The sequence below is a fragment of the Salmo salar genome, chromosome ssa20 (assembly GCF_905237065.1).
Source record: "Salmo salar chromosome ssa20, Ssal_v3.1, whole genome shotgun sequence".
NCBI lineage: Eukaryota > Metazoa > Chordata > Actinopteri > Salmoniformes > Salmonidae > Salmo > Salmo salar.
In genome coordinates this window covers 50,799,264-51,087,621 of record NC_059461.1, presented here as the reverse complement: position 1 = coordinate 51,087,621, position 288,358 = coordinate 50,799,264, and the positions used below count along the sequence as shown (strand labels likewise).

The window sequence follows — 288,358 nt, the reverse complement described above, 5'->3', positions numbered from 1 at the left end:
TCAAAACGTAGACCAATGTTCTCTAGAAGTTCCACTACGTGAAGAACTAAAGCGAGAATATTGAGAAATGGGTAAAAGATAAGTCACAAGGACTAGACGATGAATCACCGGGCACCAGGTCCGCAGGAATTAACACCCTTAGCAAGGACGTTAAAATTCAAATTTCTCCCGCTCTCACTTGAGACCCTATCCAGGGCCCGCTTGATCAAGAAACAAGCCCATAGGCATCGTCTATAGACTCTGATTTAAAGGTTGCGAAAAAAGGTCAAAAGCCCACTCAAAACCTGAGAAGTCGATCTGCTTACACCTTGAACAGAAATGACACATCCTAGGATCACAAAATACCAGCCTTAGTAAAGTTGAACATTTACTTTGAGGCCTTTGACTCTACAGCTACAGTAATCACCAGTTTTGTTCCCAGAAGTCCATAGGTCATCCCTGTAGACTGCCCAAAACTAGTGCCTGACAGCTGTAGACTTATCATATAGTTATCAACTTAGGATAGTGCTTAAGCAACAAACAAAGAAGGAAAACCCTAGACATGACATTAGAGACAATGCCGTGATAGAGTAATTTTGCCAGGACATTGGATGTATATAGAATACAGTCCAATTAGATGATTTTGGTGTGAGAACTATATTTTGTATATCTTTTGTTTATGCTTTCATTCCTTTTCGGTTCAGTTACCTTGACACTTAAGAAGCGATAGAGCCATAAACAAAGTCCCCATACAACCATCACTTAGTGCCACAACGCCGCTCATTGGGGAATTAATGTAATTATATATTTTGTGAGTGTATGTACGTTAACATCTGCCTAAGTTACTGCCCAGATCTTCCAGTCTGGACGACCAGACGACCGGTCCGGAATGGCGATCCCAAACAGGACATCCACTGCCCATCCTTGTGGTGGACTGTCGAACACCAAACGTGCTTGCTTATTTCTTTCTTTAAGCAATGTTTTTTTTCTGCCCACTCTTCCGTAAGGTCCAGCTCTGTGGAGTGTATGGCTAAAAGTTTTCCTATGGACAGATACTCCAATCTCCGCTGTGGAGCTTTGCAGCTCCTTCAAGGTTATCTTTGGTCTCTTTGTTGCCTCTCTGATTAATGCCCTCCTTGGCTGGTCCCTGAGTTTTAGTGGGCGGCCCTCTCTTGGCAGGTTTGTTGTGGTGCCATATTCTTTCCATTTTTTAATAATGGATTTAATGGTGCTCCATGGGATGTTCAAAGTTTCTGATATTATTTTATAACCCAACCCTGATCTGTGCTTCTCCACAACTTAGTCCCTGACCTGTTTGGAGAGCTCCTTGGTCTTCATGGTGCCGCTTGCTTGGTGGTGCCCCTTGCTTGGTGGTGTTGCAGACTCTGGGGCATTTCAGAACATGTGTATATATATACTGAGATCATGTGACACTTAGATTGCACACAGGAGGACTTTATTTAACTAATTATGTGACTTCTGAAGGTAATTGGTTTCACCAGATCTTATTTAGGGGCTTCATAGCAAAGGGGGTGAATACATATACACGCACCACTTTTCCGTTTAAAACAAAAACGGATGACAGGCAGACAGGCATTTTACTTCATCAATTTGGACTATTTTGTGTATATCCATTACATGAAATCCAAATAAAAATCAATTTAAATTACAGGTTGTAATGCAACAAAATAGGAAAAACGCAAAGGGGGATGAATACTTTTCCAAGGCCCTGTACACTTGTTAGTCTACAATTATCTGTTGTAATTAAGTACTGATGTTTCTACCTTTGACCTGTTTAACTGCCACTATCAAATGTCTGCCAGTGTTGAATGTTATGGTTAAAGTTTGATGCATCTGTATCTGTGACACTGGGTGATTCTGTAGCAGCTGATGTTGTGACTTGCTTGGGTACTGTGTGTTCGGTGCTGTGTGCTTCTGTTCTGTATGTGTCTCCTCGATGCAACTTGTATTATAAAATTGGTTGTTTAGATCCTGGATGCTGATTGGATGAGAAGCGTTCCAAGTCGTGCTGTATTGGACCTCCATACCTGCTAAAAGTTCAATCTACAGTACATTATCACTGTGACTGGTCGACCTCAGAAGATTTGTTGGGTCAGAGCTATTAGCGTAATGGAAAAATAGAGAGTGAACAAATGTTAAAACCTCGACGGGATCGGTGTCCCCCCTAAATGTTAATTTACAAATGTTAATGATAGGTTGGAGGTTGGAATGATTATATCCGCGAATGCGAGAAGTTTTATGACTTTTTGTTTGTTGCTTTGGCCAAACAAAGTGATGTTAATTAGAATATGGGAGATACTGGGATTTGGCACACTTGGAATAATAAAAGCTGGGTTGAAACTTTTTTCATGGATAACTTCATCATGCTCAAATGGATATTCAATGTAAGCTTTATTTCTTTTTACTCATATACCAATAGGTGTCATTCTTTGCGAGGCATTGGAAAACCTCCTTGGGCTTTGTGGTTGAATCTGTGTTTAAAACTCACTGCTCGACTGAGGGAACTTACAGATAATTGTATGTGTGGAGTCCAGAGATGAGGTAGCCAAAAATCATGTTAACCCTTGTGTACTCTTAACATTCTGTATACTTCCCTTGTCCTAAGGGTCAAAAATGACCCGCCTTCACTAAACCCCTAAAATAAAGCAGCTTAATTGAATTTTAAACCCCAAATCTATTTAGCATGAAGAAACAACCTGTCATTCATCACAAACTTTGTGAATATCTGGGGTTTCCCTCTTCACAATGAAGAAAGACTGCATTTAATAATCAGTGGACACCACTCGTTTGTATTACAACACACCTGTCATAATTGTTTTCTTTACTAAAGTAGATGTTTATTATTATTATTATTATTATTATTATTATTGCTAAAGCTACTGCATAGGTGTTAACAATTTTTTTCACAACGCTTATCAGGCATCCAGGTAGGGTTGATCTTGTTCCATATCACGAAGGCATTGTATGAGGACACATCAATGATGTTATGGAAGATGACCAGGGGCCAGCGGGCAGTCATCCTCCTGTAGCTGTAAGTTCCAATCACCTTGTCCAGGTTGTCCACACCTTTGTTGTGGTTGTAGTCCAGGATGATGTCTGGCTTCCTGTCCTCACGGTCACTGATCTCAGCCGTTTTGTGCAGTGTGCTCAGGAGGACCACATTCTTGTTGCTCTTTGGGAGGTAAGAAACTAGAGTGGTGGTGGGGGTGAAGGCAAACTTTGATGAGAAGGCCTCTCTCCCTTGTTCTTTCTAACTGTGCCAACCATGGTGATCTTCCTCTTTAGGAGTTCAATCAGTAGCACACATAATCTCAATTTCTCATTGTGTGTGTGTGTGTCTCTTGTGGTTTTTGTAGTGTGTAAATGATTTTATAACTGCCGGGTTATAAATGACCCTAAGACAATCTTTGTACCCTGGTGGTGTACAGCTTTCATGGAAATACGAACAAAGGCGATGTTTCACTTTTTCTAATGTTGGGGTCACTCTTGGAAAAGTCCTCAAATTTCAAGTTGAAAAATATCATTTAGGGGGTTTTCTCTGCTGTTAAACATAGTGGCGGGTCATTTTTTACCCTTAAGACAAAACAATGGTTAAACACTATTATTGCACGCAGAGTCCATGCCACTTATTATGTAACTTGTTAAGCACATTTTTACTATTGACAATAGATATTTCAGCTTTTATATTTTTTATTAATTGAAAAAATATTCAAAAAAAGGTAATTCCACTTTGACATTTTGGGGTATTGTGTGTAGGCCAGTAACACAAAATCTAAATGTAATAAATGTTTAATTCAGGCTGTAACAACAAAATGTAGAAAAAGTCAAGGGGTGGGAATACTTTCTGAAGGCACTGTAGATTTCAGCATTGAGTCAAGAGCATCTTTTTGTTCCTACAAGGAAATGGAGGCATCTAGATGGATTGCTTGATTGACAGAAGCAATGGAAGATCCAAAGCGTTAAGGAAGGACAGCATCATATGACATCTCAGATGTGTACAAGATAGAGTAATGCTACATTGTAATTATTTCGCCTCTATGGCCTATTTATTGCCTTACCCCCCTACTCTTCTACATTTGCACACACTGTACATAGATTGTTTCTGTTGTGTTATTGACTGTACGTTTGTTTATGTGTAACTCTGTGTTGTTTTTGTCGCACTGCTTTGCTTTATCTTGGCCAGGTCGCAGTTGTAAATGAGAACTTGTTCTCAACTGGCCTACCTGGTTAAATAAAGGTGAATTCAAAAATAAAATAAAAGAGTAAAAAGTAGTTAAGGCTTCATTGATTTGAGAAGGGAGGGTAAAGAGTGCACCGTCCTTATTTTTAATCATATATTAATTGCTGCCCAGTGTTTCCGACTGCTTTAGTCTCCATGCCAACAGCCTACTAGGTCTCTCTGCATTTTTTGCCTTGTTCTCAAGTGGAAAAAGACTTCCTCAGAACTTGTAACATTTTGTATTCAGCTTTCTAATGGTTAAATGCCTCTGCCTGTCATCCGTTTAATCACCTTTCATCATTCTCTGCCAGACACCCCAATCTTCACATGAATCTTTCACTTGATCGCAATCAAAACACCTTTAGTTTTGTTAGCAGCACATGAATGAGATATAACCTTATCGTGTTCATTTTGAAATAGATTAATATCTGTTGTCGTTAAGTGTGTCTTGAATGGTGAGCTAAAGAAATGTATGTCTAAGTAGCTCCAACATTGTATTATTTTTACCAGCGAGTTAAACCCCCGCACATTTAAAGTTGTTTCGTTTAGACTGAACATCTAATAGCTTGAGATATAACGTAGACAGTCAGTATGGATTGTAAATACGACATATAGAAAATAAAGTAAATATGAAATAAAAATACAACAAATAGTGAGCCACTGTGGTGGTGTTGCTTCAGGTTTGGAGTAGATACATACTGTTAACCTCCCCCAAACACACACACACACGCGCACACACGCAAACACACAAACATCCAACCTCAGGCTCATGCAGGTAAGATCACAAAAAATAAAAGTACACACAGTCATCTATACATGGCCGAAAAAAAACAGACTTGCGATGTGCCTGCATGTACAGTCGTAACCTTTGGAGAGGAGTGGCCCTTTGCACAAGGATGGATGGGTAAAATATCTAGTCCTGGCTGATGTAACTCGGATACCTCCCCCCAATACACAAACACAATAATCCCTAATGGAGAACCTTCACCCCAGACACCTCTGTATAGTCAGTCTGTTGTGATATGATATGCCACCAAGACAATATTATGCCCCGTATCTGCCTCCTCTCTGACCCCACGTTTCATAAATAAAAGCTAAAAGCACTAGATGAAATTCCTGTTATATCACTGCAACATAATTTCCAGGTGAACAAAAAAGAGAGCAGTAGCTGATAAAACCAATCAAAGACAAATGCAGTTTAATACAATAATTCAAGGAGACATCTCTGTAACAGAAGCATACAAAATATCTAACGGGCCTCTTGTTGACTGGCCCTTTTAAGACAGTACGAAATGCTCTGTAAACATCAATCCGAGAGGCTTGTACAAAGTCACAAAAAAAGACAGTATCATTGCCAGCTGCCACACTATCACAGTGTTGATAATGCCATCAATACAATAATAATCAGTGTGTCCTTGGTCCTTACACCTTCAGTAGCTCTGGCGTCAAACAATATCAAATTATATGAGTATAAGCCATAGCATTCAGTATCATCAAACTGTACACAAATGAGTGTCACAAATAGAACACTGAAAATCATGTGTATTACAGAAAGGGAAACATAAATATTATTATGATATGGGGATAGTTTAGTGTGAGGCACATATATATTTTTGTTCAGTATAGATGTACAACATACTACACTTCCACACCTCATCCCCAGGTGGCAGCACCAGCTGGGTCAGGGGGTTAGCTCTGCCAGGAAGCCTTAATAATTACTTAGGTGTGGACAATCAGGATTTATTGACGGATCTATACTGGCAGCATCCATGGAAATGTTGCTTGAATCTGAAAGGAATGGAAAAGGGTGAAATCAACAAATGGAACGAAATGAGCAAAAGTTGTAGTGGAAGACAAGGATCTATCCAATAATGCATTTCTTGTTGGACCATGTTTTCTGGACAAAGAGGCTCATTTGGAAAATCCATGTGAACTGTTGAAGATGGTGAAGAGAGCAGTGGGAAAGATGGATTAAATCAAGGTGACTAGAAGATGCCTTGTTTTGGTTAATTGTTTTGATGAAGAACAGAAGAAATGTGCATTGGATCTGGCAAAATTGCCTACATCGGAAGTAACATGTATTATACATAAAGTGTTGTTAGATCTAGATGTCGAGTACCTTATTCAGAAAATTCCAGGAGTGGTCAGTACATGTCGCCTGACCGATATGGTACATGGAAAGAAGGAGAAAAGCCTATTGATACTATTGTTGTTTGAGGAGACTCTACCTGCACATGTGAAGCTTGGATATGTGAGGTATGCGGTGAGAGCATTTCTGTCCAAACCACTACAGTGTGGGATTTGCAAAAGATATGCCCACATGTCAAATGTTCGCAGATGGGAGAAGTATGTTATTGAAGAATCTGTGAATGGAAAATGTTGCATATGCAGTAAGGATAATACTCCAGACTTTTTTAAGTGCCTTGTTAGGGTGAAAGAGGTCGAGGTGTCAAGGATCAGGGCTGTACAGCAGATCTCCTATGTGGAGGCGGTGAAGAGAGTCGAAGGGGCAAGAGGCCACAGTGCTGAAGAAGATATGGTGATAGATGCACCTCAACCAGTTGCAAATGTTTTAAGTCAATCAAGTGATCTGGATACACTCATTGTGAAGAAAGTGGATTTTGTAGCATTTATAGCCACAGTTATTAATTGTAATGCACAAATGTCTAAGAAGTCCAATAAGCTGGACATAATTATAACTGCAGCTGAGAAGTTTTTGGGGCACCCAAGGCTTCATGGAAGAAGCACTTGTCAGCAAGAAAATGTCCCACCCTCACAAGATCCTTCTGAGCCTGTGAAGGGACCTGATTAGAATGTTGGATTTTAACAGAAGAGCATTTATTTTTGATAGTTTGTATGATTATTTTTTAGCCCTAATTATTCGTTTTTGGTATCTTTATTATCCACCTGCACAGTAGGTGGCGGAACGCACATCCAATTGTTGCTAATGCCATTTAACACAATTTAAGTAAAGCAGTTTTAACCCCCCCACCAAGCAACTTCATTTTGGACACATGTTTACTGTATAGGGTGTCACACCTTGATCTGTTTCACTTGTCTTTGTGATTGTCTCCACCCCCCTCCAGGTGTCACCCATCTTCCCCATTATCCCCTGTGTATTTATACCTGTGTACTCTGTTTGTCTGATGCCAGTTTGTTTTGTTAATTCAGACCTACCAGCATTTTTTCCCTTGCTCCTGTCCTGTCTATAGTGCCTGTTTCCTAGTTTTCCCGGTTTTGACCATTCTGCCTGCCCTGAGCCTGCCTGCCTTCCTGTACCTTTGTCCCACTACTCTGGATTACCGACCTCTGCCTGCCCTGACCCTGAGCCTGTCTACCGTCCTGTACCTTTGTCCCACTACTCTGGATTATCGACCTCTGCCTGACCTGACCCTGAGCCTGCCTGCAATCCTGTACCTTTGCCTGCCCGTGTTCGATTTAATAAACTTTTGTTACTTCGCCATTGTCTGCACCTGGGTCTTACCTTCAAACCTGATAATATGGGGGGGGGGGCATTGGACACTTAGTTGGAGCAATTCTGCGGGTTGTCTGGGAGGCAGCCTATTACTGTGGTAACCTCACAGCCCCTCAGTAACCCAGCTGCTAGCAGCCGTCTCATTGGTCACTCCACCTTGTCGGGAGAGGTGAAGAAGGTTTTTTACGATGTGTTCTCCAGGATAGAAGCTGCCCAGAAGCTAGTCCAGCTTCAGCAGGACTCCTGCAGTGTGGCAGACTATGCTGTGGATTTCCACACTTTGGCAGCGGAGAGTGCTTGGAACTAGGAAGCACTGTTCGATATGTTCCTGCACGGTGTCTCTGAAGAGGTCAAGGACGAGCTTGCAGCTTGGGAGTTACCTACCGATCTCAATTCCCTCATTGCTTTGACCATCCGAATCGATGGACGACTACGGGAACAACGGACAGAGAGGAAATTTGACTTCGCTAGCATGTCCAGGGATTCCACCTTGCTTTCGAGTCATCCCGGATGTCCCCGACAATCCCCTTGCCGAGAGAACCCGAGGCTTCCAGACCTTTCCTGAGAGTCGCCGAAGATGGCTGAGTCACCACTTCCTGAGCCTATGCAACTAGGTAGAGCTGGGCTGTCGCCAGTGAAACAGCAATACAGGATCAACATGAAGAGTTGTCTGTATTGCGGAACTCTTGGTCATTTTGTGGCCTCTTGTCCTTTAAAAAGACCAGGCTCACTGGTAGGATTGAGTACTCTGGTGGGCCATATGGAGAACTTTCCTGCTTCTCTTGCTCGCACCCCTTTTCATACCATTCTGCTGCATGGAAACCAGTATAAATCTCTCTGGGTCCTCATTGACTCTGGGTCCGATGACAGCTTTTTGGACGCCACCCTGGCTTCCGAGGTGAACATCCCCACACAGTCCCTCTCCACTCCCATGGATGTTAGAGCACTGAACGGGCGCTCTATAGGCCGGGTCACTCATAATACCACTCCCATCAACCTACGGGTGTCAGGGAATCACAGCGAGACTAGTCAATTCCTGCTCATCAAGTCTCCTCAGATTCCCGTGGTTTTGGGATTCTCCTGGCTCCAGTGACACAATCCCCTCATCAACTGGACTAATGGTGCCATCATTGGCTGGAGTCCGTTCTGCCATGCCCAGTGTCTGAAGTCAGCGCAACCTGCCCCGGGACGTCTTCCTGGGGGCTTGGAAGGTGCCCCGGACCTTTCCGTCATTCCCGCGGAGATCCAGGACCTTCGGGAGGTGTTTAACAAGGCCCGTGCCACTTCACTTCAAGCCTCTCCAGAGGGCCACCGTGTTTTCTAAGCTGGATCTACGGAACGCCTACCACCTGATACGGATACGGGATGGGGATGAGTGGAAGACTGCCTTCAATACGGCCAGCGGCCACTACGAGTATTTTGTCATGCCATTTGGCCTCACCAACATCCCTACTGTGTTCCAGGCTCTGGTAAATGATGTTCTCTGCAACATGTTGAACCGGTTCGTCTTCGTCTACATTGATGACATCCTTCTTCTTCTCCCGCTCCCCCAAAGAACATGAGCTCCACGTCTGACAGGTTCTTCAACGCCTCCTGGAGAACCAGCTGTTTGTTAAGGGCAGAGAAGTGTGAGTTCTATCGCTCCATCATCCCCTTTCTGGGGTACATCATCTCCTCTGGGAGTGTCCAGATGGATCCGGGAAGGTGAGAGCAGTGGTGGATTGGCCCCAGCCTTCGTCCAGGGTGCAGCTGCAACATTTCCTGGGGTTTTCCAATTTCTATCACCGCTGCATCCGGGGATACAGCACCCTGGATTCCCCCCTGTCAGCACTCACCTCTCCCAAGGTTTCGTTCTCGTGGTCCCCTGCTGCTGACCGGGCATTCTGGGACCTCAAACACTGCTTCACCCTTGCTCCCATCCTGGTTCATCCTGACCCTTCCCATAAGTTCGTGGTGGAGGCTGATGCGTCTGATGTAGGAGTGGGGGAGGTCCTGTCCCAGTGTTCTGCCCTGGACCTGAAGCTACAGTTGAAGTCGGAAGTTTACATACACTTAGGTTGGAGTCATTAAAACTCATTTTTCAACCACTCCACAAATTTCTTGTTAACAAACTATAGTATTGGCAAGTCAGTTAGGACATATACTTTGTGCATGACACAAGTAATTTTTCCAACAAATGTTTACAGACAGATTATTTCACTTATAATTCACTGTATCACAATTCCAGTGGGTCAGAAGTTTACATACACTAACTTGACTGTGCCTGTAAACAGCTTGGAAAATTCCAGAAAATGATGTCATGGCTTTAGAAGCTTCTGATAGGCTAACTGACATCATTTGAATCAATTGGAGGTGTACCTGTGGATGTATTTCAAGGCCTACCTTCAAACTCTGTGCGTCTTTGCTTGACATCATGGGAAAATCAAAAGAAATCAGCCAAGACCTCAGAAAAAAATTGAAGACCTTCACAAGTCTGGTTCATCCTTGGGAGCAATTTCCAAATGCCTGAATGTACCACGTTCATCTGTACAAACAATAGTACACCATGAGTATAAACACCATGAGTATAAACACCATGAGACCATGCAACCGTCATACCTCTCAGGAAGGAGACGCGTTCTGTCTCCTAGAGATTAACGTACTTTTGTGCAAAAAGTGCAAATCAATCCCAGAACAACAGCAAAGGACCCTGTGAAGATGCTGGTGGAAACAGGTACAAAAGTATCTATGTCCACAGTAAAACAAGTCCTATATCGACATAACCTGAAAGGTCGCTCAGCAAGGAAGAAGCCACTGCTCCAAAACCGCCCTAAAAAGGCCAGACTACGGTTTGCAACTGCACATGGGGACAAAGATCGTACTTTTTGGAGAAATGTCCTCTGGTCTGATGAAACTAAAATAGAACTGATTGGCCATAATGACCATTGTTATGTTTGGAGGAAAAAGGGGGAGGCTTGCAAACCGAAGAACACCATCCCAACTGTGAAGCACAGGGGTGGCAGCATCATGTTGTGGGGGTGCTTTGCTGCAGGAGGGACTGGTGCACTTCACAAAATAGATTGCATCATGAGGAAGGTAAATTATGTGGATATATGGAAGCAACATCTCAAGACATCATTCTGTAAGTTAAAGCTTGGTCGCAAATGGGTCTTCCAAATGGACAATGACCCCAAGCATACTTCCAAAGTTGTGGCAAAATGGCTTAAGGACAACAAAATCAAGGTATTGGAGTGGCCATCACAAAGCCCTGACCTCAATCCCATAGAACATTTGTGGGCAGAATTGAAAAAGCACGTGCGAGCAAAGAGGCCTACAACCCTGACTCAGTTACACCAGTTCTGTTAGGAGGAATGGGCCAAAATTCACCCAACTTATTGTGGGAAACTTGTGGAAGGCTACCCGAAACGTTTGACCCAAGTTAAACAATTTAACGGCAATGACATTTCACATTATTAAAATAAAGTGGTGGTCCTAACACAGTGATTTTTTACTAGGATTAAATGTCAGGAATTGTGAAAAACTGAATTTAAATGTATTTTGCTAAGGTGTATGTAAACTTCAGACTTCAACTGTACATCCCTTCACCTTCTTTTCCCATCACCTCAACGCCACGGAGAAAAACTACAATGTGGGAAATTGTGAGCTTCTCGCAGTGAAGATGGCATTGGATGGATGCACCAACCACAAAAATCTTGAGTATCTCCGTACCACCAAACGTCTCAACACTAGGCAAGCTAGATGGGCCCTGTTGTTCACACGGTTCAACTTCTCCCTCTCATATCGACCGTGATCCAAGAATGTCAAGCCGGATGCACTGTCTTGCCGTTATAGCCCCACAGCTATTACCCCGGATACCGAGACCATCTTGTACCTTTGCCTGCCCGTGTTCGATTTAATAAACTTATTGTTACTTCGACATTGTCTGCACCTGGGTCTTACCTTCAAACCTCATAATAGGGGATGAATTTGTTACATACAGTACATCTCTGATCTTGTCAATATCAGATTCGAAAAGCTCCCTGGTCTTTGTAGTTGAATCTGTGTTTGAAATTCAGCACTTGACTGAGGGACCTTACAGATGTTGTATGTATGGGGGACAGTGGAAGGGATAGTCATTATAAAATCATGACAACCCCAATTATTTCACACAGAGCGTGTCCATATCATGTGTTATGTGATTTCTTATGCCACATTTTACTTCTGAACTACTTTAGGCTTGCCTAAACGAAGGGGATGAATACTTATGCAACGACTATATTTGATGAGATTTTTTTTTTTTTACTCTAAAGAATAAGGCCTGATTATTTCTCCATGGTTCTGACTTTACCTGCTCGTTGCACATTGGCTTGTATCAATCACTGCGTTCGATAATCCGGGTAATATTTATATGACGATTGACGACGACCATTCAAACATTCATGTATTTTTAACACCAGCTGCTTTTGAAGTTATTAGCCATAATTGCAGGGGCTTACCTTTGTTTTAAGAAGACATAAGGGCTCCCGAGTGGTGCAGAGGTCTAAGGCACTGCATCTCTGTGCTAGAGGCGTCAGTAAAGACCCTGGTTCGATTACAGGCTGTATCACAATTGGCCGTGATTGGCAGTCCCATAGGGAGACGCACAATTGTCCCAGCGTCGTCCAGGTTAAGGTTTGGCCAGGGTAGGCTGTCATTGTAAATAAGAATTTGTTCTTAACTGACTTGCCTAGTTAAATAAATAAAATAAATAAAAATACACTCCAAATAGCCTACCTTACCGCTCTGAGGTGTCTGCATGGTCCTAAAGCACACCGTTGCCTCGTTTTGTATCACATTCCAATGATAAAACTGGGGGGGACAAAATTTCAGAATGTGGGGGGGACATATCCCCCAGTCCCAAGTGAAAGTTCGTCCCCTGCATAATTGTACAGTTAGTGTAGGGGGCCCCTTCGAATGATGAATAGAGAGTCTTAATATGTCACAATTACGACTTGAATGAACTTAGCAATGTCAGTTTAAGTCAACAATGAAGAATCGCTAAACATTGCATAACGTGTAAATCTTACATAATACCAAAAGGTAAATGTTTATTCTCTTCACCGCTAGAGGGCAGCAATAAACCAGGGGATTGTAGTACAAGTAAGTAGCACTTCAACATAAACCTGGTATATGCAAAACATCATCACTTTGAAAATGTAATCATACTATCAGAACTATTGGTATCTACATAACTTCCACAGTTAGCCATATGCAAGTAGATCAAAGGGTTTTCAAAGACTGTCAATACATGTATGGATTGGTCTAGGTCTACATATTTATAATTCATATTATCACAAAGTCTATTGTTTAAAGCAGTGCATACGAATCCTCTTATGGATTACAGTTGGGATATTTTGCATTGGTTTTTCAGTCCGTCCCTTGGATGTCTCCAAAGTTTTGCCTGAATGATCTTTGCTTATAACTCTCAGACGAACACACACACCCATCTCTGCTACACCTCCTCCTCCTCCTCCTCCTCCTCCTCCTCCTGGTGAACAGTTGGGACATTCAACTGAAAGCCTCTACACTCCCTCCCTCCCTTCTCGTAGTCCCCAATAAATCTGCTCCCTGGACCTATGACTTCTCAATGGACTTGCAAATCGCCCTCCCCTGCTTCGGCCCATTTCCATAGGCTAGCATTAGCATACAGATGTTAGTAAGAAAAAGAGAGAGCAGTCTCACAAAAGGGCTACGCTCCGAGGAGAGCCCCATGCCTTTTCATGTCTTGCAGTAACCCCCTCCATCCCAACTTTTCAATATAATGACCGATCGCTATTGTCTGGGATTATTCAGCAGGGTCCTAGCACCAGAATGCCAGAACAAAGCCAAATAATAAACACACAAAACCGAACTTCTGTTCCCTTCTGTGTATGTGTGTGTCCAAATAAAATATCATTTTTGTATCATGTTCTCATTTTGTGCAGAGATACATTTTTGTTCAATTTTCATCATAAACATTTTATCCTACTATTTTTCCTCTTAGAAAGCATTGGCCTAAATAATTATACAAGTATTTATCTGTTAACGTCACTTTTTCTAAGATAATAAATAATATCACTTTATTGCATGACAGTGATGGTATAAGGTGCCTCTAAGTATAACAAGTCAGTGAGACAGTGATATCCAAAAGTTTTATTTTGAACCAAACAGGTAAAAATATATTAAGATAGAAACCGGGATTCATATCCCATGGAATGTAAACAATACACTTAAATTATATAGAAACCAACATAATATAAAACCGACACTATCATTTTTGCTTTGAAAAACAAAATAAATACGTTTTAATTTAACAAATGCAAAGCCTTGTTTGTTTTTCCAACACAGTTAAGGCTAAAGAAAAGCTCAGTCCTTTCTTGCTGAAGATGGGCCACAAAGACAAGTTCATTGTAAGATAAAATACACATAGTAATTCATGCCACTTTGTCTAATAACAGCTGGTGTGCAAAGAGACCAAGATGTTGATGTAACCCATATTGCTCATACATTGTGGCAACATTGTTTTCCTATGTTATTACCTCACGTACCCCGAGGAAGGCACAGTGATGCCGAAACGTTGGTAAATACCCATTCAAATTGCTCGGAGTTTATATATGGAATGTGCGACTTCATTTTGATAGTTTGTAGTTTATTCGCCGTTAGTCAGCAACCTCCACACAAACAAAAAATGTTGTGTGTGCGCCAGCTCATGTTTTTTAAATTACCTCACGTAACACCACAAATCATGTTTTAATATTATAAAAACAGTCAAAAAATTGTGTATGAGAATCCTGTCTCACTGAGTAAGCAAAACTGGATGAATGTTTCAGTTTTCTTTTAAACTTGAACTTGAATGGTGAAAACGCTGAACCCAAACTAAACGCTGAAATGCACTTGTTGTGTTAGATCACATAAAATACCTCCTGTAGCATCTTGCTATGACCGGTGAGGGCAATAAGTCTATTTACTGATTGAACAAGATAACTTGTAACACAAGTATTGCCTTCACTGGCATAACGCGATGGTGGTGGACATGGCTCTGGCAGTGTCTACACTCAAGCAATTCAAAGTTCTAAAGCTACGTGAGCTCAAACACAAAGCGAAGAGTAAAGCATGTTCTTCTGCATCACATACAAATGCACAACACAATTATAAACAAACTCTGTAAAACATACAAAATAAATACATCTAAAAAAAAAAGCCCTATAGTTAGACTACCTGATAATACTGTCAATTAGTTGCCTTTACTAAAGGCTATATTTTGTTTACAGTAGGCCTAGCTACATTTTTGGATACATTTCAACATTTACTCTGCCTACAAGACAAGATACTATGTTCAGCTTTGGTTACACTCTAAAGGGCAAGGCTATAAGGAGAACCATTGAAGTTGTAAAAAGCACACGTGTGCACAGTAGGTTTGTCCTTCTACCAAGCCCAAAAGTATCATTACTGACATATTTTTTCGAAATGGGTACAAAACAATTCCCCAACATAACTCTCTCAGCAAAGACACCACGGATACTGTAAAGATAGTTTAGGCACCCATAGTAGCTAAAACGAGTATACAACAGTATACATTGACGTTATGAAATAAAAAAATAAAAAATGTCGTCTAGCTTTACAACACTGAGCAGAATTCCTCTGTTTAGATGAGAATGCAATGTCCAGTTAAAGTTTAGTCATCTGAGACAGAGAGGCGGCTAAAGATAGGGAGACGCCTGCCCTCAAGGCCAGGGGACTCACAACCACTCAGGCTACTGGAGCTGGTATAGCCTTCCTGGTCGGAAAGAGAGTCAGGTGAAGCACACCGCTGCGTGGCAGGCAGGCCGGTGAATGAGAAGGCATTGCGGTGAGAGTTATGTGCAGCAGACTTTTGCGCACAGACAGTTTGGCACTTAGAGTCAGTGATGGCGTAAAAGTGAGGGTTGTTATTAATCTGATCGTTTCCGAAGTCAGATGAGAACGGGTAGTTGTGCTTTAGTGTAGCAGGTTCTAGAAACAATGGGGACTGCAGTTCTGGGCTACCTGTGGAGGGCGGGGATGATACTGAGGAAGCCCTGGAGAACAGCATGGTCTCTGGAACGGGTTGGAATCCGGTCAGCGCTTGGGGAGAGGAGAAGCCAGCGAAACTAATGCTGTGACGCAGCAGCTGTGGGCGTTCTCTCATCTTCTGTCGCTGAGGTGGCGCTCCGCCATCGGGCCCGAGCTGCTCGTCCGCATTATGGATGAAGTGACAGCGGGCGCCATAGGGGCAGAAGCCAATGGTGTGGAACGTGCGGCAAGGTTCGGTTTTGTACTTCGGGTGCCTGCTCAAGTCACGCTGCTCATCCGTGCCGTGGGCAAACTGACACTTGGCTCCGTATTTGCATGTGCCACTCTCCTCGTAAGTGCGGCACATTTCGGTTTTGTACCGGGTGGAGATTGGAGGGGAAGGGGCGAGTGACTTTGGAGATGACAGGCAGCTGGTGCTGATACTTAGGCCGGGTGGGGGCATCAGAGGAGGGGTGGTGGGGAGCTGCTGCTCGCTGTACCCGAGGCTGCCAACATGGCCCTCTATCATGCTGACCGAACGGTCCACACGGAATGGGATGAGGTTGAGAGAGGAGCGGGGCAACTGTTGCTGGTGTTTCAGGCTCCACTGCTGGTTAGCAGTGTTAGTAAGGGCCCAGCAGGCTGGCTCGCCGATTGGGTCCACACTGCCGCTGTTGAACTTTGAGTTGGGCAGGGTAACCGGGCATAGTGAGTGTCTGCGCTGAAATCCCACGACGCGCTGCATCTGCGTGGTGGCTGGTGCGCCATCTGGCATGTCCAGACCACGGAAATTCTATCACACAAGAGAAGAATAAAGTCACATTCCAAGGCCGGGGATTCAAGCCATGGTCAAGCTAATACAATGTAAATATATGCTGAACCAAATAAACAGTAAACAGCAAGCAAACACAATAGCCCATGTCAAGTTCCAAAAGTTGGCTATAGTGCGCTTGGTTTGACATGGAATGAATGACAGATGGAAACCGTTACGCAAGGGAATCAGAAAGTTTGAAGCCTTTTCTTTTTAGCCAAAACGTTGATAAAAAAGTCACACATACAACTCCAAGGTACAATTATTAAATGCTATATTTGATAGTGTATTATTTACCATTTTAAATAAAAACGTATAACTTTCAGACATGTGCTATATAGCCTGATGTATTAATAAAGACTTCAAAACATCTTACCTTGCAGAACTCATCCTCCAGTTCCAAAAACGGCGTTAGGAAGTCGGATGGCATTGTACTGATGCCTCAGTCAGGTTATCCCACTTCACAGTAGAGTGTGTTCTGTGTTGGTGCAGGAAGACTCTCTAATCAAGCGCTTCTGAAGTTTCTCAGCCATCTGTTGGAATCCCAATAAATAGTTGAGAAGCCTAGCTCCACCCACATGTTGGTGACAAGGCGTGTCTTGCGTGGAGGGGATGCCTCTTGAGTTGTAGCAGTAGGCTTCTCCCCCCATTCACGTTGATATGCTGGGTCCATGCTGAAACAAATATGTGGAAGTTGATATACAACACTTTAACATACAGGCCTCCTATAGGCTATACTTCATAGTTTAAACATACATCCAAACAGCCACATATTTACACTAGGCGTCTGTTAGTGGGGTTAGTTGTTGGTCTAAATATTTGTCCAAATAAATTGACTGTGTATGCCATTTATGAATTCATTATATGCCTCTCTCTGGTGGTTGTAAGTCATGGGAAAGTGAAGCTTCAATATAATTATAATTGCACTTATTTGTTTATTGGATATGACTGCTGCGGTATGCAAGGGTGAGCACATTTTCATCTCTTTGACCCATTGGGTCGTTATGGTCTAATATAATATGGGGATGTATTTTGTGGCATGTTTGTCATGTCAAAGGCCCAGAATTGGATATGAAACCATGTCTGGAGGAGAGAGGAAATCTACAATGCCCTTCAACTATGATGTTATTTAAGGTATTCAGTTGTAAATGGCTGCCATAACACAGGCACAAACCACAACAAGGGCCCCACCCTTAACTCAAATGCCCTGCTGTCAAACTGTATTGTATTTTGAGTAAAGTGGGGAGGATGGGGTTCGCCTGTCTGGCAGATAACAGAGGTAGTTGTATGAAATGCAATATGCTCCATAACTAACCAAACCCTGCGGGCTGATTACATGCTTATTACAGGCTTATGTGCTCTTTTTCTAAACCTTATGCACAGAACAGAACACATTCTACCAGAGACATTGTGGAAAAGTCCAACTAGACAGGGTTATTAGGCTCACAGTGGGTGGGAGAGCATACTCAAACATTTGAAAGATAGTGTAGGCAAATTCAAGAAGGGCAAATGCTTACAAAGGATGGGAAAAGCTTACAAACCCCAACACTTTCAACTGAAACTTAATTTGTTTGGCATTTTGTTCAACACAGATGTAGGATGTTAATATGATCTCCCTGTTACAGGAGAACTTTCCTGCAATGCAGGTATCCCATTTACAACTCATGGTGTATTTGAGGTTTAAAAGGCCACTTTGAAATTTCAGACTTGATTTTTCCTTACAAAAAAATATCAAACCCAACAAAACGTATCATTAATTCAAATCCACATAATTTCCAGTTGCTGCAGGATTATTTTCCTTCTCTAGCAAACTGGCTCAAATTAAGATCCTACATCTGTATGTCTCCTGATGCCTGAATGTAGGCCTCGTTCTGACTCTTTCCCTCCCTACCTGACGTTTGGTGATGCGCACCGAAAATAACCCTAAAATCTACATCATTATGCATAGTACATGGGTAAAAACACTCCGGAAACATTTCCGTAGAACCTTTCAGTCGACAGAGAGCACTGTCCCTTTAAACCACTGTGATGCCTTGTCATCAACAGTAGAGTCAACATTTCTTACCATTCTGTAAGAACGGAGATAGGGCCCAGCCATCAGTCTGCTATCCCAGGATGACACTTGTTGTTTTGAAGTAGATAAGGAGGAGGGTTGGTTAATTAGGGCATGAAAAGACAAGCAACTGAAACTAAGGTTGCTGTTTGTCGAGTCACTGTGTCAGTAAACCAGATTAAAGTCTATCTACACAATGACGAGAGACAGTGTCAATTGTCTTTAGTGACAACAGTGAGAAAAAAACTCACTATACTGCCGGGTGACAGTATATTGCTCTTTTAGGGACTGTCTCATGCAGGAGTCTGATTCATAGTAATAGAGGCTCATTTTAAATGCTATTTTATAGCTTTATCTCATGCTGGTATCTGTCTATTAGACATTGTGCATTCTACCACTCTCCTGACACAGTTTAGTTTCTCTCGTGCTGTTTTTGTGAGGCTGTAGAGAGGTAGAGAGAAAGGTGGAGGGGCCTCCACAGCCATAGCCACCCCCGACAAAGAGAGAGAAAAGAGACAGGGATGGCCCAACTCCGAAAAGAGACAATTATCAGGGCACAATCAATGTCCTCCCGGAGGCATGGTATGGTTCCACCAATTATGCTTGAGCGATGGTGCTCACTGGGGTAACAATGGGATTATGCAGACGCCGGCCTGGGCCTTCTCCCTCTGATTGGCCCTGCTCTATGTGAGCCATACCAGCATGCCTCTGTCACAGATTCCTGTGCATGGATCTATAGTGGTACATGGAAAGGGCTTTGTTAATGATTAGACAATCAGGTCACAATGGCAGAGCCATCACACAAGAGGGGGTGCAATGGCTGTTATAGTTGTTGCTTTTGACCCTCAATGGGAACGTCTCAGCTTCTTTATGGTGTCTGACTTCTAGGACCTTTTTTGTCTTAGTAAAGCAGCCCACTGATGCGTCTCCAAGCTGCTATACAATAGGCATACTCTAATGCAAAGCCGCAGCAACATTTTGCCAGTTAAATATTGTTTTCTCTACAAATGATTTATGACTTTTATGACCACAATGAGTGTTTCATGAAAATTACAGTGTGTGCGCGATTCAAAAACTGTGATGCTCAATGGTTTCCTTACAGCGTTTGTGGTCAGTTGCTGTAACAGTCTGGCGTTAGCCCTTATCTGCCTACAATCATGACTGGTAGATGTATTGTTTTTCTTGCAGGAAGGCATGACTTAGCAACTGATTCCGTTGTGTGGTGGCCGTTACATAATCCATGATAACTGCCGAGGCTATCAGGGCTGAGAGAGGTAAACGGTAGCAGTGAGGTTTTGGTCCTAACCAGGACCCACTCCCCAGAGGAAAGGAAAACAAGTGGGTGAAGTCTGACCGTTAGTTTTTATACAGGCAATACAGTTAACTCATTCTGTGTATTGGTGTTCAAATTTTAGCGGTTGCGGGCAACAGAGAACGGTCACATTGCAAAAGGGAAACTGTTGGAACTATAAATAAAATGGTTTTAGGAGAGGGAGAGACATGTCTTGGCATGTGTTGTCTTGACATGCTGCTTCTCATTACACATTCTTAACGTTTTGATTTTGTAATTTAAAACATGTTTAAATAACATCACACTATATGAAGAAATGGTTGAAGTAATTATTAAATTGTCATTACATGATAATCCCAAGCCATAATTGCACTAGCATTACTAGCTAGCTTTCTTGTTGTTACAAAGGGAAGCCTTTTGCTGCTTGTGTCTGAGATGCCATCCACAGTGACATTTATTAGTAATGCACAAAATATCCTGCTATCCCTCCCCTTCCTCTATCTTTCACCCTTTCACTGGAGCTTCCAGTTCCCCCATTCCAGCCCCAGAGCAAGATAGTTTCACAGAGCCTATGTTGGAGCTCCAAACCCCACCCCCACAGACTTCGCCCCCCCAAACGATCCAGGCCTGCCCTCATTGTGCGCCCCTCACAAGAGTCCCTTTGTTGTGGCCCTACATATGCCAGGCCAGAAATACGCTCTGCGGCTCAGATAAACATGGCCTGGCTGTAAACACGTCTGGAGCTCTGGAGGGCCAGGCAGGATGGGGAAGGAGGACCATGCCAGGGCCCAGACGCAGGCAGGCCGAGGGATAGCTCACCTTCTCAGCACAGTCAATAGCTACAGGAACAGACACATATACCTATAGGATGAGGGCTCTTTCCTGTGTGTAAAAGTCCTCAGAGTCTTGTCCCTGTCTGGGTTGTTCTGGGGGACAGGGTAACGTGAGGTTCCCACAGACATCCGCTCAGGAACAAACAAGCCCCTCATTTAACGCGGTGCTACAGTTTCACAGCAAACATTTGTACATTCACACACAGGTGAAGGATTAGATCGTACAAACAACGTCAACAGAGCGGCAACATTGTAAAACACCCTCCCGTTGTTGCAAGTTCCCTATTTAACATATGTCAGGGATGTCCAGAACACATATAGTATTGCATGTAGTCAGAACTTCCCTTGCATTGACTTCCCTGTCTGGGTACTTTTTCTCTTCTGTGTACATACATACGTGTGTTTGTTTTCTGGATGCGCTAGGGTTGGTTGGATACATTTGAAAGGGAAACCAATGGCAACATTGAGGTTAGGTCAGACAGAGCAGCAGGTGGTAAGTTAAATGTGTTGCTGGTGAATGAATAAGAACTTAGCTTAACTTTAACGACAGAGAGAAACCTACCTACCGCATGTGTGGATGCTACATTTTAAGCTTAGCTAATATCTGTCCCAACATGTTGCCTTTGAGAAGACCCAAACAAACCAGTGATAAACGTGAGAGTTAGGAGAGTATTTCCTGCATCACACAAGTTATCTGTTACTCCCTCTACTGGTATTGATAACCACTTGTTAATATCATCTTATGTGTGCCAAGCATCCCTTAAGATGGAAGCCTCCATTAAATGATTGGATGTAATAAGTGTATTAGACTCAGAATGACAAGTTCCCACTAGGAAGACACTGCGTTAGGTAAAAATGCACAAACCCAAAACAATATGGAGATATTGGTAAGGGAGTAGGGGTTTGCATGACACCACACATATGCAAATTATTAGGCAATAGATGGGCCATACTGACAATTTATCTTAACACACGCTTGCTGAGTCTTCCCTAACTGGCCTTTCTCATGGATTGTGTGTCAATTAGAGCATTTCCATATGCAGGTGGAGTTGAATGGATGTGAATGGCTCTGTTTGTATAAGTACTACCTATTGTTGTCACCCAGTGTTTGTATGGTGGTCCCAGTAGGGATCACAGAAGGCTATCTCCATGCACTGTATGTAAGCATGGGCCTATTTGCTATTTCACAGCAATGCATAGCAGGCCAATTGTGAAAGAATTAGTGTTATACCTACACTGCAGAATTAACTACCATACAAGTATTTCCTGGCAGTCAATATCCTAGAATTAAGCAACATATGTAAATGTAACCAGTACATTGCAGATAAAAATAAGTTACTACATTATTGTAAGTTAAAGTTAAAAAAAATGACTAAACATACAAATATTTTCTTTTGAGGTTTCAGATTGTGGTTGTCCTCGAATCAGTGTTTTAGTGGTGTGTTAAAAATGACAATGGCACCGAACTTTGATGATCAGCAAACGGGGTGACAATCATATGCCAACGGTAGGTATGAGCGAGTCATCATGCTGCCCATTGCTTCACGTTTCTATTCAAAGTCCTGCGCTTTGTTGTATGTTGTCAATTTGAAATCTGCTCTCTGGAAACATGAAAAATGTTTTACTGATGTCCATAAATCAGGTCTGTCTATTCCTTTCAGAATTATTATTTTTTTGTCTCAATAAATGTATTAAATTGAACACTCAATCATAGAACTCTGTCACACTTTTCACACCATAAACATACAGCAAGTTGATGTTTATTGTCATGAGTCTTGTCCTGGAGGCAGAACTGAGGGATTTCCCCTTAGATAGGCCAGCTACAAAGTCAAAATTGGCTGTATTGCAAAAATTCACGAAAACAAATATTATCTTTTTGGTCTTATTTTAAAATTAGGCTAGGCATTATGGTTAGCAGCGTGGATAAGTTTAGGTTTAAAATCAGATTTTATGACTTTGTGGCTTTGCTAGCTAGTGACCACTCTGCAGAGCCGCCTCAGAACAAGAGTCATGATAAAAAACGCTCACTTGCAAACATACACTGACCTCCTCTGGATTTTGTTATATAACTCTACCCTTCTTCCATCCCTGGCTTGAGTTTCTCTCCTATTCACCAGGCCTCGTTTCATGGTTCCCCAGATTCTTACACTCCACTTCCTAAAGTGTTTTCCAAACCCCCCTCCCCCACATCAGGAAAAATGACAGCCTTTTCTTGGTAAGGGAAATCCCTCCCCGCACAGTAGCTCTAGCGTCCCCTATTTCCAGTAAAAGTGTGACAAGGCACTGTGGAATGTGTTTGGACAAGAGCCGAAGAGGCGGCTGGACACGCACACACGCACACGCACACACACACACACACACACACACACACACACACACTACATACTGCTTTCGCAGAAGCATATAGACACCAAAAGTGCCACCACCCTCATCCTCACTCGTCTCTTTCCCCCCAGATCCTTTTCCTGATTCCAGGAAACAGCTCCAGCCTTTGTGGGTCCTCCCTGCCATATGCTGCCAACTGCTGCCTGCTGTGACGCAACACTGCTGACCATGAAGGACCGAGACGACTCTGGTTGGTTTACAATGTGCTTGTTATGGTGGTGGACAAATTTGTACATCAAAGTTAGCAATGGAAACACACGCTCTGTAAACAGCGACGCATCAGCCACAAGATTGGCAATAAAAAAAAAAATCATGCCCCTAAACTAGCAAATGTCCATTTGCACAGGAACCTTAGTTCAAACTCCCATGCAATTGCTTTCCACAACTGGTGTGCTTTAGTTGAGGCACTCTGTGCTCGAGCCACTATTGACGACTGGTGCTGTCTGGAACATGCACACAGAGTCTGGTTCCCTGGGTGTGAGAATCAGTGAGGTGTTAAAGGAAACCAGTCTTCTTCTCTTGAGCAGCTGTTGCTGTTATTTTAACGGGGGCCTGTCTCTCTGTCTGCGCCAGTCTGTGCTCTCATCGCCCTCAGCTGTTGATAGCACGTTCCCTTTCCTGTTAAATTGACAGGCCAAGTTTGTCAGATGGCCATGTGATGTGCTTTTGGGAGTTGGACACTGACTTCAGAGTCATATTGCAGACTGCCCACATGTCGCAAATGAGATAGATTTCAGTTTGCCTTTTTAACACCATTGAGGATTTGTTAGGATGCTGATAAAGGTTACTTGATCTCTCAGTATTATATTTGTCTGTTATACATTCATGAACAGATGCAAGAGTAATCCAGCGTCATTTGGGTCTGACTATTTGGGACATAGCAATGACTGTAAGTCAAATAAATAAAAGAAAACAGAATAAGATCCAACTTGCTAGCAGAGCAGTTCCCTGTGGTTTCGAAGTGACTGTATTGCAGCAGTGGCAGTTATGAATCTGCTAGTACTACCGGAGGAAACGCCTCATCTCAGGAACAGCGCTGATCTAAAATAGCAGGTGGGAATGTTCCACTGTGTCCCCTAAAGCAGGGGTTCTTACATTTTTTCAGCTCGATACCCAAATGAAGAAATTGACAGTCTCCCGTGACCCAAATCGTCCGTTGACATAAATTAAGAAGAGATAGTGTGTGATAATATATGTATTCTCATAACTCGTAACCCACCTCTACCATGCCCAGGGCCCACTTTGGGTCCCGACCCATAGTTTAAGAAACCCTGCCCTAAAGAGATGCTGTTCTTTACCCTTGGATGATGTCTGTGCTCTGATAAAGCCTATCTGTGTACACAGTCTACAGACCATTTGTGTCTTTAGTCAGTGTAACTGTAGGCAGTTAGTGTAAGAACACTAACAAGCCAATCATGGCTGTCAGAATGGTGGAGTAGTGAACATTCATCATATTCAACCTAAATTACATTAATATATATGCATTGTTGCCTCTGAGAATTCCCAACCCCCTTTTTCCTGTATACTAAGCATGAATCATGTATATAGTTAAGCTGGTTAGGCTAATCCAGCATTCCAGAGCATTGTTCTTCTTCCAATCTATTGTTCTGACTCTGTTTTCATCATGCTATATCTTTCATGCCTCCCCTTGTCCACACAGCACCTTAACTAGAAAGCTGGTTGAACAAATGTGAATGATGAAACCGAATAATATTGAAATCCTTTTAATATTACATCCGGAAAGTTTAGAGAAAGCTCAATCATCATTCATATACCAAATATAACTTTTGCCGGCCTTGAAGACTTTGTTTCGTCTTCAAGTCGGACAAGTCAGTCACGACCTAAGCGCGTGAGAGGGGGACATGGTTTAAAAGTTATACACTGAGTGGATTTTACTCCTGGATATGGAGCCTTGTTATTATTCTATATGAAACTAATGAGAGTGCACCTGGACATGCTACATTATGGAAGTACTTTATGACAACAGACAGTATCTGTACTGTTGATATTATTTTCTCTGGCTTCAGCCAAGGTGACTTCATATTTGGTTTAAAATATAACCTCCAATATGTATTTTCTTTGAAAGTCCCCGGCCACCTGGCCCGTTGCTCGGTACTTGTTCCGACTGTTTAGAATGTCAACATTACATCCAAAGTTAGAAAACACTGGATAAAACGTGTGGGGTTCGTAAACGCAGGCTCTCGACATGTGCCAGACATTTAGTCTAAATAGCTGTCCTTTTAAATGCTGTTTATAACCCAGGTGGGGTTGGGAACATATTTGACTTTGGAACTCTCTCTTTCTCTCCTGGAGCGCTAGCTGAGGCCAAGGTCAACATATGCCCTCATAGCCTTCACTGGTCCTGCCTCATAGGGCTCTGAAGGGGGCCGTACAGTGAAAAGTCAACACAGGCCTTTTACTGTTAATGTTGTCATTACTGTCCCAAAGCGGAGGGGTAAGGGGGCACCTCGTAACTCAACACCAGTTGCAGTACAGGGACTTTAAAGTAGGGTGGTGTGGATGGGAAGGGGGGTTCTTTAACCCTTTTAAATGAGCTCAGCACTTGAGATTAATAGGCTAGTAAAATGATGGAGCGCCTGGCTGTGGGGTAGATGTGAGGCCAAGTGGTTTGGGTCGTTTAGGGGATGGTGGTCTGTACAGTCACACGTGCCTCCTGTCAGCAGGTCCCCAGCCACAAGCACCTGGTGACATAATTTCTGGGTGGTAGACTGGGGGCTAGACCGGGGGGGCTGGAGCACTGGTCTGGTTTGGTTGCTCCGGTTCACCCCCATGGCAGCCCAGACACACACACAGACAGGCAGACAAACATGGCTTTCTTACAGAAAACACAAGCACTTCTGTTTTCTTTGTTTGTTTACATCCTTTTCGCAAATTCTTTCTCAGTTTGTGTGAACGACGGCTTATGATCAAGCTTTGTGGACACGTTGAGAGTCGACATACTGGTAGGAGTAGCATTTTACACAGACATATACATGCAAATAGAGAAATGTTTAAGGCACAAAGACACCCTTTGTCCCATGTGTACACGCACGCACGCACGCACGCACGCACGCACGCACGCACGCACACTGTCATATAACCTGTCATATATGGAGAACTTACGTCAATCTTCTGAATTGTGTTGTCTGGATGTGGTGGCATGTTAAAGTAGAGGGGTTACAGAGTGTGAAGGCTTGTGGTGCTGATAACGGGTACCCCTCTATGCCCACTTCCATTCGCTCAAATTGATAACCACTGTGCAAGATGTTGTGGTTAGCCCAGCCGTAATGGGTGATACCTCGGGGCTAACGGCTCCAACCACTGTCAGTTAGCTCTACAACAACATCTCTGGGAGTGGGTTAACCTCTACTGAATGTTTGTGTAGACTAGAGAGGGTTGAACACATCAAAGTCAAGTCACATAAGCTGTTTGAGGTGATTCCAAATTAACGTAAAGATGTTAACATATTTATTTTTATCGGACACAGAATAATTGTCTTTTGATGATATCTACAAAAAAGACTCACCAAACATTCTAAAATAGTATTAGGCTATTTGTACAGAAGATGGGGACACCCATGACAGGACAATGCTTGCCATGACAGAAACAGGTTTGAGATGTATGAAACAGATAGCAGGAATGAAGAACATGAGATCAACACGAGGACAGCAGAAAAGAGATTAACGTCTAAACAGATCATTCGATGACTGATTACTGTGGAAGGTGGCTGGGGACGCATTGGCCTACTGAATGACGCCTGTTGTAGAGAGGAATAAATCTGTCTCTTTCACAGCGGGAGCTGCAGCAAAGCATGGTTTTGTTCTGACACTCATCATGCCTCCAGCCAAGTTCATAGCCCTCATCCTGATCACGTTATGGTACGAGCCGCGTGATCTGGGTTTGACTCAGACCTTCCCTTCCCACAGTTGCCTAAGGAAATCTGCTTTTATTAGTGTCGTGTTGCACCAACTTCCTCTATGTGCGGTCTGTGTGTAACTGCCTGTTAACTGTATCGTGCCAAACTCAGCTCCCCCTCCTCACATACCTCTGGAGTGGAGTGGACAGCTGCTGCCAGTATTGGCGAGATTGCCCAAAGCTGTCACTAGACATGGAGGGATAATCTATGTTAACACTGGGCATTGATAATATTACAATCTTCTATAAAACGGGGTTTTAAAAACGAGGATTCCATTTGCAATTTCGATGAGATATGAACAAGCTGTTCTCTGTGGTACAGAAAATAATATCTTTGTGTTTCTGGTACTAGAATATATTATGGCATATGTTATGCTGTAAGCGATACTGTATGAGTTGTTGGATGATAACAAGGTTATGTCTCTTTTCCTTTCCTGATACATAGCCTAGGCCCGATGAAATGTGAGTGGGCTTCAGCTACAAGGTCTTTGAGTTAACTTAACTGTGGACCTTTCCCATCTGACAAAGCCTAAGAGGGTACATCATTTCTTATTTCAGGCTGGAACTATCAACACCAGAGCTGCTGACTGACATGAGCGAGCTCAAATATTTGATGTCTGAGGTCGGGAAACGCTTGGCTACGATTGCTCCCATGGCAGACATATTTGGTGTAATGTGTGTAAAGTTTAAATGGTTCATACTGACATGATGTGCACATGAAATATACTCTGTCTCTCTGAAGTGCGGTGTCTGTATTGTGCAATAGCAAGTACAGTATCTGTATTTTTCACCATGTGACAATTGTGTTTAATCTATAATCTAACACATAGTTTGGCTAGCAGTATAAGAAAAACCTTGCATGTTCTTCCCGTATAATAGGGAATGACAGTTAAAATCGAAAGTAGGTTATTGTTTTTAACTATTTCTAAAACCACTTTTATAGATATTTGGTTCGCTCCCAACCGATTAACCCTTTGGCATACAAAAAAAACCTGAAAAGTGAGTGAGCTGACCACTTGTATTTAATCCTGAGTGACGCAGAGGCATCACTACAGATCTGGGTTCGATCCTGGGCTGTATCACAACCGGCGGTGATCGGGAGTCCCATAAGGTGGCACACAATTAGCCCAGCGCCGTCCGGGTTAGGGGAGGGTTTGGCTGGAGTAAGCCATCATCATAAATAAGAATTTGTTCTTAACTGAATTGCTTAATTAAATAAAGGTTAAATAAATACAAAAATGAAAAATTCAGCTGCCTATCACATGAAAATGGAATTAGAAAAGGAGAAAAGTTTCCCTCATCTGCTCTATCCCCTTCTATCGAGGCTGTTTCTGAAGAGAAAAACCTTGAGAGGCGAATGTTTTAAGAGTACCCTTGTCTGTTTTCTCTTCTCTGTCTCCGCTACTCTTTCCACTTTTTCTCCTTCCACAGGACTGGTGAGCCTGCACAAGAGCAGAACAGAGCGACAAGAGGGCCGCTATTCACCAATCATTTTCAATGAAGTTAATTATCTGTTGTTTAATTGCCCGCAGGGCCCTTCCACAGTAGCACGGGCTGTCCTGGGGGAAAAAAATGACTCTACATACATTTCTAAGAACAACAATTCCTACAACAAGATTCTCTCCCAATGGGGCATGCTGAATACTGAAAAGCGGCCATTTAGCTGTGTCCTCTTGGGACCTTGTCACACTGAGGAGCTCCATACAATGATGTATTTAACGCAGCGGGTTTTCCAATGCTGGGTCCTGGGACTCCCTCTTTGTTTGTTGTGATCAGAAACTTGCCCCAAAGCACGTCTGTTTCCCAGCAGCCTCTTCACTGCCCCTTCGGCCCTAGCTATACTACAGGACTCACTTGGGGACAATTGGTTTTTGTGGTATTTGTGTGTGCATGGGCATTAGGTTACATTTACTCCTCCCTAGCAACCGACTTGTGCCCTTAGTTTGCTATTCATTTGGGTGGTTTCTTCCAATGATTTGGCATTTCATTTTTTAAATACCCTTTACTCCTCCACCAACCCCCAATAATCGCCTCCTCCCCAGCCTATCCTCCCTGCCAGTCCCACTGGCTCTGTCCACACAAAGGCCCACAACGCCTTTCTCTAGCCCTAACGTGTCAGGACAACTATAGTTTATGGACATCTGGACCCATCACTAGGTGCAAAGTGGATCATGATCTGAGAAGACCGTGAGAAAAGTGACAAGATTGTGGCTTGTGACTTAGTGTGTTAGCTACAGAGTATGTCCGGTGGGGGGATTCGTTGAATGATGGGTAGTTGATGGTAGTTGCGTTTTTATGATGCAAAGCATCAAACGTGGCTTTGCATTATGAATCTACATTTGATGTAAAAGACAAAGAGTTCTTGATGTTCTGTTTTTTACTTCTCTCTTTCTTCTATGCTCTTTTATCATGCTTCTCTTTGTCCACACTTCTCTAGTGCCTGGGGTTTGTGGTAATGCTGTCTGTTGGTTGTACTTTTAGAAATGATCAAATGTTTCCAAGCAACAGTAGGTTTCTTCAGCACTACAAGATTACTGAAATAATACACTGCATTAATTATTCAAGATCATTCTGTGTGTTTGATCAGCTTCAATGCACTGGCTTATTATATGGGTAATTAATTCATGCTCACTCTAGATGGGAACTTAAACAGTATAGAATATACTAGCCTGCTTCACCCCTTCTCTGCTCCCAATAGTCCCACATCACCTTTCTCTATTTCCCTTTCTAGCAACTCTCTCTATCCCCCGTTTATTTCTCTATTCCCCTCACTAGCAGCTCTCTCTATCCCCCTCTCTACTCCTCTCTCACATCTGCACTCCTTCTGAATTTCATGGTCCGTCGGCGAATTGAGTCGGCAGCACAAAGCCGGGAACCACGGCAACGCTGCAGTCCTTGGGGGCGATGACCCCTGACCTCTCACAGCTGCTTTTCTGCAACAGCACCTATCCCACAATCCCCACTTTTTTTCACTCCAGGGGCGAAGGTCACGAAAGGGGAGAACAAGGAGCTGAGTCTTCAGAGCCCAAAACCCAGGCTGGCGTGTGAATGCTCAAAAGCTGACATTCTGTGCCAAACAATCTCACAGGGAAGCACAGAGAAACAGTCAGGGAGAATGGGCATCTTTGACCCCTCGGGTAGAGTGGGAGAGTTAATGTCCATATCATTTCAGAGTTCCTCTTCCATTTAAACTTTGACACTGTCAATTCCATCTACTTATTCCATTTGAAATAGTAGTGGTCTTTTGTTCTTTGTTTATTTCAGTTTGAATAGTTAAAGGGATAGTTTGGGATTTTGGCATGCATGCTGATCCGGCTACACCAGCAAGCATTTCGCTACACCCGCAATAATGTCTGCTAAATACGTGTATGTAACTAATAACATTTTATTTTATTTGGTCCCGAAGACTTCAAGTCTTTGAGCTAAGCTAGTTAGCATTGGCTTGTGAAACTACTTCTGACTTCCTTCATACTGGGCACAGAGATATAAAAATGGTATACGCAAGTTCATCTGACGCTGGGGAAGTACACTATAGATAAAAGGCTTCATTGCCAAAATCCTTAACTATCCCTTGAAGTCAGTTTAAATTATTATTATTGTGTCGTATAATCATAGCAATGATAATATCCTTGAATATTTAAACGTTTATCCATATTAAAATGTTGTGATATTTCAATATCAGACGGTCAACCTGTCTATATTTGTAAAAGCAAATAGTCAACTGGAGAGATGAAGAAGTAAGAAAATAATGAGGCAAATCACTTGACTTTCTTGGTACTTTTTCAACTCTTGTTGAATTACGGTCTCGCTCATTAAAATGGGAATTCTTCCCTGAGCTTGATTGAGCAGCTAATTTTGTGCATCTGCAGAGTAATTAAAGACAAAGTAGCTCGGATTTATATTGATCCTTCCTTTCTTTCCTTCCCTCCTTTTCCCTCCTTTTCTTCAGCTGTATCTCACAGAAGGATTCTTCACCTGCAATTGGGTTCCCACACTTGCTCAGTCTACGCCCACACCAAATGATCAACACTTGCTGTGTGTTTCTATGAGTTATGTCTTTTCTAGTTTTCTGGTTTTTCAGAGTTTGGAGTTTTGCAGAGTTTTCAAGTAAGCTTTTACATATTTTCATCATGCTTTCATTGTCAGTATTTGATATTCTGCCCTACATGCATTTGCTTCACCAAATAAATGTTCTATTGATGCTGAATGTGTTATTCAGTTAACATACTACCCCATTCTCTGTCTTCTTGTCTTCTCTATCAATAACCCACTTTCTATTTATTCTCACTTCTTATGATTCTTCTCCCTTGTGTATCCCCCTTTCAATCCTGCAATCCTTGTTTTTTTTAACCAATTCTTGCATCCAATACGGGTGTCAGCACTGAACACCGTGAATGTAGGCAGAGCAGTGCTAACCTTCCCTTTACCCTCGTACCCCCAACAGCCCCCCACACCAACTCTTCTCACCCAAGCTCCCAAGGGACAGGGACAATGCAGCAGCCCCCTGCTACAGTGTAACAGACTGCCCCCCCACCCCCACACCCATTTCAATTTCCACAACAAAGCAGGTCAGAAGATTCTCACGCTGCTCGGAGCCTGCCATCCAATGCTGAAGATTGGTCCTGCCCCTTTACACACACACGCACGCACGAACGCACAGACACACACACATACACGCACGCACACACACACACACACACAGAGAACCTTCTCTCTCTCCTCCTGCTCTAGACTGTAGTATTGCTATTTTTATATACTAGTATACACTGTAGTGTTTTTGCGGACTGTACTGTAGTATTCACTGCAGTATTTACTGTAGTGTTTTTTCAGACATGACTGTAGTATACTGTAGTATTTGCTGTAGTGTTTTTGTTTTATTATCTTTGACATAGAAGTGGGGGATTTCTCCTTGAGGAAACATACTGGACAGAAACTAAAATAGCACATTTTCCATAACCTGTAGGTAGGTAGGTCTGGAGTCTGAACAGATAGTTCAGAGCTTCGGCTCTTTTCTATAACCTGATTGTAACGCAATATATGGTCTATACTTCGCATGTAGGGGGTGGAAGGTAGCCTACCATAAGTACTACATGAACGAGGGTTATTTAAGTAATAATGCCCGAGAAGCCAGTGTTAAGCCGATGATATACTGGCACAGGTGTTGTTAGGCCGGAGAAGAATTTGAGTCAATCCCTGCCAATATATCCTCCAAACTCCATCTTCGAGGGCATTATTACTTTTATACAATGGGTTACCAACATATTCAAATAATGATTGTCATATTTTCATTAAAAAACAAGGACATTTCTAAGTGACCCCAAACTTTTGAATGGTAGTATATATATATATCCTTGTTTTTTAAAGAAAAGCACACATATATATATATATATATATATATACAGTTGAAGTCGGAAGTTTACATACACTTAGGTTGGAATCATTAAAACTCGTTTTTCAACCACTCCACAAATTTCTTGTTAACAAACTATAGTTTTGGCAAGTTGGTTAGGACGTATTCTTTGTGCATGACACAAGTCATTTTTCCAACAATTGTTTACAGACAGATTATTTCACTTATAATTCACTGTATCTCAATTCCAGTGGGTCAGAAGTTTACATACACTAAGTTGACTGTGCCTTTAAACAGCTTGGAAAATTCCAGAAAATGATGTCATGGCTTTAGAAGCGTCTGATAGGCTAATTGACATCATTTGAGTCAATTGGAGGTGTACCTGTGGATGTATTTCAAGGCCTACCTTCAAACTCAATGCCTTGTTGCTTGACATCATGGGAAAATCAAAAGAAATCAGCCAAGACCTCAGAAAAATTATTGTAGACCTCCACATGTCTGGTTCATCCTTGGGAGCAATTTCCAAACGCCTGAAGGTACCACATTCATCTGTACAAACAATAGTACGCAAGTATAAACACCATGGGACCATGCAGCCGTCATACCGCTCAGGAAGGAGAAGCATTCTGTCTCCTAGAGATGAACGTACTTTGGTGCGAAAAGTGCAAATCAATCCCAGAACAACGACAAAGGACCTTGTGAAGATGCTGGATGAAACAGGTACCAAAGTATCTATATCCACAGTAAAATGAGTCCTATATCGACATAACCTGAAAGGCCGCTCAGCAAGGAAGAAGCCACTGCTCCAAAACCGCCATAAAAAAGCCAGACTATGGTTTGCAACGGCACATGGGGACAAAGATCGTAGTTTTTGGCGAAATGTCCTCTGGTCTGATGAAACACAAATAGAACTGTTTGGCCATAATGACCATCATTATGTTTGGAGGAAAAATGAGGAGGCTTGCAAGCCAAAAAACACCATCCCACCCGTGACGCACGGGGGTGGCAGCATCATGTTGTGTGGGTGCTTTGCTGCAGGAGGGACTGGTGCACTTCACAAAATACATGGCATCATGAGAGAGGAAAATTATGTGGATATATTGAAGACATCTCATATATTGAAGACATCTCAAGACATCAGTCAGGAAGTTAAAGCTTGGCCGCAAATGGGTCTTCCAAGTGAACAATGACCCCAAGCACACTTTCAAAGTTGTGGCAAAATGGCTTATGGACAACAAAGTCAAGGTATTGGAGTGGCCATCACAAAGCCCCGACCTCAATCCTATAGAAAATTTGTGGGCAGAACTGAAAAAGCGTGTGCGAGCAAGGAGCCCTTCAAACCTGACTCAGTTACACCAGCCTGTCAGGAGGAATGGGTCAAAATTCACCCAACTTATTCTGGGAAGCTTGTGGAAGGCTACCTGAAAGGGGGGACTAGGCTACCAGAGGGGGACTAGGCTTTGTCGTGCCCTCTTTACAACTATTTTAGTGTGTTTGGACCATGATCGTTTGTTGGTGATGTGGATACCAAGGATCTTGAAGCTCTCAACCTGCTCCACTGCAGCCCCGTCAGTGTGCTCGGTCCTCCTTTTCCTGTAGTCCACAATCATCTCTTTTGTCTTGATCATGTTGAGGGAGAGGTTGTTTTCCTGGCACCACACGGCAAGGTCTCTGACCTCCTCCCTATAGGCTTTTTCAACATTGTTGGTGATCAGGCCTACCGCTGTTGTGTCATCGGCAAACTTGATGATGGTGTTGGAGTCGTGCCTGGCCATGGAGTCATGAGTGAACAGGGAGTACAGGAGGGGACTGAATACGCATCCCTGAAGGGCCCCCGTGTTGAGGATCAGCGTGGCGGATGTGTTGTTACCTACCCTTACCAAATGTAGAAAGTCAATCAGGAAGTCCAGGATACAGTTGCAAAAGGAGGTGTTTAGTCCCAGGGTACTTAGCTTAGTGATGAGCTTTGAGGGCACTATGGTGTTGAACACTGAGCTGTAGTTCATGAATAACATTCTCACATAGGTGTTCCTTTTGTCCAGGTGGGAAAGGGCAGTGTTGAGTGCAATAGAGATTGCATCATCTGTGGATCTGATGGGGCGGTATGCAAATTGGAGTGGGTCTAGGGTTTCTGGGATAATGGTGTTGATGTGAGCCATGACCAGCCTTTCAAAGCCCTTCATGGCTACAGACGTGAGTTCTACGGGTCGGTAGACATTTAGGCAAGTTACCTTAGTGTTCTTGAGCACAGGGACTATGGGGGTCTGCTTGAAACATGTTGGTATTACAGACTCAGTCAGGGACAGGTTGAAAATGTCAGTGAAGACATTTTCCAGTTGGTCAGCGCAGGTTCGGAGTACTCGTTCTGGTAATCCGTCTGGCCCTGCGGCCTTGTGAATGTTGACCTGTTGAAATGTCATACTCACATCGGCTACGGAGAGAGTGATCACACAGTCGCCCGGAACAGATGATGCTCTCATTCATGCTTCAGTGTTTCTTGCATCAAAGCAAGCATAGAAGTAATAGTCTGGTAGGCTCGTGTCACTGGGCAGCTCGTGGCTTCCCTTTGTGGTCTGTAATAGTTTGCAAGCACTGCCACATCCGACGAGCGTCAGAGCCGGTGTAGTACGATTGAATCTTTGTCCTGTGTTGATGCTTTGCCTGTTTGATGGTTCGTCGGAGGGTATAGTGGGATTTCTTATATGCTTCCGGGTTAGAGTCCCGCTCCTTGAAAGTGGCAGCTCTACCCTTTAGCTCAGTGCGGATGTTGCCTGTAATCCATGGCTTCTGGTTGGGATATGTACGCACGGTCACTGTGCTGACAACATCATTGATGCACTTATTGGTGAAGCCAGTGACTGATGTGTTGTACTCCTCAATGCCATTGGAAGAATCCCAGAACACCCCAGAACATCTGTGCTAGCAAAACAGTCCTGTAGCTTAGCATCTGCTTCATCTGACCACTTTCTTATTGACAGAGTCACTGGTGATTCCTGCTTGAGTTTTTGCTTGTAAGCCGGAATCAGGAGGATAGAATTATGGTCAGATATACCAAATGGAGGGGTCGACGGAGAACTTTGTATATGTCTCTGTGTGTGGAGTAAAGGTGGTGTAGAGTTTTTTCCCATCTGGTAGCCCATTTAACACGCTGGCAGAAATTTGGTAAAACGGATTTGAGTTTCCCTGCGTTACAGTCCCTGGCCACTCAGAGCGCCGCCTCTGAATGCTTTTAGCTGTATACAGCTCATTGAGTGCAGCCTTAGTGCCAGCATTGGTTTGTGGTGGTATATGTAAAAATACAGATGAAAACGCTCGTGGTAAATACTGTAGTCTACAGCTTATCATGAGATACTCTACCTCTGCCGAGCACAACCTCGAGACTTCCTTAGATTTCGTGCACCAGCTATTGTTTACAAATATACAGGCGGCAGGTAGCCTAGTGGTTAGAGCGTTGGACTAGTAACCGAAAGGTTGCACGATCGAATCCCTGAGCTGACAAGGTAAAAATCTGTCGTTCTGCCCTTGAACAAGGCAGTTAACCCACTGTTCCTAGGCCGTCATTGAAAATAAGAATTTGTTCTTAACTGACTTGCCTAGTTAAATAAAGGTTAAAAAAAAATAGACCACCACCCCTTGTCTTACCAGAGGCCGCTGTTCTATCCTGCCGAATAAGCTTAAAACCCGCCAGCTGTTTGTTATTCATGTCGTCGTTCAGCCACGACTCGGTGAAACACAAGATATTACAGTTAATGTACCGTTGGTAATATATTCGTGATCGTTGTTTGTCTATTTTATAATCGATTGATTGTACAATGGTTCCTCCTTTAAAAGTCACGGCTTCATTGCTCCAGACCACCACAAGGGGGAGTTAGAGCACTCATTATGCATTTGGGTCCCAAGGTTTTTATATGACCAAGCATATCGAGTGGTTCCAATGACAAATTTTGATGCGAGCCACCCTTGCCTTGTGGCGTTCTTTAACAAAGATGGCTGACAAAACATTACGGTGGAACCAGATGTAAGTTGTTATAACCTCATAACGAGTCAAACAAAAAATGTACAATTGAGAGGAATATGTTAGTTAATGTAGAGGCAAACGTTTGTGCATCTTTGTTTGTCATAAAGTTAATTTACGAAATCGCTATTTAGCAAGTTATCTGACTAGTTAACATTAGCCAGCTAGCTAGTATTAGGAGAATGAATTTGTCATTTGTGTTGTTTAATGTTTTAGGGCCTCCTGAGAAAACCAGCAAACCAGGCTGTTGTCTTGTGAAACAGTGGATGTAGAATCTAGCTAACTAAAGCATTTACTGCAAACTGAATGTACAATTGTGTAAGCTTAACTTGCAATGCAGCTGAAGTAACATAGCTAGCTAACTATTTACTTGCTTATTGTGTAGTGGAGGATAAAAATAACTGTATGCCTATGGATGTGTAGCTAGCTACAGTATGTAGCCGATCTGAATATGGACCCTAAAACGTATGGACCCTAAAACGTTAGGTTCTGAACTAATATTCATACCAATCTATGAACCCCAGCTATCATAGTTGTTGTATCAACTTCAAGTCTGAATGGCATTAATGAAGCCTATCGATAGAGTAGAATATAATAACTTTATTGTGCCAAGGATACAAGTCCTAAATACACATGTACTGTAGTTATTACCACGCATGAGATTCCCACATTGTAGCCTGTACATTGAATATATTCACTGATCATGTACTCTTCCTTGGCAAATAAAGGTGCGGTTCAGGTATGAATCTCTGAGACATTCTTTTTCAGTCATATCAAACTCCATTATTTGAATGATGCTGTGTCTGCATGTATGCATTACAATTATACACTTCAACAGTGTTTACCACTCCTGCTCCTGGGACATCAATTATTACACATTGTAATTATGCAATAGACTAGAAACATGATTGATTTGTAATTCATATATACCGAAAAAAATATGGATATCTAACTCCCTTCATCTGCATTAATCTGTGCATTATAAAACGAGGAAGAAAGATGAGGTGGGGAGAGAGGTGTAGAAGGCAGAAAGGGAAAGAGGTAATAACAGCGGCAGACAGCATATGATTCATGAATTACAGTGCTACCCTAATATTCTCTCAGTTCGTCACAATTGCGGTGTCTCCTAACTAGCCTTGGGCCCCCAGTTGGCCTGAAGGCTATCTTAAGAGCAGGTAAGGTGGCGATGACGGGGCTGGCTTCCTCTCTCACATCAAAACATACCTGCAGACGAGAGAGCATGATTAAACCTTGTTTTTGTATTCCAACATGGTCAGTCATCTTAAATCATGAGGTGAAATGCAAAACTGACCTTGGATCATTAACTCTGGGACTACTACATCTCTGTCTGTATTTCAATGTAAAGCATCTCTTTAATAATACTTCCTGTTGACCTGACCAAGTGACATCTCACCTATGATCAAGCTGTGCCAGCCAGTTCAGATGCGGTAGGGGTTCACCAAAACAGCTGATATAACCTAGAGGATTTAGGGAGAAGGGGGAGATGGATGAAGTGAAGAAGAGAGACTGTTATTGTGTGTGTGTGTGTGTGTGTGTGTGTGTGGGTCTCATTTGGTGTCGACACTAAGTGGCTACAGAGTACTTTATTTTAATTGTATTTTATTTCACCTTTATTTAACCAGGTAGGCTAGTTGAGAACGAGTTCTCATTTGCAACTGCGACCTGGCCAAGATAAAGCAAAGCAGTTTGACACATACAACAACACAGAGTTACACATGGAATAAACAAACATGCAATCAATAATACAGTAGAAAAATCTATATACAGCATGTGCAAATGAGGTAGGATAAGAGAGGTAAGGCAATAAATAGGCTATGGTGGCAAATTAATTACAATATAGCAATTAAACACTGGAATGGTAGGATGTGCAGAAGATGCATGTGCAAGTTGAGATGCTGGGGAGCAAAGGAGCAAGATAAATAAATAAATACAGTATGGGGATGAGGTAGATTGGATGGGCTATTTACAGATGTGCTATGTACAGGTGCAGTGATCTGTGAGCTGCTCTGACAGCTGGTGAGGGAGGTAAGAGTCTCCAGCTTCAGAGATTTTTGCAGTTCGTTCCAGTCATTGGCAGCAGAGAACTGGAAGGAGAGGCGGCCAAAGGAAGAATTGGCTTTGGGGGTGACCAGAGAGAGATATACCTGCTGGAGCGCGTGCTACAGGTGGGTGCTGCTATGGTGACCAGTGAGCTGAGATAAGGCGGCCTAGCAGAGACTTGTAGATCACCTGTAGCTAGTGGGTTTGGCGACGAGTATGAAGCGAGGGCCAACCAACGAGAGCGTACAGGTCGCAATGGTGGGTAGTGTATGGGGCTTTGGTGACAAAATGGATGGCACTGTGATAGACTGCATCCAATTTGTTGAGTAGAGTGTTGGAGCCTATTTTGTGAATGACATCGCCGAAGTCGAGGATCGGTAGGATGGTCAGTTTTACGAGGGTATGTTTGGCAGCGTGAGTGAAGGATGCTTTGTTGCGAAATAGGAAGCTGATTCTAGATTTAATTTTGGATTGGAGATGTTTAATGTGAGTCTGGAAGGAGAGTTTACAGTCTAACCAGACACCCAGGTATTTGTAGTTGTCCACATATTCTAAGTCAGAACCGTCCAGGGTATGCTGAAAAACAGACACATGAGGACAAACAATAGAAGATAATGTCAATAGAAGACGCTGTATGTGACGCAGACACCTATCAGAGTGTACCTGAAACATTTAAATATAGAGGGCTATATGTCTCACCACTTGGTTATTGCAAGGCTAACCCCCAGGGAAATCATGATGTCACGACTTCCACCAAAGTCAGTTCCTCTCCTTGTTCGGGCGGCGCTCGGCGGTCGGCGTCGCCCGGCGGTCGGCGTCGCCGGTCTTCTAGCCATCATCGATCCACTTTTCATTTTCCATTTGTTTTGTCTCGTCTTCCCACACACCTGGTTTCAATTCCCTCATTTCATGTTGTGTATTTAACCCTCTGTTCCCCACATGTCCTTGTCCGGAATTGTTGGTTGTAAGTGCTTGTGCACGTTCCGCTGGTGTGTGACGGATTTTGTACCCATTTGATTTATTGTTCTGTTAACGGTGGTTTTTATTATTAAACTGCGCCGTTGTAAATCAGTTTTTGCTCTCCTGCGCCTGACTTCTCTGCCGCCAGTACGCACCCCTTACACAAGACTTGGCAGCAACAGATAGTCCAGTGAAAATGGCTGTGTTTATGTGGTGTAAATCTGAAAATTATCAGCTGATATCTTGTTTTTTTTTAATTAATGCATGTGAGACAGGTTCCATGTACAACAAGACAGGCAGAGATGGAGAAAAAGAACACAGAACAGTTGAATTACCCTTGGTTATGGACACTTTTGCCAGAAATAAAGCTTCCACGACTTCCACAGACAGTGAACATCCGGCAATATCTACATTTTCGCCACCTTGGTCAGCTTGCTCTCTGAAAGTAAAGAAAAAATATTCTTTTTATAGATATGAAAACAATAACTGAGATATGACCGTTCAATCTAAAGCAGCAGATGTCATTTTTATGATACGTCAATACAGCCCAGTGCTGACAACCTGAGATGCCATCTTCGTAGGTGTCCGCTTGACTTCCTTTGTGTTGGAAAAAGTTACTTTCAGAACAATTATTTTTGATTGAAAATAAAAAAAGGTTTTGCTCTCGACAAAAAGACACAAATGTACCTCCATAGCATATAACAATTTGCCTGTGAATAACCACACCTTCATATAAACTTGCTACTGTATGCAGAAGTCTTGACACACAACCGAAGATGCTGCCATATCCTGCCAGCATGCCCACAAGTGAGCCACTCAGGAGCAGAATGATGAATCATGGAAGAGGGATTGGAATGAGATGGGAACAGCAATTTGTTGCAAGTTGGGGAGGAGGGCTAATAGCTGAACAACAGAATATTCAACCTTTACTAAAGAATAGTCTAATAGCCGAGCTAGGTGTGAAACCCCCCCCCCCTCCTATCACAGACCAGATTTGCCTTAACAACCAAGGGGTAGCTTGCTACTCAATGTAATGAAGTAATGACTTTTCAAATAAGTTACCTTACACATTATGTTGGCTGACAATTTGTTAGTTACGCTGTACTTACAAACCACATAGCATATCATTACAGCAGTATGTACCGGTATGTTAGCTAGCTACCTAACGTTAGTAGTTATACATCAAACTTGCCAGTATATTAACTATAGGCTATCTAACTACTCAACGTATATTGACTTGATTATTCTCGTCATTCTTAGCTTAGCTAAATGGTATAGTCGTGCTTTCGTAAATTCGCTCTGGCTATCTATAGGCTGGACAATAGAACGAGTCAAAACGGCTTAAGAACATTGGCAAAACTGGAACACTAGCGCGAGCCCATAGCAAATTAATGGAATCGAATGTTCGCAGAGCCTGTTTTGACTGGAGTGATGGTTAGAATTCCATAAAAAAGGTATCCCTTTTTATTTCACCACTACAATCTGTGTGTCACGGGTATCGTCGGCCTTCCCTGTGGCTCAGTTGGTAGAGCATGGTGTGTGCAACACCAGGGTTGTGGGTTCGATTCCCACGGGGGGCCAGTACAAAAAAAAATAATGCATGAAATGAAATGTATGCATTCACTACTGTAAGTCGCTCTGGATAAGAGCGTCTGCTAAATGACTAAAATGTAAAAAAATGAAGGAGGACCAAAATGCAGCAGGACTGTGTTTGTTCATTTTGAACATTTATTAAATCAAAACGAACACAAAAACAACAAACAAGAGAACGAACGACCCACTGACAGTCTGGCAAGGCACAAGGCAAAACACAGAACAATTTCCCACAAACACACAGACAAACACACCCAACTAATATAGGACTTCCAATCAAAGGCAACACCACACAGCTGCCTTCAATTGGAAGTCCACCCCAATTAACTCCACATAGAAACATACTTACTAGACTACACATAGAAATACATAAACATAGACCATAAACCAAAAAACCCGGAAATACTAAATCAAACACCCTTTTACCAAAACACCACCCCGGACCACATAAAACAAATACCCTCTGCCACATCCTGACCAAACTACAATAACAATTAACCCTTATACTGGCCAGGACGTGACACTGTGTAGAAAGTTGTGTAGAAAGTAAACATCCGCATCTTGATGGTGTCAACTGTGCTTTTGTCTGTGTAATGAAAAAGTAGGGAAAAAATGAAAACTTCTGACTATTTCTGGTCTAGCGATCGATGACAAACGATCTCGCTGCCCAGACTTACATAATTACAAAGAGGAGATTCTCCTGATTAAAATGGTGCCCGTGTAACAGTTTTGGTGCCCGTGTAACGGCCCACTAACTTTTAAAGGAGGAACCACGTTGGCTAATAGGACCGATGGTAAAGGTAGATTACTCTCCCGGCGACGAATCCTTACAAGGCACCCGGACCTTCGTCCTCGATACCGCCGTCTCTTTCTCCTGCAAATGACGGGGATGAGGGCCTTGTCGGGCGTCTAAAGTAAATCCTTCCCGTCCGACTGGTTGAAGAAAAAGTATTCCTCCAGTACGGGGTGAGTAATCGCTGTCCTGATATCTAGAAGCACTTTTCGGTTATAAGACACAGTGGCAGAAACATTATGTAAAAATAAGTTACAAATAACGCCAAAAATACATACACAATAGCACAATTGGTTACGGGATCGTAAAACGGCAGCCACTCTCACTAATACACTGTATTTCAAACAATCTAAATATAAGCCTTCCACAACCATAAGAACCCCAACAAATGTAATGATTTTATCAAAATAGTTTTAACCTGCTTTGTTTTGCAACCTGCACCATTCACAATGCACATCCCCACTAATAATGACCTACTTCTTGTAGCAGACATTTTAGAAAATGAACACAGATCTCATCAAATCAAAATGTATTGGTCACGTATACAGTTTAGCAGATGTTACAGCGGGTACAGAGAAAGGTTTATATTACTAGCTCCTAACAATGCAGCAAAATGTCAAACAAGAAAGGTCGGAATGAATCTCGTAAACAATCGCTCAAGCACAAGCCCCTTGTCAAATCCCCTAGGAGAGATGGGTGTGAAGTCAGGCGCAGGAGAGAAAATGATGTAGAGAAGGCGTTTATTCAAGAGTCCATATTAGCACAGGCACAGGACCAAATAAGCGGCCCACTAAATGATCCGGAACACAGTCCAGGTAAAATACACCTGTCTAAACGAACAAAATAAACCGCAAACCAAACGACAGGTACACACAAACAATCCCGCACAAAACCACACAGGTAGGGCGAGATTAAATACGCCACTAACGAACCTAAACTCGACACAGGTGATAACACAAGACAGACAAAACCAAACGAAAAGGAAAAGGGATCGGTGGCAGCTAGTAGACCGGCGACGATGACCGCCGAGCGCCGCCTGAACAGGGAGAGGAACCACCATCGGTGGAAGTCGTGACAACCCTGTGCTAGTCAATTGCCAGCTAACCTTTATATTTCAGGTTCAGTCAACTTGGAATCTATTTGCTAGCTAACAAGGTAGAACAGTTGAACAGCAGGCTAGCCTTTCCACTTGTTTAGATGTTGAAATCAAGTGGCCTACCTGGATAGGAAGATGCCTGCCAATTCCTTATAGAAATTGTATTTTTATGTTCATTGCACATTTACAAAACCCAGACTAGAGAGCTAGCACATAACAGTCTGTTGCTAAACCACAATGCCGAGTGCAACAGAAACTGAGCATTCATTTTCCAGAAACAATGTTCATTGATACTCCCATTTTAGTAGGGTCTGCTCTCCATACATTTTGGGAGTTGAGACATAAAAATGGTATTATTAGAAAGGTTAAGTTCTCCTCTGTTACATACATTAAGGGATAATCAACAATGGGCTATGAGTTCCGTAGAAAATAATGAAGGACGTAGAGTGGAACTCCCCATGGCTATAATTGAACACATTTTCCACAAGAAATTTCAACAAGTGTTCAACATCCACTGAAATGTGTTCAACATCCACTGAAGTAGCTAGCAAGTTTAGTAGATTCTACAGTAGTTGCCTTGGTAACCAAACATACAGACTTGCTAGTTTAGCTAACTAAACCACCAGTCCTAGCTTGCTATATGAGACATCCCGTATATAGCCTCTCTACTGTTATTTTATTGTTGCTCTTTAATTATTTGTTATTTTTCTATTTTCTTCTTTTTATTTTTATTTATTTATTTTTGTCTTGTAAGTAAGTATTTCACTGTAAGGTTTACACCTGTTGTATTTTGCGCATGTGACAAATAAAATTGGGTTTGATCACCATGATGTCACAATAGCAAGCAAATTTAGTTCCAGGTGGAGAAAGTTGCATTCTGTGCATGGTTCTCTGCATGGTTGTGCTCTGTATTTACAAATCAGTAATTACATAATGTAATTGACAGTACGGTAAGGAGCCGGCAAAATTGACTTTCCAATAACATGAAACTTTGTCATTGTCGCAGTGCTATTTCATGGTGTAATCTCAAAATTATCTAGCAGATGATGGTAGTGAGCCATTTCCTCCATTAGCTGGCTATGTAAGGTTAGCTTGCAACTTCAAAAACTGCTTGTTCACAATAAACAAGAGAGCCCGTGCCCATTCACTTATTCATAGATGAATGATATCCCAGTAAAGCAATAATATCGTATTTTAAACAGAAGTTGTTATTTTCTGTGTATAACATTAGCTACTAGCAAGCAAGAAACTAGTTCAGCAACTAGTTAAGGAAATATTTGTGTGCTGATGTAGCTACCAAGCCATATTATTAATTGAAAATGAGGGTTGTCTTTGCTTGCTAACGCTACATGACTGACATCTGCATTCATCCATGCATGCTGGCAAGATAGCCAATGCAATGGCAAGGCAAGGATATCTAGCTAGCTAGCTAGCTAGCACTGGCAGGAAGCTTGAGGTCATTCGGTGTTCAAACAAGATAGGTGGAAAATAATTAAACAATAATTGGAACTCAGCTAGCTAACTAGGTAGTTAGCTAGGTAGTTGGGGCCTACAGATGGGCTAGCTAACATTAGCTAGCTACTGTTTTTACATACATGCATGCTGCACAGTGCCGGTGGGTGAAGCTTGGATAAGTAAAAATACCGTGAGATTGGCTAATTGTCGCTATTTTCAGAAATGGAACTGATTAGCTATATATCCAACATTGCAATTAGAGCTAGCTGGCTGGCTATGTATTTCTATAAAAATACATGGCTGTGGCTAGCATACAGGTCAGCTGCAACTAAGGCAATGTAGCTTTGTAGCTAGTTGGCATTTCCTCCATGAACGAAGCAAACTAGCTATCTAGTTGACAACCTAGAAAAATGGAGGCTTGATAACAAGAGACTAGTGCTGATGATTTTATATAAAATGTTAGAAAAACTGGTGTATATTAATTATTCATTAGAAAATCTAGCTAGTCCGGCAGTGGTATAATGCATGCCACAGAATCCCCTTCAAGCCAATCAGAAACGAGTATTCAACAATGCATTGGTATAAAGTAAAATAATGTCTCAATGTATTTTGGTGTCCATATGACCGATTCTGTTTGACCAAACCTCAAATATAAATAGTGAGTTGAAAGTGCTTTTTGTTAGACTAATCTGTCTTTTTAGAAAACATTTTGAATTGGACTTCTCTATGGGGCCGTCTATGGGAATTGTACTTTTGGGCTCATCTTCAGCTAAACTGCAGTACCAAAAGTGTCCTATGAGCCCAGTGGAAAGCGTGCATCCCTGGCCCCTTGGAAATTGAGCATAGCACAGAAAGATTGAAGGAGAGGAGACCAAAAAGACAACATGACACAAGAGGATATAAACGTTAATTTAAAAAAAAATGAATAAATAAACAATTCTTACGCTACAGGCATTTGGAATTTCACACTAAAACATATATTCTAATTAATCAAATGTATTCAATATATCGTACAACCATAGTGTAGCATAGTATTCTCCACTAAACTACAAAATTATATTGTAAGCACTACACATGATCAAGGGACAGTACAGTGTGTAGAATAGTATTCTACAGTATACTACACAATTCTATAGTAAACTGTATTATTGTTTCATGTGGGCTTCTCTGTCCATCATTTATTTTCCTTCAACCAGACCCCTACCACCCATACACACACAGCCCACCACGGGCAGCAGTGGGCCAAATGGCCCGCTGTCAGAGGAACAGATGTATTTAGTCATCCTGGAACACCACATTCTTATGCCATGGCCCCAACACCAGGGATTAGAATGGGTCATCAATAAATAGAATAATCCCCTAACCACCGCTTCAACCCCTCAGCCCCTGCCAACTGCGCGTCACTCTGCTTCATCTCATTGCCCAGCTTCTCACCCTTCTGTTTCACATCCAACTCTCTACTTATAATGTGTCTAACAACTCTGTTATTTTTAATACACACACATACACATGATCAAGGGACAGTACAGTGTGTAGAATAGTATTCTACAGTATACTACACAATTCAAAAAGATGACTGCTATGGTGTGTGGTCATCCACACCGACTTCCAAAATGGCTGCTGTGCCATTTTTCCCCCTTGCATTATTTGACATAGATGTGTAAATCTAGTAAGTCCAGAACTGGCACAGTCCTTTAATGGCTCCTTTAAGACAACGGGGCAGTACCAGTCAAACGTTTGGACACACCTACACATTCAAGGCTTTTTCTTTATTTTTACATTTTTTTTATTACTATTTTCATTCCCAGTGAAGCTGGTTGAGAGAATGCCAAGAGTTTGCAAGCTGTCATCAAGGCAAAGGGTTTCTATTTTGTTTAACACTTCTTTTGCATACTACATAATTCCATATTTGTTATTTCATTGTTTTGATGTCTTCACTATTATTCTACAATGTAATACAAATAAATAAAGATAAACCCTTGAATGAGTAGGTATGTCCAAACTTTTGACTGGTACTGTATACATATATATATATTTTTTTTTCTTGGTTTATAGAATAGTTATTACTTCTACCCCTTCTCTCCCTGAATCTCCCTCTCTATCCCTCTCCAACTATTTCCCTTTCACCCCCACCTCTCTTCCACTCTCTCTTCCTTTCCCACTCGCTCTCCTCCAGTCCCTATCTCGTCCTCTCCTTCTCACTGTGTCTCCCTATCACCCACTCTCAACCACCCCCCCTCTCTCGCTCTCTCTCTCTCTCTCTCTCTCTCTCTCTTTCAGTGTTCCTCTCCCCTCTCCCCTGCAGTCTCTCTCTCTTGCACATACACCATTGTCTTCCGAGTGCATCTGCTGAGGGTTAAATCCCCTTGTGTCCTCTTGTGTCTCAATGTGTTGATGTGCCTGGTATCTGCCGAGGACACAACAGGAAGGACTTGGGCCGGGGCCAGGGCTGGCAAGGCTTCCCACCTCATTTGACTTTAAAGCAGACTTGTTCTCTCTCTGCTGTCTCTCTGGCTGTAGGCTGAATGCAGAGAGAGGGGATGGGCACGCTGCTGGATGGTTATACAATTCATTAAAAACATATTTTCACACGCAGACAAGATGGCTGCGAGTCAAAAATGGTTCCCTTTCATGGTGCTGAAGAAGAACTCAAAAGCCACCAAGAGGCGACTCATTGTTTCATTAGCAGTCTGCATTGAGGTTTGTCTGGGACACAGAATAACTGCATTTAAAGTAGTCTTAAATTTAAGAGTTTAATTCCAAAACTCTATATATCCATTTTCAGAAAGAAAAATGGAATAGTGGTGTGTGCATATGTATTCACCCCCTTTGCTATGAAGCCACTAAATAAGATCTGGTGCCACAAATTACCTTCAGAAGTCACATAATTTGTTAAATAAAGTCCACCTGTGTGCAATCTAAGTGCCACATGATCTGTCACATGATCTCAGTATATATATACACCTGTTCTGAAAGGCCACAGAGTCTGCAATACCCCTAAGCAAGGGGCACCACCAAGCAAGTGGCACCATGAAGACCAAGGAGCTCTCCAAACAGGTCAGCAGAGGTGTGGACTCGAGTCACATGACTTGGACTCGAGTCAGACTCGAGTCACAAATAAGATGACTTGCAACTTTACTTTGACCTTAACACTAATGACTCGTGACTTGACTTGAGCCCTTTGACTCGAACTGACTTGATACCCTCCCCAAGCCCAAGTATTAAAAATGATGCTATTAAAATTGTGCAGCGCATCAACTCTTCATTTAATGGATTACAGTTTGAATCGGACAGCAGCCAATCAAATTTATTTTTTTTTTTATTATTTTTTTTTATTATTTTTTTTTTTTCCCAAGATGGCGTAGCAGTTCAGACGTCCTCTACCCTCCTCTTGTCGTGTCCCGTGTATTTATATATTTACATATATTTTTTTTTTTTCTTCACTTATCTTTTTATATATATATATATATTCTTTTTTTAATTCTAAAAACTCAACCTCAAAGCACTCTCCTGCAACCCGCCTCACCAATTTAAAAAAATAAAGTATTATTTACCTCATCTGAATTCCACAACAGAAGCTAGCAAGAGGTTAGCCATTTTCACTGGCTAACGTTGAAGTTCAGCTAGCCACGGTTAGCTGTCCTCAGCTATCCATTAGCTCGAAAAGCTATCGCCAGTTTTTGTACAGCGCGACTCAGACCAGAGCATACCGGACCTATTCTCTCTCCTTTCCCCGACTTCTACCGCAGGCTCTGGACATTTACACCTGGATCTTGCAGCTAACTAGCTGCTACCTGAGTGACTATTGGCAACGTCGGTCACGGAAATAACACACATTATTACGGAGCTAGCCAGCTAGCCAGCTGAAGAGTTCCGTCAGCCACTCCTGGGCTATTCCTGAGCTAGCCAGCTGAAGTGTCTCCTGGGCTACAACTCACCTATCCTGACCCGTTTTACTGCCGATCCGGAGCCCCATCGGGTCTTCACGACTGGACCACCGACGTTATCTGCCCGAGGGAGTTATCCAACTGGCCCCTCCGTCGCGACGTAACCTGATCGCCCATCTGCGGCCCGCTAATCGTTAGCTGTCTTTTCGGCTGCGATCTGAATAGGTCTATCGGACACTTTTCTTGGGCCACTATAACTAACTATTTTGCCAACTTGGACAGGTCCCCCCTTCCACACGGAACCCCACTAACCCACAGACGGAAACGCACGAGCTGGCTAAAAAACAGACCTCCCTCCCATCTTCCACCAGCTTGCTACCTATGGCCCGGCTAGCTGTCTGAATCTCACTGGACCCTTTGATCACTCGGCTAAGCATGCCTCTCCTTAATGTCAATATGCCTTCTCCATTGCTGTTCTGGTTAGTGTTTATTGGCTTATTTCACTGTAGAGCCTCTAGCCCTGCTCATTATACCTTATCCAACCTCTCAGTTCCTCCACCCACACATGCTATGACATCTTCTGGTTTCAATGATGTTTCTAGAGACAATATCTCTCTCACTATCACTAAATGCCTAGGTTTACCTCCTCTGTACTCACATCCCACCATACCTTTGTCTGTACATTATACCTTGAAGCTATTTTATCGCCCCAGAAACCTGCTCCTTTTTCTCTCTATTCTGGACGTCACAGACGACCAATTCTTGTAGCTTTTAGCCGTACCCTCATACTTATTCTTCTCTGCTCCTCTGGGGATGTAGAGGTGAATCCAGGCCCTGCAGTGCCTGGCTCCACTCCTACTCCCCAGGCGCTCTCTTTGATGACTTCTGTAACCGTAATAACCTTGGTTTCATGCATGTTAACATTAGAAGCCTCCTCCCTAAGTTTGTTTTATTCACTGCTTTAGCACACTCCGCCAACCCGGATGTCCTAGCTGTGTCTGAATCTTGGCTTAGGAAGTCCACCAAAAACTCTGAAATCTTCATCCCTAACTACAACGTTTTCAGACAAGATAGAACGACCAAAGGGGGCGGTGTTGCAATCTACTGCAGAGATAGCCTGCAGAGTTCTGTCCTGCTATCCAGGTCTGTACCCAAACAATTTGAACTTCTAATTTTAAAAATCCACCTCTCCAAAAACAAGTCTCTCACCGTTGCCGCCTGCTATAGACCCCCCTCGGCCCCTAGTTGTGCTCTGGACACCATATGTGAACTGATTGCCCCCATCTATCTTCAGAGCTCGTGCTACTAGGTGACCTAAACTGGGACATGCTTAACACCCCAGCCATCCTACAATCCAAGCTTGATGCCCTCAATCTCACACAAATTATTAATGAACCCACCAGGTACAACCCCAAAGCCGCAAACACTGGCACCCTCATAGATATCATCCTAACCAACGTGCCCTCTAAATACACCTCTGCTGTTTTCAACCAAGATCTCAGCGATCACTGCCTCATTGCCTGCACCCGTAATGGGTCAGCGGTCAAACGACCTCCACTCATCACTGTCAAACGCTCCCTGAAACATTTCAACGAGCAAGCCTTTCTAATCGACCTGGCCCTGGTATCCTGGAAGGATATTGACCTCATCCCGTCAGTAGAGGATGCCTGGTTATTTTTTAAAAATGCCTTCCTCACCATCTTAAATAAGCATGCCCCTTTCAAGAAATTTAGAACCAGGAACAGATATAGCCCTTGGTTCTCCCCAGACCTGACTGCCCTTAACCAACACAAAAATATCCTGTGGCGTTCTGCATTAGCATCGAACTGCCCCCGCGATATGCAACTTTTTAGGGAAGTTAGAAACCAATACACACAGGCAGTTAGAAAAGCCAAGGCTAGCTTTTTCAAACAGAAATTCGCCCGTGCAACTCCAACTCTAAAAAGTTCTGGGACATTGTAAAGTCCATGGAGAATAAGAACACCTCCTCCCAACTGCCCACTGCACTGAGGATAGGAAACTCTGTCACCACCGATAAGCCCACTATAATTGAGAATTTCAATAAGCATTTTTCTACGGCTGGCCATGCTTTCCACCTAACTACCCCTACTGCATTCAACAGCACTGCACCCCCCCACAGCAACTCGCCCAAGCCTCCCCCATTTCTCCTTCTCCCAAATCCATTCAGCTGATGTTCTGAAAGAGCTGCAAAATCTGGACCCCTACAAATCAGCTGGGCTTGACAATCTGGACCCTTTCTTTCTAAAATTATCTGCCGAAATTATTGCAACCCCTATTACTAGCCTGTTCAACCTCTCTTTCGTGTCGTCTGAGATTCCCATAGATTGGAAAGCAGCTGCTGTCATCCCCCTCTTCAAAGGAGGTGACACTCTTGACCCAAATTGCTACAGACCTATATCCATCCTACCCTGCCTTTCTAAGGTCTTCGAAAGCCAAGTCAACAAACAGATTACCGACCATTTCGAATCCCACCGCACCCTCTCCGCTATGCAATCTGGTTTCAGAGCTGGTCATGGGTGCACCTCAGCCACGCTCAAGGTCCTAAACGACATCGTAACCGCCATCGATAAGAAACATTACTGTGCTGCCGTATTCATTGACCTGGCCAAAGCTTTTGACTCTGTTAATCACCACATCCTCATCGGCAGACTCAGTAGCCTTGGTTTCTCAAACGATTGCGTCGCCTGGTTCACCAACTACTTCTCTGACAGAGTTCAGTGTGTCAAATCGGAGGGCCTACTGTCTGGACCTCTGGCAGTCTCTATGGGGGTACCACAGGGTTCAATTCTTGGGCCAACTCTTTTCTCTGTATACATAAATGATGTCGCTCTTGCTGCTGGTGAATCTCTGATCCACCTCTACGCAGACGACACCATTCTGTACACTTCTGGCCCTTCTTTGGACACTGTGTTAACAACCCTCCAGACGAGCTTCAATGCCATTCAACTCTCCTTCCGTGGTCTCCAACTGCTCCTAAACACAAATAAAACTAAATGCATGCTCTTCAACCGATCGCTGCCTGCACCTGCCCGCCTGTCCAGCATCACTTCTCTGGACGGTTCTAACTTAGAATTTGTGGACAACTACAAATACCTAGGTGTCTGGTTAGACTGTAAACTCTCCTTCCAGACTCACATCAATCATCTCCAATCCAAAGTGAAATCTCGAATTGGCTTCCTATTTCGCAACAAAGCATCCTTCACTCATGCTGCCAAACATACCCTCGTAAAACTGACCATCCTACCAATCCTCGACTTCGGCGATGTCATTTACAAAATAGCTTCCAATACCCTACTCAACAAGCTGGATGCAGTCTATCACAATGCCATCCGTTTTGTCACCAAAGCCCCATATACTACCCACCACTGCGACCTGTACGCTCTCGTCGGCTGGCCTTCGCTTCATAATCGTCGCCAAACACATTGGCTCCAGGTCATCTACAAGACTCTGCTAGGTAAAGTCCCCCCTTATCTCCGCTCACTGGTCACCATAGCAGCACCCACCTGTAGCACGCGCTCCAGCAGGTATATCTCTCTGGTCACCCCTAAAGCCAACTCCTCCTTTGGTCGTCTCTCCTTCCAGTTCTCTGCTGCCAATGACTGGAACGAACTACAAAAATCTCTGAAACTGGAAACACTTATCTCCCTCACTAGCTTTAAGCACCAGCTGTCAGAGCAGCTCACAGATCACTGCACCTGTACATAGCCCATCTATAATTTAGCCCAAACTACTACCTTCTTCCCCTACTGTATTTATTTATTTTATTTATTTTGCTCCTTTGCACCATATTATTTATATTTTATCTTTGAACTTTCTTCAAACTACAAATCTACCATTCCAGTGTTTTTCTTGCTATACTTTATTTACTTTGCCACCATGGCATTTTTTTGCCTTTACCTCCCTTATCTCACATCATTTGCTCACATTGTATATAGTCTTATTTTTTTATTATTATTTTTTATTTTTTTATTCTACTGCATCATTGATTGTATGTTGTTTTACTCCATGTGTAACTCTGTGTTTTTGTATGTTGTCGAACTGCTTTGCTTTATCTTGGCCAGGTCGCAATTGTAAATGAGAACTTGTTCTCAACTTGCCTACCTGGTTAAATAAAGGTGAAAAAAAAAAAAAAAAAAAAATTGTGCCAGCTGAGAAAAAGTTGCGCGTGGCAATGCAGAGGAATGTCGGTGGGTGAATTTAGTCGGAGCCCTCGGAAAGATGATACCCCAAATTATTATTTTCGGATATGAAGACTATGCTGTAGTCAACAAAAAACGGATTACAACTTGCAAAACATGTGGGAAGAAAATTAGACAGAGGCGCAACTTCCAACTTGGTTCGACATTTGAAGCTGCAAAAAGAACAGTAAGTCATGGCTAATATAGCCAACAGCTATATATAACTGTTTTTGTATAGCATGTAGGCTAACGTAACATTAAGTCAATGAGCCTCCACACAGTCAGTCAGTGCGGGAACGTGATCATTGCACCCAAGATTGAGCTACAACTGGCTAGACAGTTTGTAGCCTAAATCCTGCCTGGTGTTACTGCTCATCCTAAAACCATTGACATACATTAGCCTACTGTAACCACACACATAGATGGTGTGTGTGTTGTGTGTTAAGTTTGGGCGATTGTGTACAAGCCTACATCGCTCGATTGCGCCCCATAGCGATAGTCGATCGCTATGGGGGTCTTTCTCATGGCTACCCATGTATTTCCATGGAAATATAATGTTTATTTGGAAAGTAATAAATACTTTTTTTTAAGCATTCATGATTTGCGTAAATGTAGTAAACTAACTATTACTCTTGTTAAAAATATGAAATGGTATACATTATGACTTGTTTAGGACTCGAAACTCAAGGTTTAGGACTTGAGACCTGACTCAGACTTGCCTGCCTTGACTTGGGACTTAACTTGGGACTTGAGTGCTAAGACTAGAGACTTACTTGTGACTTGTAAAACAATTACTTGGTCCCACCTCTGCAGGTCAGTGACAAAGTTGTGGAGAAGTACAGATCAGTGTTCGGTTAGAAAAAAATATCCGAAACTTTGAACATCCCACGGAGCACCATTAAATCCATTATTTACAAATGGAAAGAATATGGCACCACAGCAAACCTGCCAAGAGAGGGCCGCCCACCAAAACACACGGACCAGGCAAGGAGGGCATTAATCAGAGAGGCAACAAAGAGACCAAAGCTAACCCTGAAGGAGCTGCAAAGCTGCACAGCAGAGATAAAAGTATCTGTCCATAGGACCACTTTAAGCCATACACTCCACAGAGCTGGGCTTTACGGAAGAGTGGCCAGAAAATAGCCATAACGTAAAGAAAAAATAAGCAAACACGTTTGGTGTTCGCCAAAAGGCATGTGGGAAACTCCCCAAAAATATGGAAGAAGGTACTCTGGTCAGATGAGATTAAAATGTAGCTTTTTGGACATCAAGGAGAACGCAATGTCTGGCGCAAACCCAACACCTCCCATCACCCCGAGAACACCATCCCCACAGTGAAGCATGGTGGTGGCAACATCATGCTGTGGGGATGTTTTTCATCGGCAGGCACTGGGAAACTGATCAGATTTGAAGGAATATTCTTGAGTGAAACCTGTTTCAGTCTTCCTGAGATTTAAGACTGGGACGGAGGTTCACCTTCCAGCAGGATAATGACCCTAAGCATACTGCTAAAGCAACACTTGAGTGGTTTAAGGGGAAACTTTTAAATGTCTTGGAATGACCTAGTCAAAGCCCAGAACTCAATCCAGTTGAGAATCTGTGGTATGACTTAAAGATTGCTGTACACCAGTGGAACCCATCCAACTTGAAGGAGCTGGAGCAGTTTTGACCCCAGTGGCTAGATGTGCCAAGCTTATAGAGAGAGAGATTATTTTTTACATTTTATTTCTTGTTTGTTTCACAATAAAAAATATTTTGTATTTTCAAAGTGGTAGGCATGTTGTGTAAATCAAATGATACAAACCCTCCCAAAATCTATTTTAATTCCAGGTTGTAAGGCAACAAAATAGGATTAATGCCAAAGGGGTGAATACTTTCGCAAGCTACTGTACTGTCCCCATCGACACAGCCAGCAGACTTCTCAGTTCATCGCGCAGACAGGAATAAAGAACTCTCCGGAAGAAGAAAGGTGGTTGTGTATGTTTCATGGTGTGATTGTGATAACATACAGAAAGTCAAGTATTTTTGTTCACTCCACCTAGAATACCTCACAATCAAATGCCGACCACATTTCCTCCCAAAATAATTTTCTTTGGTTATAGTCACAGCCATGTATATTACCCCTCAAACCGATACCAGGACAGCCCTCAAGGAACTACACTGGATTTTAAGCAAACTGGAAAACATATCCTGTGGCCGCATTTATTGCAGCTGGGGATTTTAACCTGATATGGATAGGGGGCAGTATTTTCACGGCCGGATGAAAAAATGTACCCGATTTTAACTGGTTACTACTCTTGCCCAGAATCGAGAATATGCATATTATTAGTAGATTTGGATAGAAAACACTCTGAAGTTTCTAAAACTGTTTGAATGGTGTCTGTGAGTATAACAGAACTCATATGGCAGGCAAAACCCTGAGAAAAAGTCAACCAGGAGTGTAGGATCTGAGAAATGTAGTTCTTCTTTCTAGTCTCTTTCGAAACTACAGTATCTGTGCTGTTACGTTGCACTTTCTAAGGCTTCCATTGGCTGTCTAAAGCCTTCAGAAAGTGGATTGAGCCTTCTCCTGTCTCTGGGCAGAGTATAGGAGCTCAGTTACTGAGTGGTCTGCCTGAGGACAAAGAGATTGGATATGCGCGTTCCCGCGAGCACGCTGTTTTTTCTTTTCCTCCTTGAATGAATACACTATTGTCTGTTTGGAATATTATCGCAATTCTACATTAAAAATACCATAAAAATAGATTTTAAACAGCTTTTGACATGCTTCTAAGTACGGTAATGGAACATTTTAACTTTTTGTGTCTCGAATTGCGCTCGCGCGTTACCCTTTGGATAGTGACCTGAACGCACGAACAAAACGGAGGTATTTGGACATAACTATGGATTATTTCGAACAAAAACAACATTTCTTGTGGAAGTAGCAGTCCTGGGAGTGCATTCTGACGAAGATCAGCAAAGGTAATACAATATTTCTAATACTAATTCTGAGTGTAGGTGACCCCGAAGTTGGCGGGTGTCAAAATAGCTAGCCGTGATGGCCGAGCTATGTACTCAGAATATTGAAAAATGTGCTTTCGCCGAAAAGCTATTTTAAAATCTGACACAGCAATTGCATAAAGGAGTTCTGTATCTATAATTCTTAAAATAATTGTTATGTATTTTGTCAACGTTTATGATGAGTTTTTTTGTAAATTCACCGGAAGTTTTTGGTGGGAATACATTTTCTGAACATCACACGCCAATGGAAAAAGCTGTTTTTGGATATAAATATGAACTTGATTGAACAAAACATTCATGTATTGTATAACATAATGTCCTAGGAGTGTCATCTGATGAAGATCATCAAAGGTTAGTGCTTCATTTAGCTGTGTTTTGGGTTTTATTGACATATATGCTTGCTTGGAAAATGGCTGTGTTTATTTTGATCTATGTACTATCCTAACATAATCTAATGTTTTGCTTTCGCTGTAAAGCCTTTTTGAAATCGGACAACGTGGTTGGATTCAGGAGAGGTTTATCTTTCAAATGGTGTAAAATAGTCGTATGTTTGAAAAATAGAAATTATTGGATTTTTGAGATTTTTGTATTTCGCGCCATGCGATCCCATTGGCTGTTGGCTAGGGGTTCCGCTGGCGGAACGGGGTACAAAGCAAATTTGAGGAAAACGCTACCGAACCTCTATCAACACATTGACTGTAGTATTCAATTAGGAAAAATACTAGACCACTGCTACTCGCCTTTTCAAGATGCCTACAAGAACCTCCCCCGCCCTCCCTTCGGCAAATCAGATCACGACTCCATTTTGCTCCTCCCTTCCTATAGGCAGAAACTCAAACAGGAAGTACGCGTGCTAAGGTCTATTCAAAGCTGGTCTGACCAATCGGAATCCATGCTTCAATATTGTTTTGATCACGCGGACTGGGATATGTTCTGGGTAGCCTTTGAGAATGACATTGACATTTACAAGGACACATTGAAGGAAGTGTATAGGGGATTTTGTTCCCACGGTGACTATTAAAACCTTCCCAAACCATAAACCGTGGATAGATGGCAGCATTGGCGCAAAACTGAAAGCGCAAACCACCGCATTTAACAATGGCAAGGTGACTGGGAATATGGTCGAATACAAACAGTGAGGCTATTCCCTCCGTAAGGCAATCAAACAGGAAAAACATCAGCAATTGAACGGCTCAGACATGAGACGTATGTTGCAGGGTCTACAATCACGGATTAGAAAAGGGAAAACCAGCCATTTAGCGGACACCGACGTCTTGCACACAGACAAGCTAAACACCTTCGCCCGCTTTGAGGATAACACAGTGCCACCGACGCTGCACACTCCCAAGGACTGTGGGCTCTCATTCTCCATGGCCGAAGTGAGTAAGACATTTAAACATGTTAACCCTTGCAAGGCTGCCGGCCCAGACGGCATACCTAGCTGCGCCATCAGAGCATGCGCAGACCAGCTGGCTGGAGTGTTTACAGACATATTCAATCCCTCCCTATCCAGTCTGCTGTCCCCACTTGCTTCTAGATGTCCACCATTGTTCCTGGCCCAAGAAAGCAAAGGTAACTGAACCAAATGACTATCACCCTGTAGCACTCACTTCTGTCATCATGAAGTGCTTTGAGAGGTTAGTTAAGGATCAAATCACCCGCTACCTTACCTGACACCCTAGATCAACTTCTATTTGCTTATCGCCCAATAGATTCACAGACGATACAATCACCATCGCACTGCATACTGCACTATCCTATCTGGACAAGAGGAAAACTTATGTTCATTGACTATAGCTCAGCCTTCAACACCGTAGTACCCTCCAAGCTCATCATTAAGCTCAGGGCCCTGGGTCTGAACCCCTGTGCAACTGGGTCCTGGACTTCCTGATGGGCCGCACCCAGGTGGTGAAGGTAGAAAACAACACCTCCACTTTGCTGATCCTCAACACAGGGGCCCCACATGACTGCATGCTCACCCCCCTCCTGTACTCCCTGTTCAGCCATGACTGCATGACCACAGATGCCTCCAACTCAATCATCAAGTTTGCAGACGACACAACAGTAGTTGGCCTGATTACCAACAATGACGAGACAGCCTACAGGGAGGAGGTGAGGGCCCTGGCAGAGTGTTGCCAGGAAAATCTCCTTCAACATCAACAAAACAAAAGAGCTGATTGTGGACTTCAGGAAACAGCAGAGAGAGCCTAAGACCCTCAGAAACGTTTACAGATGCACAATTGAAAGCATCCTGTTGGGCTGTATCACCGTCTGGTACGGCAACTGCACCGTCCGCAACAGCAGGGCTCCGCAGAGGGTGGTACGGTCAGCCCAACGCATCACCGGGGGCAAACTACCTGCCATCCAGGATACATGCAGCACCTGATGTCACAGGAAGGCCAAAAAGATCATCAAGTACAACAACCACTCAAGCCACTGCCTGTTCACCCCGTTACCATCCAGAAGGCGAGGTCAGTAAAGGTGAATCAAAGCTGGAACCAAGGGACTGAAAAACAGCTTCTATCTCAAGGCCATCAGACTGTTAAATAGCCGCGACCACCCGACTACTCAACCCTGCACCTTAGAGGCTGCTGCCCTATACACATAGACATGGAATCACTGGCCACTTTAATAATGGATCACTAGTCACTTTAATAATGTTTCATACTGCTTTACTCATCTCATGTGTATGTACTGTACTCTATTCTACTGTTTTTTAGTCAATGCCACTCCGACATTGCTCGTCCTAATATTTATATATTTCATTCTTTTACTTGTAGATTTGTGTTTTGTTGTGAATTGTTAGATGCTACTGCACTGTTGGAGCTAGGAACACAAGCATTTCGCTACACCCAGCAATAACATCTGCTATGTTCATGTGACCAATAACATTTCATTTGATTTGACCTCCTTGATGTCAAGATAACAGATTTAGGAAAACAGACTCTATGCATTGCCTTCATGCGCTCCATACAACCCCCCAAAATTGGGCCAATCGAGAGCTTAATTTGTGTCTACCTAACTCCCGAACGGCGCAGCGGTCTAAATCACTGCTTCTCAGTGCTAGAGGCATCACTACAGACCCTAGCTTGATTCCAGGCTGTATCTCTACCGGCTGTGATTGGGAGTCCCATCGGGCGGCGCACAATTGGCCCAGCGTCATCCGGGTTTGGCCGGGTTAAGTCGTCATTGTAAATCAAAATGTGTTCTTAACTGGCTTGCCTAGTTAAATAAAATTAAAAAACGATCCATCTTTGATTGGCTTGAGCCGTTCAGGGTTTCTTCTCGTTAGCTACCATTAGCCTGAGGTCCAGGCATCCACTCTTCAAGTTGCTAATGATAATTACAGAAGAGTGGCTGTCAATGCCAGCCTTGCAGATGAACGCTCTTAAAATGGAGGCCACTGAGTCACTCCACTCAGAGTTAGGCTAAGTGGGGGGGCCGGAGGGGGGTACGTTTTTTCCGTATTAGTGGACAATGACCTATGAAGGCCTTGCTTTTTTGACTCAACAATGCAAATGTAGATAATTATAGGTCAGAGGTTGTATGGTATACCTCTTACACCTTCTCTCAGTCAATGTCACTATGCTGCTGCTGGTGCTGACTGGAGACATCAAGTCCATGCAAGTTGACACCTGGCTGGCAACAAGACATATATCCCATTCCCTAAATCAGTGTTTCCCAACCCTGGTCCTCCAGTACCCCAAACAGTACACATTTTTGTTGTAGCCCTGGACAAACACACCTCATTCAGCTCATTGAGGGTTTGATGATTAGTTGACAAGTTGAATCAGGTGTACTTGTCCATGGTTACAATAAAAATGTGTAATGTTGTGGGTACTCTAGGACCAGGGTCGGGAAACACTGCCCTAAATCACTCTTTGGTCAATACATTGTGCTTTTGAAGATACGTTTTAAATGGTCACTTTGATCTAGCTGTATGGTCTAGTCCACAGAGATTCGCTGTCTCAGTAAATGGGAAAGACAGACCCTCCTGCCAAGCCTTTTAAATATGCACACATGTCTTCCTGAGAACAGCCATGTTCTCTCTCTCTCTCTCTCAATTCAATTTAAGGGCTTCATTGGCATGGGAAACATACTGTATGTTTACATTGCCAATGCAAGTGAAATAAATAATAAACAAAAGTGACAAACAATACAAAATTAACAGGAAACATTACACTCACAAAAGTTCCAAAAGAATAAAGACGTTTCAAATGTCAAAGTATGTCTATGGGGTGACAGGTTGCCTAGAGGTTAGAGCGATGGGACTCGAATCCCCGAGCTGTCGTTCTGCCCCTGAATAAGGCAGTTAACCCACTGTTCCTAGGCTGTCATTGAAAATAAGAATTTGTTCTCAACTGACTTGCCTAGTTAAAAAAATATATATACATGCAAATCCAGGGTGGAGTGGTGGGCCAGGTAGACATTAGGATTTGAGGCACAGTCTCGTGAAATGCTTGCATTTACCTGCTGTATGGTGGCAGGGTGCACTTGTGTGCTGGGGAAAGTAGAAGAAGCTTTTTCAATCAATCCCTTGAGTGTTGTGGTCACCCTTTCCTGCCGGTCCCTCAGGTCATTTTTGCCTGTGTGAATTATTCTGTGGCTGGGGGACTCTAGTCTGTCCTCTGACAACAGCTCCAGGGCATGTCTTGTGTTTGGGCACCAGAGTTTAGCCACTTTGTGGAAAACGTTTATCCTCTTTAATCTATTTGCCATTTGAGTCAAGGAGGAGCACAATCTCTGGATTTTGTGTGTCCTCAGTGGATGTGTGGGGGATGTCAGGAGGGCTATCAGGGAAGCTGACAGGGGGGCTGTTAGGAGGGTGTAGTGTCTGTTGGGTTGGTGGGTCCTGTGTTATGTCCCGTTGTGGTCCAGGTCTGAGGTGGGCTGTTCTGCTCTCTGTCACACCTCTCACTCTCACTCTCAATTCAATTCAATTTCAATTTAAGGAGCTTTATTGGCATGGGAAACATATGTTTACATTGCCAAAGCAAGTGAAATAGATACTAAACAAAAGTGAAATAAACAATAAAAACTTAACAGTAAATATTACACTTACAAAAGGTCCAAAAGAATAAAGACATTTCAAATGTCATTATGTCTATATTCTAGGGGTGAAATGATAGTTAAGTACAAAAATAAAAATAAATAAACATAAATATAGGTTGTTATTGGTGTTTGTTTCTTCACTGGTTGCCTCTTTCTTGTGGCAACAGGTCACACATCTTGCTCCTGTGATTGCACACTGTGGTACTTCACCAAATAGATATGGAAATTTATAGAAATTCTGTCTCTTATATGGTCATACATTTGGCAGGAGGTTAGAAAGTGCAGCTTAGTATATCCTGTCACGCCCTGATCTGTTTCACCTGTCTTTGTGATTGTCTCCACCCACCTCCAGGTGTCACCTGTTTTCCCCATAGTCCCTGGGTACTTATTCCTGTGTTCCCTGTTTGTCTGTTGCCAGTTCGTCTTGTCTACCCAACCAGCGTGGTTTTTCCGTGCTCTTGCTTTTTCCTTATCTCTGTTTTGCTAGTCCTCCCGGTTTTGACCCTTGCCTGCCTTGACTCTGAACCCGCCTGCTTGACCATACTGCCTGCCCTGACCTCGAGCCTGCCTGCCACTCTGTACGTCCTGGACTCTGACCTAGTTTATGATATTTTGCTTGTCCACAACCATTCTCTTGCCTGCCCCTTGGATTAGAATAAATATCAGAGACTTGAACCATCTGCCTCCCGTGTCTGCATCTGGGTCTCGCCCTGTGTCCTTTATTTTTCCACCTCATTTTATGGGCAGTGTGCACATAGCCTGTCTTCTCTTTAGAGCCAGGTCTGCCTTCTGTGGCCTTTCTCAATAGCAAGGCTATGCTCACTGAGTCTGTACATAGTCAAAGATTTCCTACATTTTGGGTCAGTCACAGTGGTCAGGTATTCTGCCACTGTGTAATCTCTGTTTAGGGCCAAATAGCATTCTAGTTTGCTCAGTTTGTTTGTAAATTATTTTCAATGTGTCAAGTAATTATCTTTTTGTTTTCTCATGATTTGTTTGGGCCTAATAGTGTTGTTGTCCTGGGGCTCTGTGGCGTCTGTTTGTGTTTGTGAACTGAGCCCCAGGACCAGCTTGCTCAGGGGGCTCTTCTCCAGGTTTATTTCTCTGTAGGTGACAGCTTGTTATGGAAGGTTTGGCAATTGCTTCCTTTTAGGTGGTTGTAGAATTTAATGTCTATTTTCTGGATATTGATAATTAGCGGGTTTTAGCTGCTTCCCTAGGTGTTTGTCCCCCTGTATGCTGAGGGTGTCAGGTTCTTGTCCAGTTCTAGCATTTAGGTCGCCACAGACTAGTACATGTCCCTGGGCCTGGAAATTGTTGATCTCCCCCTCTGGGATGGAGAAGCCGTCAACGTTAAAGTATGGGGATTCTATTGGGGGAATATAGGTAGCACACATGAGGACATTCTTCTCTGTTGAGATACTTTCCTTGTTAATTTCTAGCCAGATGTAAAATGTTCCTGTTTTGATACATTTAATAGAGTTGGTTTGGTCTGCTCTATACCAAATTAGCATACCCCCTGAGTCTCTTCCCTGTTTCACACCTGGTAGTTTGGTGGATTGGACTACCACGTCTCTGTAATCTAGAGGGCAACCAGTGGGTCCGTATCCTTTGTAACATGTTTCTTGTAGGATGACAATGTCTGTATTTCCAATTTCTTTGATGAAGTCTGGGTTCCTGCTCTGTAGGCCAAAGGCAGATGACCTCAGACCTTGTATATTCCAGGATGAGATAGTAAAAGCTTTGTGTTCCATAGTGTCTAGTGTAATTTTTATGTGGTTTAGGCCCAGACCATTACAGTAGGTCTCTCTCAGTATATCTCCATCTTCTCCCTATGTTTTTAAAAACCCCAGGACACTCTGAGATCATTGTGTCATTTCTGTGTGAGTGTAGTATGATGGATAAGAACATTAACATGTGCCTCCCTTGTATGTCACAGTGTGCCTCAGGGTAATGGTGCGTTTGTGAAACTATGTTTGTCTGAGTGTGTGAATCAATGTAGCCCCACACAGACACACACACGAACACACGTGTAGAATGAGCTCATATTGTCACACCTCTCAAAGGCTCTGCATGTGCTCAACAAACCATCTGTGTGATTGCAGTGTAGATTATAATGTACAGTGCGTCCCTCCATGTGTATATCACTAATAGGAGCGTGAGTCTGCTGAGGGGGCTGTAAGCTGTAGTCCAATTCTTTGTGTTCTTCAGATGGCGGTTGGCCCCCATACGGCCCCTTCTAACAGAGGGGTCAGGCTCCCGGGCCCCGGGGCCAGAGCATCCATCATCCCACTGGTGTTCGAGGCCGGCTCTGTCGACAACACCAATTATACTGAGGAGCCTATCGACAACACTCGCACACTGGGCCTGTCGATGTCCCACTTCTTTTGTCTTGTGCTCACAGACAGAGAGCAAATGATTACTAATGATGATTTATTAGTTATTTTTTCTACTTTGTTGTTTTTGACTGTTTTATGGACCGCATCTTTTAATTGTCTCTTTTTCGACATTTTGTTTCATAAGGTCTTTGTGAATTAACATGGTCCAACAACGTGCTGTTATTAACTAGTTGACAACAATTGAGAAACGTTGAAAACTGAAAGATTTGGAGGTACGGAATTGCCAGTGTATACCTTCTTTGTGATAAAGTCACAGAAGTGAAACACTTGTGGATAGAGCTCCTCAGAGACAATGACCGTACCCCCAAAGATGTGGATGTTATTCCAGCTCCCTGTCATGCCCCCTGGGCATATGGCACGTCACAATAGAAAACATGCACACTTGTGTCCCGTTTCCAAAACACACTGAAATTAATGACCAATTAGCTTACACAAGTCACTCTTAATTATGCCTCAGTCTGCTTGTGGCATAATAGGAATGTAACAATGGCCGTAGTTATCACGGCTCAGGAGAAGACCCAGATGCAGACAGTTTCGAAGTAATACAAGTTTATTACAAAAACAAGGGGGCAGGCTAACGAATGGTCAAGGGCAGGCAGAGGTCAGTAATCCAAGGCAGTGTCAAAAGCTACAGAATGGCAGGCAGGCTCAAGGTAGGCAGAATGGTTCAAACTGGGAAAAAAATACCTAGAGCACAACAGGAGTACGGGAAAACCACTGGTAGGCTTGACTAGACAAGACGAACTGGCAACAGACAAACAGAGAACACAGGTTAAAATACCCTGGGGATAATGGGGAAGATGGGCGACACCTGGAGGGGGGTGGAGACAAGCACAAAGACAAGTGAAACAGATCAGGGTGTGACAGTGGTGTTTGTGTGCCCTTCTCCAGTGGTATCCAAAATAAGAATGCTGAACTCTTTTGGAGCATTTGCAGTTGCTTTCATGTATGATGTGTCTTACATCTCCAAGCGAGGCAAAGTAATGCCTCTAGCATTGTTTTCCAATTGGTTCGAGTGTCAAGTGGATTCTTATCCTCCTCATTGCTTTTCTTTTTGATGTATTTCCAGTGGTTGATTATTGTTTTAGTTCATTATTTCATCAACTCATGAAATTAATGAAGTAAAGTACAATACGTTTGAACAGGACTTGAAGTATTATCACACATACATTAGTAGGTCTACAACCCAGACAGAACGATGTCCTGATTTTAGCTTTCGCAACTTCAATTCCTATGGAAGATATAATAGGAGGGTAGATGCATAGAAATATAACGAATAGAACAGGCTTGGAAGCTCTAATGCTGGCAATTTGATTGGTAAACTCATGGGTACACTGAATGACTGCCTGGTATTGTGATGCAATCATTTCTATGGTAATTTGGAATGTTATATCAAATGATGCAATGGTAATGCAGAATTGTCATTCAAATGATGCTAACTTATGTGGCTTATGCAATGGAATGTATTTGTTGTAACGTCAGTTGAGTTGACTCAACAAATCACAGAACAGATTGAAGGGTACACTTCCTGCTTTTACTTCCTCCCACGGGGCTATAATAAAATGACGCCGAAGAGGATGGCTGACGTTTTACATGCCCGTAACCAATTGTGCTATTTTGTTCATTTTTTTGCGCTGTTTGTAACTTATATTTTTATTTATTTTGTACATAATGTTGCTGCTACCGTCTCTTATGACCAAAAATAACTACTGGACATCAGAACTGGGATTAATCACCACAGACTGGAAGAAGCTTTTTCTTTAACGAGTCCGACGAGAAAGATATACTGCTCTCCCGGGAACAGTCCCAGATCCACATCATTTGCGTGACGAAAAGACAGAGGAAAAGAGGATGCAGATCAGGCTGCCTTTTGAGAATCTGTAGACGAGTGAGTAAACTCCCATTGCCATCAATTCTAATTGATAACATGCAATCATTGGAAAATGAAATGGATGACCTACAATTACGATTATCCAACCAACAGCACATTAAGAACTGTAATATAATATGTTTCACCGAGTCGTGGCTGAACGATAACATGTACAATATAAAGCTGGAGGAATTTTGAATGCACCGGCAGAACAGAGAAGCTACATCTGGTAAGACGAGGGGTGGGGGTGTGTCTTTTTGTCAATAACAGCTGGTACGCGACGTCTAATATTAAAGAAGTCTCGAGGTATTGCTTGCCTGAGGTAGAGTACCTTATGATAAGCTGCAGACCACAATATCTACCAAGAGAGTTCTCATCTATATTATTCGTAGCCGTCTATTTACCACCACAGACCTATGCTGGCACTAAGAGCGCACTCAACCAACTCTATAAGGCCATAAGCAAAAAAAGAAAATGCTCACCCAGAAGCAGTGCTCCTAGTGGCCGGGGACTTTAATGCAGGCAAACTTAAATCAGTTTTACCATTTTTTTACTAGCATGTCACATGTGCAACCAGAGGAAAAAAAACTCTAGACCACCTTTACTCCACACACAGAGATGCATACAAAGCTTTCCCTCGCCCTCCATTTGGCAAATCCGACCATAATTATATCCTCCTGATTCCTAATTACAAGCCAAAACTAAAGCAGGAAGTACCAGTGATTCTCTCAATATAGAAGTGGTCAGATGGTGCGGATGCTACGCTACAGGACTGTTTTGCTAGCACAGACTGGAATATGTTCCGGGATTCATCCAATGGCATTGAGGAGAATACCACCTCAGTCATTGGCTTCATCAATAAGTGCATCGACGACGTCGTCCACACAGTGACCGTACGTAGTACATATCCCAACCAGAAGCCATGGATTACAGGCAACATCAGTACCTCAACACTGGGGCCCCTCAGGGGTGTGTACTTAGTCCCCTCCTGTACTCCCTGTTCACCCATGACTGCGTGGCCAAAAATGACTACAACACCATCATTAAGTTTGCGGACGACACAACAGTGGTAGGCCTGATCACCAACAACGATGAGGCAGCCTGTAGGGAGGAGGTCAGAGAACTGGCAGTGTGCTGCCAGGACAAGAACCTCTCCCTCAATGTGAGCAAGACAAAGGAGCTGACTGTGGACTACAGGAAAAGGCGGGCCAAACAGGCCCCAATTAACATTAATGGGGCTGTAGTGGAGCGGGTCGAGAGTTTCAAGTTCCTTGGTGTCCACATCACCAATGATCTATCATGGTCCACACACACCAAGACAGTCATGAAGAGGGCACGATAAAACATTTTCCCCTCAGGAGACTGAAAAAATTTGGCATGTGTCCCCAGATCCTCAAAAAGTTATACAGCTGCACCATCGAGATCATCCTGACCGGTGTAGTGCGTATGGCCCAGTACATCACTGGGGCCAAGCTTCCTGCAATCCAGGACCTATATAATAGGCGGTGTCAGAAGAAAGGCCATAAAATTGTCAGAGACTCCAGTTACCCAAGTCATAGACTTTTCTCTCTGCTACCGCACGGCAAGCGGTACCGGAGCACCAAGTCTAGGACCAAAAGGCTCCTTAACAGCTTCTACCCTCAAGCCACAAGACTGCTGAACAATTAATCAAATGGCCACCGGACTTTTACATTGACCCCCCCTCCATTTGTTTTGTTCACTGCTGCTACTCACTGTTTATTATCTATGCATAGTCACTGCACCCCTACCTATATGAAAACATTACCTCTTACCTGTACCCCCGCATCTGACTCGGTACCGGTACCCCCTGTATATAGCTTCATCATTGTTGTGTTATTGTGTTACTTTTTATATATTTTTTTACTTTAGTTTATTTTGTGAATGTTTTCTTAACTCTTCTTGAAATGCACTGTTGGTTAAGGGCTTGTAAGTATTTCATGGTAAGGTCTACACTTGTTGTATTCGGAGGATGTGACAAATAAAGTTTGATTTGGTCTAGCTCAAAAATATACAGGTACAACGTATTCACAAATCTGGTACCAGCGCCATTGCTAACTACCAGCGCCGTTGCTAACTAGCATAGCCATTGTTGCAAAGAGTTATGGGATATTAGAATTCTGTTGTCTTAACCTTTGCCATCTTCAACCTATGGGTACACTCACATGGCTGACAGTCCACCCATTATGCCACCATTGACTCGAACAGGGATATCCGTTCTACTCATTCTATGTCTATGGTTAGCTGTGTCGGTGAAAATAGGTCACCAACAGAAGACAAAAACAGAAAAATTCCAGCCCAGTTCAAAATTGGGAAAACTTCACACCTCAATGAACCTTTGAGAGAGCTAGGCAAAACAAATGCTGTGAAGGGGCCTGTGCTGCTCGTAGAGGGGGACACCCTAATCTCTCTTTTGTCCCGGTCCAGGTAGGGGTCTCGCTTTGGTATGAAGTTCCCCTTGAAGTGGAGTGAAGCAGGGTGGGTATAATGAAGTGTGATGGGACACCACCAGCCCCCTCCCCCACCACCTCTCACCCTGTCCCATACAGCCCAATCCCGTGCCATTATTGCCACTAACGTCCTTCCTGGGTCTGTGGAGAAGCCAGCAGATGTTGGCTGGTGTGAAAGGACCCTTGAGCTTGTAAACTAGCCGCCGGGATTTGGAGGGGACGGGATCAAAGGGAGGCCTACTTGAACACCTCCACACATATACTCTGACAAATCTTTGCCCTCCGCATGTAGAAAAATGCATGCACACGTATTCATACATGGACTCTCACATTACAAGCCCATTGTCCACATACCCACACATTCACTAACATGCAATCAAGGACAAATGTGTGCACAAATACAAACATGATTTCACGCACAAATTCACAGACACAAACACGCACACAGGTACTTGAACACACTAGTTACCCAAACCAATCAAAATGGGTCTGTTTTATGTAATACTTGTCAGTGTAATAACTGAAGAATTCATCAATGGAGGTCAGCAGACAAAAAAAATATGCAGACAGAGGAAACAAATTTAACGCCCAGCAGTGTTGAGCGACAGCTTTACTTCGGGTACTTTTCCCAGATAAAGGGGAGCAGAACGGAGAATCGAGCACCCAGGTAGAAATTGTCTGAATCTTCGTTGAGTTTGACAAACCCAGATTATGGAACAGAGTGCTGCTTGCAATGCCAGGTGACAATTTAAATAGCAAGCAGCGAGGTAGGGAAAAACATAGAAGAAATAAGTGTGCTCAGGCAACCCTGTCTGACAAACAAGACAGGAGCATAATGTGGCATCACAACACACAACAGTCCTTCCCCAGATACCTGTTAGACAACGACTGCTCATCTTTTCTTTCCTGGATGAATATGCATTTAGGCCAAATGTAAAGGAAGTGGAATCGGTGGATGTGCCAAGTGCCAACATTGTAGCTTTGTTCTCTGTTATTCCAGTGGCGGCAGTTGCGTCTCCCTGTCTGACAGCGCAGGCCTTTCATCCATAGGAGATGTCCCTGCTAGTCCTCCCAGAATGTCACCTCAGCAACATCATCACCGCTTTCATCCTCTAGGAACAGGAAGTGGTTTTTATGACTGTTTCCTGGATGTTACACTTCATTGTTTACACTCTCCTTGTGTCGTGATACACTCAAAGACGAAGATAGTCTAAGGTCTTTGATTTCTATGGTCAGCTAGATCTTGTTTTTACAGCTTACCAATTAAAGTACTACAAAATAACTCCTTCAAATGTAAAAAATAATAATAGAACGGAGAATCAGAGTTTTGTCATTAAACAAACCTCTTTCTGTCTGTGGCTTTTGTTTTTTTGGGGGGATGAGAAGAGAGCATGTTGGGTATTCAGCCACCCCTTTTAACTGGCTCATGAAGGATGTGACGCACACAGACATGGGAATATCCCTTGCAGTCCAAAATGGCCTTCACCCACACACCAAAAAAATAATCTCACATACTACTCTCTCAAGATTTTGCTTGAACAATTAGTTCCATGGCTCAAATCATGAAAGTACAATGAAAGTACATACTATTAGTGAGTTTTGGATGACAGTTAATACAACATGAGGTTTGTATTCACTCACTTAAAGAGGACAGACTAGTCCTTAAAACCCCATAGAGGTTATCCAATCTCACAACAGTCACAGGTTAGGGCAGAATGACATATCTAATTAATTACTATTCCCGAGAATGTAAACTGTCTGCCTGAGCAATTTTGACATTAGCTGTGGGACCAGCAGAGGCCCAAGAGGTCTGTCTGCCTGGGTGTTTAGTATTCTGCACCACCTGTTTGGAGCCTGAAGGACCAATGATGTTAGATTTCATTCCATTTAGCAAAAATGCTGAATCATTGCTCCTCCATTTTGTAAGACTCACAAACATACCATGATTAAAGTAGTGTCACACCCTAATCTGTTTCACCTCCCTCCAGGTGTCGCCCATCTTTCCGATTATCCCCTGTGTATTTATACCTGTGTTCTCTGTCTGTTTGTATTGTTTGTTCAAGCTTACCAGCATTTTTCCTGTCAGCTCCTATCGTTTCCCAGCCTCTCTTTTATCAAACAAGCTTACCAGCGTTTTTCCTGTCAGCTCCTATCGTTTCCCAGCCTCTCTTTTATCATCCTCCTGGTTTTTGACCTTTGCCTGTCCCGACCCTGTACCCACCTGCCTGACCTCTCTGCCTGTCCCTGAGCCTGCCATCCTGTACCTTTGCTCCACCTCTGGATTACTGAACTCTGCCTGTCCCTGACCCTGAGTCTGCCTGCCATCCTGTACCTTTGCCTTACCCTGGATTATCGGGCCCTGCCTGCCTTGACCTGTCTTTGCCTGCCCCTGTTGCTACAATAAACATTGTTACTTCGACGGTCTGCATCTGGGTCTTACCTTGATTCCTGATAGTACGAACTGGCCATGACTGACCCAGCAGACTTGGACCTGCGCCACTACGCCATTTCCTTCCAAGGAGCCACCATTGGTAAGCACGAGGAGTTGCTTCGTGGTCTGATGGAGGGGTTCCAGGCCACGGCCAAACGTCACGACCAAGCATTGGACATTTTGCAGGAGCAAGTCTGTGGGATGCCTACTAGGCAACCAACAATGACGGTAATCTCCCAGCCCCTCTGTAACCCGGCTGGTAACAGTGCCGTCACCCCGGTTTCCCGGGAACCCCGCTTACCTCCCCCAGAGCACGACGATGGAGATTCCAGAACCTGCCGGGCCTTTCTCTCCCACTGCTCCCTCGTTTTCGAGCTGCAGCCTTCTTCGTTCCCCTCAGACCGCTCGAAGATACCGTACATTATTTCGCTGATGTCCGGGAGGGCACTCGCCTGGGCCATGGCGGTGTGGGAGCAACAATCCGCCATCTGCCTCAGTCTGGAGGTATTTGTGGCGGAGGTAAGAAAGGTGTTCGAGGCTCCGGTGTCTGGGAGAAAGGCTGCCCGGAAGTTACTCCAGCTTCGACAGGACACCCTCAGTGTGGCAGACTATGCGGTGGAGTTCTGTACGCTAGCAGCGGAGGTTACCTGGAACCCGGAAGCGCTGTTCGACACGTTCCTGCACAGCTTATCAGAGGAGGTAAAGGATGAGCTGGCAGCCCGAGAACTACCGACAGATCTCGACTCACTCATCGCTTTAACCATCCAGATCGATGGTTGGCTACGGGAACGTAGGAGACAGAAGAGGTCCGATTGTGGTACCAATCGCTCACTCAGGGATCCCACCTTTCAGCTGATGAAGTCCCCGGCGTCTATGTCCCTGAGAAGATCCGACCTTACCCGAGTCCCTCCAAGAGCCTCTGGAGACTGCTGATTCACCTCTTCCCGAGCCGATGCAGCTCGGCAGGGCTAGGCTGTCTCCAGCCGACCGCGTACGCAGACTTGAGACCCAGAGTTGTCTGCATTGCGGTATTGCCGGTCATTTTGTGTCTACCTGTCCCTTCAAGACAGCTAGCTCATTCGTTGGAGTGAGTACACTGGTGGGTCTGAAAGATAATTGTTCTTCTCCCCTTACTCAGCCCCCTCTCCATGCCACCCTGCTGTGGGGTGACCAGTCCAAGTCTCTCCAGGTACTCATCAACTCGGGGGTTGATGTGAGTCTCATGGACGTTAGACTGGCGTCCAAGCTGGGCATCCCCACTCAACCCCTCTCCATTCCGATGAGTGTTGGAGTGCTGGACGGGCGCTCTTTTGGCCAGGTCACCCACCAGACCACCCCTGTCAACCACAGGGTTCCTGCTGGTTGAGTCTGCGCAGGTTCCCGTGGTATTGATATTCTCGTGGTATCTCTTGGCTCCAGTGACACAATCCCTCCATTGACTGGGCTACTGGTGCCATCATGGGCTGGAGCCCGTCCTGCCACACTCATTGCCTGAAGTCAGCTCTGCCTTCCCCGGGACGTCTTCCTGCGGGGCTTGGAAATTGCCCCTGACCTCTCCGCAATCTCCGCAGAGTCCCAGGACCTCCGGGAAGGGTTCAGTAAGGCCTGGGCCACTTCGCTTCCACAGCACCGACCGGTACAAAAGAAGGTCGAGCCTGAGGCACTGGCACGTCGCTATCGGGCGGCGGCTACACCACCGGAAGCCGAGACCTGTCCCGCCTGCTCCAAGATCATTAGCCCCTCTGCTGTTCGTTCTCTGTTGCCCTGTACCCTCCGTATTTTTCCTACCTTTTCTGTGTCTAGAGTCAAAACCATGTCTGACTGCCCATTTGTCTTCTGTTTCTAGGCCCATCCCTCCCCCCGTGTCATTGATGGCCAGCCCTGATCTGTTTCACTTGTGCTTGTCTCCACCCCCTCCAGGTGTCGCCCATCTTCCCAATTATCCCCTGTGTATTTATACCTGTGTTCTCTGTCTGTTCGTTGCCAGTTCGTCTTGTTTGTTCAAGCTTACCAGCAGTTTTCCTGTCAGCTCCTATCTTTTCCCAGCCTCTCTTTTCTCATCCTCCTGGTTTTTGACCTTTGCCTGTCCTGACCCTGTACCCGCCCACCTGACCTCTCTGCCTGTCCCTGAGTCTGCCTGCCATCATGTACCTTTGCTCCACCTCTGGATTACTGAACTCTGTCCCTGACCCTGAGTCTGCCTGCCGTCCTGTACCTATGCTTTACCCTGGATTATTTGCCCCTGTTGCTACAGTAAACATTGTTACTTCGACAGTGTCAGGAGGTGGGTGTAGCTGGTGCACTCTCCATCTCCACCCCTGAGGTGGAAATGCGGTACCCTAGGAAGGAGACGGCCTGCTGGAAGAACAGGCATTTCTCAGCCTTGACGTACAGGTCATGCTCCAACAATCATCCAAGCACCCTGTGCACCAGGGACACATGCTCGGCGCGTGTAGCGGAGTATATCAGAATGTCATCAATATACACCACTACACCCTACCCATGCAGGTCCCTGAAAATCTCATCTACAAAGGCTTGGAAAACTGATGGAGCATTCATCAACCCGTACGGCATGACGAGGTACTCATAATGCCCTGAGATGGTACTGAATGCCGTCTTCCACTCGTCTCCCTCCCGGATACGCACCAGGTTGTATGCTCTCCTGAGATCTAGTTTAGTGAAGAAGCGCCCCGTGCAGTGACTCAATCGCCATGGCGATGAGAGGTAGCGGGTAATTGTACCTCACCGTGATTTGATTTAGACCTCGATAGTCAATACACGGGCGCAGACCTCCCTCCTTCTTCACAAAAAAGAAACTCGATGCGGGTGAAGTGGAAGACCGAATGTAGGGGGGTTCGGAGACATAAGTCTCCATAGCCGCTGTCTCTGCTTGTGACAAGGGATACACGTGATTCCTGGGAAGTGCGGCGTCTACCAGGAGATTTATCGCACAATCCCCCTGTCGATGGGGTGGTAATTGAGTCAAATCGGCATATTCAGGGGGAATGTGCACGGTGGAGACCTGGTCTGGACTTTCCACCGTAGTCGCACCAACGGAAACCCCTAAACACCTCCCCGAGCACTCTAGTGACCACCCCGTGAGAGCCCTCCGTTGCCACGAAACAGTCGGATCATGACAGACTAACCAGGGTAGGCCTAGCACCACGGGAAATGCAGGAGAATCAATAAGGAAGAGACTGATTCTCTCCTTATGACCCTCCTGCGTCACCATGCCCAAGGGCGCGGTGACCTCCCTAATCAACCCAGACCCTAATGGTCGACTCTCTAGGGCATGAACTAGGAAGGGCACATCCACTGGAACAATGGGGATCCCTAATCTATAGGCAAATGATCTGTCAATGAAATTCCCAGCTGCGCCTGAATCGACAAGCGCCTTATGCTGGGAATGCGGGAAAAACTCAGGAAAAGTAACGGTCAAAAACATGTGGGCAACAGAGAGCTCTGGGTGAGCATGGTGCCGGCTCACCTGGGGTGACGCGAGAGTGCCCTGCCTGCTGCCTCGACTCCCAGAGGAACCTCCCCAGCACCGACCGGCAGTGTGCCCTCTGCAGCCACAGATGGTACATGAAACGGAACCTCCTCCGGTCTCCCTAAGCACAGCACCTCCCAGCTCCATGGGCGTCGGAGCGGTGGTGCTGGGGGATGGAACCGACAGACCCCGATCTGGACGTCCGCGGGTAGCCAGCAGGTTATTCAACCGAATGGACAGGTCCACCAGCTGGTTGTATGTGAGGGTGGTGTCCCTGCAGGCCAACTCCCGACGGATGTCCTCGCGCAAACTGCAACGATAGTGGTCGATCAGGGCCCTGTCGTTCCATCCCACGCCAGCGGCCAGGGTCCGGAAGTCCAGAGCGAACTCCTGGGCGCTCCTCATCCCCTGCCTCAGATGTACGAGACATTCACCCGCCGCTCTACACTCAGGCGGATGGTCGAAGACTGCCCTGAAGCGACGGGTGAAATCTTCGAAGTGGTCCAGCGCCGCATCTCCTTCTCCCCACATGGCGTTGGCCCACTCCAGGGCTCTCCCTGAGAGGCATGAGACGAGGTGGACACCCTCTCTCGGTCCGAAGGCGCCGGGTGGACGGTTGCTAGGTAGAGCTCCAGTTGTAAGAGGAAACCCTGACATTGTGCAGCCGTCCCATCATACTCCCTAGGGAGGGCAAGACGAATCCCACTGGGACCGGGTGAAAGAGGGGCGAGTAGTGGAGACCCTGGTTGCACTGGCGGAGGCGCTGGAGGACCTCCCTTTCTCTCCCAGCGATCCATAGTCTGTAGGACGCGATCCATGATGGCGCCGAGATGATGGAGCATCTCCGCTTGCTCCTGGACGTGCTCCTCGACCCCAATAACAGGGGTACCTGCTCCTGCTGACTCCATGACGTTTCTGGGTGTGTGATTCTGTCAGGCGGTGGGTGTAGTTGGTGCATGAAGTCAGGCGCAGGAGAGCAGAGATGAGTGAACAACGCACTTTACTTAATAAATAGCACAAAGTAAACATACCAATGTGCCAACAATAACGGTTGCCACAAAACACGGGTGAAAACAGCACCCGGAAAAAAACTGCCGGAAAATGTACCGACCTGAACAATAAACAAAGAGTAGTAACCAGTTTAAATCGGATACGTTTTTTATCCGGCCGTGAAAATACTGCCCCCTACCCTAGAGAGGTTAATGTTGTTACCTCATGTTCTATGTTTTTCTTTTGGATCTTAAGCCCCATTTATATCTGCCGCTAACATGCGTACTTCATCCTGATCTTGACTGTTCACACTTGTAAAATCTAATTACAATCAGATCAGAATGTGTGTCTTTTAATCGTCTATGCCTGTGGGCACATAGACATCTATGCCTTTAGCATCTGTATAAGATCAGGACGCATCGGACGCATGTTAGCACCAGGTGTAAACGGGCTAGTGATGAATGTTTTTTATTTTCTTTGGAGGATATTGACAAGCACCACATCTGGCAAAAGTGGTTCATGACTTTAAGGTTGAAATCAATAAAATAGGAGATAGAAGAGCACTCGTTTAGTTTAATTTGAGCTAGAATTGGTAATTCAACAGGTACTCTTCAAAAGGTCAACGTCAAAAAGGTAGGCCTAGTAATAGAGTTAATGGTCATTTTAAAATTAAGGGAAAGTGTTAAAAAAAGTAAGATCAAAGTTAAAAAAGGGATCCAGAACTTTTTCCTGAATCTAATCACATGGAGGTGATGTGCAGTGTTTTGTAGGGAGAGGCAATCTCAGCCTTTTTGTCAAGCTCTAAATCCATTCACACGTTCTCTTTTAAACAAGCAGATAATTTTTGTGTAAATCAGCACTTGAATAAAAGGAATCTGCTGTAAAAGCATCAAAAACGATAAATGACACATCAATAATAAAGGTTTACCATAATGCAGGCAAAGCTGACAACCACGTGAGAGTGGAACCACTTCGCTGGTTACCTTGCAAAGCTGCTTTTGGTCTCCCTTATGTAAAATATATGCTAATAAGAAATTACACATGAATCTCAATGAATGTTGTCAATCCTGTTGATGCTTTTTGCTTTCCTAAAATACATATTTTATGTATATGGTTTGTCCGTGGACGTTTGCCTACCACAATGGCAATGCAGTTTTAAACAATGACATGGTTGGACCATCTGACCACAGACTGGAAAGCAGAAGTACGACCTAGAGTTAATCAAATTTAAAAAATGTTTTCCCTTCAACAGTGCCTGTGGAAAGTGACTTGTTAAAGTCACCATGAAAGCCTCTGGCGACCCTTGGTGGCAAAACCATACTTCTGTAACTGTAATTACATTGTCATAAGGTCAGTTTGGTTGAAAACTGACCAACAAAGCTGATGAAAACACTGCTTCTAATGCATTTTCTTAAAGTAAAACAAGTTTGACACTTCATGCAATTATTAATCTATGAATAGGATTCTTTTCAGAAATTGCGTGAGTAATGTTGCTGCACATCTTCAAGAAAAATAATTTTATTTCTTTATAAATCCACATATTTTACCTATGAAAGCATAAAATTCCATCTCACGTTTTTTTCTTATTGTTGCTTCATAATTCAAAGGAAATATGGGTATCAAATCAGAGAAGATTGAAGGTGTATCTCACATACAAATACATACACAGTCAACAGTAAGGGGAAAAAGAGTATTTGATCCGTGCGTCCATCTTTTCAATTGGCAAGTGGTATACAATAGGGTCAGTTTCTTCTCTGTAAAGTTTGTGTCAGAATGAAACTTAACTCACCATTTCACTATCAAACCACAATGCATTGCTTGTGCTGTAGGTTCATGTAATAAAACCAAACCAGGTGCTTCTTTTGACCTCATCTTGAGAGCCCATGTTTTTGGCCAAATAATTATATTTTTTCCACCGTCATCCAAAATGGATGCATTTGATCTCATAATTGTTGATTATATTATTCAGTTGTCCATATAGATGGAGGGAGAGAGAGTGGGAGAGAGAGAGAGAGAGAGAGAGAGAGAGAGAGAGAGAGAGAGAGAGAGAGAGAGAGAGAGAGAGAGAGAGAGAGAGAGAGAGAGAGAGAGAGAGAGAGAGAGAGAGAGAGAGAGAGAGAGAGAGAGAGAGGATTATAAAGTGCCCTAGAGATCACCGAACAACCGTTTGATATTGGTGCATCGACGTGACATCGATGTGTGCTAACACTTCCAAGGCCCTCGGGGAGGAAAACAAAACACTGTATCACCTTCTCTTATTGTATTCCTTTGGCATGTGACCGATCGTTAAGGGAGAGTGGAGCTTTATTATGAAACCCACAACATTTCATCAAAACCATCCAAGGGTGTTCCTCTGTAATAGGCAATTCCGATGAGAATCTCAAAAAGTATTCCGAAAGGAATTTGAGGGGTCTGGGTTGTCAACTCATTCCTCACACAGTGAAAGAAGCCCCAGGTTTTGGAATGAATTTCCCTCCACTCCACAGGGCTGGATTACATCCCAGTTCCAGGTAGAATTGCATAAGTGACGGAACACAGCGATTCCATGGCATCCACCCATCTCTACTCCTAATGCTGTTCTTGGCTTCATATGTATTCTTTTGTGAGTTTGTTTGTCCAGCTTCCTTGAACCAGGGGGATTTTACCTGGAGGAGAGAATTAAAGTAAACGTCACTAAGTATTGCCTAAACCTGCAGTCTACTAGACAATCGAATGCAATAGAAAGAAAACACTATTTGTGTTCTACCTGTCCCTTCTTCCCTTCTCATTTGCCCTTTAAATCAGACTTGCGTAACGTCATAACTTTCCCATCTCTATGTAGAACTTGCATATAGAATTAAAATGTATAGCTCTCTGCCCCTAAACTCACCTTTCCATTCTCTCTCCCTCCACCTCAGAAGACGAGCATGGGTGATGTACGAATCTGGAAGAGACAGGACACAGGAATCAGTGCACAAACCTCATCACCTGAACTAAGAATACCTGGAAAGATCCCGTATGTCTTACCTGACCCAGGGGGGTACAATTCTGTAGATATGAATATCACATCTGGCTATGTGATTGCGCCTACTAGTTCCTTTTTTAGACAGAGACACAGGATAATAAGATGGTGCTCTAGAAGGGCATAGGCCAGATTCAAACCCACGCCAGACCTGGCATATCTGCGTGATCAGAAGACAACAGCAGTAACCACTAGACCACCCCAGGCCACACACGCCTACCAGTATTTGACAGTGTCTTACACATAGGTGTTGTTGAAAATGAGGTGATGAAAGCAGACCAAGACCATGACGAAGCATATCTAAGAAGCTGGTTCACTGACTGATTTGGATAACATCGACCTTTCTCAATAGCAATGCTCACTGAGTCTCTGCATAGTCAAAGCTTTCCTTAACTTTGGGTCAGTCACAGTGGTCAGGTATTCTGCCACTATGTACTCATTCTAGTTTGCGCAGTTTTTTTGTTAATTCTTTCCAGTGTGGGGTCTGTTAGTGTTTGTGAACAGAGCCCCAGGACCAGCTTGCTTATCTTATGGGACTCTTCTGCAGGTTAATCTCTCTGTAGGTGATGGCTTTGTTATGGAAGGTTTGGGAATCACTTCCTTTTAGGTGGTTGTGGAATTGAATGGCTCTTTTCTGGATTCTGATAATTAGCGGGTATCGGCCTAATTCTCCACTGCATGCATTATTTGGTGTTTTACGTTGTACACGGAGGATAATTTTGTATAATTCTGGTTGGTTAGCGGACCCCAGACCTCACAACCGGGAAAAGGGTTCTATAACTGATTCAAGTATTTTTAGCCAGATCCTAATTGGTATTTCAAATTTGATGTTCCTTTTGACGGCATAGAAGGCCCTTCTTGCCTTGTCTCTCAGATCATTCACAGCTTTGTGGAAGTTACCTATGGTGCTGATGTTTAGGCCAAGGTATGTATAGTTTTTTGTGTGCTCTAGGGCAACGGTGTCTAGATGCAATTTGTATTTGTGGACCTTTTTTGGAACACCATTATTTTTGTCTTACTGAGATTTACTGTCAGATTTACCCTCTCTCTTTCTGCAGTCCTTTCAATCTCTTCTCCATCCCTACCTCTTTCTCTCACTCTATCTTTTAACCCCTCCATGTCTTTCTCTCTCTGTACACCACATCTTCTCTTATCAATCTCTCTACCTTTGTCTTTGTCCTCCTTGACTCTGTTTCCTCTTAAACTTGTCTCTGCTCTCCAGTCTCTCTCTCTCCAGTCTCTCTCTCTCTCCAGTCTCTCTCTCGCTGTCTCACGCTCGCTCTCCGCCCCCTCCTTTCCTCCTGTCGCCAGTAACTCTGTCAGCCTCATTGTGTCGCTGTGAGAAACACAGGGCCTCCTGGGAGTGATCTGTCATCTCCTCGCTGGCTGTCTGATGCTCCTAGATGAATTATGGATGCACAGACACTGCAGGTATTTCACAGCTAAATGCTGAGCACAGAGGCTGAGGAAGAATACTACCTCATCTGCCTCATCCAGGCCTGTCACAGAGAGAGAACACTGCCTGCTGCTGCCCACAGCTATAAACACGCAGCCATTCATTGAGCCAACTAAACTCTCTTCTTGAAGAAGACTATGATCGACAGGATTGTAAACTGCATGTAATCAAGGTCTAATCACTCGGTCATCTGAGACAAAAATAGCTCTTCCTACTAAATGGATATGTAATGCAACCAGGACTCATAAACTGCTCAAGAACAAAAACAACTGATCCCAAATCAGAGCTGCATGGATTGCTTCACTGCTGCAGCAGTTGATGACTCAAATTGCAAGCTATTACATGAGGTCAATGAAGACAGTGATCGGAAGGTTGATAATCTCTTAGCTTAGGTCAGGGGTTCCCAAACCTTTTTCGCCTCTGACCACATTTTGATATCTGAACATTTTCACGACCCTACCCATGTGAAAACAAGTATGTAATTAACAGCCAATGTTAACTTTTTTATTTGGGGCTATGACAGTCAATTTAAAAACAGTATTTCTGATTGTCTTCTCAACTCACCATCACATTCTTTTAATGTGGGGCTATATGACAGTCAATTGCAAATTAGTCTGACATAATGTCTCTTATCTCACCACCACCGCTGAGATAGGTGTGCTTGATGCATGTCGCATTGGAGCATCTTAAAGTCAGGGGGCGGGGTCGACAGTGCGCACCTCATCTCTGCTGTCATCCAACCTGGATCGATATTTGGTTTTAATGCAGACGAGAGCACTGAATCCAGCTTTACACAGATATGAGCTGGTGAAGGGTAGCCTACCATGTCTTTTAGAGCGCTTTCAAAACAACTGGGAACTCTGAAAAATACGAGGTCAAAACATGATGTCAGTGATCTTTAGGTTGGAAAGTCAGAGCTCTAGAATGAAGCCCGAGTTCCCAAGTTGGAATTCCGAGTTGGATAAGCGTTCAAAATGATTTTCCCACCTGGAGCTTGTTTCTTTCCAAGTTCCCAGTTGTCTAGAGTGTACTGACGTCCGAAGTCTGAGATTTCCGAGTTCCCAGTTGTTATGAACGCCGCACTAATACTCAGAGGGCGACGGTAGGTTATTCCCTTTGAGTCAGGAACCAAAACTCCTCTGTATTGAACTGTGAATGCGTTGTCTGCAGCATGTCAGCTCGATCAGCTTTTGGACTGTCAACTGAGCCAGGATCACAGTTAAATGGATTGGGAAGTCGGTCCATCCTAAAGTGCTCTTCCAAGCATTGGAGGTGAGCAGTCATCACTCGTGTGGGACACTTACTGATGCTGTTTCTGTTATTTACTTTTCATTACTCAGAAAGTCAACCAAGTTATTTATTTATTTTTTACATCCATTGTGAATGACAACAGTTCCTCTCTCAATGGTAAAAATCTTTCCAACACTCCCCCTCGATAACCACCACGCCACGGAGTGAAGTTTTGTGAACAGGTGTGCACGCAGTGGATGTGGTTTGATATACAGTGGGGGAAAAAAGTATTTGATCCCCTGCTGATTTTGTACGTTTGCCCACTGACAAAGAAAGGATCAGTCTATAATTTTAATGGTAGGTTTATTTGAACAGTGAGAGACAGAATAACAACAAAAATATCCAGAAAAACGCATGTCAAAAATGTTATAAACTGATTTGCATTTTAATGAGGGAAATAAGTATTTGACCCCCTCTCAATCAGAAAGATTTCTGGCTCCCAGGTGTCTTTTATACAGGTAACGAGCTGAGATTAGGAGCACACTCTTAAAGGGAGTGCTCCTAACCGCAGCTTGTCACCTGTAAAAAAGTCACCTGTCCACAGAAGCAATCAATCAATCAGATTCCAAACTCTCCACCATGGCCAAGACCAAAGAGCTCTCCAAGGATGTCAGGGACAAAATTGTAGACCTACACAAGGCTGGAATGGGCTACAAGACCATCGCCAAGCAGCTTGGTGAGAAGGTGACAACATTTGGTGTGATTATTCGCAAATGGAAGAAACGCAAAAGAACTGTCAGTTTTTCCTAGCCACCGTGTTTTTGGTTTTAGGCTGGGTTTTACGCCTTATATATAATGATTTTTCCCTCGGCCTGGGGCTCCATGCAAGATCTCACCTCGTGGAGTTGCAATGATCATGAGAACGGTGAGGAATCAGCCCAGAACTACACGGGAGGATCTTGTCAATGATCTCAAGGCAGCTGGGACCATAGTCACCAAGAAACCAATTGGTAAAACACTACGCCGTGAAGGACTGAAATCCTGCAGTGCCCACAAGGTCCCCCTGCTCAAGAATACATATACATGCCCGTCTGAAGTTTGCCAATGAACATCTGAATAACTCAGAGGACAACTGGTGAAAGTGTTGTGGTCAGATGAGACCAAAATGGAGCTCTTTGGCATCATTTTACAGTTAAATTTTTTTGTCATTTAGCAGACGCTCTTATCCAGAGCGACTTACAGTAGTGAATGCATACATTTCATATGCATAAAATTGTTTTTCTGTGGGGGGTATTGGCCCCCCATGGGAATCGAACCCACAACCCTGGCGTTGCACACACCATGCTGGCGTTGCACACACCATGCTCTACCAACTGAGCCACAGGGAAGGCATCAACTCAATTCGCTGTGTTTGGAGGAGGAGGAATGCTGCCTATGACCCCAAGAACACCATCTCCACCGTCAAACATGGAGGTGGAAACATTATGCTTTGGGGGTGTTTTTCTGCTAAGGGGACAGGACAACTTCACCGCATCAAAGGGACGATGGACGAGGCCATGTACCATCAAATCTTGGGTGAGAACCTCCTTCCCTCAGCCAGGGCATTGAAAATGGGTCGTGGATGGATATTCCAGCATGACAATGACCCAAAACACACGGCCAAGGCAACAAAGGAGTGGCTCAAGAAGAACCACATTAAGGTCCTGGAGTGGCCTAGCCAGTCTCCAGACCTTAATCCCATAGAAAATCTGTGGAGGGAGCTGAAGGTTCGAGTTGCTGTCACGTCCTGGCCAGTATAAGGGTTAATTGGTATTGTAGTTTGGTCAGGACGTGGCAGAGGGTATTTGTTTTATGTGGTTCAGGGTGGTGTGTTAGTTAGGAGGTCGTTTGATTGATTATTTCCGGGTTTTGAGTTGTGGTCTATTTCTATGTTGAGTCTGGTTTATGTATGTCTATGTTTGGTTAATTGGAGTTGGGACTCTCAATTGAAGGCAGGTGTTGTCTATTTGCCTTTGATTGAGAGTCCCATATATGTGGGTGTGTTTGTGTTTGTCAGTTGTGGGGAATTGTTCTTGTTCTGTGTTTAGCCTTGTGCCTTGCCAGACTGTCTGTTGATCGTTCGTTCTCTTGTTTGTTGTTTTGTACGTTCATTCTGAGTTAATAAACGTCAAGATGAGCTTACACATACCTGCTGCGTTTTGGTCCTCCATTACCAACGACAATCGTGACAGAATTCCCCACCAAACCAGGACCAAGCAGCGGAAGAAGTCTGGCGAGGACTGGGGAACACGACGGGTAAGGGAGACCGAGAGGCACCCCCAAGATTTTTTAGGGGGGGGCACAAGGGCTGTTTGACGGGGCAAGACTGGAGTGCCAGTCAACAGTTACCAGAGCTGCCCGCCAGTCAACAGTCACCAGAGCTGCCCGCCAGTCAACAGTCACCAGAGCTGCCCGCCAGTCAGTCACCAGAGCTGCCCGCCAGTCAACAGTCGCCAGAGCTGCCCGCCAGTCAACAGTCGCCAGAGCCGCCCGCCAGTCGTAAGTCGCCAGAGCCGCCCGCCAGTCAGGAGTCGCCAGAGCCGCCCGCCAGTCAGGAGCCGCCAGAGCCGCCCGCTAGTCAGGAGCTGCCAGAGTGGCCCGACTGCCAGGAGATGCCAGAGTGGCCCGACTGCCAGGAGATGCCAGAGTGGCCCGACTGCCCGAAACTGCCAGAGTGGCCCGACTGCCCGGAACTGCCAGAGTGGCCCGACTGCCCGGAACTGCCAGAGTGGCCCGACTGCCCGGAACTGCCAGAGTGGCCCGACTGCCCGGAACTGCCAGAGTGGCCCGACTGCCCGGAACTGCCAGAGTGGCCAGAACTGCCAGAGTGGCCCAACTGCCCGGAACTGCCAGAGTGGCCCGACTGCCCGGAACTGCCAGAGTGGCCAGACTGCCCGGAACTGCCAGAGTGGCCAGACTGCCCGGAACTGCCAGAGTGGCCAGACTGCCCGGAACTGCCAGAGTGGCCAGACTGCCCGGAGCTGCCAGAGTGGCCAGACTGCCCGGAGCTGCCAGAGTGGCCAGACTGCCCGGAGCTGCCAGAGTGGCCAGACTGCCCGGAGCTGCCAGAGTGGCCAGACTGCCCGGAGCTGCCAGAGTGGCCCGACTGCCCCGAGCTGCCAGAGTGGCCCGACTGCCCCGAGCTGCCAGAGTGGCCCGACTGCCCCGAGCTGCCAGAGTGGCCCGACTGCCTGGAACGGCCAGAACCGGAGCCACCTCCAGATATAGGTGGGTTGGGGAGGGGGGGTGTAGCACAGTGCCGTCGTTGACAGCAGCCACCCTCCCTTCCCTCCCTTTAGTAGGGGGATTTTTTTGTTGTTGTTGTTGTTGTTGTGTGGGTTGTTATTTTCTTAAGGTGCTTCCGGGGTTAGCACCTTTAGGGGGGGGGGGGGGTACTGTCACGTCCTGGCCAGTATAAGGGTTAATTGGTATTGTAGTTTGGTCAGGACGTGGCAGAGGGTATTTGTTTTATGTGGTTCGGGGTGGTGTGTTAGTTAGGAGGTCGTTTGATTGATTATTTCCGGGTTTTGAGTTGTGGTCTATTTCTATGTTGAGTCTGGTTTATGTATGTCTATGTTTGGTTAACCTGTTGGGTCTAGGGGGCAGCATTTGCACGTCTGGATAAAAAAAAATGTACCCGATTTAATCTGGTTACTAATCCTACCCAGTAACTAGAATATGCATATACTTATTATATATGGATAGAAAACACTCTAAAGTTTCCAAAACTGTTTGAATGGTGTCTGTGAGTATAACAGAACTCATTTGGCAGGCAAAACCCTGAGACATTTTCTGACAGGAAGTGGATACCTGATGTGTTGAATTACCTTTAAGCCTATGCCATTGAAACACACAGGGGCTGATTAATGTTTTGGCACTTCCTATTGCTTCCACTAGATGTCACCAGCCTTTACAAAGTGTTTTGAGTCTTCTACTATGAGATCTGACCGAACAAGAGCCTTGGAACGGTGATGGCCGATTAGACTCTGGCGCGAGGTCATGTTGGGTACCCTCGTTCCAATACGTTTTAAAAGAGAATGCATTCGTCCACCTTGAATATTATTCATGTTCTGGTTTAAAAAGGCACTAATGATTTATGCTATACAACGTTTGACATGTTTGAACGAACGTAAATATATTTTTTCCCCTCGTTCATGAAGTGAAGTCCGGCGGGCTTAGATCATGTGCTAACAACACGGAGCTTTTTGGACATAAATGATGAGCTTTTTTGAACAAAACTACATTCGTTATGGACCTGGGATTCCTGGAAGTGACATCTGATGAAGAGAATCAAAGGTAATGGATTATTTACATAGTATTTTCGATTTTAGATCTCTCCAACATGGCCGTTTGTCTGTATCGCAAAGCGTATTTTTCTGGGCGCAGTGCTCAGATTATTGCAAAGTGTGATTTCCCAGTAAGGTTATTTTTAAATCTGGCAAGTCGATTGCGTTCAAGAGATGTAAATCTATAATTCTTTAAATGACAATATAATATTTTACCAATGTTTTCTAATTTTAATTATTTAATTTGTGGTGCTGACTTGACTGCCGGTTATTGAAGGGAAACGATTTCCTGAACATCAACGCCATAGTAAATAGAACGCTGTTTTTGGATATAAATATGAACTTGATAGAACTAAAAATGCATGCATTGTCTAACATAATGTCCTATGAGTGTCATCTGATGGAGATTGTCAAAGGTTAGTGCATCATTTTAGCTGGTTTTATGGTTTTGGTGACGCCTGTCTTTGAATTGACAAAACATTACACACAGCTATTGTCAATGTACTCTCCTAACATAATCTAACTTTATGCTTTCGCCGTAAAACCTTTTTGAAATCGGACAACGTGGTTAGATTAAGGAGATGTTTATCTTTCAAAGGGTGTAAGATAGTTGTATGTTTGAAAAATTTGAATTTTGACATTTATTTGGTTTCAAATTTGCCGCTCTTGAAATGCACCTGCTGTTGATAGGGTGCACCACGGGTGGCACGCTAGCGTCCCACATAGCCCCAAGAGGTTAAAAGAAAATGAGTATCCACAATCCCGCTGCGCCTTGGTCCTTTTCTCTCCACTACGAATCTTGTGACAGTTGCCAAACGTCAGCCTCGAAACCTTAATGACTTGGAGAAGATCTGCAAAGAGGAGTGGGACAAAATCCCTCCTGAGATGTGTGCAAACCTGGTGGCCAACTACAAGAAACGTCTGACCTCTGTGATTGCCAACAAGGGTTTTGCCACCAAGTACTAAGTCATGTTTTGCAGAGGGGTCAAATACTTATTTCCCTCATTAAAATGCAAATAATTTTATAACATTTTTGACATGCGTTTTTCTGGATTTTTTTGTTGTTATTCTGTCTCTCACTGTTCAAATAAACCTACTATTAAAATTATAGACTGATCATTTCTTTGTAAGTGGGCAAACGTACAAAATCAGCAGGGGATCAAATACTTTTTTCCCCCACTGTAGTTTCCAATCGAAGTTACCTGTTGCAGTATATCTCCGAGTTCTGTGCTCAGCTTTTTTGCCCCCAGTTGCTCTCGGTGTATCATACAATGCATCCATATGGCAGAGGGAGACACATTCAGAACTAGAGTGCAGAGGCTTGCCCTCCGTCCCGGGATAGATAGAGACCCAGCTGTACAAAAACCCATAATTCGATCCCATATGGAATATGTTTTTTTGTCAATATAGCCATGCAGTACACTGAACATCCCCTATGCTGTTTCATACTTGGAAATCGTGAGACACAACAATATGTCCTGTGAATAGCATCCCCCGACAAGTATAGTGAACAAAAGTCAATGGGTTGGCGCCCCCCCCTTGGGTTGTGCCATGGCGGAGATCGTTGTGGGCTATACTCGGCCTTGTCTTAGGACGGTAAGTTGGTGGTTGGAGACATCCCTCTAGTAGTGTAGGGGCTGTGCTTTGGCAAAGTGGGTGGGGTTATATCCTGCCTGTTTGGCCCTGTCCGGGGGGTATCATCGGATGGGGCCACAGTGTCTTCTGATCCCTCCTGTCTCAGCCTCCAGTATTTATGCTGCAGTAGTTTATGTGTCGGGGGGCTAGGGTCAGTCTGTTACATCTGGAGTATTTCTCTTGTCTTATCCGGTGTCCTGTGTGAATTTAAATATGCTCTCTCTAATTCTCTCTTTCTGTCTTTCTCTCGGAGGACCTGAGCCCTAGGACCATGCCTCAGGACTACCTGGTATGATGACTCCTTGCTGTCCCCAGTCCACCTGGCCGTGCTGCTGCTCCAGTTTCAACTGTTCTGCCTGCGGCTATGGAACCCTGACCTGTTCACCGGACGTGCTTGTTGCACCCTCGACAACTACTATGATTATTATTATTTGACCATGCTGGTCATTTATGAACATTTTAACATCTTGACCATGTTCTGTTATAATATCCACCCTGCACAGCCAGAAGAGGACTGGCCACCCCTCATAGCCTGGTTCCTCTCTAGGTTTCTTCCTAGGTTTTTGGCCTTTCTAGGGAGTTTTTCCTAGGGAGTTTTTCCTAGCCACCGTGCTTCTTTCACATGCATTGCTTGCTGTTTGGGGTTTTAGGCTGGGTTTCTGTACAGCACTTTGAGATATCAGCTGATGTACGAAGGGCTATATAAATACATTTGTTTTGATTTTGATTTGATTTTGAGCATCTCTGCCCTCACAGCTAACGCCCATATGGAGAGCATAAGCTGGGGAGTTTTTGAGTCAGTCAGAGTTTCCTCTTTGTTTAACAGTGTTATCTGACAAAGGTATTGATCTGAGTTTCTGTGCCTCTGCCCTCCCACACATTGTTTTCACCATATCAATTGCGGCCGGTAGTATCAAGATCTCTGCAGTAGTGTGTGGTTTCATAGCGTAGCAGGCCTAGCCATTCATCGTGGGAATGATTCAAGTGCAACGGTCAAGTGCAGCCTTTTCCCATGATCTGAGGGCACTCTGGTTGAATCTTTTAGATTTTAATCATTTTAATTTAGATTTTTAAGGTTAACCACATTACAATGATTTTGAGATACAAAGACGATATTATAATATATCCTGAGAAAAAATAATAGTATGTATAACCTTTTTTTGTTTGTTTTATTTATTTATATATATATATATACACTGCTCAAAAAAATAAAGGGAACACTTAAACAACACATCCTAGATCTGAATGAAAGAAATAATCTTATTAAATACTTTTTTCTTTACATAGTTGAATGTGCTGACAACAAAATCACACAAAAATAATCAATGGAAATCCAATTTATCAACCCATAGAGGTCTGGATTTGGAGTCACACTCAAAATTAAAGTGGAAAACCACACTACAGGCTGATCCAACTTTGATGTAATGTCCTTAAAACAAGTCAAAATGAGGCTCAGTAGTGTGTGTGGCCTCCACGTGCCTGTATGACCTCCCTACAATGCCTGGGCATGCTCCTGATGAGGTGGCGGATGGACTCCTGAGGGATCTCCTGCCAGACCTGGACTAAAGCATCCGCCAACTCCTGGACAGTCTGTGGTGCAACGTGGCGTTGGTGGATGGAGCGAGACATGATGTCCCAGATGTGCTCAATTGGATTCAGGTCTGGGGAACGGGCGGGCCAGTCCATAGCATCAATGCCTTCCCCTTGCAGGAACTGCTGACACACTCCAGCCACATGAGGTCTAGCATTGTCTTGCATTAGGAGGAACCCAGGGCCAACCGCACCAGCATATGGTCTCACAAGGGGTCTGAGGATCTCATCTCGGTACAGGCTACCTCTGGCGAGCACATGGAGGGCTGTGCGGCCCCCCAAAGAAATGCTACCCCACACCATGACTGACCCACCGCCAAACCGGTCATGCTGGAGGATGTTGCAGGCAGCAGAACGTTCTCCACGGCATCTCCAGACTCTGTCACGTGCTCAGTGTGAACCTGCTTTCATCTGTGAAGAGCACAGGGCGCCAGTGGCGAATTTGCCAATCTTGGTGTTCTCTGGCAAATGCCAAACGTCCTGCACGGTGTTGGGCTGTAAGCACATCCCCCACCTGTGGACGTCGGGCCCTCATACCACCCTCATGGAGTCTGTTTCTGACCGTTTGAGCAGACACATGCACATTTGTGGCCTGCTCGAGGTTATTTTGCAGGGCTCTGGCAGTGCTCCTCCTGCTCCTCCTTGCACAAAGGCGGAGGTAGCGGTCCTGCTGCTGGGTTGTTGCCCTCCTACGGCCTCCTCCACGTCTCCTGATGTACTGGCCTGTCTTCTGGTAGCGCCTCCATGCTCTGGACACTACGCTGACAGACACAGCAAACCTTCTTGCCACAGCTCGCATTGATGTGACATCCTGGATGAGCTGCACTACCTGAGCCACTTGTGTGGGTTGTAGACTCCGTCTCATGCTACCACTAGAGTGAAAGCACTGCCAGCATTCAAAAGTGACCAAAACATCAGCCAGGAAGCATAGGAACTGAGAAGTGGTCTGTGGTTACCACCTGCAGAACCACTCCTTTATTGGGGGTGTCTTGCTAATTGCCTATAGTTTCCACCTGTTGTCTATTCCATTTGCACAACAGCATGTGAAATTTATTGTCAATCAGTGATTGACTTGGAGTTACATTGTGTTGTTTAAGTGTTCCCTTTATTTTTTTGAGCAGTATATATATATATATATATATATACAAAAAAAACAACAACAAGATCATCCATATAATACTTTTTTTCTCAGGACGTTTTGAAATTCTCCTGCAACCAAATTTTCATATCATGCCACCCCACATTGGGTCGCGAACCCTAGTTTTGGAACCGCTGGCTTAGGTTAACATTACCAAGGGCATACCTGAACATACCCATAGGAGTCGCTATTACGCATGTGGCTGCCATTTGCCTTTTCTAACCCAACAAGGTTCTGACCCTTGTTTAAAAGTAACTTCCAGCTGCTAGTGACATAGCCTGTAGCTTGCCCTCCAAAAACGAATCAGAATAACACAAATGCCTTAGGAAGCCCCAAAGATGACGTCAAACCCTCGTTAGTACATTGAGTGTGCTAATATGCGGGATGACGTGATGTTGTTGGTGGGCAGCAGAGACACAAATGATAGCGTTTAAAAAGCCACAGAGTTGTCCCGGGTCCAGCTCAGTTCATTTGTATTTGGAGAGCGCAGATGTAGAGAAGATTGTGCTATACTGCGGATATTAAACTTACAACAAACATATCAGGGCCAGCGGAGTCAGCTATGATTGGTTTCATGGAAACAGAGTGTGGGGGGGAATCCCATCGGGCAGCGAGGGAGAGAGGGAAGGAAGGAGAGAGAGGGGGGACGTGGAGCGAGTGAGCACAGCGTGCCGTCCTTTATGTGCTGTGTGATTTTATGATGATTGCCTATTCCCATCAGTCCTGGGGACCTGGCAAGGGGCACAAGCAAAGCCTGCCTGCAGTCACAGCTGCAGCTCAATAGGACTAGTTCACTGTACTATTTACTACGCTTCATTTAAAGAGGAAAATACAATACAGCAAAAGTACTGCGCTTTGTCAAGACAAGCCCCTCGAAATAGATACTGCATGCAGATGCACCTAGACTTATAGGAACACAGCATGTACACACAAAACATGCACACACACACACACAATCTGTAAACTACACACATCTGTAAACTCTTACAGAAGCAGTCTGCAGAAATGTTAATCAATACAGATGAGCCCTGAGCACTTGCCCAGCCTTGTCTGACAGGAATCACCCACCTTGGACACGAGATAATCCTTGGTAAGGCAGAGGGACCCCAGCACCGGAAATAAAAAGGGGGCGGGGTGGGGAAGTCCCAGATCCTGTGTTATTGTGATATAGCATCCTCGTCCTTCACTGACTTCCCGTAGTCTGGGTTCAAGTCCACTACGGTGGTCCCTTTCAAGGGGCCCTCCGAAGCCCCCTTCCGAGGCCTGATGGGGTCCCTCGTGCCCTACCCTGTCCACTGGACCAGGAGGCATGGGCTTATTAGCCGAGCCTGAGGAGGAAGGGGGGATGGGAGTGCCTCCCCCGCCCGCCGCCTGGCCTCCGTTGGTCTGAGAGCACACGTTGCTGACATGTGTCGCCTTCTGCTTGTAATGGTTGCTGTGCAGCTTGTATTTCATGAGGAGGATGAAGATGAAGACAAGCACGGACGCCACGATGATACCGCCAATCACGATGATCATGGTACCGCCCAGGAATTGGTCGTGGAGGGAGCGGCACTGACGGTACTCGCGCTCTGTGGTGAATGCCACGCAGCCCACCAGGCGGGTGCCGGTTAGGGCCGTGACGCCATCGTCGTACACCGCCAGCACACACAGGTCATAATCCCGTTGAGTGGCCAAGTCACTGAGTAGGAAGAACTTATGAGACGCAGGGATCATCCTGAGAGAAAGAGAGAGAGAGCGAGAGAGAGAGAGAACAATGTTATTGACAGAGTGAACATTCTAGCAGTAATCCGAAAACTGAGAGCTTGTATAAAGGCAGTAAACTCAACAACCTATACTTTCAGTACCTGGAAATTACGTTTAGCCATTACTACCCTGACCACACACTTACACACTCTCCTGCTCTCCTCTCGTTCTGCACTCTCCATTGTCAGGTTTACTTTCTGTCTTACAAACACTAGACCACACATTGGCTAAGGTGTGCCTTCCCTGTAGCTCAGTTGGTAGAGCATGGTGTTTGCAACACCAGGGTTGTGGGTTTGTTTCCCACGGGGGGCCAGCACAGAGAAAAAAAAAAATGTATGAAATGTATGCATTCACTACTGTAAGTCGCTCTGGATAAGAGTGTGTGTGTGTGTGTGTGTGTGTGTGTGTGTGTGTGTGTGTGTGTGTGTGTGTGTGTGTGTGTGTGTGTGTGTGTGTGTGTGTGTGTGTGTGTGTGTGTGTGTGTGTGTGTGTGCGCTGTTATCCCGGTGGCTAGCGTGCCAAACTGCTCCATTTATCAACAGGGACATAGGGGCCCGGGGGCTCTGAGGTGACGAAACATGGAGCGGAATTCCAAAGCGCGACATGCTCAAGGGGTGACAGCGTGGATGACAGTGTGTGCATTAAACATTTCTCCTCTAAACGCAGGCGCCAGCGGGGCCAACCTCTACGCTCACACGGCGGGATTCCTACTGTCTCAGAGTACCCTCCTCTGCCCTACCTTATCCACAGGTTACACCTGCTGTTTCCATTAAACTGACTTACTACCGTTACTACTCTCTTGCCACCCTGTTTATCCACTGTATTCTCCTTTCCAAATTATAATACATTTATGGAGCATGTAGAATGTCTTCCACCCATAAAGTTAGTGTCATATTATGGTCTGGTGTTTTACTATGAAGTAAAAGTTTCATGATGAGATGTTACTTGTATTGTTACGTGTTATTACTTTTCTATTGTTTCTCTATTTTATCTCTCTCTGCGTTGTTGGGAAGGGCCCGTAAGTAAGCTTTTCACTGTTAGTCTCCGCCTGCTGTTTACGAAGCATGTGAAGAATAACATTAGATTTGATGTGAACAAAAAAACGTATGAACTCACTACTGTAAGTCTCTCTGGATAAGAGCGTATGCTAAATGATCAAAATGTTAAATGTACATTTCAATTCCGTGAACATTTCCTTGAAAGAAAGAAAGGAAACGAGAAGATCAAACTACTAAGAAAGGTGGAATCTCACTAATTAGGGGGAATTGTCTTGATGTTGTTCTGTACGCCCCAGTGCATATACAATCATCATTAGTGGATGTTCTGGATGAGTGGAGGTCACTAGCCGCCCACAGACGGGTCTGGCCATTTCGTTAGTCCTGAGCCTAGCATACAGTCTAGGTATAAAAAGGGAGGTCGCCTGGTTCAAAAATGAATAGGCCCCAATATACTGTTTCTTCAGATGTGTCGTCATCCATATCCTCTGGTGGGGTTTTGATGGACATGGAGGAGAAGGCTGGGTCCTCTGCATGCAATGGGGAGGAGGTGGTGGGGATGGTGAGAGAGGAGCGGGAGCCCTCACTGATGTAGTCAGACCTGACCTTGCCACAATTCCTGTCACCAGTCTATCACATTAGAGATGGTAATATGGATGTTACAGGCAGGGGCCCAGGAGGGGTTAGGGGGACATGGAGGATTGTGTGTGTGTGTGTGTGTGTGTGTGTGTGTGTGTGTGTGTGTGTGTGTGTGTGTGTGTGTGTGTGTGTGTGTGTGTGTGTGTGTGTGTGTGTGTGTGTGTGTGTGTGTGTGTGTTTACTCTTGTGCGCGTGTGTGATCAAGGATGTGAGTGTGTGCTGAAATCTCCCTACCACATGCTGTCTATAATGGCTTTAACATAGGATAGTTCTCATCCTCTCATGTAAGACTGTCTCTGAAGAGGCCACACAAACATAAAGGCAATTAGGTAGTGATATCTGGAGTCAAAAGATGGACAGAGAGAGGGAACGAAAGGAAGAGAAATAGAGAGTGCAGTCGACTTGATGTATGAAAGAAGAAAGAGACTGAGGAAAGCTGATACCGTCACAATCCTCTCCTGTTCTCAGCACAATGTTAATGTGTCTGAGAGGATATTAGCTGTCCTCAGCCACCGCGTCCCTTCATTACCCCCTCCCTCCATCGCTGACCTCCCAAATTCAATACAACCGTCAGTCCACATAGAGCTGGACTCATGTGTGCCTAATTGATAAAAAAACGCATTCCGATTACTTTGCAGTGCCATAAACCAAAGGCCTCCATATGCTTTTTGCATAATTAACAGCAAATTGCTTCTCCCACGTGTCTTTTCTGTCTTAATCCATCCTCAGGGAAAGGCCGGAAGTTAATTAGGTACTAACAGGGCTCCTTCAACAGAGAATCACTCCACAGTGCAATGTTGAAGAGGGCCGTGGTGTAATATAAAAAAAAGAATCAATAGATGAATTTCTGTCTTTTAACGAATCTCTCCGTCCGTCCATTATAGGCTTGTGGAATAATCCACTGTGTGAGTGCCGTGAGGTGCTTCAACAGAGAGGTGGATGGAACTGAGCTCGCTGGCTATTTTTGCCGTGGGGGTAGGAAAAATAGCCCCCCTCCCCTTAAGACTTCTAATGCTGTACAGTAGTCTCACTTCTAAATCTCTGTAATAACATTAGCTGGTGCTGCAACACTCACGGGGATGTTTTCTACTGCACCTCCTATAAAAATAATGAGCCGCTGAACAGCGAATTTAAAGAAATCTTTGAAAGCTCAAGAGGAGAATATTGCCCTAGGAGAAGAAAGAGGTTCGCAGCCGACTCTGGGGGAATTTAATGGCCGGCGATTTCTCTGGTTTTCACTTTGAGGAGAGAATTCTTTTTTTTCTGTTAATGTTCCACTTGATTCTTATCAGAGACAAACAGAGGGCTGTAGTGACTGTGGGAGTGACCCGCCTTTCTTCTCTGTGTAAATCGGGATGTTTCAGGTGTTTTATGCTCTCTGCAACAGTCATTCTCTGAAATCTATGAAATGGAGGAGGCTCAGAAACCACTGTTCCCATAAGAACAGATTATTTACATTCCTAAAGTTGGGGTGAAGAGTTCAACTCAACTGTGCCTCATTCAAAATCAATTATCAAACCCTGCCTTCTGGAACGGATTGCACTTCACTGGGGTAATGTGTTTACATCAGTGTAACTCTGCACTGGGATTCCTTTGGGTGCTATTGAAAATATTTAATATTTTCTCTAACTGAAGTTAACACCTCTAGTGTCCACGGCTTACAAATAATCACAATCACTTAAAAGTCTGGACAGTATATTGGTATTTCTGATAGGAACAATACTGAATTACAAAAGCCAAACTCGACACTTTTCAAAACCCTTACATGACACTAACAGTACTAGTGAGGCATTACAACCTTCAGTCCATTATATCATTGAATGCCTGGCCTTTGACACTTGGGAGTCAACCCACCTAATAAAACATCTGAATCTGATATCAGAAAGGTCAATATTTAACTGGATCTCCATCTCAGGCCTATGGAGATGATTGATGGCAACAAGTTCTCTTCTTATAGGCTCTTCACCGCCAGACACATTATAGCTAATGGCTACTGCACAGGAAGGCTATATAGGCTGGTGTGGCAATAGATGTCTGCACATTGAGTCATTCCAACCCATTATTTCAGAACTTCTATGTCATTTTCCCTGTGGGCATCATGTTCTATTGTTTCTGCAGTTCGCTCTGTGACTTCTTTAGCGATGAGTTAAGTCCACTCGTGTTGTCATCGGGCAGTACATTCATTATCAACGTGATTCAGTGCCTCTCTAAACCAGGCTGTTAATGAGGATCAATTTGGAGGCTCATGAACTGTCGAAGAACAACAAGAGACCCACAGTATGCAATGCCACACGTGAAGACCACCTTCCACACAGAGATACCAGTCAGCTTTATAGGGATAGTTTCTATAACACTAACCCCCCCCATAGAGATGCATGTCATCTTATATGATCTTTTTGTAAAAGAATGCGCTTCCCAGCTTACCTGTATATGAGGATGTCGTCGGAGGAGCTGTTGTACTGGATCTGGTACATGCGGACCCCTGGGATGTGGTCCTGAGGGGGCCATCGGATGGTGGCCGAGGTTGAGCTCAGCTCCGACACACTGACCCTCTGATGGTCGGTGCGGGCATGGCCCCCGCTGGCGTTGGACTTGATGGAGGTGGGGATGTCCGAGGGGCCAGGCTCGGGCTCCAGCTTGGGGTCATAGTGTGGCGAGGGGTTAACCACCAGCTCCACGGGCGCCGTGGCCTCACCAGCGGCGTTGGATGCGATGCATGTGAACTTCCCAGAGTCCTTCACAGTGGTGGTGAGGATGTCCAACGAGCCGTTCTCATAGCAGATGGTGCGGGACGTGTTCCCAATCAGCTTCCCCTCAGGGCTGACCCAATGCGTGGAAGGTTCCGGGTCACCCACTGACTTACAGCGCAGGCTCACCTCCTGACCCTCCATCACAAACATCTTGGAGGTGTGCCGTGTGATCATGGGTGGCTCGCACACAAACTCCTCCTCGCGGATGGTCCAGAAATACTTGCCGGCGAGCTCTCGGGGGGAGGCGCAGGTCTCCAGGTCGTCTTCCCTGGTCAGCCTCCTCAGCCACACTAGCTCACAGTTACAGTGCAGCGGGTTTCCACCGAAGCTCAGCACCAGGGATGTGAGTGGAGAACCCTTCAGCTTAGCGTACACTGGGATCCTCAGGAACAGGGGATCTGGAGGGATTTTCTTCAGCTTGTTGGAGGTCATGTCTAGACGTGCCAGCTTGTGCAGGTTGGAGAAGATGCCCTCAGGGACCATCTCTATGAGGTTGTGGTCCAGACTGAGGGTGTTGACACTGGCCAGCAGGCCGATGGTCTCCCAGGGGATGTTCACCAGGTTGTTGTAGGACAGGTCCAGGTCTTCCAGGGTCTCCAGAAAGTCCTGGAAGGCCCCCTCTGAGATGCTGTGCAGCTGGTTGTTGGCCAGGATCATGTGCCTGAGATTGACTAGGCCCTGGAAGTGGGTGTCGTCCAGCATGGTGAGCCGGTTGGCGTCCAGGTGCAGGGCGTGCAGGTCCTGCAGGTCGGCGAAGGCATACGGCTTGATCTGGCTAATGGTATTGCGCGACAGCGTCAGGTGGATGAGGCTGCTCATGTTGGCAAAGTCACGGTGACGAAGGGTGGTGATGAAGTTGTCCATGAGGCGCAGCTCGGCCGTCTGCCGATCAATGTTTGGCGGCACGAAGAGCAGGCCTGTCTTGGCGCAGAGAACAGTGTAGGAGGGCATGAGGTTCTGGCAGGTGCAGCGCTTGGGGCACAGCATGGTGGCGACGGGCGCAGTGAGGAGGGCCAGGCACAGGAGCAGGCACTCCATGGCTAGGCTCCTGGAAGACAAAGGGAAAGGCTGTTAGCATACAACAACAACAACAACAACAATGAAAACAGCATTGAAAAAAATAACTAAAACAATGAAAACAACAACAACATTGTTATCATTGGGATGGATAGAATGAACCTTTACGCTGATAGCTGTAAATATAAAATATTTGTAAAATTAAATGCTTACATTTTTATCTGGAAACTGAAAACAGAAAATCTATTTAAATAAGGTTGATTTCTTTCAAGAATAGATACAGTGCAGCCTTTTACAGCCTTTATTAAAATTTATTATATTGTCCTCATCAATCTACACACAATATCCCATAATGACAAAGCAAAAACAGATAAAAAAATTCAAATGAACAGTACCAGTCAAAAGTTTGGACACACCTACTCATTCAATGTTTTTTCTTTATTTTTACTATTTTATACATTTTAGAATAATAGCGAAGACATCAAAACAATGAAATAACACATATCATGTAGTAACCAAAAAAGTGTTAAACAAAACAAAACATATTTTAGATTTGCGATTCTTCAAAGTAGCCACCCTTTGCCTTGATGACAGCTTTGCACACTCTTGGCATTCTGTCAACCAGCTTCATGAGGTAGTCACCTGGAATGCATTTCAATTAAGGTGTGCCTTGTTAAAAGTTAATTTGTGGAATTTATTTCCTTCTTAATGCGATTGAGCCAATCAGTTGTGTTGTGACAAGTCCATCATTACTTTAAGACATGAAGGTCACTCAATCCGGAAAATTTCAAGAACTTTTGGAAGTTTCTTCAAGTGCAGTCACATCAGCCATCAAGCGCTATGATGAAACTGGCTCTCACGAGGACCGACACAGGAAAGGAAGACCCTGAGTTACCATTAGAGTTAACTGCATCTTAGATTGCAGCCCAAATAAATGCTTCACAGAGTTCAAGTAACAGACACATCTCAACATCAACTGCTCAGAGGAGACTTTGTGAATCAAGCCTTCATGGTCGAATTTATACAAAGAAACCACTACTAAAGGACACCAATAAGAGGAAGAGACTTGCCTGGGCCAAGAAACACGAGCAATGGACATTAGACCAGTGAAAATCTGTCCTTTGGTCTGATGTGTCCACATTTGAGGTTTTTGGTTCCAACCGTCATGTCTTTGTGAGACTAAAGGTAGCTGAATGGATGATCTCCGCATGTGTGGTTCCCACCGTGAAGCATGGAGGAAGAGGTGTGATGGTGTGTGCTGGTGACACTATCAGTGATTTATTTAGAATTCAAGGCACACTTAAGCAGCATGGCTACCACAGCATTCTGCAGTGATACGCCATCCCATCTGGTTTACATTTAGTCCCACTATCATTTGTTTTTCAACAGGACAATGATCTAACACACTTCCAGGCTGTGTAAGGGCTATTTGACCAAGGAGGAGAGTGATGGAGTGCTGCATCAGATGCCCTGGCCGCCACAATCACCCGACCTCAACCCAATTGAGATGGTTTTGGATGAGTTGGAGCTCAGAGTGAAGGAAAAGCAGCTAACAAGTGCTCAGCATATGTGGGAACTCCTTCAAGACTGTTGGAAAAGCATTCCAGATGAAGCTGGTTGAGAGAATGCCAAGAGTGTGCGAAAAGCTGTCATCAAGGCAAAGGGTGGCTACTTTGAAGAATCTCAATTAAAACAAAATATTTGTATGTGTTGAGCACTTTTTGGATTACTACATGACTCCTTATATGTTATTTTATAGTGTTGATGTCTTCACTTTAATTCTACAATGTAGAAAATAGTAAAAAAAATTAAGAAAAACCCTTGAATGAGTAGGTGTGTCCAAACTTTTGACTGATACTGTATATTAAAACCCCCCGTAAATATCACAATTACCTAAGTAATCAGACCCTTTACTCGGTACTTCCTTGAAGCACCTTTGGCAGCGATTACAGCCTCAAGTCTTCTTGGTTATGACGCTACAAGCTTGGCACACCTGTGTTTGGGGAGTTTCTGACATTCTTCTCTGCAGATCCTCTGAAGCTCTGTCAGGTTGGATGGGGAGCGTCACTGCACAGCTATTTTCAGGTTTCTCCAGAGAAGTTAGATTGGGTTTAAGTCCGTGCTCTGGCTGGGCCATGCGAGGACATTCAGAGACTTGTCCCGAAGCCACTCCTGTGTTGTCTTGGCTGTGTGCTTAGGGTCGTTGTCCTGTTGGAAGGTGAACCTTTGCCCCAGTCTGAGGTCTTGAGTGCTCTGGAGAAGGTTTTCATCAAAGATCTCGCTGTAATTTGCTCCGTTCATCTTTCCCTCAATCCTGACTACTCTAATATTCCCTGCCGCTGAAACACATCCCCACAGCATGATGCTGCCACCACCATGCTTCACCGTCGGGATGGTGCCAGGTCTCCTCCAGATGTGACGCTTGGCATTCATGCCGAAGAGTTCGATCTTGGTTTCATCCTTCTGGAAGGTTCTCCCATCTCCACAGAGGAACTCTGGAGCTCTGTCAGAGTTACCATCGGGTTCTTGGTCACATCCCTGACCAAGGTCCTTATCCCCCAATTGCTCAGTTTGGCTGGGCGCCCAGCTCCTGGTGTTTCCAAATTTCTTCCATTTAAGAATGATGGAGGCCACTGTGTTCTTGGGGACCGTCAATGTTGCAGAAATGTTTTGGTACCCTTGCTCAGATCTGTGCCTCGACACAATCCTATCTCGAAGCTCTACGGACACTTCCTTCGACCTCATGGTTTTTGCACTTTGTGCCTTTCCAAATAATTTCCAATCAATTGAATTTACCACAGGTGGATTCCAATCAAGTAGAAAAATCTTAAGGATGAATAATGGAAACAGGATGCACCTGAGCTCAATTTCGAGTCTTATAGCAAAGGGTCTGAATACTTACGTAAATAAGGTATTTCTGTTTTTCATTTTTAATACATTTGCAAAAAATTCTAAAAACCTGTTCTCGCTTTGTCATTATGGCGTATTGTGTGTCGATTGATGAGGAAAAATGTATTTAATCCATTTTAGAATAAGGATGTAATGTAACAAAATGTGGAAAAAGGTAAGGGTTCTGAATAGTTTCGCCAAGATAACGGGGATATCTGTGGAGGCTACAGAAAGAGAAGATATCAATGCTGCTCCCTTGACACCGTACTTCATTCTACCACACCCCACCACTTCAAACCATTGATATCTGACACCCCATCTGTCTATAACACACACTCAAATAGAATTTCACAAGGCAATCCATTATATAAATATTCAGAAATGCTCCAGAATAGCTAATGGATATCTGTTACGAGATCCTTTGTTTATTGTTTGTGCACACCATTCCATTCTCATAACGTTTACATAGAAATGCATGAACGTAATTATTTCCCACTGCCAGGGAACCCACTCTGAATATCAATGCTCTAACTGCTGGGAGATGAAAGAGATGGACTTTCAAGCGGGGAAGAGGAGGTGGGAGAAGGTGGAGAAAACATGGATGTGTAGTTACGGCTCTCTGCCAGGTGGGGGAGATATCGAGCCACACAGGTGGTATATCAGCAGGGACTGAGAGAGGAGAGCTGCTCTCTTGCTCTGCTAAGGCGAGCTATATATCAGAGGCAGAGAAAAAGACAGTGCGGTGTCTCAGTGACACGCCCAGGCAGGGCTGAGCTCCCTGCTCTCCATTATAGGGAGGATGAGAAGTCACAGCACCCCCGGAGAGAGATCCATTACCTCTCGACAACTAACTAAGAAAAACACTATGGGAAAAGGTACCGATGTCAATGCATGTCAGTGGTGGACTATTTCATGCAGGCGCATTAGCCATAGGCCTATCAGTGGAGGCTCCTGAGGGGGCTAATAATAATGGCTGGAATGGAGTCAATGGAGTGGTATCAACCACATGGAAACCACATGTTTGATGTGTTTGATACCATTCCATTGACTCCATTCCAGCCATTATTATGAGCAATCCTCACTGCAGAAGCTTCAACTGAGGCCTAGGTACTCAACTTAACAGTAAAGTATGATTGAGTCATGGCATTCATATTAATGAGTAGTCAAGTGCAATTTACATACACTACCTACACAGCACATTCTTCAGTGTTAAATTAACACTGAGCGTGTTCAATTTAATACTGGTCCGGTGTCTATACAGGTCCACACTTAAATTAACACACTGCTTAGTGTAAAGCCTTATTTGCCTATTTCCCAGAGTGCCTTTTGAGTGAATTGTAGCGTTACCACCCATGACTATTTGTTAGTGACAGAGACATGGTTGTTGCATTCCACAGGGATGCTGGCCCATGTTGACTCCATTGCCTCTCACATTTCTGTTAAGTTGGCTGGATGTCCTTTGGGTGGTGGACCATTCTTGATACACACGGGAAACTGTTGAGAGTGAAAAGCCCAGCAGTGTTGCAGTTCTTGACACAAACCGGTGCGCCTGGCATCTCCTACCATAACCCATTCAAAGGCACTTAAATATTTTGTCTTGCCAATTCACTCTCTGAATGGCATACATACACAATCCATGTCTCAATTGCCTCAAGCTTAAAACTCCTTCTTTAACCTGTCTCCTCCCCTTCACTGATTGAAATTAATTTTACAAGTGACATCAATAAGGGATCATATAGTAGCTTTCACCTGGATTCAACTGGTCAGTCGATGTCATGGTGTTTTGTACACTCAGTGTATATATAACCTTTTTTAGTAATATTCTTTAATCTCCTCCAAAGAACCAAAACGTTTCTGTGTAGAAAAATGTCAATTTGTTTCTCAGAGTGAATACACTTCATTTTTATACAAACATTCAAAACATAGCCTACAGTGCGAAACTTGAAAGAACTTGTGGTTCTCACAGTCAAACGAAATGATACAATGTATCACAATGTATCACGTGTGCACCAGTGTGCTGGTAATTCCAAAATAAAATATTTAAGGTCAAAAGATGATCTGCTCTGCTGTTCCTCCCCTTCACACCAGGGCTGCCAAGAAGGTTGCTATAAGATGTAAATGGGAAAATAATGGAGCCGTGACAAAAAAAATGGCTTCCTACTACCATGAGATGTATATATTTAATGTATTACATGAATGGTGATTACAGCCCTTCCGAAAATACATTTAAATCGTGTTTTAATTAGATTTTGTCCACCCTGCTCCATGTATTCAATGTCTTCCATTTTAAATCTGGCTCCCAGCGCAGCTTTACTTCCGGGCCATTATGATGGATCTGGCAGCTACTTCTCTGTACGTTCCTAGCTGCAACCTGCATTCACAATGACTGCCGGGATGGGAAGACTAAGGTACGAGACTACCTAAATCATCAAAACTGGATCAAAATTGTACCCATTCAGTAACTGGTACAATAAGTCTAAGTAACAGATTGGATTAGTTTAGAAAAATGTATGTTATTTATATGTGAGTTGCATAAGATGCATTAATCTATCAATGTACATGTAAAAACTGAGATATTGAAACAAACAATGCTAAAAATCTATCTACAATAGAGCATGCTGGGAAATATGATAGATGGGTGTGGTTTTGGTTTAACACTGGGGTTATTTTACACCAATGAGTGATAATAGAACACCTGAAACAACACTAGAAATGTTACACAAAAAAATCAACAGTAGGTAACACTGTCCAATTTGTTGTGTACTAAGTCGATTCTGTCGCAGCATGCATCTCAGTGAGAGTGTAAGTGTCCTTAAAAATGCACACAGTAGCACAGCACGTGTAGTTTGTTAATAGTATATGGAATCCATCATTATTTAGTCTCTTGACGTTCTGGTTGGCTCTTATTGTAAGTACAAGTATTGTTTGTGGGGAAATAGCTTAACATGAGTTTTTTTATTTTTTCAAGGGATTTCAGTACTTTAATGATGTTGCTATTTGTGAATTACATAAGATGGCATCATTTTTTGTAATACTCTATCAGCTCAGTACGTCTGGGCAGAGACAAGCAAAGATAGACGTGATTCTCATATGGTACGTATTGTTTCAATCCATTCTCCAGCACTGGAACACACAGTATTGAGCAGCGCCATCAATATTTTAGTGAAGGAATACTTGAGTGCTTGACAAACGGAGCAGAGTGGGTAACCTCTTGCCCTGTTAGGCATTTAATAAGAGACTAATACGGTCAAGGGTAAATATACAGTATAGAATCTGTCAAATGGATGTCTTACAATCACTGCATTATGTAAGGACCAAGCTGTTCATGACATGTTTCTACTGCATGTTCCTTGGGCGGCAGGTAGCCTAGTGGTTAGAGCGTGGGGCCAGTAGCTAAGAGGTTGCAAGATCAAATCCCCGAGCTGACAAGGTAAAAATCTGTCATTTTGCCCCTGAACAAGGCAGCTAACCCACTGTTCCTAGGCCGTCATTGTAAATAAGAATTTGTTCTGACTTGCCTAGTTAAATAAAGGTTAAATAAAATAAAATTCACTATGTAAGGAGGACTGGTAATACATGCTAACTGATAAAGATGCACATGAAAAGGTGGTTAAAAGGGGATGATAGGGTATGAATACAGGGTACAGCGACTCATCACCCGCAGTCATTGTTGTTAACAGTGGGATTTCCATTTCAATGAAAATAAGAAAGGAGAGACTGTCAGAACATGAAGTAGAGTGGTGGGTGGAAGATTGACAATTAATGGAAGTGTTCTGACAATCTAACAGCAACAGCTGGTTAGAGGACATCCTGCTGTTCAAACGGGCTTCTTTTTTCATCAACACTAATCAACACAATCTCAAAGAAGAGGAAGGGATGGTGTGTGTGCACGTGTGTGTGCACAAATGAAAACCGGAGAGAGGGAGTAAAGAGCAGTAAGATAGAGAGAATCCGAGTGAGTGAGAAAGAAAGAGAGTGGGATAAAGAGAGACAAAGAGACAGCTAAAAGGAGGCAGACAGCTAAAAGAGAGTGAGATGAAACGAGTGGAGCGAAAGCAGACACCTCGACCATCCACTCCACTTCTCAGCACAATATAACATGTCTGAGGGTGTATTAGCCATCTACAGCCCTGGATCCTCCCTCCTCCAAAGAGAAAGGGAGAGATGGAGAAATCGCTCATGCCACCCAATCCCCCCCCTTGACCTAAAAGCATCCCTCACCCAGTGCCTGATGGAAAAGAGGGCAAGCGGCCCACAAAGGCAAAGCGCTTTCCCTAGGCTCAGTGTGTGGGTACAATCACCTCTGTGATCAGTATTGTAAATATGAGTAAGTAGGGCAGCTGTACTTGAACAACAAGGGCCTGCAGCCTGCGGTGTTCTCTCCCCGTCCCCCTGGGACACAGACTGCTGTCACGAGGGCTTACTGGAGCTACCGGAGCAGACGAGTCACTGAGCCTGGCTTAACCAACCAACACTCTCACTGAATGCCTCTGCTTGCCTGCCTGGCTGGCATGCAAAGGGTGGGCGGGGTCACGTCCATACACAACCCTCATGGCACACACACACACACCCCTTCCATTAACCCCTTCCATTATGTGACACAAATCAGCTGTGTTATCTGGATATCATCAGCAGGAGTGTCATTTGCATGCTATCTCCTAACAACAGGGAAAGTGATCAAGAGGATCAAGCTGATTGGTCAATACTACAGTAGAGTTTGGCTGGGGAGGGTCATAAAGGTCCCCCTCCATGACTTAATTACCTGGCTTACTAGGGAAAGCTGGGGAGAGAAACTGTGACTAATTGCAGCCTGATGCCTTTAAAGAGGAGGTGGGGAGGGTAATGTTCTTGCTGTGCTGGCACGCCAATTGATTTTTACTGTTACAGGCGTTCTCCAAAGCTCCTGCCATTTCTGTGTGTTTTTTTTTTGTCCATGGAGATTTGAATAAAAAATAGCTCTTATTAATTTTGACATGGTATTTATTGGTGATGCATTGCAGCTGCGACAGCCGTCGCCATGTATTTGTTAATCATTATTAAAGGTTTGAACCACTCTTGCATAGTCATTTCCACACGCTATGTGGCTTGAATGGAAGTCCACCTGGACAGAATGGAACGTCCTAGACATTTTCTAATCATCACTTTCCATTGTGCGCGACTAACCTGTAATTGCTAAGTGCAAATTGAAAGCGAGATATTAATTAATGGAGAGCATACCTATTTTTTTGTTAATGGGAAACATTTGCTTTTGTTGTTTTTGTTTCTTCCTCCTTGCTGTTGGCCGTAAATGTAATTGCCCATTTTGATTTGCATAAACATCCCTTCCATGGGATTGTGCATGGCGGAGTAATTTTTGTTCCATTTCATTTTGAAAACATTTTCTGTGCGAACATGGTGGCACTGTGGTTGAACTCTCCCACGGGGCTTGTTCGGTAGGACAGATGTTACATTACTGGAATCTATGTCCTCTGCAAGCTCACCAGAGACCTCTTAAGAAACCTATTAAGTAAACAATGGTTATGCTGGAGGTTATAGTGGGTGTACCGTGTACGTGGAAAACACTTCTATTAACCATCTCCAATACACTTCAATACATTGGATAGTGGATCAGCCTGTATCTTATACTTATATAATCCTACACATTTACTATAGTCAAAACATTTTCATTTAAGACAACCATCCATCCACACACATACATGCTGTACAATAGATCTATACGTCTTTACCATAAACACTAAGACATGTACATGTACATCCTGCATGGTAACATTGAGCTTGAACTTTGAACTCCTTCATGCAAACATGAGTTGAACATACAAGGGTTGCAAAGCTACCGGTAATTTACCGAAGTTACCGGAATCTTCTGCAATATTGATAATTAACAGAAACTCTATGGCATCTATGGTAACTTTTAAAGTTATACTTGAATAAAATAAAAACAAATGTATTCATATATAGCTCACGTTTTTTATATCTGTGTCCATATTGTCATTGTGTTTCTAGTAGATAGACCATATGGTTCAACAGAAAATAGCCTAATTAGTGGAAATCAACAATTACATAATTTCCAATTAACTCCGCAAGTTTTCCAATTACTTTTTTTTCCATAACTGCCACCAGTTTGATGCCAAAACATTGAAAACAAATACCTATTGACATAGTAAAATAAATAAAATTGTGTTAAAAATATCTACTGTGTTTACAAAACATTAGGAACATGAAATAGACTGGCCAGGTGAATCCAGGTGAAAGCTTATTGATGTCACCTGTTAAATCCACTTCAATCAGTGTAGATGAAGGGGAGGAGACGGGTTAAAGAAGGATTTTTAAGCCTTGAGACAATTGAGACATGGATTGTGTATGTGTGCCATTCAGAGGGTGAATGGGCAAGACTAAAGATTTAAGTGCCTTTGAACAGAGTATGGTAGTAGGTGCCAGGCGCACCGGTTTGAGTGTGTCAAGAACTGCAACTCTGATGGGTTTTTCACGCTCAACAGTTTTATCGTGTGTATCAAGAATGGTCCACCACCCAAAGGACATCCATCCAACTAAACACAACTGTGAAAAGCACACCTTGTAGAGTCCATGCCTCGACGAATTGAGGTTGTTCTGAGGGCAAAGGGGGGGTGCAACTCAGTGTGTTTTGTAGACTCAGTGTATAAAGGATATTTCATGCTTAAACACTCATATTAAACCCCAATGGTATTCAACAAGTTGATGGTGTATATTTAGGATAATGTTCTACAGCTTTGTCATTCTATTTCATTATTTCATTAGTACATGTGATAAGGTCACACAGAGGGCAAAAGATAATTGTAGATACCTGTGCTAATCTGAGGTACCCAAAACGGCCATTACATGTCATCTTATACAATTCAAAATAAAACGTGAAAGTTACCAAAATTCTGGTAGTTTACTGGTAAACGTAGAAAGTCTTCAGTAATATACCCTCCCTCTGCAACCCTATACCAATCACACATCTCTACACACACAAACACTCACACAACCAGGCAGTATTGCAACAATGTTCAGGGAACACAGTGCTCTATTGGGCCTGTCGTGTTTGACTTCCAATGCAGGGATGGGGGAATTCACCTCCACAGCACCATAAATTAACACAGCAGCGAGTTCCTGCCCTGCAACACATAACCAGGCAGAGCAGACGCTATAACACAGGCCATTCTGTAGCAGATCTTCCCCCACAGCCATAACACATTCAACGGGAGGTGCTAGGTGGTGGCGGATGGTAGCCAGGCGACAAGTCTGACAGCACACGAGAGTGCCAACTAGTTGATAGAAACTTCAACCCTGTCTCCCTTTAAGACAATGGCAAGATCGCTGGCGGAGTGCCTCTGTCACTCTGATTATGCAAGCAGGCAAATGCACCCCGCCTCCTCTCTCCTTTCCTCGCACCATCCATCACCCAGCCTTCACTCCCATCACGGGACACCCTCCACTCCCGAATCAGATTGGCAACTGTTGGCGATGGTTAATAGGATTGTGTTGCTGAGGTGAAGCAGCAACATGGCAATCCACTCCCAGTGCCAAAACAGTTAATGGCATTAGAGCTCGTAATTAGCCCATGATCCCTCTGTCATACACTTTAACAGCATTGGCCTTTCCCTAAGTAAGCTGTAGATACGCCCGCTCCCTCCCTCTACCTCCCTTCATCTCTCTCCATTTCCCTCCCTCCATCTCCCACCCCTCTCCCTGTCCTCTACTGTGACTGTCAAAGCAGCATGATGTATTCAGGGGGCGAACTGCAGGGCTGTGGCACAAACTAATGCAAATATATACAGGCAAGCAGGCACACACGTACCAGTATGCACCCATGCACATACACACTAACTACAGAAAGACAAAGCCACCATGACAGTGGCTGCGAGCTGCTCTGTCTCTTGCGACACTAAAGGCTGTCAAAGTTTACACATGTTAACTAGGGCTGGGAATTGCCAGGGACCTCACAATATATGACGATACTTAGGTGCCGATACAACATGTATTGCGATTCTCACAATTCTCACGATTCTATATGTACTGAGATTCGATACTGTGATTTTATTTCAATTCGATGTTCCAAACATATCGCTCACCATATCTCTGCTTCAGAGGGACAAGAGAGAGCCATGAGAAAACAAGTTTGATCAGTCCTGGAAATAAAAGTGCTGAAAACAAATTGTATCCCTATTTAAAAAGAAGATGGAGAAACAGCTATGAAGGGAAATACTGGAGTTTTGGTGCAGGTACAGCCAACTAGCTCAAAAATAATACTGCAATATTGTCAATACGATACGATACGATATATCGTCAAAAATAACATCCCGATATGTAACTGTATAGATTCCCCCCCCCTATCACTAATGTTAACAGCAAAGTGCCTCCCACCCATTAGAAACCAAAAATCCAGGCTCTCTCAAACAAGTCCTCTGCTAAACATTAGCCTCCTTTTCAAAGATGAGCTGGTCAAACACGTTGGCTAGAAGAACCCTCTACACTCTTCTTAGCTGTGTAGACCTCCGCTGCGGTGACACAGGTCTTGCTGTTGTTGTTGTTGATGGGATAGTGGGGGTGAGGACTGGAGACCTGATGTGCTCATGGAGATGAGGCTCTGCCTTCAGGACAAAGGGGGTTGTAGTCGACACCCGCCTGGCATGAAATAACAGAGTTGCACGTCTATCTCTACAGGGCTATGATTACTGCTACCAATTATGACACTATATAGTGGTGGTAAGATAATAATGCATTGGTAAAAATCAATCCTCATATCTTGAACTACACAACATTGCATTGAGCTATATTTCATCTCATGCATCATCATTCTGTAGCAGTGTGAGCATATTCTGTACCGGTTGGCAGGCAGGCAGTCTTTGCCGGAACACTCACCAATCATCAGTTATGGAAGTCAACAGGAAGGGGATTGGATTAATACTCTGGGAATGTGGCCATGACAGCTGGGTGAACACCCTGGCTCACTAAAGAAGTGCCATGGGATCTTTATGACCCCAGAATATATCAGGACATTGGTTTTGAAGGCACATCCGTCCCAGCTATGATGCCCTTACAGCACTGTGTCTGTACAACTGCAATGAGGCTTTGGATCTTCCATAGGAATCTCCCATACTGGCCCACTGAGACACATTCCCAAAGATGTCTCCCATCCAAGCACTAGCCAAACCTCACCCTACTTAACTTTTGACTTTGTCTGGCAGTGAGGTGCTCTTTGTGATGAATGCTACAAGGGTTTAAGTGCTTTTGTTATGGTGTGAGGTTTGTCCCATTTTCTGAGTGCACATCTTCTAAATCCGTGAGGTATGGCCTAGCCAGCTGCCTGACAGAAAATAAGTTAGGATGTGAAACCGGGGCAGCTGGAAATATCATCTCTTAAGAGGAAGCAGCGAGTGTCTACTGTCTGCATTATTTCCATCATGGTGCAGAGGTTTTTGCTCAGCAGTTTTGGCAGGGAAGAGGGACGGCTGCTACATGTTGACATCCTGTACTACCTTCAAAGGCTACTGCTGCGCTGTGGTTCGTATAGACGGTACTGCTAATGTGTGGCTAGCCTTGGAGTCAATCAGAGTGAGAAGCTCAGCTCAAAAAGCCACAGCTGAGACGGAAGCGAGGGAACTGCCATCTCACATCCCCTTTGTCTCCCTACCTCTCTCCCTCGCTCTGCCTTGGAAGACATTAACACATCCCTTTCCATTCCCGTCCTAAATTGAAGAAAAATGTCTCAGGTGGTTTCCTGTAGGATCACTTCTTTTCAACTATATGAAACGTAATTTATGCAGAACAACTGGAGAAAGTATGACAAGAACAGAATAATCTGGTAGTTATACTTTACTGTTTGCTTATGAGATTGAGGTTTAGGCACACAGGCGATTAGAGTGGCCAAGTGTTATTTCTGGACCAGTTCGAGATGTGTGCTCTGGAAGGTTTGGGTTAGAAGCAGGGCTGGCTAAACTGGTCCTGGACCTGCTCCATTGCTGTCTGCTGAGCTCTCTAGTCTTACTGATAATAGACTGAGGTGACTCAGAGCCCAGTCAATTTGTGTCTGCCTCCCCACACTGCTCAACGCCAGGGAGAGCATTACATCTCCACCCACACACTCAGCCGAACCAACACTCTAGCTTATGAAAACAAACACTAGACTAGACTACACACACACACACACACACACACACACACACACACACACACACACACACACACACACACACACACACACACACACACACACACACACACACACACACCATAGGAATCTCACCTTTCTTTGAAGAGGTGTGTGCTTAGACTCAAAGTAAAGCTCAAGAGGCTCTCTTAGATGGAAAAATGTAGGATATCAGCCAACCTTCAGCAGCCTTCAGACTATAAGCGTCATTATTTTCCCAGCCTTTCTATGATATTGTGTGGGGGAGGATAGGATAGCACCATGATTTGGATACCTCTCTGCCGGAATGCCCACTACTGGGCGTCAAAGTGTAAACAAGAACAAACAGCATTCCAACAGAGGCACCTTCTGCTTTGTGCTCCTTAATGAAATGGACTCATGCGCCATGCTTACCCACGGTAGTGGATTGATATGTACAAATGACAATGAAACAACATGAATGCGACTCACATAGGGAAGTTATCATCATCAAGAAAAATGAACAAACCTCTCCTCTACTGAGAATACCTCATAGCAGGGGTTGATTCCTGTCAAGGTATTTTCCTAAGAGAAGCATTCAGCCGACAAATTGTGTTGTAAAAAGTTCTCTACAATTCAAATTGTATTGTTTGAAGGCTTGACATCGAACAAAGGACGTCAATGCCAGCATGACGTGAATATCAGCCACAAGACTAAATGCCAGCATGACATGAATTTCAGCCACGACACTGAATATCAGCCATGTTGGAGATACAGCATGTACAACTTCAGTCCAGTGGGTTCTATGACTGGTGAACGGATTAAAACATCTCTAAGCGGATGAGCGGAAGATTATCAGCCCACTGACATGTTAGCTGCCATTATCACTCCATAGCTGTAGCTACATGATCAAATTAGTCTCTTTCTCACATTCTCAATCAACAAAAGTTAGCAACCATTGAACATTGCCGGTATTTTGTCATAACAATTGCATTTTTACAGTAGCAATGCTCTGTGGATTCTCTTTCCAGTGGTTACACTTTGCACAAACATTACTCCGGAATGTATTGTACATAACATGTTTACACTGCAGGATGTTATGCAAAGTGAACCAACTTCATCATACCAATGTTCAGTTTATCCCAGGTTCATTTTCTCACATAATTCCAGCTAGTTAGGCTTCTTCACACATGAATTATGCATTCATGATCACACACCGATTCTCCACACAATTTCCCCATGCAGTCCTCCGAGCATGTGTCCGAGGTATACACTATGTGGCCTTCCTGGCAAATGTTTGGTGAGTGCTTCTCTACAGAGCCCCTGGACAGTACTAGAGAGACTCTTTACGCTCTCTTGATTCTGGATCATGGAGATGATAGAAATACGATAGTGATGGAGACACTTGAGATTGGCAAATCTTTTCCTAGTACACTAGGACCTCATCTGGGATAAGTGAAGAGTCGATGCCAGAGGGGTTTCTCCCCGGCAGGCAAGGCAGCGGCAGGGATCTCCCTAACGCATTATCCTCCAGAAGTGGCCCTCCATATTTGCCGTAGATTCTCAGAGAATTACTTCTATTTATCATCCGCCACCCAGGGAGAAGCTTGGCAGCTATAAAGCACAGAGCGGCTTGCAGGTGGGAAAATTCCCCAGTAGTACAGTTGCTACTGTGTGTAAAGTACGGTGCGCTTCATCCGGAGAATGTGTGGAAGTGTTAGCGGTAGTAAAAATTTCCGCTGGGCGTGTTTCTCGAGACATGACAGCGTGTAGGTAGAGGAACATATGGATGCGGAACAAACAACAGCATGATGCGGATGCTTTGACCTTGGCGAGGCAGGCTGGTGCTGCTGCAGGAGGCCCACATTGCTGACAGGTGCCACACAGCCAGGTACAACGCCTTGTTTCGTTTTCCCCGCACTCATGCACACGTTCAGAACACATACTGTATGTCCCAATCAGGTATGATAAACTACATGGGCTGCATTCCAAACTTGGATTTTGTATTAACATACTCCTTAGAAAACAGTCTATCTTTGATTGATGGGAAAACAGAAAAGAGTGGGACCTTAATAGCTCATTTGTTATGCAAAGGCCCATCCATGAATTTCAACTTGATATATATGAGAGCATTCTACAGCCAGTCACGTAGACTTCAAACGTACTGAAGGAGACACAGCTTGTCTTGCTGAATCTGATTCATTTGGCAATCACAGCGATACAGTGCCTTCAGAAAGTATTCACACCCCTGGACCTTTTCCACATTTGTTGTGTTACAAAGTAGGAATACAATGGATTTAATTGTCAACCATTTAGAAAAAATACTCAAAGTGTTAGTCAATACATGTTAGAATCACTTTTGGCAGTGATTACAGCTGTGAGTCCTTCTGGATAAGTCTCTAAGAGCTTTCCACACCTGGATCGTGCAACATTTGCCCATTATTATTTTCAGAATTCTGTCAAATTGGTTGTTGATCATTGCTAGACAACCATTTCATGCCTTGCCATAGTTTTTCAAGCAGATTTAAGTAAAAACTATAAATCAACCACTCAGGAACATTCACTGTCTTCTTAGTAAGCAACTCCAGTGTAGATTTGGCCTCGTGTTTTTGGTTATTGTCCTGCTAAAAGGTGAATTAATCTCCCAGTGTCTGGTGAAAAGCAGACTGAAACAGGTTTTCCTAAATTTGTTTGCCTGTGCTTAGCTCCATAACGTTTATTTTTTATCCCCAAAAACTCCCCAGTTCTAAACGATTAGAAGTATACTCATAACATGATGCAGCCACCACTATGCTTGAAAATATGGAGAGTGGTACTCAGTAATGTGTTGAATTGGATTTGCCCAAACCAGGGGCGGAAATCCCGGGGGGGGACGGGGGACACACGACCCCCCCATCCTGGGAAAAAGATGATTTGTCCCCCCCAATATATCACTGAAACATAACTATGTAATTTAAATAATATTAATAATACGCAATGAAAGCAATTGTGCTGATTATAGACACTTAATAGCGAGTTTTTAAGTTTCAAAATATTGCGACCCCCAGTTGGCAAGCTAACAGAGGGGTCGTATCTACTGTCTGAAAGGCACTCAACGAACGTAACTGACGTGAGGTTAATCCAGTCAATCACGCACACACACTAGCTGAATATGCAGAGCTAGCGCGCAAATATTAACTATTAAGCTAGCTAGTACCTATTCCATTTATGTGGCCTCGTCAAAGATAGAATCTTTGCTATCGTCAATTTATTCCAAGATCAGCATGCAGATGATGTAAGTTAGTGCTTCAAAGTCCCTGTGATAAGGTTAGCGATAAACTGAAGTCCAAACTGAACAGAACTACACTCTCTTCTACCATTGTCTTAAATATATTTAATGGTCTCGTTGCAAAAGCTAAATTGTCGCAAGGGAACTTTTATTTATTTATTTTATTTAACCCGGGTAGCAAAGATTATAGCAAACACCACTGAAATGGAATTGGTGCTCGCTAGCTTTGCAAATTCAGCTATTGTTGGAAGCCAGCCAATATGAAACAAACTATTAAAATTACAAAAGGTTGCAGCATATGTTGTGTAAATGGTGAACTCATACAGCTGTCAACTCTTGTCATTTTAATCCGTTTCACATTTGCTAGCTACCTTTTAGATCGAAGCCCAAATAGAATTATAAAAGATAAGATGATAGAAGCCCATCTCCTACTGTAAATAACCTACACACTGTGTGTGTGTGTGTAGCCAGCCAGCCAGCCAGGTAGAAAAATGGCAGAAAAATAAAAGACGGACATCAGAGTATTTTTCAGTACACCAAAACGCAAAGTAAGAACCCTAGTAGCCTAATATCTCAAAGACTAGTTGATAAAATGTTCATAAGAAAGAAATGAAATTCTAATGGAAATGTTTCACAATGATGTCATTGGGCAGAGCAGGCAACAGATGGCACATAGACAGCAGAGTTGGGGACAGATATGCAGGGACAGACTGGCAGAGACAGGGAGTCTCAGGTAAGTTTGTTGAGTCTTTGTTTGGCAACATTATGAAAGGTTCTCAATTTTTTTGACTTGTAAAATAGGAACATAATTGGAAAATGCCATGGATACCCCCACTCTCAACTTAAACTGGTGACTGAACTAAGATTTGTTAAAGGCAATGGTATTGCTGTTGTGATTAGTTGTGTAGTTTTGGGTACCGGTAGTTAGGAGTACGGCAAACACCTTATTTCTTTGGTTCCTCAATATACATTTACCATATTACAATGTAGGCTATGTGTTACAGCACTAATTTTGGTGTCCCCCTCAGGAATTGCTCTTGAGAAAATTTCATGTAATTGTCCCCTCCAAAGTTGATATCAGATTTTCGCCCCTGGCCCAAACATAACACTTTGTATTCAGGACATCCTCAGTTTTCGCCTATCACAGCCACTAAACTCTAACTGTTTTAAAGTCACCATTGACGTCATGGTGAAATCCCTGAGAGGTTTCCTTCCTCTCCGGCAACTGAGTTAGAAAGGACGTCTGTATCTTTGTAGGTACTGGGTGTATTGATACAAAGTGTAATTAATAACTTCACCATGCTTAAAGGGATATTCACTGTCTCCTTTTTTTAACCCATCTGCCAATAGGTGCCCTTCTTTGTAAAGAATTGGAAAATCTCCTTTGTCTTTGTGGTTGAATCTGTGTTTGAAATTCACTGCTAGAGTGAGGGACTACAGAGAAGAGGTAGTCATTCAAAAATCATGTTAAACACTATTATTGCACATAGAGTGAGTCCATGCAACTTATTATGTGACTTGTTTAGCACATTTGTACTCCTGAACTTATGCCATAACAAAGGGGTTGAATAATTATTGACTCCAGACATTTCAGCTTAACATTTTTTATTAATTTTTAAAATTAAAAATAAAAACATAATTCCACTTTGACATTATGGGTTATTGTGTGTAGGCCAGTGACAAAACATCTCAATGTAATTATTTGTTTTAATCCAGGCTGTCATGCAACAAAATGTAGTCAAGGGGTGTGAATACTTTTTAAGGGCACTATATGTCTTATACAGTGCTGTCAGACATACGGTCGGCTAAAGATAGCTAGCTGATGAACATACTGCACAGAGCAGTACAGTGCAGTGTCAAGGGTAGAGGTCTATCCTGCAACAAACCTTTTCTGGCTAGACAGGTGTTGTGGTTGTGTTGTGCAAGCCCTCAGGCAGCTGGTAATTACCCAGCCCTGTGATGCCTTGAATCCATTTTGGGACTCCTAACAGTTTTTTGCTGACTCACTAAAAACTTTTCAACGGCTAACAAGAGGACTTTTTTGTTGAAAATACCACGTTCAAAACCTCCAGACCTTCCGATGTCTGCAATTTAAATTCCATCTCCAGTCCATTTAGCTGAGCACAGATGACTTCCAATATAACCCCCCAAAATGCGGCGAGAAAATGGTAATAAAATATTTTTTAGACCCATTCAAAATGGCTTGCCCAGCAAAAGGCTGATTTGATTAGTCTTCCAGAGTAATATTGTAAGTGCATGGCCGTGCAGTACTGCCTTCTCTGGGGACAGGGAGGTTATGCCAGAGAGAGACCCAGATGACCCAGAGTGCCATCCAACGTGTGAAACTCTCAGCTTCTCTTTAACATTGCTGCAGGGCAGCTCCCATCATGTCATCACATTTAGGCAGCCTTAGTCGTGCCGTGGCCAAGTGGTGTGTCATTGTCCTTTGGCTTTTGTCCTCTTTCCCCCGAACCATCTCATTAAATGAATTAGCCAGCTTCATTCATCCAAATTACCCGGTACTATAAAAAGTACGTGAGTGACAGACAACCTTGGGTGAATATGCTACTACCCTATAGCTAGTTATTTATTTAATTCCAAGCTTATACTTATCTCTCCTCTACTTTATCGGATGTTTGAAACTGAGCTTTCATAAAGTTTCTTTATGATAGGGGCGTCATTCTTTGCAAGGTTTCATTGTGATAGGGGCGTCATTCTTAGCAAGGCCTTGAAGAGGCCTCTCTACAGTATAGAGCCCTTTATTAAACATTCTACTACGTCTACATAAAGATGATCATTTGCCAGTGAAATAATAGGTCTGATGAGAACCATTATTCATATTTTAAGACCATCTATTATATTTCACAAGCACTGTAGTCAATTTCTAAACATGTAGTGTATAAGCTCATATACCGTCTATTCTCACCTTCTGGTCTGTAGGCATCCACTGTAACCTTTTATATTGTCAATTGACTCGAATACTTTTACAAGCTACATGCCCTTGACAAGTTCTGACAGTCACTTTGACTTGTTCATTTTGTATTCAGTATGAGGATGTCTGGCCTGTATGCAATGAGCATCGGAGGCAGCCAGCCCAGCACCGGACGATAAACTACACGCCTGTCAATGAGATACACTGGCTTGTTTGTCCCCCTGTCTGTAAGCAATCAAAGTCATGACAGGCATGTTAAGCATGTCATGTTGACACCTTCATAAGGAGATGGCTCAATATTTATCGAATGGAGAAAGAGGAGCGGCCAATAATGTCCGCCTTCCTGCAGAATTATAGCTAGTAACTGGTCGTTTCAATGGAGAGAGAGAGAGCAGGGATAATCAGTCCTCTGTCCGATGACTGGCCCTACACACCCTGTCCGCCTCCTGCCATTCCTATTCATTTTGGGGGTTTGGGGGCAGAGACTTATCAAAATTTCAGGACTTAATTGAATGTTGGAAATTATACATGTCTGCCCAAGGCATGGTGACAGCTCCAGAAAGCACAGACACATTGAGTAGGCTCCGAGAGATTATGACAATGAAAGGAGGGGGAAGAAGAAATTGAGACAAATCCTATCTAGTTGTCTGTTTTAAATCAGCGCGACGTTGCCGGAAATAATGAACATTTGGGTAAGTCACACAAACATTTCCGAGGGCGGAAGATAAAAAACTTTCACTCAACTAAAATGATTTTATTTCAATTACAAAACGACGACATCATTTATAGTATGTTATTGATCGCCTCAAACAATAATAAAAAAGTAGCCATGGTAATTAAAACTTGTTAAAAAAGTTATATGAATGACTCTCAGACGGATATTCTTTGTAACATGTATGGTAAGTAGTTTCTAACTTCTTACTGTCTTTCATGAAGAACTTTTTATAAGGACAGTGCATTCTGAAAGTATTCGGACCCATTCACTTTTTCCTCATTTTGTTACGTTACAGCCTTATTCTAAAAGTGATTAAATGTACGTTTTTTCCCCTCATCAAAGAGCACTCTGTACTTTGCTCCGTTCATCTTTCCCTCGATCCTGACTAATCTCCCAGTCCCTGCTACTGAAAAACATCCCCACAGCATGATGCTGCCACCACCATGCTTCACCGTAAGAATGGTGCTAGGTTTCCTCCAGACGTGACGCTTGGCATTCAGGCCAAAGAGTTCAATCTTGGTTTCATCAGACCAGAGTCTTTTAGGTGCCTTTCGGCAAACTCCATGTGTGGTGTCATTTGCCTTTTACTGAGGAGTGGCTTCCCTCTGGCCACTCTACCATAAAGGCTTGATTGGTGGAGTGCTGCAGAGATGGTTGTCCTTCTAGAAGGTTCCCCCATCTCCACAGAGGAACTCTGGAGCTCTGTCAGAGTGACCATCGGGTTCTTGGTCAACTCCCTGACTAAGGTCCTTCTTGTCACGACTTCCGCCAAAGTTGGACCCTCTCCTTTTTCGGGCGGCGTTCGGAAGTCGACGTCACCAGCTTTCTAGCCATCGCTGATCCAGTTTTCATTTTCCATTTGTTTTGTCTTTGTTTTCTACACACCTGGTTTCTATTCCCAAATTACATGTTCATTATTTAACCCTCTGTTTCCCCCATGTTTGTGTGTGTGTTTGTATATAACGTTCAGGTCGTTACTTGTTGGCTGGTATTGTTTGCCGGGTTTGTTATTACGCCCGTTATTTACGAGTGACCGGTATTTTCACGCACCTTTAGTATTTGTTTTATACTGGTGCTGTTCGTGGAATAAATTACCTTGTACACTCATCTCTGCTCTCCGGCGCCTGATTCCATGCACCAGTTACCCACAGCCTGACACTTCTCCCCCGATTGCTCAGTTTGGCCGGGCAGCCAGCTCTATGAAGAGTCTTCGTGGTTCTGTAGTTTTTCCATTTAAGAATGATGGAGGCCACTGTGTTCTTTGGGACCTTCAATGTTGCAGACATGTTTTGGTACCCTTCCCCAGATCTGTGCCCTGACACAATCCTATCTCGGAGCTCTACGGACAATGCCTTCGACTTCATGGCTTGGTTTTTGGGACTTATATAGACAGGTGTGTGCCTTTACAAATCATGTCCAAGCAATTGAATTAACCACAAGGGGCTCCAATCAAGTCGTAGAAACATCTCAAGGATCATCAATGGAAACAGGATGCACCTGAGCTCAATTTCGAGTCTCATAGCAAAGGGTCTGAATACTGACGTAAATAAGGTATTTCTGTTTTTATTTGTAATAAATGTGCAAAAGAATCTAGAAACCAGTCTTTGTTTTGTCATTATGGGTAATGTGTGTAGATTGATGAGAGACAAATATATAAACCATTTTAGAATAAAGCTGTAACGTAACAAAATGTGTAAAAAGTCAAGGAGTCCGAATGCACTTTCCGAATGCACTGTAGATGGCTGGACTACAAATCACAGAAAAGAATGCAGCAGTAAATCCAGACTTTAATATGTCTGGGACAGGGCCCATTGAGAACACTTTAGTGAGATAGAACAAGGGAAGCAGACTAGCCTGGACACGCTCCTCTGGACAGATGATGTCAATTATCACTCCAGGCTAATTATAAATACATAGCAGATAGGCTGCTTCAGTGGCAGGCAGATCTCTTCGTGCCAGAACAATGTTCTCACATTCATCTTGTGGAGGAAATCCCCCATGGTGTAACTATGCTTTGCCTCGAATGGTAATGCCAATAATGAGGGGACAATATAAGAGAAGATATTAATTGAATTATGGAAATGAGACGTGACATTTTTTATCTTCTGGGCTCCCCAAAGAGCACATTCCGCATATCTCAATAGAGTTTTCTCTCTGATTTGCACAGTAATGTCTCTGCGTGTGACTTGGAAGTTGGCAGGGGGTTTGGGCTGGTATGCTGGCCTAAAATTAGGCGATGTGCCATAGAGGAGGAACGGGGGAGGAGGAGGGTACAAGGCTGTAATTACAAGGATCTGTGCCCCTGTCGGGACAGCCATGATCGAATCTGGGCAGGCTGGGAACACTGTGCTGTAATAATGACATACTGGAGCTCTGTCAGTGTTCTTGGAGCACAGCCAGGAACTCCTACCAACAGCATAGATAATGTAAACAGAGATAAATAATTCAATAAAATAAACATAAAAACTGCTGTTGTTTTTGACAACAACATCAAGCTTAACCAGTCTTGAATACAGAGTTGTTGACCCTGAGTGATGAACATCTTCTTTGGCGCCTCACCTGCTTTCATAGCCTACTTGATGTACCATGTCATGGTTTTTGCATCGTTTTGTTTAACACACACATTCAACCACCAATGGCATGTTACATAACCTTGCAGGTGGCCCGTTAAATAGCACAGAGCATCATAGAAATCTCCCTGGGATCCACAGAACAGCTTCTGCCTGGACAGATGCTGGGCTGGTGACTCATCCCTGTCTCTGTCTGTGTGATTGTAATGATTATATTAAAACCCTCCATGTCTCCTCAACGTGGAGATAATATGCACATGGCACCACCCCAAGTCTGAAAATAGTGTCACTAATGACAACAACAGTAGCGCAGCAGTGGTGTGGTGAGGGGTGATAAGACGGAGGAGGGAAGGAGGCGAAGAGGCTTTGCAAAAACAGTCACATAGTGAGAGGACGTCGACACAGAGGGCCTGTACCGCAGGCCGCTGCCCCGCCTCTTAGCCCAGCGGAAATCTCCCAACTCCCAGATCAAAGCTCGAACACGCTCCAGAAATCTCCTCTGCTCTCTCTCTGTCTGTTAGGAGAATAATTGCATAAGTGGTTTCAGCTCTCTGAATTTATCTCCCATAAGTCAACTTGTCTCTCACACACTTTCCTCTTCTTTCTCTCTTCTTGCGTCTTGCTTCACTCTCCCCTGTCTTTCTTGCCTTTACTCTTCTCTTGCATCTTCATCCATGTCTATAGCCCTCAGATTTGCCACAGAGCTAAACCCGAGAGATACGATTGACAGACGTGAGAGAGCGATGAGGACAGGGCTGAGGGTAGGATTTAGAGTGGCTGTTCTCTAAAGATTACATCCTCCAACACAATCTCAAGAGGGGGTCTCTTGCCATTTTATGTTTCATTGCTGACCATGGTTATCGTCAATGTTTATCTTTCCAATTTTGTTATGATTTAAATATCATAACGCAAACCCCTGCTATGATGCAATTTGATACAATGACACTCTCCCACCCATCCACTTACCAAGTGTCTTTGTAAACTGCTCATTAAGACTTCACTGTGGCAAAGCACTGGGTGGATCAATGAAGGGAAAATCAAGCCTGATCGGCTGAGATAATACTGGCCTCTCCTGGAGAGTGGCCCGGGCCCCTGCTCACCCACCGGCTGTCAATCTGAAGAGTACCTCATCCACACTCCCTCCAAACACTACAGCCACCCAGCAAGAGCCCTAAACCCTGCCAACCCCAGGACCAGTAAGGGAGGAGAGAGAAGGGGAGGAGAAAGGAAGGTGGGGGAGGGGACCAATTCCCATGTTGCCTTTGTTGTTGTTGTCAATATGGGAGATGAGCACATCGATGTGGAAATAGTCCGCCAGAAGGTACAGTCAAAGCACAAAGGTTGCCAGCATTAAGTACTTGCATGATTATATGTGTAGATATTATATGCAATGAAACGCGACCGCACATACACACGCACTCACACACACACAAAAACGGCCCCATACCCAAAACTCTGAGAGCGCTGGAGTGTCATGTTGTCTTGGCAGGACGGCTGTAGTGGCAGATGGACTGTGCTGATTCCTTGTCCCCTATGGCTTCCTTGGTAGTGCCAGGCAGAAGGGATGATCTTTCTGCCTGTAAGCCAGTCTAAAATGTCTCATGTTGGGCTTCAGAAAGCAAGGAAACATCCCTTGACGGCTCTCTTCATCCAAAGCTACTGTCTGCTCATCTCTTTGACTTAATAAAAAAAAAGATTGTTTTGTAACATCTAAACACTCTAAATAATTTGATTTCCCAAAGGCAAAAAGCAACCTGCGTGGAACCTTTAATTTGATCCAATATACACTTAACAATTTTAATAAATGGTTGAGGGAAATTCAAATCAAAAGCGCCTTCCAATAACTCACTAATTGTCCAATTGGCCCTTAGCTGACAAAAACAATTTGTGTGATGAACTCAGTGACAGGTGAGTTCTCTTGCAGTTTTTCGTTTTTCTACTGTGTCCGATATGGCAGTTCTCTTACTATATGCTGTGAGACATTAAATACTTCCTCTTGGGAATCTCTCCTGTGTGATAGCACAGATTGGATCACTAATGTCTCATTCCATTTTTTCATTCACAGCTATGACAGGACATTCACGCTGAAGAGCAGACATTAGGCATATCGTTGTCAGAGAGCAGTGACGGCCCGTTAAGTTCCTCAAGGGTAGCTGGCTTCTTAAGTACTTATTCTATTAAGGTTACTTCAATTCCTCAAAAGAATCAGACTTCAGTCAATCCAGCCAATATCCCAGTTGAATGATTTGGCCCCTGATTCCTGCAGGACTTATACCCTGAAGACTCAGAGCCACCGTACTCAAGAGCTAAAAATCTATACAAAGACAATCATTTAGTTCACCTATTGCATTTGAATTGTCAAACAATGACTTGCCAAATGTGTCCTTACACAACAGACAATTCACATGGGAAAATATCAACGCTGCTACCATCTTTCCAAATGAGGACTATATTTTCTCCGCCAGCAGGGTGTCGATGTGATGATAATGACATTCACCTCGGAATGAACCTGCCTCAATTTCAGACCGAAGGAGAGATTGACTGGCAACAGGAGATCATTATATGTAACTCCTCAGTCCTCGAGACAAGAATGTCAGTCCATTTGATTTAATAGCATTCTGTTTCACATTGTTCCAGTACTCCACACATTGATGTTTACTCCCTTTGAAGTGGGAAAGAGCAGGTACCAGGGAAAATAATATATAGTGGTCGCTGTCACTGCTCACTTCAAAAGAGCCATTTCGAGCATCAATCAAGGGTTTGCGTGATTCGACATGATTTTGACACAGCCAGTGGCTGTGTCAAAACCCTGTGATTTCTGGACCGGTTGGTGAAAGATGAATCTGTATTGATTTGCCAAGTTCGTCTGAGGTTGTAAATCATCGGGAGATGCTATTCTTCATAAAGTTGGCTACAATGTTGTGAGAGACAGAATGCTCTGGAGTCTAGCTATCCTCCATTCATGTCATTTTGATCAAACTACAAACTTAGATGGTGGAAACAGTAGGTTTAAAACTGACTGCCTGGCATAGTTATGTGCTACATTTGTATATGTGCACTAGATGAACATACTTTATATTCAACTGGATTGTAGATTAAAATGGTCAACTCTACCATATGATAAATCTGTGTTCTATACCAAAACCCAACAACTTTACGGCTAAAGAGCTGTGATTTCTAATGATTAATCTATACTGAACAACAAATATAAACAATTTTCACAATTTTACTGAGTTACAGTTCATATAAGAAAATCAGTCAATTTAAATAAATAAATTAGGCCCTAATCTATGGGCTGGCCTAGAAGAGCATAGGCTCACCCACTTGGAAGCCAGACCCAGCCACTGGAGAGCCAAGCGCAGCCAATCAGATTGCGTTTTTCCCCACAAAAGGGCTTTATTACAGACAGAAATACTCCTCAGTTTCATCAGCTGTCCAGGTGGCTGGTCTCAGATGTTTCCGCAGGTAAAGAAGCCAGATGTGGAGGTTCTGGGCTGGCGTGGTTACAAGTGGTCTGCATTTGTGAGGCCGGTTGGACTTACTGCCAAATTCTCTAAAACAACGTTGGAGGCGGCTTATGGTAGAGGAATTAACATTAAATTCTCTGACAACATCTCCGGTGGACATTCCTGCAGTCAGCATGCCAATTGCATGCTCCCTCAAAACTTCAGACATCTGTGACATTGTGTTGTGTGACAAAACTGCATATTTTAGAGTGGCCTTTTATTGTCCCCAGCAGAAGGTGTAATGATCATGCTGTTTAATCAGCTTATTGATATGCCACACCTGTCAGGTGGATGGATTCACTTGGCAATTGAGAAATGCTCACTAACAGGGATGCAAAAGATTTTTGCACAAAATTTGAGAGAAATAAGCTTTTTGTGCGTATGGAACATTTCTGGGATTTTTTATTTAAACTCATGAAATGTATATTTTGTTCAGTTTATATTGATGAAACATTTTGCTCAACATCTAATCAATCAAAGTAATCATGAAAGTAATCACTTCAAACAAAGAATAAAAATCCCACACTCCCTACTCCTCAGTGTGGCTAAAAGTCTACTGTGGGCTTGAGAGCCGTGGGCGATGCAACACATGGGCTGATCAATAGTCTTTAGGGAAGTGATCACTGCTGCTACCTTACTTTCCAACCAAGGTGCATGAATTGAGGCACAAACTGAAGGAGAGTGGAGATTCAGCAACACGAGGAGGACAATGGAATTCAATTAAAAAAAGTGTATTTTGCTCAAAGTTGAACAATGGTCTTTGTTGAGGCTCAGATTGGAGATCCTTTAGTGATCTCTCCAATGAGCAGCACATTTGGCCAGGACTATGGTGGCTCTAGGGGGCAAAGTACCACACAAGGTAACAAGCTCATCTCCCAACACTTCACACGCCTCTTCCTCCATCCAGTCAGAAGGTTCTGAAGGTTGAATCTACCAAGACCCAAAATAAATCCCTCCAGACTGTCCCTATGGAGATAAAGAGAGAGAGAAAGCGCGCGAGAGAGAGCATGAGACAGTGAGACAGATGAAGTGAGAGAGGAGAAAGAGAGTGAGAGAGACTCAAAGGTTGTTACTGGCCAGGGGGTAGTGTGGAACTGTGAAAGGTATTAGCGCATTGAGAGAAATCTACCAATATTATGCCAACTGCCAGCAGATGCCAAAAACATCTTCCTCTTATCAACTAATCCAATTCCTGCTTGTGCAGGTGTTTCCCTGAGCGTGTCTGTGAAAAATGCTAGAATTGAGCTGGATCAATTCTCTCTTAGTGTTCATCTTGGCTCTGTGATCTTTGGAAAGTGGTTCATGTATTTTACAAGAGAGCAGAGGAAACAACTCTTTTAGTGGAGTTTCTACAGCTCTTATGACTCCATTTTCAGTCCGAAATTGAAAGCTTTTTCTTTCGATGCTGAAGCTTGTCCATAGCACACATCCCTTTATCATGGCTGAAAGTGAGGCTTTAAATGGAGAAATTATAGACTAGAGGAGAGCCCCTTCTTACCAACAGATTATAATCACCATTACCAAACATTCTGCAGATGTAGGCTATCAGTTAACTGACTTTGTTTGGCTAGCCTTAAGCAGGCCCTCAACAGTTTTGGATATTTATAGTGAAAGAAAAAAAAACACTCTGAGCAATATAGTATAATCTACAGTGAATAGAGCCATCTGCTTGGAGACAAAACAGTAATTATATAACAATTATGAATGGAATGTGTATTGTGTAACAACATGATTGGACATTATTATTTGAAACATAGGCGTTTGAGAGGGAGGCATGTGATGTATTTTGACTTAAACAGACTGTGAAAGGGGCTAGACCTCACTGACGCACACACACACACACACACACACACACACACACACACACACACACACACACACACACACACACACACACACACACACACACACACACACACACACACACACACACACACACACACACACACACACACACACACACACTTCAGGAGTTGGGTGGAAGGAAACACACTCTGCCTAAGTGAGATAGCTTGAGATAGCTAGAGGGAAAGCTCAGAGGGACGTTGTTGGAACACAATGGTGTTGTAGAGTTTCAAGTTTTATATAACATTGCCTGAGGGATGGTCATGATGGTTAGACTGACATTGTTGTGACACAGCACGAGAAGAGAAGAGAAGAGGGATGTTGGCTTGATGGTGACATGTACAGTGTCTGTCTGAGCAGCCCTGCCTCAGTGGGGACACGGTCGGATTGGGGGATTAATCTTAGCCTGCTTCACAGAGTGTTTAAACAGATGGGCCCGGCTGCTGTGAAAGCCTCACTCACAGATTGGCTTGGAAACCATTTGAAAAGAGAAAAGAACCTAGTGAAAGAGAGTGAAAAGTAATAGATGTCCTGGGTGGCTAACTCTCTGTGGTGATGTTGCTAGGGCCAAACAGAAATATGTATAATATAAAGTTATATATGATGGAATATTTGCACAGAAATGTGATGGTTATGCCACAGGTTCCAGGTTTGTGGTTATTTTACTTCTGTAGCTTTTGTTCTGCGTTAAAGTCCCTGTATTCTCTACATGTAGGTTTTAGGGTATGCCCAATAACATAACTATGCATATTGACATGTCAGCTAAGACTTGGTGTCCTTACTTAAGACTTAATTAATCGTAATGATACTTGTGATAATGAATTTACAAGGACATTTTCCATTCAGCAGTCATCATGCGCTACAAAATGTGGGCTTAAAGAATCCTTAAGAGTCTAACGACACACCCGTGCGTCAATCTAATGAACATAATACAAAAGTCCCCATCTGTCAGTTTAAGCGAGTTTGAGCGACATGTGTTTTTTTTGCATGGCCTGTCTGAATCCACTACATCAGCCTATGTCGCCCTTCCGCATCTGTGGTGGAAAGTGGCAGTGCCACAGCGCTGTTTGTCAGGCCAGATATGACCACTCTATGAAAAGATGCTACTCTCGCAAACACGATGGTGTTCTCCCTTTTGCACTACAACCCCCACAAGTGTCATGGGACTCGAAGGTAACCCATACCAATGAACGGAAGGAAGTACTGTGTGGAGATAGTTTTGTGCCTTCTAGATATACGACAGACACTTCAAAACCTTATTTCTTGTGTTTCTTTTTTTACCGTCTTTCTCAATGCGTTTCTATGGTCCAAATTCAATATTTTATCAAATAAATTGTAAATATTTTTTTTATGTACCTAAATGGGATCTAAAATTCTAGATGAAATAGGTAAATGATCCATGGTATAACCGTCTTCAAACAATTTCATATGTTAGCTTAGTAGAACACCCCTCACTCCAACCACTTAGACTTTTAGAGGTTAAAGAAGAATTTACTTTTATTAATGTGCACATTTCTGCAAGCATTCCAAATGTTGTCGTCAGGAACATACTGGTTCAGAGAGATAAACAAATTGACTGCATTAATAGTGGTAACTGCTGCACAATGGACAAGGCCACCACACTGGTACTGGCAAACAGAGAAAGTAGAGCTGCGAGCAGCAATTCAAGGCTACAAGCAGATAACAGTTTTAGAATTATTCAAATAATTTGAAATGTTGGAAAGCTTTCTTTTTTAGAGATGCATTTGTTCCGCAAAAATGTTGACATTTGCACCCTGTTTTCGATTCCAAGTGCTTGCTACAGAGTCACCATGTTTTCAATCAACACCATATTGTCTGTGTGGGTGTGGCCTACTAGCTTCATAAAAAAAGTACTACTGTATGTCTGACGTTATTATGAAACAAATACATAAAAAAGGCAGATGTTGGTTGAACAACAATGCAAAAAATTGTTGGAGTTTGGGCAGCTTCATTGCTAGGCACTCAGAAACCCCACATTGGTATCTATAAAAGAGCACTCAACAACTTACTTTTGATTTAAAATTCCATCAATGCTCATAGGAACAAAACAAAGACTATTTCAAATACTTTGAATTCTTCTCCATACCTGAGTGACTCATGCCAAAGGAAAAGAAAACAGTGAATCTCTGTCTCTCTTTCACCTGACTGGGGAGAGGTTTGCTATGTTTTTGTTTCTCTTTCTCCATTTCTACCCGGAGCACTCTGTTTTCTCTTCATTCTCTCCGTTTCTCTCCATTCTCTCTGTTCAGAAAGGGCTTGGGTTTTTCATCTCCTGTCCACAACTCTGCCGTCTCTTTGTCTCCCTGATGGGGGAAGTGTTTGGTCTTCCAGTTTTATTCTTTCATAACCAAGCACTTCTTCCTAGCTCCATTTTCACAAATACCTTCTGTTGAGTTCTGAGAAAACCTGACATGGTGGCTTTCCATTCTTGAGTTGCGTAAAAGGTTTTACCATAATGTCTGGTGCCGTTTATGTGGTCGAGAATACAGGGACTTTCACGCAGAACAAAAGCTAAAGTAAAATAACCACAAACCTATTGAGGACATGAAAAGAACACCCTGTCCACGAAAACAAAACACAAACGAGGCATATATGTCAGCTACTCCAATAATCACAGAACGCTAGAGACAGGGAGTGGCACATGAGAGAGAGAGAGAGAGAGAGAGAGAGGAGGACGTGGGGTGGACAGAGTGCAAGAAATGGAGAGAAACAGAGAGAGGGAGGGTGAGAGAGAGAGAGGGTGAGCCGACAGAAGTGCTGGCTGTGATGGACGTGGTTGGCATGGCGAGCTTAGCGCTTTGACACCTCGTTACGGTCTGCCGTGACACTGACACGTCACAGGAGGAAGATGGAGAGAGAGTATAGAGGGAGAGGAGGGGGTCCTATCAGAGCTCCCAGGCTCACAGGCCTGGCATGTGGAAGATGGAAGACAGAGGATGCCCCCACCAGCAGGGCAATCAAGCTCAACAGATGGCGCCGACGTCTGGGAGCCTGAGACTGTATATGCCCAGCTCGAGCAGGGCTGATGACAGAGACGCATAGGACCTATCTGAGCAGCATATGAGTGGGTGCGGGGGGGTGCAGGCACGTGCGACAGCGTGTGTGAGTGACTGCGACAGTGTGTGTTAGAGTGTGTGGGTGGGTGTAGCCTACCTGAGGCTGACACACTGTCGGCCAAAAAATTGCAAACGCAAATGTGATTAATTAGCTAGTTTTTTTTATAATTACTACAAATCACACCTACTTCAAATGGTAAAGATTTTGTGTGTCACTGCTAATTCTTCCAATTGACATTCACGAATACAGTCTTATGCTTATGGCAGGAATATGACCGTCGCTTTCATTTATCTTTTCTATTCACAAATACAGAGGGTAAATGAAAGTGCGATGGGTCCAGTGAGTTGCACAAAAACTAAGTAAAGATTTGAATGGAGTAGGAAAGGTAAACCGTAATAAAGGATGCAGGTTTAGTACAGTACTGACATAGGAAGAGATACATAGAAGGGGGAGGGAAGGTTTTTCAAATGGGCTCCTTTTATAACACATGCACACTTACACACACACACACACACACACACACACACACACACACACACACACACACACACACACACACACACACACACACACACACACACACACACACACACACACACACACACACACACACACACACCCTCTGTATCTCAAAAAACAAATGGGCTGACAATACATGAAAAGCCTTCAAAGATGCTCTGAAGTAACATTTATGCAAAAACAGCGGGGGGGCGGGTGAAGAGAAAAATTCAGCATTGGCTTCTTTACCAAATCATTGAGGAACAAAGGTATTACACATATTTTTATAACAAAACAAAGAACAATTCAACCCAATGGTAACCGGGTTAAGCAAGTACCCCTAAATCCTCCCAAATGAAATGGGGAAAAAGAACCAGAGATTGAAGATATCCCAGACAGATGAAATCCTATGAAATAGTACGATGTGTAGTGGGAAGTTGTTCAAATCATAAAAGCTTGACTACTGAAAAGGTTTTGTTACATCTGCCTCTTCTAAATAATAGTCTTCCTTCTTTCAAGCCAAAGATAATTCACAGACAAATTGATATTCTGATGCATTGACGTGTATTCACATGTATATGTCATCTGAGTCCAGATTACAAGCACTTAACAGTTCTATTCTGCAATAACATATCCTCTTACCATCACCATTAAACCGTCACCATCCAATTGAAACTCTCAATAGCCTCACACTTATTTCTACCTCTGCCCATAAAAATGACATTGCATAACAGCCACACCATAAAACACAAATATATATTCCTGTCTTTATTGAGATTGCATGTTCGCTTCTGGGTGGGAAAATTCCGTTGCAAATTTAATTTATTCTTCACACTAAATAGATTACCAACCCTATGCAAGCCATGAGGGATACCCCCTTTTTCCATGTAATTCACCTAGACGAATGAAATCCATACTGTATTCTTTTTTTATTTCACCTTTATTTAACCAGGTAGGCTAGTTGAGAACAAGTTCTCATTTGCAACTGCGACCTGGCCAAGATAAAGCATAGCAGTTAGACACATACAACACAGAGTTACACATGGAATGAACAAAACATACAGTCAATAATACAGAAGAAAAAAAAGAAAACAAAAAGTCTATATACAGTGAGTGCAAATTAGGTAAAATAAGGGAATTAAGGCAATAAATAGGCCATGGTGGCAAAGTAATTACAGTATGGTAATTAAACACTGGAATGGTAGATGTGCAAAAGATGGAATGTGCAAGTAGAGATACTGGGGTGCAAAAGGAGCAGAATAAATAAATAAATACAGTATGGGGAAGAGGTAGATAGATGGGCTGTATACAGATGGGCTATGTACAGGTACAGTGATCTGTGAGCTGCTCTGACAGCTGGTGCTTAAAGCTAGTGAAGGAGATGGGAATCTCCAGCTTCAGAGATTTTTGCAGTTCATTCCAGTCATTGGCAGCAGAGAACTGGAAGGAAAGGCGACCAAAGGAGGAATTGGCTTTGGGGGTGACCAGTGAGATATACCTGCTGTAGCGCGTGCTACGAGTGGGTGCTGCTATGGTGACCAGCGAGCTGAGATAAGGCGGGGCTTTACCTAGCAGAGACTTGTAGATAACCTGTAGCCAGTGGGTTTGGCGACGAGTATGAAGTGAGGGCCAGCCAACGAGAGCATATAGGTCGTAGTGGTGGGTAGTGTATGGGGCTTTGGTGACAAAACGGATGGCACTGTGATAGACTGCATCTAGTTTGTTGAGTAGAGTGTTGGAGGCTATTTTATAGATGACATCGCCGAAGTCGAGGATCGGTAGGATGGTAAGTTTTACGAGGGTATGTTTGGCAGCATGAGTGAAGGATGCTCTGTTGCGAAATAGGAAGCCGATTCTAGATTTAATTTTGGATTGGAGATGCTTAATATGAGTCTGGAAGGAGAGTTTACAGTCTAGCCAGACACCCAGGTATTTGTAGTTGTCCACGTATTCTAAGTCGGAGCCGTCCAGAGTAGTGATGCTGGATGGGTGGGCAGGTGCGGGCAATGATCGGTTGATGATGGGGACAGAGAGTGTAATCAAACACTAGCATGTTCATGATGATCCTCAACACGCGTTATAACACTACCGCTTTTAACGCTGCATGGACATTGGCTAATGGCTACTGATCCCACTCCGCTTCTTGTGTTCTCTTTAATAGCCAGCCTTGTTTCCCAGCGGTCACTTTTACATCCGGTCCTTTTCCCCTTAGCACTCCCCAGACTGCAATGAGCACTGATGGAGCCCCAGACGTTACACAGGCGTGAATATGAACCAACAGAGTGAGTCCATTATCGGAGACGGATGAGAAAAACATTGTCCAATAAACTTGTGTGGCTGCGCAGTGATACCAAAACACTTCTGCTCCAGTGGTGTGTGGGCATCATGGAGCAGCTGTCAGCTCCAAGATTAAATTTGAACAATCCATTTTAGTAAAATGAAGGCTCTTGGAATAGATCCCTCCTGACACATGCAGGTTTATATGAGTTTACCAAACAATGTGTTGAGACTAACTGAACAAAAAAAACGCAAGATTGATTTTTGAGTGCTTGGTCTGGACGTTTGGTCAGCGATTGGTTGAGGTCGGTGGCCATTTTCAGAGGCCTTGTCAGAGTGTCAGTCACAAATTACACTTAATTGATATCCACTGTTTTATATCCACCTTCAGAAATAATTCTGCCTCTTCCATCTACACCTTGTTTCCCTTTTATGCATAAATGAATAGAAAATCAAGGACAGTGATAATTAATGGAAAATTAGGGGGATTTCAAACCATCCCAACCACCCATTTCCATATACAGCAGCTGGTGTGGCAGTGGAGGAGAAAAAAGATGTGCATTGGGCTTCATTATGATTCCAGCCGGACACATTTGTCAGGGATTATCTCTGAGTGTCTAACACCTAATTACCGTTGGGCCACTGTGCAGGGCGTCCCTCTGAGAACTCTGCTGGCTCTTGCTGGCCGGCTGGTTGGCTGCAGCTGGCACCTCTGGGGTGCCCTTCTGACCCGCCTGCCCGGTGGTACTCTTGATCTGCCACCATGCCCTCACACCACGTCCTTGCCAGCCAGCTGCCCAGTCGACTGAAGGGACATCCGGTGTCATCTTCGATTCAGGGGATACGCCAAATATTGAATATAGATGGTCATATTATTCAGAACTACATACAAATACCACTCTCTATGTTCTTTCAATTAGCCTACCGGTGGATTTGCCTGTAAGCTTATAGATTAAACAATGTCCATGCATTTTTTGTTTTGTTGCTGTGCTTCTTTATCTCAGTGGAGTCAGCAAACACTTGCTATTTACTTTTCCCTTAGACTAAGTAATTCCTTAATATGATCATTCCACCCTGCTGCTCACACATTTCATGGCTCTTAACCCTTAATATATTTCTTTGATATGTCGGGTGCAGTACCAATTAGAGAATGAATGCATTAATCAAACAGAGTCCAGAGATTGTATTTTCTATTTATGCATTAAAATTCATGGTAAATGTCTGTGCCTGTTTATTTGAGTGTTTAAAGATGATTGTAAGCACATTTTAATCAGGAAAGTATATGGACATAGCTCAAGATTCAATAATGACAGTAGTTGTTTAGGTAATGAATTGATCTATGTATAAAAACACCTTCTGATTGCTGAGTTTATCAGGAAAATAGCTCTGACTGTATCACACATGCACACACACACGCAGACAGACAGACAGACACACACATACACGTACACACACACACACGCAAGCACACACGCACACGCACACGCACACGCACACACACACACACACACAAACACACAAGGTAAATCAGCAAATACTGCAGTGACAGTCACAACAGGTTTACTGGTTCACATCTATCTTTAGGGCATATTGGTAATGCAGGCAGAATGCATTATACTGTAAGAAACTTCAGGAAAAATTAAGTGGTGGCAAATAAGATTGCTTACACTTAAACAAAGGTTATTTTTAGATCCCTTTGAAAAACCCTTTTTGGTTCAAGATAGAACCCTTTTGGTTCTGGGTGGAACCATTAGGCACAGACATTGGGCTCCCGAGTGGCGCAGCGGTTTAAGGCACTGCATCTCAGTGCTAGAGGCGTCACTACAGACCCGGGTTCGATTCCAGGCTGTATCACAACTAGCCGTGATTGGGAGTCCCATAGGGCGGCGAACAACTGGCCCAACGCCGTCCGGGTTAGGGTTTGGCCAGGGTAGGCCGTCATTGTAAATAAAAATGTGTTCTTAACTGACGTGCCTAGTTAAATAAAGGGTAAACAAAAATTACAAATGAAAATAAATAACACAAACGGAACCACCAAGGGTTTTACCTGGAACCAACAAGTGTTCTCCTATGGGGACAGTCGAAGAACCCCTTTCAAACCCTTTCTTCTAACGGTGTAGCTTGATGTGGAAACTTCAAGGATACATTAAAAAAAATATGAATTGCATTTAAATGGTTTCATATTTATACATTATCACCATTGTCTGTGCCAAATGAACAAACCAATGAATTAACCAATGAATTAACCAATGAATGAATGCTGTTGTCAATTCCATTGCACTACTGCATGTTGACTTTCAGTGGTCTGTCCTTGCTCCCCGGATTGTGTACCCTACACACTAACACTTGGGGAAAGTGGGAAAAAAATCACATTAGAAAAGGTTCAAGAACAGTGTCTCTTGTAGAGCCTGAAATCTAATGACTCTGGGTGGGGACTTTATGTTCAGATTCCAAGCTGTCACTCTATCTCTGCCATCTAACTTGACTCTAATCAATGTGAAGTGGGTCAGAGGAGCCTCTCTAAGGAGACGCCAGAAACTCTCCCTGGGAGGGAAGCAGCCATGTAAACCCCTTCTGTCCCAACCATCCCTATAACCGGCCCGGCACTCACCAGCTGAGGTGAAACTGCCCTTGGCATTCCCAGGGAGACTGGGATATGGGGGGTAGGTTGGGAGTGCTCTCAGACACAGGCCATTAAAACATTCCGATATCAGTCTTATTCTCTAGACCATACTGTATACTCCAGTGACATTAATCACGATTCAAGAGGAATTAAGGCACTATTGCTACCTAATATGTGGGATATATACTCTAATTAGGAGTTTTAGTTCTGGTGCATGTATTTGTGAAATATTATCTTCCAAATAAGCACCCACTTGTCACTGGCATGCTCCCCTAGACATAACTTCATCCTGCTAATGAGGGTGTTTACCTGGCAGTGTGTACAGTATAATACGAGAAGCTGTATCCAGAATGTGCATTAACCATCAATTACCGGGTGCCTTAATGCAGACACATCATGTAACAAGCAGCTAATAGCAAGTTTTATTATTCTGTATTTTTTTATTGAACCTTTATTTAACTAGGCAAGTCAGTTAAGAAAAAAATCTTATTTACAATGATGGCCTACCCCGGCCAAACCCTAACCCGGACCACGCTGGGCCAATTGTGCGCCGCTCAATCACGGCCGTTTGTGATACAGCCTGGATTCGAACCAGGGTGTCTGTAGTGACGCCTCTAGCACTGAGATGCAGTGGCTTAGACAAGCTGCGCCACTCGGGAGCCCATATCATGTTTACACATTCAATTAGGGGATATCAGGGTAGAGCAAGTCATTATTTCATCAACATTTCCTAAGTTAGTCTGCAGCTGCTGTTCGACATGGGGTCAAAGTCTCCCACAGACTGTTTTGAAGTCAGCTACAGCATATTCCAATATCCACACTAGCATACTATCATACCACTTAGAATGAAGAAATGTTTTGGCCATGATTTCTAAGTAGCTAGTACTCTAGGGAAGGTATCGGAACACAGCCTCATGATATTCTGTCCCTGAGGGTCAAAAAAATAAACTCCACCAAGGCCATGATATTCAGCGTACCTTAAAGACGTGGAGGGGAAGCCACCACTTGGCGTTGTCCACGAGCCGGCGGCCAGGGCTCTCATCCGTGTGTGGCTAGCCTCCACTCTGCTCTATGTGGACAGCCTACGTTGGCTGGACTCAAGTCTGCCCGCGTTAAGACTCCTGGCCGCCTGTCATTGGCTCAGCTCGGGCCACCTGCCAATCTGCCTGTGAGTGACAAGGAGAAAAAACACAGATGAGGAAAAGAAAAACACACACAAACTGTCACTTTTACAGATACATTTACATATAAAGGTAATTAACTTGACAACGACAGATGAGTTATTACGTCTAAGAAGAGACAGAAAAACACAAGAACTTGTAAAAAGAGCTAACTTTCCACCAGAGTTGAGTATAGGAGAAGATTCCGAAATCTGAAGATTGCTTTTCATTCATCAATATGCGGTGGCCTTGAGCAGTGTGGGAGATAAATGATAAACAATTTCTGTTGATTTTAAATGAAAAATCCCAACGGATTTAAATGATTTTACTGTGATAGCTAACTGTGTATATTCACAAGAGACAATGACATGAAAGGTGTGGATAGAGCTTTGTAATAAGGCCATTTTCACACACAGAGGATTGTGTGAGCTTTTTTTTGGGACATTTGGACTGCTACAGGGGATTTGGGTAATGGTTGCATTTTAGAAAGCCTGTGAGATCAAGCGCTCATTTGAAATCTCTGGCAGCTCATCGTTGCGTCATCATTTTTCTTGTGGCTCTTCAGGGCTCGAATATAAATTTCAACCAGACTTCAGGAGGGCTCAGTCATGCCTGTATCTATTAGCGTGTTTTATACTTGCCATGCAAACCCTATAGTTTACACACTATGCACACAGAGATACGCTGCATGAAACCTGAACTGGAAAACTGAACTGATTACTACAGCATTAGAACCTTTGCACCTTGAATGAATTTCCCTCAGTGGGAAACTACAACATTTGGAGTGTTTGTCTAATCAGACAAATGAACATGAATATATTGTTAATACATAACAAACAAAGCAACACTTGATTAAACCTATTCGTTGATGAATATTGAAGGATTTTCTGCTCTACCAACTGGATATGTATTCGTTTAGCCATACGTGCATCCCTACAGGCATCTACTGAGTTGTAAATTAGTCACACTCGTGAGTTATGTTATCCCCCTTAATCAGAGACAGCATCAGACACGATGCCAGAGAATCGAATTGAAACATGACGAGGAACACACAAACACACACACAAAACACTCCCTCTCTCTCACTGACATACCCTGAGGTTTGGCCCCTTAGCCGTGTCATAAAGACAGGACATCAAATGAAAAGTTTCCACTATAATAACAGCCTCCCTGCACTGTCTCCAATCAGCTTCATCTGGCAGCCAGAGAAGACAGAGTCTGGCTGCACTAGCAGATCAGGTACGGCAAGCATGAGACAGTACCGCTGTGTTTTTTTCTTCTACAGTTCATGTAACCGCTCCATCGCACTATCAACATCAGCCCTGCACAGCTCTCCTATCTCGCAGTACAGCAGCCGGCATTCGAGCCTACCACTCTGGTGCTTTACAACCCATTGACATTGCTAATAGCTGGAAAGGTCAAAGCACATCTTAGTAGAATAGTCGCTCAGGCTTATAGCTTGTACAGTCTTCCCCTCTTCCTTCTTTTTAAAATCTTTTCGCATCTGACATTTAGGGCAAAGGGGTTTCAAGGTCGGCTCAAAGGCCATATCGCAAATGCGGAAATCAAACAAAATTAGCAGAGAGCTAGGAATCAGCCATCACTATTTGCGCACGATTCATCACCTGGGGTTTTCCTTTAATGGTTGGTCACCCCACTGTGGAACCGTTGCTGTGTTCCTCATCTTAGACGTGTCTGAGGCAGCTAAAGAGCATCATTTATCAGTTCAGCAAGTCTGCTCATGATGATGCCACCGGTTGCTGTCGGTGGCCAGCGGTCACACACGGTGTCAGACCTCTCCTCAACTAAGGCATTAGGATGGAGTCAACTGAACTGTCTAGCTAAAATGGACCTTCGGGGCTCAGATTGTCATGGCAACAGGTTTAGTCATGACACTGGGGTTGCAAAGGAGTGACACCTGATTTACTTGACGAGGTGGCCCTGATTGTCTCTGAACTCGACGTGTGTCGTGGTTATGGTCATCTGATGTCCAGCAGTCCCGGCAGGAGCAGGCAAGAAGCCAACCTTACGTCTGGAGAACAGAGAGGAGGGTAGAGGAAGGCAAAAGATCCAGAAATGGCTGCAACCTTCAACCTTTCCTCCCTAACCAACCAATATACAGTGTGCAGTCACTCCAGTCAGCAAAGAAGACAGGTTGTCATGTTGCCACTGAAGTGTTTCTTGTAGACAATGCAGCTGTTATTTGTTCAGCGAAGGGATTTGTCACAAGCTATAACGCTTCAACATGTCCATGTCTCCTTTTACAGTCAGTATGACACATGGTTCTTCTGAAGATATTGAATTACAGGTACTAGATGTATGTTGGGCCTAGTCGGCTACTAATGAAAAGCTTGAAGGCTGTGCTAAAGCAATGAATGACTATGTTATGGACAGTGCTCCTTAACAGCTGTGAAGCTGTGTTTTCTGGTTTGAAGGCTTCAAGGGGGAAGTCATAATGCAGAAACAAAACGGTCGATGCGGATGCAGATCGATTGGCTCACTGCAAACTGCAGCCACATGGAAATGCTTTCCAGTTGGCTCCCCTTAACATCCTAGCTAAGCAATAATCACTCTACACACAATAGTCAGTCCGACCAGTGTATTCCAACCGCAAGGTAAACACAATGAGGTAAACAAGAATGTTTGAGATTGTATCTAAACCAAACAGCATTCTCCGCAAAAATTTAGAGGAGGCTAAGATCCAGTCTCCATTCCCTCCTCCTCCTCCTTTTCTTCCTCTCCCTGAGGGAAAAAACAACATATGCTGACTTCAAGGCAATCCAAACGTTATTAGTCTTGGATGGACAATTGACAATCCCCAAGATGCTCAGCCCGTTTGAGTTCAAGGGAGAGAAAAAGAGAGAGAGAGCTTCACTTAAGCACTTTCTCAGATTGCAACTGTCAGTCTTTGAATTTAGTCTTGCCTTGCCCAAGCCAACCCCATATCCCCCCCCCAAAAGAAATAGCAAACTCAGGAGAAAACAAGGAGTGAGAATGTCTGTGTGATAGAGAGAGAGAGAAAACATACCAAGCAAGAGAAAAAAAGAAAGAGAAAGGGGGCAAGTTCTTTCCCCAGCATTCTTTGCACTTCAAATCCACTGCACACACCTGCCCTCGCCCAAAATGCACAATCCAATAGATAGAGGGTGAGAGAGACAACGAGAGAGAAACCTAATTGCTATTTCACCGGTTCGGGGGGGAATGGCTCCCATTCGCTGTAGGCCCCACTGTCCAAAGAGCAATTTTCTCTATATTATAAAGATGATGAGCCACCCTGACCACAGGGCCAGGGGTGAGCATGAATCGTTTCACTCTGGGGGAGATATATATATATATAGAGAGAGAGAGAGAGAGAGAGAGAGAGAGAGAGAGAGAGAGAGAGAGAGAGAGAGAGAGATACCTGGGGTATGAGCGATGGGCAAAAAACCCCACCCTGCTTCAATCCAAATACCGCTCCTCTCGGGAGCAGAGGGGGAGCAGCCTATGCTTTCTTCCTATGGAGGCCAGATCGCAGCTGGGAGGGAGGTATGTATACTGTCTGCCCTTTTCTGCCAGAGAAAGAAGCACTGCTTTCCCATAGATGGTAAAATATACTGTGTGATGATATGGAGTTGCAGAGGGCAGCCTCAATGATCCAGCCTCCCATTTAGATGAGATGTGAGCATAGGTAAAGTCAAGGCAACAATACATTTAAAATAAATGAAATTAAATGTGGCTCCATTCAGGAAACTAGGGGGTATATTGTGCATCACTACTTTACAGTAGAGGCATTTGAACGTAAACATTTTTAATCAAAATGCATGTTGGGGCAGAAATGCCTTCTGAAACACGTGAAACATGTATGCGATCTGTAAATACAAATACAATTGTTTAGTTAGGAGCCTAGTTGGTTTAGCCACGGAAAAATACAGGAATTTTCCCATTAGCTATAATTGGCTAGGATAATGGATGAGCTGAACATACTGAGAGATGAGTTCGGATTGGTCTGCCATGTAGCACACTTATGTCAATAACATGACCCTCTCAGTATGTGTATTTAATCCTTTCTAACGCTGCTTTTTGAAAGATATCACAAAGAACTGCAAAAGTGTTGCTAATGTTCTCCACTTTCTGGAGGACCGAGGTTTGAAATCAGTGGAATGCCTGGTGGAAGCAGAGTGTGATAGCTAATGAGATGCAGAGAATTCAGACATTTGATTGCAAATATGTGTAGGGCGTTGAAAAGAGAACATCCAGAAGGCTGTTGTATAAAACACCTGTCTCTGGATTACATCTTCAAACTAAGGGCAACCATGGCATCCGTGACAGAGAGGGAGAAGCGTTAATCCATGTATACGGGTAAGAGAGTCTAGCTAGCCACATTATCAGATATTGTATGTTTCTAATTTTGTCAGAAAGTTGTATTCATTGCAAGTTAAAGCATACTGTTAGCTAGCAAACTAACATTAGCTAGGTCACTAGCTAACATTGTGTATGATCTGTGTAGTAATATTATTTGTGTCTCAGAGCCATTTGCATTGCTAGTTACGCCCTAATGCTAGCTAACATTGAACCTACTTGGTTAGCTTCAGCTACCTGTAGATTCATGCAGGGTAGTAACATTATGGGATTATGGTTAATTGTTTAGGTAGCTAGCTACAGTACATGTCTAAACAAAAGACTCCACTATCCAAGTAACCATTTCACTGTACCGTTTACACCTTCTGTATCCTGTGCATGTGATGTAGTGTGTGTTTACCAGAGACAGTAATGTGAAGAACAAAATGACCTGCACCAGTCAAATTAGGATATAACGTTAGGCCAACGAGACAGTGTCAAAGCTCTACAATTCTCCAGTAGAATGCCCTGCTTTTATTTTGTAACACTCACAACCGTTAGCTATTTTCTGTAATTAGCTCGCCATTCATTTGTAAATAACTTGTTGTGAGTTTATTTTCCTGTAATAATGAATACAAATTTGCTAAAGTTAAGACATTGTCAGCTATATTATATTGTCATTATTTGAACTGGCCTGCCAGCTAACTTCATGCTAGCTAGCTAGCTAACAAGCTAGAAATGAACCAAAACATTGTTTAGAAAGTTGCTTTTAGTTGCCTGGTTTCCTAGATTGATAAATACTAAATAAATGTTTAAACGGATGGGTTTATTGGTGTTAAATACACCAGTTATGCTATTTTGGACCACCAGGCTGCTGATGTAACGCAGCCTGTTGTTTTTGTGTTCATACTTTTTCATGACGACATCGACAAGTTTGATGTCAGACGACAAAGAAGAGCTCTCCAGTAGGTGTACCAAAACATTCAAGGGCCATTTTCTCAAAAGTGGGGCTACAAGTTTATCAACTTTCAAAGCAGAATTACTTTTCCATTGTTCCTCAACTGTAGTGCATGATATAGGATTTTCTAGCTCTGAGTCTCTACTTTTATCCAATGTAAAAAACACAATTTCAAATTTTGCTACATAAGACCGTATCGAGCCGGTAGGTCACACATGTCAATCAATCACACTAGCGGTTATGTCATCAAAATACACTACTTTGCCAAAAGTATGTGGACACCTCCTTGTTGAGCATCTTATTCCAAAATAATGGGCATTAAGATATTATGGCAGTGCCATGTTGAACGCCAGTTAGCTCTTCAGTAAGGCCATTCTACTGCCAATGTTTGTCTATTGAGATTGCATGGCTGTGTGCTCGATTTAATACACGTCAGCAACAGATGTGGCTGAAATAACCAAATCCACTCATTTGAAGGGGTGTCCACATACTTTTGGCAATGTGGTGTACATTTAATTTGCATATAAAAACACATACTGGTAAACATGATGTTTGCCAACGGCAAATGTTAAAGACAATGTCTGGTTTTGTATGGCAGAACCAGCCTTGACGTGCCATGAACAAATAGTACTTAGGTTTACATTCATCTTTGCCTTCACCTGTTCTAACCTCTTTGATCATGACTTTGCCAAGTAGTTTCATTTGCCTTGGTCGAGAGGTTTAACTCAATCATGATTGGGAAGGAAATTATGTATTTTTCAAAGTTTTATTCTGAAAGGAGCCTAAGCTACTTTCAGGAAAACTTTGGAGAGTAAACTAGGGGAGCTAGAGTTTAGCAATTCTATAATTTCTCATTTCCAATCCAGACGTGAGAGGAACAGTAAGCATGCCCGGATTTCTTAACACTCAACCTCAACTCAACCTTGCATCTCCGCAGAGTGAATACAGAGGGTGTGTGTGTGTGTGTGTGTGTGTGTGTGTGTGTGTGTGTGTGTGTGTGTGTGTGTGTGTGTGTGTGTGTGTGTGTGTGTGTGTGTCTGTCTGTGTCTGTAAATATTAGTGGATGGGAAAAAGACAAAGTACACAGTGAAGAGGATAATCAATGCTACACAGTTTGACCCCACAGCATCACATAAAACATGTTTGATTATTGCCAGAAACACATGCACTCACTATATATCAATTAGAATTACAGCCATTAAGAGCTTTCAATCGGCTTTGAATTGCAGGTGGAAGGGGGGGGGGCAATGAACCTCATTACGTAAGGCAAGCAACAGACCCTGAGTCTCATTCTCCAATCAATTTCTATCAACCACAGAGATAGAATTCAATTAGAGGAGTTCTGCACTCACAATGGCGTCACCCAGTCGAGCCACAATCGCCTCAGCAAAGTGGGCTGGAGGCAGGTGACCTTGAGCTCATAAACTCTTAGAAAAATGGTTTCCAGAAGGGTTGTCCCCATAGGAGACCCCACTTTTGGGTTCCAGGTATAACAACAACAAAACATTTAATCAAAGGGTTCTACTATGGGGACAGCCGAAGAACCACTTTAGGTTCTAGATAGCACATAGAGTGTAGGAAGAAATGTTGGAAAATGCAGTTCAGTGCTTCAGGAAAATTGAAAAAGAAGGGAAAACAGGAGAGGCAGAAAAGAGGAGAGAAAAGCAGCATGACGTCTGTTCGATCTCATGCCAGGGTATCTCAGGATAACTGAGGTGAGATGAGCCTTGTCAAACAAAGATGTGATCGCTGCTATTTTAAGAGGTGGGGTGAAGATGGGTGTGAGGCGTGCTTCCTCCCCCCTGCTTCGTCTGGGAAGTGGGTGAGAAAGAAGGTAGAAGGTTTATCACACAATAACATTCCCTGTACAGGTAGGCTTACACCAGAAACAAGCACAGGCAACCACTAAAGACAGATTCTGCCACACTCCAGACAGCAGTAATCTCCACCAGCCAGTTTTGAAGACAGACTTTATTTTGTCACAGGCCAAAAATCGCATCATCAAGAAATGAAATGAAATATTTCCAAGTCCAGTGTTCTGCTTACTTTCCTGGTTTTCAGATAATGTGGTGCCCCCGAAAAGACAGTTTTCAGTTTTCATCTGGGAGTGGGTGACACACAGTGTGCAAAGCTGTCATCAAGGCAAAGTGTGGCTAGTTTGAAGAATCCAAAAATATAAAATATAATATGATTTGTTTAACACTTTTTTGGTTACTACATGATTCCATATGTGTTATTTCATAGTTTTGATGTCTTCACTGTTATTCTACAATGTAGAAAATAGTAAAAAAAACAAAAAAACATTGAATAAGTAGGTGTGTCCAAACTTTTGACTGGTACTGTATCAATATTAGAAATTAGCTATGACATAGCCAATACATTTACTGTATAGCACGACTTTGGAATTCACCCCGTCTCAAAATCGAATGGTTTTGACCATTTGGAAGTTTCTCAGAGTGATCTTATTTTCTCCCCTCGCATTGGCCATGCAGTGCGCCTCGCAAAAGTGATTATCAACTTTACCATGTATATCAAAAAACGACCATACACACTGATTGCTTAAAGCAAAACTACCAAAACTATTGCTGATGGTGAACCTGAACAATCAAAATAAAATATATTGTAAGGCCTGTTCAGCAGGTATAGCCAGATGAGAGTTGTGTCTCTGGTAGCTTACTTTTATTCAGGTAAAACACAATTTTCAACAGTGCATAGTTAAGCAATATGGCCGAGGAGCTGTGGTACAGTATATGGCCAATATACCACGGCTAAGGGCTGTTCTCACCCATGACGCAACGCGGAGCACCTGGACACAGCCCTTAGCTGTGGTATATTGGTCATATACTACAAACCTCCGAGGTGCCTTATTGCTATTATAAACTGGTTACCGAAGGAATTAGAGCAGTAAAAATAAATGTTTTGTCATACCCGTGGGATACGGTCTGATATACCATGGCTTTCAACCAATCAGAATTCAGGGCTCAAACTACCCAGTTTGTAAATTACACTAACCTAGCAAATTACATAGGTTGTCAATAAACGAATAAAGCCTAATATCACGCAAGCCATTTTAGCATTTGAATGCTGAAGATGTCGCAACCGCTGTGCAAAATCAGGAACATGCCACCTACCTCGCGTTGATGAGAGAGAAGGGATCATGAGCCCACCAAAAAAACATTCACTGCCAATTCGGAATGTTTGAATCGATTTTCTGATCGATGCACATTTTTTACATTTTACATTTTTAGTCATTTAGCAGACACTCTTATCCAGAGCGACTTACAGTAGTGAATGCATACATTTTATACACGCTATATTGTATCGGTTTGGGGTCCGCGGTTTGTAGTGGTGTTTATTATTTATTAAATTATTGAATCAACCTGCATCACTGAGAGTATTGGGCAACCAGAAACCCCTTCTCTTATTTGAATCATTTGAGAACTGATTCAGAACAAGCCTAAAATAATGTGTCACTTTCAAAGCCCTGATATCATTTTCTATCTCCTTCTTCATCTCTTCAAAGGGAGCTCAGTCTCCTCCTGTGATTTATGTCAACTCCGCTAAGGAAGCTGACGCAGAAAACCTCATCAAATTATACCCTGTCTTTCTGACAGGAAGTCGGCAGGGGCTCAAGACTTTACCTACTCCCCTGTAGGCATTCATTTATTTCTCTCGTCTGCCCTGACATGCTGTATTCATCTCAGATACTGAGAGATTTACACCGCTGCCAAAGAGTACCATCTAAGAGCACTTAACTGAATTACTGTCATGCAGTCTTTAGTTAATTACCTCCCTAATAATGCCCCACATTCCCTTGTCTGTGAGAAAGATGGCACATTTAAGTACATGGAAGAACTGACTTCATTCTAAGAGACAGAAGGAAGATAGGGATTTGAAACCACAATCCCTCGTTAAGTTGTTATCCTCCCCTGAATCTCTGGCAGTCATTTTGCCAAGTTCAGCCACATCAGGACAGGCTAGTCAGTGGAACAGATTGTATTGCACTACTTCTTCCGAGTCCTAGCTACTTTTTCCAAGGTGCACGTTCGGTCTACTTGAGAATGATTTAGCCTTGCGTCATTACCTTGTCTTGGTGAAGGGGAAATGGGTGCGGTGGGAAACAGTAAACAATTTGCCGTTTTTAACAAGGTGTCACGTCCTGACCAGCAGATGGAGCTAGTGTTTTAGTTTTGGTCAGGACGTGGCATGTTTGTGTTGGGTATGTTTCTATTGTTGATTGGGACTTCCAATTGAAGGCAGGTGTGTTGAGTTGCCTTTGATTGGAAGTCCTATATAGGTGTGTGTGTTTTTCTTTGGGGTTGTGGGTGGTTGTTTTGCACTGCGTTTTTTTAGCCTGCAAACTGTTGCTGCTGTCAAATTTATTGTTTCCTGTGGATGCTTTACTCCTTTTGTTGGGTAATTAAAAAATGAGTATTCACATACCTGCTGCGCCTTGGTTCATTTCAGAAGACAGTCGTTACACAAGGCCATCTGTAATCATATTGGTACATATTGGAAAGGAGGGCAGATTGTACAAAAATCCTTGGGCATGGTGAAATGTCATGCATACAGTGCTCCCTCTCCGGCCTCTAGGTCACCAGGCTGCTCGTTATGGCGTACACCTGTCACCATCGTTACGCGCACCTGCGCGTCGACTCACCTGGACTCCATCACTTCCTTGATTACCTGCCCTATATCTGGCACTCCCTTTGGTTCCTTCCCCAGGCATCATTGTGTCTGTTTCTTGTCTGTGCGTTGTTTGAGGTTCTTTTAAAAGAAAATTATGTTCTGTTTATTTTATTAAAACACTCACTCCCTGAACTTTCTTCCCGACTCTCAGCGCACATCGTTACAGTTATGCAATATTTAATTAGAAATTCAATCAAATAACGAAATACAGGATATTAAATGGACCCATTGAATACTGTATATGAGTCACAATATCCTTGGAATGGTGAGCACACCACATTAGATTCCATTAACTCCTTATAAAAGGGACAGTTACATAATTTAATAAAGACACTGTCATGGAACATGTAATGTACAATGCAGAATGGCTATTATCCAGTATGACTGCTATCTAGTTGCATTTGTAATTGGTGAAGACCGGTCATATTCAGCTTACAAAATACACTACATGACCGAAAGTATGTGGACACCTGTTCGTCGAACATCTCATTCCAAAATCTTGGGCAATAATATGAAGTTGGTCCTCCCTTTGCTGCTATAATAGCCTCCACTCATCTCTACCCCAGCCGACGCTTGGCGTTGCGCATGGTGATCTTAGGCTTGTGTGCGGATGCTCGGCCATGGAAACCAATTTCATGTCAGCAACTGGTGTGGCTGAAATAGCCGAATCCACCAATTTGAAGGGCTGTCTACATACTTTTATATACATTTTGTACATCTTCTTCTGTAATTAGACTAGGTCTAATAAGAAGATCAATATAACATATATCAAATATAGGATGCCCTGAACAGAAAATGTTCGAACGGCACACATACTTAAACAACATGCCTAAAACTCCAGCCAGTGTAGATATGCGTTGCAAACAGAGGTGTTTACAACGAGCAGTTGATAAAGCTCAGCATGGTAATGAGATATCTGAGCACAGGGAAATGGAGGCAATGTGCCGGTGCGCTTATATTGCTCATCACTAGAGATTGCTTGTCATTCAATCCTCAACATGCTCTCTGAATTCATTGACCCCTCCTGCGAGAGATTGGATTTTGCATATCGGTGAAATTCTACGTGGCTGGGCAAAATTTTAAGAATACTTACCGGTATTATAATAACAGACATGAGTAGGTGAAGTGACTCTCAATAACAGGCAGGCTAACATTATGCATGCATTCTGGTGAGGATGCATACATTAGCATAGTCAGATATTGGTTTTAGTTGTCGGGTGACATTGGGCATAGTGCCACATAATATTGCATTGCATAGTCAGTGCAAAGAGCGAGTCAGCGGGTCTCAAATGTGATCTGAACCTAACCTTCAGCTTAAATGGCAGAGAAATTAATATCTGGCTCCAGATGGCTGCTTCACCCTGAAAGACAAATAAGAGACCAAGAAGAATGATTATCTTCATCTTGGCCAAGTACTTTTTTGTGGGATTGGAAAAACCTGAATCTTAAGAACAGTAATTTTGTCCAAATGCTTGTTCATAAGAGCTCTCCAACACCACCGCACCTCAACACGGACGATCACCTTCAACACTCTGGGGCATGCTCACACCACTCAAACACCCTTAATATACTAACTAGGCATCCTTCAAGACCAATTTCCCACTTTCTCCCAATTATTAGCTTGGAAAAACTGCCTCCTTGAAATGGGGCCTCCATCCCTCCAGAGATTGCTCTCGTCCCCCATGCAGTAGCACATTGAAGCTTTCATCACAGCAGGGTTGTTATAAATGGCTGCTCTAGGATCAGATCTGGGATCAAGTGGTAGGTCGTGCGGATGGATGGACTGTAAAGCCTGTGAAGCCCACCCAACCCCATCCTCATCTTCCTCCCAGGGATCGTAATAGCATCGCATAATAGGGACTCAGTCAAGAGTGATGGTGTTTGGCGCTACCTCTGTTTGATGTCAGCCTCCACTACACTCCCATTGCTCTCAGATTCCTATCTGGGTGTAGGCCTGACCAACCTCAACTTGCAACACATCAAATGGCAGACTAGAGCATCTCACTCACATCATTAAGAGTGTGGCAAGAACATGACACTGACACTAGTTCTTTAGACTACAGAAGAAAGAACATTCTGAAGTGACAATGAGATATGTAGGCCTACTTCTAGAAATAACCTTCTGCAGTGGCATATGTCCTGTAGACTATGGAAAGAACATTCTGTGTAGTAAGTATAGTATAGCATATAGTATCTGCTGTGAATTGCACCCCCTCTATGTTAATTTTATCTTCAGTTTGGGTATATGACGGGAAAGAGAAGTATTTTATGCCTCTACTTTTCCAGGATTGCTTTGAAAATTATTTCAGTCCACTTCATTACAGGAAGGAATGAAACCCATTAAAAAAATTGACCACTTTAAAAATGAAGCCAGTGAATATACAGGCCATGTAAGAGTACTAAACACTATATTTTGGAGGAAATTAGTTGCAACAAAGAAAAAAGACAAATTACAGAGGAAGAGAAAAGAGAGAGAGAGCGAGAACCCACTGGGCACACACTGGTCGAATCTATACCGTTTCCAAATCATTTCAATGAAATGACGTTGAACCAATGTGGGATAGATGTTGAATTGACGTCTGTGCTTAGTGGGAAGCCTTTGTACTAGGCTATTTGATATTCCATCTCATTGTTGTCGTAACGAAGTAGCTAGCTACCTCCACACAGCGCAATCCAGTATGCTGTATTAGCATTCCTTAGTGTTACATTTCTCTTCCTTAGAGGACAAGGAGACAGGAGAGATATCTCGCTCATGTGGCAAATTACCGTGTCTGTGTTAGCCGAAGGGAATTGTGTAGGCCATCATTAAGGGTGCTGTCCCCAGAGTTTCAAACACCCAAACGTCTCTAGAAAGAATGAGGACTTATATATAAATACCCTAGGATACCAGTCATTGTCGAAATAGGGCTTAAAATGATGAACTTAAGTGTACTCAAGGGCTTAGACTCATCACAAGGAATATGTATTTCTCCAAACGGAATTGTATGATGCCAAGCCAAGGTGAATCCAATATTCATTTAGTCATAAATATAGATAAGCACATGTCATTTTACAAGGACACTGAGCCTCTCCAATAACAAAACAAAGTCATTCATAATAAATTGGGCATGGTCGGTCTACGAAATCTCTTTTATATGAATGCTGTTATTAACACTTGCCATAGCCTCCATATGCAATTTGTTATATTACAATGTTATTATAAGACAATGGGCCATAGTCCTCTTGTGAATTTCCGCAACATTTTATTTTAACGCCATCAATATTGCAGTAAGCAATGGTAACACACTGAAGGCAATGCAATGTGCACGTGCCAAATGGAATATGGGACATCAATGCACTATACTAAATGCATGTATTGCCTGCCTTAACACCTCTGCTCTTTAAGTCCAAAAGCAGGTGTCTTAGGAATGTCTTAAAAGATATAGAAGTGTGTCAGTCTGGCAGGTAAAAGAGCTCGCTCAATCCTGGACTGGTCTAATGTCAAAATAACTGGATCATTTAGGCCTCTCAAGGGAATTAATGCATTAATGATGCATTGGGGGTAATTGACACTCAGCAGCACTTATCAACATTGATTTCCTCCAATCCCGAGCCCCATATCTGATGATATTAAAGGCTAATTAAATATTCATCAGGAATATCATAGAGCCCACCCCATGAGCTCAGGAGGAGCAGATACACTGAGATAATTAAGGGGAAATGGAGGAGTGTTGCTTCATTACACACAGACTAAACGTAGGGTGGGCGTATACACATACCAGTACCCACTCATACTAAAACACATAATACACATAATACTAACACAGTGCATTCTCTTTTTATCTCTCTCTCTCTCTCACACACACACCTGCACACACACCTGCACACACACTTCTACAGATTCAAACTTCTACAGATGCACTATGGAGAGCATCCTGTCGGGCTGTATCACCGTCTGGTACGGCAATTGCACCTTCCGCAATCGCAGGGCTCTCCAGAGGGTGGTGTGGTCAGACCAACGCATCACCGGAGGCACACTGCCTGTCCTCCAGGACATCTACAGCACCCGGTATCACAGGAAGGCCAAGAAGATCATCAACGACCTCAGCCTCCCGAGTCACAGCCTGTTCACCCCGCTACCATCTAGAAGGCGGAGGCAGTACAGGTGCATCAAAGCTGGGACCGAGAGACTGAGAAACGATTTTTGTCTCCAGGCTGTCAGACTGTTAAAAAGTTACCACTAGCCAGCCTCTGCCCAGTACCCTGCCCTGAACCTTAGCCACTGTTCCAGCCAGCTACCACCCGATACTCTACCCTGCTCCTTACAGTGCTGCTTTTCTGGATTATGTTTTGTATTTAGATTTTTTTTACTGCTAGGTACTGTATTATATTACTACACGGAACTAGAAACACAAGCATTTTGCTGCACCTGCGATAACATCTGCAAATCTGAGTATACAACCAATAAACTTTTATTTGATTTGACACACACCTGCACACATGTACGCATGCACACGCGCGCGCACACACACACACACACACACACACACACACACACACACACACACACACACACACACACACACACACACACACACACACACACACACACACACACACACACACACACACACTTGTGGGGAGCTCCAATCACTGCCACAAATTAGCCACACACTAAAACACAATTAAATACAGCTCTACCTTCCCATGTGAACTGAAGACAGAGTAGAGAGACGAAGAGCGTTTGGCAGAGATACGACTCATCATAGTATGTTTGTAGCCCAAGTAAGGTGAATACATCCGTCTTATTCCAATACACTACAGCACACTGGTCATAAACCTTATTGAAAGGGAGTTAGGTCACCTTGGTTTGAATTACTGTATTGCCTGAAAAGGAATGTATTGCTCTATGACTATTTAACTTCCAACAATGATACAATGTTTACTATTAAAATTAACTGAGTCACATGGGTCTTTCAAAAGTCAGTTAAGCGTCGACTATTGGCACTCCATACTAGATGGGGTATGAATTCTCAATTCATTTGGTGTGTAAATGCAAAATTACAGAGGGTGGCATTTTCCTGCTAGGCTCTGCAACATGATTTAATTTCACAAGACACTGCTTACAGGTCCTTAGCTCAGAGTTTATAAACAGTAATAAATGCTGTGAAATGAAATCACGAAGTCGAGAAGCAAACATTTCTGGACATGTTGAGAGGAGCTTTTCGCTTTGCACGGCCTTTCCCTGGTTAGTGTAGTAGTGGAATATTTCTCATTAATGTTCACCTCCTGTCTTCTAAGGAATATGCTGAGTTCATTATTTTGGAGAAACACCGAAAGGCCGTTAGTTAATATGTCCAATACTCATTCTTTTTCATGTTGAAATCCCTGTGAGATAAGGGCATCCAATCTGCATGTTGTAGCTAGCTAGGAGTTAGTGCAGCTTCCATGTCTCACAGGGCATGTCGGAGAGAAACTCACTCAAAGGTAGTATTATCACACTATAAAAGCATGCTGAGGGCAGCAGAATAATATTTAATATGAAATTGTGATATGAAATATTCTACCTTGATTTAAACCACCCCATACAGTGGCTGGTATTCACTGTGCAAATCTGTTCAGGCCCTGAGAAGATTTACAACAGGTATATATACATATAATCTGTAAACCTGTATTTTTTATTGAATGTGCTCATAATCACCCTTGTGTGAAAATGATGAATCAAGGCTGTTTTAAAAGGTTAATGCCGCCTCTCTGAGTGTCTTTCCTCTGAATCACAAACACTTTTGGCATTGAGACACTTATTCTTCTGTCGTATTGTCATTCACCGCCTTCAGTGCAACAACCAGCTTGTTGGTTACTGCACTCTATCAATTATTCTCTGTGTCCACTCTCCGCATTGCTGCACAGAGAGGGGATTAGAGGATGAAGGATGACTTATGGTCAATGCCAGAGGAGCACAAGAGGGAGACCACACACACACTCAACACTCACACTCAAACACACTCAAACTCACTGTATAGCAGACACACAAACACACACGCACACACACACACACCTACACACTCCCTTGACACCTAGCCAGGAATGCAGTTACTGTAAGCAAATGGGAAACACCAAAAGCATACACCGCAATGTGCAACTGCATTCTCTACTTAGCATGTTCATTATAAAATCTAACAACATGTGGACACATCTGCATGCTCATGTACATGCACAGAATATTGCACACTTACTAGGGTGGGAATAATGAGATATAAAATGGGAAAGTGGTGTAACTCAGTCCCTGAGCCTCTTCGGCTGTGTTTATACAGGCAGCCCAATTCTGATATTTTGTCCAATTATGGGCAAAAGAGCTGATCTGATAGGACAAAAGACCAATTAGTAGAAAAATATGAAAATTGGACTGTCAGTGTAAACGCAGCCTTTCTTTCTCACATTTCTCTCCCTTACCATTGGCCAGGCAGACAGAAACACTTCGTGTTCCCCTCACACATCTGTGGCGTTTACACAGACAGCCAAATTCTGATCTGTTTTCCCATAATTGTTTTCACATCAGATCTTTTTCAGAGCCGATCTGATTGATCAAAAGACCAATGAGTGAAAAAAAATATCAAAATTGGGCTGTAAATGTCGCCTCAGAGGAAATGTTGAAACGAGTGTAACGCAGCTCAATTACGGGCTGCTCTCCAGACGTTGGTCATTTGTCTTCCTCCCCCGCTGGGCCATTTGACCAGAAAGCCTCACTCTTCCTGAACACTGCACAAGGTGTGGTTTGAAACAGACAGATGAAACAACTGAATGTCTGCATGGTCAGAGTATAACTCGTTTGATAGGTAGGCTACCGCAGTACACAGCAGCTTTTTTTGATTCCCCAATTAAGTGAGAATTGTGTTCATCAGAGGGAGAGGAGGAACATATGCTGCATCCGACATGTCAGCCAGATGTGAGTTTAAGTAATGAGAATGATTAATCTATATGACTTTGAACTAAGATAATGAGCATGAGGCTGTGTGTACAGGGAATCAACAAATTAATCGTTGTTTTTAACAAGAATGAAAGGATTGCTTTACCCAATCCAGTCTGAGGTAAAAGTCAAACCTCATCTCCGAGCGTGAACACTAGATCGTTGCTATTCTGGTCCGGCAACGATGGTATAAGGCGGCATTCTGACACCCAACGGGAATACTGCGAGTGAAAGGACAGAGAAAGGGTTAACGCAGCAGCCGACTGTAGTGTGTCACTGTGCAATGTAAGCCCATTTTGCCCAAGGCTGCATTGTATGGAGTTAAGGTTGGCAGGCGTTGAATAATTAAAGACTTGGCTGTTTCATTGCTTAATTAAGCACCTTAATTTGCCTCATCTAGCAAAATTGCAGAGCCTGCCCTTCCCCCTCTCATCCCCCATCCCTACCCCACCCTGGCCATCTTCAGCCTGCCCAGAGCTTCGTCATTTATCCTGTTGAAAGAGGACAGCCATTCACTGTGTCTGTGAGTCTGTATATCATACTTCATGGGAACCGCTCAATTTTCCACAAGCACTTTAGTGGAGGAGTCTGATAAAGACTATACTGTAGAACCAAATTACATGCAGCCCAAAACACCTTTGTAAGATGTACATTCATACACGCTTAAAAATCTATATTTAACTTGGTATGATTTGTGTTTTATTGTTACTCAGGTCTGAATCAGATTAATACTAGATGAGTCATCCTGGTCAAACCCTCCGATTGGCTCCCATCTGCATTTTCATCACGCTGCTCCAACCAGCACCTCGATAATTCAGAACGATTTTTGCGGCATGTTCCTGGGCGAAGGTGTGCAAATGTAATTGGGGGGAGATAAGAAACCTGCTCTATTGAACAGTGAATGGAGTTACAGTGCCTTCAGAAAGTATTCACACCCCTTGATTTCCCCCCCACACATTTTGTTGTGTTACAAGCCTTCTAGTTGTGTACACAATACCCCATAATGTCAAAGTGGAATTATGTTTTTTTGAAATTCTTACAAAATAATACACATTTAAAAGCTGCAATGTCAATAAGTATTTAACCCCTTTGTTATGGCAAGCTAAATAAGTTCGGAGCAAAAATGTCACATAATAAGTTGCATGGACTCACTCTGTGTGCAATAATAGTGTTTAACATGATTTTTTTATGACTACCTCATCTCTGTACCCCACACATACAATTATCTGTAAGGTCCCTCACTTGAGCAGTGACTTTCAAATACAGATTCAGCCAACAAAGACCAGTGAGATTTTCCAATGCCTCGCGAAGAAGGGCACCTATTGGTAGATGGGTAAAAAAAAGCAGACGCTGATGATCTCTTTGAGCATGGCAAAGTTATTAATTAGGCTTTGGATGGTGTATCAACACCATCCACCATCACTGCAAAGATACAGGCGTCCTTCCTAACTCAGTTGATGGAGAGGGATGAAACTGCACATGGATTTCACCATGAGGTCAATGGTGACTTTAAAACAGTTACAGAGCTTAATAGCTGTGATAGGAGGAAACTGAGGGTGGATCAACAACATTGTAGTTACTCCACAATACTAACCTAATTGGCATAGTAAAAAGAACAGAAGCCTTTACAGAATAAAACAATTCCAAAACATGCATCCTGCTTACAAGAAGGCAACGGTAATGCTGCAAAAAAATGTGGCAAAACGATTCACTTTCTGTCCTGAATACAAATGGCTATGTTTGGGGCAAATTCCATACGACACATGAATGGACACAGCAAACGGAAGGGCATCAAACGCATGGAAACCATGTGATTGATGTATTTGATACCATTCCACCTATACCGCTCCAGCCATTACCACAAGCACATGAAGACAGTCATTCACTATGTCTGTGAGTCTGTATATCATACTTTATGGGAACCACTCAATTTTCCACAAGCACTTTAGTGGAGGAGTCTTTGATAAAGACTATACTGTAGAAGCGAATTACATGCAGCCCAAAACACCTTTGTAAGATGTACATTCATGTATTTGATACCATTCCACCCATTCCACTCCAGCCATTACCACAAGCCCACCCTCCCCAATTTACGAACCACCAACCTTCTGTGCACCAGACACTGGGAGATGAATTCACCTTTCAACAGGACAATAACGTAAAGCACAAAGCCAAATCTAAACTGGAGTTGCTTACCAAGAAGACAGTGAATGTTCCTGAGCAGCTGGGTTACAGATTTGACTTAAATCTACTTGAAAATCTATGTCAAGACCTTAAAATGGTTGTTTAGCAACAATCAACAACCAATTTGACAGAGTTGGAAGAATTGTGAAAATAATAATGGGCAAATTCTGCTCTTAGAGACCTAACCCGTAAAGAATTACAGCTGTAATCTGCCGAAGGTGTTGACTCAGGGGTGTTAATACTCATGTCGTGTTTTCAATAAATTTGCAAACATTTCGAAAGCATGTTTCACTTTGTCATTATGGGGTATTATCTGTAGATGGGTGAGAGAAAAAAAAGCAATTTAATCAATTTTGAATTCAGGCTGTAACACAACAAAATGTGGAATAAGTCAAGGGGTCTGAATACTGTCTGAAGGCACTGTAATTTCTTCAATCCTCGTCTGATGTATCTGCAGCAGGCTATCGATTGATTTTCCTGGCAAAAACAGCCATATTAGCAGGAGAAGACATTTGAGATTGCAACTCTGCGTGACCTATTTAGAGAGTCTAAATATACAGTGGTGCAGCATTGTAAACACTCGCATTCCGCTCTTGGCTAATCACTGAGGATCCCTTTGATGGAATTCACAGTCAGAAATCCCACAGCAATGTATCAGATAAAAGACAAAATGTTAATTTATTTAATCTCTCTATAATAAAAAAAAGGGTTGGAAATAGATATGGTCTTGAACTTTCAGGCCACTCCCTCCCCTGTCTCCCTATCTTTATATTCATATGTTGACATGTGTGTTCACGTCAAAACACAATCACTTACATGGATGAGCACACTGCTGATCTAAATGAGAGACTAACGGGGGAAAAGTGTGGTTAGCACAGGCTAATTAGCGATGATATCGTTTTCTGGAATCAGCGTTGCTGGTAGCAACAGGTTTTAACACGTGAGCACGACATGGCTTATCTCAAGGCAAAGTGAGGTTTAATGAGGTTTAATAAGTTCTTGATGATTTGTATTTAATGGTGTGGCCTTGAGCATCAGCAGCCTGATATATAATTGCATTAACTGGCCTTAGAAAAACGGGCACTTTGAAATGCACTGTTCATTTCCTATCCATTTCCCCCTTTCAATATTCAGCACGAGATCAATAGTTAAGTCCCAATACAATAATTCATTTAACCTATACAATACTGAAAACATGGCAAATTAATTATTACTCTTGCTCTCAGTTAGTATCGTGAGTATTCATTATAACAGGATATCAGCGCCATAACTCCACATCAATGAAGCTGAGATATGATTTGTTTGAATGGTAGGCTAATTTCCAAACAGAGAGGGGGCATGGGTATGCTACTCCTATGATGAAAGAGAGCTCATCTTCGAAAAAAGAGCTGTGAAAACAATCCAATGACACAATTTGTCACACCCAGATCTGTTTCACCTGTCTTTGTGCTTGTCTCCACCCCCCTCCAAGTGTCGCCCGTCTTCCCCATTAACCCCTTTGTATTCTGTGTTCACTGTTTGTCTGTTGCCAGTTCGTCTTGTCTCGTCAAGCGTACCAGCGTGTTTTTCATACTCCTGTTTTTCTTGAGCCCCTGTTTTCTAGTTATCCCGGTTTTGATCGTTCTGCCTTCCCTGAGCCTCCCAGCCCTTCTGTACTTTTTATACTGCCCTGGATTACTGTCCTCTGCCTGCCCTGACCCTGAGCCTGCCTACCGCTCTGTACCTTACGGACTCTGCCATGGACTACTGACCTCTGCCTGCCCTGACCCTGAGCCTGCCTACCGCTCTGTACCTTACGGACTCTGCCATGGACTACTGACCTCTGCCTGCCCTTGACCTGTCATTTGCCTGCCCCCTGTTTAACTAATAAATATCTATTATTTGAACTGTATCTGGGTCCTGATACAATTTGACCCTCAATCAGTCTCTGCTCATCTCAATAAATACCCAAATCTCACTTGTGTTTGTAGTGCACAGACAATGAAAGCAATGTCTGATGAATAACACCACCCAGAGACTGAATTTCTATATTCTTAAAAGCTAATATGCTCCCTTTGTCTTTGACTTATTCTGACGACCGCTTCACATTCAAAGCAAAACAGTGCCTCATTCTCACTGAGATAAATCGTCTGGAAATAATTAAGCTGAGACCTTGTTACTTTGAACGGTTGACATATTGTATGGGAAGGGGCAAAAAAAATACACATTACTCAATAACATTTGTCAGAAGTCAATCAGAGGAGTTGTTCCACTATGCATTATTCACTATGCATTACTCAAGTGGATGTCACCGAGAATGACTGCACATTAAGTGATGCCCCCCCCCAACATATGTACAGTCATTTACAATAATATTTGACACAGTGATGGTGAATATACACCTTTTAGAAACCCAAGATGGAGCAGGAAATCAATCATTAACCATTGAAATCAATTGGAAACCCTTTGCACCCTGTGAAACACCCTTAAAATGAGTGATGATCGCTGATATTCTCTCCCATGATGTAATTTCTGAAGTCGATGTTCTACAGGCGTCTGTGTATATCCTGTCACCCAGCTGAGCAGACCCCTGCCAGCACTAATCTCAAGTGATCTGCAGACACATGGCCTTGAGCCATGAGCATGAACACCCATCCACATGGTATACTGATCTCGTTAAATGGAGACTGGAGGCTCAGCAGAAAAAGACCAAAGCCCTCGCTGTAAACCTCTCTGATGCAGTTTACATCCCTATAGTGCTGTGCTGGAGAGAGGAGGGGAAATTGCATCAGAATAGGGAGGAAATCCTCCCCAAATGTCCCATAACATGAAGAGACCTGTGGACCATCCAATAATCCACCACTTATTTTGAGTGGTATGCAGTCGACAGGAAAGCATCCTCTGTTCTATGAAATGATGTTCTGTCATAACATTGTTGGTATAATTCTTGTTAAAGTTGTTGATTTCTCATTGTATTTTCATCATTCGTTATTTCAGATGTGTTTTGACCATTTTACATCTGAAATGATGGCCCAGTTACATTCATTAATTGTCTGAATTACACAGGACTTACCCACATTTCCACTGTAATTTGTTATTAAGGAACACTTGTTCTATGCACACAGATAGGAGCAAGGAGAAGGCCCAGGAGCGCTTTTTGCTGGGCCTTTCATTGTGTTGGTATTCCTATGCTTTTATACGTGGAACAATGAGAATACTTTTTCCAGCTCCGGAATACCTCATTGCAGTTATTACTTAGAAGTAAAAGCATAACACTGATCATGGAGCTGTCTGTGCGTTTCTCATCGAGGAGGAAGCCTACTGCTTTGCATCTTAAGCGCTCAGGACTTCCATAGAGACAATAGTGAGAGGCTGATGAGAGGAGGATGTGGGATAAGAAGACCTTCGGGTGGGTGCATCCAAATGTAACAGTATAAAGTCATGAGAATAAGGAGTTCTATCAGGAGACTTGCATGTTAAGATGGTCTCTACACCTTGTAAATTCAATCCATTTTCATGGAAATGCAATCCATTTTGAAGAAAGCCGTTATAGACTTTATCCCTAAACAGTCTTTTGAGGGCCCTAAACCACATTTTGTTGGAGGCCCCTAACCTCATGCACAAAACCTTTTAGTGGCCCCTTTCTTGACATCGAGTTAATTTCCTGCAATTCTACACATTTTGCAACGGGGAGGAGAGAAGATTTAGCAATTTTACAATGAATTTCAGGCAGTTCTACTCATTTAGCCAAAAATCTGTTTTACAGCTAATTTCCTTTAATTCTACACATTTTGCCAAAGGGTGTATTTTTTTTCTTTTTTGTTTGTTTTAAAGCTAATTTCCTGCAATTCAATACATTTTGCCATGACTTATGACTTATGCCATGTTAATATGATATCTGAGTGAGAGTGACTATCAAAATCAATTGGGGCTCCCTAGAGGTCAGGGCCCCTGGGCACGTGCCCTGTCTGCCCAGTCGACCATGATTACTATAAGTTTAGATATCTGGCTAGACTAATTTACCAATCCCAAAAATGTTTGCTGACATGGGCTAATTGAGTGACTGTCAGTGACTGCCATAACAAAAGAAAAACTGCTGATGCACAACCAAATTTCAAAATTGCACCTACTATTCTAAGGGCTGGATTCAATCTGTATCGCAGAAGTATAGCGGTAGATATGCATTATAGCTCGGTTGAAATTTCAAGGCAATGTTCCCGCGTTCACAGAGAATACATTCACGGTAAACACTGCATACATAAATGTCTGCTCAATTGGAAATTACCTTGAAATTTTAAAGCGGATTTTCTGCGATTCTTCAGTGATACACATTGAACTCAGCTCTAACTCTCAACAGAAAGTTGAGACCCCGACTGAGTTCCGCAAAAATATATTTTTGGGGGGGTTGAGGGGCCCCCTAGCGGTCGCAGGGCTTAAGAGGTTGTTTATGTCGCTTATGCCTGGGGCAGTACCTGTCCCTAAAGAACAGAAAAGAGTGTTATAGAAGGTCTGGATCCGAGGAAATGCCTCAGTGTGCTGTTTTAGTGCCTTCATTCATCTTCCAACTTAAAAAAAATCTGAAACGTGCTCGTCCTTTTATGATTCGGACTCTTACCCCGCACCAACTGCTGGGAAATGGTTCATCACAGAAATAGAGCTACATGAGGCAAAGAGCGAGTCAACAGCTCATTTGCATTCGCTTTCAAATCTCTCCTCAGACCTACTCGCATCTGAAGCCAGCACCTTTCCCATGTGTGGCTCACTGGAAGCAAGAAGAGGAGGGGTTGGCCAGCGGGATTTGAGTCCAATCCCTCCAGAGCGTTGATAACTCCTGAATCTTCTACGTTAAACACAGATATTTTTGAATGTGCTGCTGTTGATGCTGCTGGGACAGGCCTGTGGTGTTGTGCTGCCTGTCCCGAGTTGATTGATAAGACTTAATCTGTCCGGAGCAAGGAATGGCCTTTCTGTGATAGGCAGTGTCTGTGGAGTAGGAGGTGGACAGCCTGTCGACTCTGAGATTCAGGATCAGAATCATAGGTGAGGGAAGGCAAGTATGGGCAGTCTGGGCCTTCTCTCTCTGGATCTCACCCCCCCTTGACTTCTCTGTACTTTTATTTTAATTTTAACTCAGTCTGTAGTTATTGTGTTCTGTTCCTTTTACCTTTATTTTTCCTGAGGGTTTCCCCATGGGCAGTCAGGTATGGCATTAACAAGATTGCAATCATGTGTATCTCAGCTCAGTGGTTTCTGGGTAAACTGTCTGTCATAACACAATGAATATAAAGGATGTTACTATAATACACGCATGAGTCAGCAGGAAATCTTGTCACTTCTACTAAAATCCCGGGAGCATATGGCCAGGGAATATACACTGAAGAAAAATATGAACGCAACATGTAAAGTGCTGGTCTCATGTTTCATGAGCTGAAATACATTTCCATACGCATTAAAAGCTTATTTCTCGCACATTTTGTGCACAAACTTGTTTAAATCCGTGTTAGTGAGCATTTCTCCTTTGCCAAGATAATCCATCCACCTGACAGGTGTGGCATATCAAGAAGCTGATTAAACAGCATGATCCTTACACAGATGCACCATGTGTTGGGATCACTTAAAGGGCAGTTTTGTCACACAACACAATGCCACAGACGTCTCAAGTTTTGAGGGCGCGTGAAATTGGCAGGCTGACTGCAAGAATGTCCACCAGAGTTGTTACCAGAGAATTGAATTTTCATTTCTCTACCATAAGCCTCCTCAAATGTTGTTTTAGAGAATTTGGCATTACGTCCAACCGGCCTCTCAACTGCAGACCATGTGTATTGCATTGTGTGGGCGAGCGGTTTGCTGATGTCAACGTTGTGAACAGAGTGCCCCATGGTGGCAGTGGGGTTATTGTATGGGCATGCATAAGCTACGGACAACGAACACAATTGCATTTTATCGATGGCCATTTGAATGCACAGAAATACCATGACAAGATCCTGAGGCCTATTATGAGGCCCGTTTTTTATTAAGGTATCTGTGACCAGCAGATGCATATCTGTATTCCCAGCCATGTGAAATCCATAGATTAGGGCTTAATGAATTTATTTAAATTGACTGATTTTCTTACATGAACTTTAACTCAGTAAAATCTTTGAAATTGTTGTGTTGCCTTTATATTTTTGTTCAGTATACTACTTTAAGGAAAGTCGGTCAAATACCACTTCATAAAGCTTGCTTTGTGAAGTGTTCTCCCTTGAGAGACCTCTATTAGCTAAGACATGACACCACAGGGCCTAGGGCCAACTCGGTCAAACAAAGCTCATAGGTCTGCAAGCGAAAAGCTGTGTCACTGATGTTAAGGTACAGTAAAATATGTATGTTTGTACAGTACCAGTCAAATGCTTGGAGACACCTACTCATTCAAGGGTTTTGTCTTTATTATTCTACAATGTATAAAATAGTCAAAAATAGTGAAAACATCAAAACTATGAAGGCAGAGATGTACGAAGGCAGAGATGTACGAAGTAGAAATGTCAACATGTTGCATCACATATTTCATTACGATTCCAAATGTTTCCTTCTTTCTCTCTTCCCCCAAACCTTCTCTCCCTTCAAAGTCCATATAATAGCTTATTGTGAAAGAAAATGGCAGCTCATCTTCGGAGATACAGAAAAAGTAGGTTATACTTCAAATTAAATGTATAATATCAGACTGTGTAATTTATTTATGTATCACTATTTCTCCCGAAAATATGTGCAAGATGATTTATTTAGTTTGTGTCGCAGAAAAGAGTTCAGTCTACATATACAACATGTTTTCACAGCCCTGTATTTTACAGCTTTTCAAGCTCAATTAGGGACTCATTATACCGTATTACAATAATGCTGGGCACTGGACAATAGTCTAATGCAAGCTGTAATCTACCACTTTATCCCACTTGGATATTGCTTCAGTCAGTGCAAAAACTAAATAAATGTGATTATAATATTCCTGATAATTGGTTTTGAAATTTGAGATAAGGTGACAGGAAATGGCATGTGGGATGTTAAAATGACATTTGCAATTCTAAAGGAAATGTGATGGGTATATTAAACTCTGACAGATATCAAAATGAATCGGAGGTATTACAAGTCATTCACATCAGCTTTAGCTGTAAGACGAGTGGAACTAATGTAGTAAACAGACAGGGTTTCAAGGTGTGACAACATTGTACAAAGTCCCACTCCCAATTATTAGAGGCTTCTGTAACAAAACAAAACACCTACAACAAGGGTGTTAGACAGTAATGAGCTAGCTACAGAACACAAACGTACGTACCTACGCACGCAGGCAAACACACACACACACACACACACACACACACACACACACACACACACACACACACACACACACACACACACACACACACACACACACACACACACACACACACACACACACACACACACACACACACACACACAGAAACACACACACACACACACACACACACACAAGAAACACACAGAAACTTAGCATGTATTGGGAGGGTTTGGGGGAATTACAATCCTAAAAAAACTATAGTCATTCTGCATAATTTCACAGGATTTCATTGCCAGGGGCCGTGATGAGAATCTCCTCCTGAGGAAGTAAGTATCTTAGGATGTAAATGAGCTGATCCGACCACTAATGGTAGCATTCAGACAATATTAATTACTTCACTGTTTGCATTTTAAGCCTTATTGGTTTCTTCACTGTGCACTCTACAGGGAATATGGTTAAGGGACAGTTTGACATTTACTGGGGGAGGGGTCCAAAATAAGGGAGGGTTGTCTAACTTATTTTTTGTTTTGGGGAGGGTTGTGTAGTTTTATATTGGGCACAGGGGACGTTAGAGTATCGTTTCCTTGGTTTACCTTTCACACTTTTTTTCACAAGTTTTACTATATCATTGAATCCATCCTAGCCAAATTTCCTCATCTGCTTGCATGTGCTTCTCCTATATCAAGGTGTTTTGGTACTTTCCTTACGCGTGCTAACGTTTAACATAGTCTACCAGTCTAACTGTCTATCCGTCCATCTATCTACCATTCATAGTGACAATAGTGGTAGTTGGATCAATTGTCCAGAACTGCAATAGGCTAACTAGCATCGTACCACACATGAAATCATTCAAAGCTGCACCAATGTTCAATATAAGCGGAGAGGCCAGGTGCGCCATTACGCATGAAAGAACAGACACGCAGCTCAAAAAGCTCCCCTTTTGATCTTGTTTAGGGACAATACAATTATCTAGACTAGCCTACAACACCACAATGCAACTAGTAATTGCATTAGTGTTTTCAAATGAGTACAAAATTCTACTCTAGGCTGTATAAACCAGTGAAAATGTCAATGGAAAATGGCGCAGAAACACTGTGATTTGAATAATGAATTCAATTTGGATCCGTTGTGGGACTGCGCTCAACAGTTTAGAAAGGCACTGTAGCAGGTTAGTCTGGCTGTGTTTTAAGTTCTGATACGGAGATGGGCTGTCTGTTGCGGATATCATTCTCCTAAGTCATCCTACAATAACATGGCCACATATGCTCCCAGCAGGTCCAGTTATTCAGGAAGGTTTAAAGGGAAAACCCAAAACTTGAATAAATAATAAGACGTGTGATTCAGTGTTGATCATATAGGAGGCAATGCAATTACAATTCATGACAGGTCAGGCCCCCAATACACTCATTAAAGTAACTCTCTCCCAGTGAAAGGATATCAATACCCATTTCCCAAGCCATAGTTATCAATTACCATGTGATGCAGAGAACCAAAAACTCCCCTCCTTTCAACACATAGCACATGTCAAAAGCCTTACCTGACTGATAATAGCCATTGGTGAGTTTGTCACAACACTTTGATGATGAATGCAAAAACAACAGATTCCTAAAGCTGGGCTTGAACCCGTGTGCATCACCTGGCTCTTGTCTTGTAGTGACAGTCTCTATCGCACCATCCAGATCAGCCATAGATGACGGATGACCCCCGCCTTTCAAGCTGTTACCTGTCAGCCACTCTGAAAAAGCTCAATCATCCCACTTTTTCCTCGACAAGAACAGCAGTAGAGAGAGGATTGTGAATTTGTTTCTACACTGCTGCTACTGTTTATTATCTATGCATGGTCACTTTGCCCCTACCTACATGTACATATTACCTCGACTGGGCTGTACCCCCGCACATTGACTCGGTACCGGTATCCCTTGTATATAGCCTTGTTGTTGTTATGTCATTTTCTTGTGTTACTTTTTGATTGTATTTGATTGGACCTTTGCCACAATGGCCATCTGAGGTACATCTTTCACTGCTTCCTCTGGCCTGCCATGGTCTATCCTCCTCTCTCTCCGCAACTAATCTAATGCTCGCAAAGAGCCCCAGCTAAAGTTCACATTGCAAATCCTGTTTCAATATGCTAATCTATTTGATGTTGTATGCAAAGAGCCCTGCTTTATCTGGCACATGCATGCTCCATCACAGCCAGGCTGAGCTCTTTTCTTTTGGTAATCATCCCTGTCTCGCACATCCACACTGACAGCTCAGTCTGGGCTCATGTATTACCCCAGAAACCAAGAGACACTGTCAAACTTGAACAAAAGCAAAGCCCACAAAAATAAGACATACTGTACATGGCCTAAGCAACACCTAACACATTCAGCTCATGTTATTTCCTATTGTGAGATTGTGGCAACATTGTAGTTCTGTGCATTCAATCTCCATGTACATTTATATGTGAAAGCTGCAGGGGACTTACTAGTTAGCACACACTCACGCCATTGGTACACCTTGGAATCTACACATTTCGATGGGAAATGTGACAACAATGAGGCCCCGGTTAATATGAGTAGAGGATTACTTTATTAATCCCAACTTGGGAAATTGTTTTATCACAGCATGCATCATCAATGACTTACAAGGACAGGACATGCAACAATGAACAACACATGAGAAAAAACAATGGATATTAAGACACATAAAGGCACTTCCACAATAGTATCCCTAAAATAACAGTCTGATTCAAGTCCTGTTTTCTATCCTACTCTGGGGGAAAACAAGCAACATCACTGTTCAATAAGAAAAGCCTCGTGGCTGTGGGTAGAAATGGTCTAAAACCTCTCTGTGGAACTTTAGGATAGGATCAACCTGCTACTGAAGCTTCTCCTAGGGGCAATTCAAACAGACACATTGTAACGACATTGACTGAAGAGATAGGGCCATGTAAAGCGCAGTAGGGATCAGGTCAGGTAGGAGAGGATGTTTAGCTCCACAACAGACTGCCGGTCTATACCTCAATCAACACATCCATAGTAGACATCAACCATTTGTTGCTTCTCAACTATGTGATCGCGAGTCACTAGGTCTCCATTGTTCTGCTGCTCTGCTTCCATCGATCCATTTGTCTTCTGAGGTAGAGGTCTAGATTTAGCAGAAGAGCGATAGTGTCAGACTGGGGGCTCTATCTACATACACACCTCCATCTGTCTTTGTGCGAGGTAAAAAAAATAAGCAAAGAATATACACGGCGGGCTGAAGTGAGCGAGAAAAGTGAGAGACGCCCGGGACATGCAGGGGTGTGAATAATGAGTTGGATAGCGGCGCTAGGATCCCTCCAATCCCTCAGAAACCCTGTTAACAACTCGTCTCTACTTCCCCTATGGGATGAGTACGATACAAGTCCTCGCTATCTTAAGCCTCCCATGTGCAGGGATCCTGGAAAGCAATTTGGCTCGGGGTCATTAAGTCACACCAAACTGTCAGCGATAGTCCATCTATTTGTACTCTGGGTAGAAAATCAGGAGCCTGGGTTGGCGTTTCTTTATCCTCTCTCGTTGCTGAGGCTTTATCATGCACAGAATAACTGGCATATTAATTGAGCTATTGCAGTGACGTATTGCTGGCTTGTTAGGCACAACAATAACCTGCAGGAGGGCTAGCCTTAAGAAGAACCAACACGTTTTGTTATTTTTGTGCTTATGGAGACAAATCCCATTAGGGGTATGGATGGGAGGTGTTCCTACTTCAATGGAGCACACTGGGCTCGTACTAGGAATATAGATCCAAGCAATAACATGTTCAGCTGTTCAGCATTGCAGGGCCAGAAAGAAAATGGCAGCCCACTCTGGCAAAAAAATCAATGGTGCACTGACAACAACAAAAGCAGCTAGCGCCATCACCTGAGGTGAAGGATATTAGGAATGAGATTGGTCTGAGACAGACAGCCTTGTTGGGCTTGAGATAACAGACTTGGAGAACGGGGAGACATTGTGATTTTTCACAGGAACTGTCAAGTAACATGTAACATGGGAACCAAGCACAGGAGCTTAAACATGCCCACATGAAAGACAAAACAAAACAGAGAAAAACAAATTCTCCATCAATTTTCACATCATGTCTTTGTACAGTAGCTTGTTGGGCAGGTACAGCAGAGCCAAGACAGCGTGTCAGCAGTGTTCTGTCTCGAAGAAGATGGCTTTTCCACTGAGGGAATTGTTGTGTGCTCTCGCTCTCTCTCTCTCTCTCTCTCTCTCTCTCTCTCAGCATGTCTCCTTATTGAGCGGCAGAGCTTACACGGAGCAAATTAACTGAGCAATCGTTAGGAGACATGTAGTTGTTAAATTGACTGGGCATCCTCTAGACACACAGCCCGAACACACACAACACTTAAAATCAAGCAGAAACCACCTGTCTAAAAACATAATTAGCAACAGATTCATTGATGAATAGATGAGCATGCAAACCAGAATATTGAGGAGATAAACGCATGCATCCAAAAGCAATATCCTACTATTACCCACCGTATGTGTGAGTGACAGCGTATCATGGCTTTCCCAAGAAGTCAGTGGTGTATAACTCTAATCTAGCACTCAAAACATCCTTCAGAATAGGAAGTTAGCCATAAGCTATTGTAAAGCAGATTGTCTTGTGCATTTAACAGTTTGGCTGAAGGCCTTGCCTCTATTGCCTTTGCCGATCAAGGCATACGAAAACCCAAGGTACTGTAACGCCCCGTTCTCTGAACTACTCTTGTACTTTCAAGCTACATTTACATTTGATTCCAGTGAAGTAACATGGAGGAATGTACAGCATTGAATTATTACAGTATAATATACAAAATATTTAAGTAAAACACAAAGCCCTGTGCAATTGAGATTCTTGAGGTTTTCTGTAGACAACTATTCATGATTCAGATGTATCTAAACATTATGTATAAATGGCACTAATGTGCTTAACACTGCACGTCTAGGGCAAAATGCCCATATCTAAGACCACAAAACACAGTAGCGGTGAAATAAATTGTATGCAGTGTTGTCCACTGAGCAAATTCTACTGTGTATGCTATACTAAAATACCCCTACTCTGCATAGTAACCAACAGAGCAAACAACTCTAGGGCTTCTTATCCTTGAAAGCACTCACTGTATTTTCCATTTAGTACCTTGCCAGCGTGGATATAATGTTTGAGCAATTACCGATTTGCACAATTGCCCTGTGCGTTTTTAGCCTGTACTAATGCAGGTTATCATCTATCCCATTATCACAGGCTTAATCAACAGCATGTTTCAAACCCATAAGTCGTGGGGTCCTATACGTTTACGGCGCACCCACGCACAGGACGCTCCCATATGCTGACTTGTTTATGATGTGCACCGCACCGTAAAAGGCTTGGCTGCATTCTCTCATCCTGGGTTGAATTTTCCATTTCACTATAATGACGTAGACAAGCAAAACAACAGCGGAAAAACTGGAATTGCAGATGGGGGCATATGTCTTCTCTTTTCTCCTCTCAACTTTCCATCCCCCCACCTCTCTCTCCCTGCTGTCTTCTGCCCTTCAATATTTAAGGTGGACAATTTCAGGAGGTTATTAAAATGAAGAGCTTCAGTTGAATGCAAGTCAATCGTGATATTAAGGTAATTCATCATGATATTGATCTTCAGCGCTTGCGGATTGGGCATGGAGTGTGGGTGTGCATGCATGCCTGTGATTGTGTTGCACTGGTTATTTTCATAGAACGCATCTTCGCATCCAATATGAGACATTATATGTCAGCTTTATCTGCCAATCTCATTTTAGCGTTCATAATACCTGCAAAACCGCCATTGGCAAATTTCATTGCACCAATCGATATAACGCAGAACGTGTTCAACTCCTCTCAGCACAGCTGTAAGCATGGCGACATTGATCCCTTGTTATGCCTGGACAATAAGAATGCTAATGACTGATTGAGATTGGCTGTACCAGACAAAACGCACTGTGTCTATTTTGTTGCCCATGTCAGTATTAAAGTTTGATGGGACTTTGATCATTATCGTCCTTTACTTTTCAGACTTTTCTTCTTCCCGGAGACAAAGGATGTATTTTTAGATGGAGGGATGGAATGGAGAAACATGCAAGCATCCACAATGGTCCTGAATGATTTAAGGGCTTGAAGGTGTGCTCTTCCTCCTCTGACCTTTGGAGCGTGCATCCTCTGGGACTTAAAGTAAACACTGCTCCAGTTTATTGCTGCTTAAACAGAACATAACACTCCACATACATTAAAATTGACAATTTTCAGCCTTTTAAACGCTTTATTTTCCAAACGTTTAAAGTGCGTGTGGGCAACGGAGAGAAACAAAATGGTGCAGTTTGAGGCGATGAGGCAGAGAGTGATGTGGGCGCTGGAGATGGGGGTGTGAGCAGGTGGGTCTGATGTAGTTGTGACGCAGCAAGCATTTGATTATTCATTACAAATAGGATTTATTTGATTAATTTAGTTTCATTCTTCACCGTAACCACAATGTCACAAATAATTGAACACACACAACATGAGCAGATTAACTTGGTCAAAACAGTCAATGTCACGTCCTGGCCAGTATAAGGGTTAATTGTTATTGTAGTTTGGTCAGGACGTGGCAGAGGGTATTTGTTTTATGTGGTTCGGGGTGGTGTGTTTGTTGAAGGGCGTTTGATTTATTATTTCCGGGTTTTGGTTTATGTTCTATGTTTAGGTATTTCTATGTTTAGTCGAGTGAGTGTATTTCTATGTTAGGTTAATGGGGGGGTTGGGACTCTCAGTTGGAGGCAGGTGCTTCCTCGTTGCCTCTGATTGAGAGTCCTATATATGGGTAATTGTTTGGTGTAGGTTTTGTGGGAGATTGTTTCTTGTCTAGCGTGTATGAGCCTGAGAAGACTGTTAGTTGATCGTGAGTTCGTTTTGTTATTTTGGTGTCCATTTTGAGTCTAATAAAAGTTAAAGATGAGCAACCACATACCTGCTGCATTTTGGTCCTCCTTTCCCAACGACAACCGTGACAGTCAAATCATTTCTTTATTTAAGACTATTAGAAAGTATGTTGGTACTTATTTATTTTGATGGTTAGGTTCTAATTCTCTGAATAAAAAACTCTACGGACACTATGAAAGCTTAACCAAGTTTATTCTTCCCAGAGGATCAATACAGCAGCATTAGACAAAAACATGTTCACACAAGCACTGATATTTAACTGTTCCTCATAGGCTGAGTCTCCTCCTACACATCTGTACAAACATTGTTCTTTACTGCTAGGCAGGACACTAGTGATATCGGCCATAAACTTGTATTTCTCCCTTAAAGTGACCTAACCTGACCTCAACCCCCCTCCATCACCAATCCATAGCTCTCTCCCCTTATCAATGCCTGCCACATGTAATCGCTTCCCTGCACTCAACATTCCAAGCTTAATTGCACACACTATATACCTTCCTCCTATAACCATTAACTTCTGGTGGAGACCCTCTAAACCTCAGCACTACATCAGTGACATGAATAAGTATATTTCATATTCTCAGAGTCCAACATGATCCCTAGCCACAAATGAGTAAGTCACTCAGCTTTATGCTGATAAATCCTCGCTGGACTCTCTTTCATTCCGTTTCTTCTTCACATCAGCAAAGAAGGTCTCTATGTCTCAGAAACTCACTTCATATAGAGGGGCTATCACACTTTCACACTGTGGTACATAATGATTTCTTTCTGTTTTTAGAGGGAGGGAAAACAAACACCCACCATGCCTATTTTTTTATTTTTAATTGTCAGTCCACATGTCAAGTGTAATTGCGCCATTGTATTTACCCAAGTTCTCTCTCTCAACTCCAGGACCACAGCTAGCTAATTTTTATTTTGCCTGATGCAGGACTCTAGTGCCAGAGAAGAGAGACTCTCTTACTGAAAACGTTCACACCGCCACTAATTTACGAAAACAGAGTACATTTGTGCCACAGTTTAGATTGCCGATAGATCTGCGTTCTAACTCCCCCTTGTGATAGTGTGGTGCAATGACAGAATTTACCACAATCTGCCACCATCTACCACAAACGGTGACAGCATAATCTCAAAACTTTTAAAGGAAGAACCACTGTAGGACCCAAGGTCATTGCAACCAAACACGCACGTTTCCTATCTCTGTCCCCAGCAGGTCAAAGGTCAAAAGTCACATGCACCAACATGACATAAAAAAGCTTCCCTGTACAGTACTTGCTCTGAGTTTAAGTCTTAATTGAGTTTGCACTACGCATGAAGTAATCTTTCATAGCAGGCTGCTTGGTGATGCGTTCCTTTAGTGGTACACCTGCTGCAGAATCTCAGATGGGCCACACATGCTCAAGCTAACACACAGGGGCTCTGGCAGGATAAACTATTTAACTGCACCCATCCGGCAGGCTTCATTGTACGTTGCTGCTTGGAGGAAGGGCTATAAACAGATTAAAGTAGAATAGTCCTCTGAATGATGCTAAGTAAAGCCCATTAAAACTAAAATGGTTCCTGTGCAGCAGCTCATACAAATTGCAGCAGGGGAAAAAAGCCACTCTCTTTTGTGAGAGGATCATATCCTATGTATGCTTGCTTTGTAACAGATCCAAAAGAATGTTGTCTTCACTGCGAGAGCCTAAAGCTGTCATGTCACTTCCACGTTCATGACGTGTGAGCTGTGTCTCCATTCAGAAATTAACAGTGGGATTATCCTATCCTAATCAGACTCAAGTAGCACAGAGAATGACATAGGGTAATTGGGATGGCTCCAAATGCCAGTCAAACAGCACACGGGCAACTATCGCATTGCATTATCATAAGCTTCCAGACCACGTCTATTCTCCATTCTTATATGGAGGTAGCCAGCAATAAAAGTAACATTTGTGGGATCAACTCAATTTTGGTGTTTACAATCAGCATTTTTACAAGGTGTATTATGCTAATGTACATTGTTTATCTTATATAATACATAGGCCTTGATCAGTGTATGCGATGACATTAATTATAATGTGAGAGTGCTGATCTCTGAATCTGTTCCACTTCTCTAACAGAGAAATCTGATGCAGCATTTTCCCTGCATTATGCTAGCATCTTGTATGTGTGACAGGGCACTGTGTGTTCTTCTGGCCCGTGCGGTGTTGAAGTTCTCCCATGTGACCCTAAAGTGTGTTGAGATTGCTATTCTTCTCAATAAGCACTTCCTGTTACATCATCGCTGACACTGAAATAACTCTTAGTTTCTATTTTGTGCTGTTTTTAATTGGGTTTTAAATGGCGCATACTGGAGTGACACGTAAAGGAACTAAAGCATCCCGGCCCTGTTATTTTAAGATGCACGTCGTAGGGAGGAAGGAAGCTAGGCGTGGATAATCCAAACTGACTCCAGTGAGTTTGACCTTATCAGTGAAGTTTCAACTGGTAAAGTGTCCTGGCTTGCCACCGGCTCCTCCGACAGTGTCTGTCACTGCTGATCCAAGTTGTAATTAATGGGCTGTAAATGCATCACTCAGCCTCTGGACAGACATGACTAAGGGAAATGCAACAGACAATCTCTTTCACAAAGTGAATGTTTGTATGTCTTTAAACCTAACCATGCTTTGTGACATACATGTATAAATCATTTGTTTTTATTGTGACACACAAGTGACACACAAATGTATATGTCTGTCGAAGGTGAAAAAACAATGGTTAATTGTTATTGTTTTGATATTCCATTGAGACAATGTTGGTATAAGCCATATAAGGGTAAATAACAAATACAGATACTATGACTACCACTACCACTACCACAACCACTACCTCCACCACAACTACTACAATAGTTAATAAAAAAAAGTATACCGAATACATTCATGTATTAGTCGTTTTTTCATATACTGTAACTCTTCCACTCTAAAGGGTATCATTTTGTTATTCACCACCCATGTGTAACATCAATCTGGGTGATGTATTGGGGCTATTCAGCACCAGACTACCCTTCACACGCCAATGCCCGTTGTGGGAAGACAAAGACTTATTTACCCATTAAAATGTGGGAGAGATTAGACGTCCTCTCTTTCAACTGCATGTCTTGATGTCTGCCACAATCCTGCAACAAATGGCATAAATTACATCCCGTGAATGGTCACATGTTTTGTGGCAATTACTTGACAAAGTGCACGGTCGTCTCCAACCATTGAACCCAGTTATTATGCTTTTTTTTTTACAACTAGAGATAGCATCATGCTTACAACCAGAAAGGAGGGGGGGGCTAGAGAGCGTGCTATGGAATAGACGTGTTCTGAAACAAATTCATATTAATCTTAATCTCTCACAACCTATAACTTCAAACATTGTCTGGCAATATGACGAAAGGAAAAGGCATCAAAAAAAGGGGACGCAAAACAATATCATTTGGATGAGACAGAAAACAAACCAATGCCAACATCGCCAACCCATGAGGAGTTAGCTGAAGATGCTAGCTCCCCACAAAACCTAGTCCAAGTGACCTACTGGACGCTATAAACTCACTAAGCAAGAAGGTGGACACAAGGTTGGCTGATATCTCAAATATTATTGGGACTTTGTCTGAAACTGTGAAGGCAACCAACGGCAGGGTACATGAGGAGCAGACGACAGTTGATCACGAGGCCAGGCTACAGGACACAGAGAGAACAAAACAACAAAACACTGAAATGCTCGAATCACATTCAAGAAGCCTGAACATCCAAATAGTTGGGATCCAGGAGGACACTGAGAAGGGGAAACCCACTGAATTTGTATCGGAGCTGATACCGGCATTGCTGGGAAGTGCACACTTCAAAACGCCAATCCTGAACGACCGCGCACACAGATCACAGGCAACGAAGACGGTAAAGGGCGTGCCTCCAAGGCCATTCACCACACTTCTGCACTATCCCCAGAACAGGGATCTTATCCTCAAGCTGGCTAGTCAAAAGTTCCACCTTAACTACAACGGAGCCAGGGTGTCTTTCCACCCAGATCTTACTTTGGAGGTAAAACCAACGGAAAGAGTATGATGAATTGCGCAAGAAATGCAGGGCGGCCAACATCCGATATGGATTCCTCTTCCCAGCCCGGTTTAAGGTGACAGTCGAGGGATCAACACATACGTTTGACAACCCAAAAGAGGCCTAACTGTTCTTGTCAAGCAAGCTCCCTGACTGAGGACGCAGAACTGCTGTGTCAGCCGGCCGAGTGGCCAAATACAGGCCAGGAATGTGTTTCCAATCAGAAGATCAGAAATTGGGACTTAAAATCACGGGTGAGATGTTATTGCTTGTATAGCATTGTTTAGCCTATCATGTTTTAGTCCCACTCACCCCCTAACGTGAGAGTTAAGTTTTATTTTATATTTGTTTATATGCAGAGCGTCTGTTGATGCAGAGTTAGTTTAAGCTTTATGTCTAGGCACCTTAAGGTTTGTGTGTCAAGGAGTGCTTCGTTTGGGGAAGTCACTCAGTAATGGGGTCTGTGTTTTATGTTCAGTTTTAAAACAGGTGGCATGACAAGTTCCCCCACGGTGGGATGTTTTTCTTTTGGGTTTTGTATGACAGCAACAATTTGTTCTAAAATAAGAAATGCCACATGGTGACCGGGCACAGATTACACCTGGTGGAATAAATCAGTTGGAATTGCAATGGGTTAGGTCATGTCGTGAAAAGAGCCAAGGTTTTTTCTGATCTTAAATCACTGGCCGGTGACATAGTGCTTCTTCAAGACAATCATATTAAACGCTCTGCTCAGGCCAAACTACGAGTTGGCTGGATCGGTCAGATATACCAGTCAAATTTTAATGCAAAAGCGAGAGGGGGTAGCAATCCTGATAAGGAAAAACATTTACTCATCCTCAATTTCAGACCCTAATGGTCAGTATATTATTGTGGCTGGTACACTGAATTCGATACCAATAACCTTGGTCAATTTAACTTCGGTGATCCGTTATTTTTTCAAAGGTTATTTAAGGCCATACCAAATATCTTGGATACAAGTGTTATTGTTGAAGGCGACTTTAACTGTACGTTAGATCCTCTTTTAGATGTACAGCTATCAAGGTCACTTCATCAATCAAATGCCAGTGTCTGTCTAAATGCGTTGATGACAAACCTTAACATTGTCGATATTTGGAGACTGACGCACCCAACATATAGGGATTATTATTTTTGTCAGTTCATAAATCATATTTCAGAATTGACACATTTTTTGGGACTCCAAACTAATTTCAGCAGATACTTTGGTTACCTATCACCCGATTCTAATTACAGACCAATCTCCCCTGTCCATGGTGCTGAAATAGGACAATATGTCTGCAGGTTGGCGACCGTGGCGCATAGATGCCTACTTATTGAAAGATTATAGTTTTTTCAGTATTTGAAATAGCAGAAATCTTTTTTCCTTGGAGCTAACGACACGGGGGATGTTGACGACTCTACCCTTTGGGAATCTCTCAGGGCTGTGATTAGAGGTCAAATTATTTCATATACATCGGAGAAGAAGAAACACGCCAACACTAGGCTGAAAGAAATTGAAAGAGAATTAGGCGAACGGGAGAACGTTTTAGAACGGTTTACTCGAATGCAGTCATTGAGAAGATCACAAAGTTGAAATATGAATACAATACCATCCTTTCAAAACGGGTGGGCTCTTTACTTGCTAGAATGCAACAAAGTTATTTTGAACTGAGTGACAAACCACATCAATTATTAGTAAGACAGCTAAGGCATATACAGGTATCTAGAGCTATTCATAAAATAAAAGACAAGAAGGGTAAAAAAGTAACAGATCCGCAGGATATTAATAAATGCTTTGCGCGGTTTTACTCAGAGCTATATCAATCGAAATGCAATGCTACTGATCCACCAACTATGGAACGCTTTCTCACTGAATGTAAACTTCCTAAACTAGACAAGGGAGCAGCTGCTGCACTCGATGCTGGGATAACTTTAGAGGAGATTAGTGATAGCACAATTTCCAAACAGCATGGCCCCTGGGCCCAATGGATATGTAATACAATTCTATAAGAAGTACTGCACCAGTCTAGCTCCACTTCTGTTGCCAATGTTTAAACATTCCTAAGAAAATGCCAAACTCCCGCAAACACTATGAGGCTACTATAGCACTCATCTTGAAAAAAAGATAGAGATTCCATGGAGATGTTGTCTTATTGCCCCATGTCGTTGCTCCCCATAGAAAAGGTGTTGATAAAGATATTGGCAAACCGATTGAAAGAATATATTTCTGACATCATACACCCTGACCAGACAGGTTTTATCCCAGGCCGACATATATACTACAATTTGAGATGCCTTTTCAACGTAATGTATCATGATCATAAAGTTGATGCAGTGGTAATTGCTCTTGATGCAGAGAAGGCATTTGATCAGATTGAGTGGAAGTATATGACGTCGGTTCTGGAGCATTTCGGGTTTGAAAAGGAATTTATTAATTGGATAACAATTATTTATGCACACCCAATGGCATCCATGGTAACCAATCAGGAGATGTCGCAGTCATTCCGCCTGATCAAAGGCTGTCGACAGGGGTGCCCTATTTCGCCTGCTCTCTTCGCTATAGCCATGGAACCCCTCGATACTCTCATTCGTGTATATGCCTATACAGCTCCCATTAAGACACGCAGCACAAAATCTCCTTTATGCTGACAATGTTCTTTTGTTTTTATCCAAGCCTAAAACTTATATTCCCCCTCTATTTAACTTGATAAATATATTTGGCTGCTTCTCTAGTTATAAGATAAAGTGGAAAAAAAGTGAATTGATGCCGATACCACAGCCTGTGAATATGCAATGTCTGCAATCTACCCCATTTAGAACAATGATGGACAAATTCAGAAGCTTTGGCATTGTAGTGACAAGAAAATTGATCAGCTTGAACAAAATATAGATTTTTGGAACTCTGTCTATTTCCTTGGTTGGTTGTATAAACGCTATTAAAATGGTTGTCCTATCCAGGTTTCTTCCAATGTCTACCCAATTTCATACCACAAAGCTATTTTAAGAAACTGGATTCAATGGTAATTCCATTTTTATGGGATAACAAGGCAGACAGAATTTCAAAGAAGCATTTATGCAAGTACAAGATAGAGGGGGGGTTTGGCCTCACTTTAAACTGTATTATTGGGCTGCCAATCTGAACATTGTGTCTTTCTAGAGGGAAAGTTTACCTGGGATCCGTCAGAATGATATGCCTTCATGACTTATGATTAAGCAGGCCTCCTATCTATGCTCCTCACTCCCTGCACTTGTTAAAAGCCCAGCATGTGTGAAAAAAGCCACTTACGACTCTAACGCAGTCATTTGTCACACTCTTAGGATCTGGGAACAGATTAGGTATTTTCTTTGCATACCCAATGTCTACATTGACGGCCCAATTTGCCTGAATCATGCTTTCCACCCTGCATTGGATGATATGGTGTTTTCACAGTGGAGGGAGAAGGGGCTCACAACAATCAATAACTTATACATTGATGGTCATATAGCTTAATTTCAACAGTTACAGGGTAAATTTAACATGCCAGCAACACATTTTTTCAGAAACCTCCAAATCAGGAATTTCTTAAGGACACATATCCCACATTATGGCATTAAGCTAAAGAATCCTACATTATATAGCCTTATCCGTGTCAAACCCCATTCAAAAGGGTCGGTCTCTAGACTTTATGATGTGCTACAGGCCCACATAGAGGTATCTACAGACACTTGGGAGCAGGAACTTGGTTCAGAAATCTCAGATGAGGACTAGGTAGAAGCTCTCAGGAATATAACCCACGGTTCAGTGAATGCCAGACACAACCTTGTTCTGTTTAAGGTGATACACAGGTTACATTACTCTAAGGTTAAACTGCATACAATATTCCCGGCCACCTCACCACTGTGTGAGAGGTGCAAACAGGATGAGGGGACTTTCACCCACTTATTCTGGACTTGCCCTAAGTTACATGCTTACTGGGCTCTCATTTTTTATTACTTATCTAAAGCCTTTGATAGAGTTATAGCCCCAGACCCATTGATCGATCTGTTTGGTACAGTTGATGGGAATAACCAGGAGGGGAAGGTTGTCTCCCTTTGTACTCTATTAGCCAAAAGGCTCATATTGTAATTTTGGAAATTGGAGACTGTACCTACCTTTGAAATGTGATTACGGGATTTAGGGAATGTAATGCATATGGAATAGATTCTATACAATACCTCCAATAGAAGTCCAATGTTTTACAAAATACAGCAGCCGATACTGGATAAATGGTCTATACCTCTTCATAACTGTGTTGATGATCTGCTGCTAGTCTGTGCTGTACTCCACTAAATATTTATTGTTGGTTTAACTACACTGCTTGTAATTACTATATGCTGTCTTCTTATAAGATGTTTTAATTCTATTTTTGTATATGTGAGTTAAGTTTTGGTTTGTAAATTTGCCATCCCATTCAACACTACAATGAATGTCAATGTTTGTATCTCAATCTTCTTTAATTACCTGTAAACCAACTGCTATCCGCCGGAGACAGATAGCCCATGATTAATTAGCTGTTTTCTAGCTATCAGCACATAACTGTCACTGTCACTATCATCATTTAATTTAACCTTTTCACGCGTGAGTTCCAGATATCTCTAACTGTCGCCCCTGTGTGAATAATTTTTTGCTCTCACTGTTCAACAATGTGATTGTTACGCAACAGGACAGTTACCAGCGCTTCCCTCAAACCAAGGCATGCTGCCTGCTAATTATCTATAGGCTATGTTTTAACCTGTCAATTTCAAATAATTTTCTCACAAGTTTTATTTTCTAAGAACAGTTTGAATTGAGGTGTGTCCCGCCTCCTTGTTAATTTGCATAAGAAGTAGCCCATTTCACCATTTACCGAGCGGACACACCTCTCTTCAATGAGAGCCCAAGCACTTCTAGTATTGCTGTCATGGTTGTTTTCCTCACAAATTGGACATGTGTGCATTCCTATCAAAGTAAGTGGCTTATTTTCTGTATATCGTGTTGTCCTTTCTGCTGTAGCACACCATATATATGTATGGATCATAATGTATTTACTGTTTTATTCAATTCTTTTCAAGTTCTGGTGACAAATCATGCATTCCGATTCTTGCATAGATTGTAACGGACACATATGATGTGTGTAAAATAATTTTTGGAATGTTGTACTGATTATGATGAGCTAATACTATGTGTGGCGCCATGTTTATTGACATCATACAATATATTCTGGTTGTCACGTAAGCGTCTGTCAAACCAAAGATGTTATAATAAGTGATAGTTGATTAGGTCAGCGTATGACTAGGGTGGGTACTCTAGTTGTTGTATTTCTGTGTTGGCCTGGTATGGTTCCCAATCAGAGACAGCTGTCTATCGATGACTCTGATTGGGGATCATATTTAGGCAGCCTTTTCCCACCTGTTTCTTGTGGGATCTTGTCTATGTATAGTTGCCTGCGAGCACTACATTGGCTTCAAGTTTCGTTTTGCTCTTTATTGTTTTCTGTGCGTTTCACTCGAATAAAGATGATGAAACCATTCCACGCTGCACCTTGGTCCGATCATTACAACAACGTTCGTGACACCCCCCCACAAAAACCCCTAAAATGGTTTCATCCCTGTTTAGCTTTCTCGCTATGGTTAGGCTAGGCAGTAGGCTTGTATTTGGTGTGATGATCTGTGAGATGAAAACATTTTATTTGCTTTGTGATTTGTCAAAAACTGTAAAGTCATGTGCTCCGGTTCTTGTATACACTGTAACAAATACATCAACGATTTGTAATATGCTGAAATGCTCCTACATTTCAGGCAATGAACGCAGCCATCTCTGACTTCGTTTATTTGCGTCTTATAGTGAATGGCATTCTGGGATTAGGTCAAACATAAACAAACATGGCTGCCATCATAAAGAATTTAGCTGCTGTTAGCTTAGCTGACACAAATGTATTTTCTGAACAACATTACATTAGTCTCTTGTGCTCACCAGAGATGTGGTACATTGTAAACTAGTCTAGCTGTTAGGTCGCTAACTTATGTTTAGTTTTTTGTCAGCGCATTCTGTTATTTAGACTGGTTTATGGAATGAATTTGGCTGTGGATGTGTTCTGTGTGATGCTTGGATGATGAAGTTCGCATTTATCTTTTACGATAAAAGGAAAAATGTAGGAATAAAGTTGAAGACATTTATTTTCCATCAGTACAAAAAAATATTTTGCTGCTGTTTAGACATGTTTTTTGCATCATACGTTACTGTTCCAATGACATATTTGAGATCGTATGCCTCAGGGACCACTGAACAATGATCACAAATATGTGATCATACGAGCCTAAGGGTTAATCAGCTATATCATTTGTAAAACATCAGTTCTCATTGAGAGCTGTTTGCAATTCCCCATGCTATGACCATCTGTGTTAATGACAACACAGTCAAAGACAACTGCAAGTGGGGACCCCTGAACACAAGGCAGTAGATGAGGCAAGTAATCGTTGTTTCCACTCTCTGCTGGTTAAATATTGGGGAAGGTTTTTCTTTTTTTGTCTACACTCCAGGCCTTTTCTCCTTTCATTACCTTCTATTACAGGCAAACTGAGCTCACAGCCCAGCCCTTGGACAAATTATATGATTCCTCCACACAAATATTTGTGTCAAACAATAATTTGCGCCTCAATTCGGCTGGCTTGTCACACCACGGGTGATGTGGCTCCCAAGTTTTCCTCCTCATCTAAATAACTATAATTTGCGACTTCTCTGGGCTTGTGCGTGACACCTTTAAATCTGCGACTCATCCTAATGCTTCCTAATTCCTCAGAAAGAAGGCCGGTCTCCCTGGCGGAGAGTGGAAAATGAAAGGCTGCCCGACGCTCTCGGCCTGGCTATCCATTCCATTTATTTTTAAACCATCGCAGAGGTGATACTGGAGTTGGTGTGCATGCAACTTTCGTCTGCTAGGCCTAACAGCCCCCCTGCTCAGGCGTGAAGAGGGTCAGGTATAAATTAAGGAAGAGGAAATTACATGGAGAACAGGAGCGCAGGGTGGAACTGGCAGACCTTATCAGGGTCTATCAGTGGTGAATCTGAAACATGGCCATGTAAATGGCCCCTCATAAATTATGAAAGATGTATTATCACACAAATGGAAAGGGTGACAGTGATGGAAAGAAATGGGGCCGATCAAAGGTAATTCTTCAGCATGGCCTGGCAATTATCCAGCAATAATGAATTACTATTCCAATAGCCTAAACCCCCACCCTGTCACTCACATGCACATGCTTGGAGATGCCAGGATATTCCAAAGGTACTGTACACTGAGTGTACAAAACATTAAGAACACCTTCCAAATATTGAGTTGGCTGGATGTCCTTTGGGTGGTGGACCATTCTTGATACACATGGGAAACTGTTGAGTGTGAAAAACCCAGCAGGGTTTCAGTTCTTGACACAAAACGGTGCGCCTGGCACCTAATACTATACCCCGTTTGTCTTGCCTATTCACCCTTTGAATGGCACACACACAATCCATGTCTCAATTATCTCAAGGCTTAAAAATGCATCTTTAACCTGTCTCCTCCCCTTCATCTACACTGATTGAAGTGTATTTATGCGTCAGTCACCGTGGGCTGATACGGTCATGGTTCATGTGGGGTCAAATGACAGCTAAGAACAGCTGAAGATGGATTTTAAAGAACTGATTGGGTTACTACTTGACACCAACAAAACGCCCCATAATGTCTGACCCTCTGCCCTCCCTAAATTGTGGCATTGAAAGATTCAGCAGACATTTAGCCCTCCATAACTGGCTACGAGACTATTGTAGCTCTGTGGGTGCAACACTTATTGAAAATGTTGATACCTTCTGGAAACAAAGCTCGTATTATAAGGAGGATGGGATCCACCCAAATCATTTGGGTTCCTGGATTCTTTCACAGCATTATAAGGCTGCATTGAGACAATGACTTATCAATGACCCAAGCCCAGCTCAGTTAATCCCTACCATAGTGTCGCTGAGTTGTCATAATGCTTCAGCAAATGTACATTATCCCATGGGCATTGGAAGACACAATGTAAGTAATCTAATCGATGTCCCTATGACTGCTCTGAATGCCTCTACTGATCCTACAACTATTCTGTGTAGTCATATGGCTATGAACCAGAGTTATACTGTTAGCACGCTGGTGTTTTGCCCTAGGAGGAAGTCCAGTGTGCGCAGCTCACCCTGCACTAACATAAATGCAGAAGTTTGTTTGAAAGCAGTATCCAAATCCATCGGATGTAGTGATCACGATATAGTAGCCATATCTAGGAAAACCAAAGTTACAAAGGTTGGGACAAATATAGTGTAAAAGAGGTCATACAATACATTTTGTAGTGATTCATATGTTGTTGATGTAAATAATATTTGTTGATCCTTGGTGTGTAATGAGGAGCAACCAGACGCTGCACTTGACAAATATATGAAATAGCTTATCCCAGTTACAAATAAGCATGCACCCATTAAGAAAATGACTGTAAAAACTGTTAAATCCCCGTGGATCGATGAAGAATTGAAAGATTGTATGGTTGAGATGGATGAGGCAGAAGAAATGGCAAGTAGGTCTGGCTGTACAACCGATTGGCAAACATAGTGCAAATTGAGAAATCATGTGACTAATCGGTATAAAAAGAAGCAGAAACTACACGATGAAATAAAGATAAATGACATAAAGAATGACAGTAAAAAGCTTTGGAGCACCTTAAATTACATTTTGGGCAAAAAGGCAAACTCCGCTCTATCATTCATTGAATCAGATGGCTCATTCATCACAAAACCCACTGATATTGCCAAATACTTTCTTTTTTTTTTATTGGTAAGATTAGTAAACTTAGGCATGACATGCCAGCAACAAACACTGACTCTACACATCCAAGTACAATAGATCTGACCAAATTATGAAAGACAAACATTGTAATTTTGAAATCCTAAAGTAAGTGTGGAAGAGGTGAAACAATTAATGTGAAACAATTATTAAGCCACTGGGGTCTGACAACTTGGATGTAAAATTACTGAGGATAATAGCAGACGATATTGCCACTCCTATTTGCCATATATTACATTTTAGCCTACTAGAAAGTATTTGCCCTCAGGCCTGGAGGGAAGCAAAATACACTGCTCAAAAAAATAAAGGGAACACTTAAACAACACAATGTAACTCCAAGTCAATCACACTTCTGTGAAATCAAACTGTCCACTTAGGAAGCAACACTGATTGACAATAAATTTCACATGCTGTTGTGCAAATGGAATAGACAACAGGTGGAAATGATAGGCAATTAGCAAGACACCCCCAATAAAGGAGTGGTTCTGCAGGTGGGGACCACAGACCACTTCTCAGTTCCTATGCTTCCTGGCTGATGTTTTGGTCACTTTTGAATGCTGGCGGTGCTTTCACTCTAGTGGTAGCATGAGACGGAATCTACAACCCACACAAGTGGCTCAGGTAGTGCAGCTCATCCAGGATGGCACATCAATGCGATCTGTGGAAAGAAGGTTTGCTGTGTCTGTCAGCGTAGTGTCCAGAGCATGGAGGCGCTACCAGGAGACAGGCCAGTACATCAGGAGACGTGGAGGAGGCCGTAGGAGGGCAACAACCCAGCAGCAGGACCGCTACCTCCGCCTTTGTGCAAGGAGGAGCAGAAGGAGCACTGCCAGAGCCCTGCAAAATGACCTCCAGCAGGCCACAAATGTGCATGTGTCTCCTCAAACGGTCAGAAACAGACTCCATGAGGGTGGTATGAGGGCCCGACGTCCACAAGTGGGGGTTGTGCTTACAGCCCAACACCGTGCAGGACGTTTGGCATTTGCCAGAGAACACAAAGATTGGCAAATTCGCCACTGGTGCCCTGTGCTCTTCACAGATGAAAGCAGGTTCACACTGAGCACGTGACCGACGTGACAGAGTCTGGAGACGCCGTGGAGAACGTTCTGCTGCCTGCAACATCCTCCAGCATGACCGGTTTGGTGGTGGGTCAGTCATGGTGTGGGGTGGCATTTCTTTGGTAGGCCGCACAGCCCTCCATGTGCTCGCCAGAGGTAGCCTGACTGCCATTAGGTACCGAGATGAGATCCTCAGACCCCTTGTGAGACCATATGCTGGTGCGGTTGGCCCTGGGTTCCTCCTAATGCAAGACAATGCTAGACCTCATGTGGCTGGAGTGTGTCAGCAGTTCCTGCAAGAGGAAGGCATTGATGCTATGGACTGGCCCACCCGTTCCCCAGACCTGAATCCAATTGAGCACATCTGGGACATCATGTCTCGCTCCATCCACCAACGCCACGTTGCACCACAGACTGTCCAGGAGTTGGCGGTTGCTTAAGTCCAGGTCTGGGAGGAGATCCCTCAGGAGACCATCCGCCACCTCATCAGGAGCATGCCCAGGCATTGTAGGGAGGTCATACAGGCACGTGGAGGCCACACACACTACTGAGCCTCATTTTCACTTGTTTTAAGGACATTACATCAAAGTTGGATCAGCCTGTAGTGTGGTTTTCCACTTTAATTTTGAGTGTGACTCCAAATCCAGACCTCCATGGGTTGATAAATTGGATTTCTATTGATTATTTTTGTGTGATTTTGTTGTCAGCACATTCAACTATGTAAAGAAAAAAGTATTTAATAAGATTATTTCTTTCATTCAGATCTAGGATGTGTTGTTTAAGTGTTCCCTTTATTTTTTTGAGCAGTATATATTCCCCTATCTAAAAAGTAAAGCCCCCTTTACTGGCTTAAATGGCCGATCAAACCGCCTGTTACCAACCCTTAGTAAACTTTTTGAAAAAATTGTGTTAGATCAGATACAATGCTATTTTACAGTAAACAACAGACTTTCAGCACGCTTATAGGGAAGGACATTCAACAAGCACAGGGCTTACACAAAATACTGTTAATTGGCTGAGAGAAATTGATTGTGGAGATGTTTTTTTAGACCTCAGTGCGAATTTTGACATTATCGATCATAGTCTGTTGCTGGAAAAACGCATGTGTTATGGATCAAGAGTTACCTGTCTAACAGAACACAGAGGGTGTTCTTAAATGGAAGCCTCTCCAACAAAATCCAGGTAGAATCAGGAATTCCCCAGAGCAGCTGTCTAGGCCTATTACTTTTTTCAATCTTTACTAACGACATGCCAATGGCTTTGGGTAAAGCCAGTGTTTCTATGTATGCGGATGACTCAACACTATACACGTCAGCTAACACAGCAACTGAAATTACTGCAACACCTAACAAAGAGCTGCAGTTTCAGAATGGATGGCAAGGAATAAGTTAGTCCTACATATTTCAAAAATTAAAAGCATTGTATTTGGAACAAATCATTCACTAAACCCCAAACCTCAGCTAAATCTTGTAATGAATAATGTGGTAACTGAGCAAGTTGAGGAGACTAAACTGCTTGGAGTAACCCTGGATTGTAAACTGTCATGGTCAAATATTGTCTGTACTTAATAAAGTTCCAATCTGCATTCTTAACAGCACTGTTAACAAGGCAGGTCTCACAGTTTTGTCGCACCTGGGCTACTGTTCAGTCGTGTGGTCAGGTGCCACAAAGAGGGACTTAGGAAACTTACATCTGGCTCAGAACAAGGCAGCACGGCTGGCCCTTGGATGTACACAGAGAGCTAACATTAATAATATGCATGCCAATCTCTCCTTGCTCAAAGTGGAGGAGAGGTTGTTTTCATCACTACTTGTATTTGTGAGATGTATTGACATGTTAAATGCACCGAGCTGTCTGTTTGAACTACTGGCACACAGCTCAGACACTCATGCATAACCCCACAAGACATGCCACCAGAGGTCTCTTCACAGTCCAGAACAGACTATGGGAGGTGCACAGCACTACATACAGCCATGACTACATTACATTTTATTCCACATCAAGTAACTCATGCAAGTCGTAAAATTTGATTTAAAAAAACAGATAGAAATACTCCTTACGAAACAGCGGGGAATGTGAAGCAACATGAACATAGGCACAGACACATGCATACAAACACACGATAACATACTGTACACACTATACACACACGTACACATGGATTTGTGTTGTAGATATGTGGTAGTAGAGTAGGGGCCTGAGGGCACACACTTAATATGTTGTGAAATCTGTTGAGTATGTATCTTAATGTTTTAAAAATGTATAACAGCCTTAATTTTCCTGGACCCCAAGGCAGCAGCTAATGGGGATCCATAATAAATACAAATACAAATACAAACACAAATACAAACAAGCTTTCACCTGGATTAACCTGGTCAGTCTATGCCATGGAAAGAGCAGGTGTTCTTAATGTTTTGTATACTCAGTGTATGTCATGTGCACGTCATACTGTATGCAGGAGTTGTGGATCACATCTGACCGTTTTCAATTTTATAAAGGCCAGGCAATTCCAATGTAGAATCAGAATGTGGTCTGAATCCTGGGTGATGTTCCAGTTTAATGCATTTTTTTTATGACAGAAAATTGATCTACGTTATTTATAGTGTTTGGTTGAATACAGACAGCCCAGGGCCATTGTCAGTTATAGGATGCGTGAAATAATCATTCATGTGAGGTAAACATTGCCTGGTAGTGAGGTTTAAAAGGGTGAGAGAATCAAAGTCATCCAGGGCATATTGCAGTGAGTTACAATAGTAGATTTTTAAAAGGATCACTCCAGGCCAGGGCCCAGATTATTTTGTTTGATGATAATACAGTTTGGGCCTGAAGTAATTGGTGTCAAATATTTATTGAGAGGGCTGTCTTGTTTGGTCATGTATTAACACTGGGTGACAACATGTCACAACAGAGTGTCAAATTCAGACACAAAGCCCAAGGATGCAATCACTGTCTAACACACTAAAGTACAATAGCCTTTGTGATATGAGAAGCAGCACATACACGACAAATGCTACTGAACAATGCAACACAAATCTAAGTCACAGACCGACAGTCACATCAATGTCAGCAATGGCTCAGTTTTCAAAGAAAATAAAGCTCCCAGTTTGTCTTACAACATAGCAGTCGTGTTAGGCGGTACTTAACTGAGCAAATACCACATTGCAGCATAGCACAGCTAATTCTTTGCTGAACACCTTTCTGAAAGTAAATTCTGTTTAGCTTTGTATAGTGGTAATTTCCCTCTCCCCAAATACGGTATAGTCTACCATCTCAAAGTCCACTGTGCAATACAGAAGGAAACAGGTGCAAAAGAGTAGGCTACTTTCATTGTTTAATAAAATCTGTAAGGCTTTTGGGAGAATAGAGCTAGTGGTGGATGACCAAACAATGGCTCATAGACGTGAAAGAGGTAGCCTGGAATGCATCTTCCCAAAAGTGCCATAACAGGAGTATTTGTTAAGCAGCATAGCCACAATAACACTGCCCAGATTGACCCACTCCCTTCAGTGGGTATTTCCTTATTGATGGATTATAACTCAAGAGCAAGGCTGGAAAAAGCCCTAGCTCGTTTCATAGCCCCATAGCCCCATTCAAGGGCACTTTAATACCCAGCGGAGAGGGAATATGAAGGTCATCTCAGTAGCGCCATTAAATATACTCCTATCTCTCTACTCGCCATTATATTTATCGCTCATAAAAATGGCTGACTGCTTGCACTATTATTAGGAGAGAGCGAAACAGAGAGAGAGAGAGAGAGAGGGAAACAACTCCCGTTGCCTCAGCCCTTTTGGATCAGACTATGCATTTGTCTTCTCTGGTCTGTTTGGTTTACCCTCACCAGCCCACTTGTTGCTGTAGCTAAGTCTGTGCCAAGCTGTCGGAATCAGTTGGCCAAGAATAGTGGTTTTCTATTAATGTGAGTTGTCTGCTGGATAAAGGTTGTTGCCAGCATTTTTCATGGCTACTTTGGTTTCACTTCCCTGTCTGCCAGAGTACCAGGTGGGAAAGTATAATATAATTTAGTGGGGGGTGGCACTGCCACAAGACTAACTTGAAATTCAATTGGTTATTCTAATATCTTTTGACCTTGAACAAGATCAACCTTCGGAAAAACTGTGGAATATATATTACTGGTGGGTTCCATTTAAATTCTAAAGCAAGAAGAGATGAGCAAATGCCAAATTCTATCTAAAATATCCCATTGAAGACTGAGCATGGATTGATAGATAGACACATCATTGAAATACGTCACAGGACAGAAAGGTCAGCCTTCACTACTATCTTTGATAACAGTCATTGCCTCTTATCTTAACATTTAGCAATCAAACTCTAATCAACTACCAAACATCCATTCAATACTAGGAGGCCACTAGCAAGGCCAGACTAGACATTTTCCCTGTCCCCCTCTCTGTCCTCCTTATTCATGTCTAACCCAATTCACCATATGAAAAGTGTCTCTAGTGGTGAACATGTTTTGAAATGGGACATTGTGACATAAAATTGTTTGAAGGAGAGTTGCACCCGAAATGACTGTAATTGATGCAATAAACAATTGAATAAATTACATTGACTGGCTCCAGTTTGAAGTGTCTGTTTTTGATGCATGGCAGTGACAACTCCTGCACTGAGCACTTCTGCTCGCTTTTCCCCATACACAGCTCAGAGTGCTTGAAATCTATCAGACATTGCACTTTATCAAAGGGATGTATTCCTCCTAACTTCCTCAGAAACGGCAGAACTTGAGGTTTTAGAAATGAAAGCGAACCAGCCTGTGATTTCGGGATTTTGCTTGGCTCTTTGACAATCACCATAACTTGATTATATTCCACTAGTGCAGTCACCCGATTTGTGGATTTCTATCCTGCTACTTACAAGAAGTGACCTCATTTACATTGTCACTGTGCATGATATGGGCCATGCTAGATGGTGCATTAGTTCCATTTTAGGCAATAAAAAGTGTTACTGTTCCTTGCTAGTTCTTGCTAAATACTGATATCAACAGAATGTCAGTTACATGTCCTCTCACACCCACGGTTAAGATCATGTCCTGTTCTGTGATCAAGCCTAATTAATTACATTTGAAATAGAAAATGATAAGCATTGGCAACGTTGTTATGCTTTTTATAGTGGAACGTATAAAAACTATCTTTACTGTTTCTTCCTTGTTTTATTAACAAGTAATAAACAACTAAATTGCAGATGCTCCCAGAGGTTAAATGCATTAGATCTAGGGGTCCCGCCCACAGAAACCAGCGGACATCAGGAGCATCTTAACACACATTCACAGTCACTGGTGTTCTACTCTGGGTTGTTGGGCCACACAAGCTAAAGGCTAACACATGTTTCTGCTTATATTTATAGTTTTACAACAACCTGAAGGTATACACAGAAATGATGACAATAACCAAATGTTGTTCTGCTTTTGAAATATCTGAAGGTAAACAATTATAATTGATCATGACACACAAGCAAGTATTTCATATTGCTCATCTTTGGGAAAATGCATTAGCTTTGTAAAGACGTATTACGGTGATGGTGTTTACTGTACTCAGGTGAGAACAGTAATTAGAAACTTTATCAACACAATCTCTAGAGCTTGCAGCAACCAATTTTAGACACTGCTATTGTTTCATTTATCACTGTCAAGCTAGAACTAATGCTTTGCTTATTCATGATTTTTGCCTTATTTCTATGTGCTGCTTTGTACCTTATTACTGTGTTCTGATTATAAGACACTATGGCGCACACACACACACACACACACACACACACACACACACACACACACACACACACACACACACACACACACACACACACACACACTAGGCATATACAGTGCATTTGGAAAGTATTCAGACCCCTTGACTTTTTCCACATTTTGTTACATTACAGGCTTACTCTAAAATTGATTAAATTGTTTTTTTTCTTCATCAATCTACACACAACACCCCATAATGACAAAGAAAAAACAGGTTTTTAGAAATGTTTGCAAATGTATATATATTTTTTAAATATTACATTTACATAATTAATCAGACCCACAGCATGATGCTGCCTCCACCATGCTTCACCGTAGGGATGGTGCCAGGTTTTCTCCAGACGTGACGCTTGGCATTCAGGCCAAAGTGTTCAATCTTGGTTTCTCATGGTCTGAGAGTCCTTTCGGTGCCTTTTGGCAAACTCTAAGCGGGCTGTCATGTCCCTTTTACTGAGGAGTGGCATCCGCCTGGCCACTCTACCATGAAGGCCTGATTGGTGGAGTGCTGCAGAGATGGTTGTCCTATCTCGGAGCTCTATGGACAATTCCTTTTACCTCATCGCTTGGTTTTTGCTCTGACATGCATTGTCAACTGTGGGACCTTATATAGACAGGTGTTTGTCTTTCCAAATCATGTCCAATCAATTGAATTTATCACACGGTGGACTCCAATCAAGTTGTAGAAACATCTCAAGAATGATCAATGGAAATAGGATGCACCTGAGCTCAATTTCGAGTCTCATAGCAAAGGGTTTGAATACTTATGGAAATAAGGTATTTCTGTTTTAGATTTTTATACATTTGCAAACATTTCTTAAAACCTGTTTTCCCTTTGTCTATATGGGTTATTGTGTGTAGATTGATGAGGGAAAATAATAATTTAATACATTTTAAAATAAAGCTGTAACGTAACAAAATGTGGGAAAAAGGAAGGGGTCTGAATACTTTCGGAATGCACTGAATTCAAAAGTAATCAAAATATCTATTTTTTTTATTATGAGCAACAGTCAAGGCAAAACAAATGTCTTGTGGATGAGTATTAGAATGTTTGGAAAGAGACAGACAGCGAGACGATTGATAGTGGAATTGATGGATGGTTGCATGTATATACTGTATGTGTGTGTGAGTTTATGAATGTGTCTCCATTTGTATGAATGTGTTTGTTTGTCTGCTACAGAACAACACCTTATATAATATACAGTCTCACTTCTCCTGCCACCTACCCACACTAAAGGTTTGTTCAGCTCATTCAATCTCCACCAGCAAGGAAGTGACATAGGAAATGCATTTACGGGAGGGGCAAACTGAACGAAATGCTACATTTACTTTAGACGACAGCTGGTGCAGGGGCGAAAAATCAGGCTACACACCACAGAGGTGTACCAGATTGATATTGTGGTGATTTTCCATCAATTCCTTCAAAGTGGCAAAATACAAAATGGTCTCTTTGGCTAGAGTCTTCTGAATGGCTGGAGGTGGCACATCCCAGCAAACAGAGGACATCCTGAGAACATTTGGTGACGTTGCCATTAGGTCCCTTAAGGGTTTCGGTGCAATGTGACCCACTGACTTTCTGAAAGGTTTCTAGGAACATTAAAGTTCCCAGAATGTCACAGCGGACCATGTCAGGACATTTTTAGGACGTTCTTAAGATTTTTCCTTTACTATTCCTTAGGATGTTGCATGATGGTCCCAAGTGAACGTTCTCTGAGCGACCTTTTTCCAGTCCCCAGTTTGTCCAAAGGACGTTTTTTTGACCATCTTGGGACATTGTGTCATGGTCCCTTGGAGGTTTTGTCTAGTTCCTGGTTTGTCCCAAGGACTTTTTTAGGACATTCTTGGGACGTTGTGTAATGGTCACCTGGAGGTTTTGTCTCGTTCCCGGTTATCCGGAGACAACCCCAAAGATGTTTTTAGGATGTTTTTGGGAAGTTGTGTCACGGTCCCCTGGAGGTTTTTGTCATGTAATGGTCCCTGTTGTCCCAAATCATTATAAGTAAAGTAATTAAATGGCATGGGGGGTTTTAAGGTAAGTTATACGCTGTTCAGCTAAAATAGTGTAAAAATCTTGAATCAATGACAATATGATTACCTTTGACATGATCACTTAGTGTTGACTACACATGACACAATGTCCTGACCCAACCTGGGACTTGAACTCACAACTTATGGATTTGGGGTATGCTGCGCTACAAAGACTGTAGAATCCCCCACAGAGTCATTACCAATAATATTGGTTTATTCGGATCCTCATTAGCTTTTGCCAAAGCCAGGTCTCCGGCAGCCTCTGGAACTGCCGGTCTGCAGCCAACAAGGCTGAGTTCATCTCAGCCTATGCTACCCTCCAGTCCCTAGACTTCCTGGCGCTGACGGAAACATGGATTACCACAGATAACACTGCTACTCCTACTGCTCTCTCTTCGTCTGCCCACGTGTTCTCGCATACCCCTAGAGCATCGAGCCAGCGGGGTGGTGGCACTGGAATCCTCATCTCTCCCAAGTGGACATTCTCTCTTTCTCCCCTGACCCATCTGTCTATCTCCTCATTTGAATTCCATGCTGTCACAGTTACCAGCCCTTTCAAGCTTAACATCCTTATCATTTATCGCCCTCCAGGTTCCCTTGGAGAGTTCATCAATGAGCTTGATGCCTTGATAAGTTCCTTTCCTGAGGATGGCTCACCTCTCACAGTTCTGGGTGACTTTAACCTCCCCACGTCTACCTTTGACTCATTCCTCTCTGCCTCCTTCTTTCCACTCCTCTCCTCTTTTGACCTCACCCTCTCACCTTCCCCCCCTACTCACAAGGCAGGCAATACGCTTGACCTCATCTTTACTAGATGCTGTTCTTCCACTAATCTCATTGCAACTCCCCTCCAAATCTCCGACCACTACCTTGTATCCTTTTCCCTCTTGCTCTCATCCAACACTTCTCACTCTGCCCCTACTCGGATGGTATTGCGCCGTCCCAACCTTCGCTCTCTCTCTCCCGCTACTCTCTCCTCTTCCATCCTATCATCTCTTCCCTCTGCTCAAACCTTCTCCAACCTATCTCCTGATTCTGCCTCCTCAACTCTCCTCTCCTCCCTTTCTGCATCCTTTGATTTTCTCTGTCCCCTATCCTCCAGGCCGGCTCGGTCCTCCCCTCCTGCTCCGTGGCTCGACGACTCACTACGAGCTCACAGAACAGGGCTCCGGGCAGCCGAGCGGAAATGGAGGAAAACTCGCCTCCCCTGCGGACCTGGCATCCTTTCACTCCCTCCTCTCTACATTCTCCTCTTCTGTCTCTGCTGCTAAAGCCACTTTCTACCACTCTAAATTCCAAGCATCTGCCTCTAACCCTAGGAAGCTCTTTGCTACCTTCTCCTCCCTCCTGAATCCTCCTCCGCCTCCCCCCTCCTCCCTCTCTGCGGATGACTTCGTCAACCATTTTGAAAAGAAGGTTGACGATATCCGATCCTCGTTTGCTAAGTCAAACGACACCGCTGGTCCTGCTCACACTGCCCTACCCTGTGCTTTGACCTCTTTCTCCCCTCTCTCTCCAGATGAAATCTTGCGTCTTGTGACGGCCGGCCGCCCAACAACCTGCCCACTTGACCCTATCCCCTCCTCTCTTCTCCAGACCATTTCCGGAGACCTTCTCCCCTTCCTCACCTCGCTCATCAACTCATCCTTGACCGCTGGCTACGTCCCTTCCGTCTTCAAGAGAGCGAGAGTTGCACCCCTTCTGAAAAAACCTACACTCGATCCCTCCGATGTCAACAACTACAGACCAGTATCCCTTCTTTCTTTTCTCTCCAAAACTCTTGAACGTGCCGTCCTTGGCCAGCTCTCCTGCTATCTCTCTCAGAATGACCTTCTTGATCCTAATTAGTCAGGTTTCAAGACTGGGCATTCAACTGAGACTGCTCTTCTCTGTGTCACGGAGGCTCTCCGCACTGCTAAAGCTAACTCTCTCTCCTCTGCTCTCATCTTTCTAGACCTATCTGCTGCCTTTGATACTGTGAACCATCAGATCCTCCTCTCCACCCTCTCCGAGTTGGGCATCTCCGGCGCGGCCCACGCTTGGATTGCGTCCTACCTGACAGGTCGCTCCTACCAGGTGGCGTGGCGAGAATCTGTCTCCGCACCATGCGCTCTCACCACTGGTGTCCCCCAGGGCTCTGTTCTAGGCCCTCTCCTATTCTCGCTATACACCAAGTCACTTGGCTCTGTCATATCCTCACATGGTCTCTCCTATCATTGCTATGCAGACGACACACAATTAATCTTCTCCTTTCCCCCTTCTGATAACCAGGCGGCGAATCGCATCTCTGCATGTCTGTCAGACATATCAGTGTGGATGACGGATCACCACCTCAAGCTGAACCTCGGCAAGACGGAGCTGCTCTTCCTCCCGGGGAAGGACTGCCCGTTCCATGATCTCGCCATCACGGTTGACAACTTCCTTGTGTCCTCCTCCCAGAGTGCTAAGAACCTTGGCGTGATCCTGGACAACACCCTGTCGTTCTCCACTGACATCAAGGCGGTGACCCGATCCTGTAGGTTCATGCTCTACAACATTCGCAGAGTACGACCCTGCCTCACACAGGAAGCGGCGCAGGTCCTAATCCAGGCACTTGTCATCTCCCGTCTGGATTACTGCAACTCGCTGTTGGCTGGGCTCCCTGCCTGTGCCATTAAACCCCTACAACTCATCCAGAACACCGCAGCCCGTCTGGTGTTCAACCTTCCCAAGTTCTCTCACGTCACCCCGCTCCTCCGCTCTCTCCACTGGCTTCCAGTTGAAGCTCGCATCCGCTACAAGACCATGGTGATTGCCTACGGAGCTGTGAAGGGAACGGCACCTCCATACCTTCAGGCTCTGATCAGGCCCTACACCCAAACAAGGGCACTGCGTTCATCCACCTCTGGCCTGCTGGCCCCCCTACCTCTGAGGAAGCACAGTTCCCGCTCAGCCCAGTCAAAACTGTTTGCTGCTCTGACACCCCAATGGTGGAACAAGCTCCCTCACGACGCCAGGACAGCGGAGTCAATCACCACCTTCCGGAGACACCTGAAACCCCACCTCTTTAAGGAATACCTAGGATAGGATAAAGTAATCCTTCTAACCCCCCCCCTTAAAAGATTTAGATGCACTATTGTAAAGTGGTTGTTCCACTGGATATCATAAGGTGAATGCACCAATTTGTAAGTCGCTCTGGATAAGAGCGTCTGCTAAATGACTTAAATGTAATGTAAATAAGAGCGTCTGCTAAATGACTTAAATGTAATGTAAATGTAAAGCAGCAGCTATTCTTCCTGGGGTCCACACAAAAGCATAAAACACAACAAGTAACAAAACACTGATAGACAAGAACAAACAAAAAAATTAAGAAATGTCACATTTTGTTGTAAGTGCAAAATTGTCTTCTGTAGTGGTCATTAGGAAGTAAATATGAACACATTTCTATTATAGTCAATGGGTAATGTTACAGTGGGTGAAAAACACATTTGACAACTAAGTACTTCACTGCAAAATAATGCCATCTGTACTATTTTTTTATTTATCAGTTAATCTGAATATTCTCTTGCTGATTTGATTTACTTATTTCAGCAATTTGAGTTTGGGATTTCGGTATAGTTGTCTAATGTTGGTGGGGCATATTATTAGGTTTTAATGTTACTCCTGCATCACTATGATAAACATAACAGGTTTTCTTTAATGTATTTGTAAGCTGAAGTGCAATGTGTAGGAATAGGCCTGCTCGAGGTGAAATCAGTCAATGTTACAGACATTGTGGCATAGCAGGACGATTGTAATGCCGTGAACCGAGGTAATGAATTCAAATCCCAGGTGATGACTGTAATCATGTATGTCAAAGTGTGTCAAATATGTGTCCCTAGCATTGCCTTAAGACAAAAAGCAGTTAATGGATCAGTGGCTCACCAATCAGGGCCTTGATGGGCTTGGCAACAGTTACCAGAGGTGATGTGTATGAAACTGTTGTTCTTATTTTTTGGGAAAATGTTTCTTCTGCGACCATCAGATGACGTCCCCGGGACAACTTGGAAACTAGACTAAAACCCCCAGGGGACCCTGACACAACGTCCCAAGAATATCCTAGAAACGTCCTCTGGGACATCCCCATGACAAACCAGGAACTTGACAAAACATTCAGGGGACCATGACACAACGTCCTGACCACTTTAGGCGAACATTTTGTGACGTCCTAACAACTCATTTTTGTTTGGAGGGATGCCACATCAGTGTGCTGCGGGCATTTGTCACTATAAATGAGCAGGGAAGTGTCCCAGAGCTAGGATAAAATCCACTTCGAAGAGCAGAAAATCCATCTCAAGTAATGACCTCAGTCTTATCAGCAAAGCCACTGCCATATCTGATTGGTATAAAGGGCCCGTTTCATTACATACAGTCTCAAAGTCCAATGCATACCATATAATAGGAGCAGCATGAGGGATTACCTTGCAGATAAGCAATTTCTCAGCCATTCCTAAGACGAAGCCACAGAACTACTCTGCCTTCCAGATCGTCCCTGAAATTGGACCAACCAATCAGCTACTACGTCTCCAAAGCCAAAGTCATGTCACTTCGAGAAAGTGAACCATTTAGGACCTACAGTGGCTTGAGAAAGTATTCACCCCTCCTGGCATTTTATCTATTTTGTTGCCTTACAACCTGGAATTAAAATGGATTTTTGGGGGGTTTGTATCATTTGATTTACACAACATTCCTACCACATATTTTTTTTTATTGTGAAACAAACAAGAAACAAGGCAAAAAAATGTGCATAACTATTCACCTCCATCCAAAGTCAATACTTTGTAGAGCCAACTTTTGCAGAAATAACAGCTGCAAGTCTCTTGTGGTATGTCTCTATAAGCTTGGCACATCTAGCCACTGGGATTTTTGCCCATTCTTAAGGGCAAAACTGCTCCAGCTCCTTCAAGTTGGATGGGTTCCGCTGGTGTACAGCAATCTTGAAGTCATACCACAGATTCTCAATTGGATTGAGTTCTGGGCTTTGACTAGGCCATCCAAGACATTTAATTATTTCCCCTTAAACCACTCAAGTGTTGCTTTAGCAGTATGCTTAGGATCATTGTCCTGCTGGAAGGTGAACTTCCGTCCCTGTATTTAGCGCCAGCCATTATTCCTTCAATTCTGACCAGTTTCCCAGTCCCTGCCGATGAAAAACATCCCCACAGCATGATGCTGCCACCACCATGCTTCACTGTGGGGATGGTGTTCTCGGGGTGATGAGAGGTGTCGGGTTTGCGCCAGACATTGCGTTTTCCTTGATGGCCAAAAAGCTCAATTTAAGTCTAATCTGATCAGACAACCTTCTTCCATATGTTTGGGAAGTCTCCCACATGCCTTTTGGCAAACACCAAATGTGTTTGCTTATTTTTGCTCTAAGCAATGGCTTTTTTTCTGGCCAATCTTCAGTAAAGTGCAGCTCTGTGGAGCTTTGCAGCTCCTTCAGGGTCATCTTTGGTCTCTTTGTTGCCTCTCTGATTAATGCTCTCCTTGCCTGGTCCCTGAGTTTTGGTGGGCGGCCCTCTCTTGGCAGGTTTGTTGTGGTGCCATATTCTTTCCATTATTTAATAATGGATTTAATGGTGCTCCGTGGGATGTTCAAAGTTTTGGATATTTTTTATAACCCAACCCTGATCTGTACTTTTCCACAACTTTGTCCCTGACCTGTTTGGAGAGCTCCCTAGTCTTCATGGTGCTGCTTCCTTGGTGGTGCCCCTTGCTTAGTGGTGTTGCAGACGCTGGGGCCTTTCAGAACAGGTGTATATATACTGAGAACATGTGACAGATCATGTAACACTTAGATTGTTATTATGTGACTTCTGAAGGTAATTGGTTGCACCAGATCTTATTTAGGGGCTTCATAGCAAAGGGGGTGAATAGATATGCAAGGACCACTTTTCCGTTTAAATCTTCTTTTTTTTATTCATTTTTGAAACAAGTTATTTTTTTCATTTCACTTCACCAATTTGGACTATTTTGGATTTCCATTACATGAAATCCAAATAAAAATCTATTTAAATTACAGGTTGTAATGCAACAAAATAGGAAAAACGCCAAGGGGGATGAATACTTTTGCAAGGCACTATACCTTGTGGGACCCTGCATAGAAAGTAAGGTGAGCTCGAAAAGGGATTGCCCCGCTATCCTTCCAGCATAATGTGTGCATTCTTCCACATATAGTGTGCCTCAACACATATTAGGTAAAACTGCTTTACTTCTTCAGTGGGGCGAATCGATAACCACTTGTCCCCCTTTCTCTCTCTCTTTCCTTCTTCCATCTTCTCCTTACCCAACATGAATATAAAGTATGTGTGTTCATTGACTCGTGTTCATTGCGCATGAGTTGTCCCAAGCTTGCAGCAATTTTTGGGGCTGATGGTGACAGGGTTGATGAGCAATGGGGACGTGAGAGAGAGGGGGTGGGATTGTTGACAGCTCTGACATGAGGAACAATGAAAGCAAACAAGAGAGGATGAAGAAAAAAATTATAATCTGAATTGAATGTGTTATTTACCTCTTGAAAGGGAACCAAAAGTGGAAGCTTTCGAAAAGGGGGGGAGGATGCTGTTAAGGAAAGATTTAATTGCCTTCGAAAAAGGGAGGTGGAGAGAAAGAGGGATGGGAGAAAGAGAAGGCAGAAAGAGGGATGTGGTGGTGCAATCAAAGTTTTTATTCCAAATAACCTCCCTCTTCAGTTCCTTGTGAAGGGTCATGTAGAGCTGAGATGTAGCCCTGACAATGAGGGCAACTGGGATTGTTTTTCATTTGAGGGTACATAAGAATTGATTTTTACGGAGGAGTGGGGAGGGGATTTGGGGGGTATATGGAACAAAACCCTTGACCAAAGGAGGATATCTTTGGCAGACAGTCTAGCGATTTGCAAGGGTAGATTGAATGTTAAATTGTTTACTACTCTGAAAACATTATCAATCTGTTATTTCCCTTTTAATGGGTGTCACATACTCCTACGTATGCAGTTGTTTTTTGTTTCCTTTCCTTTCATTTAGTTTTTTCTATAACAGGCTTTCTATTCGTCTATTTTGTTGAGACATACAGAAATCAATTTGCGGTCTTGGGAGGACAACAAAAAATGTACTTTCCTGACCTTGGCTCTACCCATGCTGAGCCCCGAATCATACAGTATCTGCCAATGTTGCTCTCGTCTGTATTTCCTGATATGCTTCTCCTGAGATTGTTGAATTTTGTTTTACCATACAATATGTATCCAGGGTAAAGAGTGTAACTTGACAGTAACTTATCATCTGTATTGCTCCAGGGGAGAGATTCCTGAAACGTAAATTGAACACTTGTCATGTATGTAGTGCAATACACACACATGTAAATACTGGATGACTCATATTCCCAACATAGGAGACCTACTGTAGTAGTGACTAACTTAATTACATTGATTTTCAATTACTTACATGCATTGGTTAAAACTGTATGTGGACCAAACTGTGAATAATTTTTCATTGCTTTCACACAAAATGCATTCAATGACCACATTCTCCGAAATCCATGAACTTTTTTCTCATTCATACTCCATCACCTGCAAAACTATATATTTGCAGCACATGTTTCCAAATGCACACTGTTTCCAAAACTGTTTATAACACATTCAAAACAGAATGATGGCAAATGTTGTGCATTTCTGCTGTAACCAGATTGAAACATGCAGAACATTTCAGCAGAATATTTAAATCATTCCAAACACAGCTGATTGCAATTTCAGCTGAAAGCCTATCCAAGTGTCCTGTTTTTAGTCTCGTTACCAAACAGACAAAAGAGGACGGCTTCGGAATGATTTAGTTTGGAAACATGGATCAAGGAAGACCGGTTGGTGGGGAAAGAAGAATGGCAGGGAGGGAGAGGGAGAATGCGTGGAGGACAAAGGAGAGGAAGACCAAGGGCAGTGGTCTCTGATGAGATGAGGGCCACAAATATTGACCATGTTGTAAACCATGGTCTCTCTTTGAGAGAGGCCAGTTGAAGGGTGCAACCAAATCTGCAGCGTTCAACAGTTGCATCAATAGTACAAATTTTCCGGCAAAACAACAGGTGAGATGTGCATCCTTCAATGATAATTGAACTACATATTACAGTGCAATACAGTATGTTCAGATTTTTACATGTACTGACATTTTTTATTATATTGATTGTTTTCTGTTTTTCAGTAGGATCCAAAGGTTGCCTCCCACAGGAGAGAGAAGCAGAATATTGTCAGATACGCAGGAAATTGCCATTGTTGACATGGTAAATGGCAACAACGCAATAAACTGCGGGAAATTCGGGACAGAGTGCTGGCAGACAATATCACTTTTGGGAATGTGAATATGGTCAGCACAATGACGATTGCCAGAGTCCTAGTACCCTTTGAGAGAAACAGAAAATGTGTGAAAGATTTCTCCGATATCGTCATATCAATAACCAAACAGGGTACATACACAGCTATGCATAATGTGAAGCACTGTAAAACTGTCGATTTACTGTATTTTAGAGAGTAATGGAGATGGAAGCCAGGCAAACTGCACATACATACATCTCTGTGGGTGAAGCTGGATTCAACCTGGCAAAAACACACCGCAGGGGAAGAAATGTGATTGGACAGAGAGCAACCGTGGATGCCCCAGGCCAGAGAGGAGCTAACATCATAATGTGTGCAGCACTGTCCAATGATGGTTTGCTGTTACACAAACCATTCATTGGCCCCTACAATACAGAGAGACTAATTTATTTTCTGGATGACCTGCATACTCGACTTGTGCCAGCGGAGGAGAGAGGGGCAAGAAACTCCCCTACCTTCGTTGTTGTGTGGGATAATGTGGCATTCCACCACTCTGCTGCAGTCACAGACTGGTTTGCTGCACATCCCAGGATGTCAGTACTATTCCTGCCTCTGTACTCCCCCTTCCTAAACCCCATAGAGGAGTATCTCTCTGCGTGGAGGTGGAAGGTTTATGACCACTATTGACATGACCAGATGTCCTTACTGGATGCCATGAATGCGGGGCGCGGAGACACTTCTCCTGAAGACTGCCAGCGATGAATTAGACATTCCAGAAGATACTATCCAAGATGCATCGCCAGAGAAGACATAAGATGTGATGTTGATGAGAACTTGTGGCTAAATGGAGGAGAGAGGGAGAACTAGAACCCTCACAGTACTGTACAGTATGAGTGATTGTACTATACATGTTGATGAGAACTAGAACCCTCACAGTACTCTACAGTATGAGTGATTATACTATACATGTTGATGAGAACTAGAACCCTCACAGTACTCTACAGTATGAGTGATTATACTATACATGTTGATGAGAACTAGAACCCTCACAGTACTCTACAGTATGAGTGATTATACTATACATGTTGATGAGAACTAGAACCCTCACAGTACTCTACAGTATGAGTGATTATACTATACATGTTGATGAGAACTAGAACCCTCACAGTACTCTACAGTATGAGTGATTATACTATACATGTTGATGAGAACTAGAACCCTCACAGTACTCTACAGTATGAGTGATTATACTATACATGTTGATGAGAACTAGAACCCTCACAGTACTCTACAGTATGAGTGATTATACTATACATGTTGATGAGAACTAGAACCCTCACAGTACTCTACAGTATGAGTGATTATACTATACATGTTGATGAGAACTAGAACCCTCACAGTACTCTACAGTATGAGTGATTATACTATACATGTTGATGAGAACTAGAACCCTCACAGTACTCTACAGTATGAGTGATTATACTATACATGTTGATGAGAACTAGAACCCTCACAGTACTCTACAGTATGAGTGATTATACTATACATGTTGATGAGAACTAGAACCCTCACAGTACTCTACAGTATGAGTGATTATACTATACATGTTGATGAGAACTAGAACCCTCACAGTACTCTACAGTATGAGTGATTATACTATACATGTTGATGAGAACTAGAACCCTCACAGTACTCTACAGTATGAGTGATTATACTATACATGTTGATGAGAACTAGAACCCTCACAGTACTCTACAGTATGAGTGATTATACTATACATGTTGATGAGAACTAGAACCCTCACAGTACTCTACAGTATGAGTGATTATACTATACATGTTGATGAGAACTAGAACCCTCACAGTACTCTACAGTATGAGTGATTATACTATACATGTTGATGAGAACTAGAACCCTCACAGTACTCTACAGTATGAGTGATTATACTATACATGTTGATGAGAACTAGAACCCTCACAGTACTCTACAGTATGAGTGATTATACTATACATGTTGATGAGAACTAGAACCCTCACAGTACTCTACAGTATGAGTGATTATACTATACATGTTGTTGATGGTTTTTGTTGTTGTAGTTATTATTGCAGCCCTGGAATTTCAGGAATTTGTTTTTTGTTTCAACTTTTTATTTTCCATTAGTAAATTACTACATGCAACGATATAGAAAAAATAAAGGCTATTGAAGCAAATTGCTGCATTTCTTATTCATTCTTGTTACATATATTTTAGTACAGTCAATAAAGTGAAAAGGTGTTGTTCTTATTCTATAATGAAATGCTGATTTATGTGAAAAATCATTCAAACTTCAAAGAGTTCATAATTTATGTAATGCTCCCTGTTGTTAGTGTTTTTTAGGTCAGTGTGTGATGAGTGACAATGTACGCTTTCTGAGTGAGAATTGTTGCCAGTGTTATGGTCGAACGAGCTTATTCTGAGACATGTATGAAGTGTTTTGGTGGTCTGAGTGAGTTTTGGAGGTGAGATTAACTGTTTGGACAAGATGCATGTCGGTAATGCAGACTGTGTGAAGAGTTTTGAAAAAGTGGCTTCAGTATTGACCGATGCTTGTTAGCAATTGAAAAAAACTGTGAGAGTAGACACATGGCAAATATCATGAGTAACTCATTCTAGCAACTGATTGAAAACTCTGATTGAGCTATTAGAACCCTCTGCGTGTCTCCACAGCCTTGGTACACCCCACATTGATGTGTTGTCGACTCCCCATGTGCAACGATCTCAAGAGTAAGTTAGTTACTCCACAACAGGTCACTGAATATCTACCTGCAGAGACATTTCTCCTCCAGAGTTGCAACTCCATTGAATCTAAAGGGCAGGCCGACTTCTATTCTGAAAATGTTTTGCAGGGTGGCCTACATAGCTCTATCTGTGTGCTGTGTGCTGTTGCTGGGCAGGGGGAGCCATTTTCCTCAGGTTCCAGTGCATGATGGGAAACAGTGGTTGGCGCCAGACAGTGTCAGGGCCCAGTAGCAATCTAATCACTCCAGTCTCAGCAGGGAGTTCAGCCACCACAGCCACTCTGGATGGACTCAGGCTGCAGGTAGTAAAAGCCTGCTTTACCCCACCCACCACCTGATCAATGAGTGCTAAGGTTCAGGAAAGAGAAGGAAACTGTGTGTGTCTGTCTGTCTGTCTGTCTGTGCTTGTGCTTGTGCGTGTGCGTGTGTGTGTGTGTATGTGTGACATGGGAGTGCAAGGCTGAGCTGAGAGGATGAGGAAGGAGGAGATGGGAAATGAGAGTGTGATGTTTTTAAGTAAAATATATTTGCCGTCAGGTATTGATCAGGTGATCAATTGAAGCAATTAACGGTTGAAACAAGTTTGCTGAGCCACCGTTATTCTCTCCTCAAAGCACTCAACGCACAATGCATTGCAGAGCCTCATATGAAAAATGAACGAGGATCCCTTTCATTGGGAATATATCAAGTGCAGAATTACAAGAGGGATGCAGCTCTCACACTCCAAAGACTCAAGGCTCACACCTACTGGTTATGTTGTGTTCTCTCTGACACATGGACTACTCTTTGGCCCTAATAGAAAAATAGGGCTAGGAGAAGTCATATGCCGTATCTGTGAGAGAGAGGGTGAGAAAGAGAGAGGTAGAGAGATAGTGAGAGCGAGGTAGAGAGATAGTAAGAGAGAGGTAGAGCGGTAGTGAGAGAGAGGTAGAGTGGTAGTGAGAGAGAGGCAGAGGTAGAGAGATAGTGAGAGCGAGGTAGAGAGATAATGAGAGAGCTAGAGAGATAGTGAGAGAGAGGTAGAGAGATAGTGAGAGAGAGAGAATGATAGACAGGGAGAGAGAGAGAGGGTGTGTGTGTGCTTGCGTGCATGCTTGCTTCTCTCTATTCAGCTCATCTCTTTTTTTATTGAATTAAAAAAGCGGATGTAGTAAAAAGTTGATTTTAATTACCCTGGGTATTATTTCACTGGACTGCTGTTCAGAGGTATTAAAATTCTCCACAGTAATTAGCCAGCAGAGTAAATTGATATGGAAGATATTAAATCAATGATAATTTCATAGTGAGCACATTATATGTGAAATGGCTGTAGTGCAAGTCTGCTAGATAGATTAATAAGATTACATTTTTTAGGTGTGGGATAAAGTTTCCTTTACGCTTTAATGCCACAAAACCCAGAGCTTTGGCAATAAACAATTTTTTATCCAATACCCTTTATCCTTTTGTTTTGGATTTGAAATTATCTGAGAATCTCAAGAATGGGGCAATATCAGTCCTTGGAGACACAAATGAGTGATTAGCACTTGACAGGCTGCGGGTCATATCAAAGTGTTGACGAAGTGACTTAGAAAATTAATGGTTTCTGAGATGTGAGCGAGAAGCTCAGAATTCTCAGTCACTCTCTCTCCTGTCCTCAATCTCAGGCTATGTGAATCTATTGTGCCTTTGGATATTGAAGCACGAATGAGCAATGGATATGCCATTTCATTTCCTTGTCACCGAGATGAGATTGAAAACTGCATTCCGACACACACAGAAAGAATATGACGCACTCTGAAGCAAAGCTAGAATGATGTGATTGGAACTAACATTAAAGGGAGGGAGAAGCACAAGATCTAAGGCGTGAATAGAACCTTGTGGTCCAGAGACGGGCACGTTCGCAAGAAAGCTAGCTCCCTTGGGTGAGTGGTAATTGTGCTTATGCCCCAGTCATTACAATACAATGGGGTTAGTGTGTAATGTTAATGCAGTATGAAAAACTTAACCATCTCTGGTTGCTATGCTGCTGTAGTTGGCAAATAAACACACATCCGTCTGCACATACATATGCATACACACGAGATATTCAATAATCCAGTCGTTTTTAGAAGACCTAATATATTTTGTTCTGCCTGAAATGAGGCTCCATGGCTAATTGCTTCTCTTTCCAGGTGTCTGCTCCTACATGACTGGGCCACTGTGCTATTAAACAGGCTCATTAAAACCTCATGTAGTATCAAGCCTCTCTTCACCTGGACGTGATCGCCTTCGGCTGCTCATCTCTAGACCTTAGCCATTATACAGTACATTCGGAAAGTTACGGCCTTATTCTAAAATGGATGAAATCGTTTTTTTCCCCCTATTCAATCTACACACAATACCCCATAATGACAAAGCAAAAACAGGTTTAAGAAGTTTGCAAATGTATTTTAAAAAAAGGGTCGTTGTCCTGTTGGAAGGTGAACCTTCGCCCCAGTCTGAGGTCCTGAGCGCACTGGAACAGGTTTTCATCAAGGATCTCTCTGTACTCTCCTCCGTTCATCTTTCCCTCGATCCTGACTAGTCTCCCAGTCCCTGCCACTGAAAAACATCTCCACAGCATGATGCTGCCACCACCATGCTTCACCGTAGGGATGGTGTCAGGTTTTCTACAGACGTGATGCTTCGCATTTAGGCCAAAGACTTCAATCTTGGATTCATCAGACCAGAAAATCTGAGAGTCCTTTAGGTGCCTTTTGGAAAGCTCCAAGCGGGCTGTCATGTGCCTTTTAGTGAGGTGGCCTGATTGGTGGAGTGCTGCAGAGATGGTGTCCTTCTGGAAGGTTCTTCCATCACCACAAAGGAACTCTAGACCTCTGTCAGTGACAATCGGTCACCTCTCTGACCAAGGCCCTTCTTCCCCGATTGCTCAGTTTGGCCGTACGTCAGCTCTAGGAAGAGTCTTGGTGGTTCCAAATTCTTCCATTTAAGAGTGATGGAGGCCACTGTGTTCTTGGGGACCTTCAATTCTGAAGACATTGTTTGGTACCCTTCCTCAGATTTGTGCCTCGACACAATCCTGTCTCGGAGCTCTACGGACAATTCCTTCGACCTCATGGCTTGGTTTTTGCTTTGACATGCACTGTCAATTGTGGGACCTGATTTATACAGGTGTTTGCCTTTCCAAATCATGTCCAATAAATTGAATTTACCACAGGTGGACTCCAATCAGGTTTGCTTTGTCATTATGGGGTATTGTGTGTAGATTGGTGAGATTTTTTTTTATTTGAATACATTTTAAAATAAGGTAACGTAACAAAATGTGGAAAAGGTCAAGGGGTATGAATACGTTCCGAATGCACTGTAAAGTATGTAGAGGCAGGTATGGCTACTGTAGGTGTGCACTCCCCTCACATGGGACACACATTCCTGTTCTATTAGTCTGAGAACAAATTTGATTGCACAATAAATCCTGGCCATGTTTCCAAACAGTCAAAGCAAACATATTCCACATAAGAAAACACTGTGCTGAGGTATAATGGGGATTAAACAATGCAGGGTACCACAGTGCTCCTCTACTGTCCACAATGGATGCAGTACCTCTCCAATTTCATAGCTACATATTGATGAAAGCCATTGATTGAAAAAGGAGTCAATTTGCCTAGCTTGTGCCATAGGCCGGCACTATACTGCAGCGTTAAGGATCTGTATATTGCACCTGCGGCTATAGTCTAGACTAGTCTGTGTTAGTGGGTCTAACTGGTATCCTTGGAGATCATGGCCATGATGGTCTGCTGGGGTGGGATGAGGGTCAGGAGGAGGATCACTGACCTTTATCCTGCAGGCTCTCACAGGGGAAGCGAGAGGAGAAAATGGGGTGCACTCTTGTTCATTAGCCAGAGCAGCCATTTGTCCACGTCTTGGCGTAATAGTGAGACTACCTCCAGGCCACTGGAGCCCTGCTGATGGATGGCGGCGGTTGAGAAGGGAAGCATCAATCGTCTATAGGGCCCTATCATGGTCCCATCATCCTCCCACTAGGCCGACACTGAGTGACATCGCAGGGACGGCCTTACCTTGTCCCTGGCAACCATTTGTTTTGTCTACCGTTGACCTGGCTCTAAGTGGGAGGATGGAGCATGGAGAACCAAGCAGCGTTGGACTAAGTGCACCTTAGAAAATGGTTGACCGAGGAAGCACGCGAGAGGAATGCTTATTGCTTATTGTACATGCATTGTCAAGTAGACACATTGGTAAAAGATTATCTCACACATTACACATTTTTGATTTCGCATTGATCCTCGTTCAACTAAGCGCGCGGTCACAAAAGAAGACGAAAGCAGTTTAGATTGAACTGCATATCAACCTTTCATCAACCAACCAGTAGGGACTTAACAATCTATGTATTTCCATGTACTATTTCTGAGTAATTTCTAATGGATAACGAGGCTGTTAGCCAGCAATAAAGGCAGACAGCTCAAGAGAGTATTATCCTCCACATTAATCTCCCCTCGGCAGATCTTAGACACCTCTATTGCCTCTGGTGGAAATATGATCTGGAGGGTAGTGCCCGCTGTTGTGATTTACGAGCTGGAGGAAAAGGTAATCATGACCTCTCTTCCACACCCAGTGTCTTGTCTCCTCGCTGATTACTCGCTGATGTACAATGTCAGCAATGATGGTGTTATTGTTTTGATTTCTTGCCATCGAGAATCTCCTTTAACCAGGGGTGACCGACCCATCATTGCATTCATCTTTAGAACAACAACATATTTACTGAGTACTTTCACTGTTGCCAGCTCATATCATTACCGCACACCTGTGTAATGGATGCAACAACATTCTTTTCTGTAATGATGTCAACCATGGCCTATTTCAGAATGCATAAAACTAAGCTTGTCGGCTCCAGACACTGACTAATGTGGGTCGTAACCCACTCAACGGGAGAGTATGGGTATGTGTGCACATTGAAGCTTAGAGCTTAGTGTTAAAAAAAAAACTCAGTCCCACTTTAAACAAACAACTACTGTATTCATAAAGGTTTTGGAGCAGGAGCTGCTATATAACATTTTATACAGCAAGACAAGCATACATTATTTGTGAAGAATATGTCATGAGTAATGCTCTCTAAAGCCTTTATAACTAGCTGTTTGTTTAAGTTATGACCAAATGCTCCAACCTCTCCAATATTGTACATTAAGGGGAAAGAGAGAAGGAAAGAGAGAAGGAGGATGGTCGAGGTGAAACCGATGGCTGGGCTTGGCAGCCATACTCAGTAGGAGTGAGGGTGGGATCAATAGTGGAGGAGACTACTGAGGGTCAGTGGGCAGCTAGATCACAACAGAACAGCCAGCAGCCCTGAGGAGGTATTGAGGGCCTGCCAGCTCACTGAGAAGGGCTAGCAAGGCCTCACTGCATGTGGATCAAACCGTCATCAAAAGGGGATTAGGACCAAAGCTGTGGTGGTGATGGCCACACACCTTAATTCACACAGAGGGACATATGATTGTAGACCTGATGAACAGCCAGTTCAACTAATCCAAAAGTTATACCATACTCAAGGACATCCTGAATATCTGAGAGTAAGCCTTTGTTTGAAAACAAAACATTATACATACTGTATAATTTCATTACACATGTGTTATATCATTTATTTCCATTAAGCAATTGCAGGGCACCACTCTAACCAATCATGAGGCAAAAATAAATATAGTGAACAAACAATGATACAGAAACTCTTTTCCCATCTGCATTGGTAATTCCAGCAAATTTAACCTACACACTAGTTAATTAACTCACATTTATGCATGCATAGTTTTTATATATCAACAGTTAGCCTAGCGGTTAGTGTGTAGGGCCAATAATGGAAAGGTCCCTGGTTTGAATACCTGAGCTGAAAAAGTGAAAATCTGTTGATGTGCCCTTGAGCAAGGCACTTAACCCTAATTTGCTCCAGGGGCGCTGTACTACTATAGCTGTAAAACAACACATTTCACTGCACCTATCTGGTGCCACCCCATTGAGTTTGGTTTACGCATTCATTTCATGCCTATTGCGGATGGGAAATGCCACCCTTTCTGCATGAGTTCTGCCCACATCTGAAGACGCACTGAACAAAAACCATAAGAGTTCATCAACCCGACTAGGCTACTGAGTGGGGCCCGTACATTTCCTCTTTAACAGTCCCAAAAGAGGATTACACTGGCCCAAAACAATGAAAAAAGAAACCCTAGCCAATTACAACAGTACAGTATAGGCTACAGCCGCAATGCTGTAGATTTGCGGTTCACACAGAGTCTATTTTTATCTTAATGCTGACAGCAACCATCCCACTGTTCATACAACGGTGATCAAGATAATTGGGGTGCCATTTATCCACGGTCTCGCTCAAAGACTTAGACATTTTCCCCAATGATGCCTTATAGAGCAATGATGGTAGTAACAGTATGCAATCTATCCATTTTCTCCCCTTGCAATTCCCCATTTAAAATCTGGATAGTGCCCCAGCATGGGGACACTCTTTACAGAAGTTGAATCAGAGGGCGACATTTACAAACCCTGAAAGCAGGGAGGAGACTGAAACTAGTGAGTGTGGCTATTTCAGGTTTATTTCCATGTGGGGTAGTTCCGACCAGTTATTTAACATGTGCCTAGTCTTCAGCTTTGACGGAATGAAGGGAAGGCTGGGAGAATCTCCCTTGAGCTATCGCTGCGTGTGTATTGTGTTTGACAGCTTGCTGGATGCCAGACTCTATGGATCAAAGCAGGCTGTAACAGTGAAGCTAATCCATTATAACCTGATCTGCCTCACAAAAGAGCAAGACTATGGCCCTGTTAGGTCCCTACCTTCTCACTGACTCCAACTTCACAGCTGCCTCAAATGTTAACAGACACAACAGGACTGCACAGCTCTCACTTATCACACTGTGGGATAGTCAAGGGCATGAACCGTTGTTGAGTTGGACTGGGGAGGTGTGGTCTTGACTGGGGAGGGAACGAAGAGAGAGCAGATCCGTACGCCTCAGAATGTCTATTCCACCATAATGGGCTACTCTGTTCTAATTCTCACCCTACTGACAGAGAGCCCGCTCTGGGCAAGGCACAGAACACCAGACAGCCTGAAGTAGCCAGGTACAAATGCATTTTGGTTGGCACCAGCCATGTCCACCTAATCCCACCCATGGGCTACGGGTTGGAACACACACACACACACACACACACACACACACACACACACACACACACACACACACACACACACACACACACACACACACACACACACACACACACAGACACACATACAAGCACACGAACAAACACACATGCACACGCAAACATGTGCACACACACACACACACACACACACACACACACACACACTGCTAGAAATGTGTCAACATGTTTTTTCTGAGCTACAGCAATACATAAACAATAACCTAGACTGAAACAAACAAACACACAAACAAACACACACAAAAAAACACACGCACACACACACACACAGTTCAGTCCCTCCCCAAGGAGGCACAAACACTAACACCAGGCAGCAAAAAGCGGCCTGCAGCTATTGACTGGTCAAAATAGGCATCTGGGCTTTTTATGAGGTTTACAATGAAACCTGCAGATTGTACAAATTAGGCCAAAATGAAATCATAGACCATATGAATGAAAAAAAATACATTTAATTGTTTTATTATAGGCCTATCTTGTCTATTAGTCTACAGGGTCTGAATATTATTGGTAGCCTTTCATATTCAGTTCACCAATAGTCATCATCTATGCCACATACAAACCCATCCATATTTGGCACTAGAATAGGCCACCGCAGGTGCTCGCTGGCCTAGAGGCAAGGCTGTCACAATGCAGACCAAAATGCTAATTAGTGCACGTTAGACACACGTCATATTTCAGAGAGGCTATCAGATTTGTGTCAGATTTGACCTTCAAATCGAATGACGCCCTAATCGATGATGCGTGAAGATTGCCGATTTAGCTGTGTTTTAATGACATTGTAGCCTAGATAGAAGCATACTCACTACATGTCGTACATGAGAGTATGTAGGCTAGGTGCTGAGTGGCTTTGTGTCTGTGTGTGAGGCCGTCTCTGTGAGAGTAAGTGTGTGGGTGTGAAGTGATATAAAGTAAAGCACCTTGTAATGTTCCATATGACCGTTATCGTTGCACACACTTCGCCCGAATCACTGCTATCTATTATCTCTTGTTAGTTTATGCAGCAGATAACGAATATACTAATGACTGTTCATTTGATCATGATGCAGCGTAAAATACATTATATCAGCGCCCTCCAGCTCTCAAAACCGTGAAGTTTCAAGGATACCGTTCCGGGAGCTCTCCATTGTGTTGAGAGTCCGTACATACAGCCAATCCGTCTAGTGAATTCAATGTTAACGTTTAGAGAGCTGTCCATGGAGCTGAAAAGTATTACCCAGCCACTTCGGCCAGCGGTAAACAGTGCTAGTTCTGATTTCAGCGTAGCCTTACCAACCACATTCCTTGCTGTTTCTTTCGCCCCTAAGCAGTATTGTACAGGACTATAGAAGCTATTCACTGCAAGAATGTTGATGACACAGAAGCAAATTAAATATCCCTAAAATGTGTTCTCAATCCAACAGAGCCAACGCATTCCAGTGCGGTCAGAATTGCAGGCAGCTCTGGCAACCACCAAGCACAAATTTCGTAAATGACACCAATTAGGCCTAAACATGTTTTAGTGTTACTCTATTTTGTACATCATTGAGACACTGCATGAAATATGTTGCATTGATAACGTAAATATGCTATACAAAACACACATTAACATACTAATGCATTATTGGTTAGAATGGAAAACATTCTCATTCGTGCACAAATCGGCTATATTTAATCAAATGAATGTCAAATTTTAGATTGCATATGTTGGCACAACGATGGCGTTGCAGGCTATTATCGGTAGGGCATGTCGGTAATGTCGGTAATTCTTCAACTAATAAAAATGCAGCAACGTTCAGGGAGGGCTGTTCTCATGCGAAATTGCATCCCAAGTGGCAGAAACCGACGTTTAATTTTCGAACACATTTTAAATATGATTAATGCATGATCAATTAGCCTACCTTTTTGGTTTGAGCCCTCTCTCCGGTCCCTCAAAGTCGAAAGATCCCGCTGTCGAACGCACGGTGCCTGGCGATCAGCGTCCAACTTTGCGCTTCTGTCCTCACACAGAGGGATCCGCTCTTGCCCAGGGTGAAACTGAGGCGGCGGAGGGTTGCTCTATAGCAACGCCAGTCGGGCAGCGAAGGGAAATGTCTGAGCGCGAAAAGACGCACACCCAGACAGGAGACAAGCTTCAGGTACCGCCAACGGTCACAGGTATAGCAAACACTCACTGGAAAACACACAGGAATAACAAATCTATCATTGAAATACTGGAAAGCTACTATTATAAGGTGGTTTTAGTCAATCTCTTCGGTTTCATCTGTGCTGGGTAGCAATGCCTCTTCCCACCTCTGTTGCAATGCACAATGTCCTTGAATAACATGCTGATCACATTTATCCAATGGTCCCTGGCACGACGTTCTTTTGAAACGTGATGTTTTCCGTTCCCCAAAATATCCAAGAAATCATACAATTGTTAGAAACACACTCCAGTGAATTGAGACAGACGGTACGTTTATCCAAAAACAATCACTCGTGCATTTTGGAGAAAGATTATGCAGTAACCTTTAACTTTGTCCACAATACAAGGTGCAGGCGTGTCCAGTGTTGCTCCAAAATCCATAGCTGGGTTCCTACAACCTCCTACAAACCTATCATTTTTTTTATCCATCTATTTAAAATAAAACAATAGCCTATCAAGTGAAGGAGTATCCTTTATCAAGGAATTACAGAGCTCTCGCTTGATATACGTCTCAATGAGGTTATTGGGCGAATGACAAACGACGTTGAATGATTTACTCGACAATTCGCCCGGATGGCTTCTGTGGATCACCCCTAGGTGAGCGAGCGGGTGGGGTGAGATGCAATCTCAGCTCGGGACTTGCAGCGGCACGCCCAGTCCGATGTCCCTCTTCCTCAATCCCTCCAGCGAGTATTTTCCGCGTCGCTCTCTGTAGGCCTACTTTCTGACCAAGTAAGTAGCTTGCAGAGAGAAACTCATCTTATCCACCTCCATGTCTTCATCTGAAAACCTTGAATTTAGTTAAAAGAGGTTGCATTGGGAATGTCATGTAATAGGTTTCACTAAAACATCAGATGCAGAGAGGGAGGGAAGGAAACGGAGCTGTGCACGGGAGGGAGGGAGTGATGCACTCACTGGTGGCTATGCACTTGTGAATTTAAATGAGCTATGCACTTGTGCATTTAAATGCAATACATTCAGCTTTTTAATGTGTAGCCTAATAATGATCCCAGTCCCTTATTATTTTAAATCATGATGTTTCCTTGGTCCTTGTAGGCCCTCAATAAGACTTGATTCTGATGATTAGGCCCAGGCTATATCACTGTCAACATATATCTCTAATTGTTATTAATACCATTACATTAAGTCTGTAATATTTAATTATTGCATTATTCTATTTATAGGCCTGGCAAAGGGTATCATGTCTCACCCAGGAGAGGTTGGCACAGGAGGCTACATTATTTCCAAGGTGCAGGATTTAGTGAATAAAGTTGCAGAAAGTAGCGTAATCATGGACTAATGCAGTGCTCAAGACCAAATATGTGCAGATAGAAATACTCCTCAGATATTTTATTTCATTTCATGAAACATGGGACCAGCACTTCACATGTTGCGTTATATATATATATACAATGAACCAAATTATAAACGCAACACGTGAAGTGCTGTTTCATGAGCTGAAATAAAAGATCTGGGGAGTATTTCTGTCTGTAATAAAGCCTCTTTGTGGGGAAAAACAACATCTGATTGGTTTGGCCTGGCTCCCAAGTTGGTGGGCCTATGCCCTGCCTGGCCCACACATGGCTGCCTCCCTGCCCAGTCATGTGAAATCCATAGATTAAGGCCTAATTACTTTTTTTCAATTGACTGATTTCCTTATATGAACTGTATCTCAGCAAAATATTTGAAATTGTGAAATTGTTGCATGTTGCATTTATATTTTTGTTCAGTGTCTATTTGTTATTATACATTTTCTTAATAAGAAAAGACACATAGGCATAGTGTCACTTTGCACTTAAGAAGTAGTAAGAATAAATTGACTTAAGTCATCCCAAACTTGACATAACATAGCCGAACATATACATGTCTGTTTCCGTACTTCTCATCAGAAGAGAGAAACCAATTGACTTAAAGGCCCAGTGCAGTCAAAAACTAGATTTGCCTTTGTTTTATAAAGATTTCCACACTGTGTGGTTGGACTAATACTCTGAAAATATGGTAATGCGCTTTTATTGTATGAGCTATTTAAAAAGACTGCCTGAAATTTCACCCTGTTTTGGTGGAATGGAGTTTTGGCCTGCCTGGTGACATCACCAGGCGATAAATTAGTTAATAGATCAATACAAACAAAAGTTCCAAACCTCTCTGCCAATAACAAACAGCTAGTTTTAAGTTTTCCCATCTCAACTCAGACCACTCCCAGACAGTCCTAGAAACATTCTTGCTGGAGGAATTGCTCTTTTGACCATTTTAAATAAAATCAATCAGGGTAAGGTATTTTTTTTTTGTTACCCAGAAATTATTTGATAGTGAGATAGAAACAGCTGCATTGGACTTTTAAATAGCCTCTGTGTCAGGAAGCCCTCGTTAGCGGAATATGCTATCCCCACATATAAACAGCTGGCGTCAGATAAGAATGTTATCACCACTTGTCCTTTACATGTTGACACAAATCAACTGAATACATGCATTTGTGCCTGACAAATGGAAACAAGCAAGTATCAGGAAATAAAAACATGACAATAAACATTATTGTGTGAATTAACAACTCGTCTCAAAAGTAACCCCCCCCCCCGACCCCGCCCCTTGCTGCATCGACAATGAATATGCTCATTCCCAATTTATCTTCTTAATCCTCAATTAACATATAAAAAAAAATCCCCATTATATCCGGCTGTTTAAGCTACAAATATATTTTTTGTCGTTGTTGTTGCATGGGCTGCATATCAATTCACCGAATCCACCTATGTCGGCCTTCTGTATCTGTGGTGGAAAGTGGCAGAGCTACAGCGTTATTTGTCAGACCCTGAGACATTCCAAAAATCTGTCTTCTCACGAAAATATCTGTAGTGTCAGAACAGACTAATATGAACAACGGCACCAGTTTCCAAAAGGAATGGAAGTATAGAAGTAGTTTTGTGCCAACAAAATATACAGTATCTCCTAAATATAGGATAGACACTTCAAAACCATATTCCTTATGATTTATTTTTTGACCGTCTGTTTCATCATTTATAAATGTGTTATTCAATGCATTTCTATGGGCTATAGTAGTAAAGGCCAAATTCAATATTTTATCAAATATTTTCTACATAGCAACATCATAACCAATTCCTCAAAATAGTAACTTGCTTAATTAAAACAGTCAGAATTAATCCAAGATAAATCAAGAAATATCTAATTAATTTAGACGTTTTTGCAGAGGAGGTCAGTTACACAATTGTATATCTAGCTAAGGCGTTTGGTGCAGTATTTCTCAAGTAAAAACATTTGTATGAAAAAACGAATCAGTGTGGAAAAGTCTGGTTGTGTGCTCAGTACTGATTTCTGAGAACAATAACATGTCTACAACTCCATCATCTGCAAGCTGTGAAACTATTGTAAAATAAAGCAACAAGCTACACGCTGTTCATCTCTGCCCAAATCACTTGCTGGCTGGCTCAATTCCAACTCAATGTTTGTCAATGAAGCTAGCAAGTAGTAGCTAGAAGGCACATTGAGCAGCCAGGCCACAACCAGCTTATCAAGTCACTGGCGAGTAGCAGCATTTCGTTTTTTACAACTTTCTCACTATCTGTTACAAGAGTGTGCATCTGTCTGGCAGTGTTTCATAGGGAATCATGTTACAAAACAGGCTGTGAGGCGACACAAGATGCTCGTGAATGGCTTTGGAATATTGACAAGTTGCAGTTGGGACACAAGTGCACTCTGATCATCTCAATTCTAATTTTGCCCAAAAAAGAGTCAGACTCGAGTGATAGACAATATTAAACACATCAGCAAGTGGTCACTCCATAAAGTGCTTAGGGCCAAGAGTTATTTCAATATAACATGTAAACATGTCTGAAGCGCTGCGTAATGGGCAGGTCTGTCTCCATAGAGCTCTATTAAATTACTTCTAAATTATTTCTAAAACTGTCTGGCTAGCTAGCTAACAAACATAACAGTGCATGTAAATTCTTCAAATTCATTGTTTTCAGTTTTGGGAGTATTGAACTAACTACAGTACATGTAGTTCAACTAGTAATTTAATTACATGTTGCCGTTGCTTGGTGGTTGAACTAAATTCAAATCTTGGTAGTGTTTTCAGTAGGTAATAAAACATTTTATTTCTTTTTTGCCTTGTAGTGGTGTAGCTAAGTACTGGAACTACATACTACTTTTCAGCAAAAATAAAATATGGGTGAAGTAGGCAAGAATTTCCTTTCTTTTTCACCATCAGACCTGCCTAATTCTCACTAGGAAACACTTTTTGTGTTCCTAATTCTCACTATTTGTGTTTAATAGGCTAAATCACACATTCTGTTAACATCTGACTAGAAAAAAATCTGTTCTTGCAATATGTAGTTTGACCTTTTAGAGTTAGACATGATAACTTTTCACAAAGTAGTTTGTAATGAACTATTTTTCCTAAGTATCTTCAGTTAAAGCTGGAATATGTAACTTTTTGGTTGACCTGCCAAAATTCACATAGAAATGTGAGTTATAGATCTGCCATTCTCATTGAAAGCAAATCTAAAAAGCTTTAGATCTGTTCTATGTGCACTATTTCGATGCTTCCCGTTTTTTTGCATCTTTTACTTTCGGTTTTGTACACCAGGTTCAAACAGCTGAAAATACAATATTTTTGGTTATGGAAAATATATTTCACAGCAGTTTAGATGGTACAATGATTCTCTACAACAGGGTGTCAAACTCATTCCACGGACGGCCGAGAGTCTTAGGGTTTTTGTTTTTTTCTTTCAATTAAGACCTAGACAACCAGGTGAGGGGAGATCCTTACTAATTAGTGACATCAATTCATCTATCAAGTACAAGAGTGAAGCGAAAACCTGCAGACACTCGGCCCTCCGTGGAATGAGTTTGACACGTGCTCTACACTGTACTTTCTTGTTTTGTCATATAAACTGAAATTAGGCCAACTATTAGAATTTTACCAACCAGAAAATAGGGGAGCGATTTCTGCATAGTACATCTTTAAGTAAACTGTATATTTCTTAAGGGTAGTTTAGTGTAGCTTAACTTCTTCCAGGGTGAAGTAATTGGTAGCTTGCTAAAATACAGTATATTTTCAGAATTGCTTCCCCAACACTGATTGTTTTAAACAATATCTTATCACAGCCCTGGCAAACAATGGTTAATAACCAACTACCTGAGCAAAATGGCTGGCCTTTTATCCCATCTACGTCTGTCTCACTGTCTGGAGGTTCTGGCTGCTATGATTGGATAGAGCGAGCTTAGTTCATAAAGAGCAATCAGCACAGCTGCTTCTCTCATATTAGTGGGCACTGGGCAAGTGGACATGAACGTAATCCATACCCAACTCTCCAGTAGGCTAAGTCGTGACAAACTCACTTACAAATGCAGTTTTGGAAGAGAGTGACTTTATGACCAAAATTATCCTATTTACACTTTGTAGTACATTTTGAAACTAAAATTCATGTTTCTGACTCATATCGATGCAGTAGAAGTTGAAGTTGGTTCTAAGGTAACCTAGGCAGCGATACACTATGCACTGGGCACAGATGTCAATTCGACGTCTATTCCATGTTGGTTCAAAGTGTCACGACATCCGCCGAATTCGGTTCCTCTCCTTGTTCGGGCGACGTTCGGCGGGCGACGTTCGGCGGTCGACGTCACCGGTTTTCTAGCCATCGCCGATCCACCTTTCATTTTCCATTTGTTTTGTCTTGTTTTCCCACACACCTGGTTTACATTTCCCTCATTACTTGTCGTGTATTTAACCCTCTGTTCCCCCCATGTCTGTGTGTGAAATTGTTTATTGTTTCGTGAATGCGCACGTTAGACTGGTTGCACTGGGTTATGTTACCCGCATAGTGTTTAGTGTTCTTAGTGCCGTGTGTTTTTGTTCGCCTAAATAAAAGGCTCCGTTTGCTACCCAAATTCTGCTCTGCTGCGCCTGACTCCCTTACAGCCAGTTACGCATACCTAACACAAAGTCATTTCATTGAAACAACGTTGATTCAACTAGTGTGTGCCCAGTAAGTATTGGCTGCCTATGTTAGTTCTAAGGGGCAGTTGACCTTTAAAATCTGATTTTAAATCTAACCTTAACCCTAACTTTAACCACCGGCTAGACTTATGCCTAAACCTAACCTTAAATTAAGACCAAAAAGCTAATTTTTGTTTTCATGAATTTGGACTTTGTGGCTGTGGTAAATAGTAACAACCCCTCTCCCTCGCGGCAAGGCCTCCCTGGACCCCTGGAGAACAAGGAAGTGAAACACTGTGGTAGATAGCATTTGCTATGAAGACTGTTCTACATTTACATTTTAGTCAGTTAGCAGACGCTCTTATCCAGAGCGACTTACAGTAGTGTCAGACTCGAGTGATAGACAACCCCCTTATTGTTTAGTCTGGCCCCTAAGACTAAGCTTGATCCTGGTACTTCGTAGCACAGAAACACCAATTAATTCTATGGCATGAATCAATTGTCAACTCCAGATACTCCCATCTCAACTAAAACCCCTTCTTGACCACACGCCTGGACAAGCTCACTCAGGGGAGTGAGCCTCTAGGTCATACACTACCCCAGGATAGGTGCTACATCAGAGATGACATACAATGGTTCCAGACACTACCCCACACATCTTTTCTCAGACCTTATCTCCCCAGAGGAGGGAGTGACTGGCGCACAGACATTGTGGAGACAAGTGGTTCCCCATTAATCACGCCATCCCTTCACATGGTTTAGAATAGGTAAAGACACATTCACATATGAAGATAATGTTCTCTTCTCATTCTGATATTCCGCATAGCACCAGAGACATGTGAAAGACAAGCCTGACTTCTCCCCTCTCTGGGCCCCAGGTGACTGAGCCCCAGCTGAGGGAGGAAGTGCAACTGCCAACACCAGAGTCCAAAGGGATACATTCTAATAACAAGCAGATAAGACATCTTAATTATCTATGTTGCCTAACTAATTCTGATTCTTCAGGCAACAACGGGTAGCCTAAAAATATAGCCTACCCTTTTTTTTGTTAGAAATAATCTCAAATTACTCAAAGGTAGGGCCGATATCGACAACAACGTTAATGTAATGATCTACAGTGGATATGGTTGAGACTGACATATTAGTAGCTGTGTTGCCAAATTGAGGCAAACAGTGTTTGCAAAATCAATGCGACATGTGGGCTAATCAACTAGGCCTACGGTAGAGTAGGCTGTCGATAGTGGGTGCTAGATATGCACTATCGTCTACAATTGATGTGCATTCCCAGTAATACACTCGTGTCCCCCGTGGACCGGCTCATACATGAAGCATCCTCCATTCAGGCTGCAAGGCATCATTTCCCTCCTTAGCCATTTTTAATGGCGAGCCGGCAAATATAAAAACTGGAGACATTTATTTTATCTTAACCCTCCTGCTGTGTTCCGGTGGAATTGGACCGATTTACAAGTTTTCTCTCTGAAAAATGTTGTTCATTTAATCTGATTGTCATAAGGTTCCATGACTTTGTCCACACAGGGCATCTGAACACACAAAATACATTTTGAAGATTTTCATTAAATTGTGGGTGTTTTATTTAAATTTTGTACACCTGTGGTGTTCCCGGTCAAAAATGACCGGTCATTAGAAATTAATGGGTGAGACTACAATTAGTGTATAAAATTGAGTTCAGGCACATGCCCATTCATCAGATGGACACACTTCCTCTCCCAGACCCGCACATGCATGTGCGTTTGAGCACACACCTCACTCCCCTTCTTGGCTTCCATGGCAACCCCCACAGGAACCTTTCCACAGTATAATCTTTCCCCCAAGGGAACCACACCTCTTGGCATTCTCACAAACAATCACAACATTGTTTCAATAATATATAGAACTTTTCTTGCTGCTCTGGTATATAAAGCTTTTTTGAGGCCTTGCTCTCAATTCATTCTGTGGCAGCACGATGACCAAACAATAAACTGTATGTGAGGCTCTTGATCATATCTTTGATCATTACACTGGTGAGGAGGAGAGAGTCCTTGTTAACTTTGACACAAAGTAGTCTGTGATAAATAGCACAATATGTTTCATCTGAGTATTTGTTATAGTAAAAATAATCTATGCATTATCCTTTTTTTACTCATAATGAGTTGTATGAGCTCAGGTCAATGAGGCCTACAGGCCATAAATAGCAAATAGAAGTTCAAAACTTGTAATGTTCACAAGAACTTAAGTTGAGAAAAAGATCTAACACAACATTAGGTGATAATATATGGATTTATAATCAGCTATAATGGGGGCGGTCATTTTGGACCGGGAACACAGCATTAATTAACATGAAACAAACACAACAGGAGGGTTAATAAAACAACATTTTCCACCGTCATTTCCATATAACTTAGGATGTTGCACACCGCGTTCAGCCAAGGGTGAGCGACATCCTAAATTGTCAGAAAATCCCAAAATGGTGGTGAAAAATTGTGTTTTATTAAGACAGAACACTTATTTTAGTTAAGGAGGACAATCATACCTTTTCAGCCTGAATGGAGGATGATTTATGTACTGTACAAGCCGGTCCACAGGGAACAAGTGTGTATTACCAGGAATGCACATCAATCCTAGACGAAAGTGCAGATCTAGCGCTCCAGCACCCCCTTTGGTTGCCTAGGCTAGGCCTAGACATAAGCAGCAACAAACGCTACAAACTAAACAGCATGTTTTAAGTGTGGGGGGTAAAGTACCCTATAGTAGCCTAGGGCCAACATTTTAATAGTGGATGTCTGACAGTCTTTAGCAACGTGAGAGAGGTTGTCGCCTATGTAGGGGAAATCACGCGCTATCACAACACCTACCTCATCTACAGGCTAAATGCTCTATACATACTGTAGCCTGCTGTGTTGAGTGCCTTACTGCTCCATGTAGGAATGTACAGTAGAGTGAGAATAGATTCTATACATAGACTGCCTATCATGTAGACCCACAGTACTATTGGTTAACTAATGTTAAATAACATCACTTAGAGGGGTTAATTATACACAATTTTAATCTCCCAGTTGATACCCCATTAGCTAGCCCTCCATTGGGTTAATATAGTATATGTCATGTCCTGACCATAGTAAGATGTGATTTTCTATGGTAGAGTAGGTCAGGGTGTGACGGGGTGTTCTGTGTTTTCTATTTCTATGTTTTAGTTCTAGTTTTTCTATTTCTATGTTTGGTGTTTTTTGGGTTGATCTCCAATTGGAGGCAGCTGGTCATATTTAAGTAGGGGTTTTTCTTCCTGGGTTTTTTGGGTGATTATCTTTTGAGTAGGTTTTGTTTCTCTCACGGTTTGTTGTTTTGTAAATTCAGTTATTTATGTTTTGCAAAGTTTCACGGATTTAATAAAATGTGGAACTATAACTACGCTGCACTTTGGTCCGATCCTTTCGACAGCTGTGACAGTATAATGAACTTGTATGGCTTTGAATTGAAACACTATTTAGGTTGAAGTTCTCATTATTTATTAGGCTGGCTGATGGCAGAATATCACCTCACGTAGGAACACAGCAAAACTGAAATATGGTTCTACACAATTGTGGAGAATAAACTACAGTGGGAAGCACAGCTGTAACCTCATCCATTTTGTATTTAACTTTTCTCTCGATTCCTCTTCTGGAAATGAAGCAGCCAGACACACTTAACGTTTCAAAACCAATCCTTTAAAGAAGTGCCAAGGATCAGCGCGATAGAGAAAGTATTACAGTAAAGATGATGGTTAATTATGCAGTCCGCAGATACGGTTCACTAATCTCCTCTCCCTTTCTCTGAATGTCAGGGTGTACACACAGTATCAGCACATGAATGGGAGCACATTCGCCTGGGAAATCTCATGTGTCTGTATGACTGGGGTAGCCAGTGTTCACTTTCTAAGTGAAATCTGACATGAGAGAGGGTAAGGGTGAGTAACAGAGCCAAAACCAAACTGCTGACAAGGTTGAATGTGTCAACTCCCCAATATTTACACCCAGCCATGTTGAAACAAAGCTGACTTAGTACATTGACTAGGCCTTCTGACTAGCCTGATACTTTCTGTGTTTTATATATAAACTCAGCAAAAAAGAAATGTCCTCTCACTGTCAACTGCATTTATTTTCAGCAAACTTAACATGTGTAAATATTTGTATGAACATAACAAGATTCAACAACTGAGACATAAACTGAACAAGTTCCACAGACATGTGACTAACAGAAATTGAATAATGTGTCCCTGAACAAAGGGGTGGTCAAAATCAAAAGTAACATTCAGAATTTGGTGTGGCCACCAGCTGCATTAAGCAGGGAGCAGGGACCCTGAGCAGGGACCCTGGGCATCTTTCTTTTGGTGTTTTTCAGAGTCAGTAGAAAGGCCTCTTTAGTGTCCTAAGTTTTCATAATTGTGACCTTAATTTCCTACCATCTGTAAGCTGTTAGTGTCTTAACGACCGTTCCAGAGGTGCACGTTCATTAATTGTTGATGGTTCATTGAACACGCATGGGAAACAGTGTTTAAACCCTTTACAATGAAGATCTGTTAAGTTATTTGGATTTTTCCGAATTATCTTTGAAAGACAGGGTCCTGAAAAAGGGCTGTTTCTTTTTTTTGCTGAGTTTAGTACAAGTCAAATGTTTCGACACACGTACTCATCAAGGGTTTTTCTTTATTTTTACTATTTTCTACATTATAGAATAATAGTGAAGACATCAATACTATGAAATAACACATATGGAATCATGTAGTAACCAATTTTTTTTTAAACAAACCAAATGTATTTTCTATTTGAGATTCTTCAAAGCAGCCACGCATTTCCTTTATTACAGCTTTGCACACTCTTGGCATTCTCTCAACCAGCTTCATGAGGTAGCCACCTGGAATGCATTTCAATGAACAGGTGTGCATTTTCAAAAGTTAAATTGTTGTGACGATATTGTGTAGAGGTAGGTGAAGGAGTCAAGTGCAGGAGAGCAGAGATGTCCGAGATGCGTATTTAATAGGCAAGTTCCATAAACATACAGGTCAGGTACCATACCAAAACAAACGCTCTTAACAACAGAGAAAACCAGTTACTCACGAAAGGAGGGAAACAAAAAACAACGCTCCTAAACTTATACACACTATGCATAATACGTGAGAACCAATAAGGCACAACCTTAGCGAACAACATCACAAGAACAATCCCGCACAAACCTAGGCAGGCAAACAGGGGTATTTATACAAACAGAAATGAAGGCAAATGAAAAACAGGTGTGAAAGAACCACAGACAAAACAAAGGAAAAAGGGATCGGTGATGACCAGTAGGCCGGCGACGCCGAGCGCCGTCCGAACAGGGAGAGGAACCACCTTCGGTGGAAGTCGTGACAATTGTGGAATTTCTTTCCTTCTTAATGCGTTTGGGACAATCAGTTGTGTTGTGACATGGTAGGGGTGGTATACAGAAGATAGCCCTATTTGGTAAAAGACCATGTCCATATTATGGCAAGAACAGCTCAAATAAGCAAAGAGAAATGATAGTCCATTATTACTTTAAGACATGGTCATTCAATCTGGAACATTTTCTTCAAGTGCAGTTGCAAAAACCACCAAGCGCTATGATGAAACTGGCTCATGAGGACCACCACATGAAAGGAAGACCCAGAGTTACCTCCACTGCAGAGGATAAGTTCATTAGATTTACCAGCCTCAGAAATTGCAGCACAAATAAATGCTTCATAGAGTTCAAATAACAGACACATCTCAACATCAACTGTTCAGAGGAGACTGCGATAATCAGGCCAGCCCCCGTGTCTTTGTGAGACACAGAGTAGGTGAACGGATGATCTCCACATGTGGTTCCCATCGTGAATCATGGAGGAGGAGGTGTGATGGTGCTTTGCTGGTGACACACTCTGTGATTAATTTAGAATTCAAGGCACACTTAACAAGCATTCTGCAGTGATACGCCATCCCATCTTGTTTGCACTTAGTGGGACTATTATTTGTTTTTTAACAGGACAATGACCCAACACACCTCCAGGCTGTGTAAGGGCTATTTGACCAAGAAGGAGAGTTATGGAGTGCTGCTTCAGATGACCTGGCCTTCGAAATCACCCGACCTCAACCCAATTGTGATGATTTGGGATGAGTTGGACCGCAGAGTGAAGGAAAAGCAGCCAACAAGTGCTCCGCATATGTGGGAACTCCTTCAAGACTGTTGGAAAAGCATTCCAGGTGAAGCTGGTTGAGAGAATGTCAAGCGTGTGCAAAGCTGTCATCAAGGCAAGGTTGGCTACTTTGAAGAATCTTAAATATAAAATATGTTTTGATTTGTTTAACACTTTTTTGGTCACTACATGATTCCACATGTGTTATTTCATAGTTTTGATGTCTTCACTATTATTCTACAATGTAGAAAATAGTAAAAAAAAGAAAGAAAAACTCTTGAATGAGTAGATGTGTCCAAACTTTTGACTGGTAGTGTATATTTCGAAACCCAATTGCCCACATGCCTGAGTGGGTTTTCTCTTCATAGCCACAGCAAAATTGAGTCCGTATTTTAAAGGACCCACACTCTCACGAGGTGAGATGAGGGTGAACAAAATAAGAGTGAGACTGAGAGGGACCATGGCTCACTTTGCTGTGACAAGGCAGAGTTAAGAGTTTTTTTCAGAGGTTAAATGGAGGTTAGCAGAAAGCTGATACCTCCTCAGCTGAAAGCGTCTGTTGCTCCGTGCCTGAATATTTGTGCCAAGTGACTTTCCTTGGCCTTACAGATGGAGGGAGGGCTGGTTGGTAATGGGCCCAGTCCACTTGTGGTTTGTCTCCTCCTGAATGGGTCGGACAGGGTCCACTGACGAGGGGAAGTAGGCCTAGTCAAGTCAGCACCACTAACCACTGACTGGTGCCAATATTTTGGTGACGTCTTAGATGGTATCTACTATCATGCCGTAGACATGCCACTCTGTCATGCCACACTGTGAATGGATGAGTGTGGCCTAGTTCTATTGTGCCGATGGAGGATGTATGGTTGGCGAGGCCAAGTTGCAGAGTAATGCAGGAGCAATATCAAATATTTTAGCTCTATTGTCCTTTGTATATGAAGTTCAATAATTGGTTCTGGTTTCCCAATATATTTTACCTTTAACCTATCAATACTTACTAAGCATTGAGTGATGTTAGTGGAAGCATATAATCTTTATTCAGAGTTATGCTCTTTCTTTGGCTCCAAATTAAATAACTTATAGAGCATATACAATGTGACAAGGCTTTGTAAGAACACTCTTGGTTAATTTAACTCAGGGTTATTTTGTTTTGTCTCAGCACATATATTCAATACTGGTGCAGGAGTTTTCTAGTCCCACTGGAGTATTGTTGCATACATTTCTGTGAATTATTAGTATAATATGGAATTATGACCTTAGCTATCAGCATTTGTGAGAGTCTCATGCATTACAATGATACACCTGAAATATTTAGAATACTAAGGTACGGAGCCACAAAGTCAGCTTTATCTACAGAAGTGGAGGCTCCTCAGAGGAGGAAGGGGAGGACCATCCTCCTCAGTGCCTTTCATAAAAATAGAAATAGTGAAACATTAAAAAAGTGCTACTTTTTAGATAAAACTATACTAAATATATTTACGTCACCAAATAATTCATAAAAACACTGTTTTGCTATGAAGGTCTACAGTAGCCTCAACAGCACTCGTAGGGTAGCACCATGGTGAGCCAGAGGACAGATAGTTTCCATCCTCCTCTGGTTACATTGACTTTAATACAAAACCTAGGTGGCTTACGGTTCTCACCCCCTTCCATAAACCTCCGGAGGTCGTCATCCAACCTATCAGAGCTCTTACAGCATGAACTGACATGTTGTCCACCCAATCAAAGGATCAGAGAATTAATCTAGTACTGAAAGCACAAGCTGCAGCTAGCTAGCACTGCAGTGCATTACTTATGGTGAGTAGTTGACCCAAAGCGAGAGAAAGACAATAGTTTAACAGTTTTGAACAAATTCATGTATTCAAAAATGAAGGAGAAGCAAGAGAGAGAGGGAGCTATATTTCTCATTTCACTTACTTAGCTAGCGAATACAGCTAGCTAGTTCAGCCACCTCAAACACCTGACTCAAACAGGGAGGAATGCTATGTTAGCTAGCTGGCTATGGCTTTTGGTTTTATACATTTATTGCCACCGGGGCCCGCCGGTGTAACTGCTAAACTCCTTTCTGACTGTACACTGTACTGCTTGATTGTAGCGGGTTTAGTAATGTGTTAGTTTTAGTAGCTATGTTGACTATGACGTTAGCTAATATGGTGACAATGATGTAGGCAGTGTGCAGCCGTTAGGGGTTATGATATGAAGGCTTGGCTTGGAAAGGTATTTTTCACCCAGTCACAGACAGCTGATGTGTTGTGCACTGAAGTCCACAAGCTAAGGAAAAAGGTGAGAGGAGGAGAGCGCTTAGATGCGAGAAGGAATACAACAAGAAAAGTGATCATGCTGTGTGTATGTGGCTGCTATAAAAGTGAACTTTGTTTGCATGTGATCAGGGATGTGTTCATTCCGCTGATTCTGTTGAAAAACGTTTCTTAAACGGAAGCAAACGGAACGAAACGGGGATAAACATAACTGTGTTTTTCCAATTGAAACTCTCGTTTGTAACTGTGGGACTAATGATAACACCCTAGATCAGCTAGATGCAGGCAAGAGTGCGCAAGGCGGTACTGAATGGGTCACTATCTGTCACCTTGATTACTCACATTTTTCTCTCGACCTGTGCACCTACGTTGTAAGCGTTCATCCATAGTCTATGTTGTAGCAACCTCAAGATGGGTGTAGGGAAAATGTGAGTATCATGTAGCAGCCTAAACCTACCAATGTTACATTGAGCTGGGTGAACGGAATATGAATGACAGTCATCCAATGTGGTGTAATATAAATAATTATCGTCCTCCCTCATCTTAAACGGACCCAACTGCCACTGATCTACAGTATTGGTTTCTGTTTGAGAGACCTCAGAGTCATATCTCTGAGTGCAACCAGACACTCATACCTTAGAGGCAAACTGCACGCCAATCAAATTCTATGTTCCCAATCTAATAATGCTGCGTCTGTGGCATGTGGGCCAGAGGCTCTGGCTGATTCAGTATAAAGGCCCACGCTTTGCAGCAGCCACAGAGGATGGTGAGAGGCTTAGCTGCTCTGATGGCAGTGGGCAGCCTCTCTGACCCAGAGGATCCAGGACGATTGGATGTGCTCTTGCTGTTAGGCCTTAGCCACTGGAGTGGAGAGAGGGAGTAGGGGATTTATTGGAGAGAGAGAGAGAGTTAAGGCTTGGAGTCAGGACTGAAGGTCGGCTTGGATCGAAAACTGATACTGCGCCCGAAAACTGATATGCCCCTTTGGTAATCTTCAGTTGTTTTGCAATGCCTTTTAACTGGGAATAGGCCACACCTTTACATTTTCTCGCAGGCCGTGTGCATACTGTACACACACACACACACACACACACACACACACACACACACACACACACACACACACACACACGCAGGCACACACACACACACACGGACACACACATGCAGACACACAGCACTCTCATATCGCTTCAGAATTCCTGCTTTAATTCATCGTGCACCAATACACATTTATCCAAGTTCTGTGTTTTACTAACTCCTTGGAATAATTGCTTGTTTGAAGGCAAAAGTTGTGTTTTCAAAGATAATGTCATTACAGAGCCACAATATGTCTCATTATAGAAGGCAATGTTGTTACACTGAGTGGTTTTAATTAAAGCAAGACTAGAATGCTCTTCTGCAGCTCGCTGCTGTTTGTCAGTGACACAGAGAGGCATTTGTCTAAACTCTAAATGCTTTTGTCAGGCAGGGCTGGCCTGTCACTGATGCAACTGGAAAAAAGGGAGCTTCTCAGAGAAGAGGGATACTGATGGGGATGAGTGCTCCAGTGAAACTGTTTTTACAGTGAGCAACTGTTTCTTTACTGTAGATGCACAGCCGAGTGGTTGGATAGCCCAACCCAGAGTCATATGCACTGAGTGTACAGAAAATTAGGAATACCTGCTTTTTCCATGACATAGACTGACCAGGTGAATCCAGGTGAAAGTTAAGATCCCTTATTGATGTCACTTATTAAATCCACTGCAAATCAGTGTAGATGAAGGGCAGGAGACAGGATAAAGAAGTATTTTTCAGCCTTGAGACATGGATTTTGATGCTGTCTCTAACTCTGAATGATCGGCTATGAAAAGCCAACTGACATTTACTCCTGAGGTGCTGACCTGTTGCACCCTCTACAACCATTGTGATTATTATTATCTGACCCTAAAGGTAATCTATGAACGTTTGAACATATTCGCCATGTTCTGTTATAATCTCCACCCGGCACAGCCAGAAGAGGACTGGCCACCCCTCAGAGCCTGGTTCCTCTCTAGGTTTCTTCCTAGGTTCTGGCCTGTCTAGAAAGTTTTTCCTAACCACCGTGCTTCTACATCTGCATTTCTTGCTGTTTGCGGTTTTAGACTGGGTTTCTGTACAGCACTTTGTGACATCGGCTGATGTTAAAAGGGCTTTATAAATACATTTGATTGAGTGATTGTATATGTGTGCCATTCAGATGGTGGGCAAGACAAAAGATTTAAGTGCCTTTGAACGGGGTATGATATGCCAGGCACACACAGGTTTGTGTCAAGAACTGCAACGCTGCTGAGTTTTTCATGATCAACAGATACCCGTGTGTATCAAGAATGGTCCACCACCCAAAGGAGATCCAGCCAACTTGACACAACTGGGGGAAGCATTGGGGTCAACATGGTCAACGCAATATTAGGAAGTTTCTGTCTGAACGGTCCGAGAGCGGCACTTTCTCCTCCATAGCCGTTGCTAGTTGATAAATGATCCTTCCGCATTGTGCTGTTTATTTTGGATCATTTTTAAAACCTATGAAGATGTCCAGTGACAGCAGATATACAATTTGTTGACACCATAACACAGTACAGACTTGGATACACATTATCCTCAATGCTAATCAGTAAAAACATCTGTTAAATTCGCTGCTCTGTTTTGATTGTTTACAGCGGGTAATTTCGCAGGGAATTGTCAGAGGAGCTCTCGTATTGTTATATCACCCAAATATAGAGAATAAAGGCACCAACATGGCATCCATTCCAAAACCTGGCTGAAATCTCTATATATTTGGCTCTGGCCCAACCCTGCTCTACACTGCCTCACAGCTTCTATTCTCACAGATCCACAGGCATAGTCACCAGTGTCTCCAGACTTGCTACTTTGCCTGACACTGTACACTTTTTTAGTTTAACTTGCATAGACCACGTGACGGAGTCCAGCAACAGCAGCATATCTGGGGTACGGTGTAGAAGATGACGAAAGACCAACAGAAGTGTCGAACCTTTGAGTGAGAGAGTGAGTCAAATATACAGTTGAATTCGGAAGGTTACATACACTTAGGTTGGAGTCATTTAAACTTGTTTTTCAACCCCTCCACAAATTTCTTGTTAACAAACTATAGTTTTGGCAAGTCGGTTAGCACATCTACTTTGTACGTGACATAAGTAATTTTTCCAACACTTGTTTACAGGCACATTATTTCACTTATAATTGTCATTTTCTATAGTAGAGTAGGTCAGGGCGTGACAGAGGGTGTTTTGGGTGGTTTTCTATTTCTATGTTTAAGTTCTAGTTTTTCTATTTCTATGTTGTTTTTTGGAGGGTACTAAGTGAGTGTATGTAAACTTCTGACCCATTGTTTTTCACCAAACTTTTAACCTAAACCCAATGACATGGTGATATTTGTTGTTGATTTCAAGTTGAATTCACATTAGTTGACAACTCAACCAAATGTAAATCAAAAACTAGATGTTGAACTGACGTATGTGCCCAGTGGGAAGGCTTTCTGACTGTCTAACGAAGAACTAACTTCCTTTGAATGTGATTTTAATAAACAGAACTTTGTCATTATGTGTCAGTTATGGTGTTGGTAGTGATATATATATATATATATATATATATATATATATATAGATAGATAGATAGATAGATAGATAGATAGATAGATAGATAGATAGATAGATAGATAGATAGATAGATAGATAGATAGATGAAAGTTATGGGAGGTGCTGGGAGATGTACATTACAGTTTGTTGCATCATGGTAGAAGGGACACATCTTAGCGCCTTACTTCAGCACTACTAAAAATTGCATTGATGTATATTAGAGTGGCAGTTGTCCACGGGACAGTGTCGTAGATTCCCCTTGTAGTGTAAAGAGTGAGGAATTGTGAACTTGGCAGCCATTTGCCTCTGTGCTCAATAAATGTTGTATGTGGCACTAATGTGCCATAGACTCAGCAAAAATGAAGGACATATGGGGAAACCATGTATAGCGTTCTGGCAAGACGGGCATTTCATCTTGATAAACGAGAGCCTCGATGGCTTCTCAAATTGATTCAGCATGTTAAAGATGAAACCTCATTTAAATATGTGAGCAGTGGGAGGTGGGTGATTAATGATGCATCAATAGCGGCCCACCTGACCTGAAAATTGCGGTACATGCTTTACCCATCTGGCTTAGCTATTGATTAAGCTGGAGCTGGACATGGGCCAGGAATGAGGAGTCATGTTCAACTTTAGAAGAATCATCAACTATTAAAGCCTCCGTAAAATCCAAGGTGGCCTATTAGTCTAGTTTGGCAGCAATGATTGTGAAACAGCTTTGGGGTGAATAAGACCATGAGCACAGGTCAGAGAAAATTAGGAGAGTGGCTAAAGTGAGAGATCAATGAACGATGCAAACCTTTCTTTATTAAAACATCAAATCCTACACACAGAGATGAGAACGTCGTAGACATCAATTTTCAACAAACTAGCTTTGAAATGTAGACCTCATTAGCAGAAGAGCATGGTTATTCCACCAACAACAAGATTAAAATCCTCTCGCATTTCTTCATCTGCTTCGTATATCAAAGTGCTCTGATATCCCTACAAACGAGGGCCTGACTTCATTATGAACAACGAAACAAGCTCATTTTGAGTTGTTCATGCACATAAATCATTAAGAAATCCAACTCTTTGGTTGATCAACAATGCTGTCCCCAGATGGGTTCGTTACATAGTTTCTCCGCAGACCTTTGGGACTTACAGAAATTACCACTGTATAGAGGGGAAAAATGTCCACTCAATAAAATAGCCCAATGTAGAGAAATAATTTCCTCTTAAAGGAGCTACTACTTGTTCTATTCCTTCAGAATCCATCTAAGGGATCTTTAAGGTAATCTCCTCTAATAAGAATGATAAGATCTACAGTCCATACGCTCACCTTGGCCCTTATGGAGAAAAATAGAACCAAAGAAATGTCTTCAAATGAAAAGAAGAACATGTTATTTTCCATTAACAATTTCTCAATGAATGAGATACAAACTACCTGAATGGTTTTGATATTTTCTCCGTGACCCTGTAAAATATTGTTTGACAGTGGTAGAATTATTATTAAATTATTCAAGTTCACCAACTGAGGTCAAATACTGTTAGGAGAAAATGTAGCTCTTGAACAGAATTCAATACTTTAAAAAAAATAAGTTGAATGCATCCCTATTACAGTACATTATTCAAGTGAAGTAGATGGATTATTGTCTTGAATATTATTTCAGGGCATTTGGAAATATTTTTGATCAAATAAAACCCCCAGTCTGTACAAGTGAAACTTTGGTAAGTACACAGAGACACATTTTCCCTTCCTGTATTCTTTACAGCCCAGCTACAGGAAGAGGCAATCCATTAATAAACTAATAAAACAAGAGTGCCAATGAGTGTTACATTTCAGGTGAAGTCAATTTAGGCAAGGCGCAGTATATTGACACAAATAAACAGTCACAGAGAGAGCAATGCTTCCTTCCTAACATGCTGGAATGAAAATGCTGAGCAGTAAGCAAATACTTTGCTGCCTGCTGTGGCAGCGGTATAATTTGAGTTTGTGTTCCTAGTAAACCATGTTCGAGGTGACATTTTTAGGATGTCACCGCACTTAATGGGTTAGCGCTCATAATGGGAAGATTCCCTATGAAGTGGATGCAAATGTTTGTTGTTTTTAGGAAGTTAAACTTTTTTTCCTATGAACCTGCCCTCTACAGACATTTACTGTTCTTTGATTTGTACTTTTTCTCGTTAAAACCTGGGCTACAGCCACATGCCTCCATGGCTCATCTTGGGAAGAAAAACAGATACCGAAAACTAGGAGCAGAAAGATGGACATTGTTAATTTTTTAAGTCTTTGTCGGGCAGATGAACCCCAAGAGATTTCCTTCCTGTCTCATTATCTATTTTTTTTGCTGCAGTTGCTTTTGCTTTGGTCATACTCTTTAGTGATTTAAAGGGCTTAATTTAAACCAAAGCAAACATTTATGTTGCAAAACATATGCTCAGTTTCTCACAACTTCACAACAATTACCCCCCAACTTTAATGTTTATCGTTAATTACGGTTTTGGGAGAACCTCTTCAAAATTGTCATTTTGCATTCCAACAAGCAGCATTATACATGAAAAGCCACATCGCTATGGCATTGCAATGCCTGTCACTCTGATTTGGACAGCAACACTAATATGAAAAAATATGTATAATCAGAATTTTCCGTGTTTAGCCATTTTCCATTGCCATTCTCAAAGAGAGCATTGGAAGTTGTGCCAACTAACCATGACAGTCAGTCCATTACCTTTTTTATGGAGAAGATTTAGCTGTTAAGTGCAATATTGTGTTCGCCCTGTTGAGAATGAGATAAAGAAAATTATACATAAAATCGAGCACAGAGTATGCATACAGTGCCTTCGGAAAGTATTCAGACAGGTTGACTTTACTCATATTTTGTTACGTTACAGCTGTATTCTGTATTTTCCTCATCTATCTACACACAATACGCCATAATAACAAAGTGAAAACAGGTTTTTAGAAATGTTTGCAAATGTATTAAAATAAAAAAACATATTTACATAAGTATTCTATGAGACTTGAAATTGAGCTCAGGTGCATCCTGTTGCCATTGATCATCCTTGAGAGATTTCTACAACTTGATTGGAGTCCACCTGTGGTAAATTCAATTTATTGGACATGATTTAGAAAGGCACACACCTATTTATATAAGGTCCCACAGTTGACAGTGCATGTCAGAGCAAATATCAAGCCATGAGTTCGAAGGAATTGTCTGTAGAGCTCAGAGTCAGGATTGTGTCCAGGAACAGAACTGGGGAAGGGTACTACAAAATGTCTGCAGGATTGAAGGTCCCCAAGAACACAGTGGCCTCCATCATTCTTAAATGGAAGAAGTTTGGAACCACCAAGACTCTTCCTAGAGCTGGCCTCCCGGCCAAACTGAGCAATCAGGGAAGAAGGGCCTTGCTCAGGGAGGTGACCAAGAACCTGATGGTCCCTCTGACAGAGCTCCAGAGTTCCTCTGTGGAGATGGGAGAACCTTCCAGAAGGACAACCATCTCTGCAGCACTCCACCAATAAGACCTTTATGGTAGAGTGGCCAGACGGAAGCCACTCCTCAGTAAAAGGCACATGACAGCCCGCTTAAAGTTTGCACAAAGGCACCTAAAGACTAGTAGACCAAGAGAAACAAGATTTCGCTGGTCTGATGAAACCAAGATTGAACTCTTTGGCCTGCATGCCAAGCGTCACGTCTGAAGCAAACCTGGCACAACATCTACTGTGAATCATGGTGGTGGCAGCATCATGCTGTGGGGCTGTTTTTCAGTGGCAGGGACAGGGAGACTAGTCAGGATCGAGGAAAAGATGAACGGAGCAAAGTACAGAGAGATCCTAGATGAAAACCTGCTCCAGAACCTTCAGGACCTCAGACTGGGGTGAAGCTTCACCTTCCAACAGGACAACTACCCTAATCACACAGCCAAGAAAATACAAAAGTGGCTTCGGGACAAGTCCCTGAATGTCCTTGAGTGGCCCAGCCAGAGCCCGGACTTGAACCCGATAAAACATTTCTGGGGATACCTGAAAATAGCTGTGTCCCGAAGCCACTCTTGCACGCTCCCCATCCAACCTGACAGCACATGAGAGGATCTGCATGGGAGAAACTCCCCAAATACAGGGGTGCCAAGCTTGTAGTGTCCTACCTGGGAAGACTCGAGGGTGTAATCTCTGCCAATGGTGCTTCAACAAAGTTTTGAGTAAAGGGTCTCAATACTTATGTAAATGTGATTTCAGTTTTTTTTTAAATACATTTGCAAAAATGTCTAAATGCCTGTTGTTGCTTTGCCATTATGGGGTATTGTGTGTAGATTGGTTAGGGAAAAAAGCAATTGAATCAATTTTAGAATAAGCTGTAACAAAATGTGGAAAAAGTCAAAGGGTCTGAATATTTTCCGAATGCACTGTATGCATTGCAGTGTATACATTTGAATAAGAACATTGCTATGCTCACTTTTGCAAATGTTTGGTTGAAAACAAGATTTTGAAACATAGCTTCATAGATTACTACCAACAGTCACAATATTTCTGTGAATAACGAACCATAGCAGGCCTACTGCTATCCTCCATAAATCCTCCTTTATCACGGTCTGTTACAACTTCCACCTGAGCCCTGCTGGCACAGGTGCTATTGACTGTTGATCTGACTGTTGTCATTCAACTCATTAATGGTCCTGTGAACTCACCTGTTTAAACCAAGGACTGGGGGCCAATTAAATCAATTCAACAACGGGTTACCTCTGCAGCTGCGTTTCACCCGCCATTGCCTACAGCAGTAATCACACTTCCAAGCACACCAGGAAGGGTTGGCATGCTCACACATGCAGATTAGCGCAAATCCATTTGCCTAAGTAATTTTCAAACTATAACAATACCACGTGATGGGTTGAGAAGTGGTGAAACCTTCAGTCTACAGCTAGCTTCAAAAGCGAAGCCCAAGGAAGTGTCTGGGTAACGGGATTAGGTCTGGAAAGGCCAACCCAATTACGTTACAAAGGAATTTCGAAAGCCAAGGCAACTCAGTTCATTTAAAATCTGAGGCCAATACTGGATACATAGTGAGAAAAGGCCTGCAGTATCAGGTTTCTGGGCTCCGATGCAATGCTGTATATTGTGTATACATAGCCACATACTCAAAGGGGTTTTCACAAAGTTTACATACTGTGTGTATGATATTCAATTATAACTGCTATTCAATTGGATCTCTGTTAAAGGAAACTTGAGAAGAAGCACACACAGGCACAAAGAAACAAACAGTCTCCTCTCTCCCAGAGGGTCTGCAAGAGGAAGTGTTGTGATTGTTTCCCTGCCCCTGCCTGAGAGCAGAACGACCCATTGGCTGCTAATGATTAAAAAAACTAAGCAGTGACAGGCTTTGTCCACAGCTTATTCACCTCTCCAGTCATCAAAAGGCCTGCGAGAGGCCTGCTGCTCTCTGATAGAGCCCAATCTGTAATCCTCTAATGCAGGAGATAGGGCTACTGTCACCCCAGTGACACCCCACAGGGAAGCAAGCCCACATCACCAGACACAGGGCTAAAAGGACAACAATCCTGGAACACCCCTCCCATTCTACTATTGCCTCAGAGAGGCATTGTTGTCCCAGCCCACAGAGACTGTCCTCTTCTCTAACCATCCACCACCCACCACAAAACAATTCTTCTTCATGCTTCCCATTGTCTCACTAGCTGACTAGAGAGAGATAGATTTCATACCCAAGTCTCTAGTGTTTCTGCCAGCATCACAGGAAATTAAATCCACTGTAAAGACTATCACTTACCTGAGAGAGATGTGAGTCATGACTGAGTGCCAAAATTCTCTGTTGTTAAGAGGTGTTGAGTATGACATGCTACATGCTGGGATGTACCAATTAGAGGGTGCTACAATATACATATTTGTATGCAAAGTCCATTCAATTGCACATAATATGTATATAGCACAATAATATAATATTTAACATGGGCCTAATGCACAGTGAACACGCTCCATCATGTTTTGCATTGCAAGGGAGGCTATTAATTGAGATACTCTGGTGAAGTGGCTGTGGCTTTTCCAGATGGGAGGCACAGCTCCCTCTGGAGCCGATGGGCTGTGGACCCTGTGTAGGTGGAACTGCAGTGGAGGACAGTCAGTCACAACAGAAAATGTCTGATTCAGAGACCTCGCAGACAGTGCTGGAGATAATGCAATCTAAATGTCTGTAGAACTAGTCTATATCTTGCTCCATTGGCTTTTCAGCACAGCCCAGATTCATCCCTTGGTTTTGCAAAAGCACTGTGACATGGTCTAAGGTGTAAGGATATGTGATTCCCAAAAAGAGTACGGATATCACCTGCAGTGGAGGCTCTTGTCACGCCCTGACCGTAGAGATCCTTATTATTCTCTATGTTTGGTTAGGTCAGGGTGTGACTCTGGTGGGAGAAGTATATGTTTTTTGTTTCTTTGTTTTTGGGCCGAGTTTGGTTCCCAATCAGTGGCAGCTGTCTATCGTTGTCTCTGATTGGGAATCATACTTAGGCAGCCTGTTTTCCACCTGTGTTTGTGGGAGGTTGTTTTCTGTTTAGTATTCTGAGCCTGACAGAACTGTTCGCTTTCGTTTTTGTTGCTTTTGGTTATTCTTGTTTGAGTGTTTCTTGAATAAAATAAAATGAACACTTACCACGCTGCACCATGGTCCACTTCTCCTTCTAACGACGAGCATTACAGAACCTCCCACCAAAAACGGACCAAGCAGCGTGGCCAGGATAGTTGGACATGGGAGGAGATCCTGGACGGCAAAGAGCCCTGGACGCAGATTGGGGAGTATCGCCGTCCAAGTGAGGAAATAGAGGCTGCAAAGGAGGATGGTGACGCTACGAGGAATTAGCACGGCAACAACGGAAGCCCGAGAGGCAGCTCCCCAAAAACATTTTGGGGGGGGGCACACGGTGAGATTGGCAGAGTCAGGATTGAGACCTGAGCCAACTCCCCGTGCTTACCGTGGGGAGCGTGTGACTAGTCGGGTACCGTGTTATGCGGTGATGCGCACTGTATCTCCAGTTTGCATTCATATCCCGGTGCGCTCTGCCTGCGCCCCGCATTTGCCATGCTAGAGTGGGCATTCAGCCAGGACAGATTGTGCCGGCTCAGCGCTCCTGGTCTTCAGTACGCCTCCTCAGTTCAGGATATCCTGCGCCAGCTCTACGCACTTTGTCGCCAGTGCGCCTTCACAGCCCAGTTCATCCTGTGCCAGTGCCCCGCACTTGCCGGGCTAAGGTGAGCATCCAGCCAGGACGGGTTGTGCCAGCCCTACGCTCCAGACCTCCAGTGCGCCTCCACGGCTCAGTATATCCTGTGCCAGCTCTACGCACTGTGTCGCAAGTGCGCCTTCACGTGCCAGTGCCCCACACTTGCCGGGCTAAGGTGAGCATCCAGCCAGGACGGGTTGTGCCAGCCCTTCGCTCCAGACCTCCAGTGCGCCTCCACGGCCCAGTATATCCTGTGCCAACTCTGCGCACCTGGTCTCCAGTGCGTCTCTCCAGCCTGGTACGCCCTGTGCATGCTCCACGCACCCGGCCTCCAGTGCGTCTCCCCAGTCCGGTGAGACCTGTTCCGGCTCCACGTACGAAGCCTCCAGTGATGATCCACGGCCCGGAGCCTGCACTGATAATCCACGGCCCGGAGCCTCCGGCGAAGATCCACGGCCCGGAGCCTCCGGCGAAGATCCACGGCCCGGAGCCTCCGGCGAAGATCCACGGCCCGGAGCCTCCGGCGACGGTCCACGGCCCGGAGCCTCCGGCGACGGTCCCCGGCCCGGAGCCTCCGGCGACGGTCCCCGGCCCGGAGCCTCCGGCGACGGTCCCCGGCCCGGAGCCTGCGGCGACGGTCCCCGGCCCGGTTCCACAAAAGTGGGGGGAGCCCCAAGCGGAGGGGGATCTGCGTCCCGCACCGGAGCCTCCACCAAGAGGAGATGCCCACCCGGACCCTCCCCTATAGGTTCAGGTTTGCGGCCGGAGTCCGCACCTTTGAGGGGGGTACTGTCACGCCCTGACCATAGAGATCCTTATTATTCTCTATGTTTGGTTAGGTCAGGGTGTGACTCGGGTGGGGAAGTCTGTTTTTTGTTTCTTTGTTTTTGGGCCGAGTGTGGTTCCCAATCAGAGGCAGCTGTCTATCGTTGTCTCTGATTGGGAATCATACTTAGGCAGCCTGTTTTCCACCTGTGTTTGTGGGAGGTTGTTTTCTGTTTAGCATTCTGAGCCTGACAGAACTGTTTCGTTTTTGTTGCTTTTGGCTATTCTTGTTTGAGGGTTTCTTGAATAAAAAATCATGAACACTTACCACGCTGCGCCTTGGTCCACTTCTCCTTCTAACGACGAGCGTTACAGCTCTTCAGAGGAGGAAGGGGAGGACCATCCTCCTCAGTGAATTTCTTAAAATAAAAAATTGTAAAACATTGAAAAACTACACTATATATTCACGTTACCAAATAATTAATTAATACACACTGTTTTGTAATGAAGGTCTAGTAGCCTCAACAGCACTCTGTAGGGAAGCACCATGGTGTAGCCGGAGGACAGATAGCTTCCATCCTTCTCTTGGTACACTGACTTCAATACAAAACCTAGGAGGTTCTTGGTTCTCACCCCCTTCCATAGACTTACACAGTAATTATGACAACTTACGGAGGACATCCTCCAACCTATCAGAGCTCTTGCAGCATGAACTGACATGTTGTCCACCCAATAAAAGGATCATAAAATGAATTTAGTACTGAAGGCATAAGCTACAGCTAGCTAGCACTGCAGTGCATATAATGTTGTGAGTAGTTGACTCAAAGAGAGAGAAAGACAATAGTTGAACAGTTTTCAACAAATACATTTCTTAAAAAATGAAGGAGAAGCAACTTACTTAGTTAGCAAATGCAGCTGGCTAGTTTAGTTACTCAAACACCCGGCTCAAACAGAGGGATACTATGTTAGCTAGCTGGCTATGACTATCCAACACAACACTGGAACTCTTCCAAGTCAAGGTAAGTTTTATTAAATGATTGCCACTGGGGCCCGCCAGTCTAACTTCTTACTGACTATTCACTGTAACGTTACTGGATTGTAGCGGGTTTACCAACGCATTAGTTCTATTAGCTATGTTGACTAGGACGTTACTTTAGCTAATATGGGGACAACGATGTAGGCTGTGTGTAGCGGTTATAACATGGTTTGGCTTGGAAAGGTTTTTCGCCTGGCCACATACAGCTGATGTGTTGTTCATTGAAGTCCACAAACAAAGGGAAATAGTGAGAGAAGGAGAGTGCATAGAGGCTAGAATGAATACAACGTGGCTGCTATGCTCAGGGTTGTATTCATTCCGCCGATTTTGTTGAAAGAAAAATCTTGAACTGCAGCAACCAAACGGCGATAAGTGCCTTTCATTCCTTTGGGTCAAACTATTCAAAGAAAATAGTGGAGAAAATGCTCTGCCATGGGGTGAGAAAATACACTATATATGCAAAGTATGTGGACACCCCTTCAAATTAGTGGATTCGGCTATTTCAGCCACACCCGTTGCTGACAGGTTTCTAAAATCGAGCACACAGCAATGCAATCGCCATAGAATAACATAGAATGGCCTTACTGAAGAGCTCAGGGACTTTCAACGTGGCATTGTCTTAGGATGCTACCTTTTCAACAAGTCAGTTGGTCAAATTTCTGCCCTGCTAGAGCTGCCCTGGTCAACTGTAAGTGCTGTAATTGTGAAGTGGAAACGTCTAGGAGCAACAACGACTCAGCCATGAAGTGGTAGACCACACAGGCCGTGTGCGGTGTGACCTCGGTTGCAATAGTCACTACCGAGTTCCAAACTGCCTCTGCAAGCAACATCAGCACAAGAACTGTTCTTCGGGAAATTCATGAAATGGGTTTCCATGGCTCACAGGCCTAAGATCATCATACGCAATGCCAAGCGTCAGCTGGAGTGGTGTAAAGCTTGCTGCCATTGGACTCTGGAGCAGTGGAAACATGTTCTCTGGAGTGATGAATCTCACTTCACCATCTGGACGAATCTGGGTTTGGCGGATGTCAGGAGAATGTTACCTGCCCGAATGTGTAGTACCAACTGTAAAGTTTGGTGAAGGATAATGGTCTGGGGCTGTTTGTCATGGTTCGGGCTAGGCCCCTTAGTTCCAGTGAAGGGAAATCTTAACACTACAGCATACAGTTACATTCTAGACTATTCTGTGCTTCCAACTTTGTGGCAACAGTTTGGGGAAGGCTCGTTCCTGTTTCAGCATGACAATGTCACCATGCACAAAGCGAGGTCCATACAGAAATGGTTGGTCGAGGTCGGTGTGGAATAACTTGACTGGCCTGCACAGAGCCCTGAACTCAACTCCATCGAACACCTTTGGGATTAATTGGAACGCAGACTGAGAGTGGCCTAATCACCCAACATCAGTGCCTAACCTCACTAAGGCTCTTGTGGCTGAATGGAAGCAAGTCCCCACAGAAATGTCCGAACGTCAGGTGGAAAGCCTTCCCAGAAGAGTGGAGGCTGTTATAGCAGCAAAGCGGGAACTAACTCCATGTTAATGCCCATGAGATGTTCAACGAGCATGTATCCACATACTTTTGGCCATGTAGTGTGTCATTACCATTTTGCTGTTGCTTTGGCATCAGTGAAATGTACCATGAGATATTATGTAATCGTCAAAATATAGCAGATTAATTAAATCCTTATAATAGCTACCATTTTTTAAGTAGAAGAGTCATGTTGAGATATTGCGAAAGTGAGACGCCATTTCTCGGTGTTCCAAAGAAGACCGGCTGTGAAATCTACTTTATAGAGTTCAATGATATGATTCATGTGCACTCTTATAAACAGCCCTGCTTTTTACAGTGAAGTGGCATTTAGCTTGTCTAGACTCTTTCACTCAGCACAGATGTCTGCATTTAATTTTGAGGAGCAATGTCCTTGTAGTGAACGTCTACCATAACGTCTACCAGATGTCTGCCTTCATTATCTAGCATTCATGAGTGGAACTCAGCAGTTTGAACAATGGCAGTTTGATCTTCTAAGACTAGAACATAGATTATTCATTAAAGTTGCCCTATAACGTTTGACATGACGTCTTGAGAAATCTCGGAGACCTTGCCTCATTTTTCATGGCAATGCTGCACCTCACTTCAGAGTATCTTCTGTTTACAGATGCTTTGGCTCCGAGTATACCTTCGGGTTTTCATATCCACCTTGATAAAACGGTCTCACACACCACAATTAATTTAGGCCCAGTAATGGACTCTTTGTATTACATGCCCCAGGATGGGTGCCGGTGAGCTACCGCACAATAGAATCAGGACTGAATTAATTTCTGAGGATTTCTGTGAGTAGGAAAATGTGAGTAAAGAAAAACACCAATGACCTCTTAACGTTAGGGCCACAGCACATCTTGAAATGTCAGGAAATGATTGAAATACTTTGAAAGGCATGACATATACACAGTGCCCTCGGAAAGTATTCTAACCCCTTGACTTTTTACACATTTTGTTATGCTACAGCTGTATTGTAAAATGAATTAAATGTATGTTTTTCTTTGTCAATCTGCACACAATATCCCATAATGACAAAGCAAAAACAGGTTTTAAACAATGTTTGAAAATGTATAAATAATAAAAAACAGAAATACCTTATTTAAGTATTCAAACCCTTTCCTATGAGACTGGAAATTGAGCTCAGATATATTGATCATACTTGTTTCCATTGATCATACTTGAGATGTTTCTACAACTTCACTGGAGTACACCTGTGGTAAATTCAATTGATTGGACATGATTTGGAAAGGCACACACCTGTCTATATAAGGTCCCACAGCTGACAGTGCATGTCAGAGCAAAAACCAAGCCACGAGGTTGATGGAATGGTCCATAGAACTCTGAGGCAGGATTGTGTCCAGGCGCAAATCTGGGGAAGGGTACCAAAACATTTCTGCAGCATTGAAAGTCCCCAAGAACACAGTGGCCTCCATTATTCTTCAAGGGAAGAAGTTTGGAACCAGCAATACTCTTCCTAGAGCTGGCCAAACTGAGCAATCGGGGGAGAAGGGCCTTGCTCAGATATGTGTTGAAGAACCCGATGGTGACTCTGATACAGCTCCAGAGTTCCTCTGTGGAGATGGGAGAAACTTCTAGAAGGGCAACCATCTCTGCAGCACTCCACCAATCAGGCATTTATGGTAGAGTTGCCAGACGGAAGCCACTCCTCAGTAAAAGGCACATAACAGCCCATTTGGAGAAACTCCCCAAATACAGGTCTACCAAGCTTGCAGCGTCATACACAAGAAGATCTGAGGCTGTAATTTCTGCCATAGGTGCTTCAACAAAGTACTGGGTAAATGGTCTGAATACTTATGTAATTTTGATATACATTTGTTCACAGAATTGTACCAATACACACCTATTCACTCGCTTAACTTTGCCTTTACAGTGAGCTAAATGCTTGCACTACAGTCTAGCCTTCTTTGAAATAGCTAGTATGAGTGATTAAGTGACAATTAAACTGTCCATCAGCGTTGTCATTTGGGAGTGTAAAATTTTGTGTGGAATAATTATTTGAAAAGTTGTGAGGAGGAGGTTGAAGAATGTAGTTTTTGCGTATACAGTATCTGTTTACTTCCTGTCATTTCGTGGTTGATCCATTGGGCATTGGAGGTGGTTTTTTCTGACGTGACAGTGGAATTTGTCATTTGAGTAATTGGTACAAAAGCAGGGATGCATTTTTCTATGCATTTACTTAATAAGGGTATACTCAATGACATGCAATACCTAAATTATGTATATTTTCTTTGGAAGTTGCATCCCTCTCAGTTATGTTTGTACAGTATATGCTATGGGGAATTCCTGTAGCAATGTATTAGTCACCAAGAAACTCTCTTGCTGTTGAAAGACTTTTGAAAATTGTGTCTGTAGAGGAAACTTCCATTGGAATCTACACTATTCACATTCAAAATGTGCCTTGAAATGTATATATGGTAAGTTTATTTCTAAAACACTATATCCACCAATTTTTCAAATGTAAAATTTTTTTCATTAAAAAATGATTGCTTATTGGTACCTATTTGTGTGTAAAAATATTTCTATTCTTTGATTTTTGTATTCATTGATTTTACATGTGTATACATTTTTGGTTGTTGAAAAAAGCAATATTTATCCATTGCTTAACTGGAATGGAATGCTCATATCCTGTTTATTTGACAGTGATATGTAGTTGTCTCACCTCAAGGAGTCTTAAGATGAATGCCATACTATAAGTCACTCTGGAAATGAGCATCTGCTAAATCAGGGGTTCACAAAATTTTTCACTTGGGGCCCCCCTTCCAGCATTGGGGAACACTTGCCACATCAATTTCTATGGGCACAAGCACTGTTCATGATGACATACTTTTCACACCCTTCTTGTTGGTGGAGAGAATTTTTCAGGTATAAAGCTTATTTTACTGCAATTTTACACATTTTGTCATGTCTAATATATAGTTTTAATATTTGATTGACAAGAAAATTACAACAATATCTATGGGCTAAAAAACGGAAGAAAAAAACAAGTTAGCTGACATGGGCTAGTTGATCTGGAGTTATAAATAGCTCTCTAAAGTAGGCAATGACTAACATGACAAGAGGAACTGACCCAATTCGAAATTTCACCTACTAAACTCAGCAAAAAAAGAAACGTCCTCTCAATGTCAACTGCGTTTATTTTCAGCAAAGTTAACATATATCATAACAAGATTCAACAACTGAGACATAAACTGAACAAGTTCCACAGACATGTGACTAACAGAAATTGAATAATGTGTCCCTGAACAAAGGGGGTTTCCAAATCAAAAGTAACATTCAGTATCTGGTGTGGCCATCAGCTGCATTAAGTACTGCCTCCTCATGGACTGCACCATGGTGCTTGCCTACGGAGCTGTGAGGGGAACGGCACCTCCGTACCTTCAGGCTCTGATCAGGCCCTACACCCAAACAAGGGCACTGCGTTCATCCACCTCTGGCCTGCTCGCCTCCCTACCTCTGAGGAAGCACAGTTCCCGCTCAGCCCAGTCAAAACTGTTCGCTGCTCTGGCACCCCAATGGTGGAACAAGCTCCCTCACGACGCCAGGACAGCGGAGTCAATCACCACCTTCCGGAGACACCTGAAACCCCACCTCTTTAAGGAATACCTAGGATAGGATAAAGTAATCCTTCTAACCCCCCCTTAAAAGATTTAGATGCACTATTGTAAAGTGGTTGTTCCACTGGATATTATAAGGTGAATGCACCAATTTGTAAGTCGCTCTGGATAAGAGCGTCTGCTAAATGACTTAAATGTAAATGTAATATTTGCCAGTTCTTGCTGTGAGATGTTACCCCACCCTTTCACCAAGGCACCGGCAAGACATTTCTGGGGGGAATGGCCCTAGCCCTCACCCTCTGATCCAACAGGTCCCAGACATGCTCAAAGGGATTGAGATCCGGACTCTTCGCTGGCCATGGCAGAACACTGACATTCCTGTCTTGCAGGAAATCACGCACAGAATGAGCAGTATGGATGGTGGCATTGTTATGCTGGAGGGTCATGTCAGGATGAGCCTGCAGGAAGGGCACCACATGAGGGAGGAGGATGTTTTCCCTGTAACGCACAGCGTTGAGATTGCCTGCAATGACAACAAGCTCAGTCCAATGATGCTGTGACACACCGCCCCAGACCATGACGGACCCTCCACCTCCAAATCGATTCCGCTCCAGAGTACAGGCCTCAGTGTAACACTCATTCCTTCGACGATAAACGCGAATCCGACCATCACCCCTGGTGAGACAAAACCGCGACTCGTCAGTGAAGAGCACTTTTGAGTTTGTGCCCATAGGCAACGTTGTTGCCGGTGATGTCTGGTGAGGACATGCCTTACAACAGGCCTCCAAGCCTTCAGTCCAGCCTCTCTCAGCCTATTGCGGACAGTCTGAGCACTGATGGAGGGATTGTGCATTCCTGGTGTAACTCGGGCTATTGCTGTTGCCATCCTGTACCTGACCCGCAGGTGTGATGTTTGGATGTACCGATTCTGTGCAGGTGATGCTACACTTGGTCTGCCACTGTGTGGAAGACCTGCTGTCCGTCTTGTCTCCCTGTAGCGCTGTCTTAGGCATCTCACAGTACGGACATCACAATTTATTGCCCTGGCCACATCTGCAGTCCTCATGCCTCCTTGCAACATGTCTAAGGTACGTTTACGCAGATGAGCAGGGACCCTGGGCGTCTTTCTTTGTGTTTTTCAGAGTCAGTAGAAAGGCCTCTTTCGTGTCCTAAGTTTTCATAATTTTGACCTTAATTGCCTACCCTCTGTAAGCTGTTAGTCTCTTAACGACCGTTCCACGGGTGCATGTTCATTAATTGTTTATGGTTCATTGAACTATGTGAAGTTATTTGGATTTTTCCAAATTATCTTTGAAAGACAGGGTCCTGTGAAAGGGCCGTTTCTTTTTTTGCTGAGTTTATTACAACTTTCCAGAGTAAGTTTAAAGCCGGACTGAGCACACCAAGCTCATTCCATGGAAGGCCTAGTGTCTGCAGGTTTTTGTTTTTTCCTTTCAATTAAGACCTAGACAACCAGGTGAGGGGAGTTCTTCACTAATAAGTGACCTTAATTCATAATTGAAGTACAAGAGAGGACCGAAAACCGACAGACTCTGCCATCTGTGAAATGAGTTAGACACGTGGTCTAAAGGTCTCTGGCAGCTGATCTGATCGCCACACAATACATTTCTGAGTTTGAATGAAGGGGGTCATAAGTGTTGGCATCCACGTATGAAACCAGGGATTTTCTTTATTTTTACTATTTTCTACTTTGTAGAATAATAGTGAAGGCATCAAAACTATGAAATAACACATGGAATCATGTAGTAACCAAATCAAAATATTTTTTGCGATTCTTCAAAGTAGCCACCCTTTGCCTTGATGACAGCTTTGCACACTCTTAATTTTTTTTCTCGACTGGTACCAGTGGCCCTTCAGACAAGTATTGTAAGGCCTGTGTTTGTGAGAGTCTCATCTTTACATTGAGGGGTCATATTAATATGTAGCCCAAAATGTTCAGGCACTACAGACAGAAGTTGGCAGATCGGCTTCAACGACTTCATATGAGTCCCAAGATGCTTGTGGGGTCATAGAGCAAAACGGAGAAGACCATCATGTTCGTGAGAGTCTCATCTTTCCATAGAGAGGTTTCTAGGCCAAACCGTTCAGAACCTAACAGATGATGTTGTGAGAAGACCAATTTTCGGGATGTCTCATGATCTGACAAACACCGCACTAGCTCTGTCACCTTTCACCGCAGATGTAAAAGTGTTACGTAGGCAGATGCGGTGGATTGAGACGCATACAAAAACAGATTATTTTTTTGCTAATTAGATTTCCGCGGGGGCGTGGACATCGACCTTAGTTAATGGAAGCTTCTCTAATGTTAAACCTTCCAAGTGTGGTGTATCACAGGGCAGCTCTTTTGGCCCTCTACTCTTTTCTATTTTTACCAATTACCTGCCATTGGCATTAAAAAAAGACTGTGTGTCAATGTATGCTGTTTATTCAACCCAGCAACCACAGCTAGTGAAGTCACTGCAACCAGTTTTAGAATGAGTGACTAGTAATAAACTAGTCCTGAACATCTCAAAACCAAAGAGCATTGTATTTGGTATAATAATTTCCTAAGTTCTAGACCTCAGCTTTATCTGGTAATGAATGGTTTGGCGGTTGAGCAAGAGGAGACTAAATTACTTGGTGTTACCTTATATTGTAAACTCTCACGGTCAAAACATATTGATTCAATTGTTGTGAAGCTCTAGTTTTAGCTTATCTTGATTATTGTTCAGTCATATGGTCAAGTGCTGCAAATAAGGACCTAGATAAGCTGCAGCTGGCCCAGAACAGAGCGTCATGTTTTGCTCTTTATTGTAATCAGATGGCTAATTTCAATACTATGCATGCCAGTGTCTTTTGGCTAAGAGTTGAGGAAAGCCTGACTGAATCACTTCTTGTTTTTATAACACACTTTAATGTGTTGGAAATGTTTAATTGTTTGCATAGTCAACTAACACACATCACTCACACACACTCACTTACCCCAAACCAGAAATGCCACCAGGGGTCTTTTTACAGTTCCCAGGTCCAGGGCAAATTCAAGGAAACAAACAGTATTATACATAGCCATGATTGCACGGAACTCCCTTCAAGTGAACAGCAAACTTGGTTTCAGGTTTTGTGACCTATTTGTTGTGTGTACTGTATGTACTGACCTTAATATGTAACTGATAGATGCGCACAACCACACAACATGTTCATGTTTTAAATCTGTGTACATTGTAGTCTTTTGTCTGTAGTCTTTTTCGTTATATGTCGGACCCCAGTAAGACATTGGCGTCGGCTAATGGGGATCCTAATAAAATCTCAAATCTGAGGCATGTTGAAGTCGGAAGTTTACATACACTTAGGTTGGCGTCATTAAAACTCGTTTTCAACTACTCCACACATTTCTTGTTAACAAACTGTAGTTTTGGCAAGTCAGTTAGGACATCTACTTTGTGCATGACACAAGTCATTTTTCCAACAATTGTTTACAGACAGATTATTTCACTTATAATTCAGTGGGTCAGAAATGTACATACACTAAGTTGACTGTGCCTTTAAACAGCTTGGAAAATTCCTGAAAATAATGTCATGGCTTTAGAAGCTTCTGATAGGCTAATTGACATTATTTGAGTCAATTGGAGGTGTACTTGTGGATGTATTTCAAGGCCTACCTTCAAACTTAGTGCATCGTTGCTTGACAACATTGGAAGGTCTAAAGAAATCAGCCAAACATTGTAGACCTCCACAAGTCTGGTTCATCCTTGGGAGCAATTTCCAAATGCCTGAAGGTACCACATTCATCTGTACAAACAATAGTACGCAAGTATAAACACCATGGGACCAAGCAGCCATCATACCGCTCAGGAAGGAGACACATTCTGTCTCCTAGAGATGAACGTACTTTGGTGTGAAAAGTGCAAATCAATCCCAGAACAACAGCAAAGGACCTCGTGAAGATGCTGGACGAAACAGGTACAAAAGTATCTATATCCACAGTAAAACGAGTCCTATATTGACATAACCTGAAAGGTTGCTCAGCAAGGAAGAATCCCAGACAACGGTTTGCAACTGCACATGGGACAAATAACGTACTTTTTGGATGAATGTCCTCTGGTCTTATGAAACAAAAATAGAACTGTTTGGCCATAATGACCATCGCTATGTTTGGAGGATTAAGGGGGAGGCTTGCAAGCCGAAGAACACCATCCCAATCGTGAAGCACGGGGGTGGCAGCATCATGTTGTGGGGGTGCTTTGCTGCAGGAGGGACTGGTGCACTTCTTAAAATAGAAGGCTTCATGAGGGAGGAAAATCATGTGGATATATCGAAGCAACATCTCAAGACATCAGTCAGGAAGTTAAAGCTTGGTCGCAAATGGTTCTTCCAAATGCACAATGACCCCAAGCATACTTCCAAAGTTGTGGCAAAATGGCTTAAGGACAACAAAGTCAAGGTATTGGAGTGGCCATCACAAAGCCCTTACCTCAATCCTATAGAAAATTAGTGGGCAGAACTGAAAAAGCATGTGCGAGCAAGGAGGCCTAAAAACCTGACTCAGTTACTTCAGCTCTGTCAGGAGGAATGGGCCAAAAGGCGCCAAATGTATTGTGGGAAGCTTGTGGAAGACAACCTAAACGTTTGACCCAAGTTAAACAATTTAAATGCAATGCTACCAAATACTAATTGAGTGTATGTAAACTTCTGACCCACTGGGAATGTGATGAAAGATATTCACGCTGAAATAAATCATTCTCTCTACTATTATTCTGACATTTCACATTCTTAAAAAACAAAGTGGTGATCCTAACTGACCTAAGAGAGGGAATTTTTACTAGGATTAAATGTCAGGAATTGTGAAAAACTGAGTTTAAATGGATTTGGCTAAGGTGTATGTAAACTTCCGACTTCAACTGTACCAAAATGTCTGAGGCACGAATGTACCAAATCAGTCATACAGCCCTGTTGCAATGCAATGGTCAGACTCACTCTAAACAGTGAGACTCTCTCTCTCTTTCTCTTTATCTATTTTCTCTCCATCTCAACCCACACACAGAGACCGTCCACACCAGAAGGGATTTTCGTGAGGAGTCTTTACTTTGTGGAGGAGAACGTGGGCAGGGTATACCTCTGTCTTTTGAGTAGAGAGCTTTAATAACAGCATGGTTCTTAGGAGGTTTCTGATGCTGGGGGGTCTTTAGCTTCCAGCAACAATCTCATTGGCTCCAGGGATCAACAGGGACTTGGCAGAGGGAAACCGTTTAAGAATATATTTGGGCAATGACAATAGAGGAAATAGATTTTGTGCAACTAGAATACAGGATAGTAAATCATGGCATGTAGTTTGTTGTGCAGCCTTTCTGTAATAATAAGAGGATGTGTACTGCATTACCAGCCGTACTAATTGGTATTGGAAGAGATCATCAAGCTGGCATATGAAACACTATTGCCTCCCTCCCATTGCCACTTGAGTTTGTCCTCTGTCTTGCTCTGGCTCCCACATTGGCGTTGTGTCTGTACAAATCGTATTGTATCACCTGATGTTTTTCACACAAGGATGCAGTCTTTTGGCAATCACACAGTTGTTCAGTCGCCCACAGGGATTGACAAAGCTGTATGTTTCAATGGAACATTTTCTTTTTCACTGTATAGGTCTATAGTTAGTTATATTATCAGACACACAGTCTATAATCAACAAATGCTGTGAATAGTCAATTACTCACTCTTCTTTTGGTAGCACTTCATAATAATGCCACATAATAAAGCATTTATAAGGGAAAGAAAGTGAAAGGGGGATACCTAATCAGCTGTACAACTGAATGTGTTCAATTGAAGTGTGTCTTCCACGTTTAACCCAACCCCTCTGAACCACATCATCGGTGCCAGGAGAACAGTGGGTTAACTGCCAGGCTCAGGGTCAGAAAGACAGATTTGCGCATTGTCAGCTTGGGGATTCGATCCAGCAACCTTTCGGTTACCAGCCCAATGTTCCTACCTGCCAGGCTACCTTTAATGGATTAGTAAATGGTTTAGTCATCATTTATTAATAATTACACCCACATTTGTAAATGTTAGTAACCTAGTTATTCACACATTTATTAACAACTTTAAAACTATTTAATAATGATTAATAAGATAATTAATAAGATGTTTAATTTAGGTCCTTATAAACCCTTTACTAATCATCATCTTTTGCATGGCTTCATCTAAAGCGTGGGCTATTTATGCTTTATAAATACTTTGTAAATGTTTTTAGTGACCAGTGTAATTTCTCACAAAAAGATGGACATGCCATGTGTTGACATTCTAGCAGAACCCGATGCTCCTTAAGCTCTGTCTCAAATTGGTCCTTAGAACATATCAATGGTTAAACAATAAGCACACAACACAGAGGATGTTTAAGAAAATATATTGATCATTTTATTCCTACACAGTCACAGTGTTGTAATAGTGTGATGTGTATCTTCTCTATGCTGAGTAAAATAACAATATTTGTCTGAAAATGCTAAGATAAGGGTTTATTGGCTGTGAATTTTCGATCAAAACAAAAGTAAAGTCTCGGTTAAGCCAGAACTGAAATATTGCATAATTTGGTCAGCTGCGTGATTAAGTTCTGGGTTCATACGTGTTTTGTGCAGTCATCATTTAAGCACCACCTTGCCCAATCCTGGTAAGTCCAAATAATCAGTGAAGAAAACCAAAACACCAGAACTACTGCTGCTTGCTATGCATTCCATCCCATCACAACAGATTCTGGGTTTACTCACAGAATATGTCCACAAGAGATTAAGTGCAGTCCATAGACTGCTTAGTTCTTACTAGGTAAGGAAACAAATATCTGAATAGATGATTTAGTTGAACTATCCCATTATGTTTAAAGAGTTACTTAAAAGGCCCAGTAAAGGTTCCACCAAACAAAGCCATGGGTGAAAATAGTTTGTAGTTAAAAAACTGAAGCACTGGAAGCATTTAAAGGTTATACATGTAACATTTCTACCTGAATCCGATATCAGTAGTAACGAAGGAATAGAAGTCCACTAGAGAAAATGTGTCTGGTCTGGCCAGCTGTTGTGTGTTGGCTACATCTTCCTGTTGTATCATTAGTTCGCAGTCGCGAGGTTGACAACATTAACAAAACATTCACATTACAACTCTTCCTCACGTCACCAACAGTTTTTGTGAATAAAATGTTTGATACAGTTCCTTTAACATCCTCTGTGTGCTTATTTTTTTTAACATTAATGATTTATTTGGAGACCTTAAGGAACATCAGGTACTGCTGGAATGTCTACCAATGTCATGTCCATCTTTTTGTGAAAAATTATACTGGTCACTCAAAGCATTTATAAAGTATTTATAAAGTATAAATAGCCCCCACTTTAGATGAGGCCATGCAACTAGACAAAACTAATGATTAGTAAATGATTTATAAGGACCTATGTTGAACATCTTATGATTGGAGTAATGATTAATAAATGATGAACACACTATTGACTAATCCATTATTAATGCTTTATTGCGTGGAATTATTATGAAGTGCTATCTTTCTTTCAAAGCATAAAGCCTTGAACTGAATAGCACTGGATTCGAACTACTGACCTTTGAACTCACTTAAGATGAACTTAAGTGAGTTCACTACCCAAATGTGAAGCTCTTTAACGTCTCCTGAGGACTCACCTTGTGACTCTGTCCTCTCAGGGGCTTGATGTCACACGTTGTAGTGTACTAATGCATGGTGGTACGCCTAGACCCTCTGAAGCACTTCACGCTCCACTTCCCAGACATGTGACAGACGTCAGGTGTCTGTGCATTACAAAATGTTGTATTATTCATTTGCCTGGCAGATGTGTTTACTAATTCATAAAATGAGAGGGTCAAATTGAAAATAGTATGTTATTTTGTGAATAATGTATGATATTTATAATGAAAATGCTCATATGTGCATTGTCCAACAAGTCAGTAAAATGACTTGTAGGATGTAACACTTTTTTTTACAGTAAACAAATATATTGTTATTGGACAAGTTCAGGTAGTAGTACGGTACCTTCCATTTCACTTAATTTCATTTTTTCATTTCATTTTAGTCATTTAGCAGACGCTCTTATTCAGAGCGACTTACAGTAGTGAATGCATACATTTCATACATTTTTTTTCTGTGCTGGCCCCCCGTGGGAATCGAACCCACAACCCTGGTGTTGCAAACACCATGCTCTACCAACTGAGCTACAGGGAAGGCTATTTCAAAATGTTTTCTCTTTTTTCCTGCCTACTGAACATGGCCCAGATGTAGGGTTATTTGACCCTTTTATTTAAAAAAAAAAGAAAAATTACAAGCCGTAAGCTTGAACAAAGCTGCTTTGTTAAATCTGTTGAGTTTGTTTTCAAAGCTGATACTATAATGTTACACACAGAGATGGCTATCTAAAATGTCATTATCTTTAAACTGTTTCCAATTTTACCATTGAGGATTAGTAGTTAGCAAATTCCTTGGTAAGTTGATTATCTATTGAAGGAGATGATGGGGCAGACCTGGAGGCAAATTCCTGTAGTGATGTCGGTCTTTGCTAGGTGACCAAACATCGATTATCTGTGTCTATGGCTACATAAAGTAATTATCCTGCAGAGACAAACACAATGGAGTCCAGTAATTGTTGCAAAATGCAGGAATGCTATAATGAGAACTGGATTCAAAAACAGTGATTTTCTGAGAGGGTCCAGAGAACCATTGTAAGACCTTGGTGCAGATTTATGGTCCATTGTGGGTATGTTTGTAAATGAGCATGCTGTGAGAACCCTATGAGTTCAGATTAAAAGTTGGCTGGTGACTAATAGCACTATAACCCACTAATAACGCTATTTAGCACATTGAAGATAGGAATTCTTTTCAGAAATAAGAACCCTCAATAGACATATTCCTAACATCACATGGATCTTGTTAGACAACCTCTCCATGTATCACTGTTTACAAAGCATTAAGCTCTGTAATTGTCTGCACATCAAAATTATATTTCCAAATATTAACATATTTTAAAGCTGGTTCATTCTAATTTACCCAAACTGTGTGTTAATTTCAGGAATGACACAGTAAATTGAGCTTGTCATATTTTCCCAATATGCTTTCCAGGGGGTTTGTTTCCTGATCTATTGGATGTTATCCATTTCAGCAAGGACTGTCTATTGACTCTTCACTTTGGGCTCCTGACAGGCATGAAGGCCGTGGCTAACTGATAGATGACGTTCACGGATTAGAAGGGCCCTGCCAAACAAGCTGGCGGTGTCACACTTTGGGCCGAGGAGCTGATATCCCACGTTTGATATTAAATCTCTGTCCGGCTTACAGGCCCCATCAATGTCTGAGACCATCGGGGGGCATCGGAGTTAAATGGATTTGCAAGAAGAGGGAGGGAAAAAAAAGAGTTAGATGAAGAAGAGGACAAATGTCAATGAAGATTTCCCAATTACATTACATGGGGCTGTTTCAGTTAGCCAAATAACGCAGAGGGGAGCAATCAATTAAGTAAATTAAATTGCATCGGAAGCATGCCACCGTATTTATCTTGCTTGCAGAGGAAAGATCTGGTTTGTGCCATGGAGTCCTTGGAAACATTTAAAAGTTGAGCTGAAGTGATTGTGCTGACTCATTCCCAAATAGACAGACAGACATAAAGTCAGTAATTCTGTGAGACGAGAGAGGATGAACAATTCTCTGGTGCCATTACTTTTGCTACCTTTGAGATTTCCTGATATATTAACTACTTTGTGCACTGTTTTGCTGTGTCAAGATGATATATAAAACACATACATACATACATACATACATACATACATACACACACATATATATATATATATATATATATATATATATATATATATATATATATATATATATATATATATAAAATACACACACTAAAATAACACATCCTAGATCTGAATGAATGAAATAATCTTATTAAATACTTTTTTCTTTACATAGTTGAATGTGCTGACAACAAAATCACACAAAAATAATCAATGGAAATTCAATTTATCAACCCATGGAGGTCTGGATTTGGAGTCACACTCAAAATTAAAGTGGAAAACCACACTACAGGCTGATCCAACTTTGATGTAATGTCCTTAAAACTAGTCAAAATGAGGCTCAGTAGTGTGTGTGGCCTCCACGTGCCTGTATGACCTCCCTACAATGCCTGGGCATGCTCCTGATGAGGTGGCGGATGGTCTCCTGAGGGATCTCCTCCCAGACCTGGACTAAAGCATCCGCCAACTCCTGGACAGTCTGTGGTGCAACGTGGCGTTGGTGGATGGAGCGAGACATGATGTCCCAGATGTGCTCAATTGGATTCAGGTCTGGGGAACGAGCAGGCCAGTCCATAGCATCAATGCCTTCCTCTTGCAGGAACTGCTGACACACTCCAGCCACATGAGGTCTAGCATTGTCTTGCATTAGGAGGAACCCAGGGCCAACCGCACCAGCATATGGTCTCACAAGGGGTCTGGGGATCTCATCTCGGTACCTAATGGCAGTCAGGCTACCTCTGGCGAGCACATGGAGGGCTGTGCGGCCCCCCAAAGAAATGCCACCCCACACCATGACTGACCCACCGCCAAACCGGTCATGCTGGAGGATGTTGCAGGCAGCAGAACGTTCTCCACGGCGTCTCCAGACTCTGTCACGTCTATCACATGTGCTCAGTGTGAACCTGCTTTCATCTGTGAAGAGCACAGGGCGCCAGTTGTGAATTTGCCAATCTTGGTGTTCTCTGGAAAATGCCAAACGTCCTGCACGGTGTTGGGCTGTAAGCAGAACCCCCACCTGTGTACGTCGGGCCCTCATACCACCCTCATTGAGTCTGTTTCTGACCGTTTGAGCAGACACATGCACATTTGTGGCCTGCTGGAGGTCATTTTGCAGGGCTCTGGCAGTGCTCCTCCTGCTCCTCCTTGCACAAACGCGGAGGTAGCGGTCCTGCTGCTGGGTTGTTGCCCTCCTACGGCCTCCTCCACGTCTCCTGATGTACTGGCCTGTCTCCTGGTAGCGCCTCCATGCTCTGGACACTACGCTGACAGACACAGCAAACCTTCTTGCCCCAGCTCGCATTGATGTGCCATCCTGGATGAGCTGCGCTACCTGATCTACTTGTGTGGGTTGTAGACTCCGTCTCATGCTACCACTAGAGTGAAAGCACCACCAGCATTCAAAAGTGACCAAAACATCAGCCAGGAAGCATAGGAACTGAGAAGTGGTCTGTGGTCACCACCTGCAGAACCACTCCTTTATTGGGGGTGTCTTGCTAATTGCCTATAGTTTCCACCTGTTGTCTATTCCATTTGCACAACAGCATGTGAAATTTATTGTCAATCAGTGTTGCTTCCTAAGTGGACAGTTTGATTTCACAGAAGTGTGATTGACTTAGAGTTACATTGTGTTGTTTAAGTGTTCCCTTTATTTTTTTGAGCAGTGTATATAGTGACTTCAGAAAGTATTCACACACCTTGACTTTTTCGACATTTTGTTGGGTTACAGCCAGAATTTAAAATGTATTAAACTTAGATGTTTTTTTTCATTGGCCTACACACAATACTCCATGCTATCAAAGTGGAATTATGTTTTTAGAAATGTTGACAATTAATTCAAAATGAAAAGCTAAAATGTCTGAAGTCAATAAGTATACAACCCCTTCGTTATGGCAAGCCTAAATGAGTTCAGGAGTAAACATTTGCTTTACAAGTTACATAATAAGTTGCATTGACTCACTCTGTGTGCAATAATAGTGTTTAACATGATTTTTGAATGACTACCTCATCTCCGTACCCAACACATACAATTATCTGTAATGTCCCTCAGTCGAGCAGTGAATTTCAAACAGAGATTCAACCACAAAGACCAGGGAGGTTTTCCAATGCCTCGCAAAGAAGGGTAGATGGGTAAAATGTAAATGTAAAACATTGGTAGATGGGTACAACATTGGTATTGGTAGATGGGTAAAACATTTAAAAAGCATACAATTAATATCCCTTTGAGCATGGTGAAGTTATTACTTACACTGTGGATGGTGTATCAATACACCTAGTCACTACAAAGATACAGGCGTCCTTCCTAACTCAGTTGCTGGAGAGGAAAGAAACAGCTCAGGGATTTCACCATGAGGCCAATGGTGACATTAAACGAGTTACAGAGTTTAGTGGCTGTGATGGGATAAAACTGAGGATGGATCAACGTAATTGTAGTTACACCACAATACTAACCTTAATAACAGAGTGAAAAGAAGGAAGCCTGTACAGAATTCAAATATTCCAAAACATGCATCCTGTTTGCAACAAGGCACTAAAGTAATACTGCAAAAAATGTGGGAAAGCTTTTGTCCTGAATACAGCTTTTTTTGTCCTGAATACAAAGTTTTACATGTATGTTTAGGGAAAATCCAATACAATATATTACTCTTCATATTGTCAAGCATAGTGGTGGCGGCATCATGTTATGGTTGTAATCGTTAAGGACCGGGGAGTTCCTCAGGATAAAACATAAATGGAATGGAGCTAAGCACAGGCAAAATCCAAGCGGAAAACCTGATTCAATCTGCTTTCCACCAGACACTGGGAGATGAATTCACCTTTCAGCAGGACAACAACCTAAAACAAAAGGCCAAATCTACACTGGAGTTGCTTCTCTAGAAGAGTGAATGTTTCTGAGTGGCTGAGTTTTGACTTAAATCTACTTGACAATCTATGGCAAGACTTGAAAATGGTTGTCTAGCAATGATCAACAACCAATTTGACAGAGCTTGAATAATTTTTTTAAGAATAATGGGCAAATGTTGCACAATCCAGGTGTGAGCTCTAAAAGGCTTAAAGCTCTTAGAGGCTTAATCAGAAAGACTAAAAGCTTTAATCGCTGCAAAAGGTGATTCTACAAAGTATTGACTCATGGGTAAGAACACTTATGTAAATGAGATATTTCTGTATTTCACTTTCAATAAGTTTTCAAACATTTCTAAAAACATGTTTTTACTTTTCCATTATGGGGTATTTTGTGTAGATTGGGGATTTTTTAATTTGATTTAAAGCAATATGAATTCGGGCTATAACACAACAAAATGTGGAATAAGTCACAGGGTATGAATACTTTCTGAAGGCACGGTATATTTATCCAAAAGTATTTGGACACCCCTTCAAATGAGTGGATTCAGCTATTTAAGCTACGCCCGCTGACAGGTGTATACAATTGAGCACACAGCCATGCAGTCTCCACAGACAAACAGAATGGCCTTACTGAAGAGCTCAGTGACTTCAAGATGGCACCATCGTAGGATGCCACCTTTCCAACAAGTCAGTTGCTGCTGTAATGTCAGTAACTGCTGTAATTGTGAAGCGGAAACGATGCCACATAACCTCAAAGAACGGGGCCGCCGAGTGCTGAAGTGCGTGAAAATTGTCTGTCCTCGGTTGCAAAACTCACTACCGAGTTCCAAACTGCCTCGGGAGCAACTTCAGCACAAAAACTGTTCGTCTGCAATGGGTGAAATGGGTTGCCATGGCCAAGGATGCCAAGGAAATGGGTTGCCATGGCCAAGGATGCGCATCACCATGCCTATTGCCAAGCATCGGCTGGAGTGGTGTAAAGCTCGCCACCATTGGACTCTGCAGCAGTGGAATCGCGTTCACTGGAGTGATGAATCACGCTTCACCATCTGGCAGTCCGATGAACGAATCTGGGTTTTGGGGATACCAGGAAAATGCTACCTGCCCCAATGCATAGTGCCAATTGTAAAGTTTGGTAGAGGAATAATGGTCTGGGGCTGTTTTTCATGGTTCGGGCTAGGCCCCTTAGTTCCAGTGAAGGGAAATCTACGCTACAGCATACAATGACATTGTAGATGATTCTGTGCTTCCAACTTTGTAGCAAAGGTTGGGGGAAGGCCCTTTCCTATTTCAGCATGACAATGCCCCCATGCACAAAGCGAGGTCCATACAGAAATGGTTGGTCGAGATCGTTGTGAATTAACTTGACTGGCCTGCACAGAGCCCTGACCTCAACCCCATCGAACACCTTTGCGATGAATTGGAACGCCGACTGCAAACCAGGCCTAATCTAATCACCCAACATCAGTGCCTAACCTCAGTAATGCTCTTGTGGCTGAATGGAAGCAAGTCCCCGCAGCAATGTTCCAACATCTATTGGAAAGCATTTCCAGAAGAGTGGAGGCTGTTATGGCAGCAAAGGGGGACCAACTCCATATTAATGCCCCTGATTTTGGAATAAGATGTTGGACGAGAACGTATCCACATACTTTTTGTCATGTAGTGTATATACAGTGCATTCGGAAAGTATTCAGACCCCTTGACCTTTTCCATATTTTGTTACGTGACAGCCTTATTCTAAAATGGATTAAATTATTTTGTTTTCCTCATCAACCAATGACAAGGGAAAAACAGTTTTTTAGAAATATCACATTTACATAAGTAAATCCTTTACTCAGTATTTTGTTGAAGAACCTTTGGCAGTGATTACAGCCTCGAGTCTTCCTGGGTTTGATGCTACAAGCTTGGCACACCTGTATTTGGGGAGTTTCTCCCATTCTTCTCTGCAGATACTCTCAAGGTAGGATGGGGAGCATCGCTGCACAGCTATTTTCAGGTCTCTCCAGCGATGTTACAGCGGGTTCAAGTCTGGGCTCTAGCTGGGTCACTCAAGGACTCAAGGACACTCCTCCATTGCCTTGGCTGTGTGCTTAGGGTTGTTGCCCTGTTGGAAGTTGAACCTTCACCCCAATCTGAGGTTCTGAGTGCTAGGTTTCCTACATGGTGCTAGGTTTCCTACAGAGTTGATGCTTTTTTTACATAATTATTCAGATCCACAGCATGATGCTGCCTCCACCATGCTTCACCGTAGGGATGGTGCTAGGTTTTCTCCAGATGTGACCCTTGGCATTCAGGCCAAAGTGTTCAATCTTGGTTTCATCAGACCATGTTCTTTGTCACCTCCTTGACCAAAGCCCTTCTCCCCTGATTGCTCAGTTTGGCCAGGCGGCTAGCTCTAGGAAGATTCTTGGTGGTTCCAAACTTCTTCCGTTCAAGAATGATGGAGGCCACTGTGTTCTTGGGGATCTTCAATGCTGCAGAGATTTTTGGGTACGCTTCCCCAGATCTGTGCCTCGACATAATCCTGTTTTGGAGCTCTACGGACAATTCCTTCGACCTCATGCGTTGGTGTTTACTTTGACATGCACTGTCAGCTGTGGGACCTTATGTAGACAGGTGTGATCATTTCCAAATCATGTCCAATCAATTGCCACAGGTGGACTCCAATCAAGGTGTGGAAACACCTCAAGGATGATCAATGGAAACAGGACGCACCTGAGCTCAATTTTGAGTCTCAAAGCAAAGGGTCTGAATACTTATGTAAATAAGGTATTTCAGTTTATATAATTTCCTACGTTTGCAAAAAATTCTAAAACCTGTTTTCACTTTGTCATTGTGGTATTGTGTGTAGATTGATGAGGGGGAAAAAACATTTTAATCAATTTCAAAATGAGGCTGTAACGTAACAAAATGTGGAAGAAGGGAAGGGGTCTGAATACTTTCAGAATGCACTGTATCTACATCTATCACTCCAGTATCCCTGCAAATTCTAAATATGGTATTGGAACTGACCCAGTAGCTTCTTACTTTCCTTGTGGTCTTCTTATTTCATATTTTCATTTCTTGTGTTTTTGTTTTTTGTGCTACATTGAAATTGATTACTTCATTGTTCGGTTTGGAGCTTGAAAGAAAGGCATTTGACTGTACTTACGCACGTGACAATTACAATTGTATAGCTAATAGGCTATGTGTATTAGATCTGTTTAATTATTTTTTATTGAACCTTTATTTAACTAGGCAAGTCACTTAAGAACAAGGAAGAGCATAATATACAAGGAAATTCTCAAAGCTGCAAATGAGAACCTTGACGATCTTGCACAGATGAAGTCGGAAGTTTACATACACTTAGGCTGGAGTCATTAAAACTCGTTTTTCAACCACTCCACAAATTTCTTGTTAACAAACTATAGTATTGGCAAGTCGGTTAGGACATCTACTTGTACATGACATAAGAAACTTGTCCAACAATTGTTTACAGGCAGATTATTTCACTTATAATTCACTGAATCACAATTCCAGTGGGTCAGACGTTTACATACACTAAGTTGTCTGTGCCTTTAAACAGCTTGGAAAACTCCAGAAAATGATGTCATGGCTTTAGAAGCTTCTGATAGGCTAATTGACATAATTTGAGTCAATTGGAGGTGTACCTGTGGATGTATTTCCATGCCTACCTTGAAACTCAGTGCCTCTTTGCTTGACAACATTGGAAAGTCAAAAGAAATCAGCCAAGACCTCAAAAATAATTGTAGACCTCCAAAAGTCTGGTTCATCCTTGGGAGCAATTTCCAAGTGCCTGAAGGTACCGCGTTCACCTGTACAAGCAATAGTACGCAAGTATAAACACCATGGGAACACACAGCCATCATACCACTCAGGAAGGAGACTTGTTCTGTCTCCTAGAGATGAATGTACTTTGGTGCGAAAAGTGCAAATAAATTCCAGAACAACAGCAAAGGACCTTGAAATGATGCTGGAGGAAACAGGTACACAAGTATCTATATCCACAGTATAACAAGTCCTACATCGACATAACCTGAAAGGCCGCTCAGCAAAGAAGAAGCCACTGCTCCACAACCGCCATAAAAAAGCCAGACTACGGTTTGCAACTGCACATGGGGAAAAATATCGTACTTTCTGGAGAAATGTCCTCTGGTCTGATGAAATAAAAATAGAACTGTTTGGCCATAATGACCATTGTTATATTTGGAGGAAAAAGGGAGAGGCTTGCAAGCCAAAGAACACCATCCCATCCGTGAAGCACGGGGGTGGCAGCATCATGTTGTGGGGGTGCTTTGCTGCAGGAGGGACTGGTGCACTTCACAAAATAGATGGCATCATGAGGAAGGGAAAATTCTGTGGATATATTGAAGCAACATCTCAAGACATCAGTCAGGAAGTTAAAGCTTGGTCGCAAATAGGTCTTCCAAATGGACAATGACCCCAAGCATACTTCCAAAGCTGTGGCAAAATGGACAACAAAGGACAACAAAGTCAAGGTATTGGAGTGGCCATCACAAAGCCCTGACCACAATCCTATAGACATTTTGTTGGCAGAACTGAAAAAGCATGTGCGAGCAAGGAGGCCTACAAACCTGACTCAGTTACACCAGCTCTGTCAGGAGGAATGGACCAAAAGTCACCAAACTTTTTGTGGGAAGCTTGTGGAAGGCAACCCAAAATGCTTGACCCAAGTTGAACAATTTAAAGGCAATGCTACCAAATACTAATTGAGTGTATGTAAAATAAATCATTCTCTCTGCTATTATTCTGACATTTCACATTCTTAAAATAAAGTGGTGATCCTAACTGACCTAAGTTTTTTTCCTAGGAAGAAATGTAAGTTATTGTGAAAAACTAAGTTTAAATGTATTTGGCTAAGGTGTATGTAAACTTCCGACTTCAACTGTACCTAGACGGTGGGGATTCCGGTGGGGTGCCCCCACCCAGGCAATGGCAGTCCCAACAACACGATCTTCAGTAACCCATGGGGAGGGGGGGTCACACTCAGACATTCAGATAGGGGGCATATTATTGTGGCCCTGGTGGCACAAAATCAAAGGTCTGACTGCACGGAGATGCTTGGCAATATGGTCAATACGGGGTACCATGTTGTGTTTCAGGGGAAGTGGGTCTATCTGACCTCCATCATCTAGGTTGTGACAATGGTTAATCAAATCTCCCCATTTATTTTGCACAGTTTTATAGGCCTTCTCATACAGCTGCAACTGTATGTATATGCATTCGTAAATAAAGACCTTTCTTGAGTTGGGCTCTGGGATGGTGCAAATGTTGAGAATCTGAGTCTATGGTTGTTGTGGGGGAAGGGTGTGTATGAGTGTGTATGAGTGTCTGGGTGTGTGTGTGTGTATCCCACAACTGTTGCGAGGGAGTAAAAGATGTTGGGGACAATAATTGTTTGCTAATATAATAATTGCATGCCATAATGTCATTTTGGTAATGGTGAGAGGTAAAAGTTATTTGCATAAATTGCCTACATTACTACAAATATTAATAGCTAATTACGGAAAATAAGATAAACAGGATCTTTAAAATATATATTTTTTTAACGGCTATATATAATACAAATCAAGGTGAGGGCGATGGAAATGCATTTGCTGGTTGATCTGCTTCTGTTCTATGGGTAGCACTGTGTGCTCTTTTCGAAGGATGGGTCCCGGTCTCTCCTGGGCCATGGGATTCAGGGGGTCGGGGGTGGTCTGCTGAGCATTGGGATGACAACCCAACTCGGGATGAGGAGGCCTTTTAGCGGGTGGAATAGTGGGGACCAATTGGAGGTTTACTTAATAGCAATGCAAATATCATGGTACAGCTTTATGGACACTCAATCATCATGTTACCTTTTAATGGTACGTTTACAAACATATATTTTGATAAATAGAATTGAAACCTGTGTCTCATTATGGTAAGTGGTGAAATAAGTATAGCCAGTTATAATTGTAATGGCCTAGCAGATAATAAGAAAAGACAATCAGTATTTACCTGGTTAAAAGAGAAGGAATATAATATCTATTGTTTACTGGAAACTCATTTTAGATTAAGTTTTGTGGAAAAGGACTGGGGGGGCGAAATATATTTCTCCCATGGGCAAAGAAATTGAAAAGGGGTAATTAATCAAAATTAACAGTAATTTTGATCCAAATGTGCAAATTGTCCAAGCAGATCATCATGGTTGATTATTTTAAATATGTTATTGGATATTAAACAGATATGGCCTATTAACCTATACGGTCCAAATAATGATGATCCAAGCTTCTTTGAAAATATACTGCTCAAAAAAAATAAAGGGAACACTTAAACAACACATCCTAGATCTGAATGAAATAAATAATCTTATTAAATACTTTTTTCTTTACATAGTTGAATGTGCTGACAACAAAGTCACACAAAAATAATCAATGGAAATCCAATTTATCAACCCATGGAGGTCTGGATTTGGAGTCACACTCAAAATTAAAGTGGAAAACCACACTACAGGCTGATCCAACTTTGATGTAATGTCCTTAAAACAAGTCAAAATGAGGCTCAGTAGTGCGTGTGGCCTCCACGTGCCTGTATGACCTCCCTACAACGCCTGGGCATGCTCCTGATGAGGTAGCGGATGGTCTCCTGAGGGATCTCCTCCCAGACCTGGACTAAAGCATCCGCCAACTCTTGGACAGTCTGTGGTGCAATGTGGCGTTGGTGGATGGAGCGAGACATGATGTCCCAGATGTGCTCAATTGGATTCAGGTCTGGGGAATGGGCGGGCCAGTCCATAGCATCAATGCCTTCCTCTTGCAGGAACTGCTGACATACTCCAGCCACATGAGGTCTAGCATTGTCTTGCATTAGGAGGAACCCAGGGCCAACCGCACCAGCATATGGTCTCACAAGGGGTCTGAGGATCTCATCTCGGTACCTAATGGCAGTCAGGCTACCTCTGGCGAGCACATGGAGGGCTGTGCGGCCCCCCCAAAGAAATGCCACCCCACACCATGACTGACCCACTGCCAAACCGGTCATGCTGGAGGATGTTGCAGGCAGCAGAACGTTCTCTACGGCGTCTCCAGACTCTGTCACATCTGTCACGTGCTCAGTGTGAACCTGCTTTCATCTGTGAAGAGCACAGGGCGCCAGTGGTGAGTTTGCCAATCTTGGTGTTCTCTGGCAAATGCCAAACGTCCTGCACGGTGTTGGGCTGTAAGCACAACCCCCACCTGCGGATGTCGGGCCCTCATACCACCCTCATGGAGTCTGTTTCTGACCGTTTGAGCAGACACATGCACATTTGTGGCCTGCTGGAGGTCATTTTGCAGGGCTCTGGCAGTGCTCCTCCTTGCACAAAGGCGGAGGTAGCGGTCCTGCTGCTGGGTTGTTGCCCTCCTACGGCCTCCTCCACGTCTCCTGATGTACTGGCCTGTCTCCTGGTAGCGCCTCCATGCTCTGGACACTACGCTGACAGACACAGCAAACCTTCTTGCCACAGCTCGCATTGATGAGCCATCCTGGATGAGCTGCACTACCTGAGCCACTTGTGTGGGTTGTAGACTCCGTCTCATGCTACCACTAGAGTGAAAGCACCGCCAGCATTCAAAAGTGACCAAAACATCAGCCAGGAAGCATAGGAACTGAGAAGTGGTCTGTGGTCCCCACCTGCAGAACCACTCCTTTATTGGGGGTGTCTTGCTAATTGCCTATAATTTCCACCTGTTGTCTATTCCATTTGCACAACAGCATGTGAAATGTATTGTCAATCAGTGTTGCTTCCTAAGTGGACAGTTTGATTTCACAGAAGTGTGATTGACTTGGAGTTGCATTGTGTTGTTTAAGTGTTCCCTTTATTTTTTTGAGCAGTGTATATATAAGAATTTATCAATTCTACAAGCAACACTAGACAAAATTATTATGGTGGGGGATTTTAATACGGTTTTAAATACCTCTATGGACCGTAAAGGAAATCACACTACAAACTATCACCCTCAGGCACTTAAGGAAACCATGAATGTTATGGACATTTTGGAATTAATGGATATATGGAGGCTTAAATACCCTGACCTCGTGAGATATACATGGTGGAGGCTTAATCAAGCTAGTCGTCTTGATTACTTTCTTGTGTCATTCTCTCTGGCACCAAACGTTAAAAAAGTGTTGATACGGGACAGAATGCAGACGGATCATCACATAATTGGCATATATATTACTCGTACAGAATTTCCACGTGGGCGAGGATATTGGAAATGTAATCAAAGCCTACTGGATGATAACTTGTTTATAACTAGGACAGAATATTTATATATGACTTTTTCCAACATAACATAGGTGCAGTAGATCCCCTTATTGTATGAGACACTTTTAAATGTGCCTTTAGATGCCATGCAATTCAGTACTCATCTATTAAACAAAAGCAATTTAGGATCAAAAAAGTCCATATTAACAAAGGAAATTGAAGGACTAACAGTACAGTTAGATAGCAATAAAAACTGTAGAGGAGGAACTTATTCAAGAAAGATCCAGTGTAATATATTATAAAAAATAAAGCAAACTGGATGGAATATAGGGAAAAATGCACCAAATTATTTTTCAATCTTCAACATAGAAATGCTACCAAAATTGTTTTATTGAAACTTGTTACAAATGATGGATCCACGCATGATTCACCAAATTATATTTTGACAGAGGAATTAAAGTACTTTAAGAATATGTTTTCATTTCAGTCTCCTCCATCTCCACTAACCAAAGCTAATTGTCTGTATTTTTGTTGCTATTAATAATGCAAAATGAAGATCTGTACAGAAATATTCATGTGAAGGGCAAATTCCAAAGGAGGACCTTAATGCAATGAAAGCCTTTAAGGCTGGGAAAACTTCAGGGCTGGATGGAATACCAGTGGAAGTATACCAAAATTGTTTTTGATATACACGGAGGACCATTATTAGCATGTTTTAACCACACCTATATAAATGGTAGATTATCAGACAATCAACAAGAAGGTCTGATTTCATTATTACTGAAACAGGATCCATGTGGTATGTATAAAGATATAGTCCATTTAAAAAATTGGAGGCCTCGTACACTTCAGTGTTGTGATATACAAATTCTAGCTAAATGCTTGGCGCATAGAATTAAAAAGGTATTGTCAGATATTATTCATCATAATTAGACAGGTTTTTTTTACGTGGATGATACATTGAAGATAATATAAGACAAGTACTGGAAACAATAGAATACTATGAAATATTGGGGACACCTGGCCTGGTCTTCATAGCTGATTTTGAAAAGGCTTTTGTTAAAGTATGACTGGAGTTTATACAGTGCCTTGCGAAAGTATTCGGCCCCCTTGAACTTTGACCTTTTGCCACATTTCAGGCTTCAAACATAAAGATATAAAACTGTAATTTTTTGTGAAGAATCAACAACAAGTGGGACACAATCATGAAGTGGAACAAAATTTATTGGATATTTCAAACTTTTTTAACAAATAAAAAACTGAAAAATTGGGCGTGCAAAATTATTCAGCCCCCTTAAGTTAATACTTTGTAGCGCCACCTTTTGCTGCGATTACAGCTGTAAGTCGCGTCTCTATCAGTTTTGCACATCGAGAGACTGACATTTTTGCCCATTCCTCCTTGCAAAACAGCTCGAGCTCAGTGAGGTTGGATGGAGAGCGTTTGTGAACAGCAGTTTTCAGTTCTTTCCACAGATTCTTGATTGGATTCAGGTCTGGACTTTGACTTGGCCATTCTAACACCTGGAAATGTTTATTTGTGAACCATTCCATTGTAGATTTTGCTTTATGTTTTGGATCATTGTCTTGTTGGAAGACAAATCTCCATCCCAGTCTCAGGTCTTTTGCAGACTCCATCAGGTGTTCTTCCAGAATGGTCCTGTATTTGGCTCCATCCATCTTCCCATCAATTTTAACCATCTTCCCTGCCCCTGCTGAAGAAAAGCAAGCCCAAACCATGATGCTGCCACCACCATGTTTGACAGTGGGAATGGTGTGTTCAAGGTGACGAGCTGTGTTGCTTTTACGCCAAACATAACGTTTTGCATTGTTGCCAAAAAGTTCAATTTAGGTTTAATCTGACCAGAGCACCTTCTTCCACATGTTTGGTGTGTCTCCCAGGTGGCTAGTGGCAAACTTTAAACAACACTTTTTATGGATATCTTCAAGAAATGGCTTTCTTCTTGCCACTCTTCAATAAAGGCCAGATTTGTGCAGTATACGACTGATTGTTGTCCTATGGACAGAGTCTCCCACCTCAGCTGTAGATCTCTGCAGTTCATCCAGAGTGATCATGGGCCTCTTGGCTGCATCTCAGATCAGTCTTCTCCTTGTATGAGCTGAAAGTTTAGAGGGACGGCCGGGTCTTCGTAGATTTGCAGTGGTCTGATACTCCTTCCATTTCAATATTAATCGCTTGCACAGTGCTCCTTGGGATGTTTAAAGCTTGGGAAATCTTTTTGTATCCAAATCCGGCTTTAAACTTCTCCACAACAGTATCTCGAACCTGCCTGGTGTGTTCCTTGTTCTTCATGATGCTCTCTGCGCTTTAAACGGACCTCTGAGACTCTCACAGAGCAGGTGCATTTATACGGAGACTTGATTACACACAGGTGGATTCTATTTGTCAACATTGGATCATTCAGAGATCCTCACTGAACTTCTGGAGAGAGTTTGCTGCACTGAAAGTAAAGGGGCTGAATAATTTTGCACGCCCAATTTTTCCGTTTTTTTATTTGTTAAAAAAGTTTGAAATATCCAATAAATTTCGTTCCACTTTATAATTGTGTCCCACTTGTTGTTGATTCTTCACAAAAAAATACAGTTCTATATCTTTATGTTTGAAGCCTGAAATGTAGCAAAAGGTCAAAGTTCAAGGGGGCCGAATACTTTCGCAAGGCACTGTATATAAATGCCTAGAATATTTCAATTTTGGAGAATCTCTTATAAAATGGGTTAAAGTTATTTATAGTAACCTTAGGTGTAAAATAGTTTTGCCATCGAAATGTTAGCAGTTAAAATTAGATACAACAATAACATTAAGGCATTAGAAATCTGTGGTTTAAAAACAAAGGTGTCATTGTACGCTGATGATTCATGTTTTCTTTTAAAACCACAATTAGAATCCCTCCACAGTCTCAGAGGATCTAGATACTTTTGCTAACCTCTCTGGATTAAAACCAAATTCTGATAAGTGTATTACTATATATAATATATAATTATATTACGCATTGGATCACAGAATAATGCAACTTTTACATTACCGTGTAGTTTACCAATATAATGGTCTGATGGGGATGTGGACATACACAGTATAAAAATCCAGAAAAAGAATTTCTCACTCCATTCAATTTTTATAGAAAGTTAGCAAACATAGATAAGATCTTGCTACCATGGAAAGGAAAGTAGCTGTCTATTTGTGGAAAAATCACCCTGATTAACTATTTAGTCATATCACAGTTTACCTATTTGCTTATGGTTTTGCCTACACCTAGTGACCTGCTTTTTAAATTATATGAACAAAAAAATATAAAATTTTATTTGGAATGGCAAGCCAGACAAAATTAAAAGGGCCTATTTATATAATGAATATGAATTTGGAGGGCAGAAATTATTAAATACTAAAGCATTAGACCTCTCACTAAAGGCATCAGTCATACAAAAGTTATACTTAAATCCAAACTGGTTCTTCTAGAAAATTGGTAGAAATGTCTCACCCCATGTTCAAGAATGGCCTTTTGCCCTTTATTCAGATTACAGCTGATCACTTTCGGTTGTTTGAAAAGGAAATCATCTCCAAAATATTGTTATTTTTTTAAACAAGCCTTAGAAAATTGGATGCAATTTTAGTTTAATCCACCTGAAAAGACAGAACAAATAATACAACAAATATTGTGGTTAAACTCAAATACACTAATTGATAAAAAAACATATTTTTCGATAACATGTTTAAAAAAGGTATACTTTGAGAATTATATCATAAATAAGACTGGTGGAGTTATGTCACACATGCAGCTGACACAGACATATGGAAATGTCTGCTCTACCCAAAATTACAACCAACTAATTGCAGCATTACCACAAAAATGGAAGAGGCAAGTGGAAGGGGGAAAAGGTAAGGAACTTGTCTGTCGGCCCTGCATTAACGACTATAAATGGTTAAAGAAAATTGCGATAAATAAAAACATATACCAATTTTGTTTAAGGACCAAAAAATTGACAGCTATGCCACATAAATTGCAAAATAGTTGGGAAGAGATTGTCGAAGTACCTATTCCATGCCACATGGTTTTATGAATTGACACGCAAAACAACGGCGGATACAAAACTTCAAATTTTTCAATTTAAATTATTATACAAAATTCTTGCAACCAATACAATGTTTTATATATGGGGGATACAATCTTCCCTGCTCTGCAGATTTAGCTGTGAGCAGGCATTAAATCATTTATTTTGGTACTGTCCATATGTAGCTCGTTTTTGGTCACTGGTCCAGGAATGGTTGAAGAATTGCAATATTTACTTAGAACTAACGCTGCAGATAGCAATACTGGGTGATTTGAAAAGTCAGTCAATCAATCAATAATATAATTATTATTTTAGCAAAAATGTTTATCTTTAATTTACAATCTGTAGAAACTATGAGAATAGAAAGGTTCAGTACTTTTGTGAAGCATCACAGCACAGTTGAAAAATAGAAATCCAAAATAGATGGTGTTAAGAGATAGATGGGAGGGGTTGAATTGAGATGAAGGGTGGGACTAATAGCAACAAGATAACCAAAATAAAACATACAGGGTCTGTAAAATGTAAATAGGTTCAGAAATTTGGTGAAATAGCACAGTTACAAATATAAATCAAACTGGATGGACATCAGAAATAGAGGAAGGACTAAAAACAAACAAAATATAACTATTGTAAAATAGATTGTGTCTGTAAAATGTGTACAATATGTATAAACTGAAGGTAGAACCCTAAGTGTTATTGTTTATTAGTTTACTCCAATTGGGGGAGGGGTAGTAGGGTTTGCAGGGAAAAATAAATGTTTATTCTAAAAAAAGTATGTATGCATGTACTATATGTATATGGATATATATATACACTGCTCAAAAAAATAAAGGGAACACTTAAACAACACAATGTAACTCCAAGTCAATCACACTTCTGTGAAATCAAACTGTCCAGTTAGGAAGCAACACTGATTGACAATAAATTGCACATGCTGTTGTGCAAATGGAATAGACAACAGGTGGAAATTATAGGCAATTAGCAAGACACCCCCAATAAAGGAGTGGTTCTGCAGGTGGGGACCACAGACCACTTCTCAGTTCCTATGCTTCCTGGCTGATGTTTTGGTCACTTTTGAATGCTGGCGGTGCTTTCACTCTAGTGGTAGCATGAGACGGAGTCTACAACCCATACAAGTGGCTCAGGTAGTGCAGCTCATCCAGGATGGCACATCAATGCGAGCTGTGGCAAGAAGGTTTGCTGTGTCTGTCAGCGTAGTGTCCAGAGCATGGAGGCGCACCCAGGAGACAGGCCAGTACATCAGGAGACGTGGAGGAGGCCGTAGGAGGGCAACAACCCAGCAGCAGGACCGCTACCTCCGCCTTTATGGAAGGAGGAGCAGGAGAAGCACTGCCAGAGCCCTGCAAAATGACCTCCAGCAGGCCACAAATGTGCATGTGTCTGCTCAAACGGTCAGAAACAGACTCCATGAGGGTGGTATGAGGGCCCGACATCCACAGGTGGGGGTTCTGCTTACAGCCCAACACCGTGCAGGACGTTTGGCATTTGCCAGAGAATACCAAGATTGGAAAATTCGCCACTGGCGCCCTGTGCTCTTCACAGATGAAAGCAGGTTCACACTGAGCACGTGACAGACGTGACAGAATCTGGAGATGCCGTGGAGAACATTCTGCTGCCTGCAACATCCTCCAGCATGACTGGTTTGGCGGTGGGTCAGTCATGGTGTGGGGTGGCATTTCTTTGAGGGGCCGCACAGCCCTCCATGTGCTCGCCAGAGGTAGCCTGACTGCCATTAGGTACCGAGATGAGATCCTCAGACCCTTTGTGAGACCATATGCTGGTGCGGTTGGCCCTGGGTTCCTCCTAATGCAAGACAATGCTAGACCTCATGTGGCTGGAGTGTGTCAGCAGTTCCTGCAAGAGGAAGGCATTGATGCTATGGACTGGCCCGCCCGTTCCCCAGACCTGAATCCAATTGAGCACATCTGGGACATCATGTCTCGCTCCATCCACCAACGCCACGTTGCACCACAGACTGTCCAGGAGTTGGCGGATGCTTTAGTCCAGGTCTGGGAGGAGATCCCTCAGGAGACCATCCGCCACCTCATCAGGAGCATGCCCAGGCGTTGTAGGGAGGTCATACAGGCACGTGGAGGCCACACACACTACTGAGCCTCATTTTGACTTGTTTTAAGGACATTACATCAAAGTTGGATCAGCCTGTACTGTGGTTTTCCACTTTAATTTTGAGTGTGACTCCAAATCCAGACCTCCATGGGTTGATAAATTGGATTTCCATTGATTATTTTTGTGTGATTTTGTTGTCAGCACATTCAACTATGTAAAGAAAAAAGTATTTAATAAGATTATTTCTTTCATTCAGATCTAGGATGTGTTGTTTAAGTGTTCCCTTTATTTTTTTGAGCAGTATATTTACCCCAAAAATATATGGGGGATTGGAAATGCAGACAATTACATTGATGGAATCCACAATCTATCTGCAATATTAAAGCTGATCCACCCCTTAAAAAAAAAAAAGCAATGTCAGTTAAGAACAAATTCTTATTTACAATGATGGCCTACCCCGGTCAAACCCTCCCTTAAACTGGCCCAATTGTGCGCCGCCCTATGGGACTCCTGATCACGGCCTATTGTGATACAGCCCAGGGTCAAACACGGGTCTGTAGTGACGCCTCTAGCACTGCAATACAGTGCCTTAGACCGCTGCCCCACTCCGTCCCGTACGGACTGAGGTGAATGAACCTACAGCTACCAAGGTGATAATGGCTAGTGTTCTTTTTGCTTGTTTTTGCTGTTCTCCAAATATAATTTAAACTTTTTTTTGTATAGACATGCAGTATACAAGCTTCAACTTCCAAAAATATTCCCCCCATGCCTTCCGGACCTCACTAACACTCAAATCCCAGTTATGGCCCTGCCCCTTCCCGACCTCACTAACACTCAAACCCCAGTTACGGCCCTGGATGATACAGCAGGGTCTAGTGATAGTGGTCAAAGAGTAAGGGTATGACGTAAGTGCTGCAGAACGTCAATACTATGAACAGGTAAACCCTTGCAAACCAGGTATACCCTTGCTTTATAACACATTTTCCGCTTTTATAATCATAAAACGTAGCCATTTCAAAATGCGGCCTGCGGATGCCTCTCATTTTCTACATAGGATGTATCTATTTGGTCCAATATTCTGTAGCATTACATTTTGAGGGCTTCTCTCAAGAGTTCCTCCACATAGTATTCCTACCTGTGATTTGAAAAAGCAATCTATTGGTCACAAAGACATGTGCAAGCCACTGCAGTGCAAACCACTGAAAGGCTGTATTAAGTTCTTCTTGTCATTCTGCCAACATCTCTTTACTGCAAGACGAGGAGGATGATTCAAGCTACTATCCTTCCCTCTCGGCACTCTGGAGAAAGCCCCTAGAGAGCTTCAGCTAACTCCTGTCATTGGGAGATCAGATACAGCTGGTTCTTTAAACAAGCCCACTAAAACCCTAAGATTGGACCTCGCAACAGCAGTCAACTTCTGTGGAAATTGTGTTTTATTGAACTTGGACACGCTACATTTCAACAATGTCTCGAAATTCCATCAGCGCAGGAGTTCAAACTGCAGTAGCATGTTGCCATTGTTGTGTTTTACATCCAGTTTCAGACTGATGTTTTCGTTCTTCCTACGATATGGAGGAAAGCAACATAATTAGAAACACAGGAGAGTTCTAATGACATAATCAGAGAAGTTATGCGGTAGGATGGATCGTCATCTGTCTTACTGTAGATTATCTCTGAGGACATTCGACACTTGGGATGTTTTTCACGATCAAAGTACTGTATGTCTTTGTCTTTAAGTGAGTTTGTTTGTCGTGGCTGTCTTTATAGTTTCAGACATGTCTGTCTAATTAGAACCTGACACTCATTTGCAAGCTGCTGCTACTCTGTAGGGTTTTTTTTTCTAGTAATACATTGTTATTGATTATTGCATTTTGAGGCATTTCACTATACTTGTGCATGTGACATTAAAACTATGGCTGAAAACAGTCCTTATCATGTGAGAGATTTGAAGCGTGACATCCATTCTGAGAAATCTCACCACTTCAGATCACATGTTTTCAGACTGTCATTTCCAACTACATGCTTTAGTCTGCATTTCCCCCAGCCTGCTCTTCATGGCATGGCTCATGAGCTATTGTTCAATGGTTAAGTAACATTGGAAAGTAGGGCAGTGCTCACAGAGCAGAGGTCCCAAGGGGAGTCTGCAACTGTGTAAAACTAAAACATAACACAGCCTTTAAACAAACAAATTAAATAATGCATGTTGAAAACCATCTACAAACCACACTTTGGGATTGAAATCAAGAGTCTTCCATCATCTATCTGCAGCTATCTAATTCCTCTCCGGGTAATATCATGAAACAGACATTTCTGTCATTTAACATTTTCACACTTTGGATGAAAGAACAGCTAGTGTGCATTAGGATTCCTTTCTATTGTCATATTCAAATAGTTTCATAATCAGAGACAGTCAGAGACGAGTAAGAAAATATGGCACTCGTATGTGTAAAAGCATGGTTTCTTAACATGGTAAGTAAAGTAAAATAGTGCTTTTCTGGTTGATTTAACATTTTCACTTCACAGCCTTGAGCAGCAGCGTCTTGCCTCCTCTTTTCATTGGGGTATTTTTCCAAGTACCTGGCATTAGAAGCTTCTTATTGTGTGCAGGGTGATTCTGTCTATTTCCCAAAGCACACATTATGTGAGCTTGTTTGCCTGGGTCGTCTTTTGTGTGTGCAGAGGAATGGTGGAGAAAGCTCTGTGTCAAACTAGTGGCCTGCAGACTTAGGGCTCTATTTTAACAAACCGAACACAATGGTAAATCTAAGCGGAGGCGGTAGCGCTATTGGCTCAGGGCTGTGTCAGAAATATTTTAAGTATTTCCACTATTACAATTATCGACACACTTGTTGGCATTAGTTCAGAGGGCTGGGTATTGATGAATTAACAAGTTGTGGGTGTTGAGGCTTGGCCCCTCAATGGCCAATCAGAATTTGCTCCATAGCGAAATATGTAGTTGCTTCAAGTCATGTATTTACGGTCTTCTATGTATTGCCTTGGAATCAACTCCAGTTAGTCCGTTATAGTTTCTTAAATGGCTTACGCACACAAAATAACAAAATGGAGACCTACAGTTGAAGTCGGAAGTTTACATACACCTTAGCCAAATACATTGAAACTCAGTTTTTCACAATTCCTGACATTTAATCCTAGTAACAATTCCCTGTCTTAGGTCAGTTAGGATCACCACTTTATTTTAAGAATGTGAAATGTCAGAATAATAGTAGAGTGATTTATTTCAGCTTTTATTTCTTTCATCACATTCCCAGTGGGTCAGAAGTTTACATACACTCAATTAGAATTTGGTAGCATTGCCTTTAAATTGTTTAACTTGGGTCAAACTTCCCACAATAAATTGGGTGAATTTTGGTCCATTCCTCCTGACAGAACTGGTATAACTGAGTCAGGTTTGTAGGCCTCCTTGCTCGCACATACTTTTTCAGTTCTGCCCACAAATTTTCTATAAGATTGTGGTCAGGGCTTTGTGATGGCCACTCCAATACCTTGACTTTGTTGTCCTTAAGCCATTTTGCCACAACTTTGGAAGTATGCTTGGGGTCATTGTCCATTTGGAAGAACCATTTATGACCAAGCTTTAACTTTCTGACTGATGTCTTGAGCTGTTGCTTCAATATATCCACATGATTTTCCTCCCTCATGATGCCATCTATTTTTTGAAGTGCACCAGTCCCTCCTGCAGCAAAGCACCCCCACAACATGATGCTGCCACCCCCGTGCTTCACGGTTGGGATGGTGTTCTTCGGCTTGCAAGTACGTTCATCTCTAGGAGAAAGAACGCATCTCCTTCCTGAGTGGTCCCATGGTGTTTATACTTGCGTACTATTGTTTGTACAGATGAACGTGGTACTTTCAGGCATTTGAAAATTGCTCCCAAGGATGAACCAGACTTGTGGAGATCTACAATTTTGTCTGATTTCTTTTAATTTTTCCATGTTGTCAAGCAGAGGTTTGAAGGTAGGCCTTGAAATACATCCACAGTTACACCTCCAATTAACTCAAATGATGGCAATTAGCCTATCAGAAGCTTCTAAAGCCATGACATCATTTTCTGGAATTTTTCAAGCTGTTTAAAGGCACAGTCAACTTAGTGTATGTACATTTCTGACGCACTGGAATTGTGATACAGTGAGTTAGTTATAAGTGAAATAATCTGTCTGTAAACAATTGTTGGAAAATCACTTGTGTCATGCACAAAGTAGATGTCCTAACCGACTTGCCAAGACTTCTTAGGGATAGGAGACCGCTAGCGGGACAACTTCCGGTAAAACTGGAGGGTGAGCAATTCAAATAAATAGTCTGAAATATTATGGATTTTAAACGTTTATGTACATATAAGTGTCTTATATCGGCTGAAAGCTTAAATTCTTCTTAATCTAACTGCTCTGTCTGATTTACAGTAGCTATTACAGCGAAAACATGCCATGTGATTGAGGATGGCGCCCCACATCAAAATATTTTTACACCGGCACAGGTTTCATACATTCACAAATAACGATTAAATGCTCACTAACTTTTTGAAAATCTTCCTCTGATTTGTCTTCGAAAGGGTCCCAGCAAAAACATGTAGTGTCGTTTTGTTAGATAAAATCCTTCTTTATATCCCAAAAAGTATTTTTAGTTGGCGCCATCGATTTGTGTAATCCACTCTTTCAACATGCAGAGAAAGGAATCCAAAAATCTACCCCTAAACTCTGTTTCAACAAGTCAAAATATGTTTCTATTTACTCCTCAGATACACTAAAATGTAATCAAACTATAATATTTATTTTGCAAATAAGTATGTTTAATAGGAAACCGATTTTAGCAGGTGCGTAATGTCTTTATGCCGCGCGCAAACACAAATTTTCAAGACTGTCTCCCTCTACTAAACTGATATTTCTTATTCGTTTTTGAAGTTACAAGCCTGCAACCTTGAACATAGACTGATGACACCCCGTGGAAGCCATAGGAATTGCATCCAGGGAGCTAATTTTCAATATGACCTTTCTCTTGCAATTCTAAGAGGATGGTCTCTCAAAAAAATAATCTGGTTGGTTTTTCTTTGGATTTTCTCATACCATATCTATTGTGTTATATTCTCCTAAATTATTTTAACATTTCTACAAACTTCAAAGGGTTTTCTTTCCAATGGTACCAATTATATGCATATTCTGGCTTCAGGGCCTGAGCTACAGGTAGTTTACTTTGGTCACGTCATTCAGACAGGAAGTGGAGAAAAAAAATGGGCCTAGCCCTTAATTAACAAGAAATGTATGGAGTGGTTGAAAACGAGTTTAAATGACTCAGACTTCAACTGTATCTTTGCTAAATAGGTTAACTTGAACCCATTTGCAGTCCACATTGTTCTAAGTAATTGCATGTCTTCAATAGCATTCACACTGATATAGGGGCTAGGCCTACTATAAATTGCATTATGGCTGAGCATGGACATGCCAAAGGAAAACAAATGAAATGGGAAAACACATTTGTTTTGTATGTTTCTAAATGAGAAGTATACAGGCACCAAAAGCACATGCGCATGTGTGTGTCATGGCTGGTTAGGCTGCGTTTTTGCTGTCAAAATTCATGTTATAACCAACTGCATTACTGCTAAAACCAGCTTTTGGTGGGTCTTAAATATTCCTACCAGTGCTGCCTGAAATTAGCACTTTGGATCATGTTTTTAAGCACATGCCTAAAATATTTCCAACCCCTCCCATCTGAGCGCAAGCGTGCTGATGTTAGACAGGTAAATTGTCAAACCTGGCGTTAGGGCTTTAAAATGACAGTGCGCTAGTTTTTACATGACAAAATTGCAAACTAACATGCGTTTGACACTAGCGCCACCTTAACGCCAGCCGAGCCCTTAATCTCTAAAAACATGTTGATGTGCTAGGTTGGAGGGACAATCCACTCCCCATGCCTTTCAAACCCTTGTGATCAGAGCTCAGTAACACAACCTTAGTGATATTGAAAGACCAAAACAGGACCAAAAAGAAAATCTAGATGCTGGGGATAGAGTATTGTTGTTTCAACCAAAAAGGCTGCTGTGAAGAGGAAATGTACAATGTACAGTAATCAGACTGCCTTAATCTCCAATCCTGCTGCTCCTTTGAAAGTCAGCCAGTCTGAAGGTGATCATGTGGAAACTGTTGTTAGAAAGCCCATCATCATCGAGACATAAAGCCTTAATTGAGAGATGTCATCATTAGAGGAGAAAACTGGCATACAGAGGAACTGACTCAATGATGCCCTGTTTGGCTAGCAGGGAGCTGTGCTCTGCAGGAGGGCAGCGAACAAGCCCCATCATGCCCCCCTTCATTATGGTAGGGTTCTGCTCTCATGGGCACTGATGGGGGGAGCAGTGGATGATTCCTTGGGGATGAGGGGGGTACATCATGCACACATAGGGAATGCTGTGTGGCACAAGAGCCTCAAATGCCTCTGGCTGTTTTTCCTATATATTGGCTTTACCAGTTTGTCTCCATGGCAGGCTGGAAGATACCACAAGACTTCCCTCAACTGTCATCCCCAATTCGTGTTGTAAGTTGAACACCTCCGGAACATTGCATAGAGAGACCTACGGTGTTGACAAGTACAGTGGTTGTTCATTGGTGTGGTAACAAGGAGTCAGCTTATGGTCCACGCTGTAAATGTTCTCAAATTATAACAACATCATTGAAATGTTTATGTACAGTATGTGTGCATGATGTATCCCATTATTCAACCTGGTCTCAGAACATTTCATATTATTCTGTACATAAATCTGAGACATTCCATTTAGTATGATATGCTACATTTCGTATGGTATTCATTTGTGGATGTCTGTCATCCAATTTGTATGATATGTTGCGAATTACATTCCATATTGTCACAGGCTGGCTCATAGCCTGTGGCAAAAATGAGGGGACATGAACAACAGGTATAGGCCAATCAAAAGGTTCTGTATTGTAAACAAAAATCTATTCTTTAAACAACGAAAAAGGAATGAGGTGTGGAAATGTCATAATGTAGGGTGTATGTAAGGTGCATGGATGCATGAATCTGTGTGTGGGAACATGACTGAGTGGAAACTAAGTAAACCTACAAAAGGAACAAACAAAACAGGATCATACCTGGAGGAGCAGGGAGAGAGAGAGTGGTTAGTGAAGCAGCAGGTTTAAATACCCTGAGCCCAGGTGGCTCCAATCACGCCAGCTCCAATCACTAACGACCCTCCTCTGCCTGCAGGAGGAACCGCCCCTGCACTGCAGAGGAGGGGCCGTGACAATATGATATGTAACGAATTTGCAAAACGTATCATATGTTACAAATTCCAATTTGTTGTGGCTAACGTTAGCTAAGTGGCTAGGTGGCTAGTGCTAACATTAGCTGGCTAGGGGTTAGGGTTAAGGGTTAGGGGAAGGGTTGCCTGAAAGTGTTAAGGTTAGGGGAAGGGTTAGCTAACATGCCCAGTAGTTGCAAAGTAGCTAAAAATGTGTAAGTTATTGAAAAGTTTCTAATTAGCTAAAATGCTAAAGTTGTCTTCTGGGTTGCTAGATGTTCACGTTATATGACCACCAGTCCACCCGACCAACCACCCTCCTTTCGTTTTTGTCTTAAGTAACCTTCTGTTTTATGTAATCATACAAAATGTAACATATCATACTAATTAGAGCTCCAGATTTACATTAAATATGTTATGTCTAGTCTATGAGACCAGGTTATATTATTACCTGCACTTAGCCAGAGGAAATACATACATTTCTCTACCCCCCTTCATTTTGAAAGCTTGAGCCCCATTTTCAAATGCTGTGACATTTCACAAGAGAGAACACTCTCTCTCGGAGCCAGGCAACGTCACTAATGCTGTTATAAAAGCCACTTTGAGCCCTTTGCAAATACCAAGGCAGACAAACATGTGCATCCAGATGCTGTGGGCATTTCATATGTTGATATTTAAAGGTGCAGGGAACATGTAGCGGGGTGACAAGCATAGTTGGATGGAGAGACTGTGGGTCGCAGGATAACACAACACACATGGAAACTGTCAGAATGACAAGGATTTGGTAAGTGGCCTCAAAGAGAGTGCAACAGCTGATACCAGAAGATATAAAGGAATATTCCCAACCTGGTTACTTTACTTGATATAGCTGTTGTTTAGACCCATTCTCCTATCCAAGGCAGATGATATTGTTGATATACAGTTTCTGCCGTTGATCCTTGTTCTGCGGTTTATAATTCTGGTGTTGTGTATTGTCTCCCTGGCCAGTTCCTACTGACTTATTGCTATGTCTGGTGTGGTGGTTGTGATCTGTCCTGCCTCCCAGGGCTGAGTTGGGCTGGCAGTAGAGTGGGAGAATTCCCAGGGGCAGAGGAGGGGGACTGGAGTGTGGAGCAGTCTTTGACATTTCCTGCCTGTCAAGGTCTGTGCTCGGAATCCACAGATTGTATACCTACCCCCGCTAGCTTTGGCACCTCGGCTCTGCATACTGTCACAACTCATCTGACCATAAGCGAGTGGCTTGTGAACTGAAGCAGCCCCCCTAGTGGCAACTGGAGTAGACCCACTTCAGGTTCAAGTAGCGGGGGAAACAGGCACGTTTGAGCGCACTTGTATGTGGGAGGCTCATCAAGGCCAGAGGGGAAATAAACTAAAATGAAGATACTTACATTATGTCCATCTGTGCATACAATGGATGATACATATTTTTATTTTATCTTTATTTAACTAGGCAAGTCAGTTAAGAACAAATTCTTATTTTCAATGACGGCCTAGGAACAGTGGGTTAACTGCCTTGTACAGGGGTAGAACGACAGATTTTTACCAGGCAGCTCAGGGATTCGATCTTGCAACCTTTCGGTTACTAGTCCAACGCTCTAACCACTAGGCTACCTGCCACCACGGCAGGTAGCCTAGTCTGTACTCTGAGTCTGTACTCTGCACACATCTTTGTATTTGCAATATAGACTTTTGATGGGAAATTTTATGTGACAGGACAGTTTGAAATTGTGTACATGATATGTCTTACTGTGCTATATTGTATTCATACAGCAGCAGTTATAGTATTTTGTTTCCAAATATCATTGGTTTCCTTGTCAAGTGGGCACTTTTGTTTTTGAAGGCTCTGAACCTCTTGGGAAGGATTACATGATGCAACACAGAGAACAATTTTGTAATACAAATATTTTGGGTAGCCGAGGACAGGGATGAATTTCAATATTAATGTGCAGTGGTCACTCAAACTTATGACGAGACATCCCCCGGGGAGCTACATACAAAATCAATTTGGCTTCAAGACATTTCCTTTTAGAAGTTGCCAGCTTGGCACTCAGCCTTACAGTCTAGTCGGAGGACTATCAATGAACTATACTAGCACTATAACGACAGTATCTGTATCTTTGCACACGCTCCCTTACTTGTATGTCCACCTGTAATAACAGTGGTGTAAAGTACTAAAGTAAAAATAATTTTAAGTACTACTTAAGCAGTTTTTGGGGAATCTGTACTTTACATTACTATTTATATTTTTGACAACATTTTGACATTCCTAAAGAAAATAATGATATTTTTACTCCATACATTTTCCCTAACACCCAAAAGTACTCGTTAGAATTTTAATGCTTAGCAGGACATAAAATGGTCCAATTCACGCACTTATCAAGATAACATCCCTGGTCATCCGTACTGCCTCTGATCTGGCTGACTGACTAAACACAAATAATTAATTGTGCCCCTGGCTGTCCTGGCTGTCCAAACATTAAAGAAACAAGACAATTGTGCTGTTTGGTTTGCTTCATTTAAGGAATTTGAAATTATTCATACTTTTACTTTTGATACTTAAGTATATTTTAGCAATTACATTTACTCTTGATACTTAAGTATATTGAAAACCAAATACTTTTAGACAGAATTGAGCTGTAAATACATCCTGTAGCTTCCAAGCTCCATATTACGTGAAACTCCATCAATTATCATGGGGCTCAACTTTGGGGCTAGCCCCTTTGCCTAATTGTCTAATCGAATCATAGAGGTTCACTGGTGCTGTGTGTGTGTGTGTGTGTGTGTGTGTGCACGCGCACACATTCGTTCCCATGTGCAACTGTATTTGCATGCTGTAGATACGTATTTAATCTTTTGACACTGACTTTTTTTGTTCATTTAGTCAATTTTCCCATTTGTTTGATGGTGCACTAAATGTGTCCTTCTTACTTTACGTTAAATTTAACAAATTCCTATTAGTTCTGGTTGGATTAGTCCCTGGCAGTGATGCTAATTTCATCATCTGTTGCTCCGAATGGGTTTCCGACCTCTTGCAGAGTCACAAGGAGGATACAATTCTAGGCACAATGCAAGCCACACATATTTTGATCTTTAGGTATTCAGTGATCCACATGGCACATTTCTGCAACATATCATTTGCAAATAGTTGATTATAACTCCTGCAGGCAATTTGACCTCCCCATTGGAACTTCTAACCCCACAATCAAAGTAAAGAGCATGATTATGTGATAAATAGCATTGAGTTGCGAGAATGCTTCAATGCATTTATTTATAGTTATAATCTCTGGCACTGTTGCTTGAGTTTATGATGCCTATGAAAAGTATCTTTAACTCTCGCTTGTGTTTCCTATTTCACAGGGAAATAAGGCGAAAGATGTGGAGATTTCTGATTACATTTGTATGTCAATCACAGGCCTCGGCTTTCTAGTTTGTCTTACTAATCACAATATGTCTCTACCATGTCTATTGGTGTATGCACTGTATTGGCAAACAACTGAAATATTATCAGATTGGTTTATAACACTAGAGAAGCCGGGCCTTGAGTAGTAATTTTTATTCTAACATTCTAATAGTCTAGTACAGTGGTTCCCAAAGTTTTTATAGTCCCGTACCGCTTCAAACATTCAACCTCCAGCTGCGTATCCCCTCCAGCACCAGGGTCAGCGCACTCTCAAATGTTGTTTTTTGCCATCATTGTAAGCCTGCCACACACACACACTATACGATACATTTATTAAACATAAGAATGAGTGTGAGTTTTTGTCACAACCCGGCTCATGGGAAGTGACAAAGAGCTCTTACAGGACCAAATAATAATACAATAATAATCAATTATTTTGCTCTTTATTTAGCCATCTTACATTTAAAACTCTATTTGTTCATCGAAAATTGTGAATAACAGGTTAATGAGAAGGGTGTGCTTGAAAGGATTCACATAACTCTGCAATGTTGGGTTGTATTGGAGGGAGTCTCAGTCATTTTCCCCACACAGTCTGTGCCTGTATTTAGTTTTCATGCTAGTGAGGGCCGAGAATCCACTCTCACATAGGTATATGGTTGCAAAGGGCATCAGTGTATTAACAGCGCGATTTGCCAAGGCAATATAGTCTGAGCGCAGCCCTATCCAGAAATCTGTCAGTGGCTTCTGATTAATTTCAATTTTCACAGAACCGCTAGTTTTTCGATGAGGGTCTCTTGTTCAGATATCGGTAAGTGGACTGGAGGCAGGGCATGAAAGGGATAACGAATCCAGTTGTTTGTCATCCGTTTCGGGAAAGTACCTGCATACTTGCGCACCCAACTCACTCAGGTGCTTTGCTATCACATTTGACATTGCCCGTAAGCTTATGTTCATTTGCACACAAATAATCATACAATGATGGAAAGACCTGTGTGTTGTCCTTGTTAGTTCAGACCTAGAAGAGCTCCAACTTCTTAATCATAGCCTCAATTCTGTCCCGCACATTGAATATAGTTGCGGAGAGTCCCTGTATTCCTAGATTCAAATCATTCAGGTGAGAAAAAACATCACTCAGGTAGGCCAGTCGTGGGAGAAACTCATCATCATTGCAAGTGAAAATGAATGGTCAGTAAAGAAAACTTTAAACTCGTCTCTCAATTCAAAAAACCATGTCAATACTTTGACCCTTGATAACCAGCGCACTTCTGTATGTTATAAAAGCGTTACATGGTCGCTGCCCATATTATTGCATAGTGCAGAAAATACACGAGATTTCAGGGGCCTTGCTTTAACAAAGTTAACCATTTTCACTGTAGTGTCCAAAACGTCTTTCAAGCTGTCAGGCATTCCTTTGGCAGCAAGAGCTTCTCGGTGGATGCTGCAGTGTACTCAAGTGGCGTCGGGAGCAACTGCTTGCATGCGCGTTACCACTCCAGTATGTCACCCTGTCATGGCTTTTGTGCCATCAGTACAGATACCAACACTTCTTGACCACCAAAGTCCATTTAATGTCACAAAGCTGTCCAGTACTTTAAAATATCCTCTCCTGATGCCTTCCTTAATTTACCCCCCATACACGTAACGGACATATACCAGGGGCTATGCCAGGCCCGCCACGTTTGTTGACTCATCAAGCTGTAATGCATGTAATTCACTGGCTTGTATGCAAAGCAGTAATTGTTTCAAAGCGTCTCCTGCCATGTCACTGATGCATCATGAAACTGTGTTGTTTGATGAAGGCATTGTCTGTATAGTTTATTTGGCCTTTTTCCCCAGCATTGTCCCAGCCATATCCGCGGCTGGTACAATGAAGGTCTTGGGTAACATCAGAATACAACATTATTTTCATTAGTTTTTGTTAATGATGCATATCTGTATTCCCAGCCAGGTGAAATCCATAGACTGGGCCTAATGAATATATTTCAATTGACTGATTTCCTTATATGAACTGTAAGTTTTGTTCAGTATATATAGAAATCAACGCCGAAGAGGATGGCTAACATTTTACATGCCCATAACCAATTGTTCTATTTTGTTTGTTTTTTTGCATTGTTTGTAACTTACGTTTTAACTTATGACCAAAAATAACTTCTGGACATCAGATAACTCACTGGGATTACTCACCATGTACTGGAAGAAGCTTTTTCTTTTAACAATTCTGACGAGAAAGATATACTTCTCTCCCAGGAACAGTCCCAGATCCCCGTCATTTGCATGAAGAAAAGACGGAGGAAAAGAGGACACAGATCAGGCTGCTTTTGAGAATACGTAGGCGAGCGATTAAACTCCCACTGCCATCAATTCTAATTGACAACATGCAATCACTGGAAAATAAAATTGATGACCTACGATTACGATTATCCTACCAACGGGACATTAAGAACTGTAATATCTTATGTTTCACCGAGTCGTGGCTGACACGGATAATATAGAGCTGGAGGGATTTTCAATGCAGCGGCAGAACAGAGAAGCTACGTCTGTTAAGACGAGGGGTGGGGGTGTGTGTCTTTTTGTCAATAACAGCTGGTGCGCGATATCTAATATTAAAGAAGTCTCAAGGTATTGCTCGCCTGAGGTAGAGTACCTTATGATGAGCTGTAGAACACACTGTACCAAGAGAGTTATATATTATTTGTAGCCGTCTATTTACCACCACAGACCGATGCTGGCACTAAGACCGCACTCAACCAACTCTGTAAGGCCATAAGCAAACAAGAAAATGCTCACCCAGAATCGGCGCTCGTAGCTACTTTAATGCAGGCAAACTTAAATCAGATCTGCCAAATTTTTACCAGCATGTCACATGTGCAACCAGAGGAAAAAAAACTCTAGACCACCTTTACTCCACACACAGAGATGCATACAAAGCTCTCCCCCGCGCTCCATTTGGCAAATCTGACCATAATTCTATCCTCCTGATTCCTGCTTACAAGCAAAAACTAAAGCAGGAAGTGCCAGTGACTCGCTCAATACGGAAGTGGTCAGATGATGCGGATGCTACGCTACAGGACTGTATTGCTAGCACAGACTGGAATATGTTCCGCGATTTATCCAATGGCATTGAGGAGTACACCACCTCAGTCATCGGCTTCATCAATAAGGGCATCGACGACGTCGTCCCCACAGTGACCGTACGTACATATCCCAACCAGAAGCCATGGATTACAGGCAACATCTGCATCGAGCTAATGGCTAGAGCTCAACACCATAGTGCCCACGAAGCTCATTACTAAGCTAAGTACCCTGGGACTAAACATCTCCCTCTGCAACTGTATCCTGGACTTCCTGACGGGCTGCCCCCAGGTGGTAAGGGTAGGCAACAACCTGTCTGCCACGATGAGCCTCAACACTGGGGTGTGTACTTAGTCCCCTCCTGTACTCCCTGTTCACCCACATCTGCGTGGCCTAACACGATTCTAACACCATCATTAAAATTGCTGACGACAGTGGTAGGCCTGATCACCGACAACAATGAGACAGCCTATAGGGAGGAGGTCAGAGAACTGGCAGTGTGGTGCTAGGACAACAACCTATTCCTCAATGTGAGCAAGACAAAGGAGCTGATCGTGGACTACAGAAAACGGGGCTGTAGTGGAGCGGGTTGAGAGTTTCGAGTTCCTTGGTGTCCACATCACCAACGATGTATCACGGTCCAAACACACCAAGACAGTCGTGAAGAGGGCACAACAAAACTTTTTCCCCCTCAGGAGACTGAAAAGATTTGGCATCGGTCCCCAGATCCTCAAAAAGTTCTACAGCTGCAGCATCGAGAGCATCCTGACCTGGTTGCATCACCGCCTGGTATGGCAACTGCTTGTCATCTGACCATAAGACGCTACAGAGAGTAGTGCGTACGACCCAGTACATCACTGGGGCCAAGCTTCCTGCAATCCAGGACCTATGTAATAGGCGGTGTCAGAGGAAAGCCCATAAAATTGTCAGACTCCAGTCGCCCAAGTCATAGACTGTTCTCTCTGCTACCGCACGGCAAGCGGTACCGGAGCGCCACGTCTAGGACCAAAAGGCTCCTTTACAGCTTCTACCCCCAAGCCATAAGACTGCTGAACAATTAATTAAATGGCCACTGGACTATTTACATTGACACGCCCCCTATCCATTTGTTTTGTACACTGCTGCTACTCGCTGTTTATTATCTGTGCATAGTCACTTCACCCCTGCCTACATGTACAAATTGCCTCTAACTTGTACCGCCGCACACTGACTCGGTACCGGTACCCCCTGTATATAGCCTCGTTATTGTTATGTTAGTGTTTTACTTTTTATAATGTTTTTTACTTTAGTTTATTTGATAAATATTTTCTTAACTCTTGTTGAACTGCACTGTTGGTTAAGGGCTTGTAAGTAAGTATTTCATGGTACGGTCTACACTTGTATTCGGCGCATTTGACAAATAAAGTGTGATTTGATTTGACTCTGTAGGAGGATTTGAAAAGGTCCCTTTTTGGAGCTCTGGGGAAAAAATGATATGTTCTCTTAAAACTGAATTTTATGTTTGTGATATCGAAGTTCTTACAACATACTTGTGTTAAATATACTTATTTAGGAAAAGTGAAGGACAGACGGGGGCCTGACTTTAAAAATACTATAATTTTTTGTTCATATTGAGTCAACATGACTCACTCGGCTCTTCTAGTGTTAATGTACTAAAGAGACGTAATAACGTCTGATTCAAGGCATCAGATACACTACCGTCCATGCTATCATTCCTTGATAAAGTACTGTATATCATGTGTGCTGTGCTGCAAGGCTGATGGCTCTTATCTTGGCATTGCACCAAACTAATAAAACATGAAGACAGTGAGAGACGGCAAGAGGGAAAGGGAGGGCGAGAGAGAGAGGCTGCAGGATACTCTGAGAGAAATCGGAGTGATTCTCCTTTCATTGTTGACAACTGCTAGATCATAAAATGTCATTGTGTTCTACTGACAAATGCCCTCGAATAGCATGTGCATGACAATTACCCTCTGGCTTTGATAGCATCAGGTGATATGATTGCTGTTAAGGCAGGCCAATGAACATGCTATGGGAGGAGGATGGGGAACTGTGTGTGGAGCAGGATTATTTACAGTGATGCAGAAATAGAAAGAGAAAGCCCTGTATCACACTAAAGGGATCTCTCGGGAGTGTAGGCACACCTTCTCTCATACACCTAAGGATAAAATATTTTTCTCCATTGCTCCTCTACTGTATGCTCTGAGATTGTGTAACACATGACAAGACTTTTTGGTCTATTCACGTCAAGTCTCTGCATCACATACTATTTACAATCCTTAGTAATTTGACATTATATCAAATTGCTAATGACTAACATGATTTGTCTTAGGGCTTTTGTTAAGGACATAAGATGTGTGAAGACATTATCTCTTATCCGTTAGAGTTGAAATCTTGGTCCAAACAATATTCATTTTCAGTATTTAACTAGGCAAGTCAGTTAAGAACAAATTCGTATTTACAATGATGGCCTACCCCGGCCAAACCCGGACGACGCTGGGCCAATTGTGGGGCTCGCAATCACAACCGGATGTGATAGAGTCTGGATTTGAACTAGGGACTGTAGTGATGCCTCTTGCACTGAGATGTAGTGCCTTAGACCGCTGCGCCACTCGGGAGAAAATTAGACTGTGTTTATTATCTTAGCTCTGAGTCTTGATAGAATGGCTAATTATCATGGTGTTGTGTTCTGACATTTGCCTGCCTGCCAGTAATATGCCAATGATGGATGGTACTGTCTAATGTTTAGATCTTATTATGCTATCCTTATGACAGGAAAATAATTTATATTAAGCAAATTGCTTGGTTGGTTGGTTGGTTGGTACAAGATAGATTATTAACCTTTTCGGCTCACACATATTATTTATTTTTAAAATGTAATGAAATAAGAGCACAATTCAACACATACTCCAGTGTTCATCATTGTCCTCTGTTTGTCTGCAGCAGAATCAGTCTCAGAGACTGCAGGAGAGCGGACTCATGAGGCAATCGATAACTTAAATCAAACAGCTGAGTGAAAACATCCAAAAGAAATGATCAAAGCCCTTCGTACTGCACTTGCGCATCAGTTTGAAAGATTGTTTGCCATTCCCTGTCTCTTTCTATTCACTTTTGAATAGGAGAATTTGAGATGAGAAATGTACTCTGTTAGACAATAGCTCCACCTCATCACTCTCTCGGCCTTACTGCCAATGAGTGCCTGGGTGGGGATTACTCACTGGAAATGACAGCTCAGAGGAAGACGGCAAATAACATTTCTAAATGTTTGCTGGTAAGTATGTGGCGGCTGGCGAGATGTCTTTTTATGATTGGCACCCTTATCCCTAGGAAAATTATGAAAATAACATTAAGGTATGTCATGACATTGTAATCCCAGCAGTGGATGTGTAATAGCGTGAAACAGTGTAGTTACTGTTAATACTTTCAGAGGTAATATAGTTGGCTGGCTGCCAGCATATCAACAGCGGTAAAGTCAATAAGCTCAGTGGAAATGTTTGTGCAAAAGTTTCAAAGATACACTATACTGTGTATTGGAATCATCTATAACATCAATCTAAATAGTTGACAAATGGGAGGAGGAACCTCGACGTTACACCGAGATTTACAGTGCAGATAGGAAGACAGAACTACGTTATGTGCAGATACTACCATAACTATGCTTCTTGGCAGGAGGCAAATCAGACCTCTACATTGTAGACATGGCCTTCCTATTGGAGATGTCTCTCCAATAGGAAGTTTCCTTTCAGAAAACGCCTCTAGCTAGCGCTGTGTCGAGAACAGTGGCAGTTGAGGTGAGAAAAAAAACAAGGAAAGAGAGAGAAGAAATGGAGGGAAAAGGTGTGGAGGGAGGGGTGGAGGGTGGAGGGGTATGCGTCAGTGGGCTCCCCAGGGCTGGTTAATTACCTGGGGGGGAGTTCACAGTGGGACAGTCATTATGTTCAGACACTCAGGTGTGACTCTCTTGTTTTCTTTAAAAGCGTAGCTCCTTCTGGGCTGTCTAAATCCTGGTGCAGCAAACTGTGCATGCAAGTCACCAAAAAGAAAGTCTGACAGGAATTGTGTGGACCTCATCCTGGTTCAATATTCCATAACCCATTTATATAGATTTTTTTATGGAGATTTGACTATATTTATCTCAGCATCAACTGCCACAGTATATGTTATTAACTTATTACAATGGCAGATAGATGGTTATGCAATGAATTGGAGTAGTGGTGAAATTTTTCAATTTCTCTCCAGTGATTATTCTGTCATGGTAGAGATGCGTATAGCCGGGAAAATACATCAACATATTGATGGTTAAACACATACTTCACCCAAGGAATCCTCCAATTCTATTTTTCAAGTCATACGCACACATACATGCAACACGCGCGCACACACACTCTCTCGCTCATACTTTCCCCTCCTTCTCACCAATGCTCACTGTGATTCATATCCCAGAGTGCTTTGCTGACCTATAAATACCCCTCTATTGTGCTCAGATGTCTGCAGGGTAGTGCAGATTTAAAGGGGGCCTTCTCCATCATGGAAGAGCCGTCATGCTTACAGTGGCAGGACAAGCCTTGCTGTGGACACAATGCGGTAGCAGAAAATTACCAATATATCCTTCTGCAACATACGCGGGCAGGCGTGGGCTGTAATTCCTCCTGAGTGGTCGGTTGTCAAAATGAGAGGGGTTGAGTGGTTGAAATGGAGACGTACAAAAAAAACATGGGCAAAGAGAAGGTATTAGACAGTGGCTGAGTACAAGAGAGGATGCAGCTAAATACTTAGGCGTTAAAATGTTGCATCTTCTCAGGCAGTACAAAAGAAGGGGAAAGCAACACACAGAGCTGTAATGTTGATATTGTATATGTATGTATGTATGTATGTATGTATGTATGTATGTATGTATGTATGTATGTATGTATGTATGTATGTATGTATGTATGTATGTATGTATGTATGTATACAGGCTGCAGGTGCCTTAACTATCTGCTGTATGAAACATCTGTAGAGTCCTATACCCCATTTGTATTTCAGGCAACATAATTATATGTTGTCTCTTGTGTCTTCATTAATACCGGTGAACATGGTATGATGGACTATAATAACAAGCCTGTCAGGAAAGATACAGATGATAGTCGTGTAGAATACATCTGGTGTCTTATCCGAACAAAAGCACATGGTTCCTTTACATGGTCATTTCTTCTCCATACATGTCCATGAGATTCTGCCTCTTAGAAGGCAGGCGGATATTCCCATTGCTCCACCTGAGCACTGGTTTGACATTGATCTAAACCCACAACTGCAGATCATGCACAACGGTCAGGACCAAGCAGGGGTTTCTTTGCTTTACCCAGCAGTGAGCAGCTGTGTCCCTGTCAGAACACACTGGCATCCATGATAAATGACACCATGGGAACGTGAAAGGCCGGGCCCATGACTCACAGGCCTTTGTCTAGAGTGGCATTCTGATGTTGATGGCTGTGGATTTGGAAAGGAACGCCGCAAGGTACAGCCTTTATGCTCACCGCCGGGCAGAGAAGACACAGAGCCACAGAGAATAAAACTGGGAGTCTGAGTGTAACTGTAAGAGCCATTTTGTATATGTAAAAGAAAATGTATAGAAGATGTTTTGGTTTATTTGTTATTGCTTAGAATTATATGGAAACAGTTTTTCACTGTTTTTATGGTTTATGTTTATATAGAAATTCAATTTGTATTGCTATTGTGACACCTGGTGGCAGCCTTTTGGGTTAGGTCAGCATTTAAAGGGTTAAACCTAAGGCGGCAGCGATTTAGACAATTGGAACAGGTGTTTGCACCTGAATAGAAGACGTCAAGGAGTTACAGTTTTCAACCACCTTATGTACCATTTGTTTTTCCATTTATCAACCTGGAACTGTGTGACAACCCAGACAATTCTTTGTGAGTAATACATCTAAATAAACTGCAACAACTCTCAATGGGGAAATGCGTTGGAACCAACCCTATAAAGGCATCTATTGAAGCAGCCTAGTGAAAACGTTGGGACATTGTTTAAAGCCACTACAGTAACACTCTTCAGTCCACAACAGGCTTTAAAACTTTAGCGTCACTGGATGCGCTCCAGATGCAAGTAAGCCCTGTTCACTGTTTACACTGCATTATATGCATTATGTGAACAACATGCTGGGTTAAATTAATCAATGCTTTCATTACTATGCTATTATTATTCACATAATATTAAAACATACAGTGACTTCAGTAGTTAAGACGGTGATTGATGTTGACGATCTTTCACATTTTATTACCAACAGTGGGTTTGCTGAGAAGCATTGTTTACTTTTGTGTGATTTGAAGTGCAATGTGCAACAATTACACATTCTATCGACAGTGTAACAAGAAAATGCTCGAAAAAACATACTGTACACAGACAGGTCCATAATTATTGACACCCTTGATAAAGATGAGCAAAAAAAAAACTGTATGAAATAAATCTTTGCGGAAATTATATTATTTTTAAGTAATACAATTGGTCAGAGAAAGAGATTTTTATTTAACAAGTAATAAAAATAATCTCAAAAAGATAGGGGTAAAAATGATTGGCACCCCGGTCTTCAATACTCTATCACCCTCCACTTGCGAGGATAATGACACTGAGCTTTTTTCTAAAATGTTTTATGAGATTGGTGAACAGTGGGAGGGATATGAGACCATTCCTCAATACGTAATATTTCCAGATCTTAAAATATTCTACATCAGCTCTTATGGACTGCCCTTGTCAATTCAAAATGGAAAACGCATCATACTTACTAGCCTGTTCAACCTCTCTTTCGTATCGTCTGAGATTCCCAAACATTGGAAAGCTGCAGCGGTCATCCCCCTGTTCAAAGGGGGAGACAATCTAGACCCAAACTGCTACAGACCTAT

At 42.7% G+C, this 288,358-nt stretch overlaps 2 protein-coding genes across 2 annotated transcripts; both read right to left on the bottom strand.

Annotated features, from left to right (window-relative positions):
* Window positions 1–13,824: 13,824 nt before the first annotated feature.
* Window positions 13,825–17,069, bottom strand: LOC106580729 (mRNA decay activator protein ZFP36L1). The gene is made up of 2 exons (XM_014162073.2): window positions 16,910–17,069; window positions 13,825–16,515 (listed from the first exon to the last, which is right to left on the bottom strand). Exons 1-2 carry the CDS (start codon window positions 16,961–16,963, stop codon window positions 15,367–15,369), a joined length of 1,203 nt encoding a protein of 400 aa, XP_014017548.1. The 5' UTR covers window positions 16,964–17,069; the 3' UTR covers window positions 13,825–15,366.
* A 58,552-nt stretch (window positions 17,070–75,621) lies between these two features.
* Window positions 75,622–209,445, bottom strand: LOC106580728 (leucine-rich repeat and fibronectin type III domain-containing protein 1-like protein). Its single transcript, XM_014162071.2, has 6 exons — window positions 208,324–209,445; window positions 132,949–133,137; window positions 94,299–95,672; window positions 89,563–90,211; window positions 76,989–77,042; window positions 75,622–76,764 (listed from the first exon to the last, which is right to left on the bottom strand). Exons 2-5 carry the CDS (start codon window positions 133,011–133,013, stop codon window positions 77,013–77,015), a joined length of 2,118 nt encoding a protein of 705 aa, XP_014017546.2. The 5' UTR covers window positions 133,014–133,137; window positions 208,324–209,445; the 3' UTR covers window positions 75,622–76,764; window positions 76,989–77,012.
* Between the last annotated feature and the right edge of the window lie 78,913 nt (window positions 209,446–288,358).

What these genes read in the sequence shown, in the direction of transcription:
- LOC106580728 (XM_014162071.2), bottom strand. Translation starts at nt 133,013, where the DNA reads ATGAGAGCCCTGGCCGCCGGCTCGTGGACAACGCCAAGTGGTGGCTTC. An exon ending in TTCCCCTCCACGTCTTTAAG is followed by an intron (nt 95,673 to 132,948) that starts GTACGCTGAATA and finishes TTTGTCTTCCAG; the next exon opens with GAGCCTAGCCATGGAGTGCC. An exon ending in AGGATTATCTCGTGTCCAAG is followed by an intron (nt 77,043 to 89,562) that starts GTGGGTGATTCC and finishes TGTCTCTTCCAG; the next exon opens with ATTCGTACATCACCCATGCT.
- LOC106580729 (XM_014162073.2), bottom strand. Translation starts at nt 16,963, where the DNA reads ATGCCATCCGACTTCCTAACGCCGTTTTTGGAACTGGAGGATGAGTTC. An exon ending in TGGAGGATGAGTTCTGCAAG is followed by an intron (nt 16,516 to 16,909) that starts GTAAGATGTTTT and finishes CTTGTGTGATAG; the next exon opens with AATTTCCGTGGTCTGGACAT.